Source organism: Diabrotica virgifera, chromosome 8 (assembly GCF_917563875.1).
Source record: "Diabrotica virgifera virgifera chromosome 8, PGI_DIABVI_V3a".
Lineage (NCBI taxonomy): Eukaryota > Metazoa > Arthropoda > Insecta > Coleoptera > Chrysomelidae > Diabrotica > Diabrotica virgifera.
The window spans coordinates 127724225-127969552 of record NC_065450.1 but is presented as its reverse complement, the minus strand read 5'-3'; the positions used below and the strand labels follow the sequence as shown (position 1 = coordinate 127969552).

At 32.8% G+C, this 245328-nt stretch overlaps 5 protein-coding genes and 1 long non-coding RNA gene across 7 annotated transcripts; 3 read left to right on the top strand and 3 right to left on the bottom strand.

Annotated features, from left to right (window-relative positions):
• Positions 1 to 3372: 3372 nt before the first annotated feature.
• LOC126890012 (uncharacterized) lies at positions 3373 to 4991 on the bottom strand. The gene is made up of 3 exons (XR_007700250.1): positions 4847 to 4991; positions 4613 to 4761; positions 3373 to 3643 (listed from the first exon to the last, which is right to left on the bottom strand). It is a non-coding gene; the product is annotated as an uncharacterized LOC126890012 (long non-coding RNA).
• A 2482-nt stretch (positions 4992 to 7473) lies between these two features.
• LOC126890011 (zinc finger protein 431-like) lies at positions 7474 to 14623 on the top strand. Its single transcript, XM_050658813.1, has one exon. The coding sequence runs from the start codon at positions 9686 to 9688 to the stop codon at positions 11621 to 11623; it is 1938 nt and encodes a 645-aa protein (XP_050514770.1). The 5' UTR covers positions 7474 to 9685; the 3' UTR covers positions 11624 to 14623.
• Positions 14624 to 30789: 16166 nt separating this feature from the next.
• LOC126890009 (kelch domain-containing protein 4) lies at positions 30790 to 119064 on the bottom strand. Of its 2 annotated transcripts, XM_050658809.1 has the most exons (7): positions 118832 to 119064; positions 112411 to 112581; positions 98711 to 98921; positions 88219 to 88560; positions 42409 to 42696; positions 34172 to 34384; positions 30790 to 31105 (listed from the first exon to the last, which is right to left on the bottom strand). In XM_050658809.1, the coding sequence occupies exons 1-7, from the start codon at positions 118943 to 118945 to the stop codon at positions 30879 to 30881; spliced, it is 1566 nt and encodes a 521-aa protein (XP_050514766.1). In that variant the 5' UTR covers positions 118946 to 119064; the 3' UTR covers positions 30790 to 30878. The 2 variants fall into 2 exon arrangements, with proteins under 2 accessions (XP_050514766.1, XP_050514767.1); XM_050658810.1 differs by lacking the exon at positions 42409 to 42696.
• Positions 119065 to 132902: 13838 nt separating this feature from the next.
• LOC126890006 (uncharacterized) lies at positions 132903 to 222821 on the bottom strand. Its single transcript, XM_050658807.1, has 6 exons — positions 222629 to 222821; positions 221966 to 222568; positions 185981 to 188486; positions 145339 to 145544; positions 137303 to 137440; positions 132903 to 133864 (listed from the first exon to the last, which is right to left on the bottom strand). The coding sequence occupies exons 1-6, from the start codon at positions 222629 to 222631 to the stop codon at positions 132959 to 132961; spliced, it is 4362 nt and encodes a 1453-aa protein (XP_050514764.1). The 5' UTR covers positions 222632 to 222821; the 3' UTR covers positions 132903 to 132958.
• LOC126890008 (uncharacterized) lies at positions 209989 to 211270 on the top strand. The gene is made up of 2 exons (XM_050658808.1): positions 209989 to 210900; positions 211103 to 211270. The coding sequence occupies exons 1-2, from the start codon at positions 210136 to 210138 to the stop codon at positions 211121 to 211123; spliced, it is 786 nt and encodes a 261-aa protein (XP_050514765.1). The 5' UTR covers positions 209989 to 210135; the 3' UTR covers positions 211124 to 211270.
• Positions 222822 to 235626: 12805 nt separating the features above from the next.
• LOC126890259 (uncharacterized) lies at positions 235627 to 239227 on the top strand. The gene is made up of 2 exons (XM_050659117.1): positions 235627 to 236340; positions 239015 to 239227. The coding sequence occupies exons 1-2, from the start codon at positions 235627 to 235629 to the stop codon at positions 239225 to 239227; spliced, it is 927 nt and encodes a 308-aa protein (XP_050515074.1).
• The last annotated feature ends 6101 nt before the right edge of the window (positions 239228 to 245328 follow it).

Genomic DNA, 245328 nt, shown 5'->3' with positions numbered 1-245328 from the left:
GTTGATGTAAAGTGGACTTAACATGTTCATTAAACATCACTTCAGCTTCAAAACCTTCCCCAGAATCGATATCTGACATTAAATCGTTGTCTTCTATGAAAAAAGAAAATAATAAATTATCCATTTTTATAAGATTAATTTGAAAAAAAAAAAGAATTAATAATTATTTAAACGGAAATCAAGATTCACAGGTACTAATAGCGTAAATTGTGGATTATTCTATTATTGAATCATCAGCTGATCTCATAGCAGTGACCAGTAAAAATGAAAACAATCCTAACTGCGCAAGTCAGTACAAATAGTTTCTGCTTGAAGGCATGTATCAAATCAAAAGGGCCGTTCAGTTACCGATTTCGAAGCGGTACATGGATCGCTTGGAACAACACGGTGTACGATACCAATCATCGTTCATGTTCGCTTGGAACGCATTTTTTATAATGCGCATGACGAGGGCAGTACGAAGGACGGTAAGGTTGCCAGGTCTGGTGAAAATTCACCAGATTTGGTGATTTTCTAACCCATTTCGTGATATGGTGAAAACTTTTTTAAAAAGCTTAATATCTGGTGATTTTTTGACCTTATCTATATTATATTTTTTTATTTAAAAAGTACGATTATATGTTTTTTATTCGTTATTAAGAATTGCCTAATATTCATATAATACAAAAAGTCTAATTTTGTAATATAAAATGATCCGCCTCTGTGGTGCTCAACCGGGGATTTCCCGAAGTTTACGCTACTCTTGCAAGTGTTCATGCACTTCCAATAATTTATGTCTTGGTTTTATAAACAAACCAGTGGTGTCATGGTGTGGGAACGCGTGGGAACGCCGTTCCCACACTGGTTAAGAAAAGAAAAAAAAATAATAGAGAATTTAGGTTTTGTAAACAAAAATTAGCAATGCGTTCCGGCACTGCGTTCCCGCACTGCTAATTTTGCCATGACACCACTGAAACAAACCAGTTCAGTTAATATCAACATATCAATTTAGCAGTTTTATCTTTCTTGTGTCAGCTGTAGAGTTTTAAGTGATTACTGTTCTTCATATTTTATAGTTTTGTCACGTTTTGTGTTGGTTTGATCATCTACTAAACTAAAATCCCAAAGGTTCTTAGGAACTATTTTTTCAATTTTAATTTGTATTAAAAATTTATTAGCATGAGCAAAAATTACTAGGTTTCCAACAAAACAATTTTGTATAACACCCCGCTCGACGAGGGTCGTCTGTCAGGCCAAGTTTAAGACATAAAACGTTAAGTTTTAAATAATCTACATTGTCGGGATTATCAGTACCTTTTATAAAAATGAACACCTACATTTTACATTATATTTTACAAAAAAAAATCGTTTCATTTGTATTCTAATTATTGTTTTATTATGTTTGTTCCAACCCTTCACATTACAGTTCTCGAATGGTTACGCGAATGCGCATGCGCAATATTATGTGCAGCAACACATTTTTCGTTACTGCGCATACTCATAATAATCTGGTGATTTTTAGCAAAATCTGGCAACTTTTTAAGCAATTGTCTGGTGATTTTTAATTTTTTGACCTGGCAACCTTGGGTTTTCATGTCACTTGGAACGCGCCTAATGTGACACAATCATAATATAATGATTAGTAATATATTAATTTAATCATTAAAGGTAGTCAGTAACTGCGTGCGTTATACATATATTTTCAAGTTTAATTTTTGTCTTACTAATATACATACATGATAAAGCTCAAGCTAAAATAAGTTTATTCAAGCGTTTAAGCTATTAGGTCAGGATCCCGCGTATGAAAAAACAATTGATTAATAGCAAGCTGAAAATTTGTTAATAGGTTAAGGGTGTCTAGTCGGACAAACTTTGATATATGGGAACACTGGAAATTTTAATTGTGGAACAGGTTAAAAATTTGGAACGGTCAGACCACGAAAACGTCACATGTATTTTGTCCAAAAGAATTTCCAATTGATTTGTTACCCTTTCATTAAACTTTCATGCAAAAATCAGACTGCTATTTATCACCTGCTATAATTCCTGTCATTTGACATATTCTACGTGTTCCACTCATTTATAATTCTCATTTGGTGATAAATAGCAACCTGATTTTTGCATGAGAGTTTAATGAAAGGGTAACAATTCAATTGGAAGTTCTGTCGGACAAAATACAGGTGACGTTTTAGTGGTCTGACAGTTCCAAATTTTTAACCTGTTCCACAATTAAAACCCCTTTTCCTATATATCAAAGTTTGTCCGACTAGACACCCTTAAGCTATTAACAAATTTTCAGCTTGCTTAATCAACTTTTTTTTCATACGCTGGAGCCAGACCTATATACATATATGTACAAGAACTGTAAGAAATTTTGTGAAAGTGGCTTGCGAAAAAAAACAAACAGATCGCTTCGTAGCGGCAATTAAGATTGCTTCGTAGGGGTAACTTCAGACATGGCCTGTTCTGTTGGGCCATAACAGAGGGTTACTTTAAATTGTCGGCTCGAGTGGGGAAAGAATTTGGTAAGATACTGGGTGCTATGTAAATACCAGGTAAATTCAGAACCAAGTACTAACTTTTATTACAGGAGTGAAATGGAAAGAATAAGCTAAAGATAGCCTAACTCAGCAACCTTTAATATATTACTCAGACACATATTTGCTGTTTATTTAGCGTTTGCCTCTAAATCACCGCCTTTGAAATCAATAGGCAGTGATGTGTTGTTGCCATATCAATTTCTAAAAATAAAAGTTGATATAAAAATAGTGTTTTTCAAACTAAGCAATATCTTAAGGCTTACAATAAAACGAACGTATATAGTCGTACCGAATTTATTTTGCAAACATGAAGTTGGTCAAGTGCAATCAATTACACAGTTTAAAAAATACCTCTAATACAAAGTATAACAATACTTGAATATATGCTATAGAGGGTGTTATAACAGAAAAAAATAATAAGCAGTAGAATATGATCGCCGTTTACAATTAAAAGAAAATATGATTTAAAAATTGTGGCCTTCTATGGAAAGTTTTTGTTATCAATGGGTTAAAGTGTTTTTCACTCAATAATATGTAGTATGTGTAATAATATGTGTAGAGCACCAATTCAAGTTAAACTTGTTATTGATTTTTGTGTTTGTTATTGTTTTGTATTTTTTATGACTCTGTAAGCATTGTCTATAAAATTGTACAATTTTCCATGATAAAAAGCATATTTCTATTCTAAGTTGTCTATTTCTTAAACCAAAGCATTGATTATTACTACGAAATATTATTTTGTAGAAGTTGTCAAACAAATAAAATATTTGGGAATCATTATTGATAATTTATTTATCAACATTAAAAACGATTTATTGATTACAGTTAATTTATTTAATGGAAATTAAGGCAATAATAATAATAATAATGTTTATTCAACACAAATATAACAATATACATAAAATAATAAACTATAAAATCTTCATGCGACTAAAAACATATCAAAGTGTAGATATAGTTAATAAGAATAAACATAGGAAGCCACAAGAAAATAAATTTGCACGTAGCTATAGCCCAAAGTAACTCCTGTTGTTTATCCAAATCTTCACTAGTCAAAAGCCTTTAAAGTAAAGTTCCAGCAGTTTTTCCATTTTCTACATATATAAAATAGCTGGTGTTTGTTCCTAAAAACAAATACATAAATAAAAATTTTACGTTGTGTACCATAAAAATCATACAAATGTGGAAAGTACCACAAAAGTACAGTACACACTTGATACTCCGACATGCTCGGTAGTCTGACCTTTTGGTCCCATACCTGTCAGACTATCAAGGGACAACTGTATTTTATTATTAGGATAGTTATACCTAGAAGGTTTAGGTTAGTTTAGTTAGTTTTATATAAGGGCAGTTGCCATAATAAGCCACAACAAAAAGGTATTAAAAGAAAAAGCTATAGACCTGAAATGGGAAGCTACTATGTTTAGTTTATATATAAATGAAAGTAAAACAAAATATACAGAGTGCACAAAGTAAAATCAACATGAACATCTGAAGGTAGAAAACCATACCTACGAATATGCCTCCCATTTTCACTACTCAGACTCAATAATAAATGACAACAACGCCAGTCAAGAAAAGCATGGATTCTTAGCAGCAATAAGTGATTTTATGCATACAAAGACTTGACGAAAAGTAAGTTACTAAGTCTACCCTTAGAATCTACAAAACAAATCTACACATTGCAGTGATGGTTTGTGGAGAATTAAAATGAACCACGAGCTGGATAATACTAATGCAGAGCGCAGATATTGTTGGAATTGTAAAATCTCAAAGACTAAATTGGCTTGATCACTCAGAAAGAATGCCAGATAATCGAGCTGTACAAGTAATCCAGAGATGGAAGCCCCAAGGAAATAGAACAAGAGGAAGGGCCCATAAAAGATGGATAGACGATATAGAGGGGGATCTTAAAACCATGAACATCAGAAAAGTATCTGGCAGGGCAGAATGTTGTTAAGCACACCAAGACTCACAAAGGGTTGTAGCACCATTAGAAAAAGATTGAAGGACAGTTTAGGCTATATTAAAACATGGTGAGCTTTGCATCTAACCATATTGTAATAAACTATATCTTAATATCTTATACTTACATGGTCCAGAGAAGTCTCTTCATTATTTTCTTTACATTTACTTCTTTCATCAGCTCTTCTCTTGCATTCTAGATCACCTTTTCTTTTTATTGCCTGCTTTGGTAACCCATGTTTTAGTTTGGAATATCTTTTTAAAGTGGCTGGCTTTCCTAATAATTAAGTTTGAATTATTACTTAGGTACATCTTTATTATTGTAGACATTTTTTAAAAACCTTATTAATTGAATTACTTACCACTTTTATACAATGTTTATTGCATATTCTTTCATATTTTAATTTTAGTTCTGTTCTCCTTATGGCTTTTACATATCCATTGTTCCCGACTTTGTTTTGTTCAGTAATGTAAGGATAACTATTTACATTTATTTTTAAAAGATAATCTGTCAATTGTCAAATTGGTGTCAAATATTGAGATTTTAGTGACTTGGCAACGTTGGATCAAGTGTGCGAATTAAGGATTCGTGTAAACAACGAAGACGCGTCAATGACATATATGACACATGACATATTTGTCTTTAACACAATTGCTTGTCAAACAAATACGCACTGTCATAGCCACCTTTACTTAACAAGCCATGAAGTTGAAATTTGGCAACATCTATTGGTAGACCGATTAATTCTGACAGTTCTCATTGGTTTTTAAATAATTTACAGGGAAACTGAAATTTTTTACAATATTTCGTGCTCCAAATTATAAAGAACATTAAAAGGTATGTTATTAAGATGATTTTAGTTCAATATAATATATTTTTATATAAATTTGCGTGCATATAGAAATCCGTCCACTTAAAAATTTTGTCATTTTTAATGTCTTATATTTCCCAAACCTGTTGGCAGATTTAAGTGATTTTTTAATATGTTATACTTATAGGGCCGGTTGCTCGAACGCTAATCAACAATGATCACTATCAAATATTTAATTACTGTCACCAACTGTCAATGTCAACTTTTATCGGGTTGCTGAAAACATAATTGATTATAATTATGAGATTAGTTAATCAATTAACATAACAATTATTAACATAATGAATTATTCTCCTTTTCATGACCATTTTTCAGTGCGTCACAAATTATAGAAAAAAAGGTAAGTCCGTGATAATACACATTTATGACATTTATTCTAACATGACATTTTAGTTAAATCTGATAGTTGTCACATTTTATTTTCAGTTTGGAATAAAAACAAATCAATTGTGTCTATTGCATTTATAAAATGGTATTTTCTTTGATTTGTATAGTCTTATAAATTGTACAGATTATATTGGTAATATGATTATTTTATTTAATAAATAATTATTTTTTGATTATGGCGCCATCTATCGACAACTAGTATAATCACCGAACTAGAATAATTACCAAAGTAATCACCGACGTGCCTTTTTTTCTGTCACATACAATTTAATGCGTTAGAGAGAAATCGAAAAATGGTTACGCACTGAAAAATGTTCATGAAAAGGACTATAACTAATTTCATAATTGTAACCAATAATTATGTTTTCAGCAACCCAATCAAAGTTGACATTGACAGTTGTGACAGTAATTAAATATTTGATAGTGATCATTGTTGATTAGCGTTCGAACAACCGGCCCTAAGTCTGGGAAGTTCTTCAAATAAATTTGTAAGTTTATTTCTATACAATATATTATTTATACAATAACAATAATTTTAAGTTTGTCACGCACGGAGAGCTATAAAGGCCCCGTCTCACCATCAAATAATTGACAGTTATTTGATCAAACTTGACAATCAAACTTGACTAGTGACACAAACTATACATACTAACTGTCACTTTGTGTCACTAACTGTCAAGTTTGATCAAATAACTGTCAATTATTTGATGGTGAGACGGGGCCTTAAGGTATATATTATATCTCATATATTACATCTCATAACGCTCACTGTAATGAGTAAACCTGCATACACGGAACTATAATATACAGTGATGAGCGCGCTAAATATAACCGCAAAGCGATAACCGGCAAAATACCGTAAAAGATGGAAAACATACAGTATGGTAAAAATGAAAGGAATAAATTCGTTATTTCGTAAACCGGCGATTTTACGGGAAAATCCCGAAACAGGTCGATTTTTATTTTTAAATTATGATATTTTGGCATATATATCACACAAGCGACGTCAACCATCTGGGCGTGATGACATAATAGATGATTTTTTTAAATGAGAATAAGGGTCATGTGCTAACTCATTTAAAAGGTTACTCAATTCTCTATTCAGTAATATAAACATTAACATCGTTATTTATACAGGGTGTCCAAAACAATGTTTTTATATTAAATTAATTGACAAAAAAAGAAGAATGTATGTAATTTATTTATTTCAAAATAGATTTACTACTGTCAGAAAACAGGAAAAAATGTTTATTCGAAAAATTAACACTGCTTTTCGCTTAAAATAATTGTTCAAACTTCCAAAAAGCAGGTGCCTAGAGGGAGCTGGCTTAAACAATGAATTTAAGCGAAAATCAAGGTTTATTTTTCAAATAAACATTTTTTTTCTGTTTTCTGATAACAGTAAAAAGTGTTTTGTATTAAATAATTTAAATACATTCTTCTTTTTTGTCAATTTAATTTAATTTAAAAAATTGTTTTTGGACATCCTATATAAATAATTATGTTCTTTCAAATGAGCTAGCACACGACCCCTATTCTCATTTAAAAAAAATTATGGATTACGTCATCACGCCTAGATAGATGACGTCACGCGTGTGATATATATGCTAAAATATGTATCATAATCTAAACATAAAAATCGACCTGTTTCGGGATTTTTCCTTAATGTCGCCGGTTTACGAAATAACGAATTTATTCCTTTCATTTGCACCATACTGTATATTGCCAAACAAAAAGAGATGAAACTATTGGAGGTGGAAATTATCGTTATAAACGTATAAACTAACATTACACATTACATTCTCTTGTCACATTACGTTCTATTACAAATTCTGCTGTCACAGTGACAGTTGTCATACTCCTCTGATACGTCTAAAGGTGGGAAACTATGTAATGTTATGTTAATTTATATGCTAATAACTATAATTTTCACCTCCACTAGTTTCATGGTTTCATCTCTTTTTGTTTCGCAATGTATATTATATAAGTTCTGAGATAAAAAGAAATGAAACTAGTGGAGGTAGGAGATTTAGCGATAAATACTTATAAATTTACATTCTACTTATTATTTCCCACCTTTAGCCGTATCGGACGAGTTTGGCAACTGCCACAACAGTTTGCATACTCCTCTGATACATCTAAAGACCGCGTCCCACCATCCAATAATTTGATCAAACTGGTTTGAGCAAACTGAAAGTGACAGTTAGTGACGTCACATCCTGAGTGTTCATTGTGGATAATAATGAAAAATTTTAATTTTAAATAAAGTACAAACAAGTTAGACAACTCAATACAAAAAATTTAATCAAACTAGACTGATAGTGAGAGCACAGATTTTTAGAATTTCAAAAAAACTGCAATTGTGACGTCACTTTGACGTACTTCCTCAAGTACGTCAAGTTTGCTCAAACTCTTTGATCAAATTATTTGATGGTGAGACGCGGCCTTAAAGGTGAGAAACAATAAATAGAATGTAAGTTTAATTATATGTTTTATCGCTGAATCTACAGTTTTATCCCAGTGGCGGATCCAGGGGAGGGCGATCGCCCCCTGTCAAACCAAGTTATATATTAAGATTATAAAAAACATTAATTTATTCATTTATGTTTCGTAGACATTTAGCTAATCGGCCCCCCTCTTGACGATGCTGGATCCGCCACTGCCATCTCCACTATTTTCATTTCTTTTTATCTCACAACTTAATATTTTGGCGTTATTTTAGGCATTTTTGCATATAAATAAATGTTTACATTGTGTTAATAATAGAATAAATTGGTTGTGCTTGGTCATTGCCGTCTTTATTTGAACAGGCCGTCACCATCGCTTTAATTATTACTATAAAGAAGGCTGCATTGATGCACAGCATTATGGGTATCAACAGATACAGAAGAATTAGTAGGTATATCCAAAAGATTTCCACTTGCACTTATCTAGTAATATTAAAGTTTTCTAAAAACTGGATACGTTTATATTATCAAATGCCTTTAAAAATTCTTTTTATTTGTACAGCAGCGGATTTTTTATATTGACAATTTATTATTGTCCACCATTTTATAATTATGTATACATTAATAAATTTAGTACTTTAGTAGTACACCTTCACTCTAATTAAACAGGGCAGAGTGAGTTATTTCATTAAAAATATTTCAAACTAGATAACGTAGATAACAAATGTAGGTATGTCTTTCAATGTTTGATGGATAAACTGTTTCGTAATTTAATTTAATAAATTTAAATTTTAAAAAATTAACTTGACAATATGTTTCTGAATTACCTAATACTGCTGTTTTCGGCTTCAAAATAACAAGATAGAATATTTTCAATTTGTGAACAAATGCTTATTTTGAAGTTGTTGGCAATAACTTGATATATAACAATGTATGGTTAATGTCTTTGAATCTTCATTGCGTTTTTTTTTAATTTCAATACCACACCTGAATTTTGGCTCACCACACTAAACTTCACGAGATAAAAATAAATTAGATTTTCTTTTTGATGTCACTTCCATTTCATCATTCAGGTTTCACTTACTACAAAAATCCACTATCACGTAACTTGAAGCTATTAGTTTTGTTTTTTGTTGCTGGCTACTTATAATCAATTCAATCCTTTTCTTGGGACTGTGTTTTTTGGCAAGTACCATTTTCTTGTTTTGTCATATATTTTTATAGGCCCTCTATTCATTGTTGTCAAATTTCAATATTATGGTCTTGTGTTACGGGGTTAGGTCACACATCTACAAATGTCTATCTTTGAATGCTTTGATATGACAACTAAACGTTAATCTATTCAAAATAAATAAATAACAAAATAAAAATAGTGAGATACCTGACTGAACTACTGATTATGATTTATTTAAACTAAAAGTGATCCATATAAATAGTACTATAGTAGTGGCAGTGTGAACTGGTGATTTAAAAAGATATTCTTTGTTTTTGAAAAATGACTGATGATATATTATACTCAATGGAAAATTATGGTTTATATTCCCACCAACTGCATTTCAAACAAGCTCAACAAAATTGTTCATTTTCCCATATATTACCCCATTTCTCACCAAATGTATCACATATTCAAAATAATTCTATCAGCTACCAGAATCAAATGCACTCATCAAAATGGGAGAACAGAACATCAGAATTAGAAAAGAACAAATTTACTGACACAGTGGACATGGTTGATATAAGCAGTAAAGATTTAAGTCCCTGCAGTAATATTGAATATTTAGATCCAGAAATGTATAAGGATACAAATAAAGACCTGGGTTATAATAAATATAATCAGTGTACATATGCATTAAATAGCAATAATCAAAGAAATTATGATTACACTTCTTGTGTCCAATACGAAAAATCAGTTAAATGTTACTCTCAGAAAACATATGATAGTGCATATTTAAAAAGCTGCAATTTTAATGCTAACGGAATGGTGCTCAATAATGAAACTTTATTTAAAAATGGAAACTATAAATTTCCAAGTTACGATAATTATGTAGAATATAACGGATATAACTGCTATATGAGTAATCAAGAAAATAATGTACAAGTACAAAGTGACTTTTATACCACTACAAATATACAGCTAGATCCTGTTTTGCCTTCTATAGAGATGGAAGATTCAAATGAAGACAGTGACATTATTGTAGAAGAATCAGAAGGTGAAATGGCAAATAGTGAAGATCAGGATAAACCGTACCAGTCAGTGCAGTTAAATAAATGTGTTATTTGTAATTTGATTTGTACTCCATTTGGAATCCAATTTTATTATTTGACTTCTAAAAGCCCACTTACAATGTCTACTCAAGTGCCTGTGATTAATAAAATCGAAAGAATTTTAGGTAAAATTCCTACTACTAAACATTATGTATGTAATGATTGTTTAGGCTTAATTAATACCATTGATCACTTACAACTTAAAATTTTAACATTCAATAATGAACTTGTGTTGAAGTATAAGAAAACATGTATTGAAAATAAAACCTTTTTTAGAGAAATTAAAAAAAGGCCACTAAAAAATAAAATGAAATATAAATGTAAAATTTGCAACAAAATTTTATGTATCCAGAAATATTCCTTATATCACTTAAATATGCATAAGAAACCATGCATACTGTGTGAATACTGTGGAATAATGTTTAGAAGTAGGAAGAAATTTACTGTTCATAACAGAAAACATGCAAAGAAAAATGTAATGCCATCACTATTCAAGTGCAAAAACTGTACAAAATTGTTTAAAACAAGATCTCATCTTAAGTATCATGAAAATGTATGTTTAGGACTGTTCCCTTTTGAGTGTAAATTCAAAGATTGTGACAAAAAATTTGCTACCAATACACAACATAAAAATCATGTCAAATTAAAGCATGAAAAGAAATTCATAGCTATATGCTCTATATGTAATATTGGTTTTGTTAAAATATCAGAATACAAAAATCATAAAATCACACATAGCACTGACAAGAAGTATTCATGTACAAAGTGTAAAAATAGTTATAAAAGTCTATGCAACCTAAAATTTCATATGAAAATGCATAATAAACAGTTTCCGTTCTCGTGTATGATTTGCAAAAAAGGATTCTTAAGAAAAGAATACTATGAAACACATCTTAGTAAACACACTGGGATAAAAAAATATAAATGTTCAATATGCAATAAGCAAGTGGCCTCTCAAAAGTATCTTGATTCCCATCTTAAATCACATGAGTCAAAGAAAGTTTCATGTAATATTTGTGGGAAACTTCTGTTAAATAGTTTTAAGTTGAAGGACCATATTAGAGTTCATAATAATTTAAAAGAGTTTGAATGTGATAGTTGCAACAAAAAATTCAATACTAGGGATTCGCTTAGGAAACATGTGAAATACAAACATATCGATACTTAAATACAGTAGTATTGATAATAATGTAAAGCTTTATCCAGAACAAATGAGGCGCTCAGAGCAACAGTGGCCTAACCCACATCCCACAATTTTACCAAAACCCTTTTATTATGTTTAAGTTATGCATTACTTAAGTATTTTCAGATGCAGAGTGGCTCAAGCAACCATTGCTTGAGCTACTCTGCATCTGAAAATACTTAAATAAGGGATAACTTTAATGTGATTAAAGCGTTTTGGTAAAATTGTAGGATGTGGGTTAGGCCACTGTTGCTCTGAGCGCCTCAAATATAGCATACAATAAATTTTCCTATTTGTTACTATTAAAACTCACTTTTTGATATGGCTAGGACACATAGAGAGAAGGAAGAACAACCTACTGATTAAGAAGGTCACCAGATGGAAGCCAAAAATTGAAAGACCAAGAGGAAGGACCAGGTCATAAGGGACATCAAAATCCTGAAAGTGAGAAATTGGAGGGAATTATGCACATATCAAAATAAGTGGAAGAAAATTGTAACGAAAACCAAGTCATACAGCAAACTATGATAACACGCAAGAAGAATGCGAAGTGATTCGAATCAGAGAGCTCTGAGTAAGAGCGGCAAAATATATTCTATCAGGAATGAAACGCCTTGATGATGATGATAACTCAGTTTTTATTCATTAATTAAAAAAGGATATAAAAATAGTGCTACAACAATAAACAGTTCTTTAGTCTAATAAATATAGGATTTTCTTCTCATCTACAGCCTATCTTTTTTTTAATACTAATTGAATTGGGGTTTTAATTAGTTTTTATGATGTTAACATATATGCGAATTTTGATGTTTGATGCTTATCCATAATTATTATTTTTCAATTTTTAAGGTCATTAGAGCGTATATCGGGTGTACCTATGAAACTGTGATTTTTTCTCAAAGCTCACGTCATCCTGCGGAATATTCTAGCGTTTATAAAATACTGAAATTAAAATCCAACTACAGCCAGGGCTGGATTTACATATGGGCTATAGCTGAGGACGGCAAATTTTGATAACAAAGTAAAAAATAGCAGGGGGGGGGTCAAATTGTAGATAGCCCAGGGGCGACAAATCTTCAAATCCACCTCTGACTATAGCCTCATGTGTCCTAACATTCTGTTTTTTTATTCATTTGCTTATGTTGAATAATACAAAAGTTGGGTACTTTAACAATTAGCCTTGTTTTTCATCAATACAGGATGTTTTTAAATAAGTATGGCAAACTTTAAGGAGTAATTCTGCATGAAAAATAATGACAGTTTGCTTAGAAACGTATGTCTGCAAATGCTTCGATTCCGAGATAGGGGGTGTTGAAATTTTTCTTACAAACTGATGATTTATTTATTGCTCTAAAACCGGTTGATATAGCAAATGAAATTTGGTGAGTTTTAAGAGTTGGTTATTGTGCATTTTTGACATACAATTAAGAATTTTATGTTCACCATTGGCGCACATAAGGGTCATATTACCTGTATGCGCACCAGTGGTTAATATTAAATTCCTAATTGCATATCAAAAACGTGCAATAACTACCTCTTAAAACCCACCAAATTTCATTTGTATATCTTAACCGGTTTGAGAGCCATAAATAAAACGTCAGTTTGTAAGAAAAAATTTAACATCCCGTATCTCGGAAACGAAGCATTTGCGGACATACGTTTACAAAGCCAACTCACTATTTTCTCATGCAGAATTATCCCTTAAAGTTTGCCATACTTATTTAAAACTACCCAGTATTGATGAAAAACAAGGCTAGTTCTTAAAGTACCTAACTTTTTTATTATCTAACATAAGCGAATGAATAAATAAAAACGGAATGTTACGAAATATGAGGCTATAGAATATTTCACAGGGTGACGTGAAGTTTGAGAAAAAATCACAGTTTGATTGTCCACTCGGTATACAATGACAATTTACCTGTCTAGCAACAATATTATTACAGCGATATTGTTAAAGAATAAGGCGATAACATGTAAAAAAATCACTTAAATCGGACAACAGGTTTAGGAAATTCAAGCCTTTAAAACTGACCAATTTTTACAGTAGTGCGTTAATTTCTTGGATAAGTGCATTATATCTCCAGTTCAGTTTCTGTTTTTGGATATGTCGATATGATAGTCGATTCTATCTATAATCTTTGGAAGTTCTGACTGTTTGCAAAGATCACTGTACTGTCAACATTTCGTATGTTATTTATTTATTTCCTATTTACCTAGAATACTTAATGCTCCTTCAAAATTTTTTTTCAGAACAATAGAGGTAACAGAGAGTGCATCCTTGTCTTGCCCTTCTTTTAATTGAGTAGGTATAATATGAATTTTATTCAAGAGTAAGAAATAGTTATTTATGAAACAGTTCGTCAAGTATGCTTTTTGCGAACGCACGCGTGTTTAGAGCACGAGCGATAGCGGCGTGAGTGCTATACATCGCGTAAGTTCGCAAAAAGTACTTCACGCACAGTTTCATACAATATGTTATCTACGATAAACAAATAAAAAAAAACTAACTGTTCGTCACTGGAATTCATTTCTATTCTACAATTGTTAGACCTTTGACATTTAAAAATTCTAACTTCTTTCAAACCACAAAACTGTCAAAATTTTTGTTGTAATTTATTGCTCAAATGTCATCACCATGACAACGCGAGTTAAGGATATTTGATTATAACGACAGAGATAGCTATACAGTACATGTCTATTCTTTATTCAGATATACCTACTTTCCAGTTTACCTCACCTATGCAGTGTACAATCCGACAAACTATAGCTGGCGGGTGACCTTGAGCGAAAATACACGAGTAATACACAATAAGAGAAGGTCTCGCTTGTCGGATTGTACGTCAACTTAACAAGAAAAGTTAGGTTATGTAGAGATGTTGATGGTGGACATATATGTACAGCATATTGTTTGATTTTATTTATTATTGTTACTTATAATTTTGTGAATGCTTTTTATTTTTGATTAAAGTTCTGTGTTAAAGGTTTTGACTGATTTTTTATGTTTTATAATGATAATCAAAATTAATTGATAAACCAATGATATAAATTCAGATTAAAACAAGACATACGTAATTTTTTGCACGGCTAGCTTTGATCCCAATAATTGTGGATCGCTCGTTATGAAAGTGTGCCAAAAAACAGTGCGAAAAAGTAAACCCCATTTAAAATACATTGTTTTCACAAACTAAAAACTTATGCATAATATATGAGATCGAGTAGATAAACTTTTTTTTTGTAAATATCAAAATTTATTATTAAAAAAGTTATTTAGAACTAGAAACCATGTTTAAATAATCTTAGAACAGTATACATTTTAAAAAGAGGAAAGGAAGAGATGCGGACCGATTTTCATCTACTTTATAATATACAGGGTGTCTAGAAACTATACCGACAAACGAAGACAGGAGATTCCTCAGATAATTTTAAAATATTTTAACCCAATTCACCTAGTCCGAAAATGCTTCCTAAAGGAGCTAGAGCTCCTTGTAAGTAGTTTTTCTTAAATAACTCCAGAACGCTTCTATTGAGAAAAACAGAAATTGGTACACATATTTATCTTCCAGAGATAAATCGACTCCATGCATTGCGAATTTCTAGTACCGGTCATAGGCTTCCGTTTTGGGTAGGGTAACAGTTATTTTATCGCATAACTTTTTTATCTTTAATTTTTAAGCATTTTTGACTCTGGATTATTAAATTGTGAGATATTCTACAACTAAAAGGTACTCTTCTTTTAGGTCGATAGGATACACCGTTTTCTAGAAAAATCAATTTGAAAATTTTTCTTTTTTTTTGAATTTCCAAAAAAAAACTATTTAGAAATCTGAAAACTGGTACGTTTATTTATATTTCAGAGATGAATCGATTTCATTAACTGCGAATTTCTAGTACGGGTCATATGCGTCCGTTTTGGGTAGGTCAACGGTTATTTTATCGCGTAACATTTTTGCCTTTAATTTTTAAGCATTTTTGACTCTAGATTATTAAGTTATGTGGTATTCTAGTACTAAAAGTTACTCTTGCTTTAAGTTGATAAAATACACCGTTTTTTTTTTAAATTTTTTTAAAATTTTTATTCAAATTCAAAAAACGAAAAATTTTCAATTCGATTTTTCTAGAAAACCGTGTGTCCTACGGACTTAAACTAAGAGCACTAGAATACCTTTTAGCACTAGAATACCTCACAATTTAATAATCCAGTGTCAAAAATGCTTAAAAGTTAAAGACAAAAAAGTTATGTGGTAAAATAACCGTTGCCCTACCCAAAACGGACGCCTATGATCGGTACTAGAACTTGGCAATGGATGGAATCGATTTATCTCTAGAAGATAAATATGTATACATACCGATTTTTGTTTTTCCAAATTGAAGCGTTCCGGAGGTATTTAAGAAAAGCTAATTACAAGAAGCCATCTTCAAAGAGTTCTAGCTCCCTTAGAAAGCATTTTCGGACTACGTTAATTGAGCTAAATTGTCTTAAAATTATCTAAAGAATCTCCTGTCTTCGTTTGTCGGTAGAGTTTCTGGACACCCTGTATATTTCTAAGCTGTTTTATTGTTCTTTTAGTCTAATTATCCCAACTTAGATTAATTTTTAGCTAATTATTTGTAAGCTATATATTATCTGGAACTTGCATTTAGTATTAAAGCATATTTTGCTCTAAGACTGATTTCAATAAATAGTTTTGATAATAAAATATTGTTTTTGTTAACTATATAATCGCTATGTCCACACTCCGTATCTTTTTGCGTGCGATACAACGCATACTTTCTCACCGAAGTGAAAGCATTAATGCATTCATTTTTACAGTCCTCTCCAAGATAAAATGTTGGAAATCTTATTTTTCAAAAGAGCACCAAAAGATATCGATGGAGAAGAAAAGTGTTGGAAGAAGTGAAAGTCAATACGGCCCTACCTGGTTTGCATATAAGCAGATGATTTGTATAGCTGATTCTATGACGTCAAGGTAAACAAAAGACTATGATGGATACACCCAGCAGTGCTCACCGAGGCTAAACAAAGAAACCCTCGAACTTGTGACGATACTGAGACTGAAAACTGTTGTCTTTCATACTTTATAACTTTTACGTTCCTTGATAATTATAATTTAAGTTCCTTTTAGTTAATAACAGTTTTGCATAATTTTGTACAGTCCTACAATAAATTATAATTAGAAGAAAATACTTTTTTATCTAAATAATGTTTAAGATATGTAATAATGTTATAGATTGCTTTGACACTCTAAACAGGTACATTAATGATGAATAACTATCTCCAGTTGTCAGGAAGCGCAAAGTTATCATCAATCTTACTTCAGCATGTATTTATTTTCTAAAGTTGCTGTCACATTTCTCTATTAATGGCTTAACCATATACAGAAGATTGTCAAAGTTGTTTTTTGACATCCTTGTAATGTTTTTAAACAACACATTGTCGTTGCCTTCTAAATACTTTAGAATAGAAACATGAGTTTAAAAATAACTCTTCATCCAAGTTGTTCGGTTCAATTTTTCATGTTTTTTTACTTTCTTTAACACCAAACCAGGGCCGGATTTACATGTTGAATCCGACTAGGCATTAATATTTCTGGCGCCCCACGCCTTGACCTCTCCCAACTTTGATGATGTGTAAGTTGGTTGCCGATTTTGTGATGCACCGTGTTGAGCCACATAATCACGTAACTCTTCAGATATACTCCATTTTGCAAATTTAAATGCCGCCAAAGAATTGAAATTGTTATCAGAACCGACATACACCAACATCATAATCATCAACTACGTTAAGGCCGCGTCTCACCATCAAATAATTTGATCAAACAGTTTGAGCAAACTTGACGTACTTGAGGAAGAACGTCAAAGTGACGTCACAATTGCAGTTTTTTTGAAATTCTAAAAATCTGTGCTCTCACTATCAGTCTAGTTTGATCAAATTCTTTGTATTGAGTTGTCTAACTTGTTTGTACTTTATTTAAAATTAAAATTTTTCATTATTATCCACAATGAACACTCAGGATGTGACGTCACTAACTGTCACTTTCAGTTTGCTCAAACCAGTTTGATCAAATTATTTGATCGTGGGACGCGGCCTTTACACTTCGTTTCATCATTTAAATACAGTATTTTCGTAGTTTTCAAGTTTTTGTCCTCTTCATTTACTGTCACTGCTCCATCTTCATTTTCAACCACTACCCAGGCAACCAAACGACGTTTTTATAACGTATATAACACGTCATAAAAATGACCAATTGACGTGTTTCTATGACGTAGTAGGTACTGACGTTGAAAATCACGTGTATTTGTCTCATCGATTTGACGTCATAATTGTGACGATTTTAAAACGTAATCGTATCTACGTTTTTTTCACGTCGGTAAAACCACGTCTTTAATACTTTCAAAAAGTGACCTCTTTCAGATGTTTCAAAATAGTATAAAAAATAGGTACATAACATAAAACCTATAGGCCTACGTCCCATGTGTCGAAGATATAAGTACTACCACTTGTTTAAGATCGCTTGTGCGCTAGGCTTGAAGCATCATTGATTCTGCCTGATTGTACCAGCCCTCACATTATAGAATTTTCACTAGTTATATACCTACTTACTGTGTCAAAACTGAAACAACATATATATGAAACTAATAGCCAGCATACTAATATCTTCCCACATAACAATTTCATGTTCTTAGTAGATTCATAGAACATACTTTTCAGAAAAAGTATATACTGAGAATGTGCGTAATTACCATTGCGAATGTGCAGAGCAGATACTGAGTATATACTACATTACAGTACTTAAACGTATGTATATACTTAGAATGTACTACCGCACTTCTTTTCAGTATATACATTCCAAGGACGTGCTATAAACCTTCTATGTGTATACTTAGAACATACTACCGCACATCTTTTTAGTTTATACCAAGAAGGTACTTTTTAGAATATTCCAAGGAAGTGCTATAAACCTTCTATTTATATACTAAGAACGTACTACCGCACATCTTTGTATGGGAAGAATATTATATTTTTAAGAATATTCTAAGAAAGTGCTATCAAGTGCTATATTGCTTAGAAGTATGTTTTCAGCATCACCTAATCTCATCTTAGGTTCTACTGGTTCTACCAAATATCTATTTACATATTTTAATTGCAAATGAGAATGTAGTTAGTACCTACATTCTACAATATTACTTAAAAAGTAAGTACATATTTATAAATTTTAGTTATTTATATAAATCATTATATAATATTTAGCTAAACTAAACTATGCATAATAAATAACTAAAATTTATATAATACTTATATGTACTTACCTATTTAAGTAATATTGAGTTATCAAAATAGATTATATGTACTTTGAAGCACCGCAAACAAAATAAACAGATTATGTATGTTCTTTAGTCCTAGTACTACATCATTCGCCTTCATCCTTAACACTGCATAGATCCATAGATGATACAAATAATGAAATAATGCCTGTTTTCTTTTTCATATTTTACGGTTTTTTCCTATCCCTGATCCATTCAGGTAAGAATAGAAATGGTCAGAATATGATGGGGGGAGGGGGGGGGTTATGAATGTATTGTGGAATAACAAAATCGGTGGTCAGTGTTGCCAAACGGAGAGAAATTTCCCTTTTTGCGGGAATTTTCAACATAAAAGGTGATAAAGGGAAAAAGTTAACTCAAAAGGGAATTATTGTTCCAGTCCAAATTGTAAAATATTAAGAAAAAATCAAAATATTTGAAAATAATTCTACATATCTTCTCAGATTTTGTAAACAGGAGGGAAGTTTTTTTTTATAAAAGTGGGAATTTTTAAGGTAAGTTGACGGAAAAAGCTTACTCGACAGTTGGCAACGCCAAAGCCTTTGGTTGCTTTGGTTGTGCATTTTGGCACGTTTTGGTTCTGCGAAATGGCCTATTGAATTGAATGTAAAGGGATGTAAAAATACTAATGATTCATGATAAACTCGAAATGGTAAAGTCATTTCAATTATGAAAACGAATTTTTAATAGTATCTATTAAAAATAACGTTAATACAATTAATGTTTAAACTTTTTTACCCTACAACAATTTTGAAATGAAATTCGTCCAATACTACCTACATACATAAATTTTATTAATTATGTATTCTAAAAAATAACGAAGTTGATAATCTATAAGGCTAATATTATACTTCCTATACATACAAATTATTTTTAAGATATTTTAAAAGTATCTACTTATAAGTATGTGTTAAGAATGTACTTATAAGTATGTGTTAAGAATATTCGATAAAGGTATATTCTAAGAATAAACTTTTACGAATATTCCGAGATCCTACGTACACGAATATACTTAGTATATTCGGAACGAGAATATACTTTGAAGTATATGCAAAGAACATGAAATTTAGAATGTTTTTTAAGGTAGATGCTATGCTTGTACTACACATATACTAAAAAGAATATACTCCGACGAATGTTGGTAGTATATGCTTAGAACATGATGCGAACATCATTGTTATGTGGGTTAATTTAACGCTGTCTTAATATCTTCATTTAACGGTTAATTAAAAACAAATAAACATAACCTTAAATAGTTGTCAAGAAGAATTACTGCATTAAACTAACTCACTGAGCAAAAACACATAAAAATATCTTAATTTACACGTTTCTTCAACTAAATATCTAAATGAAAAGTCTTATTTTATCACACAGGACACAAACCACGTAAATGAGAAATTTCTTATGAACATTTAGCGTCAATGCAAACAAGCAAGCTCCTCCCAATTTTGTGACGTCAGACTTAGGCTGTCTGAAATTAAAACGTTTTTTAAACGTAATTTTAACGTCATTAATCTTACGTATTTAAAATCACCTACAAAAGACGTCTATATGACGTAATGTTCAAACACGTGTTATATTTAACCAATAACTGACGTTTCCTCAACGTTATATGACGTCACTTGGTTGCCTGGGTAGTTTAGCTGATAAAACACTCGGACCGGCCTCGTCCTTCTCATTTGCTCTCTCTTTTTCTTTAGAAACAAATTTTGTTAGTTTAGGAAGTTTTTCTTTATTCAATTCCTGCTCTACCCTGAGCTTTTTGTACTGCGCACCACTTGGTTTTTTAACAGCACTTAACTTTCTTAAACTCATTTTGTATATATATATATAACACATAATACTACAATAAATAAGTATTAACTAAATTTAAATCAATTACTGTACAACGAAATCAAATACATAACAGCGCCCTCATCCTCAGAATGCAACAACAGAAACTCGAAAAATAAACACAACTTGACCTCTGATGCTATAGCACGACCGACACACACGATACAGACAAATACCAAGACCGTTTTAAATAAACAGATTTCCTGAGCTGCAGGCAGTGACATGTCGATTAACTGAGAAGGGAATGTGGGGTTGGAGGGGCGGTTGGCGGGGGCGATGACTAATGAGATAGATAATAAGTGCGTTCGCGGGTGCCTGTCTGCGACAAATTAGCAGAAAAACGCATGCGCACTTTAAAATGATATAAATAATATCGTTAATAGATAAATATACAAGGTATATTTACCTATTCTACATTCATAATCAAGATGCAGTAGAAGTAAACAAACCGAGACACGTTAACTGTTACAAGGAGCACTCCTGAATCATGATTTACAATGTATAAAATTTGTAAATCATCATATGTGATTTACAATGTATACACATTTTAAATCATTATTCAGGAGTGCCCTTTGTAACAGTTAACGTATCTCGGTTTGTTTACTTCTACTGCATCTTGAGTGTGAATGTAGAGTAGTATAATTTAATAATTAGTTATTAATATTAATTAAAAGTAAATATACCTTGTATATTTATCTATTAACGGTATTATTTATATTAAGTCACGTTAGAAATTGTCGGCGACAATTTGTCCACTGTACCCGCGAACGCAACTAATAGGCAAAAAATAGCAAAGCGAGCGGGATTCATCTTACCTGCGCTGTGACACGGTCACAGTATAAAGAGGGACAGTAGAACCACTCTCCGAAAAATTGGAAGTAAAATCTGTAGTCGCGCATGGCGACCGCGCAATGTTGGCAGTCGCTTTTGCCCCACTCTCGCATTGCTATTCGCATAGAAACGTACGGCTTTTAACAGGGAAAACCCGCATCCACCACTGGTGAATTACCAATTGCGTACTGCCGGTATTACTTCCTGAGATCAAAGCGCCGACAGAAGAGTGATTTTACTGTGGAACCTCTATATACTGTGACACGGTCTACAGGTACAATGTATAGAAAGTAATAGAATTAGTAAATAATATACAGGGTGAGGCAGATAAAGGGCCTATTAGAAATATCTCGAGAACTATAGGCGACAGACTCATGAAAATTGGCACGAAGGGGTTTTGAAGAGTGATCTATTTAATGAAAATATTTTCATCTATTTGCTACTTCCGGTTATACCGGAAGTTGCTTATAACTTCCTTTTTTTAAATGGGACACCCTGTATATTTTTACATTTTTGGATTCTACTCGAAGTCTTATTTCTTAAAATATGAGGTTTTGTATTGTTATACAGGGTAGTTTAAAAGATAATTAGGTTTTTTAAATTAATTTCGTAGCAACTTTCACACTCTGTAGAATTGGAGTAGTTTGACATCAAGAACTTTGTTTAGGTTCAAATGATTTTTAATATAGTCTACTATTGTCAGAAATTATTAGTATAGCTAATTGTTGAATTTTAGTATACAGGGTTGGTCGAAACTCGGAATGAGTATTTTCTGAGTTTTTTTAACTGGAACACCCTGTATTTTAGTATTGTAATGAAATGATATTTATGTTACTTTTTTTATTTCTTAGGCATTCCCTATACCTAACTGCTTTAATTTGTGCTTAATTGTTAATCGCACCAACAATCTTAACTACGTAAGTATTTTGATAGCTCAACCATTATTGGGAATTTTAACGATCAGTCTAGATTAATATGTATTTATTTCCGAAAAATTATTTGTGACTGAATAATATCAAGGCCAACCTAATAAAATTTCACGTATTTTTTGTTGCATTTAATGTTTGGCTTGAATCACCAATAACTCACAAATTAAAGCAGTTAGGTATAGGGAATGCTTATAAAATAAAAAAGTACCATAAAATATAATTTCATTACAATACTAAAATCCAGGGTGTTCCATTTAAGAAAACTCAGAAAATATTCATTCCGTGTTTTGACCAACCCTGTATACTAAAATTCAATATATAGCTATACTAATAATGTTTAACAATAGTAGACTATATAAGAAATCATCTGAACGTAAATAGAGTTTTTGATGTCAAAGTACTATAATTCTACAGGGTGTGAAAGTTGCTACGAAATTAATAAAAATACGTAATTATCTTTTAAACTACCCTGTATAATAACATAAAAACTGATATATTAAGAAAGGAGACATCGAGTAGAATCCAAAAATGTAAAAATATACAGGGTGTCCAATTTAAAAAAAACGAAGTTATAAGCAACTTCCGGTATAACCGGAAGTAGAAAATAGATGAAAATATTTTCATTAAATAGATCACTCTTCAAAACCCCTTTATTCCAATTTTCATGATTCTGTTGCCTTTAGTTCTCGAGATATTTCTAATAGGCCCTTTATCTGCCTTACCCTATATTCTCACGGTTATGTTTAAAAGGGGTATGTTAAAGCATCGCTCTTATATTTTTTAAACTTTTAATGTGTGGTAAACTGTGCCAGCGTGTACTCGGAGATAGGCAATGCGAACAAAATCCGCCCGTTTCGCGCCCTAACAAATTTGGCGCTCTAGGCCAGTGCCTTGTCGGTCTAGTGGCAAATCCGGCCCTGCACCAAACATGCAATAATTAGTTCTCCTAGCAAAATAGCGTCACTTTTATCCATCGTGAATAGACTGAAAGGCACTGTATGTGGACAGGGAAAATAGATGCGCTTAGGGCACACCGAAAAGCATGCCTTAACCCATGTTGAATTTAATGTTGAAAGTGAAATCGCAACAGTGTGGATATAGCTAATCATCTTTGTAGACGAACTATATCCTGACTTACTCATCAATGTTTTATAATAAAAACACTACCAATTTTATTAATTGTCAACAATAGCAATCATACCACAAAATTCTACTTTATCGCAGTAAATTATATGAAGAAGACCTCATGTTATATTCAGGGAAAAATCTCTTACTGTAAACATACAGGGTGGGGCATTAGTGTGACAAAGTCCAATTACTCGTTTGTCCTAAGAGATACGAAAAAAAGGTATTCACATAAAAGTTGGGGCACGGATAGGATTATAATTTAAAAATATTTTCAGATATACAGGGTCACCCGTATTGACAGGGTGACACAAACTTATGTTTTTTTAAATGGAACGGTATATCTTTAAATTTTTGGATTCTCCTTGATGTCTTCTTACTCAAAATATAGGGTTTTGTAATATTATACGAGGTAGTTTAAAAGATAATTACGTTTTATTGTTAATTTCGTAGCTACATTCACACCCTGTAGAATTGTGGTGATTTTGACATCAAAGTTTCTATTTATGGTCAAACGATTTTTAATATAGTCTACTATTGTTAAACATTAATAATATATTGAAAAGTTTAATATTAATATACAGGGTTGGTCAAAACTCGGAATGAGTATTTTATGGTACTTTTTTATTTCTTAAGCATTCGACCTATACCTAAGTGCTTTGATTTTTGAGTTATTCGTGATTCTTTAATCCAAACATTAATTGCAACAAAAATTACGTGAAATTTTATTAGGTGCTGTGCAAATATTCAATCAAAAATAATTTTTCGAAAAAAAAAGTAGATATTATTCTAGACTAGACTGATCGTTAATTTATTCATTTTGGATGAGATATCCAAATACCTACGTAGATAAGACTGTTGGTGCGAAAAATATTAATAAAAACATACAATATTCTACCTAGTTGGCTATGACAATAAATTTGCTAAAACATTTGACATTATACTATTTTTATAGTTCCAGTTGCTTCGTTACCATTACTAATATGAATTGTTCTAATGAGTATAACTGATCAAAATGGTCTTTGTGCTAGGAAAGTATAACAAAAATGTGCTACTAGCAATAAGAATTTTTCATCAGCAACTCCCTGATAGACGAAAACCAAGAAGAGAAACTTTTGAAAGTACATACACTAAAACGATTTTAACATTCTAAGTCTAGGTCTAGATAGTTAGATTATAAGAACTTCCTTCCTAATATGCAGATCCTCAGTTACACTAAGGGTTACATTTAATTCATTTTATGCATTTACAATAGTTTTTATTCGATCAGGTTTCTGGTAATTTAAGTATCCAGTCCGTTGAAACCATTTTAGTATAATTTCAAAAGTTTATCTTCTTGGTTTTCGTTTATCAGGGAATTGCTGATGAAAAATTCTTATTGCTAGTAGCACATTTTTGTTATTCTCTCCTAGCACACAAACCATTTTAATCAGTTACTTCTTAAAAAAATTAATATTAGTAATGGTAATAACGCAACTGGAACTACAAAAATAGCATAATGTCAAATGTTTTAGCAAATTTATTGTCATAGCCAATTATGTAAAATCTTGTATAATTTATTCATATTTTACGCACCAACAATCTTAACTACGTAAATATTTGGATATCTCATCCAATATTAATAAATTAAGGATCAGTCTAGATTAATATCTACTTTTTTTTTTGAAAAATTATTTTTGATTGAATATTTGCATAGCCACCTAATAAAATTTCACGTAATTTTTGTTGCAATTAATGTTTGGATTAAAGAATCACGAATAACTCAAAAATTAAAGCACTTAGGTATAGGGAATGCTTAAGAAATAAAAAATTACCATTAAATATAATTTCATGAGAGTACTAAAATACAGGGTGTTCCATTTAAGAAAACTCAGAAAATACTCATTCCGAGTTTTGAACAACCCTGTATATTAATATTAAACTTTGCATATTAAACTATTAATGTTGTAGTAAACTATATTAAAAATCGTTTGACCATAAATAGAATCTTTGATGTCAAATCACTACAATTCTACAGGGTGTGAATGTTGCTACGAAATTAACAATAAAATAATTATCTTTTAAACTACCTCGTATAATATTACAAAACCTTATATTTTGAGAAAAAAGACATCGAGAAGAATCCAAAAATGTCAAAATATACCATTTAAAAAAACATAAGTTTGTGTCACCCTGTCAATACGGGTCATCCTCTATATCCAGTGCCGGATTTACCACTAGGCCGCAAGCAAAAGGGGGCTGCAGCGTTTTGTAAAAAAAAACTTTTGGTAAAAATTTTTTTACTAATTGAATTGAAATCAGTAAACAATTTTTCAAATAAGAGAATGACTATTCTACTAGACACGTGGTACGATATTTTACAATGTTTTGACAAGAGTAGCAAAACATTGCAAAAACTGCTACAGACTTGAATGTGACTTGCAACATACAAATCTCTAAAGGAGTACACATTGAGTCTGAGAGACAACTTTGATTTCTATGAAAAAAGAGGAAGAGTTGTTTAAAAATGAAACCTATATTCTTGAAATAAAAAGACGCCCGAAAAGAAAAGCTCTCCTTGGCTAAGACAAAGAAGATTAATCCACTGAACCCCACTTTAATGGCAAAGAAGACTTAAAGATTAACATATACATTCAATGTTGTAATTGACACGCTTTATTCAGAATTGAATGAAATATCCGAAGTTTATTTCAGTCTTAATGAAAAATTTGGATTTTTAAACAACTTATCGTCAATTTCCAATGAAGAAATCAGGGTAAAAGTCTCTATTTTGACTAAAAAATATCAAATCGACATAGATGGTGACGTTGGAGAAGAGTGTGTACCGTTCAAAGGCTTTGTTGTAGGTAGATTTGATGAAGAAAGAGAATCCTCATGACAACAAGATTACAAAAGTCTCCGAGGAATACCTACACTTTTAAAGTATCTGAAACTCATTCATGAAAAACAGTTGACAACATTATTTCCGAATATGGACACGGCTTTGCGCATTCTACTATGCGTGATGACATCTAATGCATCTGGAGAACGATCATTCAGCGTGTTGAAAATAATTAAAAACTATGAGGAACTCGACTTCTGACGAAGATTCTAGATTGTCTAGTTTGGTTAGTTTTGTTTCAAATGCTGAGCTTTTTCAAGCCTTAGACTTTAAAAATTTGATTAAATATTTTGCAGCCAAATAAGCTAGAGAAGCGAGTGTTTAGATATGATATTTATTATGAGTATGAGGTAGAGTGAGTGTTAATGTTAATCACTAATCCAACTTTATACAAATTAAGAATTTATGAATATGACATTGACGTTTTTCAGTATAAGAGAATAATGTTGTTCTGAAGCTATTTCCTTGTGGCATTTTTATAATTAACTATTTAGATGGGAAATAAGCCACAATTAAATTGAAAAAAATAATTTTATTAACGTTTAGACGCCCAAATCGCGTGTCGTTGTCAAAATACTACTAATTATGAATAACGGATAATGAATTAAACGATCTAGAGGTTTATTTTATTTGTTGTATTCTTTAATATTTTTATTTTTCAGTACCGTAGACTATTGCTAGTACAGTTCATATCATTTTGCTTGTTCTTTTAGTTATAATGTCTTTTCAACTCGGCTTTTTTAGTCTTTTGTTGTCACCTGTACTTTTCCCTCGGAATGAAACAAATGGTATTTAATTTTAAAAATTAACTACAATACTAATTAATAATATAATAATTTTAGCAATATTAATAATTTTACAAATAACTGCTGTTTGCTAACATTTTGAATTATATATATCTTCTTAAGGTGCCTTCTTCATTACCGAAGGTTGGCTATAACTACAGCAAATTGCTCTCTATCTTGAGAGGTTCTTAGTATCGAATGTGTGTCCATACCTGTCCAGTCTCTCACGTTCTTCAGCCAGGAGCATTTTCTTCTTCCTGAACCTCTTCTTTCTTCCACTTTCCCTTCCATTATGAGTCGTAAAAAGTTGTATCTTTCTCCTATGTAAATTATTTCCTAGATAACTAGTTTTTCTGTTTTTTACAATATTTACACATTCTCTCTCAGTCTCCATTCTCCTCAGCACCTCGTTGTTGGTCACGTGATCTGTCCAAGAGATCTTCAGCATCCTTCGAAAACCCAACATCTCAAAGGCTTCTATAAATATAGAATTCTTTCTATAAATTTTTTTCCGAAATTTCTATAAATATAGAAATTGTTGTTAGAGCTGTTTTGGGGTTTTACCCAAATTTGCAAACCATGATTATTTAATGATGAATAAATGAATTTGTATTCATTTATGTTATACTTTGTATTACGAAATTTAAAAAGTAAAATTAAAATAAAAGTTTTAATTATTACTATTATTATTAAGCCTTTGTGCTTTATTTACATAATCGTGAAGTTATCAGGGGCCGCTCGGGGTAATTTGGCCTAGGGCCGCAAGTACCTTAAATCCGGCACTGTGTATATCTGAAAATATTTTTAGATTATGGTCCTATCCGTGCCCCAACTTTTACCTAAATAACTTTTTTTGTGTCTCTTACGGTAAACGAGTAATTGGTCTTTGTCACACTAATGCCCCATCCTGTATATAATTACATACGTATGTTATAAATAAATGGTATGACTCAACAACAGTTCGCACACCAAACGTGTTGATGCCCAACTAAACCAGGCTTTACGTTTATATCAGGCACAATCAAGGCCACGCCAACCTACTGGCTACCAGCACCAAACTGGTACTGCCTACCAGAAAAATTATTAACGAAGATCCTGTGCTCCGCTCTCACGTTGGCATCATTGACAGAGACATCAGTAGGCTTCGTTCAAGAAAAACTCTGTAGATTCTGCAAAAATACCAAAAACCAATGTAACTGAATAAAATAAAAATCCACAAGGAAAAAGTTTTCCTGTAGTTGGCTGTATACCATGTAATACAAAAAACAGTAAATCTTTTAAAGCGGGTCACTCGATGAATTATTCAAGTTAGATGTCTCGAATTTTCTAAACCTGTTGTCCGATTTGAGAAATTTTTTTAGTAAGGTATGCTTTATTGTCAAAAATTTTTTACAATTTGTGGACAAAGCTTATACAAAATAAAAAATACAATAAAAAACAAAAAATAATAAAAACTACAAACAAAATAAAAACAGAAACAGACACCAAATAAATGGCGTGAGTTATATAGTTTAGTATGTTATAGCCTTATTCTTTAACAATATCGCTATAATAATATTGTTGCTAGACAGGTAAAATGTCATTGTATACCCGGTGTAACAATCATACTGTGTTTATTCCTCAAAGTTCGGAACACCCTGTGGAATGTTTTAGCATAGATAAAATATTGAAATTAAAACTCAATTGTAGCCTTAGGATTTCTTAACATTTTCTTTTTTGCTTTATTTGTTTATGTTGGATAATAAAAAAGTTAGGCACGTTAACAACTAACCATGTTTTTCATCAATACAGGGTATTTCTAAATAAGTGCGACAAACTTTAAGGGGTAATTCTGCATGAAAAAATAATGACCCTTTACTTTATAAACATATGGCCGCAAATTATTCGGTTTCGAGATACCGGATGTTGATTTTTTTCTTACAAACTGACGATTTATTTATTGCTCTAAAACCGGTTGAGATATGCAAATGAAATTTGGTAGGTGTTAAGATGTAGTTATGGCGCATTTTTTGACATACAATTAAGAATTTTATATTAACCATTGGCGTGCATACGGGATGTATCTAAAATGTTTATACCCGTATGCACGCCAATGGTGAATATAGAATTATTAATTGTATGTCAAAAAATGCTCAATAACTGCCCCTTTAAACCTACCAAGTTTTATTTGCATATCTCTATGGGTTTTAGAGCAATAAATAAATCGTCAGTTTGTAAGAAAACCTTCAACATCCCATATCTCGGAAACGAAGCATTTGCGGATATATATTTATAAAGCAAACCGTCATTATTTTTTTCATGCAGAATTATCCCTAACGTTTGGCGCACTTATTTAGAAACAGCCTGTATTGATGAAGAACATGGCTAGTTATTAACGTGCCTAACTTTTTTTATTATCCAACATAAACAAATAAATCAAAAAGAAAATGTTAAGAAAGCCTAAGGCTACAATTGAGTTTTAATTTCAATATTTTATCTATGCTAAAACATTTCACAGGGTGTTCCGAACTTTGAGGAACAAACACAGTATGATTGTTACACCCGGTATATAATGACAATTTACCTGTCTAGCAATAATATTATTATAGCGATATTGCTAAAGAATAATGCTATAACATACTAAAAAAATCACTCAAATCGGACAACAGGTTTAGAAAATTCGAGACATCTAACTTTAATAATTCATCGAGTGACCCGCTTTTTATGATCGCAAGTGTATTTAAAATCCCTAAAAAGGGCTACATCACAATCACATAACTAGTTTTCGACTGGTTTACCAGTCATCATCAGTGCTTACGTGAAGTTTACATGCTAACCACCAAGATATAGTTTAACAAAAATATGTGGGTCAAATCCCTGTATAAGTGGTCCGTTAAGGAAACATCGGTTAAAAATGCCAATTAAAGCATGGATGTTTAAAATATTTTAATATTATGCCCCAGGTAACATCTGAGCTGTGGTTTGACTTGATTACATGGTAATTTCACCATGACTTTCACCATGTAATCAAGTCAAACCACAGCTCAGATGTTACCTGGGGCATAATATTAAAATATTTTAAAAATCCATGCTTTAATTGGCATTTTTACCGATGTTTCCTTAACGGATCACTTATACAGGGATTTGACCCACATATTTTTGTTAAACTATATCTTGGTGGTTAGCATGTAAACTTCACGTAAGCACTGATGATGACTGGTAAACCAGTCGAAAACTAGTTATGTGATTGCGATGTAGCCCTTTTTAGGGATTTTAAATATATACCTTTTATAAAGGATTTACTGTTTTTTGAATAAAATAAATGTTTTGTAATAATGAGCCACGTTAATACCACATAATAGGTCGATGTGCCTTAAAAGAAAATAAAAAATTCAAATCTTTTACACCTGTGAACAAGAAATACTAGAAATATGTGGGAATTTGGTGACAATATTGCAGTAAAAATAGAAGAGTTATAACTTTTATTATAAAATGTAACACAGACAACTTATAACAAAATATTTTCCTTTTATCGGCACTTTTCAATAACACTGTTAATCAACTTCCATTTCTGACTCATCCGAGTCTTCATCTTCGTCGACGTCCTCCTCCTCATCGTCATTATCATCACTAACATCTTCATCCTCTGAGTCAGATTCTAGCCACTCCAAACTAGACGTATCATCTGCGATAATAGTTTTCCATTCATCTAGTTTTTTCAAATCTAATGAATAAAAATCGCTAAAGGTAACTTGCTTAGACCCTTCCTCGTACATTCCACCTTAAAAAAGAATTAATTGTATTATATATTTTTAGTAGTTATTTCGATTTATTACATTAATTTAATTTATTAAATACCTATATACAGTGATGAGCGCGCTAATAACCGACAAAAGATGGAAAACATAGTAAGTATGAAATTATAACATTGCGAAACAAAAAGAGATGAAACTAGTGGAGGTAGAAATTATCGTTACAAACGTATAAATTAACATTACATTCCATAGTTTCCCACCTTCAGATGTATCAGAGGAGTATGACAACTGTCACTGTGATAATAGAATTTTATAAAATACTACTATCACAGACGTCTAAAGGTGGGAAACTATGTAATGTAATGTTAATTTATACGTTTATAACGATAATTTCCACCTCCACTATGGTATAGTTTCATCTCTTTTTTTTCGCAATGTATTATGTTTTCCACCTTTTGCGTTATTTTGCCGGTTATTAGCGCGCTCATCACTGTATAATGGCATATACCGTGAGGACGTTTGAGTTGGAATACTTTCATTTTCTCGAGAATAGGCGACATGGAGATAAATTCCGAAAAAGGTAGATTTTTATTTTTAAATTAAAATTGCTTGGCATTTATATCATACTATTCATACTAGTGACGTCATCCATCTGGGCGTAATGACGTAATCAATGATTTTCTAAATGAGAATAGGGGTCGTGAGATAGCTCATTCCAAAAGTTATTCAGTAGCTCTATTCACTAATATAAACATTAATATAATTATTTATACAGGCTGCCCAAATTTTTTTTTAAATTAAATTAATTGAGACAAAAAGAAGAATGTATTTAATGTATTTCATTCGAAATAAATTTTACTGTTGTTTGATAAATAAATATTATTTTTCGCTTATATTCAATATTAAAGCTGCCACCTACCTACCTCTCAGCAGTTAGAACATTTAATTTAAGCGAAAAACAATGTTTATTTTTCAAATTAACATTTTTTTTTGTTTTTTGACAGAGTAAAAATGTACTTGCAGTAAAATGTATTTTGCATTAAATAAATTACATACATTCTTCTTTTTGTCTCAATTTAATTAAACATTTTTTTGGGCACTCTGTATAAATAATTATGTTAATGTTTATATTAGTGAATATTACTCGCAACTTTTGACTGAAACAAGACCGCAATTCACGAACATCAGTACAACAACATATGAAGTAGAATACGATGAAGACGATGAAATAACAGTACAGGAAGTCGAGAATGCAATACGAACTCTAAAAAATCGAAAGTCATGCGGACCACAAGGAATACCGAACGAATTACTAAAACACAGCCCACAAGTATTACGAGAACTACTTGCGTATGTTTTCACCTTATTCTATAAAGGTCATGATTTACCACATGAGTGGACAAAAGCACATATTAACAATATATACAAAAAAGGAGATAGAAAAAATTGTTCAAACTACAGGGGGGCTTAGTGTCATAAACTCACTCTCAAGACTCTATGGAAAAATAATAAAAAATAAAATTGAAAAAGAGATGACAGATGTAGAAGAACAAAATGGCTTTCGTGCAGGCAGATCCTGTATGGACAGCATATTTTCTATAAAGCAAGTTATTGAGAAAAGATTAGCCCACAACCTTTCCACCCATATAGTTTTTATTGATCTGACAAAGGCATACGATAGTGTACCACTTTCAATGCTCTGGATAGCAATGGAAAAACAAGGAATAAGCAAAAAAAATATACAAGCAGTACAACAGCTTTACAAAAATATGACGGTAAACATTAAAACTGGAAACAAATTAACGAGAGAAATTCCTATTAGTAAGGGCCTAGCAAGGCTGCTGCATAGCACCTACACTCTTTAAAATATATTTAAATGAGGCACTCTCACTGTGGAGAAGAAAGTGCTGCAATATGGGCATCCCAATCGATGACGATAGATTGTACACAATACACTTCGCTGACGACCAAGCCATTCTAGCTGAAGACGAGAGTGATATAGACTATATGCTCAGAAAACTGGAAGAGGAGTACACTAAGTGGGGCCTTACAATTAATATACAAAAAACCGAGTACTTAGTTGTAGGAGAAACACCAGAACGTCTACAAATTGAAATGGGAACTATAAATCCAACAGAAGTCTTCAAATACTTAGGAGTCCAAATATCTTCAAAAGCAGGGAGTAATGACGAAATACATTCCAGGATTGGCCAAGCAAGATCAGCCACCAGACAGCTACACGGACTATTGTGGAGTAATAAAATAACAAAAGAAAATAAAAGAAGAGTGTATAAAACAATAATAGAAAGTATTGGGTTGTACGGCGCTGAACTCTGGGAAATCAACCAAAGAAACAAGTCAAAAATCAAGGCGATGGAAATGAACTATTGGAGACGATGTTGCCGACTCACTAGACTTGATAGGGTGAGAAACGAAGATATTAGGAGACAAATGGAAATCGATCTAGATATAATAGACACAATCGAAGCCAAAAGACTTAACTGGTATGGACACCTTCAGAGAATGCCTGAAAATAGATGGCCGAAAAAAATAGAAAAATGGACTCCACCCACAAGAAGAAAACGAGGTAGACCAAGACGATCCTGGAGAGAAGATGTCGAAGATGCAATGACCGCCAGAGACTTAAAAACTGAAGATTGCTTCGACAGAAATCACTGGAAATTAGGATGCGAGAAGCGGCGACAGCTGTAGAAGACTCGCTTATTATATATATATATATATATATATATATATAGAATTGAATAACCTTTTGAATGAGCTATCACACGACCCCTATCCTCATTTAAAAAAATCATCGATTACGTCATCACGCCCAGATTGATGACGTCACTAGTATGATATATATATGCCAAAAAATTATAATTTAAAAATACAAATAGACCTGTTTCGGGATTTACCTCGAGAATCGACCAATCGACAAAATGAATTTATTCCAACTCAAACGTCCTCACTGTATATAAAACCTATTTTATGTGTAATATTTTCATCATATTTCAAATATATCGTTAGACTTTCTGCTGACGTGTGTATGTTCAAACTGTAATTAAATTAGAAATAGAGTTAATAGTTACCATATAGATACAAAACACCGTGTTTAATAGCTAAACCACAATTCATTCTGGGAGATGGGCTAAAGTATGAAGGACTCTGTTTTGAATTGATCACTTCCCCTTCTGAAGTGCTTGGCGCTCCGCCTACAGTTACTTTAAATATGCCATCATCTGAAATAGTCGTTGTTTCTACTTTTTGTTTAATATCTTCTACCTCCTTTTCTTCTGCAACATCTGTCATAAAACAAATCATAATCAATTTAATAATTAGTAAAAGAAATGTAATGCAGAACTGTTTATGAAGAATAACTTTTTTTCGTAATTAAAATAAAATAAAGTAGTAAAATTAATAATAAAAATGTGTCCAAATAAAACACTTTATTAATTCTTAAACGTTTCGGCTATCTACCCCATTTTCAATAAGTATCGATACCAATCTAAAACAAACCCAAACTATTCTTCTTGATATGCCTATCTATAACGAATGTTGGCGATCATCAGGGCAATCTTTATCCCTAGCATACCCAAACTATACCTAGCAATAACAATAGTAACGTCATCGATTCAAACAAATACTACATATACAATATCCTACATAGAAGGGTTGTTGCACACAAACATCGTGTACAAACCAACCTATCTCAAACATTACAGCCTTAACTTAGCATTCGCTGGATAATAGCCACTCTTTTGATTTTGGAAACGAACAGATATAGGAAAAAGAAAAGACCTAGAACAAAAGATGTACATATATTGGAGATGACTCACATAAAACAATCACAATCGTATCAATAATAAGACCAATATAAAAGATCTCTCCAATGTACCATAACTTAATAAATTGACTTGTTCGTAAAAGCACCATTGGCACATATATTAAATACGACCCTGAACCAATAGTATTTTCAAGAGTCTACATCAGTTTGGGATACTAGTAAATGCTTATATTACAGTATAATTATCTCGTTCATACGGACCGAGTCAGTCAACAACATAAATGTTATGAATGGCCACCAAAAAGTGCAGATTTGAATTCCATAGAAAATACATGGCTCCTTAGTTAAAATATATATCAAAGTAACTTTAAGCCGAAAAACCTGGTAAACGATATAAAGTCATGGAAGATACTTGAAAAGTGTTGCAACAGCCAATGGCTTTACAATTACACTTTTATAAAAAAAGAACTTTTTATACTACCACGTTTTTATTATTTATAAGACACAATATAAAATTATAAACTATTTTGTTGTTTCAATTCCTACGCCATGAAAGAATTTTGTAATCGATGTGAAGGGAAATATTTTTAATTTTAATAAAATATTTGTTTTTGGGAATTTTGTATGTAAACAAACAAGCGAGGCAATTTTAAATATTCAGTAGCGGCTATAAATGGATAGAAAATTTTACATGACAGAAAGTAACGCCATCTATTGAGAAAACTAGTAGCGCCATCTTTTGAGAAAAGCGAGAACTAATTTTAGCATATCAAATTTAAAATCGATTAAAATTCCAAATAAAACTCAATGCATCCATGGAGAAGCTGATGAATATTGCATTGTCCTCGAGTTCTGAGCTATTCTGAAAATTTCATATATCTAGCTAAGTATGTAATATCTAGTAAGTATATCTGTAAGTTTGTTTTTTTTTAAGTAAGATTTTGCCCGGACGAAATGACAAAGAGACAGGCGAAGAACATGCGAAGTATATAAAAACGTGGTAATATGAATAATACTATTAAAAGTAATACATATTTATTGTTCTCAATATTCTCTTTTACCTTTATAACACCCTTGGCCCAAAGTCAGACCTACAGCGATATACAAGTGTTACTAAATAAGTATGACAAACTTTGAAGAGTAATTCTACATAAAAGATTAATGACAGTTTGCTCTATACACGTATGTCCGCAAAAGCTTCATTTTCGAGATAGGGGGTGTTGAAATTTTTATTTCAAACTGCCAATTTATTTATTGCTCCAAAACTGCCGGAGCTATAAAAATGAAATTTGGTGGATTCTAAGAGGTTGTTATTATGTATTTTTTGACATACAACTAAGAATTTTGTATTCATCATTGGCGCGCATACGGGCAATCGACTGATTTTTTTTAAATATAAAAATAGTACGACACTGAGATATTTCAAATTAAAAATTATTTCTATATTTCACGTATTATTTATGATAAAAAAACCTTTCTAGTCTTTTTTAAGTTATACTTCTTTAGGCGCGATTGGGAGTGAATTTTTATTATCCTGCGCGCATGCGCACACAGATAGTATGGCGTTATAAGTTGCTAAATCTTTTAAGTTATGTATATATCAGTGCAAAAAAGGTGTGAAAAGAATGTATTATTGTTTTTAGTAAATATATTTATTATAATTTTTGTGTTTTTGGATTTGTCTTCCTCGGGAGTAAGATAAGTAGTATTATTAAAACATCTTTATTTATACTTCACTTCGTCTGTTTGTTACCGTGAATTGTCATTATGTCCAAGAAACTATATAAACAGAGAGCCCGTAGCGTTATTGGTAGAGCATTCGGCTAGATATCGATAGGTCTTGGGTTCAAGTCCGGACCATTCCTATTCTTTTTTTTTTTATTTTTGGAAAAAGCTAAGCATTAAAATTAGATTAATATTTAAATTAAATAAAAATAAACTGTTTAAAGTATATTTATTTCGTTGAAATCATACAATAGAAATATAACTTCTTACGTGCGTACAAAGTACACACACATTCTTTTTTTTTTTCATACGGTGCACCATTTTTATGCAAAAAAATAAAACATCTTGGCACGTATTTTTCATTTCTTAATGCATTATCAAGAGCTATACAATACAATAATACCAAACTACAACAATAACAGAAAATATCACTAATAAGATTTTAACTAGGTGCAAAGCTACAAGAAATTTTCAAAATTGCCGCCTTAAGATGCAACAAAAGAATTTTATATTCATCATTGGCGCGCGTACGGTAATGGTCTGAATTTATTTAAAGATACAAATAGTTCGTCACTGAGATATGTCAAATTAAAAATCATTCTTGAATTCCTCATTCAATTTACGACAAAAAATATTTCTTGCCTTTTTTTTCATGAGGCGCCATTTTTACGGAAAAAAATAAAACATTAACGTTTACAAAGTAGTATTTAAAATAACTCTCTATCAGTAATGGAAACGACCTCAAATACTTTGTAAGCGTTAATATGTTCTATTTTTTTTGTATAAAAACGGCGCCTCATATGAAAAAAAGGTAAGATAATATATTTTTTGTCACAAATTATACGAGAAATTCAAAAATGATTTTTAATTGGATATATCTCAGTGGCGTACTAATTTTTTCTAAAAAAATTCAGACTATTACCCGTACGCGCGCGAATGATGTATATAAAATTCTTCGGTCATCAGTAAAGGAGGTTATTTTGAACATTTTTTGTAGCTTTGCACCTAGTTAAAATCGTAGTAGTAATATTTTCTGTTATTGTTCTAGTTTAGTATTATTATACAGGGTGTCCCGAAAAGATTAGTCATAAATTATACCACACATTCTAGGGTCAAAAATAGTTTGATTGAACCTAACTTACCTTAGTACAAATATGCTCATAAAAAAAGTTACAGCCCTTTGAAGTTACAAAATGAAAATCAATTTTTTTCAATACATCGAAAACTATTAAATATTTTTTATTGAAAATGGACATGTATCACTCTTATGGCAGGAACATCTTAAAACATAATTATAGTGAAAATTGTCCACCACATAAAAATTTTATGGGGGTTTTGTTCCCTTAAACCTCCCCAAACTTTTGTGTACGTTCCAATTAATTCATTATTGTGGTACCATTAGTTAAACACAACGTTTTTAAAATTTTCTTGCCTCTTACTATTTTTTCGATAAGCCACTTTTTATCGAGATGCGGCTTCTTTTTTAATATATTTACATAAAAATTTTATGGGGATTTTGTTCCTTTAAACCCCCCAAATGTTTGTGTACGTTCCAATTAAACTATTATTGTGGTACCATTAGTTAAACACAGTGTTTTTAAAACTTTTTTGCCTCTTAGCCTTTTTCTGTTAAGTCACCTTTTATCGAGATGCGAGATTCTTTTTCAAAATATACCTAAAAATGTAAATTATAAATAAATTTTCAGATTATTAACAGGTCTATAAATAATCGTACTTAACCTTATACAAAATATGTGGTGGATTCGACAAATATTCAAAATATCTCGATAAACACTGGTTTATCGAAAAAGTACTAAGAGACAAAAAAAGTTTTAAAAACACTGTGTTTAACTAATGGTGCCACAATAATAATTTAATTGGAACGTACACAGAAGTTTGGGGGGGTTGAAGGGAACAAAACCCCCATAAAATTTTTATGGGATGCACAAATTTAACTTTAATTTTTTTAAGATGTTGCTGCCATAATAATGCCACATGTCCATTTTCAATAAAAAATCTCCAAGAGTTTTCGATATATGAAAAAAAATCGATTTTCATTTTGTAACTTCAAAGGGCTGTAACTTTTTTTGTGTGCACTATTGTATACAGGGTGTCCAGAAACTCTACCGACAAACGAAGACAGGAGATTCTTCAGATAATTTTAAGATAATTTAACCCAATTCACTTAGTCCGAAAATGCTTCCTAAGGGAGCTAGAGCTCTTTGAAGATGGCGTCTTGTAATTAGTTTTTCTTAAATACCTCCAGAACGCTTCTATTTAGAAAAACAAAAATTGGTACGCGTATTTATCTTCAAGATATAAATCTAATCCATCTATTGCAAATTTCTAGTACCGATCATAGGCGTCCGTTTTGGGTAGGGCAACGGTTATTTTATCGCATAACTTTTTTATCTTTAACTTTTGTGCATTTCTGATACTGGATTATTAAATTGGGAAGTATTCTGGTACTAAAAGGTACTCTTGTTTTAAATCGGTAGGACACACCGTATTCTAGAAAAATCGATTTGAAATCTTTTCGCTTTTTGAATTAAAAAAAATTACAAAAAAAAAACTGTTTAGAAAGACGAAAACTGGTACATTTATTTATATTCCAGAGATAAATCGATTTCATTAATTGCGAATTTCTAGTACTGGTCATAGGCGTCCGTTTTGGATAGGTCAACAGTTATTTTATAGCATAACTTTTTTGTCTTGAATTTTTGAGCATTTTTGACAATAGATTATTAAATTATGAGGTATTCGAGTACTAAAAGTTACTCTTACTTTATGTTGGTAAAATACTTCATTTTTTGTTAAAAAGTTCTTTCAATTTTTTTCAAATTCCAAAAACGAAAAACTTTCAAATCGATTTTTCTAGAAAACGGTGTGTCCTACCGACTTAAATCAAGAGTACCTTTTAGTACTAGAATACCTCACAATTTAATAATCCGGTGTCAAAATTGCATAAAAGTTAAGGACAAAAAAGTTATGCGATAAAATACCCATTGCTCTACCCAAAACGCACGCCTATGACCGGTACTAGAAATTTACAATGGATGGAATCGATTCATCTCTGAAAAGTAAATAAGCATACCAATTTTCGTTTTTCTAAATAGAAGCGTTCTGGAGATATTTAAGAAAAACTAATTTCATGACGCCATTTTAAAAGAGCTCTAGCTCCCTTAAAAAGCATTTTCGGACTAGGTGAATTGGGTTAAATTGTCTTAAAATTATCTGAGGAATCTCCTGTCTTCGTTTGTCGGTAGAGTTTCTGGACACCCTGTATAGGTAAGTGAGGTTCAATCAATCTATTTTTGACCCCAGAATCTGTGGTATAATTTATGACCAATCTTTTCGGGAGACCCTGTATATTGGATAGGTCTTGATAATGTATTAAGAAATGAAAAATACGCGCCAAGATGTTTTATTTTTTGCATAAAAATGGTGCTCCATATGAAAATAAGACAAGAGAGGTTTTTTATCACAAATTAAACCTGAAATATAAAAATAATTTTTAATTTGACATATATCAGTGGCGTACTATTTTTTTCTTTAAAAAATTCAGACAATTACCCGTATGCGCGCCTCTACCTCTTAAAACTCGCCAAACTTAATTTTCATACCTAAACTGGTCTTCAGCAATAAATAAATTGACAGTTTGAAATAAAAATTTCAACACCCGAAATGAAGCATTTGCGGACATACATTTATCAAACAAACTGTCATAGGAAAAGTCAAACAATAAGGAATGCACGTAATTTTCCCGTTGTTGCCATATTCTAAATTAAAAAATTAGATTTTTTGACATGCTATTCCTATTACAGTTAGCACTTCATTGGCTAGAACTAGTGACGAGTATATATAACGTCATTATGATATTTGGTGAGATGTCTCTCATAATATTGGAGGTTAAATATAATGTAAAATTATTGTTTTCTAATTATATTTTATTTATTTAGTTAGGTAATATTTTAACGACAGTTTATTTTTTAACCAACTTCACTTTCCCTTCCCTTTTCTTGATTGGTCAATTAGGTTCGTAATAGTTTTGTTGTATGGTAGGCGTTAATTTTATGAAATGTTGCTGGCTAAATGGGAACAGCTCCCAAAGGCCATAAAAGCAGAAGAAAAAAAAATAAACAAACAAAAATCTTCCATTAATCATTCCATGTGATAATGTCAGTTTGACACTTATAGTACTATTCTTTGTTTCACTCTTAAAGACAAAGAGAAACAGTAAAACCCGTAGCTGGTTTGGTAAATACAAATATGTTTTTCATTTGGCAACAGCGATTTCCTGTTAAACTTGAACGGTAGCGAAAAACTAATATGTGAGGAAAAATTTGTTGAATTTGTTTGCCGTCAAGTTTGTATCGGTGGGTTATGGTCACGGTTATTAGACTTTATTACGGTTGTCTTGACCGACGGTGGTGTGGAGACTTATATTTTTGACTTTACGTCACAAGAGTACACAATCCCATATTTTTAAATGATTTTCGATCATTGAATGTGTGTTATTGTGTATATATGTGTATTATTTGTGTTATTATGAAATAATAAAACAAATAATACACATTTTATCTTATACCGGGTGGTGAATCGTAAAACGGGCCATAGGAAACTCAATGTAAAATTCTAAATTGTTGAATTCCTGCTTCCCTAATTATTTTACATCAAAAGTCATGAAAGAATACTTGTAGAGAAGTAAAATCTGTATTAAAATCAAAGTCAGAATTGTTCTACGATTTAAATGCATTCCAAAATTTTGAAAAATATGATACATTTGCCACAATAGGTATGCGTGTAAAAGTTAGGCCACACGTTACTACTTAACTGACAGTGCTCACACCATTGACTGAATAAAAAATCTTTAATATTAATACTTTCTCCGCAACTGAGGGTATCTTATCAACTGTATTGTTTTTAAACAATAGATAATAAAATAAAAATATTGACAGTTAAAAATGTGAACATTATTGCATTGTGTGTGGCCTAAGTTTGGGCTGAAAACTGAAATGTATTACATTTTTACAAAATTTTGGAATATGTTTAATTCGTAGACCAATTTTGACAGTTGTTTTCAATACAGATTTCAATCCTCTACAAATAGTTTGTAATGTCTTTTGATGTGAAATAATTAGGGAAGCTGGAATTCAACATTTTAGAATTTTACATTGAGTTAATGCAAAATTTTGACGCATGTCAAAATTCTCAATGTGTTTTAATTGTATTCATTTTTTTCGAATCCTGAGAAAACTAATAAATATTTTTGAAAAATTTAAACTCAGAATGAAAGACTACATTATTACCGAGGGCCGAAAGTACCTGAAAACTTCTATAATGTTTATTTTAATAAGTTACAGGGCTGAAAATAAAAGAGAAGTGTGATATTTAATTTCAAATATTTCATTCAATAGAAACTGCTTGTTTATTCTAAGGGGCTTTCCGCCCTCGTTAATAATGTAATCTTTCATCCTGCATTTAAATTTTTCTAAAATACTTATTAGTTTTCTCAGGATTCGAAAAAAATCATATTACGATTCAAATGACAGTACTCTCTTGACGTAATCGCACCCTTAATGTTCATTGGTTAGTCGATCTGGGCAACCGTAGTAATGTATAAGAACCGCCGTGGGTTATGGTGTCATTAAAACTATGACACCCATTCCTAATTGTTTGACATTTAGTTTAGTTAAGTGAAAAATCTCATAAAAGAGTGTTCGAATTTAGGTTGCTCCGATTATAATACAACAAAGGAGTAGTCCTTGAAATAAAAAATTCTAATTCTATAGAGAATTTATCAAAATTTTTATTTACCTTCATCCACATTCTCTTTGTCTTGTTTAGACTTAGCAGATCTGTCCTTTTTTCCACTCAAGCTAACATTCCTCCAACTTAATTTTTCTAATTCAAGTTGAAGAAATTCGTTATAAAAATTACCACACAGATCTTCCTCGTCATCTTCTACATCAAATACGCCTCCGAATGAATAGGCAGATAAATTGTTTGCTGTGGATATAATTGGCATACCACACCTCGGAGAAAATGAGAATCCTCCAATCTTTACCTGAGACCATTTATACACTGTAGCAGCTGTATCATTTTCTAAAAAAAAGGAGGAGAAAAGTAAAGAAACAGATAATGGATTATACAGGGTGTCCAGAAACTCTACCGACAAACGAAGACAGGAGATTCCTCAGATAATATTAAGACAATAATTTAACCAATTCACCTAATCCGAAAATGCTTCCTAAGGGAGCTAGAGCTCTTTGAAGATGGCGTCTTGTAATTAGTTTTTCTTAAATTCCTCCAGAACGTTTCTAGTTAGAAAAACGAAAATTGGTACGCATATTTATCTTCCAGAGATGAATCGATTTCATTAATTGCGAATTTCTAGTACCAGTCATAGGCGTCCGTTTTGGGTAGGGCAACGATTATTTTATCGCATAACTTTTTTGTCTTTAATTTTGAAGCATTTTTGACTCTGGTTTATTAAATTGTTAGGTATTTTTGTATTAAAAGATACTCTTACTTTAAGTCGATAGAATACACCGTTTTCTAGAAAAATCGATTTGAAAATTTTTCGTTCTTTAAATTTCAAAAAAAGTTAAAAAAAACTATTTAGAAAAACGAAAACTTGTATGTTTAATTATATGCCAGAGATGAATGGATTTCATTAATTGCGAATTTATAGTACCGGTCATATGCGTCGGTTTTGGGTAGGTCAACGGTTATTTTATCGCATAACTTTTTTGTCTTTATTTTTAAGCATTTTTGACTATGGATTATTAAATTGTAAAGTATTCTTGTACTAAAAGGTACTCTTGCTTTAAGTCAATAGGATACACCGTTTTCTAGAAAAATCGATTTGAAAATTTTTCGTTCTTTAAATTTCAAAAAAAAAATTAAAAAAACTATTTAGAAATCGAAAACTTGTACGTTTAATTATATTCCAGAGATGAATCGATTTCATTAATTGCGAATTTTTAGTACCGGTCATATGCGTCGGTTTTACCGGTGTTACCTTAGCCATAAATTCCATCCATAAATTTTTTTTTCATATTTTCACAAAAATTTGGTATAAATTTATCAAAAATGAATAAAACAGATAATATTGACAAGAAAAATGTTATATATGTTACATATGTTTGGAAAAAAAATTTAAACCGGCGATGTATTGACGGTGAGTAGATAATGCCACTCAAATTCAAAAATCCTTTATGGATGGTACGTTAGTCAACTTTTTTTCTCAGTTTTTTGTTAAATTCTCAAAGTAAATATAATAAAGCATAACATATAAAAAAATCGTGATGGAGGTATTTTCCAAAACAAGCGAAAAAAATTCTGAAACTTAGATGTATTGCGCGCTATTCGTTAATACGTCTCAAATTCAAAAATCCTTTATGGATGGTACGTTAGTCAACTTTTTTTCTCAGTTTTTTGTTAAATTCTTAAAGTAAATATAATAAAACATAACATATAAAAAAAACGTGATGGAGGTATTTTCCAAAACAAGAGAAAAAAATTCTGAAACTTATATGTATTGCGGGCTATTCGGTAATACGTCTCACATTCAAAAATCCTTTATGGATGGTACGTTAGTCAACTTTTTTTCTCAGTTTCTTGTTAAATTCTCAAAGTAAATATAATAAAGCATAACATATAAAAAAATCGTGATGAAGGTATTTTTCAAAACAAGCGAGAAAAATTCTGAAATTTAGATGTATTGCGCTGTATTCGTTAATACGTCTCAAATTCAAAAATCCTTTATGGATGGTACGTTAGTCAACTTTTTTTCTCAGTTTCTTGTTAAATTCTCAAAGTAAATATAATAAAGCATAACATATAAAAAAATCGTGATGGAGGTATTTTTCAAAACAAGCGAAAAAAATTCTGAAACTTAGATGTATTGCGCGCTATTCATTAATACGTCTCAAATTCAAAAATCCTTTATGGATGGTACGTTAGTCAACTTTTTTTCTCAGTTTTTTGTTAAATTCTCAAAGTAAATATAATAAAGCATAACATATAAAAAAATCGTGATGGAGGTATTTTCCAAAACAAGAGAAAAAAATTCTGAAACTTAGATGTATTGCGGGTTATTCGGTAATACGTCTCAAATTCAAAAATCCTTTATGGATGGTACGTTAGTCAACTTTTTTTCTCAGTTTCTTGTTAAATTCTCAAAGTAAATATAATAAAGCATAACATATAAAAAAATCGTGATGGATGTATTTTCCAAAACAAGAGAAAAAAATTCTGAAACTTAGATGTATTGCGCGCTATTCATTAATACGTCTCAAATTCAAAAATCCTTTATGGATGGTACGTTAGTCAACTTTTTTTCTCAGTTTTTTGTTAAATTCTCAAAGTAAATATAATAAAGCATAACATATAAAAAAATCGTGATGGAGGTATTTTCCAAAACAAGAGAAAAAAATTCTGAAACTTAGATGTATTGCGGGTTATTCGGTAATACGTCTCAAATTCAAAAATCCTTTATGGATGGTACGTTAGTCAACTTTTTTTCTCAGTTTTTTGTTAAATTCTCAAAGTAAATATAATAAAGCATAACATATAAAAAAAATCGTGATGGAGGTATTTTCCAAAACAAGCGAAAAAAATTCTGAAACTTAGATGTATTGCGCGCTATTCGTTAATACGTCTCAAATTCAAAAATCCTTTATGGATGGTACGTTAGTCAACTTTTTTTCTCAGTTTCTTGTTAAATTCTCAAAGTAAATATAATAAAGCATAACATATAAAAAAATCGTGATGGAGGTATTTTTCAAAACAAGCGAAAAAAATTCTGAAACTTAGATGTATTGCGCGCTATTCATTAATACGTCTCAAATTCAAAAATCCTGTATGGATGGTACGTTAGTCAACTTTTTTTCTCAGTTTTTTGTTAAATTCTCAAAGTAAATATAATAAAGCATAACATATAAAAAAATCGTGATGGAGGTATTTTCCAAAACAAGAGAAAAAAATTCTGAAACTTAGATGTATTGCGGGTTATTCGGTAATACGTCTCAAATTCAAAAATCCTTTATGGATGGTACGTTAGTCAACTTTTTTTCTCAGTTTCTTGTTAAATTCTCAAAGTAAATATAATAAAGCATAACATATAAAAAAATCGTGATGGAGGTATTTTCCAAAACAAGAGAAAAAAATTCTGAAACTTAGATGTATTGCGCGCTATTCATTAATACGTCTCAAATTCAAAAATCCTTTATGGATGGTACGTTAGTCAACTTTTTTTCTCAGTTTTTTGTTAAATTCTCAAAGTAAATATAATAAAGCATAACATATAAAAAAATCGTGATGGAGGTATTTTCCAAAACAAGAGAAAAAAATTCTGAAACTTAGATGTATTGCGGGTTATTCGGTAATACGTCTCAAATTCAAAAATCCTTTATGGATGGTACGTTAGTCAACTTTTTTTCTCAGTTTTTTGTTAAATTCTCAAAGTAAATATAATAAAGCATAACATATAAAAAAATCGTGATGGAGGTATTTTCCAAAACAAGCGAAAAAAATTCTGAAACTTAGATGTATTGCGGGTTATTCGGTAATACGTCTCAAATTCAAAAATCCTTTATGGATGGTACGTTAGTCAACTTTTTTTCTCAGTTTTTTGTTAAATTCTCAAAGTAAATATAATAAAACATAACATATAAAAAAAACGTGATGGAGGTATTTTCCAAAACAAGAGAAAAAAATTCTGAAACTTATATGTATTGCGGGCTATTCGGTAATACGTCTCACATTCAAAAATCCTTTATGGATGGTACGTTAGTCAACTTTTTTTCTCAGTTTCTTGTTAAATTCTCAAAGTAAATATAATAAAGCATAACATATAAAAAAATCGTAATGGAGGTATTTTTCAAAACAAGCGAAAAAAATTCTGAAATTTAGATGTATTGCGCTGTATTCGTTAATACGTCTCAAATTCAAAAATCCTTTATGGATGGTACGTTAGTCAACTTTTTTTCTCAGTTTCTTGTTAAATTCTCAAAGTAAATATAATAAAGCATAACATATAAAAAAATCGTGATGGAGGTATTTTTCAAAACAAGCGAAAAAAATTCTGAAACTTAGATGTATTGCGCGCTATTCATTAATACGTCTCAAATTCAAAAATCCTTTATGGATGGTACGTTAGTCAACTTTTTTTCTCAGTTTTTTGTTAAATTCTCAAAGTAAATATAATAAAGCATAACATATAAAAAAATCGTGATGGAGGTATTTTCCAAAACAAGAGAAAAAAATTCTGAAACTTAGATGTATTGCGGGTTATTCGGTAATACGTCTCAAATTCAAAAATCCTTTATGGATGGTACGTTAGTCAACTTTTTTCTCAGTTTCTTGTTAAATTCTCAAAGTAAATATAATAAAGCATAACATATAAAAAAATCGTGATGGAGGTATTTTCCAAAACTAGCGAAAAAAATTCTGAAACTTAGATGTATTGCGCGGTATTCGTTAATACGTCTCAAATTCAAAAATCCTTTATGGATGGTACGTTAGTCAACTTTTTTTCTCAGTTTTTTGTTAAATTCTCAAAGTAAATATAATAAAGCATAACATATAAAAAAAACGTGATGGAGGTATTTTCCAAAACAAGAGAAAAAAATTCTGAAACTTATATGTATTGCGGGCTATTCGGTAATACGTCTCACATTCAAAAATCCTTTATGGATGGTACGTTAGTCAACTTTTTTTCTCAGTTTCTTGTTAAATTCTCAAAGTAAATATAATAAAGCATAACATATAAAAAAATCGTGATGGAGGTATTTTTCAAAACAAGCGAAAAAAATTCTGAAACTTAGATGTATTGCGCGCTATTCATTAATACGTCTCAAATTCAAAAATCCTTTATGGATGGTACGTTAGTCAACTTTTTTTCTCAGTTTTTTGTTAAATTCTCAAAGTAAATATAATAAAGCATAACATATAAAAAAATCGTGATGGAGGTATTTTCCAAAACAAGAGAAAAAAATTCTGAAACTTAGATGTATTGCGGGTTATTCGGTAATACGTCTCAAATTCAAAAATCCTTTATGGATGGTACGTTAGTCAACTTTTTTTCTCAGTTTTTTGTTAAATTCTCAAAGTAAATATAATAAAGCATAACATATAAAAAAATCGTGATGGAGGTATTTTCCAAAACAAGCGAAAAAAATTCTGAAACTTAGATGTATTGCGCGCTATTCGTTAATACGTCTCAAATTCAAAAATCCTTTATGAATGGTACGTTAGTCAACTTTTTTTCTCAGTTTTTTGTTAAATTCTCAAAGTAAATATAATAAAACATAACATATCAAAAAAAACGTGATGGAGGTATTTTCCAAAACAAGAGAAAAAAATTCTGAAACTTAGATGTATTGCGGGCTATTCGGTAATACGTCTCAAATTCAAAAATCCTTTATGGATGGATCGTTGGTCAACTTTTTTTCTCAGTTTTTTGTTAAATTCTCAAAGTAAATATAATAAAGCATAACATATAAAAAAATCGTGATGGAGGTATTTTCCAAAACAAGAAAAAAAAATTCTGAAACTTAGATGTATTGCGGGCTATTCGGTAATACGTCTCAAATTCAAAAATCCTTTATGTATGGTACGTTAGTCAACTTTTTTTCTCAGTTTCTTGTTAAATTCTCAAAGTAAATATAATAAAGCATAACATATAAAAAAATCATGATGGAGGTATTTTTCGAAACAAGCGAAAAAAATTCTGAAACTTGCGATGTATTGCGGGCTATTCGGGAATACGTCTCAAATTAAAAAATGCTTTGGGGATGGTACGTTAGTTAACATTTTTTTTTTAATTTTTAGTTAAATTCTGGAAGTACATATAATAAAATTTCTGGAAATACGTGTAATAAAGCATGAGATATAAAATATCGTGATCAAGGTATATTCGAAAGCGAGGGAAAAATTTTTAAACGGCGTGTAGGTAATGCGTCTCATTTTCAAAAATTTCTTATGTGTGTGGGCTGTTGTTTGTGTGATCAGGGACTTCGTCAATTAGCCGAATTTGTATTAGAAAAATTGAAATTATTTTTTTTTTTATTTTGAGTTATTATAGAAGAATAAGTAGGAGTACCAAATAATTCTTAACAATTGTTTTATAGACAGATCTAATATTCTTATATTTTGTGTAAATTTTTGGAAAATACCATTCTTGAGGGATTAAGATAATATGATTTTATTACCTGGGATTGTGGTCATTAGTAACGACTAGTTTTTCATTTATAGTTATTTTAGTAGGGTTTTACCACTGAAAGTGAATATTAATTAGCCCTAATTATCGGGTAAGAGTTGTTTAGAGATTATGATAACGAGTTCTTTGTCTATTTTCAACGTGACTTTTGTAGAATGTCCTTTCAGAAAAATCAGTTAACTTTCTAGTTAATGGCTTTTATTCTTCAATAACTTATATATATATATATATATATATATATATATATATATATATATATATATATAGGCAAAAGAAAATAGGTTTCAGTTGATTGAAGTCCGTCAAGTGCAACAGTCAAAATAAGTGTTTAATGCTAAAAAGTGTAAAGTGTGTTTTTCTGTCTTCTAGTTTTTGGTAAGTATTTGTTAATATTTTAATTTTTATTCTTAAATTTTTATTAATAATTTTGTTTTTTTTTGCAACTTACCCAACTATATTAATCGTTCTCTTTATCATTTTAATATTTTACTTTTTTTATTTGTAGTATTTACTTTTCAAAATGGCAGAATTAGTAGATAAATTGTGTAAATTCTTGAACTCACAGGAGTTAACTCTTGTCCAAATTAGACGGCTAAAACACGGTGATAAAATAATTGCGGATGCATGTCTAAAATTGTTTAATAATAAATCAAGTTTGTCTCGTAATAATTTGCTGAAAATAATTAAACGTAATTCTCATAACTTTTCCCAAGTTTTTCTTCACTATACAAATGATACAAATAATTTGAATTGTTCACCAACAGACAACAAATTTTATAATAATATTGATATAAATAACGTGCCAAATTCAACTGTTTTTATTCAAAATGTGGAATATTCGGATAAACCTGAACCATTAAAAGAAACATTTGAAAACGTAAGTTTTGACATTAATACTGAAATGCCTGATAGTTCAGATCAAAACCTGCTAGAATCTTTATCGGAAACAAATACAACTATGGACGTTACGCCCGAACAACTTAATATTGACCCCGAAATAAAAAAATGTTATGAAATACAACCGGCTTAAACGTGTTACCACAACATTCGCGAAATAACTTTCCAATAAAACTAAAATTCCACAATAAATTAGTGATTCGCGAGGGTGAGTTCTCCCTTAGTGTTGACGAATTAAAATTAATTTATAACGCAAAAGAAAATAAATTCCGTGCTTGTAATTATCCTTTTATTATACGCGAACATTTCCAAAAAGCAAATACTACTTGCATACTTTGTATTAAACAATGTAATTATAATAAGAAAATGGTTGTTATATATGGGTACTGCCGTCATGATAATTGTAAAAGTTTTAAATTACAATGTAGCATTAAAGATGGGCTACACTGTGAAGTGTATAGTAACAGCTTCAACTATTTCCATGAAAGGGAGTTAACGCAACAGGTCAGAGGAGTAGAGAGAGTATTGTTGGGTCAGCGATTACGTTGTGATTTAGCGCGTAATGTACGGGATGAAGACATTGAAAGGTGTCATAAAGTAGCTATGGTCACTAAAAATTTAAAGCGTATTAAGAGCGAATGTGTATATCGCAGAATAAAGTCTGAAAGTGAGGCTTTTCGTGATAGATCCAACGACGATTTAAAGGACATGGTGGAGATGAGGACCGATAATAAAAATTATATTTATAGGGTATCTAGTCCATTTACTGTGACTATTTTTAGTAAAGAGCAGTTGCATTTACTTAACTTTGCGAAATGTAAAACCGGTGAGTTACCGGATGTTCATATTGATGCAACAGGGAGCGTAGTCCGAAAACCATGTCCTGCATCTAATAGGATTTTGTATTACACTGGTGTTATTCAGGTACAAATGGAAAGGGTGGTTCCAGTCTTTGAAATGGTAGCTGAAAAGCATGACACTGTTACCATATTAAATTGGTTACAGGAATTTAAATACTTTTGTGTGAGGAATAATCTAAGGTGGCCTGTATTTAGAACAGCGACAACGGATTTCAGTTTAGCTGTTATAAATTCCATTTGTGAGGCTTGGAATTTAATGACTTTGCAACGGTACTGCACTCTGTTTTTTGAATCTAGGTATTCTAATAAAATAGTGGATAGGTTAGTCGTGTTAAAATTGTGTTGTGCCCATTTGATGAAAATATTCGTTAGATGTGTGGATAAGTATTTTTGTTCGCAAGACAAGAACGTAAGGTCTTTTCTGAAGGAGGTTTTAGCGTCGCTGTTTGATATTTCTGACTTTGGATCTGTTGAGGAAGTTATCATATCGATGTTTCAGTTATTGCTATTAAAACATGAAAGCACTGAGAGTAATGAAATGAGGACAAATTTATTAAAAATAATATTAATCAATACTGATATAAACACAATAATTATTGATGATACGGAAGAAATGACAACAATTCCCGAATTTCATTTAACAGCTAAGCACACAGCTTTTTACAAAAATAACGATTTCTTTAAACATTTCGAACATATTTTAAAACATTCCATATTTGAAAAATGTGAACTTATTAACGAAACTAATAAACGTAAAAATATTCCGTTAAATCCTATGTATAATCAAGATTTCGTATATTATTTTTTAAAACATTTTGTTCCCTACATTCCGCTCTGGACGGGAATTTGTAATTACAAACGAAGCAGTAATGCACCGGTAGAAAAATTTTTCGGTTTGCTTAAAAACAATATATTAAACAATAAATTACACAGAAAATGCTCGCGCTTTATTAGAACTGTAAGAAAATATGTTATTAACAGATATAGAGAACAAAAGTATAGCATAAAAAAACGGGCTGCGCCACAAGAGTTAATAAAAAACAACCGCGTAATACAATAAAGATAAACGAAGAAAAATGGTGCAAACGGATAAAAAGAAATAATACATATTTTAAAAAACAAACCTTAAAAAAATACTTTAAGACTGAGTACGAATGTTCAACTATTAAAAAACATACTACAACCGAGTATTCTAATCCAACTTTCAAAAATAAATTTGAAAACGGTCTTCAAAACAAAATTGAATTTTACAATTCAATAAATTTAAATAAATACTTTGTAATTGCGAAATACAATTATATTTTAGGAGATCTAACATTATACAACGAAGGTTTTGAAACGTTAAATCCCATAAAATGGTTAAGTGACTCTGTAATAGACGCTGCTATTCTTAGCACAACAAATATAAAAAATTCAAAGGATGATTTATATATTTATGCAAGTTTAGGATATTGTATATTAAGCCATAGTAATAACAACGTAACCGAAAATTTCATTGTGAATAAAACAAATATTTCAAATTATAACAAAATTTTAATTCCCGTTAACCATAATCAAAACCATTGGATCTTGTGTGAAATAGACTTTATACATTATCAGTTTAATTTATACGATTCATCTAGACTTGTAAACAAAACTCAAGCTGTCCGTTATAGAAATTTGTTTTCCTCTTACTTTTTAGACCGAGTTCATTTGTTTAAAGTAGATACTTTGAAATGTAATATGCAAAATTTGAATGTTAATGTGCTAAGTCCCATTATTCAGAAAGACCAGCACAATTGTGGTGTTTGCGTAATTTATGTCAGCCAATGTATTATTGATAATAAATTAATCAACGATAAAATAAACTTGGATAAATTCAGAATAGATTTACAACGAGCAATTCTACAGGGTTCATTGCCCATGCAACATCGCTGTTTAGTTTGCGGTTGCGATATTATGTTCTCCCCTACATCTTCCAAGTCATTTCAATGTGTAACATGTGACAGGTTTATACACGACAACTGTGCGGATAACACATATTATGTAGTAGCTAAAAGCCAGTGCTTTTTATGTAAAGGTAGTAGTATATGTACTACAAAATATAAAAACTAAAAACGTGGCTCTGGTCGATCCTATAAGATTGAATTAATATTAAGAGGGAAGAATATTATATTTTATTGTTCCGTATCTGTAAACTCGTCTGAACAAGACTCTAAATTGGGTTCAATTACGATCGGGTTGATAGGCGGCAAAGTTCGATATTCGTTTTCTTCTTTTATTACATGACCTACGCTATTTTTCCGGACTTGTAAATATTTTGGATTAGTAAATATTTTCCGTATATTTTCAATGACCATGTTACTTAAGGATAGCGCACTATTAGTTTTTTTAATTTTTTGTTTTAAACAACCCCACACACACTCGATCGGGTTGAAAATACAGTAATAAGGAGGTAGGCGGAGTACCGTGCGACCTTCATCTTTCGCCATTTTATCAACCACGTAATTTATAAGTTTTTATAATTTCCAACAATCTTGTTTTTATCGTCATTTTTTGAGGAATTGGTATACTTTTATGTGTCATAAATGCTATTATATCCGATTTTTTGGTATTTGAATTCGGTATTTTATTCATTTGACGCGAATGATACGACGCATTATCTAAAACAATAACATGGTCATAACGTGGTCATTGAAAATATACGGAAAGTATTTACTAATCCAAAATATTTACAAGTCTGGAAAAATAGCGTAGGTCATGTAATAAAAGAAGAAAATGAATATCGAACATTGCCGTCTATCAACCCGATCGTAATTGAACCCAATTTAGAGTCTTCTTCAGACGAGTGTACAGATACGGAACAATAAAATATAATATTCTGCCCTCTTAATATTAATTCAATCTTATAGGATAGAAAGCGTTTGATTTTCATTTTTTCCCAAAAAACCCACAAAAACCCAAAAAGGGAGGAGTCCGGGCACCGACTTCTATTGAACTTGGGGTCTGGACTCTTACCACCCAAAAAAACCCCAGAAAAAACCACAAAAACCCCAGGTAGCCAAGGCGCCGGTTCTCCGGGGCCTCGCCTACCTACCCAAAAAAAAAACAACGGTGAAAAATCCAACAAAACGGAGGAGTAACGTCTCCAGTCGGGTAACCGGTCGGAGTCTTTACTCCAACACCAAAAAAAACCAAAAAACCAAAAAAACCGGAAGGGCCTAGTCACCGACTAGAACACTACTTGGGGACTAGGCTCTCCCACCCAAAAAAAAATATAAAAAACAAAAATAATGTTTTCTCTTTCAGGTTATTTTTTTCAGGTCGACAAAATTGCGCGTCGGAGCGAGTAGATGAAAGTGTGAATGCATGTACTGTTTGAATGACAGGCCGGTTAAGGTTCTTTGGATTCGTAACACCTGAACAAAGAACTTTGGCGACGAGGCCGGCACACAACTGACGACAACCCCCTCAGGGAAGTCCGAAGCACACACAGACGGTTTGCGTCACCTCTTACTTGGCAGAATGCACGCCAAACTTTCCAACAGCCCCTTCAGGGAAGTAAGGTAGTAATCAAATAAAGACATGAGGCCTCTGAGCGAATGGCTCAGGGGGGTGGTGGTTCGAAACTCTTTGCTCTCCAAGTGCACAGGCCGGCCTGGGCATTGCAGATCCAGGGGATTCGATATGGGCTCATTTTGAGCAAGCGCGGGCGCGCGCGTGTGTGTGTGTGTGTGTGTGTGTGTGTGTGTCGTGTGTGTGTGTGTGTGTGTGTGTGTGTGTGTGTGTGTGTGTGTGTGTGTGTGTGTGTGTGTGTGTGTGTCTGTGTGTCTGTGTGTCTGTGTGTCTGTGTGTCGTGTGTCGTGTGTGTGGTGTGTGTGGTGTGTGGTGTGTGGTGTGTGTGTGTGTGTGTGTGTGTGTGTGTGTGTGTGTGTGTGTGTGTGTGTGTGTGTGTGTGTGTGTGTGTGTGTGTGTGTGTGTGTGTGTGTGTGTGTGTGTGTGTGTGTGTGTGTGTGTGTGTGTGTGTGTGTGTGTGTGTGTGTGTGTGTGTGTGTGTGTGTGTGTGTGTGTGTGTGTGTGTGTGTGTGTGTGTGTGTGTGTGTGTGTGTGTGTGTGTGTGTGTGTGTGTGTGTGTGTGTGTGTGTGTGTGTGTGTGTGTGTGTGTGTGTGTGTGTGTGTGTGTGTGTGTGTGTGTGTGTGTGTGTGTGTGTGTGTGTGTGTGTGTGTGTGTGTGTGTGTGTGTGTGTGTGTGTGTGTGTGTGTGTGTGTGTGTGTGTGTGTGTGTGTGTGTGTGTGTGTGTGTGTGTGTGTGTGTGTGTGTGTGTGTGTGTGTGTGTGTGTGTGTGTGTGTGTGTGTGTGTGTGTGTGTGTGTGTGTGTGTGTGTGTGTGTGTGTGTGTGTGTGTGTGTGTGTGTGTGTGTGTGTGTGTGTGTGTGTGTGTGTGTGTGTGTGTGTGTGTGTGTGTGTGTGTGTGTGTGTGTGTGTTTTATTTTTATTATCATTGTTGGTGAAGTCTATATCTTAATTTGCTTTTTTGGAATTTTTTATTTTTTTCGGGTTACATAAGGCTGATGTCGTTATAAAGACTTTGGAAAATGCCTTTTAATACATCCTTTGACGTCGGGTTTATTGCCTCAATACTTCTAAGTTTCAGAATTTTTTTCGCTTGTTTTGGAAAATACCTCCATCACGATTTTTGTATATGTTATGCTTTATTATATTTACTTTGAGAATTTAACAAAAAACTGAGAAAAAAAGTTGACTAACGTACCATCCATAAAGGATTTTTGAATTTGAGACGTATTAACGAATACCGCGCAATACATCTAAGTTTCAGAATTTTTTTCGCTAGTTTTGGAAAATACCTCCATCACGATATTTTATATGTTATGCTTTATTATATTTACTTTGAGAATTTAACAAGAAACTGAGAAAAAAAGTTGACTAACGTACCATCCATAAAGGATTTTTGAATGTGAGACGTATTACCGAATAGCCCGCAATACATATACGTTTCAGAATTTTTTTTCGTTAGTTTTGGAAAATACCTCCATCACGATATTTTATATGTTATGCTTTATTATATTTACTTTGAGAATTTAACAAGAAACTGAGAAAAAAAGTTGACTAACGTACCATCCATAAAGGATTTTTGAATGTGAGACGTATTACCGAATAGCCCGCAATACATATACGTTTCAGAATTTTTTTCGCTTGTTTTGGAAAATACCTCCATCACGATTTTTTTATATGTTATGCTTTATTATATTTACTTTGAGAATTTAACAAAAAACTGAGAAAAAAAGTTGACTAACGTACCATCCATAAGGGATTTTTGAATTTCAGACGTATTAATGAATAGCGCGCAATACATCTAAGTTTCAGAATTTTTTTCGCTTATTTTGGAAAATACCTCCATCACGATTTTTTTATATGTTATGCTTTATTATATTTACTTTGAGAATTTAACAAAAAACTGAGAAAAAAAGTTGACTAACGTACCATCCATAAAGGATTTTTGAATTTCAGACGTATTAATGAATAGCGCGCAATACATCTAAGTTTCAGAATTTTTTTCGCTTATTTTGGAAAATACCTCCATCACGATTTTTTTATATGTTATGCTTTATTATATTTACTTTGAGAATTTAACAAAAAACTGAGAAAAAAAGTTGACTAACGTACCATCCATAAAGGATTTTTGAATTTCAGACGTATTAATGAATAGCGCGCAATACATCTAAGTTTCAGAATTTTTTTCGCTTATTTTGGAAAATACCTCCATCACGATTTTTTTATATGTTATGCTTTATTATATTTACTTTGAGAATTTAACAAAAAACTGAGAAAAAAAGTTGACTAACGTACCATCCATAAAGGATTTTTGAATTTGAGACGTATTAACGAATACCGCGCAATACATCTAAGTTTCAGAATTTTTTTCGCTTGTTTTGAAAAATACCTCCATCACGATTTTTTTATATGTTATGCTTTATTATATTTACTTTGAGAATTTAACAAGAAACTGAGAAAAAAAGTTGACTAACGTACCATCCATAAAGGATTTTTGAATGTGAGACGTATTACCGAATAGCCCGCAATACATATAAGTTTCAGAATTTTTTTCGCTAGTTTTGGAAAATACCTCCATCACGATTTTTTTATATGTTATGCTTTATTATATTTACTTTGAGAATTTAACAAGAAACTGAGAAAAAAAGTTGACTAACGTACCATCCATAAAGGATTTTTGAATGTGAGACGTATTACCGAATAGCCCGCAATACATATAAGTTTCAGAATTTTTTTCGCTAGTTTTGGAAAATACCTCCATCACGATTTTTTTATATGTTATGCTTTATTATATTTACTTTGAGAATTTAACAAGAAACTGAGAAAAAAAGTTGACTAACGTACCATCCATAAAGGATTTTTGAATGTGAGACGTATTAATGAATAGCGCGCAATACATCTAAGTTTCAGAATTTTTTTCGCTTGTTTTGAAAAATACCTCCATCACGATTCTTTTATATGTTATGCTTTATTATATTTACTTTGAGAATTTAACAAGAAACTGAGAAAAAAAGTTGACTAACGTACCATCCATATAGGATTTTTGAATTTGAGACGTATTAACGAATACCGCGCAATACATCTAAGTTTCAGAATTTTTTTCGCTAGTTTTGGAAAATACCTCTATCACTATTTTTTTATATGTTATGCTTTATTATATTTACTTTAAGAATTTAACAAAAAACTGAGAAAAAAAGTTGACTAACGATCCATCCATAAAGGATTTTTGAATTTGAGAAGTATTACCGAATAGCCCGCAATACATCTAAGTTACAGAATTTTTTTCTCTTGTTTTGGAAAATACCTCCATCACGATTTTTTTATATGTTATGCTTTATTATATTTACTTTGAGAATTTAACAAAAAACTGAGAAAAAAAGTTGACTAACGTACCATCCATAAAGGATTTTTGAATGTGAGACGTATTACCGAATAGCCCGCAATACATATAAGTTTCAGAATTTTTTTCTCTTCTTTTGGAAAATACCTCCATCACGTTTTTTTTATATGTTATGCTTTATTATATTTACTTTGAGAATTTAACAAAAAACTGAGAAAAAAAGTTGACTAACGTACCATCCATAAAGGATTTTTGAATTTGAGACGTATTAACGAATACCGCGCAATACATCTAAGTTTCAGAATTTTTTTCGCTTGTTTTGAAAAATACCTCCATCACGATTTTTTTATATGTTATGCTTTATTATATTTACTTTGAGAATTTAACAAGAAACTGAGAAAAACAGTTGACTAACGTACCATCCATAAAGGATTTTTGAATGTGAGACGTATTAATGAATAGCGCGCAATACATCTAAGTTTCAGAATTTTTTTCGCTTGTTTTGAAAAATACCTCCATCACGATTTTTTTATATGTTATGCTTTATTATATTTACTTTGAGAATTTAACAAGAAACTGAGAAAAAAAGTTGACTAACGTACCATCCATAAAGGATTTTTGAATGTGAAACGTATTACCGAATAGCCCACAATACATATAAGTTTCAGAATTTTTTTCTCTTGTTTTGGAAAATACCTCCATCACGTTTTTTTATATGTTATGCTTTATTATATTTACTTTGAGAATTTAACAAAAAACTGAGAAAAAAAGTTGACTAACGTACCATCCATATAGGATTTTTGAATTTGAGACGTATTAACGAATACCGCGCAATACATCTAAGTTTCAGAATTTTTTTCGCTAGTTTTGGAAAATACCTCCATCACTATTTTTTTATATGTTATGCTTTATTATATTTACTTTGAGAATTTAACAAAAAACTGAGAAAAAAAGTTGACTAACGTACCATCCATAAAGGATTTTTGAATTTGAGACGTATTAACGAATACCGCGCAATACATCTAAGTTTCAGAATTTTTTTCGCTTGTTTTGAAAAATACCTCCATCACGATTTTTTTATATGTTATGCTTTATTATATTTACTTTGAGAATTTAACAAGAAACTGAGAAAAAAAGTTGACTAACGTACCATCCATAAAGGATTTTTGAATGTGAGACGTATTAATGAATAGCGCGCAATACATCTAAGTTTCAGAATTTTTTTCGCTTGTTTTGAAAAATACCTCCATCACGATTTTTTTATATGTTATGCTTTATTATATTTACTTTGAGAATTTAACAAGAAACTGAGAAAAAAAGTTGACTAACGTACCATCCATAAAGGATTTTTGAATGTGAAACGTATTACCGAATAGCCCACAATACATATAAGTTTCAGAATTTTTTTCTCTTGTTTTGGAAAATACCTCCATCACGTTTTTTTATATGTTATGCTTTATTATATTTACTTTGAGAATTTAACAAAAAACTGAGAAAAAAAGTTGACTAACGTACCATCCATATAGGATTTTTGAATTTGAGACGTATTAACGAATACCGCGCAATACATCTAAGTTTCAGAATTTTTTTCGCTAGTTTTGGAAAATACCTCCATCACTATTTTTTTATATGTTATACTTTATTATATTTACTTTGAGAATTTAACAAAAAACTGAGAAAAAAAGTTGACTAACGATCCATCCACAAAGGATTTTTGAATTTGAGACGTATTACCGAATAGCCCGCAATACATCTAAGTTTCAGAATTTTTTTCTCTTGTTTTGGAAAATACCTCCATCACGATTTTTTTATATGTTATGCTTTATTATATTTACTTTGAGAATTTAACAAAAAACTGAGAAAAAAAGTTGACTAACGTACCATCCATAAAGGATTTTTGAATTTCAGACGTATTAATGAATAGCGCGCAATACATCTAAGTTTCAGAATTTTTTTCGCTTATTTTGGAAAATACCTCCATCACGATTTTTTTATATGTTATGCTTTATTATATTTACTTTGAGAATTTAACAAAAAACTGAGAAAAAAAGTTGACTAACGTACCATCCATAAAGGATTTTTGAATTTCAGACGTATTAATGAATAGCGCGCAATACATCTAAGTTTCAGAATTTTTTTCGCTTATTTTGGAAAATACCTCCATCACGATTTTTTTATATGTTATGCTTTATTATATTTACTTTGAGAATTTAACAAAAAACTGAGAAAAAAAGTTGACTAACGTACCATCCATAAAGGATTTTTGAATTTGAGACGTATTAACGAATACCGCGCAATACATCTAAGTTTCAGAATTTTTTTCGCTTGTTTTGAAAAATACCTCCATCACGATTTTTTTATATGTTATGCTTTATTATATTTACTTTGAGAATTTAACAAGAAACTGAGAAAAAAAGTTGACTAACGTACCATCCATAAAGGATTTTTGAATGTGAGACGTATTACCGAATAGCCCGCAATACATATAAGTTTCAGAATTTTTTTCGCTAGTTTTGGAAAATACCTCCATCACGATTTTTTTATATGTTATGCTTTATTATATTTACTTTGAGAATTTAACAAGAAACTGAGAAAAAAAGTTGACTAACGTACCATCCATAAAGGATTTTTGAATGTGAGACGTATTACCGAATAGCCCGCAATACATATAAGTTTCAGAATTTTTTTCGCTGATTTTGGAAAATACCTCCATCACGATTTTTTTATATGTTATGCTTTATCATATTTACTTTGAGAATTTAACAAGAAACTGAGAAAAAAAGTTGACTAACGTACCATCCATAAAGGATTTTTGAATGTGAGACGTATTAATGAATAGCGCGCAATACATCTAAGTTTCAGAATTTTTTTCGCTTGTTTTGAAAAATACCTCCATCACGATTCTTTTATATGTTATGCTTTATTATATTTACTTTGAGAATTTAACAAGAAACTGAGAAAAAAAGTTGACTAACGTACCATCCATATAGGATTTTTGAATTTGAGACGTATTAACGAATACCGCGCAATACATCTAAGTTTCAGAATTTTTTTCGCTAGTTTTGGAAAATACCTCCATCACGATTTTTTTATATGTTATGCTTTATTATATTTACTTTGAGAATTTAACAAGAAACTGAGAAAAAAAGTTGACTAACGTACCATCCATAAAGGATTTTTGAATGTGAGACGTATTACCGAATAGCCCGCAATACATCTAAGTTACAGAATTTTTTTCTCTTGTTTTGGAAAATACCTCCATCACGATTTTTTTATATGTTATGCTTTATTATATTTACTTTGAGAATTTAACAAAAAACTGAGAAAAAAAGTTGACTAACGTACCATCCATAAAGGATTTTTGAATGTGAGACGTATTTTGAATCACTATTTTTTTATATGTTATGCTTTATTATATTTACTTTAAGAATTTAACAAAAAACTGAGAAAAAAAGTTGACTAACGATCCATCCATAAAGGATTTTTGAATTTGAGAAGTATTACCGAATAGCCCGCAATACATCTAAGTTACAGAATTTTTTTCTCTTGTTTTGGAAAATACCTCCATCACGATTTTTTTATATGTTATGCTTTATTATATTTACTTTGAGAATTTAACAAAAAACTGAGAAAAAAAGTTGACTAACGTACCATCCATAAAGGATTTTTGAATGTGAGACGTATTACCGAATAGCCCGCAATACATATAAGTTTCAGAATTTTTTTCTCTTCTTTTGGAAAATACCTCCATCACGTTTTTTTTATATGTTATGCTTTATTATATTTACTTTGAGAATTTAACAAAAAACTGAGAAAAAAAGTTGACTAACGTACCATCCATAAAGGATTTTTGAATTTGAGACGTATTAACGAATACCGCGCAATACATCTAAGTTTCAGAATTTTTTTCGCTTGTTTTGAAAAATACCTCCATCACGATTTTTTTATATGTTATGCTTTATTATATTTACTTTGAGAATTTAACAAGAAACTGAGAAAAACAGTTGACTAACGTACCATCCATAAAGGATTTTTGAATGTGAGACGTATTAATGAATAGCGCGCAATACATCTAAGTTTCAGAATTTTTTTCGCTTGTTTTGAAAAATACCTCCATCACGATTTTTTTATATGTTATGCTTTATTATATTTACTTTGAGAATTTAACAAGAAACTGAGAAAAAAAGTTGACTAACGTACCATCCATAAAGGATTTTTGAATGTGAAACGTATTACCGAATAGCCCACAATACATATAAGTTTCAGAATTTTTTTCTCTTGTTTTGGAAAATACCTCCATCACGTTTTTTTATATGTTATGCTTTATTATATTTACTTTGAGAATTTAACAAAAAACTGAGAAAAAAAGTTGACTAACGTACCATCCATATAGGATTTTTGAATTTGAGACGTATTAACGAATACCGCGCAATACATCTAAGTTTCAGAATTTTTTTCGCTAGTTTTGGAAAATACCTCCATCACTATTTTTTTATATGTTATGCTTTATTATATTTACTTTGAGAATTTAACAAAAAACTGAGAAAAAAAGTTGACTAACGTACCATCCATAAAGGATTTTTGAATTTGAGACGTATTAACGAATACCGCGCAATACATCTAAGTTTCAGAATTTTTTTCGCTTGTTTTGAAAAATACCTCCATCACGATTTTTTTATATGTTATGCTTTATTATATTTACTTTGAGAATTTAACAAGAAACTGAGAAAAAAAGTTGACTAACGTACCATCCATAAAGGATTTTTGAATGTGAGACGTATTAATGAATAGCGCGCAATACATCTAAGTTTCAGAATTTTTTTCGCTTGTTTTGAAAAATACCTCCATCACGATTTTTTTATATGTTATGCTTTATTATATTTACTTTGAGAATTTAACAAGAAACTGAGAAAAAAAGTTGACTAACGTACCATCCATAAAGGATTTTTGAATGTGAAACGTATTACCGAATAGCCCACAATACATATAAGTTTCAGAATTTTTTTCTCTTGTTTTGGAAAATACCTCCATCACGTTTTTTTATATGTTATGCTTTATTATATTTACTTTGAGAATTTAACAAAAAACTGAGAAAAAAAGTTGACTAACGTACCATCCATATAGGATTTTTGAATTTGAGACGTATTAACGAATACCGCGCAATACATCTAAGTTTCAGAATTTTTTTCGCTAGTTTTGGAAAATACCTCCATCACTATTTTTTTATATGTTATACTTTATTATATTTACTTTGAGAATTTAACAAAAAACTGAGAAAAAAAGTTGACTAACGATCCATCCACAAAGGATTTTTGAATTTGAGACGTATTACCGAATAGCCCGCAATACATCTAAGTTTCAGAATTTTTTTCTCTTGTTTTGGAAAATACCTCCATCACGATTTTTTTATATGTTATGCTTTATTATATTTACTTTGAGAATTTAACAAAAAACTGAGAAAAAAAGTTGACTAACGTACCATCCATAAAGGATTTTTGAATTTCAGACGTATTAATGAATAGCGCGCAATACATCTAAGTTTCAGAATTTTTTTCGCTTATTTTGGAAAATACCTCCATCACGATTTTTTTATATGTTATGCTTTATTATATTTACTTTGAGAATTTAACAAAAAACTGAGAAAAAAAGTTGACTAACGTACCATCCATAAAGGATTTTTGAATTTCAGACGTATTAATGAATAGCGCGCAATACATCTAAGTTTCAGAATTTTTTTCGCTTATTTTGGAAAATACCTCCATCACGATTTTTTTATATGTTATGCTTTATTATATTTACTTTGAGAATTTAACAAAAAACTGAGAAAAAAAGTTGACTAACGTACCATCCATAAAGGATTTTTGAATTTGAGACGTATTAACGAATACCGCGCAATACATCTAAGTTTCAGAATTTTTTTCGCTTGTTTTGAAAAATACCTCCATCACGATTTTTTTATATGTTATGCTTTATTATATTTACTTTGAGAATTTAACAAGAAACTGAGAAAAAAAGTTGACTAACGTACCATCCATAAAGGATTTTTGAATGTGAGACGTATTACCGAATAGCCCGCAATACATATAAGTTTCAGAATTTTTTTCGCTAGTTTTGGAAAATACCTCCATCACGATTTTTTTATATGTTATGCTTTATTATATTTACTTTGAGAATTTAACAAGAAACTGAGAAAAAAAGTTGACTAACGTACCATCCATAAAGGATTTTTGAATGTGAGACGTATTACCGAATAGCCCGCAATACATATAAGTTTCAGAATTTTTTTCGCTGATTTTGGAAAATACCTCCATCACGATTTTTTTATATGTTATGCTTTATTATATTTACTTTGAGAATTTAACAAGAAACTGAGAAAAAAAGTTGACTAACGTACCATCCATAAAGGATTTTTGAATGTGAGACGTATTAATGAATAGCGCGCAATACATCTAAGTTTCAGAATTTTTTTCGCTTGTTTTGAAAAATACCTCCATCACGATTCTTTTATATGTTATGCTTTATTATATTTACTTTGAGAATTTAACAAGAAACTGAGAAAAAAAGTTGACTAACGTACCATCCATATAGGATTTTTGAATTTGAGACGTATTAACGAATACCGCGCAATACATCTAAGTTTCAGAATTTTTTTCGCTAGTTTTGGAAAATACCTCCATCACTATTTTTTTATATGTTATGCTTTATTATATTTACTTTAAGAATTTAACAAAAAACTGAGAAAAAAAGTTGACTAACGATCCATCCATAAAGGATTTTTGAATTTGAGAAGTAGTACCGAATAGCCCGCAATACATCTAAGTTACAGAATTTTTTTCTCTTGTTTTGGAAAATACCTCCATCACGATTTTTTTATATGTTATGCTTTATTATATTTACTTTGAGAATTTAACAAAAAACTGAGAAAAAAAGTTGACTAACGTACCATCCATAAAGGATTTTTGAATGTGAGACGTATTACCGAATAGCCCGCAATACATATAAGTTTCAGAATTTTTTTCTCTTCTTTTGGAAAATACCTCCATCACGTTTTTTTTATATGTTATGCTTTATTATATTTACTTTGAGAATTTAACAAAAAACTGAGAAAAAAAGTTGACTAACGTACCATCCATAAAGGATTTTTGAATTTGAGACGTATTAACGAATACCGCGCAATACATCTAAGTTTCAGAATTTTTTTCGCTTGTTTTGAAAAATACCTCCATCACGATTTTTTTATATGTTATGCTTTATTATATTTACTTTGAGAATTTAACAAGAAACTGAGAAAAACAGTTGACTAACGTACCATCCATAAAGGATTTTTGAATGTGAGACGTATTAATGAATAGCGCGCAATACATCTAAGTTTCAGAATTTTTTTCGCTTGTTTTGAAAAATACCTCCATCACGATTTTTTTATATGTTATGCTTTATTATATTTACTTTGAGAATTTAACAAGAAACTGAGAAAAAAAGTTGACTAACGTACCATCCATAAAGGATTTTTGAATGTGAAACGTATTACCGAATAGCCCACAATACATATAAGTTTCAGAATTTTTTTCTCTTGTTTTGGAAAATACCTTCATCACGTTTTTTTTATATGTTATGCTTTATTATATTTACTTTGAGAATTTAACAAAAAACTGAGAAAAAAAGTTGACTAACGTACCATCCATATAGGATTTTTGAATTTGAGACGTATTAACGAATACCGCGCAATACATCTAAGTTTCAGAATTTTTTTCGCTAGTTTTGGAAAATACCTCCATCACTATTTTTTTATATGTTATGCTTTATTATATTTACTTTGAGAATTTAACAAAAAACTGAGAAAAAAAGTTGACTAACGTACCATCCATAAAGGATTTTTGAATTTGAGACGTATTAACGAATACCGCGCAATACATCTAAGTTTCAGAATTTTTTTCGCTTGTTTTGAAAAATACCTCCATCACGATTTTTTTATATGTTATGCTTTATTATATTTACTTTGAGAATTTAACAAGAAACTGAGAAAAAAAGTTGACTAACGTACCATCCATAAAGGATTTTTGAATGTGAGACGTATTACCGAATAGCCCGCAATACATATAAGTTTCAGAATTTTTTTCGCTAGTTTTGGAAAATACCTCCATCACGATTTTTTTATATGTTATGCTTTATTATATTTACTTTGAGAATTTAACAAGAAACTGAGAAAAAAAGTTGACTAACGTACCATCCATAAAGGATTTTTGAATGTGAGACGTATTAATGAATAGCGCGCAATACATCTAAGTTTCAGAATTTTTTTCGCTTGTTTTGAAAAATACCTCCATCACGATTCTTTTATATGTTATGCTTTATTATATTTACTTTGAGAATTTAACAAGAAACTGAGAAAAAAAGTTGACTAACGTACCATCCATATAGGATTTTTGAATTTGAGACGTATTAACGAATACCGCGCAATACATCTAAGTTTCAGAATTTTTTTCGCTAGTTTTGGAAAATACCTCCATCACTATTTTTTTATATGTTATGCTTTATTATATTTACTTTAAGAATTTAACAAAAAACTGAGAAAAAAAGTTGACTAACGATCCATCCATAAAGGATTTTTGAATTTGAGAAGTATTACCGAATAGCCCGCAATACATCTAAGTTACAGAATTTTTTTCTCTTGTTTTGGAAAATACCTCCATCACGATTTTTTTATATGTTATGCTTTATTATATTTACTTTGAGAATTTAACAAAAAACTGAGAAAAAAAGTTGACTAACGTACCATCCATAAAGGATTTTTGAATGTGAGACGTATTACCGAATAGCCCGCAATACATATAAGTTTCAGAATTTTTTTCTCTTCTTTTGGAAAATACCTCCATCACGTTTTTTTTATATGTTATGCTTTATTATATTTACTTTGAGAATTTAACAAAAAACTGAGAAAAAAAGTTGACTAACGTACCATCCATAAAGGATTTTTGAATTTGAGACGTATTAACGAATACCGCGCAATACATCTAAGTTTCAGAATTTTTTTCGCTTGTTTTGAAAAATACCTCCATCACGATTTTTTTATATGTTATGCTTTATTATATTTACTTTGAGAATTTAACAAGAAACTGAGAAAAACAGTTGACTAACGTACCATCCATAAAGGATTTTTGAATGTGAGACGTATTAATGAATAGCGCGCAATACATCTAAGTTTCAGAATTTTTTTCGCTTGTTTTGAAAAATACCTCCATCACGATTTTTTTATATGTTATGCTTTATTATATTTACTTTGAGAATTTAACAAGAAACTGAGAAAAAAAGTTGACTAACGTACCATCCATAAAGGATTTTTGAATGTGAAACGTATTACCGAATAGCCCACAATACATATAAGTTTCAGAATTTTTTTCTCTTGTTTTGGAAAATACCTCCATCACGTTTTTTTTATATGTTATGCTTTATTATATTTACTTTGAGAATTTAACAAAAAACTGAGAAAAAAAGTTGACTAACGTACCATCCATATAGGATTTTTGAATTTGAGACGTATTAACGAATACCGCGCAATACATCTAAGTTTCAGAATTTTTTTCGCTAGTTTTGGAAAATACCTCCATCACTATTTTTTTATATGTTATGCTTTATTATATTTACTTTGAGAATTTAACAAAAAACTGAGAAAAAAAGTTGACTAACGTACCATCCATAAAGGATTTTTGAATTTGAGACGTATTAACGAATACCGCGCAATACATCTAAGTTTCAGAATTTTTTTCGCTTGTTTTGAAAAATACCTCCATCACGATTTTTTTATATGTTATGCTTTATTATATTTACTTTGAGAATTTAACAAGAAACTGAGAAAAAAAGTTGACTAACGTACCATCCATAAAGGATTTTTGAATGTGAGACGTATTAATGAATAGCGCGCAATACATCTAAGTTTCAGAATTTTTTTCGCTTGTTTTGAAAAATACCTCCATCACGATTTTTTTATATGTTATGCTTTATTATATTTACTTTGAGAATTTAACAAGAAACTGAGAAAAAAAGTTGACTAACGTACCATCCATAAAGGATTTTTGAATGTGAAACGTATTACCGAATAGCCCACAATACATATAAGTTTCAGAATTTTTTTCTCTTGTTTTGGAAAATACCTCCATCACGTTTTTTATATGTTATGCTTTATTATATTTACTTTGAGAATTTAACAAAAAACTGAGAAAAAAAGTTGACTAACGTACCATCCATATAGGATTTTTGAATTTGAGACGTATTAACGAATACCGCGCAATACATCTAAGTTTCAGAATTTTTTTCGCTAGTTTTGGAAAATACCTCCATCACTATTTTTTTATATGTTATACTTTATTATATTTACTTTGAGAATTTAACAAAAAACTGAGAAAAAAAGTTGACTAACGATCCATCCATAAAGGATTTTTGAATTTGAGACGTATTACCGAATAGCCCGCAATACATCTAAGTTTCAGAATTTTTTTCTCTTGTTTTGGAAAATACCTCCATCACGATTTTTTTATATGTTATGCTTTATTATATTTACTTTGAGAATTTAACAGAAAACTGAGAAAAAAAGTTGACTAACGTACCATCCATAAAGGATTTTTGAATGTGAGACGTATTACCGAATAGCCCGCAATACATATAAGTTTCAGAATTTTTTTCTCTTCTTTTGGAAAATACCTCCATCACGTTTTTTTTATATGTTATGCTTTATTATATTTACTTTGAGAATTTAACAAAAAACTGAGAAAAAAAGTTGACTAACGTACCATCCATAAAGGATTTTTGAATTTGAGACGTATTAACGAATACCGCGCAATACATCTAAGTTTCAGAATTTTTTTCGCTTGTTTTGAAAAATACCTCCATCACGATTTTTTTATATGTTATGCTTTATTATATTTACTTTGAGAATTTAACAAGAAACTGAGAAAAAAAGTTGACTAACGTACCATCCATAAAGGATTTTTGAATTTGAGTGGCATTATCTACTCACCGTCAATACATTGCCGGTTTAAATTTTTTTTCCAAACATATGTAACATATATAACATTTTTCTTGTCAATATTATCTGTTTTATTCATTTTTGATAAATTTATATCAAATTTTTGTGAAAATATGAAAAAAAAATTTATGGATGGAATTTATGGCTAAGGTAACACCGGTGTCGGTTTTGGGTAGGTCAACGGTTATTTTATCGCTTAACTCTTATGTCTTTAATTTTTAAGCATTTTTGACACTAGAATATTAAATTATGAGGTATTCTAGAAGTAAAAGATACTCTTGCTTTAAATTGGTAAAATACACCGTTTTTTTTTTTCAAATTCAAGAGACGAAAAATTTTCAAATCGTCTTTTCTAGAAAACGGTGTGTCCTACCGACTTAAATCAAGAGTACCTTTTAGTACTAGAATACGTCACAATTTAGTAATCCAAAGTGAAAAATGCTTAAAATTTAAAGACAAAAAAGTTATGCGATAAAATAACCGTTGCCCTACCCAAAACGGACGCCTAGACCGGTACTATAAATTCGCAATGGATGGAATATATTTATCTCTGGAAGATAAATATGCGTACTCATTTTCGTTTTTGTAACTAGAAGCGTTCTGGAGGTAATTAGAACTAATTACAAGACGCCATTTTCAAAGAGCTCTAGCTCCCTTAGGAAGCATTTCCGGACTAGGTGAATTTGGTTAAATTGTTTTAAAATTACCTGAGGAATCTCCTGTCTTCGTTTGTCGGTAGAGTTTCTGGACACCCTGTATACCCTAAAATAGTAGTAGTAAATGCTACTGGGGAAAGCCGACTAACGCTTACATAACTCTAATAAAACAAAATTTATCAGAATTTCCAAAACACAACAAGACATTTTAAACATAAGAGGGGTGACAATAGAAAAAGTTAAAAAATACAGAAATCTTGGTACAATTATCAATAAAAATAACGAGTATACAGAAGAAATAAAAATGAAAATTGGAGAAGCTAGAGCAACATTTAACAAGATGAGAAAAGCATTATGCAGTAGAGATCTTAGTTTGCAACTCAAAATAAGAATATTACGTTCATATATGTTTTCGGTGCTGTTGTATGGGGTGGGGGCCTGGACCTTAAAGAAGGAAATAAGCGATCGACTTAAGTATTCGAGATGTGGACTTACCGAAGAACATTAAAAATAAGTTGGGTAGACCTAATAACAAATGTTGAGGTCCTCAGAAAGATGAAAAAGGAAAAGGAACTCATGAATACGATTAAGATAAGAAAGTTACAATATCTCGGCCACGTTATGAGAGGGGATAAATATGTGTTGCTACAAACCATAATTCAGGGAAAACGAAGTATTGGAAGAAGAAATTATTATAATTTCAGTTCCATCGACTTTTTCAGAGCTGCAATCTCAAAAGTGAAAATAGCTGTGATGATTACCAACCTGCTTAGAGGAGACGGTACCTAAAGAAGAAGACGGTAAAATAGTACCTGCGAAAAGAGCCTGTATTGGTATATCAAGTTTTTTTAAGTATATGGCACATTCCATGTCAAATGACTCAGACAAAAACTTGAGGATCTCCGATTTTTCTGAAACTTGATGTATAGTTTCTAGGTAACATAAAAATAAGACATTTAAGTATGAACAACAGTTTTTTCTTGAGTGTTTTAAATGTCATTTTTAGCGATTTTACAATGATTTGGTATTTATTTAAATAAATTTGTATATTTTATCGTAAAGTCACAGATTAACCCAACAATTGTTGGGTTAATCAGTGGTAAAGTATCAATGTTTCAACAGAAGGTACTCAAATATGCCATTATACGGCATTATAACAAATATTATAGACTATTAAACTATAATTAATACTATATACAGTGCTGTTAAAAAGTTCTGCATCACCTTACCAAATACGCGGTCTGTCGTTGATTTTTCCTTGTTCAGCATACTTCTTAATGATCCTAATTACTGTAGATTTATTACAGTTTACTGCGGATGCTATTTCGCGACTAGATTTGTCGTTTTTATGGTGAAACATAACTTCAAAATGCTTTTCGTTCGATAATTTAGTATGTTTGGTCTGGGATGACATTTTGACCTTTTTATCAAAAATCAAAGAGCGAATAAATGTGTTAGGGTAACTAAAGTGTTTACATATTCAAAATATGTGGCAAATTTGCCATTAAGATTCAATTTAATAGTACTTTAACGATTTAATAATCACCTCATAATTTTCTCGGATTATCGGAAATCCCTTCAGTCAGATTATTTTAATCTTTTCTGTAGAATTTTGAGCTAGTAATTAAAAAAACATTAGTAAGTATACCTGGAGCTTTAAATCTGGAGATAAAAAGGAATGCAAAAACTATAGAGGCATAATGCTCTTGTGCTCGGCGATGAAACTGTACGAACAAATATTACAAGAAAAGCTGACAAAGATAATCGATACAACATTAACAGAATCTCAAAGTGGCTTTAGAAAAGGAAGAAGTGTGCAAGATCACATCTTCACTATTAAACAGACCATTGAGAAAACGAAACTTAGAAGAGGAAAAGCATATTTTGCGTTTATCGACTTACAAAAAGCGTTTGATCTTGTACCTCGGCAAAAAGTATGGTCCCTTCTGGAACAAAGAGGAATAACAACCAAACTAAGGAAGAATATCGAATGTCTATATAAAAATACGACGAATTGTGTTATAACAAGAAACCTCAAGTCAGAAAATTTTATAACAAAAGATGGGTTAAGACAGGGAGGAGGACTAAGTCCAACATTGTTTACGTTGTTTATGGACGAAATAATTAAAAAATGTAGTCAGAGAACAAAACACCTATTTTTAGGATACAAAAATTTGCAACCGATCGAAATATCAGAATATGCTTTTGCAGATGACATCGTTATAATGGTAGCAAAATAAAAGGACCTACAGGAAAACTTACAAACGTGGAATGAAATATTAGAAGAAAATGGCATGAAACTAAACCTAATAAAAACAAAAGTAATGGTAGTAGCAGAAACTAAAGAAAACGTGAGTATTCAGATCAATGGTATACATATACAACAAGTTGAATGCTTCGAACACCTGGGTGTAAAAATTGAAGAGTCGGGGGGCAACAAAGTTTAGAAATCGATAAACGTATGGAGAAAGCAATAAATTCATATTATGCAATGAACAAAACTTTTATAGAAAAAAAGAAAATAGCGCAAAGTACAAAAATGAAAGTGTTTAAGGCAAATATAGACCCATACTCACCTTCGGTTGCGAATCGTGGACATTAACAGAGAGGCAGAAGAGCAGAATACAAGAGACGGAAATGAAGTACCTAAGAAGACCAAGAGGAGTCACAAGACTTGACAGGGTAAGAAACGAGCAGGTAAGAGAGGATCTGGAGGTGGAATCAATCTTAGAATTCATAGAAAAAAGACAAATCAGCTGGTGGGGACATTTACAAAGACTAGACGATAGAAGACCGGTAAAAATGTGCGGCACTCGCTTGCGCTCGTACTGCAACTTTTCAAACTCGTGAGAAATTAGTACTTTTCTGCACTTGTTGCACAATATACTATTTCTACACTAAAATTTGATTGAAAACATTAAAATAACTTGGTATAATGCCGTATAATAATAGTTTTGAGTCCTTTCTGTTGAAACATTATTTTTTCCATTGCTACTTTTTGATAAAATATACAAATTTATTGAAATATGTACCAAATAAGTATTAACTAAATTTCTAAAAAATAATATTTAAAGCACTCAAGAAAAAAAAAACGACTGTTCGGGTTTAAATGTCTTATTTTTATGTTACGCAGAAGCTATCCACGAAGCTTCATACAAATAGGAGAACCAAGAATTTTTTGGATCCAAAATTGAGTGGTTTGAAATGGAATCACCCATATTTATGTTCCCACTACTCGATCTTTAAAAGTTGATATACTATATTGTACGATGGAAAAATATATCTACCACTATACAGTGATGAGCGCACTAATAACCGGCAAAATAGCGCAAAAGATGGAAAACAATTTAAGTTGTGAGATAAAACGAGATGAACCTAGTAGAGGTGTTAAATTTAGCGATAGTAACTTATAGATTGACATTATATTGATTGTTCCCCACCTTTAGACGTATCGGACGAGTTTGAGAAATGCCACTGTCACAGTGACAGTTTTAGTTGACATACTCCTCTGATACGTCTAAAGGTGGGAAACAATCAATATAATGTCAATCTATAAGTTACTAACGCTAAATTTAACGCATCCACTAGGTTCATCTCGTTTTATCTCACAATTTAATATGTTTTCCATCTTTTGCGCTATTTTGCCGGTTATTAGCGCGCTCATCACTGTATACAGTGCGCTGGAATAAGTGTTACCCCCCTTAATAACTTATTTATTTCTAGAACGTAAGCAAAACGCTCGGACAAGTCGATTTTTAAAATAATGAAAGTATATTATAACATAAATGTTTCGAACTTTACGTGATCCCTCTTCAGGTTACAGGCATAACTTTGATATTTTTGAATGGGAAAGTACATCACGTGATAGCTCATTTAAAAGCGTTTGAAATACTGATTACAAAAATGTATAATACTTTAATCCTTTTTAAGAGCGTAGGCGCAAAATTTAGATCGAATTGTTTTTAAACGCATTCACTTTTTTCGAATCATTAGAAAACTAATAAGTATTTTTGAAAAATTTAAAAGCATTATTACCGAGGGCTGAAAGTCCATTAGAATAAACAAAAATTTCTTTTGAATGATATATTTGAAATTAAAAATCCAACTAAATTTTCTTTTTTTCTCCACCCCTGTGACTTATTAAAATAATCATTATAGAAGTTCTCAGGGACTTTTTACCCTCGATAATACTGTAATATTTCATTCTGCTTTAAATTTTTCAAAAATACTTATTACTTTTTTCAGGATTCGAAAAAAATGAATACATTTCAAAATAATTCGACCGAAATTTTTCGCCTACGGTCTCAAAAAGGATTAAACTATTATACATTTTTGAGCAATCCAAAATAAAAAATAAAAGAAAGAGCAATCCAAAATAAACTCAAAATAATTGCAGAAAAAAAGAGAGAAGAAAACAAGAAAGTAAAAATAGGATATCAAAAATTAATAATCAATGGAGAAAAATGGATATGGAGTACAAAAAATAATGAATTGATACAAGAACAAAGAAGCAATAACACGCAAACAAAAAACTGGCTACAATAACCACATGGAAAAGAGATGGCAAGACATCAACGGAAACGACGAGGCAAAGAACAGGAAATGAAAATGGTAATGGTAATAAACAAACAATTTGGAGACTAGCAACGTGGAATGTGAGAGGACTAAATGGAAAAGAGGCAGAATTAAGCTATGAGTTTGATAGAAACAGAATAGAAATACTAGGAATAACAGAAACCAAAAAGAAAGGCAATGGAGAAATGTATTTGGAAGGTGGACATATTCTCATATACAGCGGTGTGCCAAACGAAAAAAGAGCAGCAGCGGGAGTGGGATGTGTAATACATAAAGACAGAATAAAGCACATACAAACATGGAAAAGTTGGACAGAAAGAATACTTACAGTAGAGATGAAGGATGAAGGGGAAGAAAACCTAACCATAATCACGGTGTATGGCCCAGATGAAAATGAGAAAAAGGAAATAAAGGACAAATTCTGGGAAGACCTCAACATAGCCGTAGAAAACAGTAAAGGAAATATATTTATTATTGGAGATTTTAATGGTAGAGTAGGAACCAAAGATATGTCGACATCTGATGTAATTGGAAAATATGGTGAGGAGGTGAGAAATAACAATGGAAGAAGATTAATAGAATTTTGTGAATTAAATAGCCTAATAGTAACAAACACACATTATGAGCACAAAAATATTCATAAATTTACAAGACAAGGACCAAGAGAAACGGAAAAATCAATAATCGACTACATACTGATAGAACGCAATAATAGAAGGGCACTCCAAGACATAAGAGTTAGAAGAGGACCGGAAATAAGCAGTGACCACTACTTATTAGAAGCTAAAATAAAACATAGGATAGAACCCCAAACTAGAGCAGCAGAAAATAGAAAAAAGATTGAGTTCGAAACAATTAAAAACTATAAGCTTAGAGACAAACAAATAGCTCAAAAATACGAAGAACTGACAAACTTAAAAATAACAAACTTGATGAGATCAATACAGGTAAGCAATTTGGAACAAAAATGGCAACTACTCAAAGATATATTAATTGAAACGGCAAAAGAAGCGTGTGGGGTGTACAGGAAAAACAACAAAACTAAACAAACGAGCTGGTGGAATGATGAAATCAAAAACCATGTAAAAATGAAGAAGAAAATGTGGGAAAAGTACTTAGGGAACAAAACCGAGGAAAATTACGATAGATACAAAGAAGAAAGAAAGAAAGTAAGAGACATGATAAAAATAGAAAAAGAAAAGACCTGCATACAATTCGGACAACAGATGGAATACAACAGTAAAGAAAATCAGAAACTTTTCTATCGAACAATGAAAAATATAAGAATAGACAAACCAACAAGAGATACAAGAATAAAAAACACAGATGGAACAATAATAACAGACGATTAAGAAATAACGGAACGATGGAAGCAACACTTTCAAGAACTACTAACTAGTAATGAAGTAAACAGAGAAGAGAACAACGAAGAAAATGAAGAAAGAACAGAACAGGAAGAAAACACAGATGAAATAACAAACGAAGAAATAGAAACAGCAATAAAGAAACTTAAAAATGGGAAATCTCCTGGACATGATAGAATAACACCAGAAATGCTGAAGTATATGGGACTGGAAGGTAGGAAACTGCTCAGAGAAATATGCAATGAGGCATGGAAGAAAGAAGAAATACCGTCGGACTGGGAGATGGGAGTAATACTGCCCATACATAAGAAAGGAGATATCAAAGAATGTAACAATTATAGAGGAATTACACTATTATGTACGGCACTGAAAGTATATGAAACAGTATTAGAACAAAAGCTGAAGAATATAATAGAAACGACACTAGAAGAAGCCCAGAGTGGTTTCCGGAAAGGACGAGGGGTGCAAGATCACATATTCACAGTGAAGCAAATAACAGAAAAAACACTACTGACTAAAACCAAAGCGTACATGGCCTTCATCGACCTAGAAAAAGCATTCGACAGAGCGAAAAGAGAAACAATATGGAACAGTCTAATTAGAAGAGGAGTTGATAGAAAACTAATAGAAGTCATCAAAAGTCTATATAAAAGAAACACGAATTACATAATGCATAAAAATATGAAATCGCAACAATTTAAAACATCTGAAGGCTTAAGACAAGGAGGAGTCATGAGCCCTACACTCTTTAACATCTTCATGGACGAAATAATCAAAGAATGTATACCACAATTAAAAAAGCTACATGTAGGTTACCGAAACCTAGAAAGAATAGGAATATCAGAATGTGCATTTGCTGATGATGTAATTGTCATGGCAGATAAAGAGGAAGATCTAAGAAATAATCTACAAACATGGAATGAGGTATTAAATAGGCATGGGATGAAAATAAACACACGCAAAACAAAGATTATGGTAGTAGCACAAGAACAACCCGTATTAAACATACAAATCAATGAAGAAACAATAGAACAGGTAAACTACTTTCAATACCTGGGAGTAACAGTGGAAAACAACGGAAAACAACACAAAGATATAGAAGAAAGGATTAACAAAACGTCTAAAATATTCCACGCAATTAACAACAAATTTTTAAACAAAAAAGAAATATCCAGAAAAACCAAAATAACTGTCTTCAACACGATATACAGACCAGTACTTACATACGGGTGCGAGTCTTGGGTATTAACAAGAAGTATGAAGAGTAAGATCCAGGCACTGGAAATGAAATACCTAAGACGAGTAAAAGGAGTATCAAAAAGAGACAGACTAAGAAATATAGATATACGAGCGGAGCTCAAAACTAAACCACTCCTAGAATACATCGAAGAAAAACAGCTGAGTTGGTGGGGCCACATGAAAAGAATGAGAAGAAACATACCACTAAGGAAAGTATGGGAAGCAAGAATTCAGAAAAAAAGAAACAGAGGAAGACCATCAGAAAACTGGGATACAACCATTGCGAAGATTATCCAAAAGAAAGGGAAAACCGTAGCAGAAGCAAGCAGACTGGCGCAGGATAGAAAACAATGGTCAAAGTTTGTGCACACGTGAATAGACATTAGTCCCGACACTGAAAAGTAAAAGGGACTTAAAAGACTATATATATATATATATATATATATATATATATATATATGGATTCCGACTTTAGGAAGCCAAAAACGCTATATCGCACCGGTCATACGAAGCCCGACACCTCCTTACGAAGCCCGGATTCGGGCTTCGTAATTCTTTAATGTTATTTCCCCAAAAAACGTACTTTACACCATCTCTCGATATTTTAACCAAGCTCAGAACATGTAAATACGCTTGGGCTTCATATATATTCGGACAAATTTTAGAAATGTACCATAGGTAGCTCTGAAATCATGATTAACAATACGAAGCCCGGGCTTCTTATGCCTGGAATTGTTATCAAAACATACACTCGTAGTTCATGGTATCTACCACCAGTTTGCGCTGCGAAAAAAAGTATATACTCTGTAGAAGTTCAGCAGCGTTAGGAAGCCCACATTGAGCTACCGATTATAAGAAGCCCTGAAGTTTGGCAACGTTTTTGCGTATTCCTCAAAGTACTATTAGGTTGTAAACATTTTTATTATTACCTGGCAATGCACATTTTCGTATTTTTGGGTCGTTCATCGTTATTAATCTTGTGTACTAAGACTCCCGAGAACAGATTATGGTAATTCTTAGCATTACCTGTACACAGTAAGATACCGACAGAAAAAAGATTTAAAAATTGAATCGCAAAAGAATTATTTATTTTAATTGATACAATTAATACAAATTAATACTTTGTATTACTAATTTACTATTTTAGTTTGTAATAAGCCACAAAGTTTGCTACCAAATAGGAAATTAATATGACAAATTAAATTATTGTTTTTTTTTATTTAAAAAAGGTTAATGCCTCTACAACTAATGGCCATTGGCATGGTAGGTACGGTAATTTTTAACAGTTAGGTACCTAGTGTAATATGTAGTGTGTGTGTGTGTTGAGTAAGTGTCTTGTTACTTTGCAAAGTTGACGTCATTGTCTTTGCAAAGAGACGCTAACTGTATCCGAACGTCTGCGGTCCCCCCGGTGAGTACCGATCCCACAAGGACAGAAACTATTTTCATTTATTAATTTATAATAAATGAAACATTTCTGACCCTGGTGAGATTCGAACTCACAACCATTCTGATTTTTCGATCCAAAGGTAGGCGCTCTTACCACTCAGTCAAGGACGGGGTTAAAGTTATTATTATTAAATATTCGATGTAACCTTTTTAAATAAGTTGCTAGTTTCTTTTATGAAGCAGAACGCACTGAGGATGATCTGATTCAGATTGAAAACGTTTTGCAAATCCTTTTGGAGGACTTTTATGTTTTTTAATAAAACTTTTTATACCAATATACAAAAGAAGTTTTTACTTCAGTATGGTTTTTTATTAAATATTACTTTATAAAATTAAAAATAGTCATTCTTATGAATTATGCGTATTATTCTGATTCTGATAAGATGAACACTTGTTTGTTGGGTCTGAGCCACACAATTGAGGGTGAGGCCACTGTTTCATTCGTATTTTTAGTATTTGTCAAGGCAACAATACATTATGTAGTGCCATCTTGCCAAATATAGAGCTAGATTGTGTAGACCACTGTTGAACCATATATCCAATTTTTCTGCTTTTATTGATGTATTAATCTAAAAATGCTTAATTTGTGGACTGTGCCACTGTTGCTCTGAGCGCCTCATTTAATACAAATACAAAATATTTAATACACATGCATATAGATTTTCCCTTCGAAAAAAATCAAACAATATAGATGTTTTTTAATTTCATTAAGGGGATGGGTACGTAGTTTCTGCTGAAATGCTACTCAAATGGAATTCATTTTTTTTTTCGAATTCTGAGAAAACTAATAAGTATTTTTGAAAATTTTAAACTCAGAATAAGAGATTACGTTATTAGCGAGGGCCGAAAGTCCCTGAGAACTTCTATAATGTTTATTTTAATAAGTCACAGGGCTAAAAAACTAAAAGAAAATTTAGTGTGACTTTTAATTTCAAAATATCTCATTCAAAATAAACTTTTTATTTATTGTAAGAGACTTTCGGCCCTCGGTAATAATTTAGTCTTTCATTTTGCGTTTAAATTTTTCAAAAATATTTATTGTTTTTTTTTCAGGATTTGAAAAAAAATGAACACAATGTCCGTGGTAATATTTTCCAAATCTTTGTCAGTAGTAAATAGAATATTGCCAGCATATTGTCAGTCAGACAGTGACAATTTTAAATATTTGACCTGGCATTGGGAATATTTTCAGTTGTTGATTAAATAATATTGATAATGTGTTTGATAAATAATTGATTTAAGACGTGAACTTAATAAAAAGTTATTTATTGTTTATTATTTATGGAAGATCCAAAGCAGAGAATACACCAGGATATATTCAGTGATCCAAGTATTGTGTTGTTACAGATGTTCAAAGTTTTAAGCGTTTCATAGTAACAATATATTATTAAAAAATCACTTTATCACTTTTCCTCTTTTCTCGATTGATTATTAGCTTTTGTTGTACAGTAGATAAATTATTACTGAATACATAGGTAGTGAAAAAATTATCAGTAGTAATTGCACAAGAGCTCTGAAATTATCGAATTTTTCCCGAGTGACACTTTGACAGTATTAATTTCACGACCCGAAGGGGAGTGAAATTACGTCAAGTGGCAAGAGGGAAACAATTCGATAATAATTTCAGAGATCGAGCTGCAATTTGCTGCGATTATTTCATGAATAAAACTGTTTAAAACCAAAATTTTATTGTAATTTATTTATGTAAGTACAAATTAGTACAATTAAACACACAGTTGTTATAAATATTTGACGATTGAAAGTCATCACTTTTATAAGTTTGAAAACAGTAATTGTCATTTATGTCACTGAATGTATTTTTTCACAGCAACGAAGGGCATCTGATGTAATATACTTGACGATGGGATATTATCAAAAATGATCAATTTAATTTGTATTTTTGTAGCTTTCTATTGGTCGGAAATATGAAATAATCATATTAATTAACTGAATTAACAATTAAGGCAATTAATTATACTAGTAAAAGTTATCCAAGAACATTCAAAAGCCATCTTTACAGTTAATGATGAAATTGTCAAGTAAAGTTTACATATCCATACCAGTGACAATTTTACTAAACGTAATTTGCCGTGTAAAGACAGAAAAAGTAGGGATAGCCTTCAAATATTTGCGAATTATGTACCGATGGCCCTAAGAAATGTTTAATAAACAACATATTAAAAAGTTCTACTCTAGAAGTGGGCACTTAATTTTTTATTAAACAAATGAACTGCGAAATTAGATGTTTCTTTAAATACCCCAATATAAAAAGAAATAAAATGTATGGGTATAAGTACAGTGTAGGCTGAATTTTGTTTAAACATTATTTAAAAATGTGTAACTAATAAAATTTTTCTTATAAAGCTCTCAAATTTGCACAACTTACCTTTCAAACATCTTACTAAACAATGTTTAATTCAAAAAAATGCCAAAAATTTAATTCAAATGATATGACGCAAAAAATGCAATTTTTGAAATCTTTTACGTAAGTTTTAAGTAAAAACGTAGTTTACAGAATTACCAGCACTTTAAAACGGTATTACTCAAGTTTGAAAAGATTTTTTACAATTTTATAGGTGGTTTTTTAAAGCATTTGATGTATTTTTTAAAATTTACTCAATAATTTTATTTTAGAAATGAAATAAACTATTCCTTTTTGACAAAAATTAAGAAAGATAACAAAAATGTAATACAAAAACCGAAAATTACCAACTAAAAAATTGTTTATAAAAAGTGATCAAAAATGTTTTCTCTAAAACTTACCTAAAATAAATTTAATAATAAGCTTAAACAATAATACATTTTCAACAAAAAAAAATTTTTAGCTCTTAAACATTATGTCTGCGTAACTTCGAACCTATTAATAACTTTTTTATTACCAGTTTTACGAAAAAAGTTATTCTTTATAAAATACTCTGCATCGTATATGATCTGAGATGCAACCATCAAATATCAAATTTTATTAATTTTACATACGAGGTTTTACATACGATTTTACATTTTGACATACGAGGTATATAAAAAAATATGAATTTCACTCAAGAGTAAAGTACCTTTAGATTTCACAATATCGAAAATTGTTATTAAAAAAAGTTGTTTGGAATTACAAAATATGTTTCACTGTTCAATTACATTCTTCTAAATGAGATATTGTGAACTATAAAGGTATGGTATGTTTAACAGTAAATGGTCGAGTTCAATTAGTTACCACTATAAACATCCTGGAATAACCGATAATAGTATAAAAGGTCCGGTTTCAGGTAAAATCTAAATATGTTTTCTGGTACAATTTCTTTGCTTTATTATGGGATTACCGTCTAGTCAGTGTTAATTGTCAAAAGACCAACTCTGTCTACCTCGGTTGCTTATCGCTCCGGGTAGGTCTTAACAATGGTCCAGGTCAGATAAATTTAATAATATTTACGACCGCACTAATTGAACTCAACCATTTACTGTTGAACAAACCATACTGAACTGTTAAGCAAGTCATATGTTTTACATACCTCGTATAAAATTGAAAAAGTTTGATATCTGATGGTTGTTTTTTGGACTTTAGACGAGAATAGAGTATTTTATGAAGAATAACTTTTTTTCGTAAAATTAATAATAAAATAGTTGAAATAATTAAAATAAAATAATGATGATGGGTATCCGTAATTTGAGAAAACATTGAATTTTTTTTTTCAATTAGAATGATGTAATTATAATAAAACATAGTTTTTAATTCCAAACAACTTTTTATAAAACCCATATTTTGATATTCTGGAATATAAAGGTACTTTACTCTTTAACAAAATTCGTATTTTTGACATACCTCGTATAAAATTGATAAAACTTGATATCTGATGATTGGGTTTTAGATTTTAGACTATGCAGAGCAATTTATGAAGAATAAACTTTTTTTCGTAAAATTTGTAATAAAAATGTTTCAAATATGGTTCCTTGCTACGCAGACATAGTGTAGAAGAGCTTCTTTATAAGCGTTTTCAAATTGTAATGCCATATTCGGATTCAGCATAATCAAAAACAAAATCGAAATAAAATTCAACGATATTTTTAAAATTATTTTAAATTATATAATTTAACATGATTGTTTGGAATTAAGAACTATATTCTGATATGCAATTTCATCCTTCTAATGGAAAAAAAAAATTTGAAAATTTTTCTAATCAACATTATTTTTAGTTGTTTATTTAAATTATGATACATATAGCTATTTGTATAACAAGGGAGGAAAGTGCTACTTTTCCTCCCGAGAATGAAGTTTACTGCCCGACGCGTAGCGGAGGGCAGTAATCATTCAAGGGAGGAAAAGGCACTTTACTTGGAACCTTCCTAATTCGCTTAGAAAATTTTTGTAATGTGCTAAAACCGTACACCAAATTTCATTAAAATTGACTTACTAGATTTTGAATAATAATTTTGCAATCTAAACTTTTTTAAAAAATTAAAATTTTTTAAAATCTTGCACAACAAAAACTAGTACATACAAAGATTTGTCAATTTTTTTTCATATAAAGAAGCACTCCACCTATCTAACGCACTTTACAGAATTGAAATCGGATTGTTTAAGCAGCCTCAGCAATGTTTTAAAGTTATAAACAATTTTTTGGCTTATAAACAAATTAGTCCTGTGGCCAGGAGGGGGTGCTGCGGGCTCCTTTATTTAGATGGACTTACCCAAGATCGTGGAACACGATTTTTTTGGGTAACAGTTGATCCGGATGTCGATAAAATTGTTATAAACAAAGAACTTGAGGAATTACATAACATCGATTTTTCGCAAAATAAAACATTTTTTTATATTTCTTGGGTATGTCTAAGCAAAAAATGTTCTTACAAGTTTTTTCGTAGGATGCATAGTTTTCGAGATAAACGAAGTGGAACTTTCAATAAATCGAAAAAGTGCAATTTTTGAAGGCGAATAAATTTTGATTAAAAAATAAAATAGCAATTCTGCTGACAGCATTTGAAAGTTTAAATCAAATTATACCGGTTTTAATTATTTGCATTGCTAAAAATTAATTTTTTATTATTAAACAAAGCTATTTGTTTATAAGCCAAAAAATTGTTTATAAGTTTAAAACATTGCTGAGGCCCCTTAAATAATCCGATTTTAATTCTGTAAAGTGTATTGGATAGGTAAAGCACCTCTTTATATGTAAAAAAATTAGACAACTTCTAAATGGTCTAGTTTTTGTTCAGAAAGATTTTTAAAAAATTGAACTTTTTTAAAAACATTTAAATTGCAAATTTATTATGCAAAATCTATTAGGTCGATTTTAATGAAATTTGGTACACGGTTTAAGTATGTTACAAAGAATTTCCTAAGCGAATTACTAAGGTTCTAAGTACCACCAAAACTAAGGTTCTAAGTACCACCAAAGTGGTTAAAAACATTGAATAACAACAGGCATATTTTGCCCCGTTATTTTGTATTTATTGCTATATTGCAGAAAGGGTAATAAGTTATAGTCCAGGTCGGATCTGTTTTGAGATGGACGTTGAGAGGTGACTCAAATTTTTTTGCAGAAATTGCTTGAAAATAAATCAAATAATAAAATTTGAGTTATCCTCCCCCTCAAAAAGGTCCGGAACATTGTTTAAATAATCAAAATGTCAAGAATTGAAGGAAAAATTCGATTTTTTTCTTCGTTTTTTGATTATAACTTTAAAAGTATTCATTTCCGAGAAAAGTTGTACTGACATAAAAGTTGCGTAATTCAATTTACTACAATATAGAATTAGTTAAAAATTTAAAAAATAGTCACCCTAGTTGCAAAATAGCAATAATTGCGAAAAAACCATACAAAAACAAGTATTCGCATTTTACGATTTTCAACCATTTATGCTACACTTAGGACCTTCATATTTCACCCAGAAAAACTTTATGATACAGTAAAACAATACTGTAAATTTCATTAAGATCGGTTCAATAGATTTTGCAAAATAAATTTTGCAATACAGCTTTCGCAAAAAAATTCATTTTTTCAAAATGTTACAGGACTGAAAATAAAGCAGATAGCAAGTTGAATTTTTTTTGCTTATAGAAGTGTACTGTACCTTTCATTTGCAATTTTCAAAATTAAAATCGATTAATTACCACGGCGTCAGAAAGTTTTTGAAATAAACAATAATTTTTGGTGCTACGCGCAGGACAGCGGTGTTCGATTCACACAGGTTGATTTCCACCAAAATTTCTTCCAATCTTTATCTAATATATTATTTTCTTACTCTATATTTTGTTGTATTTTAATTTTTTAATTCCACAAAAATCAAACTAATTTTGTTATTGTTTGTGAAATATTGTTTAAACAATTGCATATGTTTAAAAATAATAAACTTTTATTATTTAAGTTAAAATATATGAACAAAGAAAGTTTTTGCTAATAAAAGTGTTATTTCAAAGGATAGAGTATGAGTTTTTATTTTGCAATAAACAAATTTATTTATTTATATCGAAATGTCATAAAAATTAAAATGTATCAATCATTATCAAAGGTCATTGGAATGCCCAATCAGAGCAACCTATCCGCTGTCCTGCGCGTAGCACCAATAATTAATGTTTATTTAAAAAAATTCCTGACGCCGTGGTGTTAAGCGATTTTAATTTTGCGAAATTGCAAATGAAAGGTACAGTACACTTCTATGTGCAAAAAAATTTTCAACTTGCTATCTGCTTTATTTTCAGTCCTGTAACATTTTGAAAAAATGAATTTTTTTTACGAAAGCTGGATTGCAAAATTTATTTTGCAAAATCTATTAAACCCATCTTAATGAAATTTACAGTATTGTTTTACTTTATCATAAAATTTTTCAGGGTGAAATATGGAGGTCCTAAGTGTAGCATAAATGGTTGAAAAACGTAAAAGGCGAATACTTGTTTTTGTATATTTTTTTCACAATTATTGCTATTTTGCAACAAGGGTGACTATTTCTTAAATTATAAACCAATTTTGTATTGTAGGAAATTTAATTACGCAACTTTTATGTCAGTACAACTTTTCTCGGAAATGAATACTTTTAAAGTTATAATCAAAAAACCAAGAAAAAAATCGAATTTTTCCTTAATTTTTTGACATTTTGATTATTTAAACAATGTTCCGGACCTTTTTGAGAGGGAGGATAACTCAAATATTATTATTTGATTTATTTTCAAGCAATTTCTGCAAAAAAATTTGAGTCACCTCTCAACGTCCAAATGTACTAATATTTTTACAGATGCGCCCTGGTCTATTAAGACATTTTTGACCAGTCGGATATCATACAAAATTCAATTATCTTTATTTTATTTCTGTACGACTTTGTTCCAAAACGAATCGTTTTAAAGTTATAAACAAAGAAAACAGAAAAAAAATCGACGTTTTTCGAAATTTTTAAATATTTTATTTTTTTTATTAATGTTCCGAGCATATTTGAGAAGGAGCATAAGTCAATTATTATTAACGAAGTTATCACCTAACTTTATCTGCAAAAATCCGAATGCCACCTTTCACATCCAAAAATAGACGTTTTTTCACAAATCCTTACTGGTCTATAATAAAAGAGTTATCATAATTGAAATAACTGAAAATAATGTTGTATATCCATAATTAAAAAAAAAATTCAACTTTTTTTTAATCAGAAAGATGAAATGGCATATTAGAATATAGTTCTTAATTCCAAACAACTTTTCATTATAACAATTTTCAATATTTTGAATAATAAAACTACTTTACTCTTGAGTAAAATTCAAATTTTTTGACATAATATCTCGTATACGGCTTAAAAAATGAACTGATGGTTCTATTTTTAATTTAGACCATGCACAACTTTTCACGTTGACGAACAGAACGTCTATAGTCGTCTAATTTCCATTGATGTAATGTGACACAACGTCTACATACGTTGAATTTTTCCCTATTCTACTTTGCAAAATACATATAGTGTCACAACACTTGCTTATACATTTGACGCAGTGTCCGTCAACGTGTTAATTGGACACACTGTACAAAACAATTATTGTTATTGTTTAAACAAATAATAAACAATTAGCGGCAAAGTCTGTGAGTAGAACTTTTTACTTTAACATGTATATCAACTAACAAAAAAAGTTTTAGAAAAAGATAATCTTGTTTGAATTGCTCCGAAACAATGCATCTTTTCGTTCTATCTTGACTCTTCTAAAATGCTTCGTATAGATTGCTGAATAGAATTGGGCTTCTTATAACAGGCAATATGACGACTTATATACACATATAAGGATCTCGTAGAACAGTCGTATTATTTAAACGTAAATTAAAACATGGCAACATCGTCGGGCTTCGTATAATGCGTAATCCATATACACTGTGAACGCGTTTATACGAGTGGGATTCGTAAGACTGTAGGAATAAGACAGTGCTACAATCCCCTTACCCCGTAAACCGCGGGCTTCCATTCATCTGCAGGTTGTAGCGGGCTTCCTATCATTTGTGAGCCATATATATATATATATATATATATATATATATATATATATATATATATATATATATATATATATACACATTTTTGTAATCAGCCTTTCAAAAGCTTTTAAATGAGGTGTCACATGATGTACTTTCCCATTAAAAAAAATCAAAGTTATCATTGTCACCTGCAGGGTTGTTTCGTTTTAAACAACTGTTTTAAACATGTGTATATGTTTAATAAATTTTTTGTTTAAAACAGTTTAAAACATGTTTAAAACATGTTTATAACACTTAAATTAAACAATTGTCTTGATTAAAATAATAAATAACTAGAAAAAAATTCTCAAATACATTATAAAACTTAAAACATTTTGCATACAAGTGTTAATAAATTTCTCAAAACTGTTCCAGTCTCACAGTAATCTTGTAATCTAAAATTATCAATCTGATATCTGATCACTATCACTGATGCAATTAAGATCTTTAAAAATTGAAACCAACTTAGCAGTTTTGACATTGCCTAGCCGATTACGTAGTTTGGAATGACAAACTGTATGTTGAGGAGAAGAGTCTTTCTATGTTGGCTGACAATGCATTAGCTGTGTGGAGCTGTTGAGCAAGTTCCAATGCTGTAGTATTTATATTTTTCATAGAACGCCATCAAGTCTCTGGTACATATTACATTCTCAATTAAATGTTTAGAAAACGTATATGGTTTAAAGGGTACACACTTTGCCTGGTATATAATAATAATTGACAATGCTCCTGGATGATAATTTATAATGGATGGATGGTAAGTTTATTTCCACTAAAGCACTTATCAAGAAAATTTGACAAAAAATGAGCTGGGGTCAAAGCCATTACCATACGCTCCTTCGTATCATGAATAAAAATTCGCCATTTGCATGTTTCAAAAAAATACTAAACACCACAAAATAACTTACAGTAGGCGTTCTTGCAATAATAGCTAACTTGCAATGCGAATTTATAAATAGTAAGTCTGGGGTTCTCCCAGGCGATAGCTACTAATTGCAATTGGTTTTCTTATCAACTATTATGTCAAAGAAAAGTTAAAATCAAAATTATGTATTAATATTATGTTTAAGAATATATGATTTAAACAATGTTTTTTTTTCTAAAAGCAGCTTTATATCAAGGCTATGCAAGTCTCATGCTATGCAAGTTTGTCTTTCATGGCATATCTCTTGCCTAGCCTGACCTTTTTACATCAGAGCTATTTCTGTGCTATTTTAGATACCACTTTCATTGTTGCCAATAGAAGAAATATATCAAAATATTAACTTTAGATATTTCACTTGGAAATTTCAGTCCATAATTAAATATATTCAAATATAAATCACAAATTATTACATCCAATAAATACCATTTAAAATTACACAATAAGGTTAAGTTTTTTTCTAAACTATAAATGAATTTTGACAGGACTTGCATCAAAATACATAGCATGAAAAATAGAACATGTTTTAATTTTTCGTCTAGCACAGGAATGGCATGGAAATAGCGCGTGGGCATGCGCAGTAGCGTGATCTGTCTTGCATAGCTCTTACCTAGCATGAAAATAGCATAATGTAAAACTGTTTTATTGGTTTGATGTAAGTTTTATTTGTTCAAAACATATAATTTAAAATAAAAAACGCATATTTAAAACAAAAAAAAAATGTTAAAAATAAAAAACATGTGTTTTAAACATATTTTATTTGTTTAAAACATAAAATTTAAAAACAAAATAAAACTTGTTTAAAACAAAAAAAAAACGTTTAAAACAAAAAAAAACATGTGTTTTGTATAAAATTAAAAAAACATGTTTTTTTCAACCCTGGTCACTTGAAGAGGGACTTGATGCTATAATATACTATGATTATTGTAAAAACCGACCTGTCCGAGCGTTTTGCTTATGCGCTAAAAATAAATAAGTTAGTAAGGGGGGTAACACTTATTCCAGCGCACTGTATAATATACCACTAATTATAACAGACATCAAATAAAATTCACCTACTTTTTGGTGTCAATAAGAAAGCATCACTATATACATGTCCTTTTTCTAAATCTTTCTTTAACTTCTCTTTACTGTAACCACCATATATAAGTATTTTTCCGTCGTTGAGTCCAATCATACAGCAACTCGATCTAGATTGTGGGGGAGTACCTAAAGGTTCGATTTTGGTCCATTTGTATGTTTCAATATCAAAACTGTATATATCGTTAAAGTATTTACAATCCCTTAAATTGTCATGAAAACCTCCAAAAACAAATATTTGCTTCTTTATTAATACCATTCTGTGCCCGCTTCTCGCTGATGGTCCATTCGGAGCAGTAATTTTTTCCCACTGTTTAGTAGCTAAAACGAAGTATTTCAAATTAAAAAATATTGTGACAGAAAAAACTCAACATAGTCCAAGTAATGAAGCTTAAAATAGGACAAAACCTCGTAATTTTTACAGAATGGATCGATTTGCTTGAAAATTTAAGAATAAGTAGTGGATAGTCCAAGGATTAAAATCTATATGATGCCGAAAGGCGCTTTTACCATGGGGGTGGTTGCCACCACATCTCGGGGGTGGAAATTTTTTATTATATTTTGACCGCAAAAGTTGGTAAAAACATTCGTTCTAAGCAAAAAACGTTCTATACATTTTTTTTATAAAATTAATAGTTTTCGATTTATTCGCTATCGAAAGTGATAGTTTTATATCGAAAAAATCAATGTTTTAAATAAGTTTTCTGCTAATATGTCCAAAAGTTTTCGTTTTATCAAAACAACTTTACTTAACAAAAATCTACCTTTTAAAAAAATAAACAAAACTGTCTTTTTAATTTTCTTTAAAACCAATAGTAATGGAGCTATACTTTATTATATGTTAGCTCTTCTTCGTCAAATGCTAAATATTGTAGTTTCAAGTCAAAAGACGGGAAAACTATGCATTTTTCGAGGATAATTTATTCAAACTAATTTAAAGTATTTAAAAATATCTATCTCTATAAATAAAAAAATATCTAGCTCAAAAATTACGTGACTTATAGTGAAAATAATGTCAGTCCCTATTTTTTTCAGCGAAAAAGTGATCGGAAGCAACCTCCAAATCACCACCCTAATTAAAATTAGTCATTGACCTTATTTGGTCGTCTTTACTTATGAATTATTAATAGGATCTAGAAGTTTGACCGGCTTAGAATAATTCGTTTAAAAAAAAATGGAGTTAAAAGCGAATGACGAATTTTTGTAGTTTGGAAAAAAATGGCATTATCTTGAGAATAGAAATATTAGCATCAGAGATGTTAAGCACGAAAAAAATGTTTAAATATGAAATTGCAGCTTATTTAATTCCCAAGAAACTGGTGTGCAAAATTTTTTTCTACGGCAAAAATTGATAATTAAAACTTGTAATAACATGCAAAAACCACCTTTACCAACCCTTTCAAAGTCATCTCTTTTTGCGACTAAGGATTTTAAAAAGATTTAATATTAATAATAGGCTTATGGATCTTGCGGATCTTGTAAAAACCTACAAAATTCTTTTTTACCAAACTTTCTAAGATAAAAATAAAAAAGTTACGGTTAAAAAATCAATACATTTTTTTGAAAAAAAAAGGAGAAATCCAATCGGAAGCATAATAATGTATGTTAGCCGTGTTTTTAGTCATTGACCTTATTCATTCTTCTTTATTTATGTAGTATTAATAGATTCTAGAAGTTTTACTGGCTTAGAGTGATTAGTTAAAAAAAAACTGGAGTTAAAAGTGAATAACGAATTTTTGTAGTTTGGTAAAAAATGCCATTTTCTTCAGAATAGAAAGATTAGCATCAGAGATACGAAAAAATGTTTAAATATGAAATTTTAGGTTATTTAATTCCCAAGAACTTGGTTTGAAAAAGTTTTTTCTACGGCGAAAATTGAGTGAATCATAAATGAGTATTACCGAAAAACAGCTGACCTCATACGCCAGTGGCCTCATATGCTGGCCTCATACGCAAGTGCACGTGGGTTCGAGCCCTGCCAAAGACAAACCATTTTCATTTCAAATAATGACACGTGCCGTCTCATCGTGCCTCGGAGAGCACGTTAAGCCGTCGGTCCCCCTGGGCTAGTGTAGATCGGCACTACTTACTTAAAACAGGGTTAAAGATGTAAATGGCGCCGGAACTGTCCGAAAGGACAGTTCCGGTAAAAATGATCCCCGGCAAAAATGCCACACGATATTATTATTACCGAAAAACATTGATTTTTTCGATATAAAACTAACACTTTCGATAGCGAATAAATCGAAAACTATTAATTTTATCAAAAAATGTATAAAATATTTTTTGCTTAGAATGAATATTTTTATCAACTTTTGCGATCAAAATTTAATTAAAAATTTCCACCCCCGAAATGGGGCGCAACCACCCCCATGGTAAAAGCGCCTTTCGGCATCATATAGATTTTGATCCTTGGACTATCCACTACTTATTCGCAAATTTTCAAGCAAATCGATCCATTCTGTAAAAATTGCGAGGTGAAAAGCTTCGGTTCCTGGACTAATACCATGTAAAACGATTAAAACGAAAAAATAATATACAGTATGCGGCACAATAAACAGTACTGAAATGAATATTGAAATGTTTATGATTATTTAGTATACAGGGTGTCCCGGAAAATAGTGCGTTCCTTTAAGGTATGGAGAGAATACACAATTTGGAACAAAAAAGTCCTATACGATTTTTTTCTAAAGTTAACCGTTTCCAAAAAAAAGTTAACATTGTTTTCCATATACCTGTATTTTAATGTTTGGAAATTTTAATAAACTGGCAACATCGAACGCACTACGGAATAATAACATAATAAAAACTCGTTTGTGATTGTGATTAACAGTATTTAAAATAATCCAACCTAATAGTAGGTAATACTTATGTATTTACGATTTGTTTACTAAAATTATTTTCTTTTGAAATGTATTGAAATACCTATTGCATAATTTTAAACGAATTGCACATCTTTTAACATAAAAACACGTCTTTTAACTAAACTAGTATTATGTATTTAGTAAGGTTTAAATGGGTTGAATGCTGAGTACTGCTGAGGGCTTTAACTGAATTACATAGTTTTAATAGTTTACAGTGGAACTTAAATACACCAGATAATGTCTCAGTAATTTGTTTACTTGTGAACTGAAATAACTAAGTTGTACTTACTTGAAAATAATTATTATACCGAATAGATGTTTCAAGTAACCTTTCACAAACACCATTCATAGGTAATAACATAATAGGTAATACACTCACTATTCGAAAACATTTTCGCATTGACACTAAACACTAAACAGGATTCTTTAAAACTATCTGTTTACTATGTATCTTAGTATCTTCTATCTATTTACATGGGACTGTCTATGCTTAAATTTGCGTACCGCACATAGTTGTCAGATTTAAATTTACATACCAAAATACATTTTAATTTTTTGGTCAAACGGTTGCATTTAGAAAAAAATGTTATAAGAGTTTTTTGTTCTACATGGTGCCTTCTACCTATACCTTCAAGTAACGCACTATTTTCCGGGACACCCTGTATATGATATAGCCTTGCAAATATTACTCACGACAACGTTCCCGTTAAAACAAATGTTAAAAATACCCTCTGGCACGAAAAAAATTTGTAACTCTAGGCCGCAAATCCGGAATGTCAGACGGTGGATCGGTCTGCTCCTTCAGCATTCCACTTCCACATATGTACGCATCAGGTGGTGTTAGATTGGGTGCATGGCGATCTCCCAAAATGATCACGCAGTATTCGAAGAGACTCTCTGGCTGTGAGAAAGGGAGCGTTTAAGTATTACGTAACGCGATTTTTGAAGATTTTTAACCCCCCCCCCCCCCTAAACGTAACGCACTCTTAAGGGAGTTTAAGTATTGCGTAACGCAATTTTTGAAGATTTTTGACCCCCTCCCCAACCTGCGTTACGTAATACTTGAACGGTCCCAAACATCCTGAAGCATCTAACAATAACACGACATTCACATAGGTTATTCGCCGTGTGCAAGTACTTAGAGGGGATACGAGAAACGATCGTGTGCAAATATCGGAGAAATCTTGAAACTTTCTTAAATAATTCATATTGTCAATTGAAATTGTCAAATTGACGTATATTTCATATCTACTGTCATTGAAGAAGAAAAAGTATATGTTGCTCCATAATATTGATATGATATGCAAATATTATATAAAATTAAATTTAATTAACTATATTTTACTTGCAGTACTGCATTTTAATAATTAATTTTATTTACTACATACAACCTTTTAATAATATAACCTCAGTCCTACTTTTTCTTGTTATATTTTTTTGGGCTGTGGCCTTGACAATTATCCAGGACTAATATAATTGGCCAATACAATTAAGAGTGCTAAAAATGTTGCTGAGCTATGAAACCAGGTGTCGCTTTTACGAACTTGCAAGGTCCCAATAACGACGTTCGGAAACCACTTAGTACGTTTCCACTCATGACACATACAATTACATACAATATAATTGGCCAATACAATTATTAAATGCTAAAAATGTTGCTGAGGTGTGTGAAACCAGGTGTCGCTTTTCCGAACTTGCAAGGTCCCAATAACGACGTTCGGAAACCAATCAGTACGTTTCCACTCATGACACATACAATTACATACAACATAATTGGCCAATACAATTATTAAGAGTGCTAAAAATGTTGCTGAGGTGTGTGAAACCAGGTGTCGCTTTTCCGAACTTGCAAGGTCCCAATAACGACGTTCGGAAACCACTCAGTACGTTTCCACTCATGACACATACAATTACATACAATATAATTGGCCAATACAATTATTAAGAGTGCTAAAAATGTTGCTGAGGTGTGTGAAACCAGGTGTCGCTTTTCCGAACTTGCAAGGTCCCAATAACGAAGTTCGGAAACCACTCAGTACGTTTCCACTCATGACATACAATTACATACAATATAATTGGCCAATACAATTATTAAGAGTGCTAAAAATGTTGCTGAGGTGTGTGAAACCAGGTGTCGCTTTTCCGAACTTGCAAGGTCCCAATAACGACGTTCGGAAACCAATCAGTTTCCAGTCATGACACATACAAATTTGAGGCATACGCATTTCTGTACTGTTTATTTTACCGAGATTCAATTTGACACATTCGGAATAGGAAACATACAACACAAACATTCCTACCTCACACTATTAACTGCTAAAATCAACTTAATCTTTCATTAAAAAAAAATTATTAGAAATAGTGGGAGTGTCTACTAATCTCATAAAATTTTGTGGAGTTTATTTCTACTTCTTCTTCTTGCAGTTTCATGGCCTCCACCTCTTAGGTACTTGGCCAGTCCTCGTATTTAGACTAACTGGAAGGGAATCCTCTTTTCAAAGGGTCTGGATTTTTCCATATTCCCTTCTTTAAATTCATTGTGATATGATTTTCAAATAACTATTTTTATTTTATATTTTAATTTGAAATATTGTTAAAAATTGATTGATCTTTCTTAAGGTTTGGTCATTAATATTATGTAGGAGATTTTGTATTGAAATGGGGGTTGGACTTCCTATATTAACAAGTTCCTGATACAGGTCAACTTGATTTGTTTTGTTAATTGGGCATTCAAGTAACATATGAGTTATACTTCCTATTTGTCCACATTCAAAAAAAGGAGTATCACTACAATTAATTTTAAACAAATGGTCTGGTGTGTGACAATGGCCCGTTCGCATGCTAATAATTGATGTCAAGTGCCTTCGATCCACAAATGTGAATTTGTGGAACCAAGGGTTTATAGAAAAATCACTTTGGCATTGTTGATACCATTTCCCTTTAGTTTTAAACTGCTTTATCCATTCAACTTTAAACTCATTTACAATTTTTTGTTTAATAAAAGGCAAAAAGTCAAATTTATCTATTTTAATGTCTGCAGGAACATTTAAAGTCTTGCCTATATTTGCCAATTTATCAGCCTCTGTATTCCCCTTTACTCCAGTATGGCCTGGGATCCAAGCTAAGATTATATTAAATCCTGCTTCCATTGACTCAATAATGAGTCTTTTAGTTAGGTTTACAATATGGTTGTTTGTCCCCCAGGTGGTGTTATGTAATTTTTGGATAGCACTTTTAGCATCTGAAAAAATTATTGCTTCTTTAATATTTTTTTCAATACAAACAGATACTGCCTTGTTAATTGCAATAATTTCTGCAGTGCATATTTGAGTGTGCTCATGTAATCTGGATGCATAGTTATTTCTACAAAAGTTTATTTCTACAAAATATTTTTATTTTGTACAATAAATCGCCGCCGCCTACGAAAAGTATAACTCCGAAAAATGCCGTTAAGAGTAGAACTTTCAATAAACGCCGCGAAAAATATTATTTTCGATTATATGATTGTGAAAATTATAATCCCTAATAAAGCGTTAGCGAAAAAAATTATTTTTTGAGGAGTATCAGCAAAAAACATCATTTCTGTTTGTGGGCCACGAAAATTATAATTCCTAAAAAGATCTCAGAAATAATTGTTTTCGTCGGCAGAAACAGAAACAGAAAGGGAAATAATTGTCTTCGTCGGCATCTATTATGAACAAAATCTTTTCGTTATAAATATTTTGGGAGTTATATTCTTCGCGGACACGCATATAAAAAAATTCTATCGCCAACACTTATCAAAGAGTTATTATTTTCACTGGAAATGTATTAGGAATCACATTAATCATAGGTACCAGCGAAATAATTTTCTCATTTGTTATCAACACATTATAATGGTGTAAATAAATAATTATTGATTGGCGTAAGGTTTATGTCTGTTTGCTATTAATAATATTGGCTATAAGCAAGTGCGTTGGTTGTGTAGTAATTTCCAGTCACTTCTGATAACTGAACTTCCCAAAAAAGAAATTATTACTAACGTCAGTGTCAAAATGAATCTCGAATCTCTCAATCTGAAACTTGGAATGAGTATATTCAGAGCTTTCTTAAATCGAACACTGTGTATTTTAATATGGTAATGAAATTTTATTTTACGGTACTTTATTAGTTATTAAGCATTCCGTATATCTAATTGCTTTAATCTATAAGTTATTAGTGATTCTATGAGCCAAACATTAATTCATCAATCAAAAATAAGTTTAACCCGGGAGCAGTCGCGCCGTTAGAAAAAATATAACATTTTATCCTTTTCAACATTTACAACATAACTTTCCACTCGTAAGTGCCTCGAGGAAGATTATAGTAATGCGTACGAATTTTTTTGTTGAATTTATGGCTTTGTAAAATAAACATTTTACAAGTAAATAACAAGTAAATAAAAATATGATAAAATACAAATTTATTTTAAATTCGTATTTAAATCCGTATTGTGAGATTTTTTCTAAAAGCGCGACTACTTACATGACAGAAGTGAGCGCGACTGCTCCCGGGTTAAGAAAAAAAATACATAATAATCTAGATCTAGCCTGATTCTGTTAATATTGGATGAGATATCAAAGTACCCAAGCAGTTAAGATTTTTGGTGAGTTTCTCCAATCATCATTTCATCCTTCTTTTAAATTCTTCTCCTACTTCCAACGTAAGCCTCATCCTATCCTCTTTGTATCCTTTCTTCTTCTCCTTATCTCTCTCCTTTGATATTAAGTGTTTGTTTAAGGTAGCTTGAAGAGCTTAGCTCACTTTTACTCTATGTTTAAAAAGATTCTTATCTACTGTAGAAAATATGTACTTACAGAATTTACTTACCCTTCTAATTGTTCTTTTTCTTCTTTTTGTGTAGACATGACTGTCTGTTTTTTCAATGTGCCTCCAGTAAGTTGTCATTCCATCATTTTCGTGACCTTCCCACTGATCGTCTTTCTATTGGGGAACTGTCTCTCGCCGTCCTTACTACTCTAATTATTCTACTCTTCTGTTTTTTACCCAGTTATTAATGTTGTCTACCTTGCATCTCCGTCATATACCTTCACTTCAATCTCTATCCCATAGTGTCTTACCATCAATTTTTCGAATGAGTTTCATCTCTGCTGTTTGTAGCATTCTTTTTGTTTTACCTGTATCAGGTCGTGTTTCTGCCGCGTATGCCATTATTGGTCTGATGGCTGTTTTGTAAATTCTGCCTTTCATTAATTTTCCGATATTTTTATTTCTCCATATTGTTTCATTCAGGCAACCTGTGGGTCTATTTACTTTTTTCACTTGATCTTCCACTTCGGTTTTCAGCTTGCCATAGCTAGATAGTGTGATGCATAGATATTTATTTATAATGTGTTCTATTAACTGACCATCCAGCTCTAATTCACATATTAGTAGATTTGCTGTTATAGCCATGCATTTGGTCTTTTTTTTGAGAAATTAACATGTTAAATTTTCTAGCGGTTATATTAAATTGGTGCAGCCTATGTTGTAAATCATCTTCAATTTGAGTGATTAGTACTGCGTCCTCTACATAGCAGATTATTTAAGTTGATTTTCTCCCATTTAGAATCATTTTTTAGTTCTTACTTTTTTTTATTATTTCATCCATGATCAGGTTGAACAGTTGGGCTCAGGGAGTACCCCTGAGGGTCCTGAGAGAAGAACTAATTGGGTCAATTGTGTGTGTGTGTGTGTGTGTGTGTGTGTGTGTGTGTGTGGTGTGTGTGTGTGTGTGTGTGTGTGTGTGTGTGTGTGTGTGTGTGTGTGTGTGTGTGTGTGTGTGTGTGTGTGTGTGTGTGTGTGTGTGTGTGTGTGTGTGTGTGTGTGTGTGTGTGTGTGTGTGTGTGTGTGTGTGTGTGTGTGTGTGTGTGTGTGTGTGTGTGTGTGTGTGTGTGTGTGTGTGTGTGTGTGTGTGTGTGTGTGTGTGTGTGTGTGTGTGTGTGTGTGTGTGTGTGTGTGTGTGTGTGTGTGTGTGTGTGTGTGTGTGTGTGTGTGTGTGTGTGTGTGTGTGTGTGTGTGTGTGTGTGTGTGTGTGTGTGTGTGTGTGTGTGTGTGTGTGTGTGTGTGTGTGTGTGTGTGTGTGTGTGTGTGTGTGTGTGTGTGTGTGTGTGTGTGTGTGTGTGTGTGTGTGTGTGTGTGTGTGTGTGTGTGTGTGTGTGTGTGTGTGTGTGTGTGTGTGTGTGTGTGTGTGTGTGTGTGTGTGTGTGTGTGTGTGTGTGTGTGTGTGTGTGTGTGTGTGTGTGTGTGTGTGTGTGTGTGTGTGTGTGTGTGTGTGTGTGTGTGTGTGTGTGTGTGTGTGTGTGTGTGTGTGTGTGTGTGTGTGTGTGTGTGTGTGTGTGTGTGTGTGTGTGTGTGTGTGTGTGTGTGTGTGTGTGTGTGTGTGTGTGTGTGTGTGTGTGTGTGTGTGTGTGTGTGTTTGTGATAATGGCTTGGACCTGCATCAAGCCATTTTTCACACACACACAGTATAAATTAACATTACATTATATGGTTTCCCACCTTTAGACGTCTGTGACAAGAGTATTTTATGAAATTCTCCTGTCACGGTGACAGTTGTCATACTCCTCCGGTACATCTAAAGGCGGATCCACATCAATAAAAAATTGTTTGTGTGTTGAAAAATTATTTGAGGCCCAAATTTAAAACTGGTCAAGTATTTTTACTAAGATGGGCAGGACATCTAGTAAGATCACAGCAGAACAACCCTCCTAGAATAATCCTTATGTCACAACCTGTGGGAAGTAGAAATACGGGTAGGCCAAAAATCAGATGGAAGGATGGTGTAGATGAGGATGGGAGAAAAATAGGCGCAGCAAACTGGCAACGGTTGGCAATGGATAGGACTGACTGGCGTAACAGATTTGGGAAGGTCGAGGCTCTTTCATAGGGCTGTAGCACCATTGATGTTGATGAAGTATTTTTATGATCTAAAAATTTATTTTATGTGTTGTACCGCCGAATCCACTTAGCGACAAGTGGATAATCAAGTCCACATTAACACTCCTGTGAGGCAAAAATTTCTTTGAAGCCGACTGCAAAACCGACAGCGCGACGGATAGCGTGCGTTGTTCTTCACAAAAATATTTTTGCATTAATAAATGCGGAGCACAGTCCACATCAACAAAAAGTTCAACGCACACGATCAAATTTATGTCAAATACAACGTACAACATAAATTTTTATTGATGTGGATCCGCCTTAAAGGAGTCCGGATTATAAGATGGAGTCCGCCTTAAAGGAGTCCGAATAAAGAAGAAGGATCCGCCGTAAAGGTGGGAAACTATGAGGGGAAACCCTCAAGGTCACTTGCACCACATAGACGAACATATATCGTCTCTTCTCCTTGCAGTTGCAGATAAATCGGTTTTACTGTAAAGTAATGTTAATTTATACGTTTATATAGATAATTTCCACCTCTTCTAGTTTCATCTCTTTTTACTTCTTCACAATGTATTATGTTTTCCATCTTTTGCATTATTTTGCCAGTTATTAGCACGCTCATTAATGTAGTAAAATATATCTAATCTCTATGCTCAATGCGAATTATATGATAATAATAATTACTGATAAAAGTAAACTTACATTACCTAAATGGAAGACCCAAAGATCTCTATAGTGATAAAATTGTGATTGTGTGGGTGTAGTAAACTCTCCTCCAAACACCCATAATTGACCTTTATTTGCTGAAGAGACAACCATTTGATGTCCACATCTAGGGGGTGGGCCATTAGGAGCCTTAACTACTGTCCATTTGTTATTTGGTATATTGTAGAAAAATAAGTCACCATACACAAAAGTCTACAAAATTACACTAATAAATGAAAGTAAAGTTGATTCAGATTTGATTACAGGACAGGGACTCTACTATGTGCTTATACATATTTCGGCTTTACCATAGCCTCCTCGGAGCATCTGTGTATAGTCGAAGATCCGAATATAGGTCGACCTACACCCATCTGCTTTCCGGATGAAACATGATGATGATATTAAATTTCATACATAGATAAGTAACGAGCGATCCACAATTACTGGGATAAAAGCAATCCGTGCAAAAAATTACGTATGTTTTGTTTTAATCTGAAAGACAGCCGAAGTGTGACGTCACGGCCAACTGCGGCTATATTCAGTGTTGTTATGATCACTTTCACTCTCCAAATAAAAAATACAAGATTGAAAACACGTTGAAAAGATACCCATCTCAAGACCTTTTAATTCGTATAAAGTTAAAATGTTGCTTCCTCTGCTACTTTTTATGTTCAATTATAGTGTTTTTTAAGTTGACGTACGTACACTGACAAGTATCTGTCAATGTTGATGTAAACTGGAAAGTATGTATATCTAAATTAATAATAGACATGCACTCTATAGCTATCTCTGTCGTTCAGAGCCACCTATGGTGACAATAATCACCATTAATAAACAAGCATTATTAAACCATTGCTGTTGTGCTTATTTTTATTTATACAGGGAGTTGAACTTGTTACGATTTTCATACAAAATTGGTTATAACTTTGTAAATACCCTGTATAACATTACAAACCTTTATATTTTTGTGATGGAGAAGTTAACAGGATTTAGAATATAAAATAAAATATAGGGTGTTCCATTTATAAAAACATAAGTTAGGTCTGCCACTGTGTTACCGAACACCCTGTAACATTCTAACTAATTTTGTAATGTGAAGCTCAAAGAAGGCTAAAATTTTTGATATTAATTTTTATTGCTATCTATTACTATAGCGGAGCTATTGAGCTTTACCCTACTAATCAATCACCCTGTATAGTAATCGGTGATATGAATGCAGAAATTGAAAGGGAAGAAATATATCTACCGCACATCGGTAAATATAGTCTCCATAATAATACCAATTCGAATGGACACCGAGCAGTCACCTTCGCAGCCGCAAAGAACATGATCGTAGGAAGCACATGTTTTCTACACAAAAAAATACATATGGGAACTTTGACCTCGCCCGATGGATTAACGAACAACCAAATTGATCATGTGATCATAGATGCTAGACACTTCTCAAACGTGATGGATGTCCAGACCTATCGAGGCGCCAATATTGATTCAGATCACTTTCTAAATAGTTGGCACAATAATTCGAGCTAGAATCTCAAACGCGAAGAAGGAGAGAAGTACCAAAACAACGCGCCCTAATATTGAACTCCTCAAAAATCCCGCAAACGGTAGAAAGGTTTCAAAACTATATCGAAACTAACTGCATAATTAATGAGAATCTAACAACCAGCGAACAATGGGAAATGTGTAAAAGTAATATTAAAGACGGGGCAAATAATATTCTAGGGCCAGAAAAACCACCATCACGCAATGACTGGTTCGATGCTGAGTGTGAGGACATTACAAGAAGAAAGAACGATGCATATAAACAGATGCAGCAAAGAAGAATCCGAGAAAAACAACAAAAATATAAAGACCTTAGAAGAGAAGAGAAGTGCATTCATAGAAGAAAAAAGAGAATTTATGAAAATAGAATACTGGAAGAACTTGAGGCATTAAAACAGGAAAATCAAACAAGAAAATTCTATAAAACACTGAATAATGTAAGAAAGGAATTCAAACCAAGGTTAAGACTATGTAAGGATAAGGAGGGGCACATACTCAATACAAAAGAAGAAATATTGAAAAGGTGGGTGGAACACTATAAAGAACTACTTACCATCGAAGTAGAAGATCCAAATCAACCAAACCCAAGAGCAACCAACAATACACCATTAGAGCCTCCATCAATTCAAGAAGTACGGGATAACCACCTAAAAAATAATAAATCTCCAGGAAGTGATGGTATATCCGCAGAACTCATTAAATATGGAGGTGCTACTCTGACTAATCAAATATATAAAATAATACTGAGAGCCTGGATTGAGGAACAAATCCCGCAAGAGTGGTGTATTGGAATCGTTTGCCCGCTACACAAAAAGGGTGATCAATTGGAATGTAGAAACTATAGGGGAATAACCCTCCTTAATACAGCTTACAAAATATTTTCGAGTATCTTATATGGTCGCCTAAGTGCACATTCAGAGGAGCTTCTTGGAGAATATCAAAGTGGTTTTAGGTCTGGTCGATCAACAACAGACCAGATCTTTGTGCTAAGACAAATACGGGAAAAAACCAATGAATTCAATATCGACACATACCATCTTTTCGTAGATTTTAAATCGGCCTATGATAATGTCCTAAATTGTATGAAGCCATGGATGAATTCCACATCCCTGGTAAACTGAAAAGATTGGTTAAGGCTACAATGCGTGTAAAGTCGTTTGCAAAGTCGAAATACAGGGCGAACAATCACAGGCGTTTGAAACGAATGTTGGGCTGCGACAGGGAGATGCGCTGGCGTGTCTCCTCTTCAACATAGCTCTGGAAAAGGCGGTCAGAGATGCCCGAGTAGACAACAGAGGAAATATTTTTAATAAATCATCCCAAATTTTGGCATATGCCGATGACGCGGACCTAGTTGCCCGCACAACACGCAAACTAGAAGAAATGTATATGCAACAATAGAGCCAGAAACATCGGTCACCAATTCTAGCGAACTCAAGAATCAATAATCCTAGCGAATAAATGCTATTTTGGACTGAGTAGACATATGAGAAGCAGAAACTTAAGCCAAAAAAACAAAAATAACCATATACAAAACCCTCATACAACCAGTGCTGACATACGGATCGGAGACATGGACCATCTCCAAGGCAGATGAAAACCTTCTGCTTATATTTGAACGAAGGATCCTGAGAGGAATATTCGGTGGCATCTGTGAAAATGGTATTTGGAGGAGGAGGTACAACTACCAGGTTTACCACAGATATAAACATATATTTGGTGGTAAAGACATAGTATCTCTTATAAGAATAGGAAAATTAAGATGGGCAGGACATCTAGCAAGATCACAGCATAACAACCCTCCTAGAAGAATCCTTATGTCACAACCTGTGGGAGGTAGAAATAGGGGTAGACCAAAACTTAGATGGAAGGATGGTGTAGATGAGGATGGGAGAAAAATAGGCGCAGCAAACTGGCAACGGTTGACAATGGATAGGACTGACTGGCGTAATAGACTAGGGAAGGTCGAGGCTCTTTCATAGGGCTGTAGCACCATTGATGATGTGAGCGGCCGTGGAGTAACGGCATAATCGCTGGCCTCGTACGCCAGTGCACGTGGGTTCGAGCCCTGCCAAAGACAAACCATTTTCATTTCCAATAATGACACGAGCCGTCTCATCGTGCCTCGGAGAGCACGTTAAGCCGTCGGTCCCCCTGGGCTAGTGTACATCGGCACTAGTTACTTAAAACAGGGTTAAAGATGTAAATGGCGCCGGAACTGTCAGGAAAGGATCTACCCGGCAAAAATGCCATACGATATTATTATTATTACCATTGATGATGATGATGAAATTTAATAATAAATGTTTCATCCACAAAGAAGATGGGTGCAGGTCAACCTATATTCGGATCCCGTACTAGTAGAGGCACTGAAATGGAATCAAATAATCTTTTCATATCTTTGGTGTAATTATTAAAATAATTAAAGATGCAACTAGTACCATCTATGAATAGTTAGTCAAAAGAGGCAGAACTAAAATTCGAATTGTTAGCCTCTGATGCGTTTTAAGATGTAAATGTAAAGCAATATAAAGTGATGAATTAATCTACAAGGGATCTATAATTATTGCATCCAAGACCTGTAATTCACTGTGATAACAATCTTTAGCAAACTAATTCCTTTAGGATAACAAGTCAAATTTTAGTTACTGCCTCTTGTGACAAACTAAATTAATAAATATTTACATCTACATTTTGAAACGGTGTCGAAATCAGGGTAGTTTTAATTAATCAAGGGAGCCACTAACTCTTATTTTTTTGTATGATGTATTTCCGCTCCACCCTGTATTTTTAATTCGTTAAGAGCACATTGGTGTCTCAGAGAGAAACCGTTGGAAATCTCATACAAATCTATTGCTTAGGAGACCAAGAAACTCAATTGGTTTTACAACAGGTGGAATACTTTCTTTGGTTACACCTCTTGAGATTTTCAAAATTTATAAATCATACAGGATGCCGAGGAAATTAAGATGAGAAAATTTTAAATAATTCACAACTCATCTGCTCAGCGTGGTAAAAGCTCCAACAAGAAAGATTCCTTAATACTCAAACAAAAGTGTAAATGAATTAAAAATGTATAAACATTTTCAATTCCTTTGCAACACGAAAATGCAGCAGCTGCATAATACTATGATCAAATCTGAGTGTGCAGGAAAAGTCTATACCGGTTTCGGGGGTTGTTTCCCCCTCATCAATAGTCCCCAGAGGCGTGCGGTCCATGGAAGCGGGGGAAGCGCCGCTTCCCTATTTATTCGTCGATATAAGAAAATATATTATTATTTAATATTTAATAATAAAATTTTTTCCCTAATCCAAATAATCTACATATTACCTAGCCAATAGGCATTGAAAAATATTAAAAATTAATCGCGTACGAACGAACTCAATATGCACACAATTCAACTATTTGGTCCACTCCTGGCAGAAGCGCATCTCAAAATCGCCGCTTGTCATGCAGTTGTCCCTTTTAAAATTGGTCGGGGTTCAATGACCGCAGCCACTAGTCGCGCGAATTTTGGTATGCCATGGAAGCGCTCGTCGTATCGCCTTCCCGAAAGTGAGTTGCTCCGACTGTTACTGCTGTTAAGGGGTGCTTAGGTATTACATACATTCGCTTAAAGAATATTTCGATTTAAATTTTTTGCAGAGATATTTCCTTTTACTGATCTTTTATTTGACATTTTACAGAAATCAAATGGTATTGCATTTTGTATAAGAAAAATTGATGACTTTATTAATAAGATAATTAAAAAAACGAGAGCAGTTTAAAAATATTTGGGATAAAACTGAACATATGGGGTTTGAACATGAAAGAAAAATAATGAAGATTGATAATTTCGGAGACAGAGAGACAGAGGAAACAAAGAGACCTTTTGATAATATTCTACAACAAATGAATTCTAGCTTTCAAAATTTTAACGATTTAAAATTTGTAGAATTATATATAATCTTAATATTTCTAATTATAATTCATCAAAATTTCCCACAGAGGAATTTATGTCATTACGATTAAATAATGAAAATTTTTTGATATCCCAGCTTTGCATTCTCAGTTAAGTATCATTTATGAAACAACTGACATGAATGATAAAGAAATACCCAGAAATCTGGGATTTCTTTATAACTACTGGTTTAAACAAGTCGCTGTGTGAAGTGGTCAAGTTGTGTGAATTAGTACTACTAACTATCCCAGCCACAAGAGCATCAGTTGAACGAAGTTTTGCAGTATTAAGATGCATTAAAAGCTTCAAATTAAGAGTTTAAAAGAAATTCAACAAGCGAAGACAGACTTTGAAAGTTAGCCCTATTATCCATTAAAAAAGACTGCATTCAACAATTATCAGAAGTTGATAGGAGAATAGCCCTCGAGTATAAATAAGTGTCATTTTAGCGAAAGTTGTGTGTTGTGGAAAATGCCTCGGAGTATATTTTTTTTTAAATATGATTCTTCTTTAGAAAACCAAGCCCGGCGCGAGGACTCAAGGCCCGAGCTAGCAATACAGATCAATGATAGGTCACTAGTCACTAGAAATAGCGGGAATAGAGTGCCTCACGCATTTACGCGTCACGGATTTAGTGTGTGAGTCCTTGTACGGAGGACGTCTCACATAATTAAGTACTTTGCTGATAGAGAGCCCCTGCGCATCAGAGTGTTATCAGGTGGAAAGTTGCTCGACCCTCGACCCTTAAGAAAATATTTTTATATCCTTATTGAATCGCTTCCACTTTCGAAAAAGTCACCGCACGCCACTGATAGTCCCATATCCTCCTCTCTCAGATTCTTCCACGTACCACACTTTGGGCCTTTCCGAATTGCAAAAAAAGAAATGTCACGGATGAACTAGGGCCATCTACCGAAAAACAAAGTAAGTTATCAATCGAAGTAGCACAGAAAACGACAATAAATATCGTCTCCATACCACCAGATTGACAACAGGTGGAATACTTTCTTTGGTTACACCTCCTGAGATTTTCAAAATTTATAAGAAAGTATTCCACCTGTTGTCAATCTGGTGGTGTGGAGACGATATTTATTGTCGTTTTCTGTGCTATTTCGATTGATAATTTACTTTATTTTTCGGTAGATGGCCCTAGTTCATCCGTGACATTTCTTTCTTTGCAATTCGGAAAGGCTCAAACTGTGGTATGTGGAAGAATCTGAGAGAGGAGGATATGGGACTACTGATGAGGGGGAAACAACCCCCGAACCCGGTATAGACTCTTCCTGCACTCTCAGACTTGACCATAGTATTAGGCAGCAGTTGCATTTTCGTGTTGCAAAGAAAATGAAAATGTTTATACATTTTTAATTCATTTACTCTTTTGTTTGAGTATTACGGAATCTTTCTTGTTGGAGCTTTTACCACGCTGAGCAAATGAGTTGTAAATTATTTAAAATTCTCTCATCTTAATTTCCTCGGCATTCTGTATGATTTATAAATTTTGAAAATCTCAGGAGGTCTAACCAAAGAAAGTATTCCACCTGTTGTCAATCTGGTGGTATGGAGACGATATTTATTGTCGTTTTCTGTGCTACTTCGATTGATAACTTATTTTGTTTTTTGGTAGATGGCTCTAGTTCATCCTTGACATTTCTTTCTTTGCAATTCGGAAAAGCCCAAAGTGTGGTACGTGGAAGAATCTGAAAGAGGAGGATATGGGACTACTGATGGGGGGAAACAACCCTCGAAACCGGTATAGACTCTTCCTGCACTCTCAGATTTGACCATAGCATTATGCAGCTGCTGCATTTTCGTGTTGCAAAGAAATTGAAAATGTTTACACATTTTTCAATTGGTTTTATTTTCTCATACTGTTTATCTGAAAGTCTCACACAAGTTATCGCTTAGGAATTCGACAACGCAAATCCTTCTTATATTCTCAGGGATATGGCGTAGATATTCATATTTTTTTATCTGAAAGTACCTCGAATTGTTTATATTCTACCGAGTGATGCTGAATTATTTGAAAAAGCCTAATCGCTGAGAGGCGACTATAAGTCGCGATTTGTTTAAATAACACATTCTTTTTTCGAAAAAGATAAAAGTTCTGAGTTTGGTCAACAAGTCGCAGCTGTATGATATTGATGATGTTTTTGTGAGAACGTCTTGAGCTAGAAAAGAGTCATCAGAATTTTGCTTACTGATTGCTATTTGCCATGAAAGAAATCACCGCCCTCTGGAGGCGTGATTAGTATTTGCTTTGATTTTTTCTATTCGTTGTTGAGATGAGGAGTCGAAATTGGATAATTTTTGATTGGTAAAACCTGACATGGTTGAGTAGGGTGGAATGATACGAAATGGAAAAAGTTTTGATTTAAACGATTCGATGATACATTCGTGATCATTTCTGAGGAGTTTTGAGTAGAATTCTGGTGTTCTTCCGTCGGCGGGCTAAATCTTTTGGCTTGCCGGCGGAGACAATTGTTAAATAATAGTTAATGGAGATAGTTAAATGTATTTAGTGCAGTTTAGTTCAAGTTCCAGTAGCCGAAGTAGGCTCATGTATCTACGGTCGTAGAGAGTGCAAATTCTTGGCCCAATTTCGAGTTTCCAGTAATGCATTAAACTGATCCAAATTTGGTTTTCTTTTGTCGAAAAGCTTTTTGTTTCTTTCGATTAAGTTTACTCAATAATAATAAAAATATTAATATCCAAGTGTTATACAAAAGCGAACAATGGAATTTCATCTCTGATATAATTATTAGCTGTACTTTATCTGTCAAAATGAGTGAAGTTATGGACCGTGACAGCAAATGTGCGGTGACATCAAGGAAATTGTTTAACACCATAACTGCCGTATGGACTATGGAACACCCACGGATAAGGAAAAGAACAAGGTACTTGCGCTATTTTTAATTTTTGAATTCGTACATTTTTATTTGTTTTCAATAAAGTAAGAATTATGTTTAATTATTAGATTTTCTTTACCAACCTCTATTCTTCTTAGAAAGTAACCATGCATGAGAGTAGCTACGGTAAGTACAAATATTTCAAGTAGCAGGCATTCTTGGTTTTATACTTTTACACGTAAACACATACTATATTCTATATTTTACTATGGCGCCCCCCGAGCATTTGAGTTTCTATTATATTTAAATCTCTAAAGTATACCCACCTCCTAGGTCAGTGGTCAGCAAACTTTTTAGCCAAAGAGCCAAATATGAACTACAACAATTTAAAAAAAATTGGGAGCCAAATCTGCTTGTTCAGCAAACTTTTATTACAATAAATAAAACTAACGCCTACTACCTAGTCCCATCCATAACCCCCAAAAAATTAAAACCTGTTTTTTTCGTTTTTTGGCGATATTTTCGTTTCTAATCATCGTAGAAACTTATATTTTCTTTCGTTTTGTAAGGTTTTATTTCCTACAACACTGTCTTTTTTACAACAATTTTGGCGCAACGCCCATTTTTTTAAATGTTGATATGTTGAACCAAAAAGGGAAAGAACAGCAAACGTGAGCTTTTTCAGCTGATCATAAGAATCAACTATTCCAAGCGTTGAAAATTATCATATCTTCCTTCTCCAGGTCATTCAAAGCAGACCACTTGTGTTGTGAACATTTTTTTCTTTTCCAATATTTTCAATTCAACACAAAGACGTTCGAATTTGGAGCGTCATACCTTTTTGTTCTTAAATAGATATTTCAAAGCTTCCTATTAATGCAAATGTTAAAAAAAGAAAATTTCAACTCTGTTATCGTAGCATTAAGAGGAATTTTGACAAATTCTAAAGTTTGTAAGTTTGATAAAAGCTAATTTATGTAGATAAGGACACACTATTAAACTTGATAAAAATAATAAACTTAAAGATAAAACCCATAACTAAATTAAAATTCATGGTGACGTTTCAATTATTACTTTAATCATCGTCAGAATAATAAGTTTTTTGAGCGGATGCTTTAAAATAATTTTAACGGAACAAACAATAATTAATGAAAACGTAAAAATGACATTGACAATCATTGGGTTAAGTCAATAATTTCAAACACGCCATGTCTTGTTGCGTGTTTAAGGGTGGCTTCAAAAGAAATATGGATAATGCCTCCTTGATGCTGAGTTCCGTTGGAGAACTTGCATGACCAATGATTGAGAAGTCCTTACGACTAATAGGGTGGTCAGAATCAGTCATATGTTGGAATACCGCTGAATTTCGAATTGTTCTTGATCGTCTTCCTAAGTGAGGAGTGACACCTAAGTGTTCTCAACATCTGACATTAAAGTGACGTCGAGTCTTCCCGACGTACGTAGCTGCACAGCTACTACATTTGAATTGGTATATAATGTTAGATGCGAGATCACTAGGAATCATGTCTTTCAAATGGAAACGAGATCCTATTCTTTCCAAAGTCGTGAAAGCAAATCTTAATTCTATAGAGGGAAATGCTTTTTTAATTGTTCTACGGATGTTGCGTCGGATTTGTAAGCTGTGGTAACCAGTATATGGAAGTTTGATATAGATATTTTCTCTGATTTCTTCTACTTTCCTGTTTGGTTGGAATTTGTTATTGAAAAAACGTCTGATGTATCTTTCTAAGAAGTTCAACGAAAAACCATTTTTACTTAAGATCACCTTTATGTTTTCTAACTCTTCATGTAGGAATTGCCAGGTTGAACAGATAGTGAAAGCACGGTGAACAAGTATATTGATTAAACTTGTTTGGTATTTGTTGGGAATGCTATCTGCGTTTATATACAGGCCGGTGAAGGTTGGTTTTCTATATATTGAAGTGGAAAAGCTGAAGGTGATCTGAAGATGTTAATTCCTAAGAAGGGCAGATTTCCAATGACTTCAATTTCACTAGTAAATTTCACTTCTTTATAGACGATACGTGGATGATATTTTTCTCATCTTCAAACATACCGATCACATTCAACATTTTTTAGATTATCTCAACCAGAAACACCACAATATGAAATTTACGCAAATCCTTCTTATATTCTCAGCTTCTCAGATTTGTAAGCTGTGGTAACCAGTATATGGAAGTTTGATACAGATATTTTCTCTGATTTCTTCTACTTTGCTGTTTGGTTGGAATTTGTTATTGAAAAAACGTCTGATGTATCTTTCTAAGAAGTTCAACGAAAAACCATTTTTACTTAAGATCACCTTTATGTTTTCTAACTCTTCATGTAGGAATTGCCAGGTTGAACACATAGTGAAAGTGCGGTGAACAAGTGTATTGATTAAACTTGTTTGGTATTTGTTGGGAATGCTATCTGCGTTTATATACAGGCCGGTGAAGGTTGGTTTTCTATATATTGAAGTGGAAAAGCTGAAGGTGATCTGAAGATGTTAATTCCTAAGAAGGGCAGATTTCCAATGACTTCAATTTCACTAGTAAATTTCACTTTTTTATAGACGATACGTGGATGATATTTTTCTCATCTTCAAACATACCGATCACATTCAACATTTTTTAGATTATCTCAACCAGAAACACCACAATATGAAATTTACTAGTGAAATTAAAGTCAATGGAAATCTGCCCTTCTTAGGAATTAACATCTTCAGATCACCTTCAGGTTTTTCCACTTCAATATATAGAAAACCAACCTTCACCAGCCTGTATATAAAAGCAGATAGCATTCCCAACAAATACCAAACAAGTTTAATCAATATACTTATTCACCGCGCTTTCACTATCTGTTCAACCTGGCAATTCCTACATGAAGAGTTAGAAAACATAAAGGTGATCTTAAGTAAAAATGGTTTTTCGTTGAACTTCTTAGAAAGATACATCAGACGTTTTTTCAATAACAAATTCCAACCAAACAGCAAAGTAGAAGAAATCAAAGAAAAGATCTATATCAAACTTCCATATACTGGTTACCACAGCTTACAAATCCGACGCAACATCCGTAGAACAATTAAAAAAGCATTTCCCTCTATAGAATTAAGATTTGCTTTCACGACTTTGGAAAGAATAGGATCTCGTTTCCATGTGAAAGACATGATTCCTAGTGATCTCGCATCTAACATTATATACCAATTCAAATGTAGCTGTGCAGCTACGTACGTCGGGAAGACTCGATGTCACTTTAATGTCAGATGTTGCGAACACTTAGGTGTCACTCCTCACTTAGGAAGACGATCAAGAACAATTCCAAATTCAGCGGTATTCCAACATATGACTGATTCTGACGATTCTATTAGTCGTAAGGACTTCTCAATCATTGGTAATGCAAGTTCTCCAATGGAACTCAGCATCAAGGAGGCATTATCCATATTTCTTTTGAAACCACCCTTAAACACGCAACAAGACATGGTGTGTTTGAAATTATTGACTTAACCCAATGATTGTCAATGTCATTTTTACGTTTTCATTAATTATTGTTTGTTCCTTTAAAATTATTTTAAAGCATTCGCTCAAGAAACTTATTATTCTGACGATGATATTCTAATAATTGAAATGTCACCATGAATTTTAATTTAGTTATGGGTTTTATCTTTAAGTTTATTATTTTTAAAAAGCTAATTTATCAGAATAAGATGTAGGTAGTGCTTTTCCTACCAAGTTTTTTTTAGATGATAATATTGCGCTTCCCTTAGATATTTGTGAAAGAGCCGCACCTAAGGAGCCAAAGAGCCACATGTGGCTCCGGAGCCGCACTTTGCCGACCAACCACTGTCCTAGGTCTCTGAGACTAGAGCTACCGAGGCACTCTGAAAAGTTACGTGGCACAAAGTATATTTAGTGTATCATACCTATGACTTAATAACATTGTTTAAATATATTTTTATGTTCGTTTGATTTGTCGTGCTATAATTTTACACTAGTAAATACCAAAAATCATAAAAAGAAATGTTTAAAATTTTCAAGAGTTGTTTCCAATATTCAGTACCAAGCATATCAAGGATTAAGGGGGGTGGGTATAGTATTTTTGATTATTTTTTTTCGATTTTTTTTTATTGGCTTATTTGATTGTAAATATTTTCAAGAGTATACCATTAAAATTTCAAGTTAATCCGAGCAAAATTGATGGAGATATGGATATATACAAAAATTTTCTTAGTATTATATTGACAAAACTACATTTTTTTAAACGCGTTTTCTGAAAAACATGTTTTTTTGAGGCGGTGTACATCATAACTCAAAAAGTAATGCACCGATTTTTCTGAAATTTTGCACACTTCCTTTTTAGAAATTTTACTAGGTAGTGACGTCAAGTTTTTGCTTATTTTAATATTTTTTTTGTTTTTTTCGATTTTTTCACTTTAAAGTCATACCATGAATTTAAAAATCAATATAATCATAAAAACTCGACGTCACTACCTCAAGAAACTCTTAAACTAAAATAATCTTTTTGGTTTATATATTTCAAATGATTCTGTCCGAAGATATGGTGTACACCGCAAATCATCTTCTTTTTTGGATCATCTACTTAAAAATGACGCCACTGCTTCATTTTTTAATATTTTTCAATAAAAATTTAACTGAATAATCTTCAAGTATTGTTCTTTAAGATATCCTTTTACCCATTTAATTTAACCCTACCACTTTCAAGGGAAAACGTTTTATAATTATGCAAAACAACGCAGAATTAACTATACCCCCCCCCCTTAAAACAATGGATTAATTTGATAGAACGCATGATGTTGATGTATGCGAATGGTTTGTTTTAAACCAAGAGGAGTAAACTAAAAAGACATATTCACACCCAAGAAAGTCACTAATAAGTCACCAAATAAATCTTCTTTTTGGATGATCATATCGGCCATCAACGGTAATCCATACATATTATATTATACTAATGTCGCAAAAGAGTTCTAAAATCCACTGTTTTTTTATATAAAACTAGACTAAAAATCTAAAAATTTAAGGAATAATGCAGAAAACATAAAGAATAGCCGATACAACTTAAGTAACCTATGAAATGTCAGTAGTGTCAAAATTTCATAAATGTCATTAGTGTGAAAATTTCATAACAGTGGAGTAAACTTGCCTCAGTTTTGGACCAATTACAAACAAGCATTACGGAGTGGTATATTTGAATTATTCCTCCTAATTTAAAAACAGGGTATGGTAAGTTTGTTTTTAGTTTTAAACTTTGTAGTCTTAATTTGAAATGGTAAATTTTAAAACAACAGATTAGAATATTATCTCAATTGATATAACCTAATATTACCCAATAAAAAATAATAGCTACAACCTTTTGTCCATTGAAAAATTCTCCCCCATACAAAATAAGCTGTTCTTTTTCTGGATGGGCCATAAAGGTGAAATTTAATCTTCTTGAAGGTGGACTGATTATAGCTTCAGTAACAGTCAACCTTTTCTTCTCTTCCTTCTCAATTTGTAATAAAATAGATTCTATATCATCCTAAAACAAGACAAGTAAAATTGAAAGACACAATTATTAACAGTTTTTTTTCAGAAGCTGTCTGTTATAAATCAGTTACACTGTAGCCAACAGGATTATTTAACATTAACCATGTAGGTATTCCTGATAAATACAGCAGGATTCTGAAACCCTGTTCCAGCTTGTACAGTTCTAGTGGATAAGGACTTTATGTTTTTGGAAGCACTTTATACAGTCCATTTACTCACAGTTTTTGCTGTGGATTTTAACACTTTGGGTGCAGATGGCATACATGTGAACCACATAGTGGCTCTGCCAATGTGCGGACAGGTCGCATGTAAGTATGCCATTGGATATACAAACTTTTAAGTTAAGATAAAAATTAATTTCAGTTCAGAGTATATTGAGTATAAGTCTTAACTCATTACATCCTCGGGCAACGTGCTAAAGAACCTCTTGAATTGACATGAAAGGGTACCCCCCGTTAAGATAGGCAAAATGCCCTCACTCCCAGAATTCAATTTTATTAATTTTTTTACGTTCTATGCGATTAAAAATGAGATTACGCGGATTTTTAGCTCGCCACCCCCCTTACCCCTCCCCCCAGCCAAAAACGTAGATTTTTAGGTTTAAATTTTTTTAGTTGGGTAGCAATTGATTTCAAAATTTCAAAAAATTCACACGTGTAGCTGAGGCTTTTACAAAACATGTTCATTTTTTATTGACCCGTAGGTCGAGTGTACATAACCTCAATTTTTTTTTTAATTTCTTTAAAAGCTTATAACTTTTTTTTAAAGATGGCTGCAGGTCCATTTTTTTTTAATTTTGTGTATTTTGTCAAAAACTATCTCTCTGATTTTTTTCAGATTTTTCCGTGAACTGCGCCATCTTGAAAAATCCGGAAAACTGTTTTTTTAAGGGGATTTTCTCCATTTTATAGACTTCAAAATAAATCAACTCAGGGTTTTGCTGATATTATATGTATAATTTTAAATAACTGAGTGTTTTAGGATATTCCAGAATTGGGCAAAAAACCTTTAAACCCCCTAAAATCATGTTTTTTCGAGTTATGTAAGGGCTTTTGCGGGTTTAATGCTACTTTTTGAGATCGATACAGCCTTAATTTTTTTTTCATTTCTTTACGTTATATGTGATTAAAAAATACAACCCATCGCATTTTTAGCCCACAACCCCCTCCCCCTGCCCCCACAAAGTCGTCAATTTTTCTATTTTTTTTTGTTTAGTTAAGTTGCAATTAATTTAAAAATTTTATGAGGCTTCTACAAAACATGTCTATTTTTTATGGACCCATAGGTCGAGTGTACATATATGACCTCAAAATTCCTTTTTTATTTTTTAAAAACGTATTTTTGACTTCGTTGACCAATCGATATTTTTTTAAAATGTGAAATGAATGATACATCTCTCGCGGACGGCCGCCTCAATACGTGCTTAGTTAATTAATAAAAATAATAGCTTAGTAATAAAATAATGACAAAAATTTCTCCCAGGCTTTTGTAGTGGGGGGGGGGGCTTTAAATTTTGATTTGGTCACTTTCATAATAATAATTTTTAATCGAGTTATTAAGCCTTGAAAATGGCCATTTTCGCGTTTTTCAAATTTTAAATCTCCTATCACTCGACAACAGTCAATTTTAGAGAAAAATCACAAGAGACCTTTTGTTACTCAGATTGATCCAGAGAATCTAAAACAAATTTGTCCGAATTGAGTAAGTTTGTGCAAAAAAAACCAATCGGAATAATTTACCAAATGAGGGCGAGCAATTAGAATATGTATAATTAAGGTAATATTAGGGGACCTACTAAATACAAACTAATGAACAAAGAACAAAATGTTTTGATTCACAAAACGACAAGAAGTATGATATATTTTGTAATTTTGAATATTTTTTCGAGATATTTGGCACACGTATTCGTAATATAATAAAGAATGGCGGTACAGAGCCCAATTTGAAAAATATATTAATATGTGGAAATTACTCTGTAATTAAATACAATATTAAAAAAACGAGCCTGTACCGCCATTAAGAAGAACAAAAATATACACTTTCTTCAAATAAACTTTTTTATCCGATGCCTAGATTTTGTGTCATTTTGGAACTACTAATGAAATAAAAAATTTAAGTAGTTCCAAAATGACACAAAATCTAGGCATCGGATAAAAAAGTTTATTTGAAGAAAGTTTATTTTTTTGTTCTTCTTAACCCTTAAACGCCCAACCTTTTTTTGGTTCCATGTAAGCCCAAGGGTGGGCAAAAAATGTCCACCTAGAAAATAGCTAATATATTTATTGAGGGTGGTTGGAAATGGATTAAACTTAAGAATCTTATGCTTAATAAAGACAGCATCTTCTAAAATATTAATATAAACAATTTACTAACCTTGTAACAAAATTACAATGAACATCAAAATTAACATACTAGTAAAAGCCGGTAATTCAGATTTGTCGATTTTCTCCAAATTCTTCCTTTCAGCCTCCTTATTGCCGGATAATTATGTCGATTATGTAATTATACGTCGATATTTATATTAATTATGTTCCTACCAACGAGAAATTATATAAAAACCATTAGTAACAAGTTTTACTAAGGGTGTACTTTTTGTGCTCACCCATATTTAACTCAAGATATTACTTTTATTTTCAAAAATATCGGTAGAACCAAATTAACATTCGATAAAGGGCTGTCTTTTTAACAATAAATAATTTTTGAAAATTTTTTAAACACGTAATAAATATGTTACAAAGGAATATGCATTTGGTGGACATTTTTTACCCACCCTTGGGCGTTTAAGGGTTAATGGCGGTACAGGCTCGTTTTTTTAATATTGTATTTAATTACAGAGTAATTTCCACATATTAATATATTTTTAAAATTGGGTTCTATACCGCCATTCTTTATTATATTACGAATATGTGTGCCAAATATCTCGAAAAATATTCAAAATTACAGCCGCAATCTTGGAACGCGTTTTTGCTACCTGTTGATCGCTACTGTATCACCTTAATTTTATTTTTTGTACCCTACCTAAAAAATATCAAAATGACATAGGTATCTTTACTTTATATAAAAATATTGCAAAAATTTGATATTATTTTCTTAAATGTAGTGTACTTGAGGACATACTGAGCAACTAACAGATATATTGAAAAAAATTAACCCGAAGAAATTATGTTTTAGTGGGCAGGTTGAGGGGGTAGAGGGCTAAAATTGGGCTAAGGCTTATTTTTTAAACACATAAAATGAAAAAAAATGAAAAAAAATATTCAGGCTGTAGCTATCTCAAAAAGTATTAGGCCTGGATACCGAGTACCAAAAAAAAGTTGATTAATAACAAGCTGAAAATCTGTTAATAGTTTAACAGTGTCTATTTGGACAAATTTTGATGTAGGTATGGGAACACTGGAACAGGGAAAGTTTTAATTGTGAAACATAATTTTAATTGTGGAATGTGCCATCCTGACAAGTTTAGGATTGTGAAAACTAGCAGGTTGTTTTTAAGTTTATTCAATAGCAAACTTTATATAATATATGAAAAAATGTTTATCCGACAAATATGTTGGGCATTTTAATAAGTCCGACATGTAGAACATGTGAAATGACAGGAATTATATTGGTTGTAAATAGCAGTTTGACTTTTGCATGAGAGTTTAATGAAAGGCTAACCAATCAATTGGAAGTTCTGTCAAACAAAATACATGGGACGTTTTCATAGTTTGACGTTCGAGACTTGTAACCTGTTCAACAATTAAAGCTTCCCCTGTTCCAGTGTTCCCGTGCATCAAAAAGTGTCTGACTAGACACCGTTAAGCTATTAACAAATTTTCAGTTTGCTATTAATAAACTTGTTTTTGATACACGGGATCCAGACCTGTATGAGTAACCGGTGAAAAACCTTTAAAAAAATTTGTAAAAACATAGTTTTTCTGGGGTTTAGAGGTGTTTTGCACAATTTTTCAATATACCTAAAAGTCAGTTATTTCAAATTATACATAACCTATAAAAAACCTTGAGTTAGTCTATTTTGAAGTATATAAAATGGAGAAAATCCCTAAAAACCACTGAAAAAAACAGTTTTGCGGATTTTTGAAGATTGCGCACCTTACGAAAAAATCTGAAAAAGTCAGAAATACAGTTTTTGATAAAATACACAAAACACAAAAAAATTAGACATGCAGCCTTCACCAAAATAAATTTATACGTACCTATTAAAAAAAAAACAAAAAAAAATTAAGGTTATGTACACTCTTGACCTTCGGGTCCATAAAAATAGATGTTTTGTAAAAGCCTCAGCTGTGCGTGTGAATTTTTTGTAATTTATAATTTAATTGCAAACCAACTTAATAAAAAAATAAAATCTAAAAATTGACGTTTTTGGCTGTGAGGGAGGGGGAAGGGGGTGGTCGGCTAAAATTGCGGTGCGTCTTAATTTTTTAATCACATATAACGTAAAAAAACAAAAAAAATATTCAGGCTGTATCGATCTCAAAAAATATGATTAGACCCACAAAAACCCTTACAAAAAAACATGGTTTTTGGGGGGTTTAAAAGTGTTTCGCCCCAATTTTTGAATATCGTAGAATACTCAGTTATTTCAAATTATACATAATCTATCAACAAAACCTTGAGTTGATCTATTTTGATGTCTATAAAATGGAGAAAATCCCCAAAAACCCCCTAAAAAAACAGTTTTTCGGATTTTTCAAGATAGCGCAGTTCACGGAAAAATCTGAAAAAAATCAGAGAGATAATTGAATGGTGGGCTACAACAATGTTGTAAGCGATATATTGGGTCAAAGTGAGGTTTTAATGCAATATTATTGTATATCCAAAGACCAATGCGAACTCCACCTGTGGTGACAAATGGGTGAATTGAGTAGCTCAGGAGTCACCACTGCCGGTCCTAAGCCCGGATAAAGGAGGAAGGTTGGGCAGTGGGCTGACAACCCACTCCCGGAAAAAACACACTGTTACGAAACCTGAACATTTGCCTCAGAATACAGGACGGAACTTTCGGAAACGACTCAAGCTACGAAACATGGACTATGCATTTGGAAACTGGAATGTGAGGACGCTAAATAGACCAGGAGCTCAAACCACACTTCTGCAAGAACTAAAAGCTCTGGGAAGACACAGTAAACAGCGACGCACAAGCCCTTTTAGGAGTCGGTGTATGGAGAAAAGCAGCCACAGACAGGCAAGGGTGGAGGCAAAAAATAAAGGAGGCCAAGGCTCAATTTGGGCTGTAGTGCCGTAGAAGAAGAAAGACCAATGTGAGCATCTTTCAATCTGGCTCAAAATATTTTGCCTTCCCTGAGTTTTTCGTACCGCAATGTTGGTATCCGTATGTTCGTAAATGGCTTGTTAATGTGTTTTTTTCATCTCCTGCATAATCTCGATTCTGTTGCTTACAACATTGTTGTAGCCCACCATTCAATTTTTGATAAAATACACACAATTCAAAAAAAAATTGGATCTGCAGCCATCTTCAAATTAAAAAAATTTAAAAAATATTTGAGGTTATGTACACTCGACCTACGGGTCAATAAAAAATGGACATGTTTTGTAAGAGCCTCAGCTACATGTGTGAATTTTTTGAAATTTTTAAATCAATTGCAACTCAACTAAAAAAATTGAAATCTAAAAATCTATGTTTTTGGCTGTGGGGGGAGGGGTAAGGGGGGTGGCGAGCTAAAAATCCACGTAATCTCATTTTTGAATCGCCAAGAACGTAAAAAATGACAAAAATTGAATTCTGGGAGTGAGGGCATTTTGCCTATCTTAACCCTTTGGCTTACACATAGCTAAAATTTCAAAGAAAAAAGTGATGTTGTGCCGATATGTGCTTTTGCCCTGAGGGTGAGTTTTACCGCTTCTTGAGGGTGAAAAAACCTATGTTCAAAATAAGTCCGACATTGAATAAAATGAATAATTTTAAGCAACTTTTGTTGTTTAGAGTTATTTCACCAAGTCAATACTGTTTGAGTTATTAGCGACTGAATATGTTCATTTTTCAACAAACAAAACACTTTTTTGGACGGTTTTTCGCAAATAACTCAAAAAGTAAGAATTTTATCCAAAAATATATTCTTAGTAAAAATATAGCTTAAAAAAAGCCAGTAGACCCAGTAAAAGCAGAGTTGTAGCTAATGAAAAGTAGATTCTTATTCCTCCAATTCCACATCCAGTATTTGAACGTGAAATAACCAAAATATGAAGTATCTTTATTTTTGTTTTTTAAAAAACTTTACCTCTCCCTTAGCTTGCAGTTCTTTCTTCATTTTGTTTGACAGTTTCTTTTCTGTTTTTGCTGTTGTTTTCTCGGCCCCTTTTCCCTTTTTCTTGTCTTTCTTATTCTTCCCCATGATTTAGTTTAGTTATAAAATTATTTTATGCAATGTGTGAGTGTGAATCTTAAACTTAAAGCGCCTTTTAAAACATAACCTCCTCAAAATCTAACCTTTCTCTCTTCTCTTGTGACGGTCTACCATTTAGATTTGCATCAGCCAATAATGTAATCGAGTAGCATATCTCATTTTTGTCACGATACACTCAACCAGAGATAGGATGGTACACATTTGTGGGCGGATCCTCCTTGGCGCGAAATACGTCACTCACAGAGTTGTTTTAAAAGTTAGCTTGCAGTACACATATAGTTAACATACGTTTTCGCTTATAAATTCGTTTAATTGTGTTTTTTGAGGTTTTTTTAAATATTTCGTTTTAAATAGGACTTTTCCACACTTCTTATTTGTTGTGAGCTTCCGTCATATTATGTCGTATATTAATATTATACACGGATTATAACATATGACCGAAGCTTGAAACAAATTCCACTTAAAATATTTCATTTTTTAGTTACATTTTTAAAGCCTAAACATTCTATTGTTTATGCAAAAGATCTGATTCATTTTGAAGGGTCCAGGATTATATCGTAAATATTAATTTTTAATTAAATTTATGTTTATGAAGAATGCGATGAAAAATTATAAACGGTCATTAAAAAAGAGGTCACGTTGTACGACAATTCAAATCAGCTGACCGGACATTTACAAAATTACTCACTGCACTAAAAAACATCAGACCTTTCTGACCTTCATCAACAGAAAGCGAACGTGTGTTTATAATTTCAGCAAATTTCTGTACAAAAAAGGAATCAGCTGGAAAGATCAAACACTGAACAATTTATGTTTTCCTAAAACTTATTTCAATAATAAAAACAACGAAAATTCAGATTAAACACAAATTTATAATTTTCCTGTTTCTAAATATGTTCAATATTTAATCAAATTTATACGTTTTAATACTAATTGCATTGAAAAATAATGAAGATAAAATAGAAAAATAAAAAAGAGAGTGAAAAATAATTTAAAAAAATGGAGTTAAATGATCTGGCAGGATTCATTTGCCATAAATTTAAGAACGACTTATCATTGCAAAGTTCGTCGAGTGCATCATTTACGTGGATAGATCATTTGAGCGAGGGTGGTTTGTCAAAACCATCTTCTGCATTCATGAATGCCATTGAGAGTCTCAACAGGGTATTTTTTGCTGCACATAATAAAGATGGATTAGTATGTGGTGAAAATTTCATAAAAAGTCTTTTGTTGCAAAGTGTAGATATTCAATGCCCCGAAAAAGCAAAACGCTTGTTCTTTAGAACAAGAATGTTCATTCGCATAAAAGAACTAAATAGATCAATTACGCTCCAGAGAGCTACCAAAAGAAAATGGAAAAAAATTTTAGCCTAGAAAACAATAAAAAGCTCTTAATAATGTGTATATGGGATTGAGCCACAATTGTTGGTGTAACGAAAATTACATTTCTTAAATACTACCGTTTGAGTTTCGATTTCCATTCCGGAAATCGCGAAAATTAAAAGTTAAAAGAAAATTACCTAAGTGTTGAAAATTCTGGGAAACTGTAGTAACCGTCTCGTAACCTCGTTCAGGTTACAAGAATTTTCCCAGAATTCTCAACACCTAATTTTCTTTTAAATTTTAATTTTCAAAGATTCAAGCTCGACTCTTCAATACGATTTGATTGATATGTCACAGGTACTATTTCTGCGATTATATTATATGGCACTTCCGGTTAGAACTTTTTAACCGAAAATTATAGGTATAATAACCAAAAGTATCTCTACATTTATTCTCATTTTGCTAAGGCACGTCAAATAATATATCGCTTTAAAACGGTAGGTACTTCCGGTTGCAACTCTAAAACCGGAAGTCCGATGTCAAATGTCTTATCTTTAACACCATCCTTGGGTTATAAGCTTTCATTCGACATCTCATTTGTCATTCTATCTGTATTAGTAACGGAGGAGTTATATTCACGGATGGACGGACAGACAGTTATGAAAACGGAAGTATATATTTGTTCTCGTCTTGCTAAAGCGGATCGAATAATATATCGCTTGTACTATTCCGGTGACTTTAAAACAGTACTTCCGGTTGCAACTCGAAAACCGGAAGTCCTAGGTCAAATTTCTCACCTTTAGTACCATCCTTATAATATAAGCTTTCATTCGACACCTCACTTGTCATTCTACCTGGTATAATGACGGAAGAATTGTGTCTACGGACGGACGTACGGACAGACATACGTAAATAATTCAACGTTTTCACATTTTTTCAAAATTGGGTGAAAACAACATGCATATTTTATTTAAACTACTGTATATGCGCATATTTCATACGTTTTTATTAGCATACTTGCCTAAGTTTAGTAATAAGTGTAGGAATAAAACTTTTATTTATACAAACGTTAATTCGAAAACAGCACTTATTTATTTCATGTTCTCTATTCAAACCTAACTAAATATTTAAAATAATGCTCGAACATATTTTGTAATTATGTACTTGTTTAGTTTTTAAGTTACTTATACAAATTTATTTGGTCTTTTAAATACCTTTTTTAATTTTAATTTGTGGGTAATTATTTTAAAATTTCTTCGACAAAAAGTTGTGTTTACATATATAGTAACTTCTGTGTAAATTTCAGATTTTTACCTTTTGTAATTTGAATAAAATAAGAGAAGTTTGACGTTATTTATATTGGTTTCCTTATATCTCGCCAGCGATTACTCTGTGAGTGACGTCATGCGCTCGGCAGACGAAAACTCGTTTTTAGGAACATCCGGGCCTGCATTTTTGTAAATGGATAATTAATTGTATAGTCCTGTCGCCAGGGGGGGTACAACGGCCTCCTGTATTCAGATGGACTTACCCAAGTTTTTTTATGTATTTTGACCTGTAGAACACGAATTTTTTGGGTAACAGTTGATCCGCATGTCGATAAGATTGTTATAAACCAAGAAGTTGAGGAATCACATAACAGCGATTTCTCGTTAAACAAAACATTTTTTTGTATTTTTTGGGCCATTCTAACCAAAAAATGTTTCTACAAATTTTTTCGTAGGATGCATAGTTTTCGAGATAAACACGGTTGAACTTTCAAAAAATCGAAAAATTGCAATTTTTGAACCCGAATAACTTTTTATTAAAAAATAAAATAGCAATTCTGCTTACCGCATTTGAAAGTTCAAGTCAAATTATATCGGTTATTTTAATTATTTGTATTGCTAAAAATTTATTATTTTATTGTTAAAAAAAGCTATAAACACCTAGTGCTTGAGTGATGTTTTCAATCATTTCTCATTTAAAATCGAACGAGTAGGTAGAAGAGGTGAAAGTGCAAGCGGGGCTATTTCTACGTAGCATGCATTAAAACGCATGTATTAGGCACGGGAAACACTATGTGTTTATAGCTTTTTTTAACAATCAAAAAATAAATTTTTATCAATGCAAATATTCGAAACAGATATAATTTGACTCAAACTTTTAAAGGCGGTAAGCAGAATTGCTATTTTATTTTTTATTCAAAGGTTATTCGGGTTCAAAAATTGCAATTTTTCGATTTTTTGAAAGTTCAACCGCGTTTATCTCGAAAACTATGCATCCTACGAAAAAACTTGTAGTAACATTTTTTGGTTAGAATGAGCCAAAAAATACAAAAAAATGTTTTGTTTTGCGAGAAATCGCTGTTATGTAATTCCTCAACTTCTTTGTTTATAACAATCTTATCGACATCCGAATCAACTGTTACCCAAAAAATTCGTGTTCTACGGGCCAAAACACATAAAAAAAACTTGGGTAAGTCCATCTGAATTAAGAAGGCCGTTGTTACCCCCCTGGCGACAGGACTAGTATGTGGTTACCCATGAAAACACATAATTTGGTTTTTCTAGATGAAAAATATTTTTGTATAATTTTTTCTGTTATAATTAACAATTCGAATTATAATAATGCCGGTTTATCCACTACTGGGCGCTTGGGGCGGGCGCCCAGGGGCCCGGGCCCGTTCCTTTTAATTATAAAAAAAATAAAGTCGCTAAATAATCTACATATTTTCCGAAAATAATTTCATACGCAGATACGCCAATACACTGCATTAAGAACTGTGATAACTTTTAAACCAAAGAGTGATTCCTTAGAAAATTTATGGAGACAAAACTTATTATAGAAGATAAAATGAAAGCAACTTTTATAGAGTTAAACCCAATGGAGACAAAGAAAAGAGAGATTGGCTAATCTATACGACGCAAGTGTTAAAGCTGTTTATTGTTACCCATGCAAATTATTTTCAATTGAAAAAAATATTTTAACTGATTTTGGATGTACCGAGGCTGGAAACATTTGAATAGTTTGCTCAAATCTTAAGGCCGCGTCTCACCATCAAATAATTTGATCAAACAGTTTGAGCAAACTTGACGTACTTGAGGAAGTACGTCAAAGTGACGTCACAATTGCAATTTTTTTTGAAATTCTAAAAATCTGTGCTCTCACTATCAGTCTAGTTTGATCAAATTTTTTGTATTGAGTTGTCTAACTTGTTTGTACTTTATTTAAAATTAAAATTTTTCATTATTATCCACAATGAACACTCAGGATGTGACGTCACTAACTGTCACTTTCAGTTTGCTCAAACCAGTTTGATCAAATTATTTGATGGTGGGACGCGGTCTTTACGAAGAAAGTAAATTTCATCTGAACATGGTTACATTAATAACAAGATCATCATTAATTGGAGTTATAGACGCTGGCTTGAAAGAGCAAGTGGAACGCGAAGTTGACTATTGGGTAAAGGTCCTAAGAAGCAAGCATATTGTAGAAGCCTTGGAGGTGTCACCAGGGAAATGGACCAATAAGTTTTCAATTTAAAAATCTTCTAGTAATATTTTTAATATTTTTCAATATGATTAATGTCGCTATTAGGATTGAAAACTTTACCTTTCAATTGCCAGATGACGCTAGTCACCTAATCCATTCACGTCAGTTGCGGTGTGGGGGATAAACTCTCGTTGTTGGTCACTTAGAGTATATGGAGCAGCAGGTCTACGTCTCTCCGATGAGACTCCAATAGGAGTCGAAAATCGTCGATTCAGAGTGCTGGACTGCGCTCCGTATTCTAAGTGAAAAATAAGATTGTATTGCCTTCGCATTGTAACTGAATAAAAATGGTATACATTTTTATTTTTATATTAGTATTACTCCTATATAGAGTAACTAGGTCCATTTTCCGTTGGAACTTTACCAAGCTGCAGAAGGGGGTTGTGAATTGCATAGTGTAGAATTCCTTCCCTTTTGTCTTCACTGCAGCATCCATCTGGCTTGCATATTGTAGAAGCCTTGGAGGTGTCACCAGGGAAATGGACCAATAAGTTTTCAATTTAAAAATCTTTTAGAAATATTTTTAATATTTTTCAATATTATTAATGTCGCTATTAGGATTGAAAACTTTACCTTTCAATTGCCAGATGACGCTAGTCACCTAATCCATTCACGTCAGTTGCGGTGTGGGGGATAAACTCTCGTTGTTGGTCACTTTAGAGTATGGAGCAGCAGGCCTACGTCTCTCCGATGAAACTCCAATAAGAGTCGAAAATCGTCGATTCAAAGGTTATTCAATTCCTTATTCAGTAATATAAACATTAACATGATTAGTTATACAGGGTGTTCAAAAAATTTTTTTTAATTAAATTAATTGTTTAATAATAATTCAAAAATTTTTTTTGGACACCCTGTATAAATATTGATCTTAATGATTATAGTACTGTATCGATAATTGAATAATCTTTCAAATGAGCTAGCACACGACCCCTATTTTCATTTAAAAAAATAGTCGATTACGTCATCACGCCCAGATGGATGACGTCACTAGTACGATATATATGTCAAAAAATCATAATTAAAAAATCGAATAACTTTTGTATTTTACATTTGTTTTCTAATTCTTTAAATAAAGCAGTTTACAAGGGGGTCAAAATATAGTGAATAACCCTGTACATTCATTGGGGCCGACCGACCGGCTCTGTCCCGTCATACAGCTGACCGACTATAATAACTTTTATTTATATTCAATTTAGAATGTGTGTACTGATGTTCAGCTTTAGGATTTAATTACCTTCGTAGGAAAGCAACTTTGATACCCTATCAGTAACCCCTGTTCTACGTTTCGCTTGACCGACCGCAGTATGTTTCTCTACACAATCACAGTAATCAACTGTGAAAAATCTAGCTTTAGTAAATTCAAAGATATTTTTCAGCGATGCCTCCTCCGTCTATTATCATTATTGTATATAGAGAATGAAGAACTGGAGAAATAAAACTGAATTGTGATAATATTATATGGCAGTTTGCGAATGCCAAGTCAAGTTTTAAATGTATTTTTTTGATTATTTTTTACGTTTGCTATTCTTCTTGCTTGTTTAAAAAAATTATTTTATGGATTTTACAATAAACCTTTATAGTTAGTGCATGTGTTTTCTGGTTAAAAAAACTGACAACGAATAGCAATAAAGGGGGCCCCTAAACCTCCAGCGCCCAGGGCCAGAAATAAAGTTAAACCTAGAACCCCAATTATAATGTACATACAGTGATGAGCGCGCTAGAGCGCTGTAATAACCTGCAAAATAACGCAAAAGATAGAAAAACATAATTCATTGTGAAGTGAAAAGAGATGAAGCTAATAGAGGTGGAAATTATCGATATAAATGTATAAATTAACATAACATTACATAGTTTCCCAGCTTTAGACGTATCGGAGGAGCATGACAACTGTCACTGTGACAGCAGCATTTTATAAAATACACCTGTCACAGACGTCTAAAGGTGGGAAACTATGTAATGTTAATTTATACGTTTATATCGATAATTTCCACCTCTATTAGCTTCATCTCTTTTCACTTCACAATGAGTTATGTTTTCCATCTTTTGCGTTATTTTGCCGGATAGCGCGCTCATTAACTAACTAATGTTGAGAAAATATTCCAACGAAGGATTTTTCATGTTATTTTCTACCACAAAATTTATTGCGTTGAGGATAGCGGTTAACTCGGCTGTATAAATGGAAGTTAATTTCGGGAGTTTAATTAATATGTTAGTTTTATTGAACATAAATGCTGCTCCCACTCCCTCCATGGTTTTAGAGGCATCGGTATATATAAGATTATGATTACCGTATGTTTTGAGTTCTTGGAGGGCATATTGATATAATACTTTGGGATGGTTATCTGTTTTTTATGTATGGAGAGTTTGGTATTTATAGTTGGGATAGAAATAGTCCATGGAGGAACAGTGTTGACAGTTGGTAAAAAATACATATCTGGAAATTCGAATTCAAGTTCATTGAGGTATCTATTAACCCTTTCATAAAAGGGAACGTCAAGCCTAGAATGTCTTGTAAAAATATTCCTAAAACGGTCTGAATTTATGTAGTGGTTAACAGGATTCATGGGATTTGCCTGTATTGATGCCGCATATGTTAGGGAAAGTTGTTTTCTTCGAAATTCCAGGGGGCTTCTCCAGCTTCACAATGTAAACTTTCAGTTGGGCTAGTATAAAAGGCACCTAGTATGGTTCGCAAAGCACTATTTGTATTCGAAAATCGAATATTTAAAAAAAAATGAACCACTTTTCGGGGGAAACTTATATTACCCGTATGCACGCCAATGGTGACTATAAAATTCTTAATTATATGTCAAAAAATGCAAAATAACCACCTCTTAAAACCTACCAAATTTCATTTGCATATCTAAACCGGTTATAGAGCAATAAATAAATTGTCAGTTTGTAAGAAAACATTAAATATCCCGTATCTCGGAAACGAAGCATTTGCGGACATAAGTTTATAAAGCAAACGGTCCTTATTTTTTCATGCCGAATTACCCCTTAAAGTTTGTCGCACTTATTTAGTATTTGGAAAGTCCTGTATTGATGAAGAACATGGCTAGTTGGTAAAGTAGGTACCTACCAAACTTTTTTATTATCCAACATAAGCGAAAGAATCAAAAAACAGAATATTAAGAAAACCTGAGGCTATAGTTGGGTTTTAATTTCAGTATTTTATAAATGCTGGAATATACCACAGGGTGTGGTGAGCTTTAAAAAAAAACACAGTTTGATTGGTAATGACAATTTACCTGTCTATCAACAATATGAGAGCGAGATTGTTAAAGAATAAGGCAATAACATATTAAGGTACTAGTACACTTTAAAAGACCAAAAATAATCATTTTCTTCTCAGAACCTTTATTAAAAGTGAACATAAAACATTTTACATATTAATATCTAACTCTTAGAGAGTACAAATAAGATATCTTTTGTCATTAAGTCGAGGTCTCGAAAAATGATGGCGGATAGTTAATCTCAGGATTGGGATATCTGAAACAAAAAAATCATACTGCATTTGAAAAAGGAAGGTTTCTAACGTGACAATTTACCACAATTTTACCAAAAAATCAAAAATAAATATGTTTTAACCATGAAAAACTAAAGAAAAATGGGTTTTTTTTTCACAAAAATTTTTCAAATTTCCGTAAAATCTATTTTTTGCGGAATTTTTCACGAACGGTGGTAAATTGTCACGTAAGAAACCTTCCTTTTTCAAATGCCGTACGATTTTTTTTGTTTCAGAGATCCCAATCCTGAGATTAACTGTCCGCCATCGGAACTACTTTCTTTCGAGGTCTTGACTTTGGCGCCCTCTACAATATTAGTGTACGTGCATAAATGAAAAAAGATATATTTTTTGTATTCTCTAAGAGTTAGATATTAATATGTAAATCGTTTTATGTTCATTTTTAATAAAGGTTCTGAGAAAAAAAATCTTGAAAAAATGCTTATTTTTGGTCTTCTAAAGTGTACTAGTACATTAAAAAATCATTTTAATGGGACAACAGGTTTTGGAAATTCGAGATATCAAAAATGACCTCTATTTTGCGGGTGGCCCGTTTTCTCTGACGCGCAGTGTAGAAACGAGAAATTTAGATAACAGCGAATATAGTTCACCGCGCAGTTGCTGCGATCTCAACTGTTTGAAGCTGTCCTTGTACGGCCGATCTCAGCGCTCTACACTGTCGATGTCCGCGCGGAAAACCAGGTTTCATAATAATTGTCATATTCTAGATACCCGCAGCTCGGAGTCAGACGCTCGTCCCGAGAATCTGAATACCAGCGTGCATCTTGGACGCATATGTTTTGGGGCCGCTCCCGTTTGTTATTTGTTATGTTATTCGGTTTGTTTGCGGATTCCTGTTCAAAAATATCCCTTTGAAGGGTGCTGGCGACGTCATAAACGAAAAAGGTCTCTTTTCATGAAAAAATCTAACAGTTTATCCTTTTCGAAAATTTTTCATCAAGTTATCACGGATGCGTGATAACTTGATGAAAAATTTTGCAACATAACTTTCCACCCATAAGTGCTTCGAGGTAGATTATACACTGGGGTGCAAAATTAACCGGACACCTTAAGAATGGGTCATTTTAATTAAGCCGATTTTTTTAATACATTATAGCCTTATTCCTTAACAATATCGCTTTAATATTGTAATAGTATTGTTGCTAAACAGTTAAATTTTCATTGTATACCGGGTGTACCAATCAAACTTGTGTTTTTTCTCAAAGTTCGCATCACCCTGTGGAATATTTTCTCAACATTAGTTAGTTAATGAGCGCGCTATCCGGCAAAATAACGCAAAAGATGGAAAACATAACTCATTGTGAAGTGAAAAGAGATGAAGGTAATAGAGGTGGAAATTATCGATATAAACGTATAAATTAACATAACATTACATAGTTTCCCAGCTTTAGACGTATCGGAGGAGCATGACAACTGTCACTGTGACAGCAGCATTTTATAAAATACTCCTGTCACAGACGTCTAATGGTGGTAAACTATGTAATGTTAATTTATACGTTTATATCGATAATTTCCACCTCTATCAGCTTCATCTCTTTTCACTTCACAATGAGTTATGTTTTCCATCTTTTGCGTTATTTTGCCGGATAGCGCGCTCATTAACTAACTAATGTTGAGAAAATATTCCACAGGGTGATGCGAACTTTGAGAAAAAACACAAGTTTGATTGGTACACCCGGTATACAATGAAAATTTAACTGTTTAGGAACAATACTATTACACTATTACAGCGATATTGTTAAGGAATAAGGCTATATAATGTATTAAAAAAATCGGCTTAATTGGACAACAGGTTTAGGAAATTCGAGACATAAAAAATGACCCATTCTTAAGGTGTCCGGTTAATTTTGCACCCCAGTGTATAATCTACCTCAAAGCACTTACGGGTGGAAAGTTATGTTGCAAAATTTTTCATTAAGTTATCACGCATCCGTGATAACTTAATGAAAAATTTTCGAAAAGGATAAACTGTTAGATTTTTTCATGAAAAGAGGCCTTTTTCGTTTATGACGTCGCCAGCACCTTTCAAAGGGATATTTTTGAACAGAAATCCGCAAACAAACAGAATAACATAACAAATGGGAGCGGCCCCAAAACATATGCGTCCAAGATGAACGCTGGTATTCAGATTCTCGGGACGAGCGTCTGACTCCGAGCTGCGGGTATCTAGAATATGACAATTATTATGAAACCTGGTTTTCTGCGCGGACATCGACAGTGTAGAGCGCTGAGATCGGCCGTACACGGACAGCTTTACGGGCCACCCGCAAAATAGAGGTCATTTTAGATATCTCGAATTTTCAAAACCTGTTGTCCCATTTAAGTGATTTTTTAAGGTACTAGTACACTTTAGAAGACCAAAAATAAGCATTTTTTCAAGATTTTTTTTCTCAGAACCTTTATTAAAAATGAACATAAAACGATTTACATATTAATATCTAACTCTTAGAGAATACAAAAAACATATCTTTTTTCATTTATGCACGTACACTAATATTGTAGAGGGCGCCAAAATCAAGACCTCGAAAGAAAGTAGTTCCGATGGCGGACAGTTAATCTCAGGATTGGGATCTCTGAAACAAAAAAAATCGTACGGCATTTGAAAAAGGAAGGTTTCTTACAATTTACCACCGTTAGTGAAAAATTCCGCAAAAAATAGATTTTATGGAAATTTGAAAAATTGTTGTGAAAAAAACGCCCATTTTTCTTCAGTTTTTCATGGTTAAAACATATTTATTTTTGATTTTTTGGTAAAATTGTGGTAAATTGTCACGTTAGAAACCTTCCTTTTTCAAATGCAGTATGATTTTTTTGTTTCAGATATCCCAATCCTGAGATTAACTATCCGCCATCATTTTTCGAGGCCTCGACTTAATGACAAAAGATATCTTATTTGTACTCTCTAAGAGTTAGATATTAATATGTAAAATGTTTTATGTTCACTTTTAATAAAGGTACTGAGAAAAAAATGACTATTTTTGGTCTTCTAAAGTGTACTAGTACCTTAATATGTTATTGCCTTATTCTTTAACAATATCGCTATCATATTGTTGATAGACAGGTAAATTGTCATTACCAATCAAACTGTGTTTTTTTTCAAAGCTCACCACACCCTGTGGAAAATTTCAGCATTTATAAAATACTGAAATTAAAACCCAACTATAGCCTCAGGTTTTCTTAATATTCTGTTTTTTTATTCTTTCGCTTATGTTGGATAATAAAAAAGTTTGGTAGGTACCTACTTTACCAACTAGCCATGTTCTTCATCAATACAGGGCGTTTCCAAATACTAAATAAGTGTGACAAACTTTAAGGGGTAATTCTGCATGAAAAAATAAGGACCGTTTGCTTTATAAACTTATGTCCGCAAATGCTTCGTTTCCGAGATACGGGATATTTAATTTTTTCTTACAAACTGACAATTTATTTATTGCTCTATAACCGGTTTAGATATGCAAATGAAATTTGGTAGGTTTTAAGAGGTGGTTATTTTGCATTTTTTGACATATATAATTAAGAATTTTATAGTCACCATTGGCGTGCATACGGGTAATATGATTAACACGATTTTTTTACGAAAAAAAATAAGACCAACTTTATTTTGAGTGTACTTTGTTTACTTTTGATGTTAAAAACTTTTCTAAAAAACAAAAATAAAGCTTCTTTAAAACACTTTTAAAAAGTTGTGACAAGTTTCCCCCGAAAAGTGGTTCTTTTTTTTTTGAAATATTCGATTTTCGAATACAAATAGTGCTTTGCGAACCATACTAGGTGCCTTTTATACTAGCCCAACTGAAAGTTTACATTGTGAAGCTGGAGAAGCCCCCTGGAATTTCGAAGAAAACAACGTTCCCTAACATATGCGGCATCAATACAGGCAAATCCCATGAATCCTGTTAACCACTACATAAATTCAGACCGTTTTAGGAATATTTTTACAAGACATTCTAGGCTTGACGTTCCCTTTTATGAAAGGGTCAATAGATACCTCAATGAACTTGAATTCGAATTTCCAGATATGTATTTTTTACCAACTGTCAACACTGTTCCTCCATGGACTATTTCTATCCCAACTATAAATACCAAACTCTCCATACATAAAAAACAGATAACCATCCCAAAGTATTATATCAATATGCCCTCCAAGAACCCAAAACATACGGTAATCATAATCTTATATATACCGATGCCTCTAAAACCATGGAGGGAGTGGGAGCAGCATTTATGTTCAATAAAACTAAAATATTAATTAAACTCCCGAAATTAACTTCCATTTATACAGCCGAGTTAACCGCTATCCTCAACGCAATAAATTTTGTGGTAGAAAATAACATGAAAAATCCTGTCATTATTACGGATTCCCTAAGTTCTGTAACTGTCTTAAATGACCTATATCCTCGTCATCCAAGTCTACTACTTATTAAATCAGCATTACACCAATTGCAAACTATAATAAATATCAATGTCAACTTTGTATGGATTCCATCACATATCGGAATTGCTGGTAATGAAGAAGTAGATTCATTGGCAAAAGTAGCAGTAATAAGCACGGCAGCTGTAGAAATCAGAAGCATTCCACATCTAGATGTAAAACCTGTAATCAAGAACTTGGTAATCAATGCTTGGCAGACGAAGTGGAATCAATCAATATCCAAACTGCGAGAAGTAAAACATTCAATACTATCTTGGAAATCAACCCCAAATAAGAGATTACATCAAACCATTCTCTCTCGTCTGAGAATAGGCCACACCGCCATCACGCATAAACATCTGCTGGAGAGTGAAGTAAAACCACAGTGCTACGTATGTGATATTGTGCTCAGTGTTCGCCACATTTTACTGGAGTGCCCTCTCTATTGCATGAAGAGACTTCAATATAAACTACAAGACACCTTAAGTGACTTATATTAAATGACGGAACTGATATGAACAATTTGATATCATACTTGTATACTATAAATGTACTAAATAAATTGTAAACCTTTTAACTGTATTGCGCCAATGACCCTTTGAGGTTGAGGCATAAATAAATAAAAAAAATATTTTATTTTGGAATTAGACGAATAAGAACCTATTTTTCATTACCTACAACTCTGCTTCTACTGGCTCTACAGAACTAATAGATACACCATTGTTTTCATTTTTATATACGGTGTATTTTTCCTAAGAACGTTTTTCTGACAAAATACTTAGGTTACCTACTTTTTGAGTTATTTGCCAAAAACCGTCCAAAACGTGTATTTTTTTTGTGGAAAAATGAACATATTCACTCGCAAATAACTCTTTAGAACAAAAGTGGCTTACAATTAGTCAGGTTATACATATCAGGAATTATTTTTAACGTAATTTACTTCAGCCACGAAAAGGGGTGAAACTCACCCCCAGGCAAAAGCACACATCGGTAAAATCACTTTTTTCTTTGATATGTTAGCTTGTAGGAAAGTCAATCCAAGCAGTTTTTAAAAATTTGGATGTTTTGTAATATGTTATCGTGAGCGAATGGACTATTAAAATTTATTGAAAAGCTGCATTGGATGTAGCTAATAATAAAAGGAAAACTAAAACAAAACACTCTTTATTGTCAAAAATAGTTAATTATAAACATTCTATATATATTATTGGTAGTGTTTTTTAATGAGTCCTCTAATTATTTTATGGTAATCCACATTAACATGTCTGTTACATCCAAAGACGTAGGAATAAGAGCTAAACAAACTAGTACGCTTATTGTGATCCAGCGTCATATTTTTGGACTGTGAGAGGAACTTCTCCAAATAGTTTATATGAAGATTACCATCTTTATGTTTATACAGACCGAACACAAACATATTCAGTACTTTATACCAATAATTTGTTTCGCGAAATACTTTCTTAGCTATTTTCTTTTTACTGTCCAACACTTTGTCTAATTTAGGTATTTTTCTTTTTAACCGTTTGGGATCAATATTACAATTCTTCAAGATATCCATTTCCTCTTGAAGAAAATTGATAACAACGTGCGGAGGCTTAGTCATTATCAAATGTTCAACGGTTTTAATATTAAGAGTTTTGTTACAATCTGGATATTTAAACGGATTTTCGAAATTAAGTCTCATTTGAAAAATAATTTCTTTACAAGGAATATTTGAAGGTTGATTTGAAACGCTAATTGTAACATTCGGAGAAGTACAATTATTAATTATTGATTGATTGGGTACCGTCAATGGCAAACTCAATAACGAAGGTATTTTGGAATGTTCGATATTCTCATTGCTGGTAGATTGCTCGCGGACATTAGTAGATTGATTTCCAGAATCTGAAGATGTAGCTGGAATATTTTGATGACGTTCTTCAGGTGGTATACTTTTGTTGTGTTCTAAAATGTCTTCATAACTCATTATGTAGGGTGAAGTTGTGGGGAAACTTCTGATATTTTGATTGCATTCGTGTTCTAAATGACCTTGTCCTGCGCAACCAGAACACCAGTGCTCATTTCGGGGTCTTCTTGGTAGACGTGATATCACCATGGGTACTTCATTGGTCTAAAAAGATAAAAATTTTAATATCAGTAAATGCACTTGGTCATGAAAAGAATAATCCAAAATAAACAGACATCAATGTCTCTTTTAAAACCATTGTTATAATGTGCAATCACATTATTACCACGGTGAGATTACTAAACATTTAAAATACACTCATCGCATAAATGTATTAAGTCTATAGGTCTGGATCCCGCATATGAAAAAAAAGTTGATTAATAGCAAGCTGAAAATTTGTTAATAGCTTAAGGGTGTCTAGTCGGACAAACTTTGATATATGGGAACACTGGAACAGGGGAAGTTTTAATTGTGGAACAGGTTAAAAATTTGGAACGGTCAGACCACGAAAACGGCACATGTATTTTGTCCGACAGAACAAACTTAAACTCTCCGAACGGAGATTAAACTCTCATGCAAAAATCAGACTGCTATTTATCACCAAATGGGCGTTTTAATGAGTGGAATATGTAGAATATGTCAAATAACAGGTGATAAATAGCAGTCTGATTTTTGCATGAGAGTTTAATCTCTGTTCGGAGAGTTTAAGTCTGTTCTGTCGGACAAAATAAATGTGCCGTTTTCTTGGTCTGACCGTAAATTTTTAATCTGTTCCACAATTAAAACTGCCCCTGTTCCAGTGCTCCCATATATCAAAGTTTATAAGACTATACACCCTTAAGCTATTAACAAATTTTCAGCTTGCTATTAATCAACTTTTTTTTCATACGAGGGATCCAGACCTACTAGAAGTTTTGAGTAATATCTCCTAATTTTTTTTGGAAATGCCAGGGGATGAAACCTAGGAATATTTAACAGTGGTTTATTCCCATAAAATGAAGAATCAAAGACTAACAAGCAAAACAATAAAAATAAAAATTATTCAACAAAAATCATAAATACAAATCTATGAAATAACGAATTTCAAGGATAAATTGAATATTTTAGTATTTATGTTATTAGCACCTCTGGCCCTAATGATGCCCCTCCATTCTTTGTGGAAGGCTTCATGTGTCAATACATGTGAAGTTGGTTAAAATATAAACTGTCCTATGAAACTGTATACACACTAAACTCTGTTACTTTAGTTTCTCGATTTGATTTTGAATAAAATTATTGGATATTTTAATTGAATTGAATTAAAACAATAGGGCAATTCAAGACGTTGACCTTTATGTCTCCGCCGGGAGGCAATTAATAAGTGTATTCGCAGAGACAGTCAGGGACTAGTCGACGACAAGTGGAGCATGCCATGACTAAGGCCCGGTGCAAATTGAACCTAAACCAGACACAACCTGCGCCCGCCGGCGGGACGGGTGACCCGTGCATTTATTTTTCTAGCGTGCCGCATATTGAACACAACCCAACCCAACCGTTGGCTATCGACGTGGCGAATAGAGACGGGCAAAATCAGTGCGGACATGTAACTGTTACTTTTGATACCGGTTCTCAGTGGTACTGAGTACAAATACTGATTACAATATACTGATGTATCTGATCCTTGTACTGAGTAGGCAACTTAAAATCGGTATTTCCGTACTTGTAACTAGTAACGTTTTAAAAATATCTTACACGTCTCTAGTAGTTGTAGCGGTATGACTTTCGAAAACATGGAATTTGATCATAAGCGGGTGCATAAAAAGATATCTTACACTGAGTATTTTATTTCTGCACATAACACCTACGTATTTAAAATAATCTCTCCCCTACTGCTCGGTCAAACTCATATTCCTTAATTTACTGCTCGCATCACAATCATTTACAATTACTGCAGGTCATAATTCATAATCCCTCCGCTACTGATCGGTCATAAGAAATAACACTATCTGCATATTTCGTTTTTATTTTTAAGCATAAAAAATGTAATATGTAATAAACAAAAATGTAATATGCCGCCAAGTTGAATTTGAGGGTAATACGATATTTTTATCGATCACGGTTTTAAGCAACATGAATAATTTTTCACCTTATTTTTTTAATAATGTGTTTTTGTAAAGGCATAACTTTGATTATTAATTTCGTATCGCCGCTTATTTAGTTTACCAAAAGTTATCAGAATTTAATGACAAAGACAACGCAGTTTTCACTTGGGGTGTTAACTATGCTAATATTTTTATTTATCATAATAAATTGTACTTAGGTACCATCCGTATTCATTTCAGATAAGTCCATCTCGCAAACAAAAACAAGTAAAAATAAACATCTGGCGGTGAGTCACGCGTCCCACGGCCCAAGAAAACTGTACGCCGATGACAAACGTTCCCAAGCGAGACCTGCGAACGAATGCACTGATAGTAGGATGCGCAAAACTGTCTACGCAGTTAGCCGGTGCCGGTTGTGCTCGCTTAGGTTCAATTTGCGCCGGGCCTAAAAGTCCGTGACAGCGTCCGCGAACGAACATATTTTATTTGTATTAATATATTTTTTGACATTGTGTTTCTTAAATCTTTTACCCCTTTAATGCATTGTTTTTTAATTGTATTTTGCGAACATCTTGTTGATTTTGAGAAGTTTTTAGTTGTAGAAGTACTTGGACGACTTTACTTGATTTTAAGCAGCGAATAAATAAAGATGAGTGAATATTTTCGAAAGTTGTTTTCAGACAATAGGTACAGATGTGGCTAGTAGGTACAGTAGTTAGTTATTTAGCATTTTTATAGGACATTCTATAGTTTTATTAATATATTTAACCATTGTTTTTGTCTCTTAGACTCTCAGATCATAACTTATTTAGTTCAATTGGTTTTATGCTTATGTAGGTACAGTAGTTAGTTATTTAGCATTTTTATAGGACATTTTATAGTTTTATTATTATATTTAACCATTGTTTTTGTCTCTCATATCATAACTTATTTAGTTCAGTTGGTTTTATACTTAAAAGGTAGCACAGATGGTAACCAATAAAACTGAACTTTATCACGATTACTTCGCATTCTACACTTCAAAACACAACAGAAATGAAGCATATTATCGATTGTTCCAGTAAAAATGTTAAATTAATCCTTGTACAAAAAATTACAAATATACGCAACTAAAATTATCTAAAACACATTAACAACTGATTATATTTTGACATTATATTTAACCTCCAATATTATGACAGACGTCAGTTAGAATTTCCAAGGCCACCAAACCTAATAATAATGTCATATGCACTCGTCACTACTTCTAGCCAATGAAATGCTCGCTGTAATAGAAATGGCATGTCAAGAAAACATGATTATCCCCTATATATTTTGTCAAATTTAAAATATGGCAGAAAGAGGAAAATTGCGCGCAAGCCTTATTGTTTGACTTTGACCATACCTTGGTTTTGAATCAACTGTCAAACGTTCAAAACCATTAAGGAAGATTAAATGTTGCAGAAAGTTCTTTAGAGAGATGTTAAAGAATTCTTGTAGACACATGGGCTAAGTAAATAATATAAATAAAGCATCAACCTACTGTTAAATAATATCTTCTCCACAAATCAGGACAAACTTTTTCAGGGTGTCCCTTCATTTTACATAGTTTGCACATTATTTCTCGGTGTTTAAAACATCCTCTGCAATAGACTGATGTGCTGCACTGTTTATTTCCACACTGAAACAAAATTGCGCTAATATTAAATTTGTTTTCCCTATGGCCGGTTTCACCAACAACAAAGAGTAGTTTATTCGATGAATACAGTTGGCTTCGACCAATAAACTGACACATCTATACTAAATTTACAATCAAGATGTAGTAGAAATAAAAAAACCAAAATACGTTAAATGCTACTAGGAGCACTACCGAATCATAATTTACAATGTATATACATTGTAAATCCCTAATAATGATTTCCAAAGATGAAGTAGTTTTCAATCCTAATAGCAATATTAATAATATTTAAAAATATTACTAAAAGATTTTTAAATTGAAAACTTATTGGTCCATTTTCTTGGTAACACCTCCATGGCTTCTAAAATTTGCAAGCCAGATGGATGCTGAAGCGAAGAAGACAAGAGAGAATTCAAAAATTTAAAATTCACGACACCGTCTGTTCAGCTGGTAAATACCAACAGAAAATGGACCTAGTTACTCAAAGAAGTACCGACCAATATAAAAATAAAATAAAAATTCCATTTTTATTCAGTTGCAATGCGAAAGCAAAACAATTTATTTTTTAATTAGAATACGGAGCGCAGTCCAGCCCTCTGAATCGACGATTTTCGACTCTTGTTGGAGTCTCATCGGAGAGGACGGACTCCATACTCCAATTTACCAACACCGAGAGTTTATCCCCTACACCGCAACTGACGTGAATGGACTAGGTGACTAGCCTCATCTGGCAATTAAAAGATGAAGTAGTTTTCAATCCTTATAGCCATATTAATAATATTTAAAAATATTAAAATATTACTAAAAGATTTTTAAATTGAAAACTTATTGGTCCATTTTCTTGGTAACACCTCCATGGCTTCTAAAATTTGCATGCCAGATGGATGCTGAAGCGAAGAAGACAAGAGGGAATTCAAAAACTTACAATTCACGACCCCGTCTGTTCAGCTGGTAAATTCCAACAGAAAATGGACCTAGTTACTCAAAGAAGTAACGATCAATATAAAAATAAAATAAAAATTCCATTTTTATTCAGTTGCAATGCGAAGGCAAAACAATCTTATTTTTCAATTAGAATACGGAGCGCAGTCCAGCCGTCTGAATCGACGATTTTCGACTCTTGTTGGAGTCTCATCGGAGAGAACGTACGCCTGCTACTCCATACTCCAATTGACCAACACCGACAGTTTATCCCCCACACCGAGAGATGGACGTGTTGAATATTGCTACAGTAGACTCCCGTAAGTTCGGCCACCTCGGGACCGGACCCTAGGCCGGACTTATTGTACATTGGTGGTTTGGCTTCTTAAACACTTAAAAAAGTGTAATTTTTTAATGAATTTTCTTTTCTAATGATTTTTGATGTGCAAAGTCACGCCACTTTTTAATAATCATTACATCGATGGCAGTTGCTTCTTTTTGCTGTTCGACGTAGGTAGCTGCCAGTTGCAAAGCTACTTTGCCTTCAGCGTGGCCCATTTTATTTTCTTCATCTTCCTCTTCATTCTCAGAAGCATATGTGTCGTTATCCTTCTCATTTTTTTGGCGAATGAAACACTCGGCGATTTCATCGTCGTTCAAAATCTCGTTGTGTAGCTCCCTTTCAAAGTTGTTGATCCACTCCAAAACATCTTCAACAATGGGACCACAGTTCGATAGTTGCTGAAGGTCGTGCAATAGAGCTGCATTGCCATCAGGTTCGTTAACAAGAATGATGTTTGGCTCATCTGCTGATGTGTTTGCTTGGTCAATCTTATCTTCTATATTTGGCCAAAGTTTTTTCCAAGACTTTACAAACGTCGGCGGTGGTATTTCGTCGAATGCCTTGGTCGACATGTCCACAACATCCTTCGTATTAACTGACTTCAGCACTTTTAAGAGGTCTAAGATGTCATCAGCCTCCAGTTTGGAAAGAACTTCAGAAAGCAGTATTCGGCGATACTTTCTCTTGAAGCACTCAATGACCCCTTGGTCCATTGGCTGTTGAAGATTGGTAACATTGGGTGCCTGGAACAGCAGTTTAATTTCTTTTTGAAGACGCTCGAGACCTTCCTGGTGAGTAGGCGCGTTGTCAAGCATTAGAAGTGCTTTGATGGGCAGAGCTCGCGTCTGGCTGGCGCTCGCCAAGTGTGTGATTAATGCTCAGAGAGTCGGCCGGACTAAGCGGAGACCGAACTAACCGAGGCCGAACTTACGGGAGTCTACTGTATTAGGATTGAAAACTACTTCATCTTTCAATTGCCAGATGACGCTAGTCACCTAGTCCATTCACGTCAGTTGCGGTGTGGGGGATAAACTCTCGGTGTTGGTCAATTGGAGTATGGAGTAGCAGGCCTACGTTCTCTCCGATGAGACTCCAACAAGAGTCGAAAATCGTCGATTCAGAGGGCTGGACTGCGCTCCGTATTCTAATTGAAAAATAAGATTGTTTTGCCTTCGCATTGCAACTGAATAAAAATAAAAATTTTATTTTATTTTTATGATTTCCAAAGTTTATACATTGTAAATTATGATTCGGGAGTGCTCCTAGTAGCATTTAACGCGTCTTGGTCTGTTTATTTCTACTGCATCTTGATTGTAAATTTAGTATAAGTTTCAATAACGTCAAATAACATTTTATATATTTATTTATCAAATAACTATTCAGTCTTCGAATAATATGACAAATTAATCTCGCTTTAAATATCTATAACAAAAGAACATTCGTCAGTTTTAATTTAAATTATAAAAGTTGCATTGAAACACAATCAAGATATTAGTAATCAACTAATAAATTTTATTAATTTATTTAAACCTGTTGTCCGATTTAAGTGATTATTTTAATATGTTATTCGCTGTGAGCTTCGCTGCTATCGCCAACTAGCGAAGTACTAGTGCAACTTAGGTTGGATATTTAATGAGAAAAGTATTGCGAATAATAACGCAAATAAATAATTGAATGGGTGATTGGAAAAATGATAACATTCCAAAAATTTGGCGAATTACACTAAGATACAAATATTAAGAGAATGGCTATCTAACTTGGCCAAATGAGATAGCCATTGTATGAATATTTGTGTCTTATATCCGCCGAGCACAAAAACGATAAAATTACCGGCCGCCTTCTAGCGGCTTCGTTGCAAAACAGTTTTCTTTTTCATTTTCTAAAAATATGGTTGTCAGAAATCTTATTCTTTTTCCAATCACCCATTCAATTAGATTGTAATCGATGATTATTATCAGTAAGTACAAAATTTATAACTCATTATGATTATTTTTTTAAAGATTTTACTTATACACCAGGGAAATAAGGCAAAAATATGGACACATGAGCAGCCAGGTTGCAAATGGCGTTTTGGGTACTATATACATACCTAATACATTATAAATACAAAAATACCCGTCACAGTTTGGACGAGAAATTTAGTTATTAACAAATAAGGGTCAAAAATGGGAGTTTTTTCGTTTAAATCGCTACAGGTAAAAATAGGGTAATTAAATATCTTATTTATAATATTTTTCTTTTAGTAGATGAGCCAAGGTTTAAAATAGCGTTTTTTGAATTTTGGCCCAATTATTTGTTGCTTCGGATATTGCGAAATAAAACTAAAATTTCGAAAATAAAAAATTTGCTATAACTTTTGCGAAAATGAATTTAAGACTTTCATATTGCATGAAAAGTTGAGTCAAACAGTCCATACAATGCACAAAAATTTTTAAGACGATTCGTCAATTAGTTTAAATTTTATTCAATTTGTTTATCCCAAAGAGCTTTTTTTCGCAATGTTATTGTTCAGAAAATAATAATGATACAGCAATTCTGTGAAAACAACATGAAAGAAGAATAATCATATTTTCAACGCATTTAAAAAAATCATTAAAAAGTATCATAAAAAAAGATAAAAATCATTTTTATCACTCACAAAACATTTTACTAAAATAGAGTCATTTTTGGCTTATAAACAATTTGAATAACTTTGTTAATATTGACGGTAGGCTAAAACTACAATGAGATTTGAAAAACTGGTATTTTTATACGAATTTTCAAAGAAAAACTTTTCGCCTAGGTTAATTACGGTCAAAATTAGAAACTTTTTTTTATTTAATTGACGGCTACTTTGTTTATAACAATTAAGCAACCTAACTAAGAGCCATTTTGAAGTTGAAGATATATAGGTTATGTGTAAAAGTTTATTTAATTCGTTCGGATACAATTAGCGTCTCTTTGCAAAGACAATGACGTCGACTTTGCAAAGTAACAAGACACTTACTCAACACACACACTACACATTACACCTGAGTTAGTGATAAGTTATACAATTACGTGGCTAAAAGTTCTAGTCCTAAACAAAGGCCAGAATCAGAGAGAGAGAAAAAAGTTTATTTAAACTTTGAACCTCAACAGAGTGGTTAATAAAGCTTTAAAAATGGCGTCCGAACGGAATTAATTCTTGGTCGGTGGACAGGAATTACTAAAAGACGTGCACTCAAAAAATGAAACTGATTCTGCAAACATATGCTGCGATTAACATCGCCGGAGTTTGTTAATGGATTTTGATCATCATTTTTTTTAATTTGTATGTACTCGTAGTCATATAGAGTACGTTATGTACACAGATCCCCACCTAACATTACAAAATGTTAGGGGGAACTCCCCTTATCACTCAGGGATATGAAAAATAGATTACGACCGATTCTAAGACCTACCGAATATACATATATAATTTCATAAAAATCGGTCAAGCGGTCTCGGAGGAGTAAGGGAACTAACACTGTGACAGGAGAATTTTATAGATGTAAATATATAGATGGCTATTAACAAATAGGGGTTGGTGATAGAAGAGTGAAAATTAAGGGTTGTATGTATTTTTTAATTCTACATCATATAAAATTAAGGTAGATAATTTTGGCCAAAAAAATTTAAAAAATGTCAGGGGGCAACCCCCTTATAACTTATGGGTATAAAAAATAGATTAAAATCTCTTCACCGTCCTATAGGATATACGTGTAAAATTTCATAAAAATCGGCCAAGCCGTTTCGGAGTAGTATGGTAACTAACACTTTTACAGGAGAATTTGATGTACATAGAAGTAACTGCGAATTAAATAATAAAAGTGGCTAACTTTGAGCCTAACTAGGCAAAAAGTTTTTTTTCTGAAAATTCGTGTAAAAATACCAGCTTTTGAAATCCTAAAGTAGATTTACTCTATAGTCAATATTAACAAAGTTATTCAAATTGTTTATAAGCCAAAAATGACTATTTTACTAAACTCTTTTCGGAGCGGTAAAAACGACTTTTTAATGATTTTTTTCAATACTTTAAAAATATAACTATTATTCTTGCATGTGGTTTTCACAGAATTGCTATGTGATTATTATTTTCTGAACAATAACATTATCATTATTAGAAATCAGAAAATAATGTTATAACAATAACATTATTTTCTGCGAAAAAAATGCTCTTTGCGATAAACAAATTGAATAAAATTTAAACTAATTAACGAATCGTCTTAAATTTTTTGTGCATTATATGGAATGTTTGACTCAACTTTTCGTGCAATATGAAAGTCTTAAGGCCATTTTCGCAAAAGTTATAGCACATTTTTTATTTTTGAAATTTTAGTCTTATTTTGCAATTTCCGAAGCAAAAAATGATCGGACCAAAATTTGCCATTTTAAACCTTGGCTCATCTACAAAAAGAAGAATATTATAAATAAGATATTTAATTACTCTATTTTTACCTGTAGCGATTTAAACGAAAAAACTGCCATTTTTGACCCTTATTTGTTAATAACTAAGTTTCTCGTCCGAACTGTGACGGGCATTTTTGTATTTATAATGTATTAGGTATATAGTACCCAAAAAATCCATTTGCAACCTGGCTGCTCAAGTGTCCCGACAAAAACCTTATTTCTCTGGACTATTATCATTTTGACGTTATGACTGCGAATATTAGCTTCCTTCTTTCCTACTTCCGATACTTTCATAATTATCGTGTAGATGGCGCTAGATTAATAGATTAATTATATTATAAAATGTAAAAAAAAACAAATTTCAGTATTTAAAACGTAAGTATATTTAAGGTAAAAATATATGCCACAGTTTTGGCCATCTAATATTTTTCCTATTAATGTTTTTAATTTCGATGTTTTAAATTATTCATTTTAACATGTATGTCAAATTTCCAACCGAAGTTCACCGACTTGTCACTACTGGCGCTCACGAACTTTTAAATATCCCCTCTACCTACGAGCTCACAGCGGATAGCCTTATTCTTTAACAATATCGTTGCAATAAAACTGTTGATAGATAAATTGTCACTGTATACCGGGTGTACCATTCAAACTGTGTCTTTTTTCTCACAGTTCACCACACTGTGTGCAATATTTTAGCATTTATAAAATACTAAAATTAAAACCCAACTATAGCCTCAGGTTTTTTTAACATTCTGTTTTTTGATTAATTCGCCTATGTTGGATAATAAAAAAGTTATGTACTTTAACAACTAGCCATGTTCTTCATCAATACAGGGTGTTTCTAAAAAAGTGCGGCAAACTTTAAGGGGTTATTCTGTACGAAAAAATAATGACAGTTTGCTTTATAAACACAAAGTACACAATAAACACAAGTCCGCAAATGTTTCGTTTCCGAGATACGGGATGCTGAAATTTTTCTTACAAACTGACGATTTATTTATTGCTCTAAAACCGGTTGAGATATGCAATTGAAATATTACCCGTATGCATGCCAATGGTGAATATAAAATTCTTAATTGTATGTCACAGAATGCGCAATAACTACCTCTTAAAACCCACCAAATTTCAGTTGCATATCTCAACGGGTTTTAGCATTTGCGGACATAACTTATAAAGCAAACTGTCATTTCTGTTTATGTAGAATTGCCCTTTAAAGTTTGTCGCACACCCTGTATTGATGAAAACATGGCTAGTTGTTAAAGTACCTAATTTTTTGATGATCCAACATAAGTGATTGAATAAAAAAAACAGAATATTAAGAAAATCTGAGGCTATAGATGGGTTTTAATTTCAGTATTTTATAAATGCTTAAATATTCCACAGGGTGTGGTGAACTTGAGAAAAAACACAGTTTGATTGGTACACCCGGTATACAATGACAATTTACCTGTCTAGCAACAATATTATTACAACGATATTATTAAAGAATAAGGCTATACCAGATAAAAAAAAAAGAATGTGTGTGTACTTTGTACGCACGTAAGAAGTTATACTTCTATTATAATATGATTTTTTAAAAATAAATATACTTTAAACAGTTTGTTTTAATTTTTTTTAAACACCAAACTAATTTTGTGCTTACCGCTTTCAAAAAAATAAAAAAAAGTATAGGATTGCACTGGATTCGAACTCTCGATCTCTGGCCGAATGCTATACCAAATACGCTACGAGGACTGCGTTTGTATCGGTTCGGACGTACCTAATGACAATTCACGGTAACAAACAGACAAGGTGAATAAATATACAATAAAATGTTTTAATAATACTCATCTTACTCCTGAGGAAGACAAATCCAAAGACACAAAAATTATAATAAATATACATATTTACTAAAAACACTAATATATTCTTTTCACACCTTTTCTTGCACTGATATATTTATACATAACTAGAAAGATTTAGCAACTAAACGCCATACTGTCTGTGTGCGCATGCGCGCAGTATTATGAAATTTTACTCTCAATCGCGCCTAAAGAAGTATAACTTCAAAATCACTTGAATCGGACGACGGGAAATTCGAGACGTCAAAAATGACCCATTTTTAAGGTGGTGCGTTAATTTCTTGGAGTAGTGTACAATATACTGTATTTGATGATTGTGTTCCAGAGGTAATATTCATAAATGGTGTAAGAATTGAAAGATTCCAAATAGAAACAAACTATACCTGAAGGCACATTTGATTTGGACATCGGGTTTCTTGATGATCGGGTTCTCCACATAATATACAAGGTGGAGGACCTGGTTTATCTGGACATTTATCACCTGTGTGACCGAAATGCCTGCATCGGTAACACCTTTTTCCTCCTACCTTCTTTTGGTTATAATAAGCAAATTTATCCTTTGCCAAAATCATCCACTTCTGAGGATCATCTAAAATATATCAATACAATATACATAATTAGTTATAGGTAAGTAATGCATAATTATTTTGAGCTTAATGATTTATCTTGTACTAAAATATATTGAAAATAACGTACTTATAAATCATAAATTTATAGTTCAGGCCATGTTTAGTAAAAAAATATTTTGTAAATGAAACCCAAATTTTAACGTTAGAAGAGTAAAAGGACTTATTCTGTGGTCTCCAATAAATAATTGCTGTCCGGCAAAATGTCAGTTGCTATGTTGCTAATAATTATACAAATTAATAGTGCACAGTAAATACGTATGTCATGGTAACAACTGTAACAGCCGTTTGCAGTTGCCGTTATCAAATAAATAGAACGTCAAATTTAAGTTTTGCTTTAAAATTTTGGTGCATAATTACAGCTACATTTGAAGTAGCTTAATAAATTCTTTTATTATCATTGATTAATAAATAAATAAACAATTCATAAAAAAATTCAATAATATATTTTCTTTTTGTTATTTTATTCACTTTGGCGGAACATTAAACACAAGCATTCCTTAACTGTGTCAATGAGGTTAGCTTTGTATGATGTCACAATTAATCGTAAAATAACATAAACTTTCCATAAAATTTCAAACTCCAATATAAAATTAGTTGTGAAAACAACTGATTGTATACTATAAAAAGCTTCAAAATGCAAAAATTCGACAAAATAACAGCAAAAAATTCAATAAACTGACAGCCACAAAAGTAAACAAAGCAAAACGTAAGAAATTGTACTTAAAATATGTGAAAACATTACCAATCGTCTTTTTTTGTACCTATCTCTTTTCAATGTACTGATCTAGATCGTTCATTAACATAACATGTGTTTTTACTTAATAACAGGCGGTAGCTGGTTTGTCATTAGTTTCATGCGTGGAGAGAATGATGCTAGATAAAAAGTATGTGTTTTATCTCGCCAGGTACCAATGACGCACGGGTAAAGACTAGTGGACTCAAGTGTAGTGATCACCGACTTAGCCGGTGGTATTCAATAGACGCCGTAGGCTACGTACAGTAGGGTGGAACGAAAGTATAGGAAAAAATTTTTTTTTTCAAAGAACTTTCTAATAGCACTTGAATGTCGCCTTTTCATGTCTACAATAAAACTACAAAATATTTTTGTTCTAGGTTTCTAGGATCTTGAGGTGCCGCAAGAGCATTGAAAAGATAAGTTTTTAACAAAAAAATACAGAAATATTCAAATATTTTATATATTTAACCTGGTGCCAGAGCTAACATTTCTTAGTCAAATATTGTTTATAATATCAGTTAACATTGCTATCATTGGTATACGTACACATTGCTATAAGTTTTCTTTAGTTACAATATTCCTCTTGATACTCAAAACATTGTTTTTTTGTCTCAAACTTAAGCATAATCTTTTGGGACGCAATATTTGCTGTAGCAAAGCCATTTCTTCTTCTAGACCACAGACACTAAGAGATGACACTTCACGAGCTTTATGACTATTTCCACTGCCTGTGTATGACATGGAAAACAGTGAAAATCCACACACTGCACCTGACAACTAGGGTCTCTTGCTTCACTTATATACTTAAGTCCTCGTCAGTTATACGTTTTGTCATAGGAGGTTCAGTAATTCCTTCTTCCGTCCAGTTAAGTATATCATTGTAGTCATTGGCATTAAAGTTAAGCTTCGGAACAACAAAGTTCCTTACACCATTTATGAGTTCCGATCTTGCCTTCAAAAGTCGCCGTATATCTAGCTCTCTTATGTGTTTTCTCTTGTCACATAACATGAGAGAAGCATATTTTCTGGGTGAGAGAAGTAATCATTCCTTTGACTTACTGGGTCAGTTATTTGGAGAATGTCCTCACAAAGATAACGTGAAAATTTGATGAGTCCCCATAGATGTTTTGATCCATTTACACAAGATGGTTTTAGTTTGATATGAGACAAGACTGGGGCATACACCTTCATCACATACATAGTTAAAGTTTTCAGATTATCTGAAGGATTCTCTGTTGCAACATAACCGAAGAATGTGATTAGCCAACGTAAGCCATCGTGAATGAGCTAATTTCCCAGAGGGTTTTAAAGAAAGATCAGAAGGACATACACCACTGGAGATTGCTTTGCACATTTTAAGTAAATATTTCTGATCTGTGCTTAGATCATCCTTAATCTCTAGAATAGGGAGGTTGTTTTGTATGGGAGCGAAATTTACCACAGGAAGTTGGTTACATATTTCAAGTTCTTTGCTTAAAACCTCTTCAAATTCATTAGGGTTTTTAGTTTTCCCATCCAATGTACAACACAAATGACGCAAAGTCAATTCATTGGTATGGAACAAACAAATCAGCCACTGCAGCGGCTTATTTAGGTTTTTTTCTATTAAAGCAATTACAGCATTGTTAACACCAGTGATAGTGGCAGTTCCATCAGATCCGACAGCTGTTATATTGGAAATGTTCAAAGAATTTTCACCTTGGAAATGCTCCACTATGCTATCTTTTATAGCTTCACCTGTTACGGAAGCAGGAGTTATATGCCCTAGGAAGGTTAATCCAGGTTCCTCTACTATTGAAATGTGCTCTTGATATAGTCTTTTTGTAAAATTTATGCCCTCGTTTTTCTTGAGTAATTGTTTTGTCTTTTGTACGATTTTTCAACCGTGCTCGACGTATTTTCATCCTGTCAATTACCTTACTTTTATTATCTTCCATAATAATGACAACATCTTGTACAGCAGTGGTGATTGCTGCCATTCTGTCTGAGACACCAGTCCTGTCACAGATAGAAGCTACTGTTGGCAGTACTACTCGCATTTGTTTAGTTACGAGTATACTTACAGAACTTGATGGCTTTTTGCAATTGCATCAGCATGTAACACATGTAATATTCACAGCTGTGTTACCATCAGCTACTGATTATTGTCTGTAATTCAAATGCTGCTGTACTAGTTTTTGCCTCCTTTCCTCCCTCGTTGCCAGAACTTTTGAAACTATCTTGTCAACTCTACCAATACACATTTCCTCACGTCTTGGCTTTCATCTGCTAGTTAGAATGTTAAATTAGATTAAGGAATGAAATAAATATTTACTACTAAATATTTCTTTAAATGTGAAATTCTAGTTCAAACTTTGTCAGTTTTAGTTACTGGATATTTTAGTTACTTATATATTGGATTGTTGCAAGTTAAAACTAAAATTATCTTTAAAGAGTAGTTTTAGAGTGTGTATTTATCATTTAAAATAGGAAATAAGACATTACAATAGCTATTTTTTACCAAAATAAAATCAACAAAATTCGCAAAATTTAACTAAACATTCTAATCTTCAACCCTTTTGCGGCACCTCTAAAAATATTTTGTTTTAAAAAATATTTTATTTGTGTCTTAACAATGGCTACAGGTAATTTTCTATCACTATTACACTTTGAAATTATAAAAACATTTTTTTCGTTCCACCCTAACGTACAGCATGTATTGGAGACCACCGCCTTAGAAATGGAATATACCAACTACTTTTTTTGCATTTCAACTGCATCAAACGTCAAGGTTGGAATAAATTCGTTGGAATAAATTTTTTCGTGAATGGGCGATTTTGGAAAGAAATCCCGAAACAGGTCGATTTTTATTATTAAATTATGACTTTTTGGCATATATTATATCATACTAGTGACGTCATCCATTTGAGCGTGATGACGTCATAGAAATTTTTTTTAAAAGAGATAGGGGACGTGTGCTAGCTTATTTGAAAGGATATGCAGTTCTCTATTCAGTAACATAAACATTAACATAATTATATTTATGCAGGGTGCCCCAATTCTTTTTAATTAAATTAATTCGGACAAAAAGAATATAAATGTAATTTATTTTATTCTAAATCCATTTTACTGCTGTCAAAAACCAGGAAAAAATGTTCCTTTAACAAATAAATATTGTTTTTCGCTTAAATTCAATGTTAAAGCTGCCACCCACCTGCCTCTTGGCAGTTTGAACATTTAATTTAAGCGAAAAGCAATGTTTATTTGTCAAATAAACATTTTTTTCTGTTTTCTGACAGCAGTAAAATGTATTTTGAGTTAAATAAATAACACACTTTCTTGATTTTGTCCGAATTTAATTAAAACATTTTTTGGGACAGCCTGCATAAATATAATTATGTTAATCAAAAATGAATAACCATTTTCAATTTCGTTGCAACACGAAACTACAGCCGCATCATTATTCCAGTCCAATCAGAGAGTGCAGCAAGCACCTCCACCGGTTTCGAAACTTATCTCCTGTCTCTCATCAGGAGGCACATATGCTGCTCTCTCTGACCCAACTAGGACAATTATGTTAATGTTTATATTACTGAATAGATAACTGAATGTTCAAATAAGCTAGCACACGTCCCCTATTCTCATTTAAAAAAATATTCGATGACGTCATCACGCTCAAATGGATGACGTCACTAGTATCATATATATGCCAAAAAGTCATAATTTAAAAATAAAAATCGACCTGTTTCGGGATTTATTTCCAAAATCGCCCATTCGCGAAAAAATGAATTTATTCCAACCTTTACGTGCTCACTGTATAAAATCGAATAAAATTATTCGGGATTATTCCCTGGGAATATTCCCTCGAGAATAAATTCCCGGAAATTTTACATCACCACATTTGGGGCCTAAATTACAGTGTTGCCACGGTTCCTACATATTGACCGATTTCTTTTGAAATGTTGTTTACATGAATCATCGTTTATAACGAGTTTTATGTATGTGATTATTTAAATTTTGTAAGTTTTAAATGATTAAATGGGTAAATTTAACAATGTTTGGTTATTACAAACTTTTTATACTATAGAAATAATCTAAACCAGCTGTTTTGACTACTCTGTAATTCCCGTCTTTATTGAATATTTTTAAAATAGATACATACACTTGCGATCATAAAAAGCGGGTCACTCGATGATTTATTCAAGTTAGATGTCTCGAATTTTCTAAGCCTGTTTTCCGATTTGAGTGATTTTTTTAATATGTTATAGCCTTATTCTGTAACAATATCGCTATAATATTGTTGCTAGACAGGTAAATTGTCATTGTATATCAGGTTTAACACTCATAGTCTGTTTTTTCCTCAAAGCTCGGAACACCCTATGGAATGTTTTAGCATAGATAAAATATTGAAAGTAAAACTCGATTGTAGCCTTATAGTCGGAGAGATAGAAGCGGATTTTGTGCGTGATAAGTAATATGGAAAAACTATACGGGGATATGTTGAATTAGTTGTGTACATGACTTTCACCAACGACCGGAAACCAAAGTTGGGGCCGAGGGTAGTTATAAGGGGTCAAAGTCGCGGATTTTATTATTTTTTTATGACGCTCATGATCGAGATAGTGCACCAAAATTTGGGAATAAGTAGGTCATGACGTAACTAAGTAAAATATTTAGGGGCGGAACGCTGCGTGGCCGACAAAGGGGTGGGGGTAGGGGTGAATATAAAAAATATAAAGGGTTTTCTGCGACGTTCGTGATTGAGATAGTGGACCAAGATTTGGGAATAAGTAGATCATGACATTACTAAGTAAAATCCCCAGAGCCGGAAACCAGAGTTGGGGATGAGGGTAGTTATAAGGGGTCAAAGTCGACGTTTTTATTATTTTTTTTTGTGACGCTCATGATCGAGAGAGTGCACCAACATTTGGGAATAAGTAGGTCATGACGTAACTAAGTAAAATCTCCAGGGGTGGCACGCTGCGTGGCCGACAAAGGGGTGGGGCAGGGGTGAATACAAAAAATATAAGGGTTTTTTTTTGCGACGTTCGTGATTGAGAGAGTGCACCAAAATTTGGGAATAAGTAGACCATGACATAACTAAGTAAAATCCTCAGAGCCGGAAACCAGAGTTGGGCATGAGGATAGTTATAAGGGGTCAAAATCGCCGTTTTTATTATTTTTTTTGTGACGCTCATGATCGAGATAGTGCACCAAAATTTGGGAATAAGTAGGTCATGAGTTAACTAAGTACAATCTCCAGGGGTGGAACGCTGCGTGGCCGATAAAGGGTTGGGGGTGGGTGTGAATATAAAAAATATAAGGGGTTTTCTGCGACGTGCTAGATTGAGATAGTGCACCAAAATTTGGGAATAAGTAGACCATGACTTAGCTAAGTAAAATCTTCAGAGCCGGAAACCAGAGTTGGGGATCAGGGTAGTTTTAAGGGATCAATGTCGCAGTGTGTATTATTTTTTTTGTGACCCGGCACAACATTTGTCCCCCACGCAGCGTTCTGTCTCTGCAGATTTTACTTAGCAATGTCATGATCTACTTATTCCCAAATTTTGGTGCACTATCTCGATCACGGACGGCAAAAAAACCCCCATATATTTTTATACTCACCCCTGCCTACCACCCCTTTGTACCCCAAGCAGCGTTCCGCCCCTGAAGATTTTACTTAGTTACGTCATAACCTACTTACTCTCAAATTTTGGTGCACTACCTCCATCATGAGCGCCACAAAAAAAAATAATAAAAACCGCGAATTTTACCCCTTATAACTACCCTCGTCCGCCACTCTGGTTTCCGCCTCTGGGGATATTACTGAGTTATGTCATGGTCTACTTATTCCCAAATTTTGGTGCACTATCTCAATCACGAACGTCGCAAAAAACCCCTTACATTTTTTTAAATTCACCCCTGCCCCACCCCTTTGTCGGCCACGCAGCGTTCCACTCCTGGAGATTTTACTTAGTTACGTCATGACCTACTTATTCCCAAATTTTGGCGAGCTATCTTGATCACGAGCGTCACAAAAAAAATAATAAAAAACGGAATTTTGACCCCTTATAACTACCTTCCTTCCCCACTCTGGTTTCCGGTTCTGGGGATTTTAATTATTTATGTCATGATCTACTTATACCCAAATTTTGGTGCACTGTTTCAATCACGAACTTCGCAAAAAACCCTTTATATTTTTTTATATTCACCCCTACCCCCACCCCTTTGTCGGCCACGCAGCGTTGAGCCCCTAGAGATTTTACTTAGGTACATCATGACCTACTTATTCCCAAATTTTGGTGAATTATCTCGATCATGAGCGTCATAAAAAAAATAATAAAAACCGCGACTTTGACCCCTTATAACTACCCTCGGCCCCAACTCTGGTTTCCGGCCGTTGGTGAAAGTCATGTACACAACTAATTCAACATATCCCCGTATAGTTTTTCCATATTACTTATCACGCACAAAATCCGCTCCCAGCTCTTAGACTATTAGGCTTTCTTTCTTAACATTTTCTTTTTTGCTTTATTGGTTTATGTTGGATATTAAAAAAGTTGGGCACTTTAACAACTAACCATGTTCTTCATCAATACAGGGTGTTTCTAAATAAGCGCGTCAAACTTTAAGTAATTCTGCATGAAAAAATAATGATCGTTTGCTTTATAAACGTATGGCCGCCAATTATTCGGTTTCGAGATACGGGATATTGAACTTTTTCTTACAAACTGACGATTTATTTATTGCTCTAAAACCGCTTGCGATATGCAAATGAAATGTGGTAGGTGTTAAGAGGTAGTTATGGCGCATTTTTGACATACAATTAAGAATTTCATATTCACCGTTGGCGTCCATACGGGAGGTATCTAAAATGTTTATACCCGTATGCACGCCAATGGTATATGAATATATAATTATTAATTGTACGTAAAAAATTCACAATAACTGCCCCTTAAAACGTACCAAATTTTATTTGCATATCTCTACGGGTTTTAGAGCAATAAATAAATCATCAGCTTGTAAGAAAAACTTCAACATCCCGTATCTCGGAAACAAAGTATTTGCAGACATATGTTTATTAAGCAAACTGTCATTATTTTTTCATGCAAAATTACCCCTTAAAGTTTGTCGCACTTATTTAGAAACTGTATTGATGAAGAACATGTTGTGGCTAGTTATTAACGTGCCTAACTTTTTTATTGTCCAACATAAACAAATAAATCAAAAATGAAAATGTTAAGAAAGCCTAAGGCTACAATCGAGTTTAATTTCAATATTTTATCCATGCTAAAACATTCCACAGGGTGTTCCGAACTTTGAGGAATAAACACTGTATGATTGTTACACCCGGTATACAATGACAATTTACCTGTCTAGCAACAATATTATTATAGTGATATTGTTAAAGAATAAGGCTATAACATACTAAAAAAATCACTCAAATCGGACAAAAGGTTTAGAAAATTCGAGACATCTAACTTGAATAAGTCATCGAGTGACCCGCTTTTTATGATCGCAAGTGTATTTATATCGTAAAATGTTTTTCAAATGTTCAACATAATTTTTTTTCATAACTGACATTAAATGTCATAATTTGCCATCTCTCGTCAGTTGCTGATACGTCATATTGTATCCCATTGGGTAAAATCTATTTCAATCCCGCTCGCAGACGTCAAAAATTTATAAATTATTATCACAGTTGATCACTCCTATTTTTTATTACCCCTTAACGTGCACACTCGAGTTAACTCGAGTGCGCTAAACTGGCCAAACTGTGCACACTCGAGATAATTCGAGCGGCGTTGTACTTTATGTTACTATAATTTTTCATACTCGAATGCAATCGGGAATTGAAAATAATGTGAAAGCAAAAAAAAATAGTTTTGTTGATATTTATCATTTACATGAGATTGTAAGCTATAACACTTATTCAATTGTAAAATATAATCCCTTTTTTTACTTATAGACCAGGGCGCATCTGTAAAAATATTAGTACATTTGGACGTTGAGAGGTGACTCAAATTTTTTTGCAGAAATTGCTTGAAAATAAATCAAATAATAATATTTGAGTTATCCTCCCTCTCAAAAAGGTCCGGAACATTGTTTAAATAATCAAAATGTCAAAAAATTAAGGAAAAATTTGATTTTTTTCTTAGTTTTTTGATTATAACTTTAAAAGTATTCATTTCCGAGAAAAGTTGTACTAACATAAAAGTTGCGTAACTTCTATAAGCAAAAAAATTTCAACTTGCTATCTGCTTTATTTTCAGTCCTGTAACATTTTGAAAAAATTAATTTTTTTTGCGAATGCTGGATTGCAAAATTTATTTTGCAAAATCTATTGAACCGATCTTAATGAAATTTACAGTATTGTTTTACTGTATCATAATATTTTTCTGGGTGAAATATGAAGGTCCTAAGTGTAGCAGAAATGGTTGAAAGACGTAAAATGCGAATACTTGTTTTTGTATGGTTTTTTCGCAATTATTGCTGTTTTGCAACTAGGGTGACTATTTTTTAAATTTGTAACCAATTCTATATTGTAGAAAATTTAATTACGCAACTTTTATGTCATTACAACTTTTCTCGGAAATGAATACTTTTAAAGTTATAATCAAAAAACCAAGAAAAAAATCGAATTTTTCCTTCAATTTTTGACATTTTGATTATTTAAACAATGTTCCGGACCTTTTTGAGAGGGAGGATAACTCAAATATTATTATTTGATTTATTTTCAAGCAATTTCTGCAAAAAAATTTAAGTCACCTCTCAACGTCCATCTCAAAACAGATGAGCCCTGGACTATTATCACTTACGACTTATCTCTTACTTGCCGCTTTCTGATAAATTTGCATATTCATATTATGATTCGCTCATTTTTCAATATATATGTATAGCACGCTCCTGTGCAGTAAACAAACTACTTTCCAACAAAAACATGATCGTTCATCGCATCGTCCTTCCAATTATTCTAACAAAAATTGTAATCGTCCGTCCAGTGACATTGTCGTGACAATTATTTCAGTATTCGGATAAATGCAAGTACTAGTTGGGCTAACCTGCGCACTAGGATTGCTTTTTATATTAAAAATAAATTGATTTTTTGGCCGGTCTTTTTAAAAAAATTGTGCATTAAGGGGCTAATTGAAGGAAAATTACAATTATTTAATGTACAGTTAACACATTTATAACAATCAGTTTGTTTCGCGCTATCCAGCCAGCATCACGTTTCATTTCGCTCAGATTTTGCTAAACTTTGACACATTTTTTTGGTATTTGAAGGCAAAGTCTCCTACTTTCGTGATTATCTCTTGATATTCTACTTATTTTTATTTTTTACGGCAAAATTGTGGAAACTCCTGGTTTTTCTGGAGAGTTAATGCAGATTTTAGCGCCTAACTTTCATGTATTGCGCCATGATCTGTTATTTTTGCAACTTATATCTTCTTCTTCTTGTGCCACTCCTATCGGAGATTGGAAATCATCAAGGCTACCCTTACTTTGTTTACAGCTGACCTAAAAAGTTCATTAGTGGTGCAGCCAAACCACTCTCTCAAATTCCGCATCCACGACATTCTTCTACGGCCTGGATTCCGTTTTCCTTCTATTTTTCCTTGCATTATATTTTGAAGTAATGCGTATTTATGACCTCTCATCAGGTGACCCAAATACTCGAGTTTTCTTCGTTTTATCGTTAATAAAATTTCTGGGTCTCTTCCTATCCTTCGTATTATTTCAAGATTTGTGATTCTTTCAACCCAACTTATCTTCAGCATTGGACGGTAGCACCACATCTCGAAACTTTCAATATTTTTTATGATGCTTATATCTCTGTTGCAGAAGAATTTTCTCATCTTTATGAAGGTGGCCCTGGCAATTTCGATACGTCTTTTTATTTCATTGTTTTGGTCTCCAGTTTCGTTTATTAAAGTTCCCAAGTATTTATAACTTGATACTTTTTCAATTTGAATGCCGTTTATACTAATATGTGCTGGTTGTGTCATGATTTTACTGAAGACCATATACTTGGTTTTTTTGATATTAATGTTTATGCCATAATTGTTGCAAGCAATATTTATGTTTGTAAGTAATCGTTGTAATTCTTCTACTGTTCTTGCAACTAGTACAGTGTCGTCTGCGTATCGAATATTATTTACAACCTCTCCATTAATTAAGATTCCTTCATTTGCTTGCAAAAGAGCTTCCTGACAGATGCTTTCACTATACAGTGAGCACGTAAAGGTTGGAATAAATTCATTTTCTCGAGAATGGACGAATTTGGAAAAAAAATACCAAAACAGGTCAATTTTTATTTTTAAATTACGACTTTTTGGCATATATATTATACTAGTGACGTCACCCGTTTGGGCGTGATGACATCATCGATGATTTTTTTAAAAGAGAATAGGGGTCGAGTGATAGGTCATTTGAAAGGTAATTCAATTCTCTATTCAGTAATATAAACAATAACATAATTATTTATACAGTGTGTCCAAAAAAATGTTTTTTGAATTTAATTTATTGACATAAAAGAAGAATGTGTGTAATTTATTTAATTCAAAATACATTTTACTGCTATTAGAAAACAGGAAAAATGTTTATTTGATAAATAAATATTGTTTTTTGCTTAAAGTCAATATTAAAGCAGCCATCCACTTGCCTCTTGACAGTTTGAAATTTAATTTATGCGAAAAGCAATGATAATTTTTCAAATAAACATTTTTTTCTGTTTTCTGAGAGCAGTAAAATGTATTTTGAATGAAATAAATAAAATACATTCTTCTTTTTGTCAATAAATTTAATTAAAAAAATTTTTAGACGCCCTGTATAAATAATTAAATTACTGAATAGATAATTAAATTACCTTTAAAATGAGCTATCACACGACCCCTATTCTCATTTAAAAAAATCATTGATGACGTCATCACGCCAAGATGGGTGATGTCACTAATATGATATATATGCCAAAAAGTAGTAATTTAAAAACAAAATTTGACCTGTTTCGGGATTTTTTTGCAAAGTCGTCCATTCTCGAGAAAATGAATTTATTCCAACCTTTACGTGCTCACTGTATACATTAAATAGCAGTGGTGACAAAATGCATCCCTGTCTTACTCCTCTACGTATTTCTATTGCTTTTGATATCTCGTTTTCTATTTTGATGTTAGCTTTCTGATTCCAATATAAGTTGAGAATTATTCGCAGATCTTTATTATCTATGTCTTTTCTTTCAAGAATGTCTCTTAGCCTATCGTGGCGTACTCTGTCAAACGCTTTTTCAAAATCGATAAAACATGCATGTACTTCTTGATTAACGTCTAGGCATCTTTGTGTAAGAACATTCAAACCGAAGAGAGCTTCTCGAGTACCTAGTCCTTTTCTGAACTCCATCTGTGTATTACTAATATCTGACTCCAACTTTTGATAAATTCGGTTGTGGATATTTTTAGAAATATCTTTAGTAGATGGCTCATTAAAGATATTGTTCGATGTTCTGAACATTCTTTTGCATTGGATTTCTTTGGTAGTGTAACGAATGTAGACAACAGCCACTCTTGAGGTATAATACCAGTATTGTATACTGTGTTAAATAAGTGCAATATTATACCTATTGATTCATCATTCAAGAACTTTAGTAATTCAGTAGGAACCTCATCGGGTCCATTTGCCTTTCCAGTTTTGGAATTTCTAAGTGCCATTTCTACTTCACATTTTAGGATTTCAGGTCCCGTTTCACCATTTACCTTGTCAATGTTATTTCTGTTGTCCTCAAACAATTCTCTTATGTATTCACTCCATCTATTAATTTTTTCTGTTAAGTCTACAATAATATTTCCGTCTTTGTCCTTAAGCAAACTTATTTGATGTCTTCTTTGGGTTCCTGTAAGTTCTTTTACTTTTTTATGTATATTGAATGTGTCATACTTTCTTTCATAGTCTTCCATTTCTACACATTGTTCTTTAATCCATGATTCTTTGGCCTTCTTTATTATTTGCTTTATGTTCTTATCAACCTCTCTGTATTTTTCTGAATTATTCTTCAATTTGCGTCTTTCATCCATTAGTTCTAGTATGTCTGGTGTCATCCACACCTTATGTTTCTTTGGAGATTTGGTTAGGTGTTTCTTTCCCGTAGTTCTTATTATAGTGTTTATATACTTCAGTTTTTCATCTATGTTGTCTGTTCTGCGGATTTGGTTTTCTGCTACACTGAGGTCGGTGTTGATTTCTTCGCGCACTGTTTGTCGTCGGTGTTCACTTTTAAGCTGACTTAAGTCTAACGTTGGGATGATGGTTTTTCTCATTTTCTTTGGTCTAGCTTCTAACACAGATACTACTGGATTATGATCCGAACCGATATCAGTTCCAGGGTAAGTTTTAGTAGATTTCACGGCATTACGGTATCTTTTTGTCACCATTATGTAATCTATTTGGTTTCTGATTACTTTTTCTTGTGTGTGTTGAGGTGACGTCCACGTATACAGTCTCCTTGGGGGTAATTTAAAGAATGTATTAGTTATTATTAAATCTTCGCTTTGACAAAACTGAACTAAACGATCACCCCTTTCATTTCTATTACCTAAGCCGTATTCACCGACATTTTCTCCAACTTTACCCTGACCTACCTTGGCGTTCAGATCGCCCATTACTATGTTAATGTGTTGTCTCTTTGTTGTTCTCATCACCTCTTCTAAGTTATTATATAATTGTTCTATTTCCTCTTCGTCTTTGTCTGCTGTAGGAGCGTACACTTGTATGATGTTTATTATGTTCTTCTTTTCTTTCAGTTGTATTAACATCACGCGCTCTGAGAATGGAGTAAAATTTGCTACAGCATCTTTCCATTTTTTTGAGATGATGACTCCAATTCCGTATCGATGGGTTGTGGTGTCACTTCCGGCATAATAAAACATACCGTGATTAGTTGTGGGGCATTTGCCATTTCCTGGCCATTGTATATCGCTTATGCCTAATATGTCTATACCCAAACGATCCATTTCCAACACGGCGTTATCTAATTTTCCCAAAGAGAATAAGCTCCTCACATTCCACGTAGCAATTTTTATGGTTGTCTTTTTCTTATTACAAGGGTTTCGCAGGTTTACGACCGAGGAAGCCTTGTACTTATCTATTTGTCTTCCTCTGCCGGATCTTGGTATCCGATGTCCATGATCAGTACTTCTCCTTTGGATGTCCACCATGATGATTACTACTAGGGGTACTCTATGAGTCCTTAATGCAGTGGTTCCCCGTTGCCTTCTGCATCCTTATGCCGTTGACCATTCTGTAGGGTTCATCCGCCTTCGAGACCGATTTCTCAGTCTCAGGACAAAAGAGTGCCCTAACACTTACTAGCTCATCCACCCGAAGCTGTTGGCTAGTAAGTGGAGATTGCTTATACCGGCAATCGCTCGGTGGTTACCCTCACTTAGTTTAGCCTACAGACCAATGCAGTTGCCCAGGGTGTGGCACGTGGAGCCATAAGTGACAGTTGGATGTCTTATGAGGACCACTTACTTCGAACCATCTCCCGTATATTACGCTCGATGTGGCCGTTCTCATAAAAGGTACTACCTCTATAAAACACCCCAACACCCCTACTTAGTAACTTATATAGTAAATAACTATTATCTTCTTATTCTTCTTCAGCCTGTTTGCATCCACTCCTGGACAAAGGCATCCATGAGTTCTCCACTCTTCTCTATTTTGTGCCAGTTTCTCCCCATGTTTGCTTCGATGTCGTCTAGCCATCGTTTTTGTGGTTTTCCTCTACTACGACTACGATCACGTGGTCTCCAATGTACAAAGTTACTCGTCCGTCTTTCGTTGTTTTGCTGTGTCCTACTGAGTTCCATTTCATTTGCGCCATTCTTCTACTTACATCTTCCACCTTCGTCCTGGTTCGCACATCCTCATTTCGTATTTATGTTCTTTCAGAGATACTCCTAACATAGCTCGTTCGAAAGACTTCTGTGTTGTTCTTAATCTATTGACTGATAACTCTGTAAGTGTCACAGTGGTCGATTATAACTGCTGAATACCCTTTTCTTTAGATTTATTGCTATCTTTTTGTTTTTCAACACAATACTGGGTCTTCCTACTGCTGCCCGGTCATTCTGGTGCTAAGAATTGGTCTCTTCCAGTACTGGTGCTAAGTCATTCTGATTCTTCTAGTTATCTCTACCGTTTGATTTTTGTTTGACTAGTTGGATCGTCTGACCTAGGAATATATACTCTTCGACACTTTCGATCTCCTTCCATTTAAGTCGATTGTTATATTACGCCAGTCATTGGGAGCAATAATAGGATATTACCTCCGAATTCTATCCTACTGCATAGATTTTAATGAAATTTTGGGCCTAGCCTCTACTTCACTCCTAATTCAAAGTCTACCCTATGCCGATGTGTGATTTTATCTTGGGGGTGGTTACCACCCTCCCGCCCCTTCTGAGGGGTGGAAATTTTTTTGGTTAAAATTATCACGAAATTCGCTAGAGAACCTAATTCTAAGCAAAAACTGTTCTATAAATTTATTTTTAAAAACTCAATACTTTTTGAGTTATTCGTGGTTGAACATTGGCCATTTTCATTGAAACAATACCTTTTGAAAAACTACGCATCTAACTAAAAAAACTATATTTTACATTTTTGTAAGTTATAAAAAAAACAAAGCGACCCTTGCCTCCATAATTCTTCTAGTTATAATACAAAAAGAGATATGGTAGGTGAAAATAGTTTGTTTTTTGGTTCAGTCTCAAATTGGTGCATTCAACTTGAAATAACATAGAAACGGTCGATTTTAGGTGTATAATGCTACCAATACCTTTTGTAGTGCTTGAAAAAACCTTTAAAGTGAGCTGTATTAAAGGTCCATTACATTAAAACTAAGCGAGATGCTGCAAACAAAATTGATAACTAATTTGTTTTAAGAAAAAATGAGAAGTAATTTTAACCTCCATCCACCAAAATGTAAATAGATCGTTTGCCTTCTACAATACCTTTTACTGTAGTGTTATTTCTATGTTCAGAAATTTGGACGGGTTTAAAATGAATGGTATTTGAAAAAAAAAAGATCAAATTATTGAAAGCATTTTTAAATTTTCTTAAAAATCTTCCTTTTACTCCATGTAACTTGAAAATGATAAGAGATACAGTAATGAAAAATAAAAAGAAAATTTTTTCTGAAAAAACCCTACATTTTTGTGTGGTATATCTTTTTTGTATCTCTTATCATTTTCGAGTTACGTGGAGACAAAGGAAGATTTTTAAGAAAATTTAAAAATGCGCTCTATAATTCGATCTTATTTTTTTTTTTCAAAAACCATTCATTTTAAACCAGTCCAACTTTTTGAACATATAAATAACACTATAATAAAAAGTATTGTAGAAGGAAAACGATGTATTTAAATTCTGATGGATGAAGGGTTAAATATTCTCATTTCTTCTTAAAATACATTAGTCATCAACTTTTTTGCAGAATATCTCGCTTAGTTTGAATGTAATCGACATTTAGTATTGCTATCATTTTAAAGGCCTTTTCAAGAAGTATAAAAGTTGTAAGCATCATTATACACCTAAAATCGACCGTTTCTCTGTTATTTCAAGTTGAATACACAGATCTGAGCATGCAGCAAAAAACAATCTCTTCTTACCTACCATATCCCTCTTTCTATTTTAACTAGAAGATTTATGAAGAAACGAATCTCCTTGTTTTTTTACAACCTACATAAATATTTTATATAGTCTTTTTGTTAGATGCATAGATTTTTAAGGTATTCACAAAAATCCGTCCGAAAAGGTGTCATTTTTCAATGAAAATGGCCAATTTTCAACCACGAATAACTCAAAAAGTATCGAGTTTTCAAAAAATAATTATAGAACAGTTTTTGCCTAAAATTAGGTTCTCTAGTCTCTTCCGTGACTATTTTAACCAAAACATTTTTCACTTCCGAGAAGGGGTGGGAACCACCCCCCAAGATAAAAGCGCACATCGGCAAAGGGTAGACTTTGTTTCATGAGCTATTCCCTACTTACTGTGAAAATATCAAGTAAATTGATGTAGTAGGATGGAATTCGGAGCCAAATACCCTCATTGCTGCCCTATATTTTGATATGACATCACTTTTGTTTTATTTAAATTAATTTCTACTTATGGTAGAGGAGCCCAAGCGAGGATTTTTGCAGTTACTCGAGCGCGTCAGATTATCACAAGGGGAGAAACCTTGTACCCTGTAAATGTACCTCTACCATATGTTGGCTCTTAATATAGGGGATTCGTTAAGGGGGTCCGAAAAAAAAAACCTATGCTTAGAAATACTCGTAATCGTCAGATTAAGATAAGGTAAGTTAAGTACATGCAAAAGAGTGTATATTAAAAAAATCTGACGATTTTAGCGGGGCGTAAGGAAATGGGCGAGTCACAAAATTTTACAAAATAAAAGCGAATATTTCGCGAAATGAACGTCAGATGGAAAAACTAAAAAATACGTTTTCAATATTTTTCAAAAATCTATCAAATGATACTAAAGACGACCCCCACGGAGAGGGGTGGAGGTAAATTTAAAATTTTACTTACGAACCCCGCGATATTTCGCGAAATGAACATCAGATCGAAAAACTGCGAAATACACGTATTCAATATTTTTGAGAACTCTATCGAATGGCACACCGAACACGACCCTCCTCATGGAGGTGGGATGGGAGTTATTTTAAAATCTTAAATAGGAGCCATTTTTATTGCAGATTTGGATTTTTTGCGTAAAAGTAAGCAACTTTTATTCGAGACATTTTTTCGAATTATGGATAGATAGCGCTATAATCGGAAAAAACGATTGTTGAAAATGGAAAATTAAATTAAACAATGGAAAGTCACCCACTTTATGGAAAACCTTACTTAACTTTTTTTGGTTTTAATACCTACTCTTCACAACCCAATCGATCCCCATAACGCTCGAATAACTGCAAATTTAGCATACTTTCCTCACCTACTATTATGAGTAAGAACGAGAATATTCTCGAGAATATTCCTGGCTAGAAAATTCTCGGCGAGAATTTTCTATATTTACAAAAACCGAAATAAAAATAAAAACTAGATATGGGTCAAATTATTATAATTTAAAAAAGATGTATGTATATTGTTTTTGCCAATTCACCTAGTATATTTTTTGCATCCCAAACATTATTGTTCTTGAAGGCAAAACACCTACTTGCCGATCCACTCATGAAATGCCTTTTCGCTTTGGCCGGCCGGGGAATCACGCGATTTTAGATAAAATCCCCAAAAGTCGAAGTAGCCAGAGCTGGGGAATCCCATGAACCACTAGCAAGGGTGTTTACAGTGTCAGAATTTATTGTTTTGGTGCTATATTAACCCTATTAACGTGCAAATATTTAGAATGGTGTTCATTTAAGCAGAGATGAACAAGTTGAGATAACTGAGTTTATAGATAATTTTAGCAACTTTAAAATATGGTGATGACTCGGCTTAAATAATGGCAGATTTGGCACTTTATTGATCTAAAGAGGATTTTTTTTAAAAACCATACGTTGTAAAATCAATTGAAAAACTAGACCCAATCAAATCATATGATGAACAGGTACATGTTTCGGAACAAACTTAACCAAAACAGCAGTTGATATAAATTAAATATGCCTTCATCCAGTGCAGCAACTAAAAGAAGTTTCAGTACTTATGGTTTTATCCACTTCTCTAAAAGAAACCGGCTTACTGCTGAACAGGCTGGTAAGAAAACTTTTATTGCTCACAATTTAAAATTGTTAGACGTTGACCAAGCCATGACTGAGCTGGCGCCTCGTGAAAATCAAAATCGCACAACTTCTCATCAGTACATTGAAATGCAGAATGTAGATGACCAGGATGAGCTAATGATAGAAACAGATTCTGAATCTGAGGTTAATCTTTTTCAGATTAGATCACCACATCCATTATTTGCAGTTAAGAAAAAAATTTAATATTTTTGTGTTTTCTCTTGTTTTTGTATTTTTTTATTGGGACCGTGCAAGTTCGGCAAAGCGACCTCTATTTCTACGCTCCGTACTTTTATTCGCACTTTTAATTATATTGGCCAATTACATATTAGTCCTGGTTGCTGGATAATTGTCAAGGCCATAGTCCAAAAAAATAATAAGAAAAAATAAGATGCAGGTTATGTTATGCAAACGTAAACAATTGTTAGTAAATAAAATTAGTTATTAAAATGCAGTACTGCAAGCCAAATACAATTAATTAAATTTACCTTTATATAATAATTGCATATCATATCAATATTGTGGAGCAATATATAATTTTTCTGCTTCAATAACAGAAGGTATGAAATATACGTCAATTTGACAATTTCAATGAACCGTGATAGTCGTGACGTCAAAACGTCAAAAAAAGTTTTCCAAACACGTTGTGTCTAGGTACACGCTAAAATGTACGCAAATTAAAAAGTTAAACTTCATCAATCTAGTGACTATTCACCGTGGGCAGTGACTGTATATTTGATACAAGCTATTTTGATATGTTTAGTGTTTGTTTGATAGAAAAATATTTGTTATGACGTTTAATTCTACCTAACTTTTTTATTTGCGTACACGTTAGCCTATACCTAGACACAACGTGTTTGGAAAAATTTTGACGTTTTGACGTCACACTATCACGGTCCATTGACAATATGAATTATTTAAGATAGTTGCAATATTTCTCCGCGACTCGCGCACGGTCGTTTCTCGTTTCCCTTCCAAGTACTTGCACACCGCGAATATATAAAGAACACTGTTGTTTCGTCTCATATAATTTCATGATTCTTAATACCCTATTTCATCTTTAACAATATCCCTAAGCGCGTCATAGGGTTCATTCTCAGAAAATTTTCCATATCGAGAATATTCTCGGGAATATTCTCGAGAATATTGTCCGATTTTTCATTCTCGAGAATTTTTCAACACTAGGAACAACTTAAGTTGAAAATTAGTTTTACTGACGTTTCGACAATACGTCAATAAGATTAAATTTCTACTTAAATTGTGGCTTATTTCCCAATTAGAATAGTAAATTAAATAAGATGCCACAAAGAAATAGCTTCATCTGATCTGATCCATCCTCCACCTCTAATTTAAAGGAGCTTCTGGTGTTTATTCCTTTTTTGGTCGAGATTTCCATCTATTTGGATTTACTAATATTAACTTTCAGCCCCATTTTAAAGTTTCCCGAATCAGTCTTTTTGCTATACTTGCCAGTTCTTTTCCATTTCTTGCAGTGAGAATCACATCACCAGCGTACGCTAAGTATTGCTGTTCTTTGTAGAAAAGAGTGTAACGGTGCGAAGGTCATTGATATATCACCCCTTAATTTTTTTTGTGTTAAGACCGTAAGTACGTCCCTGGTATTATCGGTTTACCCTGTATGCAAAATCCGTTTCAGGAATTGTATCGTGTATCGCGCGGAATTGAATATTCAGTGATTCTCTTTCGTTCTCACGATGTTAAATATTGTGTATTTTGTCGATCGTACGTTCTCAGGGTATTACGTATTCTTTTTCCAAAGTCAGTTTGCCAAGTGTCGGCTTTTGAGATTCTTTGATGCAAATGCCGACCATTGGCGTGGAAATTAAGAAAAAGGATCAGTTCATCAAACGCATATTTCAAGAAAAATCATATAATTTTTATTAATTTTTGCATAATTATATTTAGGAAAATCTCTTAATTTTTGGGCAGAAATTGTTTAAACAATTTTTTAAACAAATTCAAAATATCACCTTTTGTGCTCCAAAAAATATTGTTTTAGGTTTTTGGGTGACTCTAAATAAGAAAGTTACAGTGTCATTTTTCTCAAAAGTTGATAGTTTTCGAGTTATAGGCGATTTAAGATCTGAAAAATGCGAAAATACGTATTGTGGAGTCTTAAAACTTATATATGTATAATTTATATTTAAATTATTATCTTTGAGGTTCTCAAGAGCTTAAATTAAAGTTTAAATATTATTTTGAATATTCTGAACAGTAATCAGGTCTAACTTCAATTTAGACCGTTGTTTTTTAATTGTTAATTATGCGCATCCATCACATGTTTATGCCGTATACTATTTCAAAAAATTCTTATTTTGCTTTGTTCTGAAAAACATTTTTTTGTTTATTTTGTGTAATTCTAAACAAAAAAGGTTTCTTATCATTTTCTAAAAAAGTTAATAGTTTTCGAGTTCTAAGCGATTTAAATTCTGAAAACAGCAAAAATGCGCATTTTCGAGGCTTGAAAACTCATATGTAAGTTATAATTTTTGAGGTTATCGTGTGCTTAAATTGAATTCTAAACATTCATTTTCAACATTCTGAAGAGAAATCGGGTCGAACTTTAATTTAGAGCGTTGTTTTTTAATTGTTAATTATGCGCGTTTATCCGATTTTTATGCCGTATACCATTTCAGAAATTTCTTATGAACTTCTCAGAAAAATTGAAAGAAATATTTTGTGTTTAGAATGGCCTACAAAATCTAAAAAAAAAATGTTTTTCAGGGTTAAATAAGAGATTTTTGAAATAGTATACGCCATAAAATCTAATGGACGCGCATAATTAACAATTAAAGAACAACGGTCTAAATTGAAGTTATACCCGATTACTATTCAGAATCTTGAATATGAATGTTTAAACTTCAATTTAAGCTCTTGACAACTTCAAAAATAATAATTTTAATATCAGTTTTTAAGCCTCTAAAATGCGTATATGTATTCGCATTTTTCAGATCGCCTATAACTTGATTCGCCTATAACTCGAAAACTATCAACTTTTGAGAAAAATGACAGGGTATCTGTCTTGTTTAGAATGACCAAAAAATTTAAAAAAATATATTTTGGAGTAAAAGAGGTGATGTTTTAAATTTGGTTAAAAAAAATGTTTAAACAAATAGGGGTTATTTTTGAACAGGAATCTGCAAAGAAATCGAATTATAATTTTTTTCAGATTGGAACGTCCGCACAATATGGACTATCTACCTATTTTCTTTATAATAAACTAGTAAGATATAAACTGTTCATTGATAAACGTCCTTTATAGCAGTGTCAACCCTACCCAGTTTTTTATTTCGTCGCTTTCGTTTTAAGGAATGATATGTAACAGTTCCTAATTTAACAATTTTATAGATCGTCTTATACCAGATTTTTGTTAATTCCTGAATTCTCGAAACAATTGCAATATCAGTCTATCAGTCATTCCAGTATATTTTTTTAAACGAGTTCACATTAAACGTGCAAATCGTTATGTTTTAATTCGATTAATTATTTAGTAGCAAAATATAACCTAACCTTCCAGTTTCAACTCCGCCACTGTCGGATGAACAAATTTTGGTTGTAAAGCCCCTTCCTATCTCGATGTGGTACGAGACAGATGTTCCGCGCTGTTGTTATTGTAAAAAACGGTGCCAAGTCAACGTTAGGCAGAGTAGGGAAGAACTAATACTAATAAACTAATAGTGTTCTTTTGTTGTTGAATTGAAACGAAATATATAAGTAATGGATGTGACCAACACAGTTTGGTTTTTTATTACTTAAAATTTGATACTTTCGATGTTTAAACTTGTTTTACTAACATTAAAGCAAATTCTTAATATCTTGTCTCTTATCTAAAATCGTCAACATGGCAACGTCAATGTAAAAGGAGCTTCTTAATTTTGTCCAGACTACAGAGTTGCCGATACTCCAAAATTTCTTTAAAGTATAATCATGTATAATATACAAAGTTGCTTCAATTTATTAGTGAAGGCTCATTGAAATTTTAACTACCTAGTTAACTAATTTATATATTTTTTAAGAATTTTTTCATATTATCTTTCTAACAGTGTCATTGACTAACAATTGAATACTGAAGTAGGAAAAACATTTTCAGAATCTATAAACTTTGGAATTTTAGAAAATACATCTGACAACCTTAATTCGAAAGCCGGTCTCTTTGATATCAATATGACTGCTGATTATGTTGGAAAATTATTAGTGGATAAACTGTAATTCATTCTCGATTCTCATGCGTATTCGTATATCTATTTTCATCTGAGGGACCTTGTTGGGTTTATTTTATCTAATGCCGTCAAAAGGATTTTGGTCATAATTTTTTAATAAGTAGAGCATTTGTTTGTCTTCGGCTACATATCAAAAGAGTTTGATATTTATAAAAATGTTTTTTTGAGACTGAATTCTGTCCACTTGAGTTGGAATGTAGATAAGTGTCTCTGAGTTGTTTGTGTTAATCCAATATGTTCCTTCTCCTCCTCATTGCTGAATGTCGTGATTCCCTATAATACGAGCAACTATCTCTTTCCATCGGCTTCTGTCCTGAGCTTCCCTCATGGATTCAAAGAATGTTTTTCCACTGGCTTTCTGTACTTGATCCGTCCATCGAGTAGGTGAGCGACCTCTACTTCTGCGCCCTTCAAAGTTTCCCGAAATTATAAGTCTCTCAAGATTATCATCACTTCTTCTTGCAATATGGCCGAAAAATTTTAAGACGGTGGAGAGGCAAATAGAGGAAAGTCGAGTCTGAATATTAAGCTCTTGGAGGATTGAGTGATTTGTTCTGTGTTCCGTCCATGAGATCCGAAGCATTCTTCTCCAGCACCACATTTCAAAGGCGTCAATCCTTTTTCTGTCGTCCGATTTCATTGTCCATGTTTCGGATCCGTAATTAAATATGGGAAAAATTAAGGCACGTACTAATCTTATTTTTTTGTTCTTCGACAAGGAGCGATCTTGCCAGATTTTCGTTAATCGACTCATAGCGTTTTTGGCCATGCCTTTTCTCCTACGTATTTCTGTTTCACAAGATCCTGTATCAATGATATAGGATCCTAGATAATTGAACTCGTTGACCACTTCAAACTGGTCCAAGGCTCCTGTTGTCTGAAGTGAATTTGAATAATCTATCATAATTTTTGTTTTTTGTTTATTGATCTTGAGACCACATCTATTGCTTTCGGCTTCCACTAGCTGCAGCAGGCTGGACATTTCTTCTTCGGATGCAGTTATTAATGTTGTGTCATCTGCATATCTGAGATTTGAGATCTTCTTTCCTGCGATGGAAATACCGCCATTCCATATGTCGAGTGCTTTTCTCATTATATATTCCCCATAGAAATTAAAAAGACTTGGAGATAGAATACATCCTTGTCGGACTGACTCCTCTACCTGTTTTAAAAGGATCGGACTTATGGTTTTCAATTCTTATTCTGGTTTCACTGTTCTCATATAGGTTTTTCACCAGAGCTGACAGATGATCAGGAACCCCCATCTCATGTAGAACTTTCCACAAAACTGTCCAGTTTACACAGTCAAATGCCTTCTGATAATCCAGAAAGCAGATGATCATCGGAATTTTTAATTCTCGTGCTTTCTCAATGAGTTGTCGCATATTAATAATTTGCTCCCTTTTGCCTTTACCCTTCACGAAGCCTGCCTGTTCTTGTGGTATTTGTCTATCCAGGTATGTCTGCATGCGACACTTGATGATTGTCAACAGAATTTTACTTGGGTGTGAAATTACTGAAATGGTTCGGTAGTTACTACATTTTGTGGTTACGCCTTTCTTATGAATGGGAGTAAATAGTGCGGTATTCTACATTGACTACGTTTTTTTGTTGTTTAATTTTTTGATCTAGCTATCGTTCTTTTAATATTTCTATTTTTTGTATATTTTTGGTTCCCATAAGGTAACCAGTGGTGCCCAATATTTTATTTCTTTTTATTTGACATTCTTACTTTGATTTTCCTATTATTTTTATTTCTAAGCTAATAAGAGTATATTAACATCCCGTAAAGATCCATCCTATATCTCTTCCGACTCTGAGCAACCGTGGACAATGTTCTTCAATTTGTGTAACATTCCCTTATTATGACATTAACATCTTGTCAAATTCTATTTCCCTTTCTTAGACATGTTACAAGAGTACCGGTCATTTTTATCTCACTACCCCTTACAATTCTTTCTAGCTACATTGAATATCAAGGTAGACAACGGGTTTCCTTGGCGAACACCTTTTTTCACGAATTCTTCTGAGATAAATGGTTTTTCAAATTGTCATTTTTACCAATCTTACTATGTTTTCTGGTACTAGGAATTCTTTTAGCGTTTCTATTAATTTGCTTCTGTCTATTGTATCGTAGGCGTCCTTGTAATCAATTTTTATTATTTTACAGTTCTTTACAGTATATACAGTTCTTTGTATTATTTTTGGTACCAGCTGCATTTTTAGATTGTATTATCAAGACTTACTAAGTACTACTATTTTAATTTTTTTGTGATTTGTGTACCACCGCCAATAATAATATGTACCACCAGTGGTACCAAATAATGATATGTACCACAGATTGAGAACGGCTGTTGTATAGCAATTGATAAAGATTTGGTTTAACATAAAAATTTGATCGGTGTTAATCTTCCCTTGGAAAATCATCTAGTATCCTCCTAGATTCTTCTCCACATATATTTTTGTCGTTTTGTGATTAGTATGACGAGTACTTTGTATATTACCTCTAACAAGGATATTCCTCTATATTTTGCGCATTCAGTTCTTCCTTCAGTAGTCTTTTCCATTTGGCAACTTGTTGAAATATACTTTCTTTTTCGCACCCTTAGGATTTTCTTCACTTTTTTTCGTTGTTCTGTGTAACTTTCTAGGCAGTCTTGTTTATGCAATTTTCTTCTTCTTCTTATGCCACTCGTATCGGAGATTGGAAATCATCAAGGCTATCCTGACCTTGTTTACGGCTGACCTAAAAAAGTTCATTAGTGGTGCAGCCAAACCGCTCTCTCAAACTTCGCAACATTGACATTCTTCTACGGCCTGGATTCCGTTTTCCTTCTATTTTTTCTTGCATTATATTTTGAGGTATTGCGTATTTATGTCCTCTCATCAGGTAACCCAAATATTCGAGTTTTCTTCGTTTTATCTTTAACAAAATTTCATGGTTCTTTCCTATCCTTCGTATTACTTCAAGGTTTGTGATTCTTTCAACTCAACTTATCTTCAGCATTCGACAGCAACACCACATCTCGAAATACGATCACACACTTCTTAATTTCCAGTCAGATCTTTTTTAACTCTGCTCTACATTTGTCATCGAACGAGTGTTTTTTTCTAAATTTTCCTGTTCTTGGTATATTTTTCGACATTGCTTCCTTTATAGTGTTTGAAATTTCCAAGAACTTTTGTTGTATGTCACTTATAGTAGCAATATCTTTGACGTAGTTTTTTTTGCATATCCTTTAGGCAACCCTGTACTACCTCAAATTTTCCAAGTGTCCAAGCCATACTATCGTTGGAGTGCAGAGAGGTCTTTGAAACAAAAACAACTCCTTTAAAATCTATTTAGATTTTAAAAATATATAAAAGAAATAATAATTTTTATATGTAAAATGTATTTTCTAAAAATGTTTTATGTAAGTACATATAATTAGCTTCCTGGTATGTCTGTGGTTGATTCCAGGCTTCGACGTTATCGCAGTATTTTTGAAACGTTTGCAGAGAGTAACTGGTATTCTCAGCCCTAATACTGATGACTTACTAAAAAATAAACCAGTTTTCACCTCAGCGATACAAACAGCAATTTAAAAGTAAACACTAGGCTGTTCAATAAGTTTTGCTGTTCGATTAGAGCTACTACCACCTTAATTTCATTTTGTTATGTTGGTACACTCTTCATATGAACATTTGTGGAGTTTCATTTCAATATGTCAAGTCATTTTTTGTTTACAAGCCATTTAGTATCGATATGTCACCGTATTTTTTTACAATGGAAACAGTCAAGTATCGTGCAGTGATTGAATTTCTATTTTTGGAAGGTTTAAAAACAGGAAATTTATGAACGAATGTTGAAAATGTATAAGGACTCTTTGCCTTCAATTAGTACAGTAGAAAGACGAGTTGCGGAATTTAAACGTGATCGTATAAGCCTGGAATACGATCCACGTCAAGAACGTCCAAAAACAGTAACAACACCAGAAATCGTAGAAATAAAATAAATACTGGATATGGTACTGGGAAATCGTCGAGTAACTGAAAAATATTTAATAGAAGCCCTAGCATCTCACTTAGACTACAGGCCCATGTCCAAAATGGATGGGTCATATGAACCACAAGGTGACGTATATAGGACGATATAAGAGCATAAAATAATAAGATTCAGCACTATGCCGTCACTTGTAAGCAGTCCAACTGAGTGCTGGTGAGAATTCAAAAGTGCAGGTAGAGTGGTAAATTTTGGCCATATATATTTGTACGGCATTTTTACCATCGATAGATCCATGAAAAATAATAAGAAAGCGCGCAGTGTCGTACAAAAATGGCGAGCCACAAAGTTGGTAATTTTTTTTGATTTTCTGACAATTTCCAGGGTAAATTTGGTCATTTGATTCTGTACGGCATCAGTTTCATACTGTTTCAATACAACTTTTAATCCATTATTCCGCAACGCCGTACAAAAATCACGCGACAAGTGGAAAAAATCGAGGGTTGCAATCCCCTCTCTTTCCGTGGCCCGGGGGGTGATTTGAAACAACATAAAATTAATTTATTTTGAAAGTATTTTATGCATAGATAACATTATTTTACATGCCGTACATTTTCGTTGGTCCAAAGGTTTGTAGGAAAAAAAAGCTCAAGGAAAAATCCACAGAATGAAATGTACGAAAAATCCATATAACGAAATGTAAGGTGAAATTTATGACGATATTTTTTTATACGGCCTTTAGATAGTTCATTTGTACTTAATGCAATAATTTATAAAAAGTTAACGCCGTACAAATCTGAAAGTTCATATTGATAAAAAAGTAATAAAAATATTAAATAAATATAATTTACGTATATATCGCTTAAGGAGCAACGTTATGTTACGACGTGTAGCATTTGTAGGCATATATCTACACCTGCCTATAATACTGTACTGTGTGCTAAGTAGTCATTTTCTAGTAGTAATTTTTCTAAAAAATAGTAGTTGTTTTATTTATTCAGATCATTACAATGAAACAAATCAATTATATACATGTAACAATAATGTTTGAAGTATATATTAAAAGTATACAAAACTGTTGATACTGGGATTTACAGTTTCAATTCTTGGATATTATATACCTACAGACCCTTTCACTTCAGTTAGACGTCATAATGATTTTATCATATTATCAATAATTGTTCTCTTCAAAAATAGTTATGTTAATACCGTACAATATCAAATGACCATAAAGTACTACCTTTAAAATGGTAGCGTCATTATCATCAACCTAAAAGATATGGTATGCATTAAAATGTACGGCATCATTTTTTCCTAATTTATTTATCATAATACTATTTAAAACAAAGGATAAATGTATAAAATTGCTATATTTTATTAACCTATGAATATTTAAACTTTGGCAATATGTATTTTAAAAAATTTCTGTTTTTCTATTTCTCTATAATTTTTTTAGAACAGTTTCTTTTGAACGGCAATACTATATAACAATTGTATTTTACAATATAATGTTAAAGAAAAAGTTGCCGTACAGAGTCAAATGATTTTTTTAGCTTTATAAATCAAGTATACGATGAAATTAACATAAGCATTAATATACATTCAAATGAACAATCATTTTTTGAAGCCGTACTTTTTTAAATCACTCCCCGGACCACGGAAAGAGAGGGGATTGCAACCCTCGATTTTTCCCCTTGTCGCATGATTTTTGTACGGCGTTGCGGAATAATGGATTAGAAGTTGTATTAAAACAGTATGAAACTGATGCCGTACAGAATCAAATGACCAAATTTACCCTGGAAATTGTCAGAAAATCAAAAAAATTTACCAACTTTGTGGCTCGCCATTTTTGTACGGCACTGCGCGCTTTCTTATTATTTTTCTTGGATCTATCGATGGTAAAAATGCCGTACAAAAATATATGACCAACATGTACCCACTCTACCTGCACTTTTGAATTCTCACCAGCACTCAGTTGGACTGTTTACAAGTGACGGCATAGTGCTGAATCTTATTATTGTATGCTCTTATATCGTCCTATATACGTTACCTGGTTGTTCATATGACCCATCCATTTTGGACATGGGCCTGTAGTTTAACTGATCAGAGTAAGCAATATTGTGACTTAATTATTGGGTTTCAGACAGCTGTGTCCACAATGAGTGCCGCATTTGAATGCGACTTTCTCAGCAACATTTAAAAAGTATTAGAAAAAATAAAGTATATTTTGTACGTCGATCCATGACTATGGATGAGACCAGTGGCGGCTCGTCAGAGGAGGCAAGGGAGGCTCAGCCTCCCCATAAATTTTTTACACACTCTACACTGTTTTGTTTATCATGAATCGCGAAAACAACAAGTACAACTCTCACTATTATACAATGTGTAAATTCCATATTATCACTAATTATCCATACGTACGGCGCATTAGCGTTAGAACGCATGATCGCGTCTCAGTTTTATTACATATTATTGTAGGCAGGACCCTGGGTTATCCCGAGATGCATGAACGGAGCACGGAGCCGAGAAGCCCAACAGTCTCCGTTGCTAATGCTCCGTGCAGCGCAGCAGGCGTTTAAGGAGACCCGGTCTCCTAACAGTGGCATCTACGGTGCCATCACACGCTGCCCGGAGATATACCAAGGGAGGCAGAATAGCTTATCGGCTCCGTTGCGTGGTTGCGTGCGTCTCGGGACAACGAATTTTAGGGTCCTGACTAAAAATACATAATGAAAAATCTAAAAGTGCGAATTTTGTTATGAAATTTGGTATGTGGGGTTATAATAATATTTGGAACAACTTGCTCAAATAACTTTTCCGTTATCTCTAACTCAAAGCAAAATATCGGTAATTTATGGTGTTTTTGAATTCGCAGTAGGCCGCGTTTAGAATTAAAAAAATTCAGTTGAGTATCTTTAAAAATTTGAAGCTTCATTATGTATGGACTGCAAAACTTCAAATCTGTATTTATTTTGATATGCGAGGTATCTATTTACAAATAGATGCAATTGTTAACAAATAAACGACACAAACTTTGGTATTAAACTTTTACAATTAGACTAACTATTTTTAAAATTATATGATATCATGAAATTATGAATTAGGATGATATTATGAAATGTAAATAAAAAATGGTCAAAAAATGGGGCCTTAAATTACATTTTTTGGCGCATTTTTTTGCTAGTGCAAATTTGTCTAGATATTTTACAGTTAGGTATAGCCTCCCCTATTGTAAAAATCACGAGCCGCCACTGGATGAGACTTGGCTCTAATCGCTACGATCCTGAATCAGCACAAGAGGTTAAAGAGTGGTGTGAACCCGGTTCTTTGGCTCCAAAACGCGTTCATAAGCAGAAATCGGCAAGGAAGGTGTTATCATCAGTTTTTTGGGATGAGAGGGGAATTTTGTTTGTGGACTACTTGCAAACTGGAACGCAATAAATTCTGGATATCATTGTAACCTTTTAAACCAACCGAAGGAAAAAATTCGTGAAAAAGACCCAGTTTGCAGAAGAAAAAAAATCAGGACAATGCACCGTGTCATATGAGCATTTTAACAATGACTAAAATCCATGAATTAAAGTTGAATGAATTTTTGGAGCATCCCCCGTATTCATCAAATTTAGCAATAGCGACTTCCATCTGTTTCAATACCTAAAAAAATTCATGCGTGGAAAGCGCCTCAAATGATGAGGTCGACAGCTGTGGAAGCCTATTTTGCAAACCCTTTCAGATTCTTCCTTCGGGGATGGAATTTATAAATTGGAATCTCGTTGGAACAAGTGTATATGATGTTCGTGGAGACTGTATTGAATAATAAAGTGTATTTCAAACCATAATATTGTGTTTTTCTTATCCAACCGCAAAACTGATTGAACAGCCTAGCAGTATGGCAAAGTTAAATCTATCTATGCTGTCGGATGCACAATAACTGGCATTTATGAGTAAATTACTTATTGACATTAGCAGAAATGATCCTTTTGGCGAAGAAATATATCTTAGTCCAGAAACCACTGCGCATCCGCTAGGAAAAATATTCAGATCCGGATTTTTTGCACAATCTTACTCAAAAAGGACCCCTTTTAACAAATTTGCATGTAGCCAGGACCAAAAGTGGGTCAAAATTTTTTTAAACGTTTTTGTTTTGTTTTTTTTTCCTAAAATTATTTTTATTGCATGGAACAAAGTTTTTTTAGGTTTTTTGGATCATTCCAAACAGAAAAGGTCTTTAGTGACTTTTGTCTAAAGTTGATAGTTTTTGACATATAAGCGATTAAAAATTGAAAAATTGCGAAATCGGCCATTTTCGAAATCGGCCCTCAAAAACTATGTGAAAAACCTAAAATTTGAATGTTGCCAAGGTAGGTAGATATTCTTTAAACATCGATTGATAAAATCCCGAAGAGTATTTTGCAATACAGTATTCAAAACTCCTTTGTTTTTTACTTTCCAATCACGCGTGCGCGACACTATTTTCCACCGAACGTATGGTGCAAATGAAAGGAATAAATTCGTTATTTCGTAAACCGGCGACTTTAAGAAAAAATCCCGAAACAGGTCGATTTTTATTTTTAAGTTATGATATTGTGGCATATATGCTATACTAGTGACGTCATCCGTCTGGGCGTGATGTCGTAATCGATGATTTTTTTTAAATGAGAATAGGGGTCGTGTGGTAGCTCATTTGAAAGGTTGTTCAATTCTCTATTCAGTAATGTAAACATTTACATAATTATTTATACAGAGTGTCCAAAAAAATTTTATTAAATTTAATCATTTGACAAAAAAAGAAGTAGAAGGACACCCTGTATAAATAATTATATAAATGTTTATATTACTGAATAGAGAATTCAAGAACCTTTCAAATGAGCTACCACACGACCCCTATTCTCATTTAAAAAAATCATCGATTACGTCATCACGTCCAGATGGATGACGTTACTTGTATACCATATATGCCACAATATCATAACTTAAAAATAAAAATCGACCTGCTTCGGGATTTTTCCTTAAAGTCGCCGGTTTACGAAATAACGAATTTATTTCTTTCATTTGCACCATACTGTCGGTGGAAAATGGTGTCGCGCACGCGTGATTAGAAATTAAAAAACAAAGGAGTTTTGAATACTGTATTGCAAAATACTCTTCGGGATTTTATCAATCGATGTTTAAAGAATATCTACTTACCTTGGCAACATTCAAATTTTAGGTTTTTCACATAGTTTTTGAGGGTTAAAAAGGGCCGATTTCGCAATTTTTCAATTTTTAATCGCTTATATGTCAAAAACTATCAACTTTAGAGAAAAGTCACTAAAGACCTTTTCTGTTTGGAATGATCCAAAAAACCTAAAAAAAACTTTGTTCCATGCAATAAAAATAATTTTAGGACAAAAACAAAAAAAAAACGTTTAAAAAATTTTTGACCCACTTTTGGTCCTGGCAACATGCAAATTTATTAAAAGGGGTCCATTTTGAGTAAGATTATGCAAAAATCCGAATCAGAATATTTTTCCTAGCGGATGCGCAGTGGCTTTCTGGACTAATCTGCTAAGTAATGCAAAATGTTATTTTAACAATGAGTGACCAAATATCAAAACAATAAAAAGGTACATATAGACGGAGAGCTAGAGCCGAAAAATCATCGTCACAAGTAATATGGAGTTTTTCCTGTAAAATGTGTCCATTGTATATTGACAATTATGACCGCTTTCAGGCTGACACCTCAGTGGATACAGGAAGTAGCAATAAGTGATGAAACGGGAAAGTTAGTGCAGTCATTAAAGGTTTTCACCTCCTATTTTGTTAAACCTCCATCTATTTGCATGAAAATTGGTGACTAGTTAGAGCATACCTCAAGAAACAAAACTGATTTGGTGCCACTTGCACTTTTACCCTGGTGGTGAATACCACCCCCTCTTGCGGGTGAAAATTATTTTATTAAAAATAACCCCACAAATCAATAGAGGGACAAATTTTAAGTAAAATTTGTTATATCATGTTATTAAAATAAATCAATACTTTTTGGTTAGTAAAATATTATTTTTATATTTTTTCGATATTTACTTGAATTTTTTCTATCAATATAAACTGAATATGTCCAGAAACCGGGGGTGTCCAATAATGGGTACATTTGACATATTCGAATACACTTTTGCTAAATTTATAATATCGAAATAATTTAAAAATAATATTTTAGTAACATACAATTAATTAATATGTTCTTTTTATCATCCGTAACTTCACGCACATGCTCTTAAACAGACAAATCTTTGATCTTTAATAACTCAAAAAGTATTTATTTATTTTAATATCATGATATAACAAATTTTACTTATAATTTGTCCCTCTATCGATTTGTGGGGTTATTTTTAATAAAATCGTTTTCACCCCCGAGAAGGGGTGGTATCCACCCCCAGGGTAAAAGTGCAAGTTGGCACCAAATCATTTTTATTTCCTGAGGTATGTTCTAACTAGTCACCAATTTTCATGCAAATCGATGGAGGTTTAACAAAATAGGAGGTGAAAACCTTTAAAGACTACACTAACTTTCCCCTTTCATAACTTATTGCTACTTCCTGTATCCACTGAGGTGTCAGCCTGAAAGGCTTCATAATTATCAATATACAATAGACACATTTCACATGCCAAACTCCATATTACTTATGACGATGATTTTTCGGCTCTAGCTCTTAGACTAATATTTGCATAAATACTGACATGCGAAGTATATAAAACCTTAAAAGCCTTCAAAGTATTTAGGTTTCAAAAAATATTTATAAAATGTCCACCTTGCTCTGCACAAAGATCTTCAAAACTAGTCGAATTACCTATCGATCATCTTCTTCTTCGTAGCCTTCTATCGTCCATGTTTGGACACGTAGAGATACGAAATAATCGATGGGACTATCGATTGTTCGAATAATCGAAAACTATCGATAGTTCTGTCAAACTATCGATAGTTTTCGATAGTGAACTTTTGTTTCCGCTCACGCTCATTTTGAGCCAAGCCAAGCCAAGCCGCACCCCAGTCAGTTGTTTTGTTTACTGTTTACTAACAGTTTACAGTTTGGTTATGGTTAGTTGTTTGTTTACTGAGTTTACAAATTACAATTTACATGTCATGTCCTCAGCTGATGAGCTGATCGCTTATTGAAATTTAGATAGTGTGTTCTAGAGTTCTGTGTGTCCCATTTTGTTATTTTAGGGTTGCTGATTTGTATAAATCAACTTTATATTCAAACAAAAACAACTTATAAAATAAGACTTCTAATTGCACTTCCATATTGTACGATGAGTATTATATTATGGGTTATGTTGTTCTTTAAATGAAAACATAATTCAATTCAACGTTTTACTCTTTTCAATGATCTTAATATAATTCATAATATTAATTTGTATCAACAAAGACAACACATACAATTTTATAGGTTATTTTTATATTTACAAAAAAATTTAATGTCATTTGTCAAAATAAATCATCTGTCATCACTCATCGGTGACATCTGTGTGAATACGAAACCACTATCGAAAACAATCGATAGTTATCGATGGTCGAAGACAAAATATCGATAATTATCGATGGTGTCTACTATCGATTGTTTCGTATCTCTCGACACAGGTCTCTCCCAACTCCTTCCGTTGATTTCTATCCTGAGCAACATAGTTCGAATTTGTTCCGGCCATTCTTTTAATCTCATCAACCCATCTCATCTGTGGTCCTCCTCTTGGTAGTTTACCTTCGTAAGGTCTCCAATGTTGTATTATGGTGCTCCAACGTTGGTCTTTTTGTCTAGCAGTGTGGCCAGCGAAGCTCCATGTAAGTTTAGCAATTTTTGTTTTTATTTCCTCGACTTTTTTTATCTTACCCAGTCGTTCCTCTTTTTATCCGACAGTCGTATATCTAACATTGCTTTTTCTGTTGTGGCTAGTTTATTCACATTTGCCTTGGTTAGGGTCCAGGTTTTACATCCATATGTAATGATAGGAAGGATGCACTGGCTGAACACTTAGCTCCTTAAGTATTGGGGTATTTTGCGGTTCTTAGGTATCCAACTAAGTTTTCCAAACCCTGTCATGTGAGTGTTGCTCTTCTAGTAACTTCCGCAGTTTGGTTCTATTTGTCATGTTTCAGAATTTGGCTTAGGTAGACATATTCCTGCCCTGGTGAAGGTCAGGGAGGAGGCTAAGGATGAAGACCTGGTGGCCCTCCACCACACCAGCTACATGCCAGTGGAGGATCTAAGGAAGATGGCAGAAGCCATCTTCCAGAAGACAGCAGTGAAAAAAGTAGTAGTACATACAACAGCAACCCGTAGGGAGAGGCCGACCTACGGGTTCATTGTAAAAAAGAAGGACGCGACATATTCTCAACTCCTTGAAGGGGTGGAGAAGGCGGTTGGCGGCACAGAGGCTAAGGGTGCGATACAAAGCCTTAGGAGCACTAGGGATGGTGGCCTTCTAATAACTATGGATAAAGACCAGGCAGCGGCCGCGGAAATTAAGAATGCGATAACCCAGAGGGAGAGCGGGCTCACCGCACAAATGGTGGGCTCGGAAAGGCAGGAGGTCAGACATGTGAGAGGGATGACTTCCAATACAACGGAAGAACAGATAAAAGAGGCCATAAGAAAGGAAGTGGGAGCATGGGAACCATGCTTCCTAATCAAACAAATACGCCCCATGAGAGGGGATACGAAGGCTGCTACCCTAGTGCTTAGTGCATCGGCCGCGAAGAAGCTGCTAGAACTGGGAAGCATAAAAGTCGGCCTCGCCAGGTGTGAACTGGAGAAGAGGCTGGTAATCAAACGATGCCAGAGGTGCTGGAGTTTTGCACATGAGGTTAGCAAATGTAATGGACCGGACCGCACGGGTCACTGCCTAAAGTGAGGCAAGCAGGGTCACGTCATGGAGGGATGCGAGGGGGAGGAGCACTGCGTACTGTGCAAAGAGCCGCACAGGCATGGGAGCGGTAGATGCTCCGCCTTCAGAGAAGCCCTACAAAAGGCGAGAGCGGCGGAGCGTGGCATGGTGCCCGGGGTTTCTCCTCCGCGTTTCCCCCCATTACGTAGTAGGACCGAGACGAACAAAAAAGCGCAGGCCCCAGTGACCACCACCGAAAAGGAGGGAGGGACCACCATCGACACACAAGCTTGCGGAACCGACGACGCGGAAGACGAACGGAGGGAGGGGCCCGACCGCTCTGCCCCTTCAACATCGAATGTCCCTCCGGGACTACAGGTGTCCTCTCGGTCGGATAGTTCTCGCGCGAATTTATATACAGTAAATAATGAACAACAAAAGTGTGAAGGTACTTCAGATTAACGTCGGACGGGCCAAGGCGGCCCACGATCTGGTCCACGCGAAAGCCCTGGACATCGGGGCGGATCTGATAATTGTACCTGAGCCAAACAAAAATATTGCAGGGAGGTTTGGCTGGATATCGGATACGCGTTCCGATGTCGCTATCCATCTTGTCAACAGAAACTTAAGAATCGAGAAAATTACGAGGAAGGAGGGAGTAGTAAAAATCAACCTTGTTGATGTGGCTATTATAGCCTGCTACATCTCTCCAAACGTCAATATGACGGTGTACCTTGACAAGATGGAGAGCATTACGAATATGGCCCTGGCGGAGAAAAACTTCATCATCGCGGGTGATATAAATGCAAAATCCGTCCTATGGGGATCCCCGAGGAACGATAGTAGAGGAGTGGTATGGAGTGAGTGGATCTCCTCTCTCAATGTAATGGTCGTAAATAACGGCAAACACACCTTTGAGAGGGGTGACTCACGCACCCATATCGACGTAACGCTGGTGAATGACAAGTATGCCAGTAAAGTCACTAAGTGGGACGTGATGGATGAGAATCTATTCACGTTCCACAAATACATCTCCTACGAGATCGGTACCGCGGGGACCACCGGTAGCGGCAGAAAGGTTATGGCATTCAATAGGGTAGCCTTTAGGGAGAGGTTGGATGGCTTCTGCGAGGGGGTCACCGACTTCCCTGGCCTTAGAAGTGCCATAATACGCGCGCACAGGGAGAGCACGAATAGCAGTCTGGTATCGTATACGGTACCGTACTGGTGGAGCGACGACGTCCAGAGTGCCCGCATCCAGTGCCTCAGACTGAGGCGCATCGCACAGAGGGAAAGAACGCCTATGGCGAGAGATGAATACAAGAACGCGAAGAAGGACCTTAATAAGGTAATAAGGAGGTCCAAGCGTACGTGTTGGACCAATCTGTGCGATGCGCTTGAGGAAGATGTGTGGGGTGAGGCCTACAGGTTAGTGGTTAGGACCTTGAGAGTCGAAACCCCATACAGACTTACTGAGGACAGGAGGCGGGACATCGCGGGTGTCCTCTTCCCCAGGAGGCCAGAGGTGCTGTTCGAGCCCACCATGTGTGAGCTCCCGGAAGCCGTTACCCCCATGGAACTCTCCAGGGCGGTAGACGCAATAAAGACAGGGAGGTCGCCGGGACCTGATCGGGTGCCTCCGGAGGCCGTAAAGATAGCGGTTGCAGCACGACCGGAACTGTTCAGATCGGTGCTGTCCCGGCTTCTTGTGTCCCAGGCTTTTCCTAACGACCTGAAACGGGCACGCCTCACATTAATACCCAAACCGGGTAAGGACCCGGAAGAGGCCAGCTCCTACCGACCCATCTGCCTCCTAGATTGCCTAGGCAAACTATATGAAAATATAGTTAAGAACCGCCTGGAAGCGGGATTAGATGCCGCAAACGCCATCTCAGATAGGCAATACGGCTTTAGGAAGGCTAGATCGGCGGTGGACGCTGTCAGGTACGTTACGAGGAGCGTGAAGGACTGCAGGAAGAAGTGGGCAGTACTGATCATGTTCGACGTTAAGAATGCCTTTAACTCTGCAGGCTGGGGGCACATCATCAATACGATGGAGGCCCTCAGACTGCCTACGTACCTTGTCAACATAATCAAGAGCTATCTGACTGAGAGACATCTGTCTGTTAATAAAGGAGAAGACGCGAAACTCTCGGCGGGCGTCCCCCAAGGGTCGGTCCTCGGACCGACCCTGTGGAATATACTCTACGACGGCGTACTGCATATCAACTTCGGGCGCGAGTGTAACGCGGTGGCGTATGCCGACGACCTCGCGATCCTTATCACCCACGATTTGTATCGGGAGGTGGTTGATAAGGCTGAAAGGTGTTTCCGTCGCGTGAACGCCTGGATGTCGGATAGGGACCTGGAACTTGCAAGCGCAAAGACAGAGGTGGTGATCCTCAAGGCACCGAGAGCCGGGCCTGACCTGGTTTTCCGTTTCGGAGCCAGCGAGGTGAAACCGTCCTCTTGTGCAAGATACCTGGGAATGGACCTCGAGCGGGGACTGGGGTTCTCCAAGCACCTCGCAAGGGTGGTAGAGAAGGCCGAGGCGCAAACCGCAGCCCTCCGAAGATTAACACCAAACATCGGAGGGCCTGGTAGCGCCAAACGGAAACTGTACCTACATACTGTACAGTCTACCCTTCTCTACGGGGCCCCGGTCTGGATCGAGGCTCTAAGGCACCGAAAATACAGGGAAGTCTTGATTAAAGCACAGAGGAAGCCTCTGTTGAATGTATGCAGTGCATACCGTACTGCATCAACCACGGCCCTACAGGTCATCGCGGGTGCCCCTCCCATTCACCTGCTTGCCCGAGAGAGAACAACTCTCTACGAGTCAGGTAACGGCCACCTACCGGCGGTCAGAGCGGCCGCTAGGGAACGACTCTTGGCCGACTGGCAAGCGGAATGGGAGGCAGAGACAACTAAGGCACAGTGGACCAAGAGATTGGTCCCGAACATAGGGGCGTGGTACGCTTGTAAGTTCCGAAGAACGAACTTTTTCTTTACTCAGTTCCTTACGGGACACGGTTCCTTCCGGGCGTTCACGCACGGCATCGGTAAGTCGAACGATGACCTGTGCCTGACCTGCCACGTGAGGGAGGACGCGGAACACTGCGTGTTCCGGTGTAGCGTGTTCGCTCGCGGGCAGACCAGGCTCAGGAATCGTTTCGGGGTCGTCTGCCCCGAAAATATTATAAACTTAGCGTTGGGAAGTAAAGGGGATTACGAATTTATAATCGACGTAATCACTGGGATAATTAAGGAAAGAACAGCGCGCGAACGGGCAGAGCAGGGTGGTTGAAAAAAAAAAAAAAATATATACATACTAATAAACAAAAAATCTTACGTTTGGTCAACACATGGGTATATGCGGTTTGGTAAGTCTCCTCTATAGAGTCGAATAGTTGTAGATTGAATTGTGCAGGTAGGTATACACAAATGTAGGGAAGAAAAAAAAAAAAAAAAAAAAAAAAAGGCGACCCTTTCGTCTAGGGCCGCCCCCCAGTCCTATGAATCGTCCAAATATCGTCTTGTCGATCCCATAATGGGATCAAGTAACTCAACCACGGCCCTATCGTTCCAGATAGGAGCCGCTTAATAAATCCCTCCTTGTGGGGGCAGACATTCCAACCCCTTCCCCTACTGCTTCTAGGTAGGGGGAGGATATAGGCCATGATCAAGCACACTCTACTGTGGACAGCGCGGAATGTCCCCATGTATCGTTCTCTACAGAACACGTCCAGGGACATTCCGGGTCGGAAGAAGGGGTGGTTTTAGTTGGTAGGCGGCTGGTTATGGGGTGCACGCGGGATGCCTTGACCATAAGTGGTTGGCGCATCCTGGCGTGTTCTCCTCTCCTGTCCGAGTCCAACAGTACTAGGGACACCTTCCCTAGTCTGCTATGAGCGTTCCCCTCAATCCAAAAAAAAAAGGTAGACATATTCCTGGACTTGTTTTATCTCACTGCCATTTATAGGTCTGGGGTGATATGTGTTTGTCATTGTTTTTCTCATATTCATTTTTAGACCGACTCACAGTGGTTCCAAATGCTGAAAACGTGGACATGAGGCGAAAAAAGTCCCTATTTAGGGATTTTCATGTTTACAGTGTTGTTTTCTCATACTATTGTAGAGTACTAATACGTAGATATGATGTTGATCAGACTGGATCTATTCTGGTTCACAGCTCAGTAACAAGTGAGCCATGTCCGGGGTTATTTTGGCCGGCAGGGAAAGTGAAAAAGAACGCGTATATTGAAAACGCTGTAAAACGTTTTGTAGTTTATCAATTTTATCGCTGTAAAGCAGATTCTTCTTTTTTAAGTATGTAATAATGTAAGATGTAAGTTAAATCAACATTTATTAACAATAAATGCCTTAAATTTGTTAATTCATAAATAGTGAAAACATTCTTGAAATAATTAAAGTTTTGTAAAGATTCATTCAAAAAGAACAAAATTCTGCATAATTCCGCGACTTATGTTTATTAATCCTAAAATATATAGTAAGGAGATACAGAATCACTTTGGTTTAGCTGCCTATAACTGCTTATGCAGTGCTGGCAGTTGTGTTTATGTTGTATATATGTCAAAAAATCATACAATCCTGTACATACAATAAAAATAATTTGTTAGAATGTAAGTTTTTCTAATAATCGTTAATTTTAATCAAAATAAACGTAGTGTCCGGTTAACTTTGTGGAGCAGTGTAGTAAATTTTGCAGACCAAGAGGAATATATTGATTTTTTAATTAATTTACGTCACGACAAATATTTTTATCATTAACTATGCTAAAAACAATATCAAGTTATAAAATATTTACCTGACTGTTTACTTTGAATAGAAGCCACAGAATAATTTTCATAATCTTGTAAAGGCAACCGAGCTTCTCGAAGAATTCTATCATAAGCACTATCTTCATCAATATTCGAACTTCCTTCATTGCTGTTTTCTTTACTAATATTTAACGATAAATCATGTTCACTATCATCAAGAACCTGAAAATCATAGTCACTATCAGAAGAAACTGTTTCCACAATACTATCTCCAGAATCATCAGAATCAATACATATAATGCTCTCATCCCTACCCAGAGATAGTTTTTCAGGTAAAATTTGCTCACTGTCACTAGATTCTTCAAGCTCGTTAGTTAATATAATTAAATCACATTGATTAGGGACGTTAGAAGTGCTTGGTGTATGACTTAGTTCAATTGGTTGTGTGTTGGCACCACTGTCTAAAATGTTTCCTGTTACCGCTTCTGTTTCAGGTATCTGAATTTCACTAGAGGTAGTAATATTGTGATTTACGACAACTAATTCCGAGTCCACAATTTCATTATTCCCAATTTCTATAATTTCTTGAGTTGCGTTTGTTTCTACAACAGCTGAACCAACAACGTCTGCATTTTCCGATTCAGTATTAATAGATGCACTTTCTTTCGACACATCCAATTCTTTACTTTTTTCGGTAGAATTCAGTTCCCCGTCTTCACATATAGATGTTTCTTTCTTTTTCTTCTTTTGTTTTAATAGTATAGTAGTATCCACATCTACGATATTTTCTTTAACGAGTTCATGAGATTCCACCTCACTTTCTGAGACTTCCTTCTTTTTCTTTTTGGGCTTCGCAATATGAGTAGATACATCATTATTTTCTTTCGTTTTAGAAGCTGATAATTGTTCATCAGAATCATTGTCCGATGTATTAGATGTATCATTTTCTTTAGTTTTTTTCTTTGATTCTAATTTGCGATTTATGTCTTTGTCTTGTGAACATTTTAATACTCCTTCATGTTCATCATCATTAACTAAGTTTTCAGTGTCAGTTAATTGTTGATTAGAATCATTATCCAATACTTTTGATACAGCTGTTTCTTTCTTTTTTTTCTTTTGCTTTAAAACAGATTTGCCATCTACGTTTTTATCTTGTAAATCTTTTAATCTCTCAAAATTGTCAATGTCGCTTCGTTCCAAACGCACTAACAGTACAGATGCCCGCCTTTTCTTTTTCTTTGATTTCGGGAATTCAACTACATGAGAACAGTGCATTGTAGTTTCAGCATTCGGAACATCTTTATCTCTATTAAAATCAGAGGTAAGTTGAACTGTTTCGTTGTACAGTTCAGTAGAATTTTTTCTTTTCTTTCTCTTTTTCTTGGATGTTCCTTTGGTCTCTACGTCTTCATTAGGCTCCACAGTTTCTGAAAAAATTTGTCCAAAAACACCATCACTTTTCGGCGTTTTATCACGCTTGGCTTTCTTCTTTTTCTTTTTTGGCTTATGCGAGATATCATTATCTACGATGTTCAAACTATCATTTGCTTGAATAGTCGAAGGAATGTCTTCGTCATGGCTTTGGCGATGGGTATGTTTTTTCTTTTTATTAATGTTTGAACAATTTGGTGTACTGGTAATACAACTTATTCCAAAATTAATATCACTAGTTTCATTTTCTGAATCTCTCTTTTTCTTTTTTGTAGAACTATTTGAATCTTTCCGTTCTTTCTTTTTATCTTTAAAAAACTCGTTCGCATTAGATTTGTTTTTCTTGTTACTTAAGTCTGAAGTTACCATCGGTGATAAATAAGGCAAATCATGTGATTTTTGGTTTGTACTAGTTTCATAATCACTTTCTGAGCTGTTACTGTCAGATGACACGTCGGCAACTTCACATGCTGTACTTTCAGGTTCATCTACTTCATTAGAAATATCAGTTCGTTTACTACAAGTCCTTTTAGGAACTATGAATGAGCCAAAACTTTCTAAATCTTTTTCATTGAAAATTGCTTCTTTTGGAAATTCAACTTCATCAAAAACGATCGTTTTGACTGTATTGGAAAAATTTCTATTAGGTTCATTTGTACTACAACTACTTTCAGTTTCACAATATTCAGTTAATTTTGAGGGGTCTTGTACGGTCACTACTTCGTTATTGGTGAACTCAGATCCATGGAGATCAAAATTGAATTGTGAGTTACGATCGACGTTTGCAGTGTCCAGAAAATCATTACTTAATGACGAATCCAATTCTACCAAAGCACAATCTTCTGTGTCATCAGCATTTTTTATACTATTGTCATCTACGTTACACAGAGATGTTTCATCACAATCAACCGTGATAACTTCAACTGGCGGTGGGGGCACAAAAATGATATCATCATCTCTCTCTGGTGGTAGCCCACCATCCGATTCGTTGTACTTCTTTGGAAATTTTGTATTTATTTGTCTTTTGTCGATCATGTATTCATCTACTGCTACGCAATCGTTAGAATCCGAATCCGATATGTATATTACTACTGAATTTTGTTGCTGTTGTTGTTTGGCAACCTAAAAAAGTAAAATTATATTATACTTCACTCCAACATTTCATGTAAAATATGTAAACAATCGTAAAAATCTGTCATGTATTGCAGGGGTCACCAATTGGCGGACCGCGCTCCGCATCCGGACCGTAAGCTAGTTTTGTGCGGACCGCGATTGAATTCAGAATATAGTGTTTGGCAATTTTGAAAATGCTTGGCTATGAAATTGTGTACTACGTTTGGCTCAACTTGTGTGTGCGAAGGCGCTTTATCAAGAATTAACTTTATTAAAAATCGGTACAGATCTCTAACAGATGAATACATATCTTAACTCCCTAATAAGAATCAGTTGCACTAAACACACTCAAACCTTCAGACAGGTTGTACATAATAAAAAATGTCATTTTTTTCACTGATAATTTAATTTTGTAAAGAGTTTTCCCCTTATTGTTATACATACTTATTATAATCATTAATTTTGAATTTAAGTAAACTGGTATACAAAATTGTCACGTGCTTTTTTTATATTCATTTCCTCTCTACTATAAGTGGGAGTACTTTTCAGCTGTACATTTATTTGAAATAGTTTTCAGATAATCAGCTTGCAACAAACAGCTGGCATTGAAACTAATGTAGAAAAGTGAACATGTTAATTACGATTTTGTACTATGATTATTTATTTTAAATTTCTCAGTTTCAATAACTGGATTTAAAGAAAGTGTTGCTGTGTCCAAAATAAAAATTTTCTGATTCGTTTTTTTTTGCGGATTCCTGTTCAAATATGTTCCCTTTAAACAAATCAGAGGGGTGCCGGGCGAAACAATTTTTTAAACAAATTCAAAATTGCGTTTCTGCCTTTTTTGGGCAATTTTGAAAAAAAGATGTCATATTTCTGAAAAGTTAATAGTTTTCGAGTTATCAGCGACTAAAATCTGAAAAATGCGAAAATAAGCATTTTCGATACTTGAAAACTCATATGTAAATTATTGGTTTTCAGGTGGCTAAGTACCTAAATTAAAGTTTTATTCATTTAATTTTAAGATTCTAATGAGTAATAGAGGCTTATTTCGCGCGAATTATCCGTAGTAATTGCACAAGAGCTCTAAAATTATCGAATTTTTCCCGAGTGACACTTTGACAGTTTTAATTTCAAGACCCGAAGGGTAGTGAAATTATGTCAAAGTGTCACGAGGGCAAAAATTCGATAATAATTTTAGAGATCGAGTGCAATTTGTTGCGATTATTTCATGAATAAAACTGTTCAAAACCAACATTTTATTGTAATTTATTTATGTAAGTACAAATTAGTACAATTAAACACACAGTTGTTATAAATATTTGACGGTTGAAAGTCATCACTTTTATAATTTTATAATTTTTAAAACATTAATCGTCATTAATGTCACTGAATGTATTTTTTCGTAGCAACGAAGGGCATCTGACGTAATATACTTGACGACGGGATATTATCAAAAATTATCAGTTTAATTTTTATTTCTGTAGCTTTCTATTGGTCAGAATCTCCTATGAATGAAATAATCGCGCACATTTAACAATTAAAAACAACGGTCTAAAATTTAGACTGTAAATAATTAATTACTCATTAGAATCTTGAAATTGATTGTTTAAACTTCAATTTAGGCACTTGACCACCGCAAAAATAATAATTTAAATATTAGTTTTCAAGCTTCAAAAAGGCTTATTTTAGCATTTTTCAAATTTTAAATCGCTTAAAACTCGAAATCTGTCAAATTTTGGGAAAATCACAGATCTTTTTTGTTTAAGATGACCCAAAAATTTTAAAAACATATTTTTGGGTGCAGAAAAGGTCATGTTTTGAATTTGTTAAAAAAATTGTTAAACAATTTCTGCCCAAAAATTTTGCATAGGGTATTTGTCTTCTAATTTGTTTATAGGGTATATTTTTTAACAAGAATCCGCTAAGAAACCAAATCAGAAAAACCAGACACAGGTAGCATTAAATCCGGACCCCGGAAGTGTCATAAGTTTTCGAAACGGACCCTCAGGGAAACTAATTGGTGACCCCTGATGTATTGTATAATAGGGAATTTGCACATTTTTATTATTAAATAATAATGTTTTGTTTAAAAATGAGATTTTCAAAATTTCAGACCTCAAAAACTCAATAACTCAATAATTAACTAAAGAAATACAAATTTAAAATCTTCTGTGTATTTAGACCATTTAAAACGACCCAAAAAGCGCGCAAACACTTGTGACGTCAAATTATTATATTATATAATGACATTTATCGTATGTCATTGTAATGATATACAGTGTGTAAGGCACTTATGGAATAAAATTATTTCTGTCCTGGTTTCAAAAAGTTGTAAAATACGCTGAGACCCGTTATTTTTATATATAAATGTGCACTTTATAAACATAAATTTAAATGTACAGGGTGATTCATGCAAGCCTGGCAGAGTTCATAAGCTTTATTTTTAATGGAACACCCTGTATATTTTTATATTTTTAAAAACTGCTTAACAACCTGATTTCAACGAACTATATCATGTAGGGTGTATTATGAATAATACAGGGTGAAATTTTGAAATTATAAAGTAGGTATGTGTGTATTGTGTCATTATTTTAGAAAATTATAAAAAATGCTGGGACACGCCAACTTTAATTTTTTTTTATTTAGCTAATGCCTCGACAACTATTGGCCATTGGCACGGTACAGTTGATTTTTCCAGTTAGGTACCTAGTGTAATGTGTAGTGTGTGTGTGTGTTGAGTAAGTGTCTTGTTACTTTGCAAAGTCGACATCATTGTCTTTGCAAAGAGACGCTAATTGTATCCGAACGTCTGCGGTGTCTCCGGCGAGTACCGATCACACAAGGACAGAAACTATTTTCATTTATTAATTTATAATAAACGAAAAATTCTCTACCCAGGTGAGATTCGAACTCATGACCATTCGGACTTTTCGATGCAAAGGTAGGTCTCTTACCACTGAGCCACAGTGTATTATGTAAAATAAGTGTATTATGTAGGGTCTATTATGAATACTACAAGGTGGAATTTTTGTTATTTATAAATTTCGTCAAGACATTAAATACAAAACCCAATATATCGATACTTATGCTTAGTTTAGAAAGTCTGTTTTTATTTAGCTAATTTAAAAAATAATACCATTATTTAAAGTATGACAAATTATTAATTTCAAAATTTTATGTATTTAATTTCTTGACGAAAATTATACATAACTTTAAAATTTCACCCTGTATTATTCATAATACTCTATATAATATACTTTTTCGAGATGGGATTGTTTAGCAGCTTGTAAAAACGTGAAAATATACATACAATAATCATTAGAATTAAAGATCATTGACTATGCTATACTTGCGTGAATCACCGTGTACATTTAAGTTTATGTTAAGATAGTGCATATTAAAATTTAATAGTTGACGTATCCTAGGGTTTTTTATAATTTTCTAATATAAAGACATAAAACATTTTTATTTCATAAATGGTTTCCAAACATAATAATTTCAAAATTTCACCCTGTATTATTCACAATACACTATACATGACATAGTTCGTTGAAATCAGGTTCTTCAGCTGCTTTTAAAAATGTAAAAATATATAGGGTGTTCCATTAAAAATACAGCTTATGGACTATGCTATGCTTGCGTGTACATCACCCTGTACATTCAAACTTATAATTAAAAAGCGCACATTTATAATATAAAAATCGACGGGTCTCAGCCTTTTGAAAGATTTTTTGAAACAAGGACAGAAATAATTTTATTCCATAAGTGCCTTCTACCGTATATTATTATGTCAACAAAAACACTCAAATATTAGTGAATTAATGAATTACTGGTGAGGACATCAAATACTATAATGATATGACGTCACGACCATTGAGTGTGCGTGTTGGGCTGCCTGCTATAATTTGAATTTTCTCTAGATTTTAATCGTCTTTAGGGAGCCAAACGAAAGACAAAAGTTTTTTTTTTCTTTGATATATTGTTTTAAATTATGTTCTGTTGTGATTTATAGCATTTTTTTCGAATTTAACACTTTATGCAAGTTTCCTATTAGTATCTACACGAGAATGTAGTAATGGCGAAATAATTATTATTACATTCTCTATTAAATTAACTTCCTCTAATCCTATATTCTATGATCTAGCATGCTTGATAAGCCTGGATCGCGTGTACCAAAAAAAGTTAATTAATAGCAAGCTGAAAATTTGTTAATAGCTTAATGGTGTCTAGTCAGACAAACTTTGATGTATGGGAACACTCGAACAGGAGAAGTTTTAATTGTGGAACGTGCCATCCTCTACTGATGTGAAGTACTGTCACAAGTACGTGACAGTACTTTCACAATGTTAACGGGTAAAATGACAATTATAATTCTAGGTTAGTTTGACAACGACGTAAATATAAATATTTGATGTCATTGGTATATTCGGACATTGTATAGTGAAATTTTATTCTATATTTATTTATTTATTTTTTCTTTAAAATATCTTAAATATTATTATTCTGCCAAATATTTATATAAACATTGGAACAACATTAAGTTGTGGGGTCCGAATGGGATAGAATAAGAAATGAAGAAATAAGAAGAAGAACGGAAATAGAGCCAATATATCCAACATAAACAACTAGGATGGTATGGACATGTAATAAGAATGAAACCAGAAAGGATGCCCAGGAAAATTCTGGAAATGGGAAACACCACAAAAAGAAGAGGGCGTCCCCGAAATAATTGGAGTGATCAAATACAGGACATAGCAAATGCACGAGGGAAAACGAAAGAAGAAATGAAATGCCTAGCCAAAAACAGAATAGAGTCGAAAAAATGGGTGAAAGAAACAACCAACCATAATCCGACGCCGTAATTGCCATAAGGAAAAAAGACAAGAAGAAGAAGATTATTCTGGCAAATATTTATAATAGGTTTGTTCTAGCATCAGTTTCAAACGGTTTGAAACCATCAGCGAATAGTGGACCAGCGCAAGTAGAGAGGATAGCACTGGTGACTGTATTATGTTCCCTCACTGACCAACTGTTTGCTGACGGTTTCTGACTAGTTTGACTGTTTGCTAGAACAAACCTATAAACATTGGGACAACATTAAGTTGTGGGGTCCGAGAAGTTAGCTGCAAGATGGTAGACGTAATTTTCACAGAACGAAATATTTAAATTTGGCACTGTTGCCATGTGACTATAATGTATAATATGTTGTAGGCTTCAAATATACAGAGAAAGCTTTGAAAACTACATTTTTATTACATTATTTTATGGATTTTGCTATTTTATAATTTATATAAAACATGGACGAATAAATATTTGTTGTTTGTTTTGATATTAATTGCAGTTAATTATGTATTAGAATTTTTTTGATAAATGCCCTGATAGATTAGTGGATATATCTGGCAACAGAGTCAGAATGCTTGAATTTGCCTTTGCCAGATTGCACAGATGTTCTGTAGATATAATTTTTTTTGTCATTTCTTTAACTTATTTTTCACTGTTTAACTTTATTATTTATACAAATCTTATTTTCATATTGATAATAATAAACTAAAAATATTATAGTAAAATCTTAAAACAGCAGAATTTTACTTATTTTGCACTTTTTAACTTTATTATTGATACTGAAATCTTGGTATTTCGACATAATTAGAGAATATTAAAATTTTTTCTTGTTACTTTAGCTAGTTTATGTTTTCCATGTTAATAAATTAATTCATAAATATATCACATGCTCTTTCCCGATTTATTCTAAGAACACATGGCAACACTGCCATGCCTTCATGAGCCTTCATTTCATTATATCCGTAGCTAACTTCTCGGACCCCACAACTTAATGTTGTCCAAACATTGATATTTATATAAAAATAAATACAAGTATTCCGACAAGTGTCAGATTTAATTGAAATGTCATGCAGTGATTCGCGACATTCTTAAAATTCTATATGACATCAAAATTAATGACGCACTGAAAGAAGGGTTTGGGATAAACTGTATACTAATTTATACTGGGACAAGTTCAAGAGAAATCATTAGAATACAACAAAACAGCATATTCATTGACCTTAAGAAGACATTTGACTGGGTAAATTAAAGGACATTATCCATTTATTGCATACAAGAGGAATAACTCAAGGAATAATTAAAATTATTGAAAATATCTACTAGAACAACACAAAAGTAAAAGTAGACCTAACTAACCAAATTGAGGCCGACAATGAGATTTCCTCAATCTTTTATTGTTCAACCTGATCATGGATGAGATAATAAAAAAAGGTAAAAACTAAAGGAAGATACCAAATTGGAGAAAAAAACTTAAGCCGGAATCGGTTGCACCGTTAGATCTAACATTTTATCCTTTTCCGTGATAATTTGATGAAAATTTTTGCAACATAACTGTGTAGGAATGCGTAGATATTTTTTATTTATTGTTTTTTTTTAGGACTTTATGGCTTTGACGGGAACAAATTTGCTTTAATAATTGAATCGATTATTTCTGAAAGGACCTAAGTGCCATTTCAGCAATTTTCTTTTTAATATGCTAAATTAATTTGCCCAAATCCTAGCTTTTGGCGCGGAAAACAACTAAATTCAATTATTCCCTACTTACATTTCTTGGTGAGAAAATAATGGTTTAGTGTAGAAAGGATCTAAGTAAACTAACTTAGCCCCTTTAAGAAATAAATTTTTAAATGTGTGTCGTACTGTATTTGACCTTGCCCTCTTTTTTGGCGACAAATTTTATACGAATTTAATGGATACTGTTAAAGAGTGTCACGATAGGGACGACGTGGCAGGGCTCGCATTTGACTATATGCAAAATGTTCATCTACCACATATACCTATACAAGAAGTCTTCTAAAGACTCAACTAACGGTTAACACATACACTGTAACAGGCCAATAAGGGACCTAATGAAGTAGGCACCTTTTTGCTTGATTATATACAAAATAACATACCACCCAACATAAAAGAGTTAAAACCTTTTTGTGAAAACTGCCCTGAACACAATAAGAACCACGCTGTTATGTTTGGCCCTTACAGATATGAGTCGCTTCGACAAAATTGAAGATTATTTTCCCATTAGAGGTCACTCCTTGCCATGTGACAGAGATTTGGGTGTCATAAAAAGATACTTAAAAAAATTGACAGAATATTTGAAGTTCATAAGTAGACAGAAATATTAGAGTTTATATGTTTAATTTAAGAAAGAACTAGAGATTTGACTTTTCATAAAACTACTTTTTATTTATTCAACAGCTCCATCTTACTCACCGGAGGGACCGCAGACGTTCGGATACAATTAGTGTCTCTTTGCAAAGACAATGACGTCGACTTTGCAAAGTAACAAGACACTTACTCAACACACACACACTACACATTACTCCCCTGAGTTAGCGATAAGTTATACAATTACGTGGCTAAAGGTCCTAGTTCTAAACCAAGGCCAGAATCAGAGAAAAAAAAACTCCATCTTTCATATTTTATCAACAACAACCTACTTAATTTTTTATGTAAACATTCTAAAGCTTGGTTTATATGAACAACATTACAAAAATATATTCCAATACTCCCACCTTTTGTTAAGTTGTTCAACCCATAAACAAACCTTTTAAATAAAAAAAATATAACAAATGTCCACAAAAAAAAAAAATAAAAGTTTTGAAGCCACACCAAATATTTTGTTGCTTGTGATGCAGCTACAAACTCAGATTCGGTTGTTAGATTCTGAGGTCTGTCTCTTGCTTGTCCGGTGTCCAAAACGTAGCGATTGGTGGAACGACGAGTTTCTTTATCACCTGCATAATCTGTGTCACTGTATCCATGCATGTTCCACTGTGCTGCATTGTAATTATTGTTTGTGTAACGGCTGACTACTCCCACCGCATGTGCAATGTCAGGTCTTGACACTAGGAGTAAAAACATTAATGAATTAAGTCAGCACTTACATCTTCTGGTTTACTTACAGGATTTGCATTTTGTTGACCAAATCTATCTATCTGTTTTGTATAACTTGCTTGACTTAACATTGTACCAGTCTCGTAAGTTTCTTGTAATTTCTAGTCTGACGAAATAGTTCCCAACCGTCACGGGCACTTTTACGGACAAAAGAGTCTTTTTACGTGCACAAAACTGTCTCTATTGCTAACTTTTTCTCAGAAAATAATAAACCGTCATCAACGTAAATGATTAAGATCACTTTAATATTGTCTACATATCCAGTATAAACACACCGATCAGCTGATTTTTGAAAACTGATTTTTATATCGAACTGCATGTCTGGCTTCTTAACCATAGTCCATGTTTCATTTTTCACTAGTGCATCAAACTCTTCATTTATGGCAATTTTCCATTTTTCTTTATCACTACTTGACACTGCTTATTCATATGTCTGTGGTATATCTATTTCAGTAAAATTTACCTCAAAATAATTTAATCTGGCTGGTAAACGTCTATTTCGTTGTGGTCTGAAGTTGCCATCATCTTGTAAAACTTCTGTTTCATTATTAATGATTATTTGTTCTTCTTCTTGTCTCTCTTCAAGTTCATTTTCTTGTATTTCAAAAATTGTCACATCATCTTCTACTGCTATCTTCGTCACATTGTCTTTCTTTGCACTGTACATTTTCTCATTGAAAAACACATTTCTAGAGATCACTATTTTCTGTGTTGTCATATCCGTCATTTTCTGTCATATCCAACAAATATAACCTTCTCTCTCTTTGCATCTAGTTTCTTTCTTTTCTGGTCAGGAATATGTACATATGCATCACACCCAAACACTTTCATGTGCTCAAATACAGGTTTCTGCCCTGTCCACTGTTCATACGCTGTAGAACCTGGTGTCTGTTTGCTTGTAATTCTGTTGCAAATGTAGATTTTGTAGATGGCAGTATTAACTGCCTCTGGCCATAGTTTCTTATCTACTCCACATTGGTATAACATACACCGAACCATTTCTACAATTAATCTGTCATCTCTCTCAGACCTGCCATTTTGCTCTGGAGTATAATATGGTGCTGTGGTTTCTGACTCTATGCCTTTTTGTTCTAAATACTCTTTGAAAACATTATTTTTATACTCAGTAGCATTATCTGTATGCAGTTTTTCAACAGAGTAGCCATACTTTCATTGTTAATCTTAATTACACTCATACCTTTGTTTGTCAAAACACCTTCTGAAAATAAATTCTTTCTTAACTGTGGGATATATAGCACATCATTTATAGTGGATTTAAACCATTGTCCATTGATCAACTTCTCTATTTTAATAGTTCCCTTACCTTGCACTGGTAGTATTTGATTATTGCCAAGTGATACCTGTGATGTAAAAGTTCTGTCAATATTGAAAAAATATTCTTCCCTGTAACACATATGTGCTGATGCACCACTGTCCATAATCCAATCATCACTTGTATCCACTTTTTCTAGCTGTTTTTCTTCTATGTTGAATGCACTCTCATTATTAACATTATAATATGCGCTACTCGAAGAACCATCATGCTGGTTTTCTGTAGATTTGCCAGCTTGTGCTCTGTCATTATTTTTGTAATCTTTTCTGTAGTTACTAAAGCCACCTCTGCCTCGACTATGACTTCTATATGACTTGCTACCACTATTTTCGTCTTCGTTCTTTTTCTCTCTGCAAAATTTGGCAATATGCCCTCGTTTTCTACATGAAAAACACATTACACCCCTTTCTTGACCTTTATCATATTTGTCTTTAAATGACATTGTTGCCAGTGCTTGTTCTGTCTCTTCATATGCATTTAAGACCATTTCTTCATCTAAGAGTCTTGCGGTGAGGTTACCTATAGTTTGTTTAGCACTGTCTACGGACAACCATGCCTGTCTACATTTCTGTACTTTTGGGGCAATGTACTCAATATTTTTGTCATAATAGCAATATCACTCACATCATCACCTGCTTCTTTAATTTGCTTAGCAAGATTCTGCACTTTTGCTATGTGTTGAGCAATAGTATCTAGCCTACTCATCTTATATTGATGAAACCGTTCATGCAACATCATTTTATTTGATTCTGATTTTTGCTCATAAATAGACTCAAGAGTCTCCATAATTTCTTTAGCAGTATTACAACTTTCAATCAAAGTAATCTGATTTAAACTCACTGCAGATGTTAAAGTGAACATAGCCTGTGCATCCTTTTTAAACCATGCCTGCAATTCATCTCCTGCTGCTTCTGGTTTGATTAATGAGCCATCAATAACTCCATAAATACCTTTTGCTCTTAAGGCACATTTTGATAGGAACTTCCAAAGTTAACGCCATCAAATTTACTAACTGAGGTTATATCTATTTTGTCACCCATTTTTTTTCTTTAAATTTCACGGCGTCACATGCCAATCTAGTTCTTTCTTTCACTGGGACAAACTCTTACTCGGACACACCGGAAAAGTCTTTCTTGTATAAAAAACATACTTTCTTGTATTTCGGACACACTGATACATTTAAACTGAATATACGCAGTAGTTAAGTATGATCTGGGGCCATATAACCTATTAGATTTTATATATTTAATTTAAGAAAGAACTACAGATTTGACTTTTTATAAAAACTACTTTTTATTTATTCAACAACTCCATCTTTCATATTTTATCAACAACAACCTACTTAATTTTTTATGTAAACATTCTAAAGCTTGGTTTATATGAACAACATTACAAAAATATATTCCAATAACAAATTATTGTTAATTCCAAGTGCCAAAAGCAAGTTTTATGAAAAATAAGTTAAAACTAGCGAAATTCTTGATTTTAAGCAATGGTGGCCTAAGTATTATAAAAAGACAAGCCTGACTACTGAATCTCAAAAAAGAAACGTTCCTCGATCTCAAAAAACTTCATTTGCAATTTCGATCTTTAATCATTATGTATGTATATAGCTTTGAAACTCCAGGTTATGTAAGGGCATCGGAATTTATTAATAGCATTTTTGGTGTTGATCACTTCCATTTGGCTTTACCGAAACACAGCAGCCAATTTAATATCAAATGGCCCAAAATACCAGCATATTCTGAAGACATGGTGCCAATTTTGGAAACAAAAATAGGCCATTTACAAATCCTTAATCATAGAACTGAAAACCATTTTTTTTCGATTTTGTTTTAAACTTTGCAAAAATAATGTATGTTGTATATTATATTATTACTTTAATTTTGGTTAAATATATTTTTGTGGCTATTTTTCACAATAAAATTACCATAATAGAGGATTATACCAAAGCCTAATAAATTAAATTTGTTTTAGAAAATGTACATTTTTGAAAGGACCTAAGTTAATTTTCTTTTTAAATATGTGCAACAAAGAAAATTGAAAATTCTAGATTGATTTGATTAATATACACCTTTAACTGAACCACAGTATAAAGAGGGACAGTAGAACCACTCTCCGAAAAATTGGAAGTAAAATCTGTAGTCGCGCATGGCGACCGCGCAATGTTGGCAGTCGCTTTTGCCCCACTCTCGCATTGCTATTCGCATAGAAACGTACGGCTTTTAACAGGGAAAACCCGCATCCACTACTGGTGAATTACCAATTGCGTACTGCCAGTATTACTTCCTGACATCAAAGCGCCGACAGAGGAGTGATTTTACTGTGGAACCTCTATATACTGTGACTGAACCAGAGTAATGAAAAAAAAAATAATAATTTTAAAATATCAAGAGGTTAAAAATGAACATTTTTCAGTTTTTCTCAAAACTTCTTAATATCACTTAGCACCTTTAACCCGACAGTGGTCGCTATATGAGATTTTCTCTCACGGTTTCAGAAAATTACGTACAGCTTTTTTTCTGTCTCCTAACTACCCTCCCTCGACAATTTAATAGGCTCGCCCGCTCAGATAGTGACTCAGTTTACTTAGTATCACCGTATTGTTTAGTCAGTGCGCTTCATGTGAGAGATTAAGAGCACACAGTAGCGATCAACAGGTAGCAACAAACGCGGGCCAAGATTGCGAAAGTTCTGCGAACTTTCAAAAGTGAGGCAACAGTGCGTCGGGAATTCGACACTGACAGTGACGTTTATACTATCAAAAACAATAATTTTTATATACATAGGCGCGAAATGTTGCCAAGTCAGTGACGTTCGATTTCTTGTTATAAAAAAATCGATTTTTAGTAGTTCCAATGTGATACAAAATCTTGGCACGGGATAAAAAAGTTTATTTGAAGAAAGTTTTTGTCTTTCTTAACGGCGGTACAGGCTCCTTTTTTCAATATTTTATTTAGTTATAGAGTAATTTCCACATACTAACATATTTCTGAAATTGGGCTCTGTACCGTAATTCTTTATTATATTACGAATATGTGTGCCAAATATCTCGACAAAATATTCAAAATTAGAGCCGCAATCTTGGAACGCGTTTGTTGCTACCTGTTGATCGCTACTGTTTGCTCTTAAGGATAAGCTCCATCTGTTTTGGAATAATTACCAGTGGCGTGCCTACTTTCCTCATTCTTTAATTTTTAATTTGACGATTATTATGGAGTGTGTTGTTTGTAAAATTATAAATAACAGACCATATATAACATGTGATAGCTGCCAGAGTGCTACACACAGGGATTGTTCGAATCTTGCTGCTAGTGAATTAAAAGTTATTGATCTTAAGGGAACCAGATTATTGAAGTATTACTGTAAAGAATGTGAAGCCGGAGTTAAATTAATTCCTACATTACTACAAAAAATTGGTGATTTACAAAACGAGTTGCAAGAAGTAAAAAAATGTGTTGAAGGTTACAAGAGAAGTGGTGAAATGTCATTGAGTGTTAAGGAAGATTTAATCAGTGAAATTATGGATAGAGAGAGGAGAGCTTCTAATATTGTAGTTTTTAATGTAAATGAGTCCAAAATGAATACCCAACAGGACAGAAATGCTAAAGACTGACTACGGTAAACAAGATATTGGAAAATTTTGATATAGACAGAAAGAGCATTAAAGTTTTTAGACTTGGTAAGTTTACACCAATGAAAAATAGACCAATTAAGTTATACTACCATCTAAAGAAAAGGTTATGTCTGTGCTGAAAAATAAACAACTGATTAAGGAAGCAGGTATCAAGATCTTTGCAGATCAAACCAACCAGCAACGTGAGTATTATAAAAAAAGTACAAAATGAACTACAGAATCTGATCGATTCGGGTGACCATAGCAAAACTATTAAATACATTAATAATAGACCCACCATTAATAATATAAATAATCAAACAAACTAAAAATTAATACAGATGTTATATACAGGGTGTAACGAAAATACAGGTCATAAATTTAATCGCATATTCTGGGACCAAAAATAGTTTGATTGAACCTAACTTACCTTAGTACAAATGTGCATATAAAAAAAGTTACAACCCTTTGAAGTTACAAAATGAAAATCGATTTTTTCCAATATATCGAAAACTATTAAAGATTTTTTATTGAAAATGGACATATGGCATTCTTATGACAGTAGCATCTTAACAAAAAATTATAGTGAAATTTGGACACCCTATAAAAATTTTATGGGGGTTTAGTTCCTTTAAACCCCCCCAAACTTTTGTGTACGTTCCAATTAAATTATTATTGTAGTTCCATTACTTAAACACAATATTTTTAAAACTTTTTTGGCTCTTAGTACTTTTTCGAAAATTCAGTTTTTATCGAGATATTTTGAATATTTGTCAAATCCACCACATATTTGTATATGGTTAAGTACGATTATGGAGACTTGGTAATAAAATGAAAATTTATGTATGATTTACATTTTTAGGTATATTTTGAACCGTATTAAAAAAGAAGCCATATCTCGATAAAAGTCGCCTTCTCGAAAAAATACAAAGAGGCAAAAAAGTTTTAAAAACATTTTGTTTAACTAATGGTATCCCAGTAATAGTTTAATTGAAGCGTACACAAACATTTGGGGGGTTTAAAGGAACAAAACCCCCATAAAATTTTTATGTAAACATATTAAAAAAGAAGCCACAACTCGATAAAAAATGCCTTATCGAAAAAATACTAAGAGCCAAAAAAGTTTTAAAAATATTGAATTTAACTAATGGTACCACAATAATAATTTAATTGGAACGTACAGAAAAGTTTGGGGGGGTTTAAGGGAACAAAACCCCCATAAAATTTTTATGGGAAGCACAAATTTCACTATAATTTTTCTTTAAGATGCTCCTGCCATAAGAATGCCACATATCAGTTTTCATTAAAAAATCTCTAATAGTTTTCGATATATTCGAAAAAATCGATTTTCATTTTGTAACTTCAAAGGGCTATAACTTTTTTTATGTGCATATTTGTACTAAGGTAAGTTAGGTTCATTCGAACTATTTTTGGTCCCAGAATATGTGATTTAATTTATGACCTGTATTTTTGTTACACCCTGTATATATATATATATATATATATATATATATATATATATATATATATATATATATATATATATATATATATATATATATATATATATATATATATATATATATATATATATATATATATATATATATAATGCTCAAAGTGTTTTGCAAAATTTAGATCTAACTAGGGAAAGTCTGTTATGTTTTAATCCGAAGGTTATTTTATTAAGCGAGACCAGGACCACCAAGGACATAGAAGATAATGAAATAAGAATTGAAAACTATAAGTGTTCGTTGTGATTCATCAAGCCGGTATACTGGTGGAGTGTTAGTATATGTTAAATGTGACTATAGATGTTTTGTTGTAAGAAAGTATGTCCTTGACAAGAATTATTGGTGTGTAATTTTAAAAGTTAATTTTTTAACATCAACTTGGTACATAAGTTGCATATATCATTCGCCTTCATTGTCAGATGCTAGGATTATGGAAGAACTGGATAATATTTTTGATTTTATTGTTTCAACGAACCACTCTTTCATTTTGGTGGGCGATTTCAATTTAGATCAAACCAAATGTTGAGCTACGGTATTTGCCAATTAGTTACAGAACCTACTAGAGTGACGCATGTATCTAAAACACTGGTAGATTATGTCCTGTCAAATACTAATAATATCATAGTAAATCTTCATGAAACTCCAAAATTAACTGACCACTCCATATTTCTGTTAATCTAAGAAATACTAACTAATACTATCTAAGAAATACTATAAAAGAAATACTATCTAAGAAGTACAGAGCATTATAATGTTAAGAAATTTAGAAATTTAAATCATGAGTAATATTTTGAAAATTCAAACTGATTGAATGTATTATAACTGGAATTTGAATTCTGTTGATGTTGACTCGATTTTTAAGGAATTATTTTTAAATTGTGAGATTGAAATCAATAAAACAGCACATATTCAAATCTGCCGGTTTAACTTAAAGCTACCATGGTTTGATAACGAAGTTTACTCTCTTATAAAATTACGTGATAATGCTTATAGAACTTTTAAAACAGTACTTGAACCGTTTAAACATGAGTTGTGGAGTAATTATAAAATATTTCGTACTAATAAAGCTGTTAATTTGTTAAAAACTAAAAAAAATCTTTATTATTTTAATAAAATAGATAGATTTAGACACAACCCCAAAGAAATGTGGAGAACATTAAAAAATTTAGTGAACATTAAATCCAAAGGTTCACCTCAATATGTTCAATTTGAAACAGGTATGTATTCAACATGTCAAGATTAGGGATGGCAACGATGTATCGATAAATTAGATATATCGATATATTTTAAAATTTTCTCGATGTTTTTATATCGATTTTCAACTTTCAATATATCGGAACATATATCGATATTAGAGATTCAATGTATTGCCCACATAGGATATATATTACACATTGTCACAATATAAAATTATAATGAAATCTTAAAATATAAATTAAATCCTTAAATTTTTGGAACGCTCTTTATACTATCATTACTATACAGAAGAAATAATCTGCAATATAGGTACAAACAAGGAGTTTTCGACCAGTCTACATCCTATGGTTTCCGGAATTACAAGTGGTAAAATATGTAGTACCGTTGTAGTACAATAGGACCAACTGTCTATATGAACCGTCATAAAATTCACATTTCAGTGAAATTTTACAACTGTATTGTATTTAATAAAACTCAAGATGTGTTGAATGTTTTCATTTTTTAACATCGAGCATCAAGGGTTTGTCCAGGTACCTATTGAGTTTTATTTCCTCTATTTATTTGGCATTTTGGGAACAGTGTGAATATTGTGTCGTAGCATGTCGTAGTTAATAAGTTAATAAAACGTTAAAGCGGTTAAAGAATAATGGCTCCACCCAAAAGCAATGTTTGGTTGCATTTTAATAAACTTAATAAATAAATCTACTTTATAATGTTATAATGTCTTGAATTGTCAATAGGAATGAATCAGATAAAATTAAATAATTAGAGACGATTCTTTTACCCAGCAACAAAAACAAAATTTGTTTAATTTATTAATGTTTTGTATTTTGATAACGATTTCTTGAGTGGAAATCGAAACGTTAAATAAATTTAATTTTAAACTTAAATTGTGACCTGTTCGCAACTAAAATAGTAAATTGCAGAAGATGCTACAAGAAAATAATCTTCACAAGAGCTATTTTATTTGTTAATCAATTACACAAGAATATATCGATATATTGCATATATCGATATCTTCATTCGATGTATCATACGATACGATAAATCGATATATAATTTGTTTTTGCCATCCCTAGTCAAGATAGCAAAGACATCGCTAACCAGTTCAACAGTTACTTTGTTGTAAGTATCAACAATATTGTTGGAGCTTTGGATTTGAGGGAAACCTGGTGTAATAAAATATGTAATAAAAATGTAGTAACTTATACCTACTGATAAATAAATTTAAATTAGTATCTTTAAACGAATTGTGTATGTATGTTAATAAATTAGACAGTAAATGCTCAGTTCATGATATATTAAACGCTAAAATTCTCAAAGATATTTTTGAAACAATTGGGCATATTATATTAAATTTAATCAATACTTCTTTGTCTACTGGTAAAATTCCGAATCAACTTAAAGTTAGTACAATTGTACCAATTAAAAAATCAATAATACAGTGAAAGCTGAAGAATTCAGACCCATCAATACACTACCACCAATTGAAAAATTGATTGAACTTGTTATATATGATCAAATTATTGAACATGCTAAAACAAATGCTATTTTGATAAGTAATCAATCTGGTTTTAGAAAGCAACACTCTTGTGATTCGGCACTTCAATTGACAATTAGTAAATTTAAAACTGAATTGGATCAAAGCAAATATGTAGTATGTGTATTCTTAGACCTTAAGAGGGCCTTTGAGACCATAGACCGAAATATTTTACTGACAAAATTGTGGCAGTATGGCATTAGGGGTGGAGTTTTTGACTGGCTGAATAATTATCTATCAAATCGCAAGCAGAAGGTTAAATTCAATAATTTTATGTCAGATGAACTTACCATTGTAGTCTGGGCTGATTATCGGAGAATAGGCCATTTTTGGGAAAAGTTATTTACCAGCAATTTTATTGATGGAATCGAATTATAAGATCCTATATATTAATAATATAGGTATGCAAAGTCCTCAGATAGTGTGCTACTTTTTTTATAAACAAAATGGCGCCCGAAAACCGTGTTTTTTTCAATATTGCTCTATAACTCCGAAGATTTTAACTTTACAACAAAAACTGCCAAATAAAAATTCACCGTGATTAAATTCTGCATAGAGACGTGTTTTTCCCGATCTACTCCGATGAAAATTTTCCTCGGAAAATGCGGGTTTTCCCAACAAAATCTTTAATTTTCAAATAAACTTTTAGATAAGTAATTATCTACCAATATTTAAATAATTTGGTGACTTAAAAGCCTTCTTGGTTTAGATTATAGTTCCAGATGCTGATGCAAATTAAACGAATATTTTAGCAACAATTCAATTGTTAATTAATAATTTACGGTCGCAATAATAACCAAAATAATTATGGTACACTGATCAAACTTTGAAATCTTATAAACATAAGATGACTTTTTAACATTTTGTCGACAAAATATAAATTTTTTATTTTTTTGCATAATCTTTAAATGTTTAAAAAAAATAGTTATAAACAAATTAACGTTTCTCAGAAAGATTTTATTATATTGTAATTTTAAAAAATAGCTAAAATGCGCATTTCAAATATCTTGAAAATGAATGCTTTAAAACTTTTTTGCAACCATTTACAAAAAAGTTATGAAATAGCAAAGTAAACATACGATTACTACGGTGTTTATATATATTTTTTAATTCTTTCAAAGCGTAGAAGTGAGTATAATGTACAAGCTAATTATTTACAAAAAAATATCGATTATAAAATGAATGGTTATATTTTAATTAAAGATTATAAATATATTTTTTTGTAATTTACACGCGCGAAAGTAGAATAATACAGCACTGTAGCTGAAATTTTCACTCGGAGCGACGACCGGCCGCGCGAGACGTACACTTTTATAAATAATATATGCTGCGTGTCAGTCGCTTCGAGTGAACATTTTAGCTCCGACTCTGTATCAGGTCTACTTTTGCGCTAAAAATTACAAAAAAAGTATTTTTAATCTTTGATTAAAATATAACCACAGCACTAATTTTTGACATTCTTTATGAGTAATTAGACTGTACCATAGACTCACTTTTAAGCTTTGAAACAATTAAAACAAATTATAAACAACGGAGATTTCGTATATTTACTTTACTGTTTCATAACTTTTTTGCAAATGGCTGGAAAATTTTTTTAAAGCATTCATTTTCAAGACCTATGAAATACGCATTTTAAGTATTTTATAAAATTAGAATATAATAAACAATTTCTGAGAAATGTTAATTTTTTTATAACAATTTTTTTTTAAACATTTAAATATTATGCAAAAAAGTGAAAAATTTATATTTTGTCGACAAAATATTAAATAGGCATCACACCTTTATAATCTTTCTAAGTTTGATTAATGTCTCATGATTATTTTGGTTGTTATTGCGACTGTAAATTTTTAATTAACAATTGAATTGTTGCTAAAATATTCATTTCATTTTGACCGGCTTCTGAATTTATAATTTATACCAAGAAAGCTTTTATTTCACCAAGCTATATAATTATTGGCCCAAAAAATTTATTTGAAAATTCGAGATTTTGTTGGGAAAACCCACATTTTCCGAGGAAAATTTTCGTCGGAGCAAATCGGAAAAAACATGCTTCTATGTAGAATTAAATTGGGGTGAATTTTTATTTGAGTGTTTTTGGTGTAAAGTTAAAATCTTCTGAGTTATAGAGCAATAATTGAAAAAATACGATTTGTCGGCGCCATTTTGTTTATAAAAAAAGTAGCATACTATCTGCGGACTTTGCATACCTATATTAATAATATATAGGATCTTATAATTCGATTCCAGCAATAAAATTGCTGGTAAATAACCTATCTTTGTACTTTACTAATTAGACCAGCGTATTATAACTATTTTTTTTTTCAAAATTTAAAGATTATGCAAAAAAAAGAAAAATTTATATTTTGTCGATACAATATTAAATAAGCATCTCATCTTTATAATCTTTATAAGTTTGATCAATGTATCATGATTATTTTGGTTATTACTGCGATCGTAAATTGTTTATTGACAATTGAATTGTTGCTAAAATATTCGTTTAATTTTTACCGGTTTCTGGAATTACAAGCTATACCAAGAAAGCTTTGATGTCACTAAGTTATTCAATTATTGATTAATAATTACTTACCTAAAACTTTATTTGAAAATCAGAGTTTTTGTTAGGAAAACCCGCATTTTCCGAGGAAAATTTTCATCGGAGCAAATCGTGAAAAACTTATCTCTATGCAGAATTTAATTGCGGTCAATTTGTGTTCGAGTGTTTTTGTTGTAAAGTTAAAATCTTCGGAGTTATAGAGAAATAATTGAAAAAAATACGATTTGTCGGCGCCATTTTGTTTATAAAAAAAGTAGCACACTATCTGTGGACTTTGCATAACTATATTATTAATATATAGGATCTTATAATTCGATTCCAGCAATAAAATTGCTGGTAAATAAGTTTTCCATGAATTTTGCTAATTAGCCCAGAGTATTGATATAGGTGTACCTCAGGACAGTGTCCTAGGGCCATTACTTTTTATTCTCTACTTGAATTAGTGATGTTAGAAGACAATATTCTCAAGAGAATATTCTCGAGAACGAGAATATTCTCGGCAAAAATTTTCTATATTTTCAAAAACCGAAACAAAAATAAAAACTAGATACGGGTCAAATTAATATAATTTAAAAAATATGTAGGTATATTGTTTTTGCCAATCCCATGAACCACTAGCAAGGGTGTTTACAGTGTCAATATTTATTGTTTTGGTGCAATATTAACGTGCAAATATTTAGAATGGTGTTCATTTAAGCAGACAAGAACAAGTTGAGGAAACTGAGTTTGTAGATAGTTTAGCAACTTTAAAATATGGAGATGAGTCGGCTGAAATAATGGCAGATTTGGCACTGTATCAGTCTAAGGACTAATTTTTGGAAAACCATACGTTGTAAAATCAATTGAAAAACTAGACTTAATCATATGGTGAAAAAGTACATGTTTCGGAACAAAATTAACTAAAATAGTAGTTGATATATTAAGCATGCCTTCATCCAGTGTAGCGACTGAAAGAAGTTTCAGTAGTTATGGTTTTTTTATCCACTCCTCTAAAAGAAACCGGCTCACTGCTGAACGGGCTCGTAAGGTAACTTTTATTGCTCACAATTTAAAATTGTTAGATGTAGACCAATCCATGACTGAGCTGGCCACTCGTGAAAAACAAAATCGCACAACTCATCAGTACATTGAAATGCAGATTGTAGATGACTAGGATGAGCTAATGATAGAACTAGATTCTGAATCTGAGGTCTCATCTTTTATCATACCACATCGATTATTTGCTGTTAAGAAGAAAATTTCATTATTTGGATAGAGTTATTCGAAAAGGAACCAAGCGACAAATTCGAGAATATTAAGAAATTACCACCAACCGATTTCTACTGGAATATATTGAAGATTCTAAAAATATCTAAGCCATATCCATATCGTCTCCGAGTTTTCATTCTCGAGAATTTTCCAACACTAACTTGAATGATATAGATCTGTTTGTTGATTGTGAGTTTGTTAATCTTTTTGCTGACGATACGTTAATAGCTTGTAGTGATGTATGCTTAGAAAATGCAGTGGCAAAAATGAATTCAATTCTGGAGGCTGTTTATAATTATTTAACATTAAGTAAGTTAAAATTATATGTATCAAAGACAAAAGCTCTAATTGTAACCAGTAGATATAAGTATAACAAAATCAATATAAATAACATTAATTTATCCATAAATGGTGATGTTGTGTATTTAATTGTGAGTTCTGAGTTGCTTGGCAACGTTGCGTTGGGCTGTCAACGACGACAGATGACAGGTAACCAGAAACCAGAGGAAGCCCTTCTCATCTCTGTATTAGATAATATACTTGATAATAAAGTAATCAAAGTACAATTTAGTATCTGTATCACGGGCTCAAACGTAACATTTTGGCGACGGGATAAAAAAAAAAATAAAGTGAAGTTCCTATTTACGATAGGGTTTATACAGAGAGGTGTTTTATATTAGTTATTGTAGTCAGCAACATGGCGTTGATAGGTAATATTGAAGCTTTTACCGGTGTTCCAGAAGAATTTGAATCCTACATAGAAAGATTAGAACATTTGTTTACTGTTAATAAGGTTGAAGAAAATATGAAGGTTTCAATGTTAATCACACTAGGAGGTACGAGTCTTTTTCAGGTGTTGAAAAACTTAGTGGCCCCAAAGAAACCAACCGAATTTACGTTCCAAGAAGTGAAAGGGAAATTGATTAAACATTTTTCTCCACCTGTGTCCGAAATCTACGAACGTTTTGTTTTCAATCGGTGTGAACAAAAAGCTGATCAATCTATCTCTGATTACAGTGTAGAGCTAAGGAAGTTGGCAAATTCTTGTAATTTTGGACAGTTTCTAGAAGAGGCTCTAAGGGATAGGTTTGTTTGTGGGATTAGAGACGAAGGAACACAAAAGAAGTTGTTGGGTGATGTAGATTTAACATTTCAAAGTGCTTGTCAGTTAGCTTTGGCCTCAGAAGTAGCACAGAAACAAGTTAAGTTATTATCTGAGGGAGGTAATATAAATGTATTAAACAGAGGCAAGCATAGAAATCCAAAGTTTAGATCAACTCTCAGTGCAGATCAAAGTTGTAAAAATTGTGGCAGAAGTCATCATAGAGGTAAATGCCCAGCTGAAAAATGGAGATGTTTTTTTTGTGCAAAGTTTGGTCATGTCAAGAATTTCTGTCCAGATATTCGACCACAACCTGTGAATGTAGTACAAGAGGAGGAATATAACATTGATAGTGACGAGGTAAATAATGACATATTTAATCTTCATACAGTGAGTGATGTGTCAAATTCTGCATATCATGTAACCCTAAAGATAAACAATAAAAATGTAACCTTTGAAGTAGATACTGGTGCATGTAGAACAGTAATGTCTGTATCCAAATTTAAAAATGTACTAAATCTAGCTTTAGCACCTGTAAATTACAAACTTACTGCTGTTTCAGGTCAACCTATTAAAGCTGTAGGTGAATGTACAGTGAATGTACATTATGGGAGTAAAACATGTGAGTTGCCATTGGCAGTTATAGAGTCAGGTAAGGAATTCACGCCACTGCTTGGAAGGAATTGGCTCAATATCTTGTTTCCTGACTGGAAAGCTATATTTTGTATGGATGGGCAAATAGGTCATATAAATGAACGAGATGATCTAATTGAGTCTATTAAAAATAAATATAAATTATTATTTGATGGCAATATGTGTAGTCCAATCAAACATTTTGAAGTAAAATTTAACATAAAAGATAATGTGATTCCTATTTTTAAAAAGGCATACTCAATGCCATATGCTATTAAGCCATTAGTTGAAAGAAAATTGGATCAGATGGTTCAAGTCGGTATTTTAAAACCTGTCAAACATAGTGAATGGGCTTCACCCATTGTAGTTGTAGCTAAGAAAAACACTGAGGATATTAGAATTTGCACTGATTTTCAAGTTACGGTAAATAAAGTTTTAAGTGTAGAGCAATACCCATTACCACTACCTGAGGATATTTTTGCAAGTTTAGCTGGAGGTAAAATATTTTGTTGTATAGATTTATCAGGTGCCTATCAACAGCTTAAAGTAAATGAGGCCTTCCAAAAATATTTAACTATAAATACACATATTGGCTTATTTAGGTTTACTAGGTTAACATATGGTATAGCAAGTGCACCAGCAATTTTTCAATCGGTAATGGATCAGATCTTGGCAGGTATACCAAATGTTCATTGCTATTTAGATGATATCCTTATTTCGGGTACTTCAATAGAACATGTAAGTAGAATACTGGAATGTTATATTATCAGCCTATGATTATAAGGTAGAGTATCGAAAAGGGTCACAAATGTATGAAGCAGATATGTTATCAAGGTTACCACTAAGTGATCCCACGGAGGTTGATGGTTACATAAATTCGTTTAATTTAACAGAGGAACTACCCCTCACCTTTGAGGATGTGGCTAAAGTAACAAAGACAGATACGGTTTTAGTTAAGGTATTAGATTTTGTAAAGACAGGATGGCCTAGTAAAATCACTGATCCAGTTATGAAGCCATATTTTTTAAAACGACATGAGATGTCTGTAGAAGAAAACTGTCTACTTGTGGGTTCAAAAGTAATAGTCCCTACTGTTTTGAGAAACAAAATTCTAGAATTAATTCATGAGAACCACACTGGTATGGTAAGATCCAAAATGCTTGCTAGGTCAATAGTTTGGTGGCCAGGTCTACAACAGGATATTGAGCAAATGATCTCCAGTTGTGAAATATATCAATTATCACAAAACAATAGTGAAAAATCTTTAATGCCCTGGCCTAGAACTGCTAATGTTTTTGAACGTGTTCATATTGATTTCTTTTTTTTTTAATAATGTCTTATCTGTTATTAGTGGACAGTAAATCTAAGTGGATTGATGTACATGTCATGGTAAGAGGTACTAATGTAACAAATACTATAGAAAAATTGAAACTAACATTTTCTATAATGGGCCTACCAGACATCATTGTTAGTGACAATGGCCCACCATTTAATTCTAACTGTTTTTTGAAATTTTGTGAAATAAATGGTATCAAGGTAGTAAAGTCTCCTCCATATCACCCCCAGTCCAATGGTACTGCTGAGAGACACGTACAAACAGTAAAGGTTGCGTTCAAGAAATTTCTTTTAGAAAAGTCAACATTAACAGTAGAACAAAGGTTAGTCAACTTTCTTTTTACCTATAGAAATACTCCCTGTGCAAATACAGGTGTAAGTCCTAATGAGTATATTTTTAAAGTTAAACCAAAAGCAGTCATTGATTTGATTAAACCTAAAAAGGGTAATTATTGCAGTTACAATAAAGCATTAGATTTCAAACAAATTGAATGCTTTTTAGTAGGGGAGAAAGTATTAGTAGGAAGACTAGGTCCTTATATAACAGATAAGTGGCAGGAGGGTAGTATAATAAAACGGGTAAGTCCAGTGACATATTTGGTTCAAGTAAATGATAGAGTTTTGTACAAACATGTAAACAGTATTAGGAAATTTTCAGCTACTACAAACATAGAACAACCAAGTACTTCACTGACTACAAACCATGGGTTAAGACCTGCAGTAGTTCAAGAAAATTGTAATTCCGAAATTGTCGACCCTCTAAGTCACCAAATGACTTCTGTCAAAATTAAGGAAACTAGTCCTGATTCAGAAGGGGGTCTACAGTTTGGAAGTCCTGTTAAAACAACAGATCATTCAATACCTTTAGAAACTATTAATCCAACAGGTATTGAATTGAGACGTAGTAATCGTGTACGTCATCAACCACAGAGGTTGGACTTATAAACTTTTAATTATAGGTAAGGAGGGAAATGTTGTGTATTTAATTGTGAGTTCTGAGTTGCTTGGCAACGTTGCGTTGGGCTGTCAACGACGACAGATGACAGGTAACCAGAAACCAGAGGAAGCCCTTCTCATCTCTGTATTAGATAATATACTTGATAATAAAGTAATCAAAGTACAATTTAGTATCTGTATCACGGGCTCAAACGTAACATTTTGAGAAAATTTCCTAATACTGTTTACATGTTTGTACAAAACTCTATCATTTACTTGAACCAAATATGTCACTGGACTTACCCGTTTTATTATACTACCCTCCTGCCACTTATCTGTTATATAAGGACCTAGTCTTCCTACTAATACGGGCTCAAACGTAACAGGTGAAAAGATGGATTATCCGGGTTGCGGATTATCCGTGCTATGACTTTCTATTACTCAAATTGCATTTTTGAGGTTTTATTAATGTAGCGTCACCGTAAATCACTCGACTTAAACCCTATACGCCGAGAAGGAGAATCATAATGAAAGATTTATTTTTTCTGTTATCTATTTATGGTAGGTGGTAGGTACATACTTATGAATGTGTATACGTACATATGTATTATATATGAGAAATAAATGTTTGGATTATCCGTGCATTTCAATTATCCGTGCCAACGTCCGGTCCCGAAGAGCACGGATAATCGGGGTTCTACTGTATTTGAATTGACAGAATGTGCACAAAATTTTTTATTTATTTTTATTGACTTTTATTGGTTGGTGAACTTGTTAATTTGATTATAATTCGTTATTAATTTTGATTATTTGTTATTAATTTTAAGAATAAATTAAAGGTTTTTCTTGGGATAAATAGTTATGTTGAAATGACAGTGAATGTACACAATTTTCTTGTTTTTTTTTGAATTTTTTTTATTGTGAATCATTGTATTGATTGATTTTCTTTCGTTTATATGAAAAAAAATGTATTTAAGTTAAAAAAAATTTGTACCTATATTAGGTTACCTATTTGGAAATAAAGATATCTATCATATAAAAAAAAAAAAGATTCTCTCATCAAGCGGCCGCCAGCGTCACCAACTGTGTATAAAAATTAATTTTATTTTTCCCCTTAAAACCTAAAATAATATCCTTTTATGATGTAATAAAAGGCGCTGTGGATGTAGTTGATGATATGAAAATCCTATATTTTGTATCACGGGTTAGTTGTAGATTGTAGATGGTCACTTACCATAAATTTTTCAATGTTAAATATTGGCGACATCAATTGGCTCCGTGCGTCTCCCCTCTACTTACAGTCACGTGACACGCTGTCAGATTTTGTAAGGACGTTTTAACATTGAGTCTTATGGGATTATTTTGTTAAACTTGAATATTTTATTTTGTAGTGATAATAACCGAAAAAAATTGTTAGAATTCATTAGTTATTAATTTATACTGTAATTTATAGTGCAACAAAAATATTTTCTTTTGCGTTAATAAAGATTTATTGACATAAACTGCGATAGTGAGGTTATGTATACAAAATCGAACTGATAATTAATATTGGAAAGTGAAGAATTTATATCAGATTAAGTGCGTTTTTATTTTCTGTTTATATTAATACATAATATCACTAGCGTGACACGGCATTTTTTTTAAATGTCTCATTTAAACATACACAAAGCGTCCTTATAAAATTTCAAAAATCCGCCACCATGAGCAGGTCGGTCGATTTTGCTTTGACACTTTGTTAACGCTCGGGGCGAATAGTCACATTTTATATAAAGATAATAATAATAAAACAGAAAAATGTCCTGTCTTTTTAAAGCAAATAGCTTTATCGTTGATGAAACCTCATCTTTTTTGTAAAATTTTGTGAAGAAACGCAAAAGTTGGATATGTGAGAAAAAATCTCGCGCCCAACCACTTGCGTAACAACCTACCTATCTTAGCTACCAATGCCGGGTTAAGAAATCATTGATTCAATGGTTAGAAATAAATATTATAACAGATACTAGGATATTAGGCAGCAGATACTAGGAAATTAAAATATTTCTGTGAGGATTGTGAGCAAGGTTTACTGTTAGTACCAATTTTGAAGTCTATGGTTGAAGATCTAAAGATTGAGGTAGAGAAACTTAAGTGTGCCAATGAAAAATCCTTACACGAAAAGGATAATCAGATTTGTGATCTAAGGAAGACTATTGATGAACTGAAATGCAACTCCAATGCGCCAGGTTTGCCATTTGAGGAAATGTTCATAGAAATAAATGATAGAATTGTAAAATCTAACAATATTATGTTATTCAATGTTCCCGAATTGAATTCTGAGAATATTGAAGATAGGATAAAACAAGACAAAGCCAAAGTCGAGGAAATTATGAAACAAATGGGAAAAGATGAAGAATTGGAGAATTTAGTGAAGGTTGTTCGAGTAGGAAAGAACACAGGTAGTAAGTCTCGTCCACTTAGAGCTATTTTTTCCAATAATGGTGTTGTTAAGGACATTTTAAGGAATAAGAAAAGACTACAGAACTCAACAATCAAAATAAATAGTGATCAAACAAATATGCAAAGGGATATGTTCAGTAAAGCTTGGAAAGAATTAAAAGGCAGACAAAATAAAGGCGAAAAAGACATTGCCATAAAATACAGAAATGGTGTACCAAAAATTGAATCATTCAAGAAAGAAGGAAAAAACTAATCTCATCCCCATTACAAGTTTATTGTCAGAACGTCGGAGGACTTCATACAAAAATTCAAGATCTGATTAGTTCTATTTTATGTTCTGATTATGACATTTTTATATTATTGTTGAAAGTTGGTTACACGAGGATATTTTAGATAGTGAAATTAAAATACCTTCATATAGAACTTTTAGATGTGATCGTGATAATAGTTATAATTCAAGAGGAGGAGGTATTTTGATTGTTGTTAAAGACTACATTAAGGTAACTGTGCTGAAACCCTTGTACAAATCTATTGAACAACTTTTTCTTTTATGCTCATTTGGTAAAGAAAATTTTATAATTGAAGAGATTTTATATATTCCACCAAAATCCGTAGAACAAATATATGAACAACACTGTTTATCAGTCGAAGATATATCCCAAAGGTATAATCATCATAAGACATCTATATTCGGAGACTTCAACCTTCCAGAAGCTTCATGGGATAACAATGAATCAGGTGTCTTGGTGAATTGTCCTCAAGGTTCACATGCATTGTACTTAGCTGAGTTTTATGGGTACTTGAATTTTTTCCAGATGATTAATATTCCAAATGAAAGAAATGTGTTTTTAGACTTAATATTTACAAATGTTTGTGATTTACAAGTAGCAAAAGCTTCAGATCCGATTTTTAAAAATAGTTATCATCACATAAGTTACACTTACAATATTAGTTTGTGTGAACGTCGAGGTAAGTCATTAGAATATACTAAATTTTATCATGATTTTGTAAATGCAGACTATGAAGGTCTCAATAACTATCTTTCAATGATACCTTGGGAAGACCATTTGAATTTGTCAAATGTTGATGATGCTTTAACACAATTTTACAACATACTTAATATGTCACTATCATTGTTTGTACCGGTGAAAAGATTTAGAACTTCTAGTTATCCAAAATGGTTTGATGCCAACTTGCGTTATTTAGTCGTACAGAAAAAAATTGCTCATAAAAATTATTTAGCTTCCTGTAATCAAGAGGATTATGTGATTTTTTCAGAACTTAGGAGATTGTGTAAGGATCTATCAAATCAATGTTATAACACTTATCTGAATCAAGTAAATCATAATTTATGCAGAAATCCTAAGTACTTTTGGCAGTTTGTAAACAGTAAGAGAGCATCAAATGATTTACCAAACAGTATGTACTACGGTAATGCTATAACAAACGGACAACAGATTGCAAACTGTTTCCGTCAATTTTTTTCAACAGTTTATTCGCCACAATCAAATATTAATAACTTGGAAGTAAAGGCAAACAACAATCTTTTTATACCTAATTTTTCAATATCAGTGAAAGATATTTTCAACAACATTTTATCCCTACCCAATAAGTTAAGCAGTGGTCCAGATGGTATTCCCGATTACTTTCTAAAGAACTGTATATATTCACTAACTAATCCTTTATATCTTCTTTTTGAGTCATCATTAAAGACAACAGTTTTCCTAACTTTATGGAAGCACTCTTATATCTGCCCAATTTTTAAATCAGGTAATAAACAAGACATAACAAATTATCGAAGCGTTTGTAAACAATCCTCTATACCAAAACTTTTTGATAGACTATTGCACAATCAATTAAAATTTTATTGTAAAGAGCGTCTAATACACAATCAACATGGCTTTTCTCAGAATAAATCAACAGTAACAAATTTAGTACTCTTTGAACAAAAAATATTAAATGCGTTGGAGAATAAAAGTCAGATGGATACTATTTATACTGACTTCTCCAAGGCATTTGACAGAGTAGATCATAACATCTTATTGGGAAAATTAAATGCTTTTGGCTTCAGTCATCAATCCTTACAATGGTTCAATAGCTTTTTAAGAGATCGCACACAGCAGGTGAGAGTAGGTTGTTTTAATTCAAATATAATTCATGTGACATCAGGAGTACCCCAAGGAGCTCACTGTCCACCTTCGTTATTTAATATATTTGTGAACGATATATCAGAATGTTTTAGAAATTGCGATTTCCTGATGTTTGCAGATGATTTGAAATTATTTAAATCCGTAGATTCAAATGTTGATGTAACATTAATTCAAGAAGATTTTTTAGAGGTAATAAAAAATATGATACTTCTTACACAATTAATGAAAATGAATTGTCTTATGTTAAAACAATAAAATACTTAGGAGTCACATTTGATGAGCAGTTGCATTTTGTGCAACATATAAATAGTGTAACAGTAAATGCATCAAAATCTTTGGCCTTTATCATTCGCAACTGTCTGAGACTATATGTAGGGGCTTTAAGAACGGTATATTATGCTTTGGTTGTATCTAAAGTGGAATATGCATCTATTGTATGGTCTCCACAATACCAAGCTCATTCTACTATGTTGGAGAGATTGCAGAATAAATTTTTGAGATATTGTGCATACAAATTAAACATACGCATTACTAATCATGATTATACCTATATTTTAAAAACACTCAACATGAATTTATTAAAAACTCGACGAGATAACTCTGATTTGGTATTTGTGTTTAAATTAATAAATGGTTTAATTTGTTGTTCTGAACTTCTCCAATCTATTAATTTATATGTTCCCTCCAGAAGTCTCAGACATGTTGATTTGTTTTATATACCTTTTCATCGGACAAACTATGGTCAGAGAACAATAACCACAGAGAAACGACACGCCTTTGATCTTTGGTTGCTTTGGCCGCCAGCAACCAGAGCGACCATCGAAGTAATAGTCAGTGGGCATATCACACAATATAAATTCGTAAATAAAATTAAGCACTTATGTCGACTTTCAATAAATTAATATAGAATATTGCACCGAGAAAAAAGTTGCGTACAGGGCTTTTGTTGACATTATTTATAATAATGGAATTATTTTTAATTTACAAAAGGTTGCAAATATATCGCACAATGCAAAGTAATGATGAAAATCATATTGATTGGAATCATAAATGAAAATACCTTTTTGTTTATCCTGATTTTGGCATTGAAAGACCAATAATAAAATATACCTATTTATTACGGTAGGTGTGGCTTTCACTGATTGTTTTTGGCTTGTGCTGATACAAGATATAATTTGTTCGTCGAGGTATTTCCTAATAAATTATATTTTTTAATATAGGTTATCAAGGAAAAATAACACAGCCATTGTAACGGCTACAGAAATGTCACAAACTCTGAAAATTCCAATTCTCTTTGGGTGACAAATGTTCGTTATCGATAACAAGAAACTTTATGTTGAAATCGAATGTAAATATTGTTCTTGTCTTGGAAACCTATCAAAAGTACAGTTTTCCTTTAAAGTCGAATATCGGAGCAAACGAATAAAAACCCAAGAAGTACTGTAAGAGTATATTTCTATAAATATAAATATGTAACAATCTAAAAAATAATCAAAAAAGTATTATATGAATCGTTACAATTCCACCGATTTGTAACATTACATACACTATACATTCAGTATCATTGTAAATCCAGGATGTCCACCGCTATAAAATGGCGGATTACATATTTTTTCACAACTACTTCAACATGGGTATCAAATGAAAGGGTTTGACTATTAATAAAGAGTTCATTATAGAAAATCCAAAATGGCCGCCAAAAAATGGTGGGTTACATATTATTTAATTTCACAACTACTTCAATATGGGTATCGAATGAAAGGGCTTGACTACTAATAAAGAGTTCATTATAGAAAATCCAAAATGGCCGCCAAAAAATGGTGGGTTAGATATTTAATTTCACAACTACCTCAATATGGATATCAAATGAAGGGGCTTGACTAGTAGAAAAGAGTTCATTATAGAAAATCCAAAATAGCTGCCAACAGAATAGTGGATTACATATTTTCGTTGGCATACTGTTATACCCCCATCTACTGTTTTTTTATTTTTATTGACTTCTAAAAGGCATCTGATCGTAGTAAATATTTATATATTGATCGAGGTTTTAAGAATCATTGGCAAGATTTTCCCAATTATCGCCCCAATTATGTCTCCAACAATTTTTAGTTTGAATAGTATTTTGATTTTGTTTGCGTCGTGTAAATCAGAAATTGTCGTGTATAGAACTCTTTATATATTTTTATTTCGTAAAAATAGGATATCTTGGAATGCGATGACACCCGGACAACATCTTTTTTGACCTGGTTGGCCCTTCGGAGACTTGCGTCTGTTATGAAAAATACATGAACTGACACCAAATTTATTATTTTTATTTTGAAATAGGTATCCTTTGGTTGGCAGAGCGACGTTTAATTTTTTTATGCATTACGTAGGGGTAATGTATACAAGGAAATGAATCACTTTCTTCATGATTTATTATCAATAATATTTAATCAAGTCAAATTAAGACTATTAGATAAATAACTAATATGTAAAAATTACAAAGCAATAACAATTATTTGTTATTATTCTTAGGAAATCTAAATAAACTTATTTCTCTTCCTGTCGCAGAGGAACATCCGTGAACCACACACGAGTAACCAGACATGCTAACTATTATAATTATTATATAAATGCTCAAACTTGTTAAGTCAAGTATTAACCATACACGCCTACGGACTATCGTAAAACAACCAGAGTGGCAGAATTAGCTGGAATTAGCATGTGTTAAGAACACTTAAAGCAACCAGGTTCGCGCATGCGTCTTCAAAAACGGTACACGTTTTGAGTACGGTCGTGTCATTTCTCTGTGGTTATTGTTCTCTGCTATGGTATGCATTTACCCATTGAGCAAACACTAAAAATTATAAACGAGAATAACTTGGAAATGTTTGGTGTCTCCTTGGCTGGTTTTAAGAATCGGATTAAAAGAGCTTGACAGGTACTTTTTGTTTATTTGAACTGATTTGTGTAATAGATGTAATATGTGTAATGGATAACTATTAATATTTCGTTTTTGTTTAATATGTAATTAAGATTTATTTTACTCTAGTTTAGTAGATATTACAGAGATTGATTTTATACTGTACCTATGTATTGTAATGGGGGTAATCCCGTATATAAATAAATAAATAAATAAAAATACTATAAAATAAAAATTTCTTTTAAATTCATATTTAAATTCGTATTGTTAGATTTAATCTAACCGCACAACCGATTAGGTGACAGAAAAGAGCGTGACTGTTCCCGGGTTAAAATAAAATCTGCTACGCAGATGATGCAATACTAATCTCTCAAACTGAAAATGATTTACACAGTATGATGCACCAGTTTAATTTAACCGCCAGAAAATTTTACATGTTAATTTTCCCAAAAAAGACAAAATACATGAATATACTATATAACAGCACATACAAGATGTAAATTAGAGCTTGAGCAGTATCTAGCTAGGAAAGAGTGAATAGATCACACAGAGCCACAGGTTGCCTAAATCAAACAATATCGAGAAATAAAAATATCAGCAAAGAAATGAAAGGCAGAATTTACAAAACAGTGATCATATCAATAGTGACATACGCAGCAGAAACATGACCTGACCCAGAGAGGACAAAAATAATGCTCGAAAGAGCAGAGATGAAAACCATTGGAAATTCGATGGTTAGAAAATATGGGATAGAGCTAGAAGTACAGATATACGACAGAGATGCAAGATGGAGTACATTAATAACTGGGTAAGAAACAGAAAGTAGAATGGAAATGGAATGACCACATAAGGCGAATGACAACAAATATAATAATAAGACGGCTAGAGACAGTTCCCCAATAGGAAGACTATAAAAACGATGGAATGATAACTTACTGGAGGTTTATTGAAAAAACAGGCATGTCTACACAAAACGAAAAAGCATTTTTCACAGTAAGAGGGCGAAATATAATTTACTATAGAACTTTACCTTTTTAATTGACTCCAACTCTTGCTTTTTTTGTAATCTTTTAGATCGTCTTATAATAGGATCTCTTCTTATAATAGGATCTCTTCTTGTAATAGGACAGATTGATCTAGATCGTAAATTTATATAACTATTTACTGTTGGAGTTGTAGGACGATGGTCATTTATATTCCCTTGCCAATATCGTCTTAGCTTTCTTTGTTTTCTTGTAGTAGGGTCGACAGCTGCAGATTGTAAATGAATATAACTATCTACATTTGGAGTTGTAGGGCGGCGGTTATTTACAATCCCTTGACAATTTCCTGATGTAATGGAAAATAAATCCGTCTGCTGTGATTCCAACTTTGTATCTGGATTGGAAAAGATACTGTTTTCTGTAGTGTTTATATGTACTGGTGTAACCGGCAACTGTTGCTCCTTTAAAGTTTCAAGGGAGTCTTCTAATGGATTTAAAAAATAACGATAGGTTTTGTTCACAGAATGATCTGTTAAAGAATCATCCAGGTTTAGACTTAGCCTGGATTCCTCCTCTAGTTCACTACTATGGTATAACTGACTGTATAAACTGGATTCCAATTCCTGTAAATCTATACTTGGAAGAGATTCCTACAAATTAAAAACAAATCATTTTATGGTTCCTCTTACTAGAAATAAATTTTACCATACCATTCTTGAATGCTTCTTATGTGAGCATTTTTGCAAAAACTTGCTGATTATACTTTCTAGCTTATACAATACAAAATATTATGAGTTCCAATCCCAATTTCTTTAAAATGTATTGTGATTTTTGTAATTGAAATTGTGAACACATTTCCATTTAATTTGTAAGAACAAGAAGAACAATGAAATCAACGTCAATTGTCATTAGTGTCAAGTCCAAGTATCACGTGTGCTGTCTGTCCTGTCACATCATTCATAGTCGGTGCAAATTAATGGTTTTGAGGGTATTAATACGTATATTAGAAATGAGTGAAATTAACTAAACTAGAGGTATGTCAGGGCCGTAACTACGATGTTGGGGGCCCCGGGGCAAACGTAATCTGGGGGCCCCCTACCCCCAGCGCAAGGGGGTCCGGAAAAATGTTTGAATTTAACCCCTTGAAAACGCATTTTCCCTCCTGTGTTAACACCACACTCTCTTCTTTCTTTTTTTTTTTTCAGCATGTCCTGCAATAATTACAAAATTAGCAGCACTAATGAATACATCTTCATCTGTATCTGACATTGTGGACGGATCATCAACGAATGCATTCGTTCGCTACAATGTAAATGGTCTTACTTTGTAGCGAACGAATAACCAAGCGAACTACTAGTCTGGGCTGATTATCGGAGAATAGGCCATTTTTGGGAAAAGTTATTTACCAGCAATTTTATTGCTGGAATCAAATCTTATGATTGTATATAGTAATAATATAGGTATGCAAAGTCCGCAGATAGTGTGCTACTTTTTTTATAAACAAAATGGCGCCCGAAAATCGTGTTTTTTTCAATTATTGCTCTATAACTCCGAAGATTTTAACTTTACAACAAAAACACCCAAATAAAAATTCACCGTGATTAAATTCTGCATAGAGACTTGTTTTTCCCGATCTGCTCCGACGAAAATTTTCATCGGAAAATGCGGGTTTTCCCAACAAAATCTTTAACTTTCAAATAAAGTTTTAGATAAGTAATTATTTACCAATAATTAAATAATTTGGTGACTTAAAAGCCTTCTTGGTTAGATTATAGTTCCAGAAGCTGGTGAAAATTAAACGAATATTTTAGCAACAATTTAATTGTTAATTAATAATTTACAGTCGCAATAATAACCAAAATAATTATGATACACTGATCAAACTTTGAAATCTTATCAAGATGAGATGCCTATTTAACATTTTGTCGACAAAATATAAATTTTTTATTTTTTTGCATAATCTTTAAATGTTAAAAAAAATAGTTATAAACAAATTAACGTTTCTCAGAAAGTTTTTATTATATTATAATTTTAAGAAATAGCTAAAATGCGCATTTCAAATATCTTGAAAATTAATGCCTTAAAACTTTTTTGCAACCATTTGCAAAAAAGTTATGAAACAGCAAAGTAAACATACGATTACTACGGTATTTATAATTTTTTTTTAATTCTTTCAAAGCGTAGAAGTGAGTTTAAAGTACAAGCTAATTATTTATAAAAAAATATCGATTATCAGTTTAATGGTTATATTTTAATTAAAGATTATAAATATATTTTTTTGTAATTTGCACGCGCGAAAGTAGAATAATACAGTACCGTAGCTACCCGCCCACATACACAACTCGCGCGAGTTTAAGCGTGTCAGTCGCTTCGAGTGAACATTTTATCTCCGGCTCTGTATCAAGCCTACTTTCGCGCTAAAAATTACAAAAAAAAGTATTTTTAATCTTTGATTAAAATATAACCATTGCACTAATTTTTGACATTCTTTGTGAGTAATTAGATTGTACCATAGACTCACTTTTAAGCTTTAAAACAATTAAAACAAATTATAAACAACGGAGAATTCGTATATTTACTTTGCTGTTTCATAACCTTTTTGCAAATGGTTGGAAATTTTTTTTAAAGCATTCATTTTCAAGACCTATGAAATACGCATTTTAAGTATTTTTTAAAATTAGAATATAATAAACAATTTTTGAGAAATGTTAATTTGTTTATAACAATTTTTTTTAAACATTTAAAGATTAGGCAAAAAAATAAAAAATTTATATTTTGTCGACAAAATATTAAATAGGCATCACACCTTTATATTCTTTCTAAGCTTGATCAAAGTCTCATGATTATTTTGGTTGTTATTGCGACTGTAAATTGTTAATTTACAATTGAATTGTTGCTAAAATATTCATTTCATTTTCACCGGCTTCTGAATTTATAATCTATAACAAGAAAGTTTTTATTTCACCAAGCTACATAATTATTGATAAATAATTACTGGCCCAAAAAATTTATTTGAAAATTCGATATTTTGTTGGGAAAACCCACATTTTCCGAGGAAAATTTTCGTCGGAGCAAATCGGGAAAAACATGTCTCTATGCAGAATTAAATTGGGGTGAATTTTTATTTGAGTGTTTTTTGTGTAAAGTTAAAATCTTCGGAGTTATAGAGCAATAATTGAAAAAAATACGATTTTTCGGCGCCATTTTGTTTATAAAAAAAGTAGCACACTATATGCGGACTTTGCATATCTATATTAATAATATATAGGATCTTATAATTCGATTCCAGCAATAAAATTGCTGGTAAATAACCTTTCTTTGTACTTTACTAATTAGACCAGCGTATTATAACTATTTTTTTTTTCAAAATTTAAAGATTATGCAAAAAAAAAGAAAAATTTATATTTTGTCGATAAAATATTAAATAAGCATCTCATCTTTATAATCTTTATAAGTTTGATCAATGTATCATGATTATTTTGGTTATTATTGCGATCGTAATTTGTTAATTAACAATTGAATTGTTGCTAAAATATTCGTTTAATTTTCACCGGCTTCTGGAATTACAATCTATACCAAGAAAGCTTTGATGTCACTAAGTTATTTAATTATTGATTAATAATTACTTACCTAAAACTTTATTTGAAAATTAGAGTTTTTGTTAGGAAAACCCGCATTTTCCGAGGAAAATTTTCGTCGGAGCAAATCGTGAAAAATTTATCTCTATGCAGAATTTAATTGCGGTGAATTTTTATTAAGGTGTTTTTGTTGTAAAGTTAAAATCTTCGGAGTTATAGAGCAATAATTGAAAAAAATACGATTTGTCGGCGCCATTTTGTTTATAAAAAAAGTAGCACACTATCTGCGGACTTTGCATACCTATATTATTAATATATAGGATCTTATAATTCGATTCCAGCAATAAAATTGCTGGTAAATAACTTTTCCATGAATTTTGCTAATTAGCCCAGAGTATACCAAGCAAACGTAAATGCACTTTAAGGTGCCTTAAGCAACTGCAGTGTGAGCCAAACACACTAAGTGAAGCTGGTCAGTGTACTGGTGGGACTGATCCTAATGTGCTCATTCTATCTTACCCTTACCCTACTTTTCAAAATGTGGTACTACGTGGTTCCTTTCACATACCAAGATGTGGTCTGGGAAAATTGCTTAAGACAAAGTAGCTGGGCTGGGACCTGGGGCCCCTATTTCGGTTGTATTTTAATTTTTATTTCGCCAAAATAACTATATAATTTCCTCAGCAACAATTTAAATCTTTACGGAAGGTCTCGGGGGCCCCAGCTTAGGCGGGGTCCCCTCTTCCAATGGCATTTTAAGTTTTATTACGCCGAAATAACTAATTTCCTAACTAATAATTTAAATTTTAATGTTGCGGTCTCGTGGGTCCCTACCTAGCTCAGGCCTCAGGGAGCCTGTTCTGTTCAAATTGCATTTTAGTCGAAAAGACTAATTTCCCCAGTGAAAAATTAAGACTTTATGTTGCTGTCTTTTTAAAATTGTATCATTTGAAAATATTTCGTTGATATCGGCTTTTAAATTACATATTTTTATTTTCCTCGTTAAAATCTATGCAAGGCCAACCAAAAGGGGGCCTCTGCGGTGCCCCCTTGGCCGGGGGCCCCGAAGCACTGCCCCGGTTGCCCCAATGGTAGTTATGACCCTGAGGTATGTATGTAGGTACCTTCATATATAAAAATATACTCATAAGATAATTCTTGGAACTTCCTGAATAATTCCTGAAATATCAATGATTACAAAGTTAATAAAATATCAAAAATGGCTTTTAACAAAGTTAGTTTTAATCTCAAATTAAACACTTAATTTGCAATCTCACATTAACCCTAACTTCATAATTTCTTTATAATTGTAATAAATATCTATAATATACTTTAATTACGAGGTTATTTACCTTCCTGTAGAATTGAATCAATTGTGTATTATACATACAGTGCTCTTCAGATAAAACTATCCACCTTAAATAATTTTTGAACCACTGATTTTTAGGAAAAGCGCAACAAACATGTCAAATAATAATTGAAGGGGGAGACATTTTGCAATATTTAAGCTTGCTGGGAAAGGCTATTTGTGCTTTCACTCCCTGTACCAAACCTTAATTTTTTTAAATTACTACCACCTTTTTTATTTGATATTTGGATTTTCCTCGTTGTACTGATTTCAAAAATGTATAACACATTATGATGCTTATAGTGATTAGTTTATGAGAAAAATAAATATAAAAGCAATACACGAGATAATGACAATAAAGAAGAACTATTAGTTAAAATAGCGACATGGAATATAAGAGGATCATTCCAGGAAGGAAAACTGAAGCATCTAGTAAACGAAGCCAAAAAATATAAATTTGATCTGGTGGCTCTACAAGAGACTAATCAACTGGGACAGAGCAGTCAGGAAATAGATGGCTATATATTCTTTAACAGTGGAGGCAACAACAGAATATTGGGCACAGGATTTCTGATAAGTAAGAAATTGAAAGAAACTGTTGTAGATTTTAAAGCAGTATCGGATAGATAGACTATGCACCCTCAGGCTAAAAGGTAAATTCCAAAAGATATCATTTGTAAATATATACATTCACCCTCAGAAGAAAAAGAAATAGAAATAAAAGAGCAATTTTATAGTACACTAGACCAAGTATATGAGGCTATTCCTAAGTACGATATGAAGATTGTCCTACAGGAGACGCTAATGCTAAAATAGGCAGGGAGGAATTATTGTTCCCCACAATAGGAAAACACAGCTTAAATACAGAGACAAACGAAAATGGCTACTTCCTAGTGGATTTTGCTAAAGAAAAGGGACTAATAATAAAGAGCACATTATCATCATCATCCAGCCTCAAAAGTCCACTGCTGAACATAGGCCTCCTCCCCTCGTTTCCAACCCCATCTATCCTGCGCCGCCCTCATCCAGTTTTTATTTACCTTTCTTAAGTCGTCAGTCCATCTTGTAGGCGGTCGACCGACGCTTCTCTTGTCTTCTCTTGGCCTCCATTCCAATAACCTCTTCGTCCATCGCCCATCTGTCATTCTGGCTACGTGTCCTGCCCATCTCCACTTCAACCTGGCTATCCTCTCGATGACGTCAGTCACCTTTGTTCTTCTCCTGATTTCTTCGTTTCTGATTTTGTCTCGCAGAGTTATTCCTAACATTGACCGCTCCATTCTTCTCTGCGTGACTCTTAGTTTGGTAGCCGAGGCTTTAGTTAAGGTAAGTGTTTGTGATCCGTACGTCAAGACTGGGAGGACGCACTGATCGAATACCTTTCTCTTTAGACATGTGGGTAACTCACTTTTAAAAGTTTCTCTCAGTTTTCCAAATGCTGCCCACCCAAGACCGATTCTTCTCTTCAGCTCATGAGTCTGGATAACCAGACTCATGAAAGAGCACATTATACTTCCAACGAAAAGACATTCACAAAGGTACATGGAGATCACCAGATGGGAATACAGTCAACCAAATTGACCATGTTTTAGTTGAGAAAGATGAAGAAAATTGCGTAAAAAGGTGAGGACATACCTACAGAGGACCTGATATGGAATCAGACCACTATCTGGTAGGATATGGAAGGATAATGTGGATAAGACAATTGGTACCGATCCGCCGGAACAAAAGAATACAAACATATAATAAAAACAAGCCAATGAGATTATGTACAGAAAATGAACGAATACTATATGAAGAAATTATCAATGAAAAACTAGAACACACAGTAGAAGACGGAAGTGTAGAATGCATGTGGCGGTCAACAAGGCAGCGGACAGTGTCAATACAAGGACTAATGTTAAGCCAAAGAAAAATAAAAAAACATGGTTCGACAAAGAATGTGAAGAAGAACTAGAAAAGCGAGGCAAACAGCGATTAAAGATGTTAACACATAGTACAGAAGACGCGAAAAGAAATTTTATGGAACAGAGAAATATAACTAAAAGAATACTTGAGAGAAAAAGAGAAAGCACTATGAACTAAAGTTGAGAAATATAGAAGAAAACTATAAAAATAAAGAAATTAGGAACCTGTACCAAGGTATAAAAAATGAGAAGCGAAGTTCTTCTTCTTAAAGTCCGTCTCCTATCGGAGGTTGGAAATCATCACAGCTATTCTTATTTTACTGGCGGCCGCTCTAAATAGGTTGATGGAACTGCAGCCGAACCATTCCCTCAGATTTCTTAACCAAGATATTCTGCGCCTACCGATACTTCTCTTACCCCTGATTTTACCCTGGATGATCAGTCTCAGCAGCGAGTATTTGTCACCTCTCATAACATGGCCAAAGTATTCAAGCTTTCTTCTTTTAACAATAAGTACAACTTCACATCCTTTTCCGATCCGACGTAAAATTTCGGCATTCGTCACGTGGTCCACCCAAGATACACGGAGCATTCTACGGTAACACCACATCTCAAAAGCTTAGAAGCTTAGAAGCGAGGTTACCAGTCGAAAACTATGAATTATAAAAATAGAAATGGAGAATTAATTATGGGCGAAATGGAAGTATTACAGCTCTGGAAAGAATATTTTGACGATCTTTTGAATGGGTCACTCGAGACAGATGAGGATAACAATGAAATAATAGAGCCACCAGCTAATGCACAAAATCAACAACAGAAAGAACAATCACCCACCATAAGCGAGATTCAGGATATTATCGGAAATTTAAAGATAAACAAGAGCCCAGGAAGTGCTCACATAACTGCGGAAATGATTAAATATGGAGGGTACCAGCTCGTAGAGAAAATACAGAAACTACTTGAAAAGGCATGGAAAGCAGAAGTGATACCTGCTGAATGGACAGATGCAATATTATGCCCTATACACAAAAAAGGAAGTAAGGCAGAATGTCAGAACTATCGAGGCATAGCGCTGCCTAACATAGCGTATAAAATACTAGCCATACATATTAAAAATAGATTAACAGCAAAGACTGAGAATAGCATCCGAGAATATCAGTGTGGGTTCAGGAAAGGTAGAAGCAACATAGATCAAATTTTCACGCTGAGAGAAATACAAGCCGAAAGCCATGAATACAATAAACCCACGATGGTTCTTTTCATTGATTTTAAGCAGGCTTTCGATCGAGTCAGAAGAAAAGAACTATTCACAGCATTGCAAGATATGGGTGTTTGTCCAAAGCTTGTTACGATGATAAAATTAACTCTACAAAGAACAGCCAATAAAGTTAAGATAGGCGATAGTTTAAAAGAAAGCTTTGATGTCAAAGAAGGAGTACGGCAAGGTCATCCATGATCATCTTTAATGTTTAGCATAATATTGGAAAAAGTTATACAGGAAACAAATATTAACAGAACAGGTCTTATATATCATAAGAAGCACCAGTGCTTAGCATTTGCCGACGACCTGGTAATATTGGCTAGGAGCAAAGCGGAACTGATGGAAACAGCCAAGGAGCTTGAGGAGAAAGCGGCGACCAAAGGATTACGTATAAACGAAGAAAAAATAAAATATATGGAATGGTCAAACGAACAATGTACTAAGGGTCAATACATAACGATAAAAACAACAAAAGGATCCAATATAAATTCGAAAAAGTGGAAAGGTTTGAATACTTAGGAAGTATTTTCACGAGGGACTCTAATACCCAAGAAGAAATACGTAGAAGAATTATGTCAGGTAACCGTGCCGTATATGCTCTCAGCAGGCTGTTGAGAAGCAAAAATATATCCCGAGAAGCAAAGTTAAGAACCTACAAAACCATAATAAGGCCAATGGTAACTTATGCATATGAGACATAGACTATATAAAAAAAACAGCAAGAAATGCTATTAGTCTGGGAGCGAAAAGTGCTGCGCAAAATCTTTGGTGGGAAGGACGTAAACGGTCAATGGATGCGAAGAACAAACAAGGAGCTATCAGAGCTTTATCAAGAACCTAATATACTAGCAGTAACAAAGCTCAAAGAATAAGATGGCTGGGTCACATCCAGAGAATGAGTTCAGCGAGAGTCCCAAAAATGATAAAATTTAGTGCGTTGGCAGGAAGGAGGAGAAGGGGAAGACCGAAGACAAGATGGAGCAATGAGGTCAAAGAAGACATGACAAGACTTAACATAACCAACTGGAAAAGGAAAGCTAAAGATAAGCGAGAATGGAAGAGAATAGTACACCAAGCCATGGGCCTGCTAGGCCTGTAGTGCTCATATATTATTATTATTATTATTATTAAATATAAAAACAAGAAAACTGGATTAAGAAAAAATTATTTTTTTAACAATTTAATTACAAGCATTTAGAATAAACATTTCAATACCAATAGACTAAGAGCCGCTATAGGTGAAAATTCTTAATCATTTTAGGCACGACGGGACCCTATAACTTAAATAGTAGAATCTAAAAGAAAACGTTTGAGCACTGTGCCGTCACTTTTCAGTGGCACATGCGTCTACAGTGGCGCATCAAACTTTCCACTTATGGACGGGATACATAAATTAAAAAATACCCTCCCTAATTACCAGAATTTAATTTTTTTCTTTTTTTTAAGTTTTATGTGATTAAGACATAAGATTCATCGTAATTTTAACCCACCACCCCCTTCTCCCTGCCCTCACCATCAAAAACTTTATTTTTCGATTTTATTTTTTTTTGGTGGGATGCAATCAATTTTAAAATTTCAAAAAATTTACACGCATAGTTAAGGCTTTTATAAAACACGTCTACTTTTTATAGACATGTAGGTTGAGTGTACATAACCTCAAAAAAATTTTAAATTTTTTTTTTGAAAAAAAGTATATAACTTTTTTTTGGGGAGAGCTGCAGATCTAATTTTTTCTTAGTCTTGTGTATTTTATCAAACACTATATTCCTATTTTTTTTCAGATTTTTCTGTAACGTTGGTCACCTTCAAAAATCCAAAAAACTGTTTTTTAAGGGGGTTTTGGGGGGTTTGATCGTGTTTTTATGATTTTTAAATATTCTAAAGAACTCAGTTACTTCAAGTTACATATAAGCTATAAAAACAAAATTTATTTGATATATTATGAAGTCTATAAAATAGGGAAAATGCCCCAAAACCCCCCAAAAAACAGTTTGTCGGATTTTTTAAGGTGGGGAGACTTAAGGAAAAATCTCAAAAAAATTAAAAATATAGTGTTTCATAAAACACACAAGATTAAGAAAAAATTAGACCTGTAGCTATTCCTCAAAAAAAGTTATACGCTTTTTTGAAAAAAAAAATTCTTTTAATTTTTTGAGGTTATGTACACTCTACCTATGGGTCTATAAAAAATAGGCATGTTTTATAAAAGCCTCAACTATGCGTGTGAATTTTTTGAAATATTAAAATTGATTGCATCCCACCAAAAAAAATAAATAAAAACGAAAAATGAAGTTTTTGATGGTGGGGGCAGGGGGAAGGGGGTGGTGGGTTAAAATTACGATGAATCCTATGTGTTAATCACATAGAACTTAAAAAAATAAAAAAAATTTAATTCTGTTAGTAAGTTCTGTTAACTTTTAATTTATTTATCCCGTTCATAAGTGGAAAGTTTGATGCGTCACTGTCGACGCATGTGCCACTGAAAAGTGACGGCACAGTGTTCAAACGTTTTCTTTTAGGTTCTACTATTTAAGTTATTGGGTCCCATCGTGCCTAAAATGATTAAGAAATTTCACCTATAGCGGCTCTTAGTCTACAAAGGTAGTGGATGGAGGCGAATGGCAGTCATTTTGAACAATTTTATTGTATAAAGTTTTGGTAGTGAAAAATGTTTATTCTAAGTGTTTGTAATAAAATTGTTAAAAAAAATAATTTTTTCTCAATCTCGTTTATTTGCTTTTATATTTATTTTTCTCATAAACTAATCACTATAAGCATCATGTGTTATACATTTTTGAAATCAGTACAACGAGGAGAATCCAAATATCAAATAAAAAAAGGTGGTAGTAATTTAAAAAAAATTAAGGGATGGTACGGGGGGTGAGAGGGGTGCCTTTGCCAGCAAGCATAAACATGGCATATTATCTCTCCCTTCAATTATTATTTGACGTGTTTTTGCGCTTTTCCTAAAAATCAGTGTTTCAAAAGTTATTTAAGGTGGATAGTTTTATCTGAAGAGCACTGTTTATCAATCAATTATTTTTGTGTAAGCGTCTATTTGGTACTAGAGACCCGGACAGTACCACTAAAGACAGAAAACGGAATTGAAACCAATATTTCTTAGTGGATCGGAACCGAAACTGAACCCTTATTATTGATATTAAATATAATTTATGAAACTGATCCATAACAACTAATTTTTCAAATGGTTCTATTGTTTTTTTCGGTTTTGTTGTTCATAATATTGTTACTTTTTTTTTTAATCAATAAAACATGCATGGAAAAACATGTCGGTTTTTCGGTCGCTGCAGCGTCCTCAAAGGGGATTTCAATTTATTTTTGAAATTTCCCTTAAATAGGAATTTTGGTTTTGTGTTGATTCAGAGGTGGGCAAGCATCTGTACTGAAGAAGGTTACATCAGAAACAGCGCTGTCTGCAGATTATGCCTTGCCTCCGAATCCTTTGACAAAATTCTGAAAAATCTGAATCCTGAAACAAAAGTTTCCTTTAATTCATTTTGGTTTTTATTTGTGGTTGAATAACCGTAAAAAATAAGTCCAGAATATTGTGTAATTTATATTTTAACCGATATTCAAAAATATTGAACCCCCTGTTTATATATATATATCTTGTTGCAGATTATGGTCTGAGAAGAAAATGGACTCGATTGAACTAAAATCACTTTATTTGACTTTTACACTTGTTGCTCGTTACATCGTTGGTGGTCGAATGAGGGCCTGACTGAACTGGGCCTCGATTTTTGACCATTCGCTTCGTTATCGAACGTATTCGGTACGTATACTAAACAGATACGAAGCGAAGGGTCAAAAATCGAGGCCCTGGTAACTGAAATCCTGACGTGTCGGCTACACGGCTGACGTATCGTATCCATGGAATTTCGAAGAGGGTCGGCGTAAGGTAAATTTAAATACTAAAATCCACTCTGAGACACCCTGTATATATTAGAGTGCAGCTCCCCGTTAGTAACAAGCTTAAAAGTCGCTTGATATACACATTTTTGTAGTTATTATTTTATTCATATTTTTTGCCTTGTTTGCCAAGATCCAGTAATATTTATATATTATACATAAAATATACATACCACCTGGAAATGATGTTAATTGCTGAGATGAATTAAGAGATTGTTGCACTTTGATTTGACGAATATATTGAAATAAAAATATTATACAAAAACATGTATGCTACACTCAAAGTCTTTAGATGAACTGTTGACTGCGTTCCTTCTTCCTTCGTTGGGATGACAGAGGGGCAAAGGAACATACATTAAAAGGCGCACACATCAGGGGCGGCGTTGCACAATGGCTCGAACATCCTCCCCACCTTGAAAGGCTCCTTTCAATCATCTAGAGGTAGTGGACATATTTTGTTGAACCCACGTTTAATGATGCCAGTAGAAGTCTTGATTGTAGCTACTCGATTGATGTTGTCCCTTCCAGGATGTACACTGAGTATTCGGCCTAGCTGCCAATGGGTTGGATTGATGTTGTCGTCCTTTATAAGGACCAAGGCTCCATCTGTGAGAGACTCTGATTTTTCTTCCAGCGTCCCTTGACTTGTAGCTGGGAGATGTACTCGGTTTTCCATTTTGCCCAAAAGCTTTGGCACATCTGCTGGAGAAGCTGGTATCGATTTAGTCTGGTGACCTTTATATCGGTTAGATCTTGGTCTGGAACTGCTATGATTGGTTTTTCAATAAGAAAGTGAGCAGGTGTTAAAGGGCTGAGGTCATTAGGATCTGGACTAATAGGAGAAAGAGGGCGTGAGTTTAAAATTGCCTCTATTTGAATTATTAAAGTTTGAAACTCTTCATAAATAAGCGCAGTTTTTGACAAAACTCGTTTTAGATGTAATTTAGATGATTTTACTCCGGCTTCCCAGAGTCCACCAAAATGAGGTGAATAGGGCGGTATAAATTGCCATTCAATTTCTAGGGAATTTGTTAGTGACCATAATTTGTCTCTTAATTCAGGTGCATTTAAAAGAGATGCTAATTCTCGTTGAGCACCTATAAAATTGCTTCCATTATCTGAGAATATTTTTTCGGGTTTTCCTCTGCGGGACACGAACCTTCGTAAGGCTTGTAAAAATGCTTCAGATGAGAGACTTAAAATCAATTCTAGGTGTACGGCCTTGGTGCTAAAGCAAATGAAAATACCTATGTAACATTTAGTGTTTTTGCATCCACGACCTTTTTTGTCTTTTATGAGAAATGGACCTGCATAATCAACACCCGTTATTGTAAATGGACTAGAAGGCATTACTCTAGCGCTAGGAAGATTTCCCATTATAGGCTGAATGGTTTTTGCATTAAATCTAAAGCATCTTACACACTTTCTGACAGTAGCACGAGCTAAGTTGCGACCGGATGTGGGCCAGTAAATATCTCTTATAGTATTGAGAAGTAACTGAGCACTGTAGTAGTTTGTGAAACTATGTTTGTTATTTCTTCTCTTAGTTACTGTCAGATGCTTTAAAATATGTTATGTCATTTTATTGTAATAATTTAGATAATCAGATTTCTAGTATATTAAAACCTAGTTTGTAAAGGTTATTGCAGTTTTATTACAATTTAATATACTAGAAACATCAAATATGGATAAGCTATTACGACCAGACAGATTTGATGCAGATCCAAACTCTTCTAGATCGTCTCAAGAATGGACACATTGGAAAGCTACTTTTGAAAACTTTATTTCCTCTGTAGTTGGTGTTTCAGAGGAGGATAAATTTAAATTACTAGTAAATTACGTGAGCAACAATATTTATGAACTTATCTCTGATTGTACAAAGTATTCTGAAGCCAAAAGTATTCTCGAAGCTCTTTTTGTTAAACCCAAAAATGAAATTTTTGCCAGACATATGCTAATGACTAAAAGACAACAAACTGGTGAAAATATAGATCAATACGTTCAACATCTTAAGGTGCTTTCCAAAGAGTGTAATTTTCTAGCCGTTTCTGCAGACCAAAATAAAGAAGATTATATAAGAGACTCTTTTATTAGTGGGATTCTTTCTAATGACATAAGACAACGTTTACTAGAAAAAAACAGTATTACTCTGAAAGATGCCATACTGAAAGCCCAGTCTCTGGAGTCAGCTTCAAAACACTCTGAGGCTTATATAACTCCTGTACAAATTATTAATGCGATTTCATCCGAAACCACAGAGCAAACTAATTATACTTCTGCCGCTGTGAAAAGTTGGAAATGTTACTTTTGTGGAGCAACTGAAAGACATCCTCGTATCCTATGCCCTGCTAGAGACAAAATTTGCAAGAGGTGCTCGAAAGTTGGACATTTTTTTAAGGTATGTAGGCTTCAGACGTCCAATTCAGCATCAGCTGCCCTTTTAGCTACTACTACATCTCGTTCGAATGTTAGAAATCTTGCTGCTGCCCCTCAATGTTTATCTAAAAGTGTTACTAAAATAAAGGTGAATGGAAATACAGCTGAAAGTTTAATAGACACAGGTAGTTCTGAGTCATATATCAGTAAAAATTACGCATTGGCTATAAAAGTGAAAACATTTAGAAGTCATGCAAGCATACTAATGGCTTCAACAGCGCTCAGATTGACTATCTCAGGACATTGCTTTGTTAAATTAGAAATAAACGGACATTCCTATAAAAATGTCAAATTATCAATAATTCAAGATTTATGTGCTGATGTAGTAATAGGTCACGACTTGCTTAAACAACATTCTTCTCTAGAAATCACTTTTGCTGGCTCAAAAATGCCTTTAGTTATTGACCGTGTGGATAACATCTGTAGCTTGGCATACTTAAATATAGAGCCGCCAAAATTATTCTCCAATCTATCAAATAAGTGCAAACCAATAGCAACTAAATCAAGAAAATTTTCAGCTGAAGATAGAAAATTCATAACTGACGAGATAAAGAATCTTCTATTGAATGGAATCATAGAAGAAAGCAACTCTCCTTGGCGTGCACAAGTACTTATTACAAAAAGTGAAACGCACAAAAAGCGAATGGTGATAGATTATTCACAAACGATCAATAAATTTACTTACTTAGATGCCTATCCTCTCCCAGATGTTGAAGGTATTGTTAGAAAAGTAGCAAGATATTCTGTCTTCAGTACTATTGATCTTAAAAATGCATACCATCAAATTGCAATCAAAAATGAAGAGAAAATATACACTGCTTTTGAAGCAAACGGCCAACTATATCAATTTTGCCGGATCCCTTTTGGGGTAACCAACGGAGTGGCATGCTTTCAAAGGGTTATCGATAGTATTATTAAATCCGAAAATTTAAAAGGAGTATATGCTTATCTTGATGATATTACTGTTTGTGGATTAAATCATCAACAGCATAATGAAAATCTTAATAAATTTATGGAAGTAGCGAAGAAATACAATTTAACAAAGTTATTATACACTAAATTCAATCAAACTTTTGGGTTATCAAATAGAGAATAAGACCTTAAAACCTGATCCTGAAAGACTTGAACCATTAAAGAAGTTACCTTTACCAAACGATTCACAATCACTAAAGAGAGCTGTTGGAATGTTTGCACATTATTCCAAATTTATCCCACAATTTTCAGACAAGATACAAAAACTAGTCACATGTAGTACTTTTCCTTTAACAGAACAAGCAGCTGAAGCTTTTCAAATTCTTAAATCTGAAATAATATCTTCAGCTGTTACTACAATTGATGACAAGGTTCCTTTTGTTGTTGAATCTGATGCTTCAGATTTTTGTATTGCTGCTTCTCTTAGCCAAGGAGGAAGACCTGTTGCTTTCTTTTCAAGAACTTTATCAAAAAGTGAAAGAAATCATTCATCGGTGGAAAAAGAGGCTTATGCAATAGTGGAAGCTCTTAGAAAATGGAGACATTTCTTGATAGGTAAACATTTTCGACTTATAACTGATCAAAAGTCTGTGTCTTTTATGTTCAATATGCGCCACACTAGTAAGATAAAAAATGAGAAGATTATAAGATGGCGCCTTGAACTATCATGCTACAGTTTCGATATTCAGTACAGACCAGGAGTTTATAATGTAGTGCCAGATACTTTCTCACGAGTGTGCTATTCAATACATCCTCGATCAAGTCTATTTGAACTTCATCAATCCTTGTGTCATCCAGGAATCACCAGAATGGTCCATTGGATAAAGACACGTAACTTACCATATACTATTGATGAAGTACGTGAAATGACCAATCGCTGTCCTATCTGTGCAGAAATAAAACCAAAGTTTTTGAAAACTCAAGAGAGATTAATTAAAGCAACTTCGCCTTTTGAAAGATTGTCTCTGGATTTTAAAGGACCGCTTCCATCTAGATCTCATAACAAATATATCCTAACAATTGTTGACGAATATTCTCGATTCCCCTTTGTATATCCATGTCCAGATGTTTCAGCGAAAACTGTTGTGAAGTGTCTTACAAACTTATTCTCTCTATTTGGAATGCCTAGTTACATCCATTCAGATCAAGGGGGGGCATTTATGTCTCAAGAAGTAAAAACGTTTCTCCATTCACAAGGAATACCGACAAGCCGAACAACATCGTATAATCCTGAAGGCAATGGTCAGACAGAAAGATATAATGGAATTATATGGAAAACTATTTCTCTTGCTTTAAAATCTAAAAATTTAAAAACTGAACAGTGGGAAGAAGTAGTTGAAATAGCTCTTCATTCAATTCGTTCTCTCTTGTGTACAGCTACAAACAATACCCCTCATGAGCGAATGTTTCATCATTCGAGAAAAGCTTTAAATAGAACTGCACTTCCTTCATGGTTGATAACCCCTGGAAAAGTGTTTATGAAAAAGAATGTGAGGAATTCCAAATATGACCCTCTTGTAGAAGAAGTGCAACTGATTGAAGCTAATCCGAACTATGCTGTTGTTAGACGTGAAGATGGCAAAGAAACAACAGTAGCTTTAAGACAACTTGCACCAAGAGGAGATGTATCTCTACTTGACTGTGACAATGTTACTGGATTGGAGTCTGAGCTTTGTAACGAACAGTTTATCAAGGATCCACCAAGCCCTAGATCAAGTGATACATGTGAGGAAAATACAAATATTTCTCCTGTTAACGTTCTGGAAGAGGGTGGCATTGAAACTGATTCGAGGGAAGAAAATAAAGACATTTTTATTAGAAGAGGTACAAGGGAAAGAAACGCTCCTGCTTACCTTCAAGACTTTGTTGAAAAATAAAGCTGGGGTGAATGTAGTAGTTTGTGAAACTATGTTTGTTATTTCTTCTCTTAGTTACTGTCAGATGCTTTAAAATATGTTATGTCATTTTATTGTAATAATTTAGATAATCAGATTTCTAGTATATTAAAACCTAGTTTGTAAAGGTTATTGCAGTTTTATTACAAGCACCAGCGTGTAGTAATATAAGATGTTGTTCTTGAAACAATAGTTTTGTGAAATGATGATTCCCATTAATTAGAATGGGGTGTTTTTTATTGAAATTGTAGTCAGAATACTTGAGTCTACCGCCAACGCGCAAAATATTCTGACGGTCTAGAAATGGAGTGAGACCACATAACCTATTCTTTGATGCCAGGTACTTGTTGTTTGATAAATCTTTAATTTCGTTACAGAATGATTGATTTTGACTAACTTTGATCAATGCATTTAGAGAATACTTTAGCTCCGATAATGTCAAAACACCGGTGTTGCGATTATTTCTGTTAGCACAATTATTTACAAATCTGAAGATGTAACTCGTGACTCTACACATCTTAGAGAAATTAGAGAACCGATCAAACGGAAAACTCAAAATATCTGGTGCATTTTGAGCTAATAGAGTTTGAGTTTTTAGCTCTGGTAGGTGGTCTACTTTGAATTGTTCATTGGGCCAAAATTGTGAATCTAGAATTATCCAAGATGGGCCATGCCACCATGTTTCAGAATTTAATATTTGACTGGGAAACATGCCTCTTGAAATTAAATCTGCTGGATTTTCCTTGGTTGAAATATACTTCCACTGGTAATTTTTCGTTAGTGATTGTATTTCCGACACACGGTTACCTGTGAAAGTTTTTAGTAATTTTGGACTGGTTCTTACCCAAGCCAGCGTTATAGTTGAATCGGACCAAAGAAAATATTGATTAAATTTTAGATTTATGGAAGTCTGAACTTTATCAACTAGGCGAGCCAATAGCACGGCACCGCAAATCTCTAGACGAGGAATACTGACTGTTTTTACAGGTGCAACCTTGGATTTTGCACACAACAAACTTACTTGTACCTTGCCATTTTTATCGGAACTCCTAACGTATACACAGGCACCATATGCACGTTCTGATGCATCACAGAAGCCGTGCAACTGCAATTCTGCTGGATTGCATAATATAGTATGCCGTGATATTGACAAATTGTTCAATAGAGGAAGTTCGTTTTGCAAGCTGATCCATTTAGAATAGAGTTCTTCAGGTAGATTGTCATCCCAGGATAATTTATTGCACCATAGGTTTTGCATAATGATTTTACCTATGATAGTACATGGGCTTAATAGACCTAGAGGATCAAAGATTTTTGATATTGAAGATAAAATGGATCTCTTAGTGATTTTTTGTTTAGAAAAATTTGTATTGATATGATAGAATAAACTATCATTCGAACACGACCATATTAGCCCTAAAGTCTTGGTCTTATTGTCATCGCTTGGAAACTCTAAAATGTCGAAAGCTGAATCAGAATTTGATATATCCTTTAGAACTTGTGAGTTGTTGGAACACCATTGTCTCAGGTGAAAACAACCGGTCTCTAATACCTTGGATACATTGCTGCAAATCTCTTGAGCCTCTTGAATAGAATCAGTCCGGTTAGCATATCGTCGACATAAAAGTCTTCCTTGATTATTCTTGCAACCTTTGGCTTAAAATCTTCAATCTCATTTGCTAATTGTACCAAACAACGTATAGCGAGAAAACTAGCTGAAGCTTGACCGTAGGTGACAGTGTTTAACTCGTACGTTTGTAAAGGTTTTGAAGGATCTTGACGCCATATGATCCGCTGCAATGGTCGCTGTTCTGGATTTATTAGGACTTGCCGATACATTTTAGCGATATCGGCAGACACGACATAGGCATATTTTCGAAACCTCAAAAGTATAGAAAATAGGTCGTGTTGAAGAATAGGTCCTATTAGTTGAATATTATTTAAAGATATTCCATTGATAGTAGGAGCAGATGCATCGAAAACAACGCGTAGTTTTGTAGTAACGGAAGATTCTTTTGTTACTCCATGATGAGGTAAGTATATAGTATTGACATTGACCATCATTTTGGTCTAATATAGCTGACATGTGATTAAGTTTCTCATATTCGGTCATAAATTCAATGTATCGTGATTGCAATGTAGGATTTTTGACCAAACGTCTTTCAAGAGCATAGAATCGTTGCTCCGCGTGAATTCTTGATTCGCCTAAGCTTTCTGGTCCTTGTTTTAAGGGTAGATTTACAACAAATCGCCCTTTGGTATTTCTTGTTGTAGTTGTTTTGAATATTTCTTCACATAAAATCTCATCTTGTGAAAAAACCTTGTGATTATCTAGTTCTTCAAGCTCCCAAAATCTAGCGAGAGCTTGAGACAGTTCTTGATTGGCACTAATATTGCATGAAACCGTATTGGGACTAGCGGCTCCAAGAGTTCCGGAAACAATCCATCCAAGTTTAGTTTCTTGTAGATGGGACTTATTTTTCCCTAAGGATATCTTGTTGGCACCTAGAAGTTGCCAGAACAGATCCGCTCCAATAAGCATATCAATTGAAGAGGGTTTGAAAAACTCGGGATCTGCAAGTTTGATATTGTGGGGAAATTGCAACTCGGAGATACTAAGAAGATTAGCTGGCACATAACCCGTAATTTCTGGTAAGATATAGCAAGTCAAATTGGCCTGGAAGGTATTGTATTTTGATTTGATTGATACCTGGCACTTGGTTTTGACAGAAGAAATGTTATTGGTTATGCCGAATATTGACAAATTAGTGTTTTGAGTGGGAAGATTGAGTTTTTGTTGAATGCCTTCTGTTATGAAGGAAGTTTGGGATCCGCAATCAAGGAGAGCTCTAATTGAGTGAAGATTGTTTTGATTGTCACAAATGAGAACGTATGCGGTAGATAATAAAACCTGTCCTACCGATATAGAATTAGATACGCTGCTATTTAGTACATTTGTGCTCCCTTCACCTGAGCATTGCTCACTTAACGGAGTGTCATTTTTATCGTCATGGAGAAGTGTATTATGATTTGATTTGCACTTCTTACATGGACCCAATTTGCACTTATGTTTAGTGTGTCCTTCTCTTAGACAATTAGGGCATAATGTTGCTGTTTGATTAACGAACTGGATTCTATCGCAGACCGAAAGTTTTAGGAAATCGTTGCATCTGTATATTGAATGTTCACCCTTACAAAATGAACAAGTGTAGTGTCCAGACATGAAGACCTTTGTTGTCTTCGCGGTCCGAGAAACCTGATGTGATTTATTATTGTGTGTGTTAGGTGAAATATTATTTTTGTAATTTAAAGAGTCTACAAAATTAGCTCGCTCACGCAAAAATGTCAGAAATTGGTCCAAAGTAGGTGATTTGGTTGTATTACGCGTTTGTCTCGTCCAATCGCTTAGAGATGCGTTGTCGATTTTTTGACAAAACCAAAATATTAACAAACAATCCCAATTTTGAATAGATTGACCTAATTGCTGTATTGCTCCCAAATGTTTTGAGATATTGTCAGCTAATTGTTGTAACTTATCATGCGAACCCTTGTTAATAGATTCCAAAAGAAATAAAGCACCTATGTGATCATGCAATAGTTTTTTAGTATTATCGAATCTTTCGCACAACGTATCCCATGCTACTGTAAAGTTATCCGCGGTGTACCGAATGTTGCTTATAGATGCCGCAGCATTGCCTTCTAGAGCACCCCACAAATAGAAAAACTTTTCAATATTGGTTAGGTTATTGTTCTGGTGAATAATGCTAGTAAACGAGTCACGGAACTCGAGCCACTGTTCAAACTGTCCGCTGAACTTTTTTAGAGAAATATCCGGCAGCTTTATACCACCTGATCGACCTGGTGCACATGTGGAACCGTCGTGATTTTTTAACAATAATTTTGCTGTAGCTATAATATTATAAAATTTAGTTTCAAATGAATCCAGCTCTTTGCCGAGTTCATCTAGTGCAGCATTGTCAGACATTAATTCAATATCGCTATTAATATTTTTAAATTCTATTAGTAGATATATAGAATCATTGACTCTCTCTTTTAGAGTAAAAATATCTAAATCAGTTAATTTGTCTTTTTTGAGTGTATCTAAATATTTTTCAAAGCTTGTCAGAGAGCGTTCGATGGTAGCTCTTTTTTGTTTTAAAATTTTTATATCTGAATCAGACATTTTAATTTGATAAAATAAATTTAATTAAATAATAAAGATTTTAATTATTAATAAAAACCGTAAAAAATTCAAAATGAATTATATTTGATTATTTGTGTTAATTCTAATTAGATTTTATTTCAATTTCCTATTTAAATTTATTTAATTAATTTCTATTATTAACAAAGAAAAAATTTAAAATGAATTCGATTTAATAAAAAAGAAAAGAAAAAGTTATTATGAATTCGCCCTGTATAAAACTGTATCATAAAACATAACATGCAACCCTATGCATCGGCAATTAAAAACAGATAAAATATTTGGTAAACATCTGTGAGGGTGTAAGGAAATATATATTTTGAGACTCACTTTCTTTATCGCTGCGCTGCCGGCTGCGGTAACTACTTGAAGAAGGGTCGGTGTCGATTCTAAAAATAGCTCTCGTCTCGGGATGTGGGATGTTGAGTTTAAAATCGACTGTTTGGCGGCCCTTAATGTTGATTTTGTGAATGTATTTTTTTAATTAATTCACTTAATTAGTATTTATTGCACTGGAACGCATTCGCTCGTAAGGACCATGGAAATGATGTTAATTGCTGAGATGAATTAAGAGATTGTTGCACTTTGATTTGACGAATATATTGAAATAAAAATATTATACAAAAACATGTATGCTACACTCAAAGTCTTTAGATGAACTGTTGACTGCGTTCCTTCTTCCTTCGTTGGGATGGCAGAGGGGCAAAGGAACATACATTAAAAGGCGCACACATCAGGGGCGGCGTTGCACAATGGCTCGAACACCACCTAATATTTTATATTCAATGCACACGTACGTATTTTATACAATCAATGTGTACTCCCTGTTCTCACTTATGATTTCCAAACGTGGACGTTTACAATAGCAAACATGGACACAATTATAAAAACGCAAAGAGCAATGGAAAGGCAGATGTTGCAAATAAGATTAATGGATAATAAGAGAAACGAGTGGATAAGAGAGACAACCAAAGTTAGGCAAGTTAGACAAGAAGTTGCAAAATTGAAATGGAGATTTGCCGGACACACTATAAGACAAAAAGAAAACCGATGAAACAAAATTCTTATAAATTGGAGACCCCAAAAGGCCCCAAATGAGATGGGCAGATGGTATCAAGAAACAGGTGGGCTTTAGGTGGATAACTATAACTGTATACGCAGTTATCACTATATCTATAACTGTTGTTCTGAAGCTATTTCCTTGTGGCGTTTTTATGATTAACCATTTTTATGGGAAATAAGCCACAATTAAATTGAAAAAATTATTTTATTAACGTTTCGACGCCCAAATGGGGCGTCGTTGTCAAAATACAAAATACTACTATAAATACAGTAGTATTTTGTGTTTTGACAACGACACCCGATTTGGACGTCGAAACGTTAATAAAATTATTTTTTCAATTTAATTGTGGCTTATTTCCCATAAAAATAGTTAATCTATAACTGTATACAGTTATCACTATAGTGACAGACAAAGAACAATGGAAAAGTATTGGGGAGGCCTATGTCCAAAGATGGACCGAAGAAGGCTAATGAGATAGATAGATTTTATATTCTACTTCCTCTTGGCTATAATTTCTTAATATATTTTATTGCAGTCCTAATTTACGTTTTTACACTACGCCCCTGTATCACACATCTCGTTTGCTATCGTCGTCGCTATGATCGTCGATGGGGGGTGTATTAACCTCAAAAATAACGAATTTCTAAATCTAAACAATGGGTAATAAAATAAAAATAAGCACGTGCCAACAGCACGCACAAGCCAACAGGTACAATAAGTACAAATTTCATAAAAATATTAGGGTTTAAGATTCTTAAAGGTAATTATTTAATCAACACATAAATGATGCAATTTTCGACTCTTCTATTGAAATAATTG

What these genes read in the sequence shown, in the direction of transcription:
- LOC126890011 (XM_050658813.1), top strand. Translation starts at nt 9,686, where the DNA reads ATGACTGATGATATATTATACTCAATGGAAAATTATGGTTTATATTCC.
- LOC126890009 (XM_050658809.1), bottom strand. Translation starts at nt 118,945, where the DNA reads ATGGGGAAGAATAAGAAAGACAAGAAAAAGGGAAAAGGGGCCGAGAAA. An exon ending in TTTCTTATTGACACCAAAAA is followed by an intron (nt 42,697 to 88,218) that starts GTAGGTGAATTT and finishes CCTTTTTTTTAG; the next exon opens with AAAATGATACAGCTGCTACA. An exon ending in CGGTGTTTTGTATCTATATG is followed by an intron (nt 31,106 to 34,171) that starts GTAACTATTAAC and finishes TTCTTTTTTAAG; the next exon opens with GTGGAATGTACGAGGAAGGG.
- LOC126890008 (XM_050658808.1), top strand. Translation starts at nt 210,136, where the DNA reads ATGGCGTTGATAGGTAATATTGAAGCTTTTACCGGTGTTCCAGAAGAA. An exon ending in ATAACATTGATAGTGACGAG is followed by an intron (nt 210,901 to 211,102) that starts GTAAATAATGAC and finishes CTGCTGTTTCAG; the next exon opens with GTCAACCTATTAAAGCTGTA.
- LOC126890006 (XM_050658807.1), bottom strand. An exon ending in TATTCAAAGTAAACAGTCAG is followed by an intron (nt 145,545 to 185,980) that starts GTAAATATTTTA and finishes GATATATTTTAG; the next exon opens with ATGATCCTCAGAAGTGGATG. An exon ending in CAAATCAAATGTGCCTTCAG is followed by an intron (nt 137,441 to 145,338) that starts GTATAGTTTGTT and finishes ATTTTGTTTCAG; the next exon opens with TGTGGAAATAAACAGTGCAG.
- LOC126890259 (XM_050659117.1), top strand. Translation starts at nt 235,627, where the DNA reads ATGGATAAGCTATTACGACCAGACAGATTTGATGCAGATCCAAACTCT. An exon ending in AAGTTGGACATTTTTTTAAG is followed by an intron (nt 236,341 to 239,014) that starts GTATGTAGGCTT and finishes ACTGGATTGGAG; the next exon opens with TCTGAGCTTTGTAACGAACA.